Source organism: Amphiura filiformis, chromosome 10, assembly GCF_039555335.1.
Source record: "Amphiura filiformis chromosome 10, Afil_fr2py, whole genome shotgun sequence".
NCBI lineage: Eukaryota > Metazoa > Echinodermata > Ophiuroidea > Amphilepidida > Amphiuridae > Amphiura > Amphiura filiformis.
This window is the reverse complement of record NC_092637.1, coordinates 68,398,581-68,686,938: the sequence shown is the minus strand read 5'-3', so window position 1 is coordinate 68,686,938 and position 288,358 is coordinate 68,398,581. Positions and strand designations below refer to the sequence as shown.

General features: G+C 36.6%; 7 protein-coding genes across 8 annotated transcripts; all 7 read right to left on the bottom strand.

The window, feature by feature from the left end:
- Nucleotides 1-20,895: 20,895 nt before the first annotated feature.
- On the bottom strand, nucleotides 20,896-24,649 carry LOC140162380 (ficolin-1-like). Its single transcript, XM_072185583.1, has 4 exons — nucleotides 24,355-24,649; nucleotides 24,011-24,222; nucleotides 22,880-23,116; nucleotides 20,896-21,572 (listed from the first exon to the last, which is right to left on the bottom strand). The coding sequence occupies exons 3-4, from the start codon at nucleotides 23,049-23,051 to the stop codon at nucleotides 20,932-20,934; spliced, it is 813 nt and encodes a 270-aa protein (XP_072041684.1). The 5' UTR covers nucleotides 23,052-23,116; nucleotides 24,011-24,222; nucleotides 24,355-24,649; the 3' UTR covers nucleotides 20,896-20,931.
- A 22,851-nt stretch (nucleotides 24,650-47,500) lies between these two features.
- Nucleotides 47,501-69,903, bottom strand: LOC140163211 (microfibril-associated glycoprotein 4-like). Of its 2 annotated transcripts, XM_072186607.1 has the most exons (5): nucleotides 69,762-69,901; nucleotides 67,415-67,723; nucleotides 67,003-67,275; nucleotides 65,170-65,472; nucleotides 47,501-50,709 (listed from the first exon to the last, which is right to left on the bottom strand). In XM_072186607.1, exons 1-5 carry the CDS (start codon nucleotides 69,772-69,774, stop codon nucleotides 50,069-50,071), a joined length of 1,539 nt encoding a protein of 512 aa, XP_072042708.1. In that variant the 5' UTR covers nucleotides 69,775-69,901; the 3' UTR covers nucleotides 47,501-50,068. The 2 variants fall into 2 exon arrangements, with proteins under 2 accessions (XP_072042708.1, XP_072042709.1); XM_072186608.1 differs by lacking the exon at nucleotides 65,170-65,472 and having other exon boundaries at nucleotides 69,762-69,903.
- A 5,874-nt stretch (nucleotides 69,904-75,777) lies between these two features.
- On the bottom strand, nucleotides 75,778-84,060 carry LOC140162078 (uncharacterized). The gene is made up of 5 exons (XM_072185368.1): nucleotides 83,325-84,060; nucleotides 82,706-82,816; nucleotides 81,222-81,332; nucleotides 81,016-81,126; nucleotides 75,778-75,875 (listed from the first exon to the last, which is right to left on the bottom strand). Exons 1-5 carry the CDS (start codon nucleotides 83,986-83,988, stop codon nucleotides 75,778-75,780), a joined length of 1,095 nt encoding a protein of 364 aa, XP_072041469.1. The 5' UTR covers nucleotides 83,989-84,060.
- A 22,680-nt stretch (nucleotides 84,061-106,740) lies between these two features.
- LOC140162077 (hyalin-like) lies at nucleotides 106,741-108,568 on the bottom strand. Its single transcript, XM_072185367.1, has 5 exons — nucleotides 108,397-108,568; nucleotides 108,002-108,247; nucleotides 107,604-107,849; nucleotides 107,277-107,455; nucleotides 106,741-106,785 (listed from the first exon to the last, which is right to left on the bottom strand). Exons 1-5 carry the CDS (start codon nucleotides 108,566-108,568, stop codon nucleotides 106,741-106,743), a joined length of 888 nt encoding a protein of 295 aa, XP_072041468.1.
- Nucleotides 108,569-157,736: 49,168 nt separating this feature from the next.
- LOC140163210 (aqualysin-1-like) lies at nucleotides 157,737-279,106 on the bottom strand. Its single transcript, XM_072186605.1, has 10 exons — nucleotides 279,075-279,106; nucleotides 192,633-192,805; nucleotides 190,949-191,074; nucleotides 186,018-186,147; nucleotides 182,968-183,071; nucleotides 180,838-180,985; nucleotides 174,285-174,466; nucleotides 166,640-166,811; nucleotides 162,062-162,203; nucleotides 157,737-159,447 (listed from the first exon to the last, which is right to left on the bottom strand). Exons 2-9 carry the CDS (start codon nucleotides 192,786-192,788, stop codon nucleotides 162,070-162,072), a joined length of 1,152 nt encoding a protein of 383 aa, XP_072042706.1. The 5' UTR covers nucleotides 192,789-192,805; nucleotides 279,075-279,106; the 3' UTR covers nucleotides 157,737-159,447; nucleotides 162,062-162,069.
- Nucleotides 220,511-278,668, bottom strand: LOC140163298 (aqualysin-1-like). The gene is made up of 9 exons (XM_072186697.1): nucleotides 278,644-278,668; nucleotides 275,838-275,956; nucleotides 274,133-274,258; nucleotides 263,935-264,067; nucleotides 258,870-258,973; nucleotides 247,172-247,319; nucleotides 237,267-237,448; nucleotides 224,839-225,010; nucleotides 220,511-220,644 (listed from the first exon to the last, which is right to left on the bottom strand). The coding sequence occupies exons 1-9, from the start codon at nucleotides 278,666-278,668 to the stop codon at nucleotides 220,511-220,513; spliced, it is 1,143 nt and encodes a 380-aa protein (XP_072042798.1).
- Nucleotides 231,024-232,179, bottom strand: LOC140163299 (uncharacterized). The gene has a single exon (XM_072186698.1). The coding sequence runs from the start codon at nucleotides 232,140-232,142 to the stop codon at nucleotides 231,024-231,026; it is 1,119 nt and encodes a 372-aa protein (XP_072042799.1). The 5' UTR covers nucleotides 232,143-232,179.
- Nucleotides 279,107-288,358: the final 9,252 nt, after the last annotated feature.

The window sequence follows — 288,358 nt, the reverse complement described above, 5'->3', positions numbered from 1 at the left end:
CAGTATGTATGGCCTACTACTAGTATATAAAGTAAATCCGAACTGGTTTGCTGAAGGTCGAATTCCGCAGGCCACGCCGCGCAAGTTGTACAAATTAGCTCCCGGCGATACACTGCAGATTGGGTGCATGGTTCACCACCACTCTGCCTAGCTATATAGCTATGTACAATACTGTATGAGTTTCTTACTATGAGTGCATGTCCATCTTAATAATAAGTCGGTTCGTACTTTTCATAAACTTCTTTTGAATCATAACTTTCGTGACCGAGGATATCTTGCAACTACGTGAAGCTCGTCTTAATTCTTAATGAATAAATTCGCTTCACGTAATGAGTAAGTCGTACTTGATTGGTCAGTTTTACCTCAGAGTAATGAAAAACTCTAACACGATTGGTCAATTTGGCTCCACGGAGCAAAAAGTCAGCCACGCGTAGCAGCTCCACGTTGTGGCGGTTGCGGCCTACCATATCAGTATCCCATATGATATTTCTATTGCAAGAATATTGTATTTGTTGTCAGGTCAATCACAGGTTTTATTTCATATACACTAACTGGAAATTAAAAACACTAATTAGTGAGGACACGTTATTTTGCTGTGGATATGATTAACTGCAATTTTGATGTAACGATTTTGAAATCCACAGTTAAAATTGTGATATATTCAACTCTTTGAGAAATTAATGATATAAAGGAATGCATGTAAAATACAGGTGCTATACGATGTACATTATTGACACACTATCACTCTCTTTATCTACGTCAATAATAGAATATCGATTTCAATCGAATTGAATACATTGCTCCATTTTGAGTTACACCACATTTCGCCATACTGCATTTTAGAAACGCTTGCTGTTAGAATAAGAAAAAATTTAATTGTAAGTATTGCACAGGTCACGGCGACCCTGCGACCTTTCCGGAAAAATCCGAGTGGCAGGTTTTTCAAATAAATATTTTCTGTGTAAAAACTGTACCATCAGATAGGTAATGGAATATATGAATATTAACTGTACATCTATCACAACAATTTTTGATAACAACTTGCGTCACAATTGATCTAGTATAGAAGGTAGAGAATTTATTTCAATCTTATATACGCCATTTTTTTTTTGGAATTAAGTGACAATTAATTCTGTGAAAACTGTATTTTTTAATGTAATTTTCACATTAGATAGTTGGGTGATCTAGAGCAATTCCGTGACCGTGGATTGCGAAGGTTCGTTTTCAGTGGATTTGTTTTCTATGAAGGTTAATGAAAAAATTTAGCGGGGGTGCCCCTCGCGAAAGTGTGGGCGGAATCCGTGGGAGCCCAAAATCCAAAATGGCCGCCATCGGCCATTTAAAAAATCATTTTTTCAATGGTTTGGCCTACAATGCTGTTCAGTATATGTTTTCTGAGGTTTATTGGGTCGAGGAATTCATATCTGATATCTATTTTATGATATTACCAATTTTTGACCTTCAAATCCAAGATGGCCGCCGATTTTCAGCTCAGAAAGGTCAAATTTTCACATTTGTCGTAGAGCGTTCATAATAGGCTCTAATTAAAGTTCTCCTCATGCCGAGTTGAGTGATTGACTCTAAAAACTACCAGTAATATTGATTTGACCTATTTTTGACCTTCAAATCCAAGATGGCCGCCGATTTTCAGCTCAGAAAGGTAAAATGTTCACATTTGTCGTAGAGCCTTCATAATAGGCTCTAATTCAAGCTCTCAACATGCCGAGTTGGGTGATGGACACTAAAACTACAAGTAATAATGATTTGACCTATTTTGACCTTCAAATCCAAGATGGCCGCCGATTTTCAGCTCAGAAAGGTCAAAATTTCACATTCGTCGTATAGCCTTCATACTATACTCTAATTAGAGCTCTCAGTAGTAGAGTCTTCATAATAGCCTCTAATGAATACCGTACCCCATTCTGGCATACACATACACCTCCGAACACCTACATAAACATAATATTCATATTCTTTGAATGAGTTTAGTCGTTATTGGTTTCAGGTCTACGTGTGTTTTGCTCTGCACCCTATCAACAGAGAATGAATGCAGCATCAAAGACATTTATATATATTTAGAAAGAAATATTATTCTATGAGACTAGTGCACAGATCACCTATAACACTGCTTGCTTGTTACCTACAGCAAAATCATCCCTTATCAATGTCTACTGAAATGTAGCAATCCGTGTAGGGCCTAAGTCCCATACTATTACCCAAGGTAAATATGGTAAATGGGAGAGTTTACAAACAAAAACGAAAAACTGGTCAGGACTTGACAAATATGGTGATTTTTACAACACTTCTTCATGGAAATATGGGTCTAGAAGTCATTACATGCATCAGATGTTACATTATATCTCAATCGCATCTTCAGACAGGATTGAAAAGGCTCAGTATTCAAGTAAACCACCAAGTTCTGAAAGTGATGATGAGACAGAGGGACCATTGGCACCTAAGCGCCCGCGTTCATCTGTGCGTGGACCTCTTCACGAAAAAAATTAATGTGTATGGGTGCATGTGGGGTGTGGATCTGAAGCACCCGAATAGACCACAGGGTTAGCGGTCCATAATCAACACACACTCAGCATGACGCTCCTTTAAACACCACACAGTCCTCGTAAAACATGGGGAGCTGAGGGATCGTCTCACAAAGCTTGTTGAGTCCACGTATCAGTAATGAACAATGAAATAACCTACACGGGTTGCTACATTTCAGTAGACATTGATAAGGGATGATTTTGCTGTAGGTAACAATCAAGCAGTGTTATAGGTGATCTATGCACTAGTCTCATAGAATAATATTTCTTTCTAAATATATATAAATGTCTTTGATGCTGCATTCATTCACGTAGACCTGAAACCAATAAGGACTAAACTCATTCAAAGAATAATGTGAATATAATGTATATGTAGGTGTCCGGGGGTGTATGTGTATGGCAGAATGGGGTACGGTATTCATTAGAGGCTATTATGAAGACTCTACTACTCAGAGCTCTAATTAGAGTATATTATGAAGGCTAAACGACGAATATGAAATTTTTACTTTTCTCAGCTGAAAATCGGCGGCCATCTTGGATTTGAAGGTCAAAATAGGTCAAATCATTATTACTTGTAGTTTTTAGTGTCCATCACCCAACTCGGCATGTTGAGAGCTTCAATTAGAGCCTATTATGAAGGCTCTACGACAAATGTGAAAATTTGACATTTCTGAGCTGAAAATCAGCGGCCATCTTGGATTTGAAGGTCAAAAAATAGGTCAAATCATTATTACTGGTAGTTTTTAGAGTCAATTATTCAACTCGACATGAGGAGAACTTTAATTAGAGCCTATTATGAAGGCTCTACGACAAATGTGAAAATTTGACCTTTCTGAGCTGAAAATCGGCGGCCATCTTGGATTTGAAGGTCAAAAGTTGGTAATATCATAAAATAGACATCAGATATGAATTCCTCGACCCAAAAACCTCAGAAAACATATACTGAACAGCATTGTAGGCCAAACCATTGAAAAAATAATTTTTAAAATGGCCAATGGCGGCCATTTTGGATTTTGGGCTCCCACGCACTCCGCCCACACTTTCGCGAGGGGCACCCCCGCTAAATTGTTTAATTAACCTTCATAGAAGACAAATCCACTGAAAAACGAACCTTCGCTCTCCACGGTCACGGAATTGCTCTAGATCACCCAACTAAGCTATGTGAGTGAACTCTGGATGACAGGACTCCTTGATCTGGGTCAGCACATTAATTTAGTGTGGCTGTCATCTGTGTAATTTAGAATACTATTTCTTCACTTATTTCTTGTGTGGCAATTTTTTATGTGTAGGCCTCACCTAGAGTGAGTGTCCAACATAAAAATGGCAATGAAAAGGAACTTTCCTAGAAACCCTCCAGTGAATGGTAAATTCGGAACAAATTGCCAGGTCCAAGGTCATCGAGTATGTTATGCAAATTTCTCCAATATACTCGAGGACATTTCACATGTACTTGTAGGCAATATTACCATCAATATTTCTACCTGTAAAGAGCGCCTTACATGTTAAACAAGTAATTCAGCTAATGACATGACAAATACGCATAAGCTATATTTTCTGATATTATCCACCAGATCTTTAAATAATAGATGATATAATACAAAGGATATGACATGAAATTCATCATTTTTCTACAGCAAGCACATTTGTCATGGAAACCAATAACCCGTTTTCATTTGAAATCTATATTTTACCTTAAGGCGAGTTTCAAGTTTGGGTAATTTTGTAATTTCAACAGGGTAAGAAATTGATATTATTAGAAATATTAGTCAAAGAAGCCACTGGCACATTTATATTTCATACGTATTCCAGTTATTGCGTTATGACCAAAGTTTTTGCTATATACCACACCACCCCCACCCCAGTAAAAATCATGCACATGGGAGAAACCAGTACTGAACTTTGGGATCTCATGTACATGTATTTAACCAATACATTTACCTGTGAATGTCGTCTTTAGTTTTCCCAATATTCGAGCACAAAGACCGATAGCTCAGGCACCGCTCTGACTCGCCTTAATTTATATAAACTCGTTTGTCTTTTTAGGATAAAATGAAATTCTTATAACATGTGTCAAACTATTACGTGCCAAAGCTTAATTACTTGAGTGATCAAGGTATGTTTAGCTCACAAGTTCCCGCACCTTTGGTCGATATGCATTTACCTAACCCATCTTACTATAATGCACCGGAATCTGCCTGTCTGTCTGTCTGTCTCTGTCCGCATCTTTTCTCGGAGACTAGGCACAGTGTCGACGCCCTCTACGATAAATATAAATTTAATACTCCGTTGGTGAGCGACGGGCGAGTGGTATTTCACCGAACGCAAGAAAAGGAGTTTTATCTGATTGGCTAGCAATCGATCGCTTAGGTCGCTCAGTAGTAAACTACAAATTCAAAATCACACCACTATGCGCCATACATACATTCTCCCAGCCACATTTCCCTAACATAATATGAAATTTAAAAAAAGAAGGAAATTTTGGCAGAGGCGGGGCTCGAACCCACGCTGCACTGCGCCGCTATCACGTATACCATATGACCAGCGCCTTAGACCGCTCAACCACGAAGGACTTGATAGTGTCATCGTGAAAATGTAAACATATACTATTAATAAATCGCAACTTCATTACTACATCATATTTTGGAATTTTATCTGCTTAAAACATTAATGTGTATTATAATAAAGCTACCATTATTTATATTGTTGAATTCTCAAGCGCATAGAGACAATTAATACGAGGGTCCTATGAATAGGCCTACATACACAATACATAAAATCGATTTTGATATCGGGCACGTGCTCTGCTGTGCATGTGGTTTCCCGTAGTGGCGGAAGTTGTATTACGAAGTGCATCCGAACTCCATTTGAAGCAAATGCTTTTGACAAGGCATTGGATTGTTCCAGTTTGCATCCTAAATCCACATTATACCCCTAATTTTATTTACAAAATCAAAAGATTAGATTATCATAACAACAAAACGGTAATCTTTTGTCGGGTGGAGCGAGCTTTTGATAAAATACTGAGCTATACTTTAATAAGGGTTATTTTGCAGAATGTAGAATTTGAACAGGCACATATTGTACAAATAAAGCAGATGCCCATGCCAGTTGGTAACGATAACATTATGAGCCCAAATCAAAGATATTATTGAACATGAATTCAGACAACGTTGTATGCATCACATAAAGCGCTAAAAATAATAACAAAACCTGAGTTACAATACACTCACATTAAACAGGGTGTCCCAGAAAAAATTACCGAGTGAATAAAATTGAACGTAAGTCGAGAAATAGACATCAGAATCACAAAATTCAAACTGTAGCGTATAGCCTATTTTGTTGTGCATCACATACGAAAATTTTATTTGATTCGGTTGACTGGTTTCAAAGAAACGAACGATTGCATAATGCGTGCATCAATGCAGTTCATTCCAAGTTTTTTCATACTCGCTCACCGCTTCCTAAAGTTTGTGTATCTCATTCAATTTAGTCCACATTATCTATTAAAATCCGACGGTGTTATGTCATTCATGCTCTCACTGAAGATTTCACACCACCAAATAGTATATATGGTTGTGCGCCCTTGAATTTCACTTCTCAGAAAAACCCATTGATTGTGAATTTAAGCATTAAAATGAGCAGAAATTTGCATAATTTTAGCCAAATTTGGTTTGATCATGATTAGTAATATGAATTCCTGCAAGTATACCACAGATGAGAGAGATCAAGTATTTTTTAATGATTTTAAACAGCCTTTTCTATACAGAAACACTGGCACGATTTTGCCTGTAAATTAGGTCATTCCCAGACATCATAGACTTCGAGGTCCAGTCGTAAAAATAATGACGGTCAACCTATATTTTTACCCACCCAGAGGGGTCAGGCTAGGGCTAATTTCAACCATCATAGCTGTCGTTAAGAACTGAGTCGCTCCTGCAAAGAAAAAATGACGTTTTCTGAAGGCAAATTTAGTACATATCTCTATGGGGATTTATTTGGTGGTGTGAAATCTGCATTGCCTGTGTGTATGAGTCTAGCTGGAGCAAACTGTGATCGAGCAAGTTAGCCCTGTGCTGAATAAAGTTTTGATTAGCATTTGCATTCATCGTGAAACACTATTGATTGTGATTTAAGTAATTTACTAGCTAAAACTGCAGAAAAAGCACCATTTACTAGTGATATACCAATGCTAAGGTGAGTTCTGACCCAAAATGGGAGATTTTGTGCGTGTTTACATTTGATAGAGGGATTTACACTCATGCATGCACGTTTTGTTCACAAACATAATGTATGCATGACATGGATATCAATGCAATGACATGACCGACAGTACGCATAAAACATCATGAACTCATATTGTGAATTCGTGCGCTGGAGATCATGAAATGAACGCCAAGATCAGGTAAGCTTACCTTGTACATGTACAAGGTAGGTTACGCTTAAGATTTCACCTAAAGACCCATCCCAGCAAACACAAAACGTTTTCGACATCATTCGCAAAAGGTTATAGAAGGTTGTCAGAAAACGTTTAAATGTCGGGTTATATAAAGGGTATTTTAAGAGTATAAAACGTTTTCATAACCTTGAAAAACATTTTTTGATAATCTACTGCTCTGTAAACAAAAATGTTTTACAAAAACGTTTTAATAACATTCCAAAAACATTCTTGAAAACTTGATACAAAATATTCTAAACAGAATGTTATTTGGGGGTTGAAAAAATATTTTGCGAAAAATGTTTGCACAAAATATTTTCAATAACGTTTTAAAAACGTTTTCATGACCTTTATATAACTCGACATTTAAATGTTATTAAAAGGTTTTGAAAAAAAAAAATTAAGAACATTTCTGTGTTTGCTGGATTCAAATAATTTAACATAATTTTATTTAATTATTGAAACAATATTTGGCAAAAATATTTGCAAAATTTGGTTTACAATAACATTTTTTGAAAACATTTTAAAATATTGTTGTAGTGTGTTTTCAAACAAAACGTTTTAAAACGTTATAATGACCTTTATATACGCTGATGTTTAGATGTTTGGATTCTGATGTCTATTTTTCGACTTACGTCCAAATTTATTTGCCCGGTATTCTTTTCTGGGACACCCTGTATAGCACCCAAGTAAGCTCTTTTAAGTGCAAATTCCTTTAAGTGCTACTTCGTGGCAAAAATCATAGCTTAAGGGTATACGATGTATTGTTGGTCGAAGCAGCAGAAAAAAAAGTAGTTCACAGCATCTTGCGAATTGTAGTGCGCTTTAGCAAAAATTACATTGCTCAATTTATAGCGAGCGTGTAGAAGAATTCAAATATCACAGATACACTCTTGTAGGTCCTGTGGTTCTTGAGTAATGTTGTAAAGGGGGGCTGAAACAGCAACACATTTTAATCAAAATCGGGGGAATTTTCTGTTTTGACCCATGTAATGTAATGTTGCTCACGTAGCCCTACTTGAAAAAAATTAAAATGTCGGTTATAAAAGAGCTCAATTACAGCAACATTTCACAGTGCACCAGGCATATAGTAATGAGAGGTGACTAATTCTTCACCACAGCCGTTGAATTATGTGACGATGTTACACATCCTGAATTAATCCTGACTGTCCCTTAATTTAACCCTAATCACGTACCAACAGTACGATGACTACAAGCACCAGCATCCCAGGTGATCCGAATCTGCAATGATCCGAACAGACATATAGACAAGAAAACGGTGACCGGCAAACGTTCACAATCGTGGCTTGCTACCCCTGGTCTTGTCATCCGCACTTGAGTTTTCGGTCGTTCAAAACCAAAGCGGGAAAACAACGTCTTCTCCTTTCTTCCCCCCTTCTGCCCTTCTCCTAAGCGCTCAAATGACTTCGCCATCATCTGCGCTCATTTTAGCGAAAACTTAGTTGACTATTACCATATGCGACGTATTTTCATCAACCATTTTATCAACCATTTTAAGCGACTTCGCAGATTTTTTGGTCCTCGATGGATCTCTGCAAGTCTGTTCAGGACAGCTACTTTCAAAATCTGCATCTTTTCTTACATCATGAGCCATTGTGGCCAAGACCAACAGCGCCGGACATTGTAAATTAGACTTGGAACAAAAGGCTCTACTATTTACTGTTATAAGGTTTTAAGCAACTTGGGGGGGGGACTTAGAGCATGTGAACCAATTTTCTTGGAAACATGAAATAGAAGGCAACGTGACTTCAGAGTCAATGTAACTCTAAACTATCTCTTGATTTCCTTTTATTATTTGCACTGTCACAAATGACATAATTTTAAACGAAATTTGGCAATCAATGTATGTGCAATGTTACATCTTTCATTCAACACCATACTTACTTTCTTGCAAATCAAATATAAACGGTCCTTTTTCTGAAACTTCTGTCCATCATATTGTATGCCGACGTGGAAAAGATCAACGAGATAGAGATATTCTTTGGTGATGCTTGATTTAAATGCTGATATTTATACAGCGCCTTTCACGTGTATCGAAGGGCTTTATTTATTCATTTTACAAATTCGGCTAAAATACATCAAAAAGCAAAGTAAAATTACGCAATACATACAAAAGGAAACAAAAGTAAAATAGACCCAATTGGCTAGTCTGGAATAGTCGGAAGCATCAAGACACTGTCACCAAAAGGTGTGACCCCTCCAACTCATTGGGGCAATTACATAAAAAGATTATACTATTGCACCTTTTAAACACATTGTGTGTACATCCATACACAAGGATGCACCCGCCAGCCACCACATGTGTCTCCCCCACCTGCCAGCCAGGAACAAAAACCAGACCCATGCCACGTGGAAGCCACTCCAAATCACCCCCAAGTCACATTACCTACATGTAGGAATACAGAAAATATTCCCAACCAGGCAACCCGGGGACGACCCCAAGTGACCGGGACCCGAGACGTGTCCGGAATCCACCCAAAGCCAACATATGAAAAGAGACACATGCAGCAGCCGACAAGCCCACCCTCCCGATATGGATGTACACATTATTACCTATAAGATGGAAATCTGCTCAGTGACCCCTACCTATCAGAGGCATGGATTGGACACCCCTCGTCCCCGGCTCACCCGAACCGAACCAATCCACCCTGCCACACCCCACTCACACTCACCAGACCAACACAGGCCATGAAGACAGATAAAGTAGGTCACCGAGCAGAAAACCGAGTCCTGCTTAGTTATTCACTAAATACTTTTTCAAATGTTTTTCGAAAGACTTTGTGCCCATGTACAAGATAAAATGATCCTTTACAGAATTTGGCAAACCAGCCCACAGGCGCGGGGAATTTACAGCGATGGTAAATTTGAAACTGTCAGTTTTGGGTGTAATATTATGATTAAAAACTAAGTTTCCTGAGTGACGTGACCAATTGCTGAAACCAAAAGTGTTACAAGTGTTACAAGTACAAGCAAAACAGATAGACAAATATTTCCTATTGTTGTTAAGATCCATGATGTTGAGTTGCTTGAGACGTTCCCATATGATTGATCCTCCCGACGTTGACCCGATATGAACCTTGTGGCACGACGTTGAATAGTTTCCAGGGTGCTAATGTGATTTTTGCGACAAACAAACCAAACTGGGGAACATAAATCAACAATAGGTAAAACAAGGGAACGATACAGTGTGAGGAGGATATTTTGATTTGATTTCCAACCACAGTTCTAAGAAATCCTAACAATCTATTGCACTTTTTGGTTACGTAGGATACATGTATATTCCATGTGAGGTGAGAAGAAATCTGAACCCCAAGAAGACGAAGACTGTTAGCTTGAGAAAGCTTAGTATTTGACACAAGATAAATTGGAGAAGGCTTATATTTACGACGAGTAATACACATAACTTGAAACTTTTGGGGATTTAGTTGGAGAGCGTAGGAAGATCATTCTGAAGAATTTCAATATCAGAATCATTGGTTATTGTGCGAAATAAAAAGGTATCACCAGCGTATTGGAAAATCTTGGAGCAGAGGTGAAGATGGAGGTCATTGACATAAACATTAAAAATCAGTGGCCCCAACACTGACCCTTGGGGCACACCTGAGAGGACAAAAACAAAATTGGACATTCGACCACGGAAAACAACCCTCTGCTTGCGGTTGGTAATGAAGGAAGAGATCCAGCTTAGGAGTGGACCCCTAAAACCGTAAGTGCGATGCAGCTTTGCCAAAAGAACTGCATGGAAGATGTAGTCAAAATCGCGACTGTAATCAATTGAAAGTAAGTCAATACGCGGTGTCGGGGATGTAAGACATTTACAATTATTCCGTTGTCATTAGAATATGTCAGCTGCCATACATTGTATAATGCACAAGGCATGCTCATGCCTTTGGGCGGCGCTCAATGGACAATATTCCTAACAGCTCCCCAATTGACCCCTGGGTAGACAGGCAATCGAGGTAAAGCGTCTTGTCCAAGTGTATAAAAAAAAAAAAAAAAAAAGCGCAGTGATTTATAGTGCGCTACGCACAGGCACAACGCCTAGACGTTGATCCACAAGCCTCAGCACACTTTACAGGTTGTCGCTGACCACAACGGCCCCACATCATTCCATAAACCATTAAACAACAATTCAGGGACTTTGCTGCTTCAAGAGCGCACACCATAGACATTCCACAAATAACCATCGCAACCAGGATCAGCTCCCCGAGTTTCGTACGGGTTACGAGACAATTAGCAGTAAGTTCCTTGTCGATGTCCAGGGGAATTTCAAACGAGCTCAATTTTTCCACGAGAGCAAACTAGGCACCGCCAGGGTTCGAACCCGCAACCTCTCGCACCATAGTCGAACGCCTTATCGATTGAGCTAACTTGACTGCTACAAGCTAACTTGACTGCTAATACGATGCTACTGCCGTGGCTCGAACTCGCAGTTCTCCGATTGCGAGGCAGATACCGTACCGCTGTGCCACCGTGCCCCAAATTGTATTGAACATAGAGTACATTAAAAATCTGTAAATTACAACGTGCTTTTTATCGATAGTAAATGTGCAGTACCTCTATCCGGTAGGATTGGAATAACAATAATTTTGATGATGTTTTCTTCATACGACTTCATCTTGTTTGACTTTGTTTGGCCTTCACCTTTACTCCGTGCTACTCATCTGCAAAAGACGCTATTTCACCTTGGTATCGGTTTTTGTTATGTATGTAGTTCACAATAACCTAGTCATCGACGTTTAAATCTTGTTTCTTGACTTGCCTATCAGAATTAGACTTACCCTTCCAATTGTCGAGAAGTCCCCCGCCTTCTTCTACATGAGTGTCATCCTCTTCAATCTCACTCCTTCTTACTTGTACTTATATTCTTGAGGCTGAATCTGATGCATCGCCAACAAGAAGGTGACATGGTCCTTGGCTTTTGTGAAATTTGCGATGTGTTGGTACTGCTAGTTCTCTTTTATGGCTGTTGAACATAGATTATGATGGTTGTTCCAGAATGATTTAAACCGTGTCCTCTCCCAATTTGAGAAAAATATTTAAAATATTAAAGCAACTCTGTTTCGAATTTTAATACATGTCTCACAATACTACTCATTGTGTTAATCATTTAGGTTTAATGATTGCCTTTCAGTTTAAAAAATTAATGGTTATCATCAAATTAAAGCACGGCTAGAATTTTGGCGAGACACTACAAATCGATTCTTGCAAAGATCTCGAAAACAACCTCGCGTGGATCATTGGATGATTTGGTTATAGTGTGAGCAGCCTTTTGGAATTCTATATGAAAATAAAATAGTGTTTTAATTGAGTAATCTAAAGAGTGGAGATTGTTTCAGGCCAACTCGATGAACCAAATCTATATAAATAAACATTCAGATTAACTCCTATAACGAGAACCAGAAAACTATGACATCACCAATAACAACAACAACAGCAACAACAATTGTTGTTTGTAGCAACACATTTATTTAAATAAACAAACAAACTTGGAACAATCATGCTACTGAATATAAAGCATGTAAGATAACATAATAGCAAAATATACATATCTGAAATCCATTGTCGCAAAGACTTAAATAAATTTGCCTATATTTTCATTTAGCCGTGCTTTTGCCGGACTCTTCTAAAGGTTTCATTTCCAAATTCAACAATTATACAATTACACGTCAAAATTTTCGTCACAAAATATCAGTAAATATTACCAACACATTACTGAAGATCAACGTTAGCATTCGCTGGATGAATTTGCCTATTATTGCCATTTGTTGTGCTAGCGTTTGCCGGATACTTCAAATTTAGATTCTAAAGGTTTCAATTCCAAATTCAACAATTCAACAATTACACTTCAAAATCTTCGTCACATAACATCAGTAAATATTACCAACACATTGCTGAAGATCAACGTTAGCATTCGCTGGATGAATTTGCCTATTATTGCCATTTGTCGTGCTAGCGTTTGCCGGATACTTCAAATTTAGATTCTAAAGGTTTCAATTCCAAATTCAACAATTATTCAATTACACGTCAACATCTTCATCACATAACATCAATAAATATTACCAACATATTAATGAAAATCAACATTAGCATTCGCTGGATCTACCCAATTTTATATGTTTTAATATTTTTTACAAGTGTAATTTGAATTAACATGTCTTTGACAGTATAACGTTATAATACATAAACTACCACAAGATACTTGGAATTCATCGTCGCAAATCTCAGCAAAATTTTGGCAATAACAATTTTCACTGGCAGCTAGTGAAACACTATGTCGGCGTTAATTTGCTGGCGTTAAAAATGCTCCGATTTCAACGAAAATGGTCTCACATTGCTCGTCATGTAAAAACATGTCAAAGAAGGAATCATTTGCACTGTCTAAAATGCTTTGTTATTGACAAAATTGGCCAATAAAGGTTAATCCCCGTTACAGCCTATTGACCACAACGTACCTATGTTGTGATGTTTCCTAGGTAATGAAACATCCTAAATGGTTATAATTAACCATAAAAGGAAGCTAAAAAGTTGTTTTGGTAGAGTCCTTTGGGGGTCATCGTTAACTTACCGGACTAAATCTCATAAGTGTAAAAAAATACATACAGCCAATAAACACATACATACAAATACACGATTAAGACATACAGATGCAGCATTATACGGGCCTTCAGGTCAATCGCCCTTGATATCACTGCTGTCTGGTTTGAGGCACCATCAAATTTGGATACAAACCTCAACTTGATTTTCTTTTCCCCTTTAACTGACATCTTATTTAAAATTCTTACAGTTGTATTTAATCGAAAGACAAATACCAATCTATAAAGTACTAACATAATTTAAATTATAATATTATTATAAATATTAAAGTTTGGGTCCAAATAGATATTGCAGATGATGGAATATTATACAAATATTAACTGTCTATGAGTGTGATGGTCGAAATATAATCACGAGGTGAAAGATGGATTGTTCCATTCCACGAGCCGGAACGGCGAGTGGAATGGAACAATACATCTTTCACCGAGTGATTATATTTCGACCATTACACGAATTTAAGACAGTTAATATTTGTTTTATATCACTCATGCATAAATTCTATTACTAAAATACTATTTGAGGTAGGATATACATTTTTTCATCAACATAACACCATGTTTTGCCGTGATATACTTTACATTTTGGGGTCCACCCCATAACTAAATCGGCGAGTCCAAGAGTCAGCGCACGGCCTGGCACAGGCGCACTACGGCAGAGCACATGATGGTAAAGACTATCACACGGAGAGGGTGATAGTAAAAATGATAAATGGTAATCAACCAATGAACTGTCTAGAATTTATGTATTAGTGATATAATTCCAACTATTGGACTACTTGACTAAATACATTACCTGGAGTTATTCCAGACCTTTACTGCTTTACTCTTCCACACAAGGACTGTGAATTTCAAATGGGGTTTCCTTAAGAGTAGTATTGCGTACCAATCAAAGAAAATCAAAAATAGTTGGCAGACTTCAAAAAATTGAATTTCTTCTTACTTTATATCAGGATGCAACTTTGGTCAAAGTCTACAAAATCAAAATTATTTCATCACTGCACCTTCGTTACCATAGCAACGGCCAAAACATCAAAATGACCGGTTTTAGACTATTTCGGCACTTTTACAAGGCTAAAAAATAACAAGTTTCAGGATTCACCATATAAAGGAAAAATAGAAGTAAACCTTGAGAGTTCCACGACATAATTGGCAACATCTAAGCTTTCTAAAAATACAGTTGTTTTAACAAACAGTCTGTCCTACTTGGGATATTTTATTGTTTCAAATAGGGGTGTTTTTCGTAATTTTTGACTTTCTGAAATATAGCAATATTCAATGAGCTGTAACCCCCAAAGTGGTGCTTTTTATATGTTATATTTTTCAGTGTGGCTGGACTAGATAGTACTGTACCCAAATAAATAAAAAACAGTTCTGGTAATTTTAATATAGACAAACAGTGTTGCCATAAAGATAGGTATTTTTCCATAAAATAAGAGTTAGACCAGGTTAAAATGTTACCACACATGAAAGGAAACATTCTCACATAGTTTTTCTGGACCAGTTTTTCATGAGCAACAAGAATTTATGAGGTAAAAATGTATCCTGAGAACTTCCTGTGAGGGCGCTTTGTTCAAAATGGATGCCAAAATCCAATGAAAAGCTACTATACGTTTAAAAAGGTCGCATAAAAGATAAAAGTGACTAGATTTCGGATTTGTATTGATGAAAGTAATGTATAACTATGTCAAGGTATTAATAGAATGGTACCAACAGGTCACAGGAGGGAACGCTTTTCAAAATGGCCGCCAAAATCCAATTAAAAGCATATATCCGGTTAAAATAGTCTCTTATGAGGTATGATTGCAGTGGCGTAACGTCATAGGGGCACGGGGTTACATGGCCCCAATCGATCTGAATTTTAAGAATTAAAAAAAACGGACTGCCACCCATATTGGTTGGTGCCCCCTCCCATATGATAACTGGTGCTACGCCACTGTATATGCTTGACCAGATTTTGGTTTTAAGTATTGATAGCAGTAATGTAAATATACGTCAAGATATTAATAGGAAGGTGCCAGGAGGTCACAGCTGAGGGCACTTTTCAAAATGTCGGACCAACATAGTACACCGTTAAACTTAAAATAGTTACTTAAAAAGAGGTATAATTGACCAGATCTTGAATTAATTTTGATCCCAGTACAGTAAAATTAAGTTAATGTAATAATAGGAAGATACCGGGGGTCACAGTTGAGGTTGCCTTTCAAAATGGCCACCAAAAAGAGCTGCATGATATCAGCCACAAAGCCACAGATAAAAGTGTTAAGATGTTAAGTTGTCTTTGATAAGAGAATGTAATAGTTGTCTTTGATGAATCATTCAATAGTTGTCTTTGATCATTGTCACCTCTAAGCAAGTGTTTCAGAGTGCTATATAGCGAGCTACAAAGTGCTATATATATAGCGAGTCAAGATGGCTAATATGATCACCAAATCTCCAAAATGACCACCAGAGAATTGTCCCTATGTATTGACTATTGACAAAGGGCAGGATATTTACTTCATACTCTTCTTGGTTTCACTGAATTCTTTTATTGTGTGTTTATCTTCGAGATCACTCACATCGATATCACTACATTAAAAAAATTATTCTTCATTATCTAGCCTATCTGAAATCAAAGGGGCATACAGGTCATGTATATCTTCTTTTGTGAAAACGTTGCATTCTCTGAAAAGAAGATAGCTGCACTTTGAGTCTGCTAAAACCTTTTCCTTCTTTGACACCAATAGACTGCTTTGTTCTCAATGTTGGTAAAGAAACTGTTGAAATCACAATACAACTGTGATTACCTGGCGATAACTTTGGATGTCATTATTGTCATACCTCTTGTTTGTCTCTCAACATACTTGATGCTTTACGTCAAGGAAAAATGCAACAATGATCAATTGTCTTGCATATACTCCTACTGGCAAAAGCGAAATCCTCATACATGACTGGTAGGTGTAAATGTCCTGACTAAAGTCATCGGGTCAACGGCACATGCAATGCCAGTTGCCTCTGCTGTAACTTCAAGAAGCAAAGTTAAAAAATGACACACTGGCCTATTCAAAACAACACGGACTAGACATCTGGTTTGAGAGTGGTAAATGGCTAATTTGTGTGTGCCTTTGATTTAAAAAGAAAAGAACAAAAGAAAACTGAAACAAAAGAGCTGACAAAAATACAAGTTATGAAAAGTACAGAGAAGTAAAACTGAAATAAATATTGCTTTAAAATAAAGCTTCATCGAAGAAACTGTGTAGTCTCTTTGTTGTGCTTGTTGGAATCTTTTTGCACATCGTATAGGCCAATTAATTTGTCACTTTTAAAACTGGACCTTCGTCTATTCAATTGCTTGTGACTTTTCTTCTTGAGGTCACATTGGATTCAATGTGGTGTCATAATGTGCAGGATTAGATAGTGCATCTATTACAAAAACCAATTTACCCCAATATGGTTAAGTTTTGAAATAATTGTGCTTATTTTTCCAAGTGTAACTTGGATCGGGGGGCTCTCAACTTTAGAACTGACGGGTATGTGCCTACCGGTGTCGCGAAGTAGGGGCCTATCGGTAACAAAGCGTTATTTTAAAAAAGGGGTCATTGGGCACAAACAAAATAAAAAGGGGGTCATTGGGTATAATATTTTGAAAAAGGGGTCATTGAGTATAAGATTTCAAAAATGGGTCATCGGGTAGAAATTTTTGAAAAAAAGGAGCAAAATTTGAAAGTTTTGACATTATTTTGTTGCATTTTGATGATGTTCTTCTAGAAAAAAGGGGGGGCATTGGGTAGCCGCAACCAAAAAAGGGGGGTCATCGGGTATGACTTAAAAAAAGGGGGTCATCGGGTATTAGTCGACTTTAAAAGAGGGTTGACAGGCACATATCGTCGCTTCCAAAGTTGAGTGGCCCCCTGGGGTAAGGATACTTTCTTAGTGCAGTATATTTAGTTTAAATATGTTGCCCTTTGTGAACATAAATTATTCCTGTGGACATTTTAGTGGTCATCTTGACTTGGTGACTCGTTCTTTTGCACCCTCAAAACGATAACTTAGAGGTGACAATGATTGAAGACTACGATTACATCAAAGACAACTATTTCAATGTTTCAAATATTTTTCAATAACATTATCTGAGGCTTTGTGGCTGATTATACTGTACTTTGATAAATATTAATCCAAATTCAGTTCAATTATGCCTCTTAAGTGACGGTGTACCATTATATGGATTTTGGCAGCCATTTTGAAAAGCGTCCTCAACTGTGACCTCCTGGTAGCTACCTATTGAAATCTTAATTTAGCGTTACATTACTGACATCAATACTTAAACCAAAATCTGGTCAATTATACCTCATAATTGAATATGGTAACCGTATAATGCTTTTCTTTGAATTTTGGTGGCCATTTTAAAAAAGCGTCCCCAACTGTGACCTCCTGGTACATTCTTATTAATATACCGACTTATTTATACATTACTGTCATAAATACAAATCCATAATCTAACCAATTCTATCTTTTATCCGCCTATTTTAAGAGCATAATTGCTTTTCATTGGATTTTGGCAGCCATTTTGAAAAAAAAGCGTCCTCACAGGAAAGTTTTCAGGATACAGGATTTGTACCTTATACATTCTTGTTCCTCAGTTTCTCCTTTCATGTGTGGGACCTAGCTCATTTTTAACCTGGTCTATTTGGCCGTTTTTCAGCATAGCTGTATGATAGGTAATAACAAGATGAGCAACAGCTTCACTGAGAGACGTTTTTTCTGGAAACACTGTCATTAAAATATTATCAAATCGTGTCTCACTTTACGGTGTATTGATGCCAATTTCTTTTGGTACATTATCAACCCTAATCAGGATTTTCAGTGAAAGTAAATGCTCAAAATCCATATTTTTCCACACTACCTTATAATGTCAACAATCCTAAAAAGTTTAAAGTTTCTGGCAACACTGCTCTCCAGTAAAACAATTACCAGAACTTTTTTTCTATAGATAGGTAGACCAATACCTTATCTACCTACCCTGCAAAAAATAATTTAAAAAAAGCACCACTTTGGAGGTTACGTCATTTTTAAAAACATCATTTTTTTCATAATTAAATTAATGAAAAACACCCCTATTTTACAAAATGGTATCTACCATATTGAAACAATTAATTGTTTTGTTTACTTCATTTTTGGAAAGGACAAGGATGGATACTTCATTGTATGGGAGAAGATTATTTTAATTCACGTTCTTCATACAGAAATATGACCTAATATTTAAGCATTTTTCCAGTTGTGAAAAGGGTAAAAATAGTGAAAATTGGGTCAATTCATATTTTGGCCGTTACCATGGTAACCATAGATGAAGAGGTAAAATTTTAACCAAATTTATACATGTTGACTCAATGTCTAACCATGTGCAATGTATAAAGAAAATCGATTTTTTGAAGTCTGCCACCACATCTTTGATTTTTATACACAAGGTCTCTTAAGGGATCTAAAATTGAGCGTTTATTGCGTTTCGACAGTATTTTTGTGGCACATGAGAGCACCTCAGACCTATCGAATTGTATTCTGAATACGAAGCATATCTTTCTGATATCAAATAATTTTCATTTTTTGAAAATCACAATATAATACAAATTTTATGACAAATTATAAAAATTTGAAATATATTGAAATATAAATTTTTGATATATTACAGTTCTCGAAGTAAATTATATAAATCTAATGATATATTCTTAAAGTGTATGTAGCAGGAGGAAAAGCCGACGGTCAATTGAAAATTTTGACCTTTCATATTGAAGATATGGATTTTTTTACCAAAAGACCTAATTTTTGTTGGTGTTTTGGGAAAAAATCCATATCTTCAATACAAAAGGTCAACATTTTCAATTGATCGTCGGCTTTTCAACCCACCTACATACACTTTAAGTATAAATCATCAGATTTATAAAGTTCACTTCAAGTACTGTTAAATATCAAAAATATCAATTTTTAATGATTTGCCATAAAATGTGTATTAAATTGCGAATTTCAAAAATTCGATATGCAATTCGATATGTCTGATGTGCTCTAATGTCTCAAAATAAATACTGTCCAAACGTTCATACCCCATCCCTTAATGGATGACTCCATTTTTAAATCTGCACCTCCCTGTGTGGGTGATTAAGGTCTGGTCGTCTTTGTAAGTTGGAGTTGCATGCATTTCAAATGGAATTGCCCATTTTAAAATTTTGACAGAAATGAGCTTAACTGTAATCATTCATGTTTCTTTTTACGCAACAATTATCAATACACACTTAATTAAAACAATGTGCTACTTAAAACATGCAAACAGTTTTCAAAAATATGTGAATAGTTTACATACACAGTACCCACACTGCGGAACCAAATCCTCACACTCACACATAAACATATTATGCAGTATTAAACATTTTAATTTTCATATTTTCATATATTTCATAAATTGCAAAAGAGTAGTTTTAACACCTACCATGAAGCCCGGGGTATAAAGTTGGCTTTTATAGTGTACATAAAATCACTGCCAATTTAACATTAATCATAATATTTGGGGTATAATAATAGTTGGGATATATAATTATATTAACTGTTACTTCAACAGTGACCGTGATGTCTGGGGTATATAGTTGGCGTGCATATATTAAATTCACTTTTACAAAATTAACTTTAATTGTAATCAATGTTAGTTGTGGGCTTTGGTATATGAGTCATTCCATGTCAACTCCAGGGATGTGCACCGCAGCACCTCTTCATTTTTTTCTTTTACTGTGTGGTGGTAGATATTTATAAGAAACTAAAATCCTGAAAATTTGAGCTTCATGCTCTATTTCCTTTTCCCGTGGCATCAATTTGAAATTTAGGGGGTTCAGCGTAAAAAATGTGTCGCAACACGAATGACGATGTTTGGAGGTCCATAAATGTATACACACTTTTTTTGTGTAGAATTCAAATCTGGCATCAGAAAACGTGTAACTCATTTCCTTTGAAAGATATAGGGCCCTCAAAATGCAACTTTGTCCATCCAGGACCAACTTCGGGGGTCAGAACTCCAAAAGTAAAAATAATTTTTCTGTCCTTTTTCTGTCCCTTTATACATTTATCGACCTCCAAATATCGTCTTTCGAAATGGAGTATGAAGCTCAAATTTTCAGGATTTTACTTTCTCATCAATATCGACCACCACACAGAAAAACAAAAAAATTGAAGAGGTGCTGCTGTGCACATCCCTGGAGTTGACATGGAATGACTCATATATAGTTATAATTGTTTGATAAATTATGAATACCGAAATGGAAAAGATAATAATTATGAAATAATTAAAGTGTCTTTTGAAATATGCGTGAATTGGTATCATCTATTGAACCCTTCTGACCTTCATCTTAGTGGTTTTAAGGGATTGGTGGAATTTAAAGCTGACCCATCTCATTCCCGAACCACTGGTACCTGTAGGCCCCAAGTACCTGCCATTCAGGTTCGAGTTATGACAACTAAAATACCACCAGGCACCCTCGAAGTTTTCAGCGCAGTTCAAACTACTATAGCTATCATGGTCCCTATCATACGTAGAGAATGCCATGTTGTTATGACCATTCAGTGAATCACCAGCGGTGCCACTGTATGACCCAAAGGAAAGGACATAATTAGATGACGAGTCACTTACAGCAAATGCCTCATATTCAGCGTAAGATTTATCGCCGTCAAACGCTTCTAGCTCTACACGTAAGATTGAGTGATTCCCTGACGATGTCAGTAGATGTAGGAGCTTCAGACCTGCCCAGTACTCGCCACCCACATCACCAAAGCCATTCTCGTAGTCATTCCAGCCGCGGTAGAAGTTTACCGATCCGTCAAATCGGCGCTGGAATACAGTCCACCCTGCGTTTTCTGTACTCATATCACAATACACTTGAAATGACAAGCCATCAGTTGGAGTTATTGTGTAGATGCCAGATGGGTAATCTCCATTAGACACCAAATCAAAGCAATCCCGTATGTCTGAAACGAAATGGAAAACAAAATAGATATTGGGGCTTCCGGAACACCGACCATGTAAATATAATTTATTTTAAAAGGTGGATCCAAGCTAATATGGACATTGGGGCTTCCGGAACACCGACCATGTAAATATAATTTGTTTTAAAAGGTGGATCCAAACTAATATGGTCTACACCGGTAGTTCATTTGACAGATTTTTAATTACAAACAATCCTTTCTATCAGTTTTTTCTCATTATTAATTTATTTTAATCTAATATCATACCATACACAAACCTTGCTATCTCATATCAACATTAAGCATTCACCATGATTATTGTTTCAACTCGGGTTTAAGTAATCTCTTACAGATTTAATATTGATATGGGTTTATTCATAAGGAATGCACCATTATATTCTCAGGGGGTAGAAATTTGGGGTCGGCAGATTTTTTTTAGCCGCCAAAAGCAGCAATTTTTTTTAATTTTCACACATTTACACACTATAAGTTTGGTGGGGAAATGTCATAGCATAACATAATAAGTTTGCTGGGGAAATTTCTTAGCATAACATAATCCATCATAATAAAAGTGTCCAACTCGCCAATATCTAAAAGAACATCGTGATATGTAAGAACAAGGTTACCTGCCCAAATCCTAGTATAAACATTTAGTAATTGTTGGTATTTAGTTCATACATAAACCTGCCAGTTGACCAGGCCAACGATGTTAGATCTTTAAGCGTCTGTTCATGGAAAAATTGGATATATTCATACTTTTAACTGGTATTTTAATGAAAGTTGGGACGTCACATGCTTTCTGCTATTAACCAGGTATAGACAAGCATGTGGAAATGACCTTTCGCTCGTGGAAGAACTCCACCATCGGAGAATTGCCAAGCAGTATGCGCGAATCCCCAATGTTGGAGGATTACAGTACCATGAGTGTCAATCATCCATGCAGTGACGAATCGCCATGCAGTCTGTTGGAATTCGCCTCTAAGGATTGGGAGGCGAGGAACAAACGCAGTATGTGTAATCCTCTAAGGGTTTGGAGGATCGGCACGCATTGCATGGGAATCAACCGACAGCGGAGGATGGAAACTCAATTTTTAGGAATCTTCAAACAAATCCAAACACGTGGCAATCCTCCGATGTCAGAAGATTGTCACGGATTCCCACGAAAGATGGCTATCCTCGGAACCCTGCGATTTGAATTCGTGCACGCGTGTGGCAAATGTTATTTTATTTTATCAGATCATAGCTCGTTTCTCTAAAATTGAGGAAAATTTTTACTCGCTCAAATCTGATACAAGAAAGTTTAATCTTACCATGAACAAAAACGTTAAATGAGCAACTGTCGCTATTTCCATATCCATCAAAAGCCGTACACGTTACAAGGGTTTGTCCAATAGGGAATCTCGTTTCCGATGGCGGGTCGCAGATCACTGTAGGGCTGCTGTCGGAATTATCCGTAGCCACTGGGTCTTGCCATATAACCATGGCGGTTGGTTGGCCATACTCTATTTGATCTGCAAGACAGGACTCGAACTCAGGATCTTCATTGTCTGTTGAAAGATTCAAGATTAAATCCGATGACGGTTGAAATTTACATCGTTGGTGGGATGTCAAAGCCTATTTAAGCCTACGCTTCTGTGGTTATTATATCAAGGCAATCGTAACTGTTACTAATTATGTGTCCTTGGAACATAAATATTTATGCAGTTTCCATCGATTTTGAAATATTTAAGGTAAGTTGTTATGGCGGATCCTCAACAAATGGACATGGATAATCAAATTTGGAAAAGTGTCCACTAACAGTGACCATGCGTGCCCCTTAATACATTAATAATAAGGAGGAAAAACCTTGTAGAAATTACAAAATTTATAATTGCGAGATTTACAAAAAATAAACAGTTGCATAAAATAAACATACATCTCTTATAAGCAGCAGGCATATCAAAAATAATATGTCATTAAACAATTTCCACAGTATTACATGTGGGTTATGTAGCGTAATGGATGCCTCTTCAAAAAGATAACACTTATATAGACCGGTTCTATTTGGGAAATATGTGCTTATTAAGGATCAAGCGGCAAGTTCGCGTAAAAGCTGGCAACAAAATTATTTTGGTTAATTCGGGTATGCTGAATTCAAAAATTTCAAATGCTCCAAATTCACTGAAAATATGTCAAATTATTTGTCTGGGTCTAAGGATTACAAATATGTAACATATTTTATTTATATATAAATTGTCTGATAATAAACATTAACATAAATGGAATAGGGTAAAGTGAAAGTGTTTAAATTTGGTTTTTCTTTTTTTTTTTTTTTTTTTTGGTTACTGCCGACCCAACAATAGCATATATTCACATAATGATAATATTGTCAGTTAATTTGATGTTATAAGAAAAATAAAACTCTAACCCTTGACATCAACGTAAAATGAGCAATTATTTACATTCCCGAATCCATCCAGAGCTGTGCACTTTACATTTGTTTTCCCAATAGCAAAGTCAGTTCCCAATGGAGAATCGCACATAACAGTAGGGTTTATGCCAGAGTTATCGATAGCAATAGGTGCTTGCCATTCAATCATTGCGGTTGGTTGACCTGGATCTGTGTTGGTTATTTGGTTTGCAGGGCAGGACTCCAAAACAGGGTCTTCATTGTCTGATAATAAACATTAACACAAATGGAATTAAGTAAATTGAAAGTGTTTAATACGATTCAATAATATATTCACAAAATGATATATATTGTCAGTAAATTTGATGTTATAAGAAAAACAGAACGAACTCTTACCCTTGACATCAACGTAAAATGAGCAATTATGGACATTTCCGAATCCATCCAGAGCTGTGCACGTTACATTTGTTATCCCAATAACAAAGTCAGTTCCGGATACCGGGTCGCACTTAACCGTAGGGCTAATACCAGAGTTATCGGTAGCAATAGGACCTTGCCATACAACCATTGTGGTTGCTTTGCCTGTATCTGTGTCGGTTGTTTGGTTTACAGGGCAGGACTCCAAAACAGGATCTTTAATATCTGAATAAACAATAAGACAAATGGAATTGCTTACATTGAATAGGTCTTGTTTTTAAAACGTATGGTTTGTATTGTTTGCTGACGACACAAAAAATAACATATCACACAATGATATTGTTAGTCAATTAGATGAAGTTCTTTTAAGCAAACATAATCAGTAACATTAACAAAACAAAAATTAAATTTTGTTAATGTGAATATATTTAATGTTTGTTCTAGATAATAAGATACCTGAAAATGTAAGAAAAATGAGGTCGAATAATGATTGATGAGATCTTAAATGTAAGAGCCGTTTAACAGATAATGTCTCTAAGTGATATCAAGAGGCACAGGAGTCCTTATAAATTCAAACACTATTATTCCGGATATTATTTTGTATTCTTGGTATTGAACTTTACTTCTTGCCACATCACTGCAATATTGCCACTATACCATGGTATATATTGATAAGGTCTACAAAATCATCAGATAATTAACATGGTTTATAAAAACATGCACGTAGCATATGATGCAAATAAGGCATTTCTAGAGTTTTATTGAGAATAAGTTTGAGTGTCTTGTTCTCCATCATCTGACAAAAGCTCGACCGTTCACCCTGCGACCGACTGCATCGGTACTGTGATAACAGAAGGCGTGCTCGTAGAAATGCTACAACTTATTATGAATTCCCGATCTACTTATTTATTTAATGGTGATTATTTTCGGATTTTCTAAAATTGACCTTCTTTGAATCTTTTCCAAAGCATACGTCGTATCTCGGTAATAAAACTTGATACATAGCTAGGATTTGAGGGATCTGTGTTCTCAAAACCATCGTACATCGTACATTGCCTAGCACAGTAAAGTGTAATTTTAACATAATTTATAATTAGCATGAAAGTTCATCTGTGTTGGTAGACTTCATAATTGTAAATTTAAACTTATGATCTCAACACAAAATTAAGACGTACCTCAAATTTTTGGTCACAACTTTGACCTTCATCTGGAGACTGGCAAGCCAAGTTTGGGATCAGTGACCTTTTGAACACTTGACCCCAAAACCCGGTCGTACACTCTGGGTAACTTGTATCAGCCCCCGCCGCGGTTGAGAGATGGTTGGTTGACTCTGATGTAAATTGACTCCCTCACACCCCTTTCAAAGTATCTAGCGTCCCGGTCGAGGATTTTGACCTCATCCAAATCAACTTGGTGGCCGGGGGATTCAATGTGGATGTGCTGGGAGACTTCAGACGAGGTAGTACTCGGACGACGGTGTTCTGAGAATCTGGTTTAAAGGTTAAAGCCTTACGAAGAATCTTCGGCACCTACGGCATCAGAGTTTGTTTTAAACCCACTCAAACTCTGAGGCAGCTACTTGTCTCACCTAAAGACAAAACTGAGAAGAAAGACATTACCGGACCAATTTATTACATCCCCTGTCAGGGAAAACCCTGCAGGGCCAGTGTTCAGAATCTTACATTGGTGAGACTGAAAGATGTTTGAAAACCAGATTCTCAGAACACCGCCGTCCGAGTACTACCTCGTCTGAAGTCTCCCAGCACATCCACATTGAATCCCCCGGCCACCAAGTTGATTTGGATGAGGTCAAAATCCTCGACCGGGACGCTAGATACTTTGAAAGGGGTGTGAAGGAGTCAATTTACATCAGAGTCAACCAACCATCTCTCAACCGCGACGGGGGCCGATACAAGTTACCCAGAGTGTACGACCGGGTTTTGGGGTCAAGTGTCCAAAAGGTCACTGATCCCAAACTTGGGTTGCCAGTCTCCAGATGAAGGTGAAAGTTGTGACCGAAAATTTGAGGTACGTCTTAATTTTGTGTTGAGATCATAAGTTTAAATTTACAATTATAATTTATAATTGTTATGTTCTCAAACTTTCCATTCGTATACATTTCACATTTGAAAGGGCCTAAACCTATATTAAACAAACGTATACTTTCTAGTCGGTTATGCTAATGTATTACTAGTCAAAAACTTCTAAAAAAGGACTTGCATATTCTTTTAATCCTTTCAAGAACTACTGAGCTATGTTTAAGACTTACCTAGAGTAAAACGGAAAACGAAAAAAAAATCGGAGGTACAGCACGGAAAATGACATTTTTGTATGACATTACAAAAATTGTTAAAAGATAAGAGAAATAAATGTTAAAAACAATCTTGAGTTGTGTGTGTCAATTTTTATGATAAAATACTGTTTAATAATACCAAAACAAAGGTATATTATCAAGGCTTGAACCCCCTATCCATTAAAACATCGTAACAGTCGGCTTATTTTCGTGACAATATTCCAATCAGAACATATTGATCGCGATATTGAAGCTTTATTCATTAAATAGATTTACAAATTTTACAACACGGAAAATGGATTTTTAAAAACGGCAAACTTCGGACTCTAGACTTACCTTTCTCGCATCGAGATCCAGAGAATCCGTCTTGGCATGCGCAGATGTATTCCGCAATTCTGTCATAACAAACCCCTCCATATTCACAAGGATTCGATGAACATTCATTTAAGCCTAAAAAATAGCAGGCTACATTAGATTTATGTTTACAAAAAGGTAGAAGTACAATGAAGTCACTGTACTTGAAGAACTTGATATTTCAAGCCGTTGGGCCAAATTACACAACTATTACCAAAATTACCCTACGCCACTTTGTGTTGTGTCCGACGAAATGCAGTGGTTGACAACTGGACAGCCATGACGTTAAATTATTTTGGACTTCTTACAACTTGCCCGTAACATGAAAGTTACTGTTATCATAATGCAAGAGATCCCCTCGAACTAATGTCCTTTGTGTGTCGACCTCAGACTACGCTTCGTTCGTTCCGCTTAAAGCTTGTATTAATAGTGAGTCAAGTTAATTTAAAATACAATTTGCCGAGGAACCCTGGCTAATTCTATCCAGTGGCGTAGCCAGTGGTATGGTTGGGTTGGGAGGGGCGGGTCCGCTACCCCTCCGCTCATCATGGCCGTCAGTTTATGTAAGGCCGTCGGTAGACGGAAGGCTTTGGTGAAAAAAATGGGTGAACTATAGACTATTGTTTTACCCAAGGTGAAAGAAAAAAAGGGAAAATTGTGCTATTATTACCCCTTTTTTTGCTCTTCACTTTTTCAAACCACCAACAAAATTGGGTCAACAAATCACAACTGCTGTCGGCAAAAAGTATTTCGGTACATTTAGAAGCTGTGCCCCCCTTCCTAAATCCTGGCTACACCACTGATTCTATCATTAGCATTGTGATAAAATGTAATTACCGCAGTACTTTGTTCGCTCCAGTAGAATATCGAGTGCATCTTTATTCCAATTCATACGGTTGGTTAGTGGTCTAGGATCATCCACAAACCATAGTTTCATAGCGTCGATATCGTCTTGATAAGTACCACATGTCTGTGTAGACTTCCGAGGGGCTACCACTCCTTGGCAATGACATCTCTCTTTATATGGCAGGGACCATCTCAAGGCACCCCCTCGAGATGGATCCGGTCGTTCCTCTAGCACGCATAATTGACACGACACTATTGATATCAACACTGATGAAAAAATCATTATAGTGTAATAGATTCAGTTTAGGAAAGAGTACAAGCTACCAGCATGATTGATACCAACACTGGTGACTTAAAATCATTAAGGTGAATAGGTGATGCTTAAAACCTTTGTGACCCTTACGCAGTCGATTAAAAAAAGAATGTTGAAAAGGAAGCATTATATCGTCGGCCGCATCACATATAGTGACTTATTCACAATTTTTCGTTTTTAACACATTCGTATTTGTCGATCACCTATACTGCGAAAGCTCTGTATGTCGTATCTGTAATTTGAGGAATATGCGGTTTCACATAGTGACATATTTGCGCGACATATTTGCACGACTTTGTCAATGCACGGTAAAATTGCTGATTTGTCACATGACGTATTCACATAGTGACGTATTTGCATGAGGTATTTTATTTAATATTGATTTCTTTGTAGAAGTTATGCTCTGATAGTGATAAGTGAATTACATTGAAAATATTGTATAAGTATATTACTTATAACCAGATTTTAATCGATAATAATGCTTTAATCAAGATTATGCAGCAAATGAAAATCGCTAAATTTTCAAATTTGATTTTTTTCGAAATGCGTATTTTGCAAATACGTCAGTATGCGATGCAACCGACGATATCAGTACGTTTACTTTTGTTAAAGGGGTAACCCTATTGGTTTTGGATATGGATTGTCTTTAAAATTACATAATAATATCAAATATCGCCCCCATTATGCTGTTTTGTGAAAAAACGAGAGCATTTTCAGCGTAAATGTGAATAAATAGCCAAATTTGCAATCCAATACCTTGGTATACGTGAATTGCATTCTGGGTAGGCAAGCAACAACAACAATTTCCGTTCGTATGACGAATTTAATGCTGACATGCTGTACAATCAATACCCGGCCTGTATTGAACGGAAAATATTTGTATTTTTCGTACCGTTTCAGAAAAAAAGGAAACAAAATATATTTCCCCTTGCAATATGTACATTTCAAATGAATATAAAAAAAGTTTGGGTTAAAAATGGAGAGGACAAACAAAATATTTCGATACCGCATTTTGAACCGGGTACCTCTCGGGTAGAAACAGCGCGCGCTAACCGATTGAGCTAATCGACCCGCTGCCTCCATTGTGGAAATTTTATAATTAAATACGGCGCACCGTCTAGACGCGTCTCCTCAGCAGTTAGTGTGGTTCGCTTTTTTCACAGAATGTGTATGACGCGAAACCAAAGTAGCTGTTGAGGAGACTGATATTTCGTTCATAATTCTCTCCCAGAAATCCAAAGTATGAATACCATTGTGACAAACTGGTATACCTGTAAAAGCCGCTGTGTTTCATGATTTCTCCGGAAATACATCGACTTGGAGCGTCAAATTTCAGGATAGTAATGAGAAAAATAGTATCTATTATGTGATACCAAAACCTCATCAACAATGAAAAAATAAGGGGATGATGCTGTCGATCGGGTTACGGACCTTTAATATATATGTTTTTATAATATTCGCAAAATATGCGACTTGCTTAAATATTTGATACATTGAATGACTAATATTTCTATTAGTGTTAAATGTGCGTTGAAGAAATTATGTTTGGGAATAATTTTGTTACCCCAAATCCCCCACACACACACACCCACACCGTTATATTCCAGTACGTCCTGGGAAAATCAAAATGTTGTCAACAATTCCCAAATTCAGTCGATCAGTCGACAAAAAGATTTCCGTCGGTACATACACAATAACATCCACCTCAACATCCCCGGTCGAAAACCTGGCTACGTCAATTAGCATAAGTGTGTGCATTAGGCATATTTTGGCCCAGGTTAAAGTATAAGCAGCAATGAGTTTTATCAAATCCAATGATTAATTCATGATTGTGAATTCTTACTTCATACCTTGTATGCTTAAAAGAAATAAAGCCGCACGTTGCAGGCGATTCATCCTCCACAAAAACGACCACATTGTCACCTGAAATGAAATAAATGTCATCACGCACTTCATTATTCATCTTTAACACACATAATATGTTTAACCCTATTCTATTACCCCCTACCAATTTCGTGCCATATGGCTTAATATGCATGTAAAACAATATTTACACAAATATGGCCTTATCTTTTGAACAGTTTTGATAATTTATCACTTCTTTATCAACAAAACACCTCTTTCCTAATATAAACACTATCATAAAATGGTTTAAAATGTTGGAAACTTGCATATTTTGACCATTTTTAGGCCAAAATTTGCCCATATTCCAAAGTAACTCGGATTTCTTTTTAGTATATGTAGAAACACGGCAGGGTATTTAAAACTGCTTGAAAATGACACATTGATGTACTTATACACTTCAAAAATGTAAATCAAAATTGTTTTCATCATATTTGGCTATGATCTCATTAATTATTCATGAGCTAATTTGCATGAAATTTACATAATTAATAATTAAAATTATTTTTAATAGTACAAACTTGCCAATGGTATCCAACTTATTAGTTTTTGCCCAACCGATAACAGTGCAACGTAGTAGTTAATATGATACCCCACACCCTAAAATATACCACTTTTGTTCGGGTAATAGAATAGGATCGGACACGACAGACTTCCAAAATAATATCATCTAAAATTCAAAAAAATTAACAGACATATCCAAGCTTGACCAATTTTTAAACCTTAAAAACTGTTTTATCAAATGAACGCCATTGTTTTTTACAAACGTTAGCTAAACGAGTTGGCAATGAATGTTTGAAACACGTACATGTTTGACTGTTATGTGAATGTCAATTTACTTATTATTATTATTGGTAATTATTTTGAACTAATTGACTTTTTTCATTAACGGAGTTAAGATAACCTTGGCCAATTGAAGGAATACAGTTGTGCGTGGAATTTCATTTCAACGAGCAGGCATATGCTTCGAAATACATTAAGGGAAAGGTAGATTTCAAAATAATAATAATTTGTTAGTGGTTTCCAATGCCAATAACTCTTAAGCGTTGCCATAGAAAATGGATTAATTGCATGTCACATGCTTTGTATTCTACCATATTATACAGAGATCTAGTGGATAGTATCTGAATAAAAAAATTGACAAGGGACAGTCTTCAGTGAACGGCTCTCTCCTTGAGCCACCAAAACCTTTAAATTTAGCAGATAGGCGAAGCCTGCTTGTTTTCTGTAGACAGGGGGCAGTTTTCAGTGAACGCTTCTTTTTAAAGCCATCAAACCTTTCAAATTAACAGATATGCGAGATCTGCTTGTTCTCTGTTGACAAGGGGCAGTATTCAGTGAACGGCTCTTTTAAGAGCCACCAGTAGGCAAGGGGTGGCCTACATGTCTCATTATTAGGAACTTTGTCCTGAAGAAGTCAGAGATACTCCTGACGAAAGCTTGACAGTTCTAAACTTGTCCGACGGTGAATCCGCTAAAAAGAAAAGAAAAAGAAAAAAAGCGCAGCGCTTTATAGTGCGCTACGCACAAGCACAACGTCTAGACGTTGACCCACAAGCCTATAAAGCACACTTTATAGGTTGTCGCTGACCACTACGGCCCCACATCATTCCACAAACCATTAAACAACAATTCAGGGACTTTGCTGCTACAAGAGCGCACACCCTAGACATTCCACAAATAACCATCACAACCAGGATCAGCTCCCCGAGTTTCGTATTTCATTTATTTATTTATTTATTTATTTATTTCACAATATTTTAACAGGGTAACCTGCTCAATAAAAAACGATTTTCAGCAGGGCCCTGCTTAACGAATAAAACACAGTTTTCCATGTTAAAAGAAAATAAATCTTTACATAAACATATAATACATCCATAAAACCATGATTAAGAGACACGTTGACGTAAAAGACATAAAAGATGTGTTTATACATTATTGAATGTTTGATAAAAAAAAAATAACATTAGAAACTTCATAAGAATTGCATAAGAATATAAATATTGACATAAACATATAATCGAACCATAAAAACCATAATATTAAGAGACATGCTAATGTAAAAGACATAAAAGATAGATATATATATATATATATATATATACATAAATAGGATAATTGATTAAAAAAAAACATTAGAAAATTTATACATAAGAAATATATATTGATATGCTAACAAACCTATTTCAATTGAAAACATAATTTAAGAATGCAGAGCAAGATGATGACTCGTAAATGGCAAGATACATTAACATAATTGCAGATCTTTTTTTTAAAGCTGTTTTAAAAGAGGAGAATGATTTTGCATCTCGGATATTCTTTGAAATAAGATTCCATGTGATACATCCTTGATATTGAAACGTACTTGTACCATAATAAGTATTAAAACTAGGCTTGTAAAGATTTCCAGCTTTGCTTGTTCGTGTATGTACAGCATGGATAGAACTAACTACATGAAATAAATCATTAAGGTAAACAGTTGCCATATTATTCAAAACTTTTAACATCATACACCCATTATTATATAAAATTCGACTACGAATATCCATGAAGCCTAAAGTCATTAACATATCTTTGATGTGTGTACGGAATGGCATACATAAAATAATTCTCATGGCAGTATTCTGGAGTTTTTGAAGCCTATTTATATTAGTTTCCGTACAACTACTCCAGACAACCATTCCGTATAAATCAAAGTGAGGAAGTATCGATGTGTTATAAATCGTGATAAGGGAACTCTTTGGTACAAATGGCTTAATTCTCCTCATGATACCAAGACCTTTCGGCAAACGTTGTTAACATGATCATTCCATTTTAAGTTTGAATCAATAGAAACACCAAGATACTTAAACGAATGTACATTTTCAAGCACAATATCATCCATAGTTACAGTAAAATAATTACTAATTTGTCTTGTTTTAAATGGCGTACCCAGCAACATTACCTTTGTTTTGTTTACATTTGCTTTCATATGGTTATCATCAAGCCAATTATTTAATGACATAAGGTCATCGTTTAGGAGATTTTCAATAGTAGTGACATCTTTATGACAAACGTAGATTAAAGTATCATCAGCATACATGTCGAACGGGTTACAAAGAGAAAATTAGCAGTAAGTTTCTTGTCCAGGGGAATTTCAAGGTAACTTAATTTTTCCATGAGAGCATACTTGGCACCGCCAGGTTTCGAACCCGTAACCTCTCGCACCATAGTCGAACGCCTTAACGATTGAGCTAACTTGACTGCCCACTAATTGTTATAATAATAATAATAATAATAATAATAATAATAATAATAATAATAATAATAATAATAATAATAATAATAATAATAATAATAATAATAATAGTAGTAGTAGTACGCGCAACAAATGACGTGAAGTTGTAAACTAGTTTCGTTCATTTTAGATAAAAGGGAGTTTTTATGACGGTAACTTACTTTTTTGCTATTTCAGTTTTAAATTGTGTGAAGATATTATCTCATAATAAGGGGGTGGTGATTAGAGAATAAACGATTGGAATTATTGTTTTTACCATCCTCTACCTATGATAGACAACATGCAATTGCAATTGACTTCGACACTAATGGAGTAAACAAAAATTACCTTGACTGCATAAGTAATTCACGCAATTAAACAAAAAGGAATTTGCAGTTGCAAGTGACTTAGACACTAACGGAGTAAACAAAAAGTACCTTGCTGCTTAAGTAATTCAGGCAATTAAACATAAAGGAATTTGTCATCAAGCCAGAGTTCAAAATACATTAAGATATTGGTATATTTCCATTAAGAACAAGTTAATGGTTTCCAATGATAATATTGTTCCTTGGTGTATGTTATCAGAGCAATAGAACACAGTAGCTTTGATCTACTTTTAACTCTCATTTTAGCATGTCTGAACTTGTTTAACACATTCATTTAGTTATAGCAGCAACGGTATGAGAGGAAAGAAAAATCAGTCAATTTGTTTGAAATAACAATAACCCACAATAAAGCTCCATTTCTCATTAATTTTAACTGTGCTCTTTTAAGATCAATTATGTTTCTGAAATAAAAAAGTATTTACAAGAAAAGAAAATACGGTTTCTCATGAAAAGCAAATATTGTACCAATACCACTACAAAAAAAACCCGAAATCTTAGCACCAATAAGGTTAGATATAGAAAGGAGAGGAAATAAATTACGTAATGCTTTGTTCTTTTGATGCCGATTTCAGTTTTCGCCAAGCTATTCATCAAGAGGTACCTTTTGTTCGGGACAAAGGGCGTCCGCCATTAAATCGGTTACTGACCTGACAGCGCATTAACGCTATAATATGCAGGCTACTGTCAATAAGTGATCAAACGAAAGTCACGTGAAAGCGAGAGGTACATTTCGTTCTAATACCACCCAAGGGTGTGTCGCATACACACAAAAGCACACTTTACCGTCGATGTAGAATTATGTACCACCTATCTTAATTTAGGCTCCTCATTTAAATAAACTCTTGTTGCTGATCGATTACCCGTAACAACGTTTTTCGCATTAACGTCTCGGTATATTCCTCGATGAATCACCCCACTATTTTGCCAGGGGGATGGTCGTTATAACCCCCCCCCATATTGTCGCCAGTGTATTGGTTTCTGTAAAAATTAACCTCATATCTGTCCATTTTAGCCACAAAATGCTATTTTTAGCGCTTCGCGCGAATTTATGCCACTTTTGTCCCATATTTCACCAGTTTCGCGCGCATTTGTACCATAAGGTTCACTGTACCGGGTACTTTAAAAGAAAATCCATCCCCCCTCCATGTCAAATTCTATATTATTATAGAATCTAAGCATATAACAGCACTAGGCAGCAATTCAATGATGCTAAACCCTCAATTAAAACACCCAGTCAGATATATTTCACACCTGCCAAACACAAGTAACCCAATTTCAATAACTGGACGTTGAATGTACACACTCATATATATTGATTGGCAACATTTCCAATATGTCGGCGCTCAAATCGGACACAATAGAACAATGGACCCTTCTGTGCGTTGGGTGCGCCGCTCAGTCCGATTCGCCGCTAGTCCGACTACACAAAATACTTGGGTGTGCGTCAGTTCGAAAATGAAAAACACTGCACTAGTCCGAAAAAACTAGTCCGGAAAAAAAAAAACCATGCGCTAGTCCGTAAATGCAACACTCCGACACGACGCTAGTCCCAATCTGCAAACACGCCATATCTGAAAAGTCCGATTCCGAAATACACTGCGCTAGTCCGCATCTGAAAAACAATTCTGCAGTTCGACACTGCGCTAGTCCGAATCTAAACAACAAGGCGCTAATCCGAAACTGAAAACAATAGTGCTAGGCCGAAACTAAAAACCATAGCGTTAGTCCGAATCTAAAAAAAACAACAGGTTATATTTAGAATACTTTACTCACCTAGCTATGATACACGTTACGCTTACGTCGGAAGGAGAGGTGTTGAAATAGAAACAGAGAAAACTGGAATAACAGCTTCCGAATGTTCGGCTAGCTGGTTGCTTGAAAATCATCTAAATAATTCACGAGCGTTGGTAATGCCAGTAATGGTTTGCGGGGCCCAAATTGGGCTGCTTTATTGATTTCTCTTAGGTCTTGCAATGTTTCTTAAATACCAATGGTAGAGCTCATGACAGTAATGGGCGTATTGGCGGTCTCACAAACGATAAATTGGGGTGTTAGCAACAATACCTTTATAATTAAGTAAGCGCATGCGCTTGTTACCTGCTGGGCATACTACAATACCTGTATGGATTATCATGATGAGAATTTTATATATTTCAGTTTCAATTGAATTCTTGCCGTATCTGCAGAATTATGTAGCATTGAAGTAACATGAAAAAACAACTATCACTAATGGTATGTACAGTAAGCCAAAAAATTAAAGTACCAGTTGGGTTCACCCATATATCCTAAATAAAGACAAATTTGTCAAAATTAAAACAAGCAGATAATGACTGAACAACAAGGCGCTAATCCGAAACTAAAAACCATAGCGTTAGTCCGAATCTAGAAAAAAAAAAAAAAAAACAGCTTATATTTAGAATACTTTACTCACCTAGCTATGATACACGTTACGCCTACTTCGGAAGGAGAGGTGTTGAAATGGAAACGGATACAACTGGAATAACAGCTTCCGAATGTTCGGCTAGCTGGTTTCTTGAAAATCATCTAAATAATTCATGAGCGTTGGTAATGCCAGTAATGGTTTGCGGGGCCCAAATTAGGCTGCTTTATTGATTTCTTTTAGGTCTTGCAATGTTTCTTAAATACCAATGGTAGAGCTCATGACAGTAATGGGCGTATTGGCGGTCTCACAAACGATTAATTGGGGTGTTAGCAACAATACCTTTATAATTAAGTAAGCGCATGCGCTTGTTACCTGCTGGGCATACTACAATACCTGTATGGATTATCATGATGAGAATTTTATATATTTCAGTTTCAATTGAATTCTTGCCGTATCTGCAGAATTATGTAGCATTGAAGTAACATGAAAAAACAACTATCACTAATGGTATGTACAGTAAGCCAAAAAATTAAGGTACCAGTTGGGTTCACCCATATATCCTAAATAAAGACAAATTTGTCAAAATTAAAACAAGCAGCTAATGACTGCACTCTTAGCTCTGATTCAAGACTTTATTTGTTGAAATTGGATGAGATTTAAAGAAACGGTGATCTAAAACCTACTGAAGAGACGAAATCAAAAGTTGCACTTTCGTGTTCTAATCAATGAAAGCATGACGCTAGTTTTAACGTGCTAATCAATGGAATCACGACGCTAGTTCCCTTGTTCGCGAACGCTTTGTCATGTTTGTGTACAAGTCAATAGCGCATGAAATGGAGGAAACTGCCAATTTTAAATTGGCACCTTCCTTGGGGTTTTGGATCGTCCTGTCTTTATTTCTTAAACAATTGCAACGAATGCGATCTTAAAATCCAGCTAAAAGATGCAGCTATTGGCTGCTGGTTCCAATTATGGCATATCTGTCTTTGTTTAGGACATACAGGGGTAAACATAACTGGTACCTTAATTTTTTGGCTTACTGTATATAACCAATTCCTTGTGACGCCCAGTTTTTTCAGGAAAAGTCAATGTAATACTCTATACGTATTGGACTATAAAACAGGTGCAAAAGAAGATGCAACCCTCAACGGTTCTTCTGTAACAAAATATTCAATTCGTCATTCGTTGTTGACGAAAAATCTGGTGCAAATATATCGATTTTACCTCTCCAAACATTAAATTCATTAGAAGTTCAACATGACTGGATAAATAGATCAAATAACCATTACTGGTTGTCGAATAAAAAGTATGGAGAGAGTAGCTATTGCAATTTCTTTAGAGGTCAGTATAAATTCGGCAATTGTGATTACAACTTCTGTTGTCATTGCAGCTTCTTCAGTTGTCATTGCAGATTGCTCGGTGGTCAATTCAGATGTTGTTAGACAGCAACTTCCAAACAACAACTATTCGTGGTCATCAGTTGTTGGTTTAAAATCTCAATCTCATTTGCTTGCTGGTCGAGTACAATGGGTACTGAATGGGTAATGTTCCGAACATCTTCCTGTTGGTTTTCTAGCACAGACACCATAGTATTCATCGTTGACGATATACATGTATTGTGCAGTTGTTGGGTCTGTGTCTGAAGTAGAGCTACAACTTGACTGAATGTGTTCGCCATGAGAGTTTGTGTTTCTGCCATCTGACTCAGCTTATTTAGAGTCTGCGTTTGAGTGTCTACCATCTGAGTCAGTGTATGTTGCTGATCCTGCAAGTAGGCATTTGTATCATTATGATTATCTTGCTGATTATTAAGCTGACTCTGGAGTAATTCAATGGTGTTATTTAGATATTCATTATCTTTCTTCCATTGATCTTGTAACATCCTAAATATTTCTGGTAGCATAGATGCCATGTCATCTGCAGTAGCACTGCTATTCTGAAGTACTGCGTCGGTAACGACATGCATACCTTCCTGATTATGTAAAGAATGTTGACAATTGCCGCCGTCGATGGTTGCATTTAATAATGGAGAAAATCGTTGCAAAATTCATCATAGCCACTCCCATGATGACTAACTTATTGAATCTGGATTGGTGAAGTAAATAACTTTGTTAAAATGGTTTCTATACTGTTAACAGACTTAGAGTTCTAAATATGGCGTGCGTCAAATCTAGCCATGCAATTAGTATATCATTATGCAAGCTTGTTCCAGTTCATTGAACCCGATCCATTGTCAGGATGCCTGGAGACCGACTCGTTTCGTTAAGTGACGTCAACTTTCTCATAAAGCTTAACAATTATAATCATTGGGCATATTAAAAAAATTGCAATTTTACCACTTGTAAATTATTTTATGTTACAATCAGATAATGTAATATGTGCGAAATGATTTGTCTGACTACTCCGCCAACAAATCAACAATCATAGAGAGACCAATTTAATCAAAATATGAATTTATTTTGGTATCAACTTACGACAAATTCAGTTACCGATGTACAAAACAAATACGTGGTCGTGAACAGGACTTAACAACATTAAATTGCTTATTTGAAAAATCCATGTAGTTATATTGAGCAAAAACTAGACTTTGTCGGTTCACTGTGTACGAATTGTCTTTAAAGGAAACAAGCATCTTTTTCTTCCCAAAACCCAAAATGAATCAATAAAATCGTGTATAAGATATTTGCGGGGATATTTGGGCGCGATTACAAAAATTTAGAAAATAAATGGGCACTTCTGGGTTGGGTATCTATAGATTATATAGAATTTAAGTATGATATATTTTCGATGGCAATATATTTTCACTTTCCTTTCACTAGAAGGAATTTGATTATATCCTTACAATGGACCATCTTTCTAATTTTCAACAAAAGAATAAAATTATTCATGAGATGTTCGTTTATATCTTTTTTTGACCTGGCAACACTTATACTTTTGCCATTTTGAAAAAGTGCCAATTTTGACCTATTTTTGAGGTGCAAAAAAAACTATTGGACATGACTCCCAGAATATTGTAATTGTGGTTGTGAACAAAGCAGACCATGCCCCATTCAAAATTGATATAAATGGCTTGGGGATTATATCAGTAAAGCGGAGTGTTGCCAGAAAATAACACATTTATTGAAAAAGGTTAAATTTGACATGGAGTGTTTTTCCCCTGTATTTAGGTAATACTAAACATATTTTTTATGTTTGTGCATCATGTTATCTCACAATTAAATGTTTTTGATCAAGATATTTAATATTAAATGAATTCAAATTCTATTTTGATATTTAAAGTGTTGCCAGTCTTCAAAATCAGCGTTTTAAGGTATTTTAGTCAAATAACTACATGTAGCTAGTAATTGGCACATATTTATAAGTCTAAACCCAAATGTACGTCTAGATATTGATTTTGCAGCATGTTAGGGCTGACATGTACAAAGCATGTCAATGTTAAAGTACACTTTTATAAATTCAAGGATAATTGATTGCAGAGAATTCTTTTAAAATTACACCATTTTTTATTCCATTTTTATGGTCCAATGTTCAAGCCAACACAATCAATAATTGTCAACTTGTCTTCCTCATTATTATATTAATTAAAAGAGAATTAGAAATTCAGGAAAATCGGAATTACTTTAAATAAATGATTTTGCAAAACTTTTAAGATTCAGCAGCACTTTTCTTTAATACACTGTTGCTAGTCCTGGTGCAAGTAGGCTTATTGGAATTCTTAAAAATTTCAAACATACGCTACATAGAAGAAATGCATTGACCGCATAGCTTCTTCCATTCTTCGACTAATTAGGATATAATTAATTAACGTCCCTTTCCTTCATTTAAGTTTTTGTTTGAATTCCTGTTATGCCTGTAACATATTTTGCAAAGAAAAAAATTGAAACACACACAGTCACCCATAGGAAATGTACATGCCTGCACATCCTCCACCTTCACATCCGCCACATCCACCCCTTAGCTGCTGCAATTAATTGGACAAATAGGCTCTCATTTAAGCCCAAGTGTACATCCCTGCTATGCTGATAACATCTTTTATGAGGGGAACGTGCAACACAAGTCACCGAAAATGTGACTTAATAAAATTTCCAGCCGCATTATTCATTAACTTGTGGAATACATCAAAAGAGATGAATTCCACAAGTTAATGAAGAATGCGGCTGGAAATTAGAGTCACGCGGTAGCATGACCAGCAAGTTTTAAAAAAACGACTGAAAAAGAAGAATAAACAGATGCACCGCGGGACTATATTTACACGAAACAAAACGCTATTGTTCTATGATATTTTCGCTGGGTACAAAATATATCTAAAACCATGCTAAATCTTATTTACTGTCCAAAGTGTAACATTTTAATAACTCATTAATTCAAAAAGTTACACCAATCTTAGAGTCAATCCGATTGTTTGATAATAACAAACATTCTTGCTTAATTTCACGCGGTATTTCATAGCCAAAATTAGTGGCAAATCATAGCTAATCATACTGATATCCAGACTCTTTCGACACTGCTACAGCCATACATGGCTGTCACTGGCGCACTACTTTTTAAGATTCAATTTCTAATATACCCTAGCATTTTCCTAGATACCCTACATACAAATTCTGGATCCCATTCGCCAAAAAATCTAGTTTTTCACAATTCTTTTATTCTTTCCGGACCACAGCATACATTCATATTAATAAATACTCCACTTTCACACGTCGTTATATCGGGATGTCCCCGTGGCGAAGCGGTTAAGGGCATGGACTTCTAATCCGTTTATGAATTTTTGCTCAAGTTTGAAACTTCCCACCACTTTTTTTTTAAACGTTTTATTAACCAATTTATTGTCATAAATCAAGAATAACACCATTTCGAACATCCATTGCTATTGTGATATTATATTTTTTTCATCAAACAAACATGTTTGATTTTTTATACACATTTAGGCCTAGGCCTAGGCCTATGGCCTACTTTCACCATCCAAATGCTTTTACCATGCCTGACTATCATGACATCTTCGTCATTTAAAACACATTTATCAGTTGCTCTGTTCACAGCTCAGACTGAAATTATATTTGGAATAAATATTATAAATTCTCACAAATTAAAATCACAAACCGCGAAAGATCGCCAACAACTGCCGCTGAATATTGATATCCAACTAGATTTCCCCACAGGGCTATAAAGAACCACAAACCGCGAGATTTGGATATCCAACTAGATTGCCCCGCAGGGCTACAAAGAATCACACACCACGAAATATGGACATCCAACAAGCTTAAACTATAAATTAGCTCCCGATAGAGGGCAGGGCTTGATAAGGGAAATTAAAATCACAAACCCACAAAGATCGCCGACAACCGCCGCTTAATAGGGATATCCAACTAGATTGCCCCGCAGGGCTACAAAGAACCACAAACCGCGAAATTTGAATATCCAACCAGATTGCCCGCAAGCCTATCGATTATAAAGAACCACAAACCGCGAAATATGGATATCCAACAAATTAAGACCACAAACCGCGAAAGATCGCCAACAACTGCCGCTCAATATTGATATCCAACTAGATTGCCCGCAGGGCTATAAAGAACCACAAACCGCGAAATTTGGATATGCAACTAGATTGCCCCATAGGGCTACAAAGAACCACAAACCACGAAATATGGATATCTAACAAGCTCAAACTATGAATTAGCTCCCGATAGAGGGCATGGCTTGATGAAAACCACAAACCACGAAAGATCGCCGACAACCGCCGCTTAATAGGAATATCCAAATTCAAACCGCGAAATTCGGATAGCCAAGTAGATTGCCCCGCAGGGCTACAAAGAACCACAAACATTAAAACACGATTATCTTGCCTATAGTCGGGGCATTTAGTATAGGCTTAAATATATGCGCATTTACCAGTTCCGACTTGAAGTAGGCCTAAATCGGACTTACTCTCTGTGTCTCTCTGGCATTGTCAACATTGGGTGTGTGTTGTTCATATTTATATTTTCTTTACATATTTACGTTGCCTTGCATAATTAAAGTATACTAGTATTAAAATGTATATTGATCATTGTATACGCCTCTTAACATTACAGTCACGCGTGACGAGCAAGTTTTAAAAGTAAACGACTGATAAAGTTTTGTTTAATTAGGGCCTATTTATTGTCATGAATCAAGAATAGCAACTTCAAACATCTATTTTTCGTTTTATGGAGCACTTCGTAACCTGATGACTTTCCAAGCTTGGAGCTACTTGGCTACATTCATAAAAAGAAAAGAAATCTACCAAAAAAACGTTGACAACGTAAAGAAATCAGCAAGTTTAAAAACCCACCTCGGCTCACTTTTTGAAACTTGGTCCCATTTTGAACACCAACAGCAAATCAGTGTTTTTGTTTTATTTCAACAGAATACAGCGTTTCCAACAAGATTACAAGCCTACTTGTTATTCGTTTAATTCAATCATGATTATTATAAATAATAGGATATTGGCTTACCATGCAAGAACAAGGTCGTTCCAGAAAGCTTACAAATTAATATCGCATCTTACATTAAAGATACATAAACACTTCTGGTTATGTTAAAAATTTATATAAATATGTTTAAATCAGTACCTTTTACAAATGGGACCAAGTTTCAAAAAGTGAGCCGAGGTGGCTTTTTTTAAACTTGCTGATTTCTTTACGTTGTCAACGTTTTTTTTGGTAGATTTGATTAATCATGGGTTTATTACTCGGAAAATCAAAATTGCAAATGAGAAACATGTAATAATGACTTAGGTACTTTGGTTATGAAGGTGACGATATGTTTAGTAATACCTAAATACAGGGGAAAAACACTCCAAGCCAAATTTAGCTCTTTTCAACAAATGTGTTATTTTCTGGCAACACTCCGCTTTACTGATATAATCCCCAAGCCATTTATATCAATTGTGAATGGGGCATGGTCTGCTTTGTTCACAACCACAATTACAATATTCTGGGAGTCATGGCCAATAGTTTTTTTGCACCTCAAAAATAGGTCAAAATTGTCACTTTTTCAAAATGGCAAAACTATAAGTGTTGACATGTCAACAAAAGATATAAACGAACACCTCATGAATAATTTTATTTTTTTGTTGGAAAGTAGAAAGATGGTCTATTGTAAGGATCTAATCAAACTATCTTCTCGAATATTGGAGCTATGGCTCGTTCTTTATTAGGCAAATGTCAGCATTTTCAGCCTGAAATGAGCTAAAATCGCCTAAAATACATTCCGGGTCGTTACCATGGCAACGGGTAACATATGAGCGAGCTAAGTGGATTTTTACAATCTACACCCAAAGCCCTTTCGACCAACACGATAAAAAATTTTGACCTTTGCCAACTATGTATGTTAATTAGGTGGGGTGACACTTAAGCATCAGTAATGATCTCATTCACTTGTGTACTTAGACCACTTGACATCAATGTTTATCAACAAAGGTGAGGGATTCGTCTATCGATATGCTCGAACGAGCCGCTACACTTTTCAATGGCTTTCCTGTACTATATGAAATGTGGCGGGCGATTTAAAATGCACATGCCCTTAGCAGACTACGATGCGTACGCACACTGCAGGGCAAAGAACAATTAAAATTGCCATAATGCGCGCGCATACTGCCGGGCAATGACGTCAGATGCCAAGTGGTCTATACCACGACTGCTAACATTAGACCTAGCTTTAACCAACGTTTATCAATGGGAGCTGGTAGCCTAATGGATAAGGCATCCGTCTAGAGATCGGAAGATCGTGGGTTCGATTCCCATGCCGGCACATTCCTTTGCTTTTTTTTTCAAGTTGGGTTATGTGCCGGTCGGGATTTATGTTTATTTGTTGTCATGTTAAATTTTAACACTTTGAGTTGGTAAACTGTTAATTCTTTCTAATTATACAAGATTTTTTTTCGTGAATACATTTGTATGTGAGGAAGAGAACTTTGTATGTAATGTAAATCACGACTACCATGTCTTGATTTAATATTAACATCAAAGGTATATTGCATAAGAATATAACGGGTGCTCAGTGAGTACCCTTGAGCATTCCGAGAAATCCAAGGTCAAAGTTTACGCAGGGGCAAAATATTCCTCATGTTACAAGGATTCAGAATATATATATATATAGTTCGACCCACTTTATACGACTATTATCGAAAAGTTATTAGCGAAAAAGGTTAAAGGTTGAAATCTGGATCTTTAGAGGTCAAACACAGAAAAGTGATCAAATTTTGTTGAAAATATAATTATGATTATAACAATTCAGAAAATAAATAGTTTGCACTACCTTTTCAGTGGTAACATATCAAAAGGAATAGTTTACACTACCTATACTTCGTTACAGTGGTAAGATATCAAAAGGAATAGTTTACACTACCTATGCTTCGTTACAGTGGTAACACATCAAATGGAATAGTTTACACTACCTATACTTCGTTACAGTGGTAACACATCAAAAGGAATAGTTTGCACTACCTATGCTTCGTTACAGTGGTAACACATCAAAAGGAATAGTTTGCACTACCTATGCTTCGTTACAGTGGTAACAAATCAAAAGGAATAGTTTGCACTAGCTATACTTCGTTACAGTGGTAACACAGTAAAAGGAATAGTTTACACTACCTATGCTTCGTTACAGTGGTAACACATCAAAAGGAATAGTTTACACTACCTATGCTTCGTTACAGTGGTAACACATCAAAAGGAATAGTTTACACTACCTATGCTTCGTTACAGTGGTAACACATCAAAAGGAATACTTTACACTACCTATGCTTCGTTACAGTGGTAACACATCAAAAGGAATAGTTTACACTACCTATGCTTCGTTACAGTGGTAACACATCAAAAGGAATAGTTTGCACTACCTATACTTCGTTACAGTGGTAACACATCAAAAGGAATAGTTTACACTACCTATGCTTCGTTACAGTGGTAACACATCAAAAGGAATAGTTTACACTACCTATGCTTCGTTACAGTGGTAACACATCAAAAGGAATAGTTTGCACTACCTATGCTTCGTTACAGTGGTAACACATCAAAAGGAATAGTTTGCACTACCTATGCTTCGTTACAGTGGTAACACATCAAAAGGAATAGTTTACACTACCTATGCTTCGTTACAGTGGTAACACATCAAAAGGAATAGTTTGCACTACCTATGCTTCGTTACAGTGGTAACACATCAAAAGGAATACTTTACACTACCTATGCTTCGTTACAGTGGTAACACATCAAAAGGAATAGTTTACACTACCTATGCTTCGTTACAGTGGTAACACATCAAAAGGAATAGTTTGCACTACCTATACTTCGTTACAGTGGTAACACATCAAAAGGAATAGTTTACACTACCTATGCTTCGTTACAGTGGTAACACATCAAAAGGAATAGTTTACACTACCTATGCTTCGTTACAGTGGTAACACATCAAAAGGAATAGTTTGCACTACCTATGCTTCGTTACAGTGGTAACACATCAAAAGGAATAGTTTGCACTACCTATGCTTCGTTACAGTGGTAACACATCAAAAGGAATAGTTTACACTACCTATGCTTCGTTACAGTGGTAACACATCAAAAGGAATACTTTACACTACCTATGCTTCGTTACAGTGGTAACACATCAAAAGGAATAGTTTACACTACCTATGCTTCGTTACAGTGGTAACACATCAAAAGGAATAGTTTGCACTACCTATACTTCGTTACAGTGGTAACACATCAAAAGGAATAGTTTACACTACCTATGCTTCGTTACAGTGGTAACACATCAAAAGGAATAGTTTACACTACCTATGCTTCGTTACAGTGGTAACACATCAAAAGGAATAGTTTGCACTACCTATGCTTCGTTACAGTGGTAACACATCAAAAGGAATAGTTTGCACTACCTATGCTTCGTTACAGTGGTAACACATCAAAAGGAATAGTTTGCACTACCTATGCTTCGTTACAGTGGTAACACATCAAAAGGAATAGTTTGCACTACCTGTGCTTCGTTACAGTGGGAACACATCAAAAGGAATAGTTTACACTACCTATGCTTCGTTACAGTGGTAACACATCAAAAGGAATAGTTTACACTACCTATGCTTCGTTACAGTGGTAACACATCAAAGGGAATAGTTTACACTACCTATGCTTCGTTACAGTGGTAACACATCAAAAGGAATAGTTTGCACTACCTATGCTTCGTTACAGTGGTAACACATCAAAAGGAATAGTTTACACTACCTATGCTTCGTTACAGTGGTAACACATCAAAAGGAATAGTTTGCACTACCTATACTTCGTTACAGTGGTAACACATCAAAAGAAATAATGTTGAAGTATTATTCCACGTTACCTAGGTAACGAAATGTCGTACATAGTGAAAACTATTCCTCTGGGCATGTCATTTGTGACCTCTCAACATGTTCAACTTTAAACAAGAAATTGTTCGTCATACGTGGCAACTTTACACTATAGAGGAGGGGGAAGGAAATGAATCTACTAGACACACGTAATTAGTACTATTTACACACGTAAAAGGTCCTTTCTGCACTTCCCAGTGGTGTAGCGTGATTTGTCATAGTAACACGGGGATTGCCCCCCCCCCCCATCGATTTGAAAAATCCAATGGGAAAATATCCAGTCATGGTCGGTGCATCCCCCACCAGGATGACTCACGCTACGCTGCTGCCACTTCCTCACATAATAGTGTGGTGTTTTTTATCACGTGAACAGTAACCTATTAACCCTAACCAAACAGCAGAAAGAAACCGAAATGTGCAGATATTCCAGAACCTAGAAAAACCGAAACACAAACATCAATAACAACAACAACAACAATTGTTTGTAGCAAAGCCTTTTATTTCATAAATAAACACTGAACAACCATGTAATTGATACTGATAATATAAAGCATGTAAAGTAACAACCTCGATTTATTACATATATCTGAAATTTGTTAACGTAAAGACTCAAGTCCTATTGTTGTCATTAGCTATGCTAGATTTTGCCGGACACTTGAAGTATCTAATAAAAGTTTTAATTCTCAATTCAACAATTTCAAAGTTAGAATAAATTGGCAACAGTTGCCCATTACCGAGGCATAACGTTAGACATTCGCTGGAGCTATGAGAACATAAATTTTATGCATTTAATATTTTCTATTATAAATATTTTAGGTAGACATGGGAGTAATAGGTCATTGATAGTATCACGTTTAGCAGATTCGGCTTTTAACTCAGAATTAAGGACGCACCATTAGATATCAAGGGAGGGATCTAATTTTACACGAAATGTATGCGCACAAATACTTACCAAATTCAAAGTTGCAATATACAAATATTGACTGCTATGAGGGGCATGGTTAAATTATAGGCCCAGGTGATCTCAAAACCATGACTATGCCCCGAGGCGTAGCCGAGGGCATAGTCATGGTTTTGAGATCACCGCGGGCCTATAATTTTAACCATGCCCCGAATAAAAAGCAGTCAATATTTGTTTTATATACCAAATCTTAAGATTCTTGTCATCTGTTTGGTTAAAAGCATCGATTTTGGGAACGGCACACAGATTACAATCTGCGATTTCTGCGTATTTATAGCGCGTGAAAACATTAACGCGTGCGTAATATCATTTTACGCTGGGAAAACGCGCAGTTTGATCGTGACGCACGTGACCGGTCCATAGTTCATTTCCATGGACCGGTCCATAGTTCATTTTGCGGGCATAGTTAATTCAATGACTGCACTTTCAACCAATCAGATGACAGGAATCTATATATGAGGTATATAATACTAAATATGATGAGATATGAAACAAATTCGCGCAGGCGCAAGAAAATTTGCAATTTAAAAGATAAAATAGTCAAATACGTATGAGGTTATTTTTTAAACTTTTTTTCACCAACTGCGACAAATTTTTGGCATCACTTGACATCCCTGTTTTGTGTTGTTTTTTATTGTTGCTTTTTATTTGTTATTTTTGTCTAAGTAATGGTGAAGAAAATGGGTCTTTTTTCGTCCGAGGTGGAGCATATTTTTGTGCAGATTGTGAGACAATTGTTTTTTTTTCAAAAACCTACCCACCCACCCCCTTGATATCTAATGGTGCGTCCCTTAAACTGTCAATAGCTGCTACAGATTTATGACTCTGATAAAATACAAGTTTACAAATGCATACACCAATTCACACCTACGTACATTCCTTCATACAATCTTAAGATATACACATAAGGCATCATATAAAGGTCCTTGAGGGCTATCGCCCTTGAGACTGCTGTCTCGTTTGATTCACCAGCTTCGTCACATTTGGATATAAACTGAACTTCACGATAATTTGATTTCCTTATTTTCCTTATCTGACATCTTACTTAGAATTCTCGTAGACCAGTATTTCATTGAAATCTGACAAAATAATGCCAATTCAAAAATATCTGGTCCAAATGGATGTTGAAAATATTTGATTATTTCCAACTGTATGATTATTTGACTAAATAGATCAGTTTAACATCATGTAATATACAACATTACATATTTTACATCAAGATTTTCCAACCCTACAACCCCTACAGAAGACATGGCTCTAATCTTTGAGGAGTGTGGATTTTAAATAGGATAACCTGAATAGGAGTTTCCGTTTGAAATCTACACCCCCTGTGTGGGAGATTAAGGTCAAGTCTGCAATAGGGGGGTTTGTATTTCAAATAGAATATCCTATTCTAAAATATAAAAGAAACGAGTTAACTCCAATCATTAATTTTTCTTAAAGCAACAATTATTAATACACACCCAAGTATAAATTGTACATGCTTCGAACTGAAAATATACAAGGCTCGGGAATTACTATGTAAGTTACATTACAATAATATTAAAATATTCAAAAAACATTCAGCAAAGTTTTACCAATAAAACTCGACATTAGCTAAGTATAATATTGTCATAAGAAACTCACTACAATTGTGGTCAATGTTGGTTGTTGGTATGTAACTATAATTGCTAAATGAATAATGAATCCAGAAATGGAAACAATACAAAATAAAGTTATTTCAAAACAATTGTTTTAAAAATGTAGATAATATTCCAAAGTCTGTGAATAGATTGCTTACACCCCACCCATATTAATTTTACCACACAGCGGAACCAATCAACCACATACCTACCAACCCCATCCACACTATAAAAGTTTATAAACACAAACATATTTACATAATTATGCAACATTATACATTTAAATTTGATTGTTATAATTATTTCGACTGCTCAGTGCCAGAAGTGAGTAAGTGGAATAGCTGTCCTGTGAACATTCGGCAATATACATACAGCATATTGTACTCATCTACATATATAGCAGCTGCACATACCAGTTATTGCACTTACCCACTTCTGGTACTGAGTACAATTTAACAGAGACCCTGGTGCCTGGGCTATATACAGTATATCCTAAATAAAGACAAATATATCAACATTTAAACAAATTCGGAAGAAACGAAATCAAAAGTTGCACTTTTGTGCTAAATCAATGAAAGCACGGCGCTAGTTTTAAAGTGATAATCAATGGAAGCACGGCGCTAGTTTTCTTGTTCGAGAACGCTTTGTGTGCAAATGCAATAGGGCGAACTGCAACTTTTAAATTTGCATCTCTTTATTTCTTAAACGATTTCAACGAATGATGTCTTAAATTCGAGCTAAAAGATGCAGCTATCGGCTGCTGCTTCAAAGTATGACATACCTGTCTTTATTTAAGATATACAAGGGGTGAAAATACCTTAATTCTTTGGCTTACTGTAGTTGGTAAATATAATGTACATAGTTAAAATCACTGTTACAAAATTCACTTTATTTGTGATCTTGGATTTGGTCTATATTTATAATCGTTGGATAAATTATGAATCCAGATAAAGACAAGATATTTCGAAATATTGAAAGTATCTATTGTGATCTTAAATCTTACTTTAGAGATGAGTTGATTTATTTTATCTATTGAACACGTCTGACCTTCATTGTCGTGCTCTTAAGGGATTGGAGCACTTTCCAGTGGTACCAATACATTCCTAAATGATCATTGGTTCCTGTAGGACCAAGGTATCGGCCGTTCAGGTTAGCGTTTGTACAGTGGCCATACCACCAGGCACCTGCCCTCTCTTGAGCACAGTTAAAACGCCAGCTATCATGGTCCCTATCATACGTAGAGAATGCCCTGTTATTACTATAACCCAATGCATCACTAGCGTCACCACTATATGACCCAATGGTAAGGACATAATTAGACGACGAATCACCCACACTAAATGACTGATACTCAGCGTAAGCTTTGTCGCCATCAAATGCTTCTAACTCTACACGTAAGATTGAGGGATTCCCTGATGTCAGTAGATGTATGAGTCTGAGACCTGCCCAGTACTCACCATCTACATCACCAAAACCATTCTCATAGTCAGTCCAGTTGCGATAGAAGTCTACCGATCCGTCAAATCGGCGCTGGAATACAGTCCACCCTCCATCACCATCTATGTCACAGTAAACATTAAATGACAAACCACCACTGGGAGTAATTGTGTAGATGCCAGATGGATATAAATCTCCGTAAGGAACCAGATCAAAGCAATCTCGCGGAATAGCTGAAGCAAAATGGACAACAAGTTAAGATATGGAGTAAGTAAATGGAGAAACTAGTGATGTTGAGCAGAGCAAGACATTGTGATAGTAGGATACCCACATCTGCATCAGAAAGGTTAATCATCCCAACCAATAACCTCTTGAATATCAAAGGTCAGCATAAAATGCACTTTTAACAATTTTGCAATTTCTGGCCAAATAGATACACCTTTTCGTCATAGTTTTTAATATCCATTATTGATATAAGAGTCACTTCAATTTAAGGGTATTTAATCACATTTGTCCCAGTTACCATGGCAACAACCATTTACACATATTTTTAAGCGAGTGTCATCAAAATCGACTGGAAACATGACGTAAAAATATTTTATATAATAAGTAAATTTTCGTCATTTAAAGCCAAAACTGAAAACTACTGCAAAGTATTTGCACAGTAATATCAAACATCCTGTATAATACTGTTATTTAAAAAAATTATGAAAATGTTGCATTCTTACAAATTCTAAATTTTCTATGTCAGATTCGTATGTTCGAAGAAATGTACATTTTTCGAACACTCACTTTCAGTGTCCATCCGATCAATTTCACCAAAACAGCAATATTCATGTATATTATAAAATTCAATCAATATGAATTTTTTTTTGTGCAATAATTGAGCTCCCTACCAGTGCACTACTCTTACCTCTTTGACTTTTTATGAATTTGATTTAAATTGTGTTTTTATAATTCCTTTTTCTTTTAAATATGTTTTTTTTGATGTAGTAATATATTACTTTGAAATTGTACATAGATATATATTTTTATGTTGTATTAATTAATGTGTAAATTTTGATGTTTATAAATTGTAAATTGTGTCGCAATTCAGTGTTTTAATACTGCTATGACATTTAATAAAATATACCTGAAATGTAAATAAGTTTACTGGATCACTAGTTTACTGGTGTCCTAAGTTATACGACATATCATTTCACTATAATATGGTTACCTTTTATGTAGGCCCTTTTAACCTACTACATGTATTATATTGCTTTTGTGCAATGTAGTCAGTGGTAATTATCATTGCTTACGTTCTTTTTGGGCGAGAAATGCGGAGTTCTCGCCCTTTGCGCTGGGTTTTGACATACATATTGGTCACAGCGTTGCAGAAAATATTCGTGCTGTCTATATACTCGGGAAATTACAGAGGCGAGAGTGTTCATGAAAATTTGTAATTATTACTTCATTTTGATATCTAATCAGTGCTATAAAGTCATTTTAGGCAGCAATGTGTTTGTATTAAAAGAAATAATAAAACATGTTGTTGTAGAACTAGAATTACTTTTATGCAAATCCGAAAGTTGCAACAGATTATTTTCATTTCTTTGTTTGTCAAGCATGATTGCCAGTTTTACGTAACATTGGGCGCAAGGTACCACTAGGGCGTAAAGAGATTAATTTACCGCGCCTACTGATAGTCGGTCACCGAATCAACTATTCACACACCGGATTTATTTGTCAACCTCACTGAGTCAATTAATTTATGTCAACATGTCCAGATAAGAGCTGGCTATCTAATTCGGAGATCGTCTTTGTTTACTAAAGAGATTACTGGGTACTAGCATTGGTTTGAATTACTTTGCGGAACTTTTTACGGTGAAAATATATTCGATTTGTAAGAAAACGAGAGAGTATGTTTGGCCGTTTCAACGAATGAAAACGAGTGAGAATTTCAAAAGTTATGGTTTGAAGAAAATATGACATTAAAAGTTATATGCCAGGCCTATAATTGTTTCCACAGCATATTAACGAATAAAATCTATGGTTATAATCAGGCGTTCATACATTTGCAGACTTCCTGCAGACCAGCACAGCATGAGAGGCGAGTGAATTGATATTACATGATTAAAACATAGACCCTATTTCCAGGGTCTATGATTAAAACCTTTATGGACGTAAAAGTCAAAGTAACAATATTCTATATCCTGTATCGTTTTATGGATAAAAATGACTCAAAATGTCATTAATGAAATAATTGATTTCTTAAACATCAGTTTTGTTTTTTCAACGGGAAAAATTCGATGCAATTTCAGGGCCTATCTATGATATGGGCATAATTTATACATGTAGGCCTATTGAACAATATACCCCCATTTGACATGTATTAAAAATAGGTAGGTAAACAAATGAATTATTGTATTAGTCTATCAATTATAAATAAAATGACTTAAGTGAATCCACCTTTTCGTATTTGATCATGTTGATTATTAAATAATTATTATGGCATTCAACAAAATGATTGAAGAGAAAACACACAATGCAGACTATAGAATTCATAGCTTCGCCGGAGTATCGGACTAACAACCAACACATTCAAAAAAGTTTAAAAGTTAAGATTGGAGCATGGAAATAAGAGACATTCTTACTTCCATGATTGGAGTGAGCAGTCTTTATAATTTTATAATGTGCTATAGTAAGTATACATTGCGAATTAATATAAAATTAATGTCATGTATAATAAGTGGCAGTTTTAGCCAATTAGCTACAAACTGCAGTGTATTTCTTAATATTAATAATGTGCTAAGGGTAGCCTAAAAGGCAGAAAAGCACAAAAAGACAGAACAATTTGGAGTAATGAATTAAAGAGTTGACATGAAGTTATAGGAGTTAATGTTTGGTTTGCTTTTTCTGTGTGCATGTTCTCATCATTGATGGTTTGGTGGACTGTCATGAAACATGATGGATCCTAAAAAAGCGTGATCCTGAAAATGCCTTCCACCCAAACTAATTACAAGACCTCTTCTGCATTGAAGCTGGCTTTCTCTTTTAAAGTGAATTTTTTATTGAGATCGAATGCAAACATTGAACATCTCATTTACATAATAATGAACCCATGTTTGTGAGCCCATTTTAATGGCCATTATCTTATTTACATAATGGTTTTGGATTCAATGTTTAATTGGCATAGTCCTCTGAATATTTTACCGTAAAGTCCTATGGTGGAGGGCCTTTTTGTTGTGTAGTCCTACAAAGGTGGGGTGACTGCTGGTACATGTTTTACCGTACAGTCCTATGTGTTTATTTTGTTGTCCTAAATTTGATTGCTCACCTTGGTCTCTTCGTCATTTAGATAACTTTCAACACCAACCTTCCTAGTTTAATTCTTTCAATCAAAATTTCCCTCCTCTGCTAATGATGACAAGTGAAAATCGAAGTAATACTGCAATATCAATATGGAACTACACCTTTATCTTGACAATTAATTTGCTCGCCCTATTCCTTTTAAAGGAATTTTTATTTTTGTATAGGCCAACACTAGCGTGTAAAGTTATGCATCTTGATCATGTTGTATTCGCCACTTGCACGGTTCCGCCATTATGCACTATATGCGGGGAGAGCCTCGAACTGGCAGCATCCATGAAAGGAAGAATTACGTAACCTTACACAGAATGTTATGACTGGTTCAATTCCCATTCATGTATGCTGCCAGTTCGAGGCTCTCCCCGCACATAGTGCATAATGGCGGAACCGTGCAAGTGGCGAATACACCATTAGTGAAGATGAAGAGAGTGGATGCGGGGCGTGCTGGGTCCTTGACTTCATGTCGCCCGACTGCCTTATTGATTCATTGATTCATTGTATGGTAGCATGTAGTAGCGAATCTATTGTCTGTCCAAATAACTTAGACACCCGGTTTTTAGGATATATTTCGAAAAGTTTTCACTTTGGCAAAAAGTCATGAAAGAAAAGTTGCTAAACACGGTCAGACCTAACAGAAATTATTAGTAAAGCGATGAAAAAATATTCTTCCTTGTCTACTTTTATTCAATTTTGACCGATTTACAGCAAGATATCTGGGTCCAGCCGAATATTCCAAATGACTTGAAACTTTTGATGGGATAATCTATTTACAGTAAGGGGTGTTTTAACATTGTAGTCATGCATATTGATCAGTGATGACACCCTTTTTCTTTGATCTTTAATTCCTTTTACTACTTCACAATAATGGCGGTCTACTCAAATGCATTCAACAAAAGCATGTTTGCAATCACCGTGAGAGGTCGTCTCACACGCATAACAAATACACTACGATCAAATAGGTTGATGACAATATTTGATTGAATGGACTGTGGATTTCGGTGAAGGACACTGGTTCAAATCCTTTGTTTGGAGCCAATCAATAATTTCATGCACAACCTCTATAACTCAAAAGATGTCACAGTTGGTGCATTATAACAAATGATAGGGCAAGTTACTGTGCGTCTGGAGTGTATTGTGAATTATACTCCTCACCAATAACATCAGAACATTCATAGGGCATACAATTTGTATTTTCTTGGAATTGGGCCAAGCCAAAAGCATGCACAGAACAAGATTCAAATACCGCGCCGAATTGTTGTAATTGGTTGAGGGACAACTGGGATCACTGCGTTAATACACTAAGAATAAATATACCAATAAGAAACACTGTCTGCATTTTATGAACTGAATTATATTTTTCATTTTTATAGAATGTTTTTGGTGAGGAGTATAATTAATTTACTATTCAGCATCGAAGTGGTTACGTAATTCTCTTGGTTACCGGATCACGCTACTTTGGTATGCCTTCGAGTGCCATATACTTTATGTGGTGATCATTTCGATCGTGGTTCATTACTCTAGCGCGTGATCCCGTTGACATAGTAACATTACGTAACTTCGATACTGAATTCATCCATTCACTATCCAAAATCACAATACCTACAAATCTGTATAATGAGACCTTCCAAAATAATGGTACCCAACTTCTACCGGATTATTTTTAAAGTGTTGAGAAAAACCTTCCAATTTCAATAGAATTTCTGGTAAACTCTCACTCAATGCTTTGGAAACACAAAAATCCCGTTAGGTCTCAGCGAATGTTAACACTTTTCTTTCATGACTTTCCTTGAAAGTGGATATTTTTTCAAATAAGTAACAAAAACTGGGTGTCTAAGTTAATTGGACAGACAATAGCAGGGTTTGCATCCTGGCTCTTCAAGTGTTTATTACTGTAACTTTTTTTAGTGGGCATCACACTCATCACGCTCTGCGTTTAGTGATGTCCACATCTCATTTGTATAATATTGCATTTGTTTATAATTATTATTATTATACATTTATTATCATATATATTATTGTTATTATATTTATATTTATATTTATATTGTATATGTTGCGAAATGAGATGAAATAAACTATGAAACTATGAAACTATAAGTTTGAACACTGGAAGGCGCAAACTTTCCACTAGTATATCAACGTGTGTGGGGTAATCTAAATGATCATGATAGACCACTGGCATGCAATGTTAGCACCTACAATCAAGGAAAAAGGTCTTGGAACGCTTGCGTGTAAATAACGGAAAACTGTCACCCCCTCTCCCCCGTGCAATGTGGAGAAATGCCAATGTCTTCAGCGGTTCCCCCAATGTGTTCCAACATTGCTTGATGGGGGAGAGGGGAAGGGTAAATCATTGTTGTAGATATCATGTTTCTTCCCAAACACAATATAGGTCATTTCCATGAACATAAGAAATTCTGCACGGAATTTCGACAGAGTGTACCAAGCGTTCCAAGGACTTTTTTCGTTGATTGTAGTATCGGGACACTTTGGTGGTGTGGGGTGTAAAAATATTGGGAATATCCCCATTCCACGAAGGAACAAGAAACTAAAACTCACGCGTCATGGTGTAGAGAGAATGCATCAACGGAATGCAGCATCTATTCATCTGTTGTGTCCGATTTGAGGGCTAACATATTGAAAAATGTTGCCAATCAGTATTCATGAAAGTGTACCTTCAACGTTCAGTTTTGGAAATTGGTTGACTTGTGTTTGGCAGGAGTGAAATACATCTGACTGCGCGTTTTAATTACGTAACGCCTGAAGGATTTGACATCACTGAATGGCTGCCTAGTGATGTTATGTGTTTAGTTTCTATAATAATTATTTTTGCACATATTTATTTATTACTTTCCTTTCCTTTCTCTGCACTTATTCTCTACTAGGCCTACACTTTAGCACTCTCTCGTTCTCCTTCTCTACCTCCCCCTCCCCAAACCTCCTCCGTTGACAGAGTGAAAAACGGATACATTTCTTTTAAAGGGCATATCTTCAAAAGTTTGAAATAATTGTTTCAGTTTATTAAAGCTAACTGGTAAAGGCTTCTTAACATACCAACATATCCTTGATCAACTTTTCTGAAATAGGAGAAAAAGAGGGCGAAATGAGGGGCCTTTTTTTTGGGGGGGACACCCTGTATTACGCAATTAAAGCAGTTGTTTTTGATAACATGCATTTTTAATCTGAACTTTTACATGTTCTCGTACATTTGTTTACAATTTCATTTAATGTGTATTTGGCTCACGGTGTTCGAGTATTAGCACCAATAAACCAAAAATCTGACTGAGGTTGTAGTGACATGGTCTGCAGCATTATAAAGATTGGCGGCTGGTGTATATAGTTAATTGTCATTATGTACTCGTTATTTATCTTGGTTAATTTCAAATGCGTATAAATTGTGTCTGTTAGAATTGCTGCTGAGATGCAGCAGAATTTGACACTACTATATTAGGTCATTCAAATTATGAAATCACCCACCACTATATTACAACAGAATACATTTCACATGCGTCCATCTCCCAAAATCTCACACAATTCCCGAAACTCCAAGAAGTGGAACAATGCCTAATTTACATAAATCCAAAATGGCTGCTTATGCAGGGGATGAAAGTTGGTCAAATCTTGTTAAAAACCATACCAATGTATTCCTTTTGTCATAAGGATTCAGAAAAAGTCAAAATCTGGATTCCACAGGGGACAAAATGGAAACATTCTCTGATTTCGATACAAATGGCTCCGCTTGCAAAATCATTTAACAAAAAGAATGGTTTGCCATATCTCAGGTGGTTTGTTACCTTGGTATGACCAAAAAGATCACAATCCATTGAGCCCTGTTGACCTTGATCATGTTTGTGATGTTACCTACGTTACAAAACATCCAAAACAATGCAACGACTATTCTCATATTAATTTATATTTGCGAAAGGAACAATTTAGGACCGATTGGATCAAAATTAAGTATTTTTCAATAGTGGACACAAATTTTGACCTTTGATCTTTTTGCCTATAACTCAAGAACTGTGTGTCGGAGACAGGTTAATCTATGCTATATGAATCCTTATGATGAGAGCAATACAATGATATGGTTTTTAACAGGATATAACCAACTTTGAAATTCCACCCCTGCATAAGCGGCCATTTTGGACTGATGCAAATTAGGCAATGTTCCACTAATTGGATTTTTTGGGGCTTTTGATGTATTATTTGATAAGCTTTTCTGAAGTGAATGGTGAATAAGTGTATTCTGTTGCAATTAGTGTTGGCTTAACCCTTATTTTTCTTAATTTGACTGGCCTATGTACCCGATCTCGGCACTTTAAATGCTAAAAAGTCACGTACAAACTTGAAGTTTACACACAATGAATTGAACGGTTACATTTATTTTATAACGAAATGGTGTACTATACAAAGCCGATCTTTAACAGCGCATTAAGGTTACACAAAGAAACGTATTTTGTTAGAATAAATTTGAATATCCTTCGTTTAAATCCTTTTTGATAAACAATTACTTGTCGTTCCACGGGCTTCATATTTTTTGGAGATCGAGCCTTTTCTGTTTTTGCACCCACATTTTGGAACTTGTTACCTCTGAATATAAGAAACTGTGATTGTTTTCAGACCTTTAAGAACTTGTTAAAGACTTATTTATTTAGCAAAAGCATATACCAAACATAACTGATGTAACTGATGTATGTATATATTTTAATGTTTAATTGTACTTGTACTTTATGTATGTTAATGTTTCATGTCTGCGCCTCGGAATAGTTCTACTAGATTGATGGCGCATTACAAATCTTATTATTATTTTTATTATTATTATTATTATTATTATTATTATTATTATTATTATTATTATTATTATTATTATTATTATTATTATTATTATTATTGCCTCCATTTTTCATGAAAGGCATTTTTTCCGAAGTAATTTCAAAGTCATCAGAGCTCATATTAAGTTCACGGATAGACTTCGTAGCCTTATGAGGCTGCAACATATCTAGTTCTGTCTTCTTTCTTGTTCGTTTCTTTCTTTCTTTCTGACTGCAGTGATTGATTGTTTTTGCCGTTTTTTTATTAATATATAATTCAGGAATAGGCCTACTAGTCTAAATAGGCGCGGCCTATATAGGCCTATGAGTATTTTTTACAAATTGGATATTGGTTGTTGGTTTTGTTATTGTTGCTGTAGTTATTGTTGTATATATTGCATAATCAGGGTAGGCCTACTAGGCCTATTATAGCCTATAGCAGCATTGATTTATTTCACGACAGATATCACCTAATGGTAATATTTTTTAAAAAAATTGAAAATTAAGAAAATTGCAGAAAACCGTCTGCCACCCGGCAGCCCCTATCATGGATGCCCCCTCCCTATCCCTGCAACATAGGATGACTCACGTGCCACGGTTTCATAGGTTCGTGGTCATTGTGCATGTAGATTGATACACCAAGTACGCTTGAGTTCAATTTTTTCTGCATGGCTATTTCTATTATTAACTTACACCTCTCTGGAATCAAGCATTGAAAAAATCCATTGTATAACCTTAACACAACATTGAGTCAAGCTCAAGATATTATTAGCTTTCTATAGCAAGATCAGGACATCATTTTAATAACAATATGCTATTTAAATAAGAATTGGACATGTGCTAATGAACAATTGTCATATCCTGATTTCTATTATCCTTGGTAATTATGTATCTTAAGTCCAGTATTGCTGTAAACGAGCGACCCGACATTGCCCTCATGAACTCTCACCCTCCTGACTTTAGTCAACGTGTTAGCATAAGTATGCTCTTTAAATAAGAATTGGACACGTGCTAATGAGCAATAGTCACATCCTGATTTCTATTATCCTTGGTAATTATGTATCGAAAGTCCAGTATTGTTGTAACCGATCGACCCGACATTGCCCTTATGAACTCTCACCCTCCTGACCGCAGTCAAAGTGTTCTGAATAGAGATGACATAAGCAATAGTGTAACATCATATTTTAATCCCGTGGTATAAGTCTTGTATTTTGGCAGTCAAGACCAACGTGCTTTTAAATAGAAATAGAGTCGCAATAGATTATATAATCTTTTGTCCGTTTGATGCCGATTAGAAGTTGCGACAGGCTATTCATAAAAGTGGTACCATTGTTTCGAATAAAGGGGTTACGCCATTAAATTGGTCACTGATCCGGCATCATATTAACGCTCTACACAACAGGCGAGTATCAACAAGTGACCACACTACAGTCATGTTTAAGGGCAGTCATGTGTAAAGGAGGCTTTCATCTTTACCACCCACCTGACGTAAGGCGTTTCATTTAAATAAATTGAATGATCTTGCTGATCGATTACACATTAGAATGTATGAAGGCTGCCATGTCCAGTCCATATATCTATATTACACTATAATGGTAATCGCTATACGTATACATGTAAGTATAAGTATAGGCCAATAAAGGTTGTTTTTAAGAAATTTCCATTTAATTTTATTTTAAGAAGGAGATTGGTATAGAAAAAGTGGCGTACCCAAAATAGGGGAGGGGGTTGGGTAGGTTTCAGATTCACCTCTGTGAGACGTCTTGGGAGGGGAGGGAGGACGAGGGGAGGAGGGGATATGGAGAATGAGAGAGGGCTGGAGGAAGGGAGAAATAAAAAGATATAATAAAGACAAGTAGATAAAAAGAAATATAAGGAAATGATGGGAATGAGAGAGGGAGGGTAAGAGGGGACAATGAGAGCGAGGGAGTGATAAAGTGTAGGCCTAGGAAAGAATAAGTACTGAGAAGGGAAAAGAAAGGAATGATGAATAAATTAAATAATAATTATTAGGCCTACACCACATTTCGCCATAATATATTCTAGAAACGCTTGCTGTTAGAATAAGAAAAATTTTAATTGTAGTTATTGCACAGGTCACGGCGACCCTGTGACCTTTCCGGAAAAAGCCGAGTGGCAGGTTTTTCAAATAAATATTTTCTGTGTAAAAACTGTACCATCAGATAGGTAATGGAATATATGAATATTAACTGTACATCTATCACAACAATTTTTGATAACAACTTGCGTCACAATTGATCTAGTATAAAAGGTAGATAATTTATTTCAATCTTATATACGCCTTTTTTTTTTGGAATTAAGTGAGAATTAATTCTGTAAAAACTGTTTTTTTAAATGTAATTTTCACATTAGACCCGACAAAAGATTACCGTTTTGTTCTTATGATAATCTAATCTTTTGATTTTGTAAATAAAATTAGGGGTCTAATGTGGATTTAGGATGCAAACTGGAACAATCCAATGCCTTGTCAAAATCATTTGCTTCAAAATGGAGTTCGGATGCACTTCGTAATACAACTTCCGCCACTGCGGGAAACCACATGCACAGCAGAGCACATGGCAGATATCAAAATCGATTTTATGTATTGTGTATGTAGGCCTATTCATAGGACCCTCGTATTAATTGTCTCTATGCGCTTGAGAATTCAACAATATAAATAATGGTAGCTTTATTATAATACACATTAATGTTTTAAGCAGATAAAATTCCAAAATATGATGCAGTAATGAAGTTGCGATGTATTAATATTATATATGTATAAATTTTCACGATGACACTATCAAGTTCTTCGTGGTCGAGCGGTCTAAGGCGCTGGACGTATGGTATACGTGATACTAGCCAAAGCGGTGAGCCGTGAGTTCGAACCCCGCCTCTGCCAAACTTTAAAAGAATTAAAATTAAAATTTTACTTTTTAAAAATTTCATATTGGGGAAATGTGACTGGGAGAATTTATGTATGGCGTGGAGTGGTGTGTATTAGGCCTATACGCTGGCGAAGTTACGTAATTGATCGGATTAATTACCATAGCAATAGGTGAAAACAATTTTGAACATATCGCGCTGCACTACAAGCAGGTTACACTCATCACCGTTGTATGTCCGCAATCATAGATTGAATACAATACTGGTCTTTTCAAAGATACTAATCTTACAGGTGCAATTGATCAGATTGATATGGTTCAATGCAGAGATACCGCGTGAACGCATCAGTGCAGAGCGGTATATTCAAAAATTGTTTTCACCTATTACTATGGTAGTTAATCCGATTATTACGTAACTTCGCCAGCGTATATAATAACTAAACACATAACAGCACTGGGCAGCCATTCGATGATGTCAATGCCTTTATTCGTTACGTAATTAAAACGCCCAATCCGATGTATTTCACACCTACCAAACACAACTCACCCAATTTCGCAAACTGGACGTTGAATGTACACTCTCATGAATATTGATTGGCAACATTTTCCAATCGGAAACAATAAAACAATAGACCCTGCAGAGCGTTGGTCAAGACATTATCATAGACGAACTCCTGGATGGGGCAGCTTTAATTAGCATGAGGTCATATTGATATGTAAATAGCGTATTGTTATTTAAATTTGTGCCCAGACGTATTGAAGGCGACAGTCATGTTATCCAGACGGAGAATGGCTGCATATGCCGGGCATGTCAATTTGCTGAGTGAAGGCTGATAATCACCTTTCTGTATAGGTAATAAGCTAGTATATTTCGTGTACCAGTTGGTTATAATAAAAAATTAGTATCATATTAAATATATTAAATGTATAAAACTTTGAAATTCACATGAATTTGAAGAGCAGAGCTCCGAATTCTAGCTAAGTCAGGTGATGTGAAATTCTGCTGCGTGACCCCCTCTGCGTGGTAGAATTATATTCATAAAACATTGAATTTAACAGATATCATGGGCAGCCAACCACGATTTATCAGCATTTAAAATATATGTTAATTAACAAAGATAAAAAATAAAGAGTACAAATGGCAATTAACTAGTAAACAATCCTGAAATCTTAAAATGTTGCCACGTGATTTCCCGACCACATGATAATCAACATGTGACCACTATTCAGATTTACCGTAAATATTTAGAGTATTGTTACACGGCTTGCACATACACTGTGCATTTCTTTACCTCCGTATAAAATCAACAATTCATGCTGGGAGCCAAGTAACATTCTGTCTGCTCAGTGCAGATTGGTATTTTATTTTACTTGAGGGCATAATAGAAATACATACACCACATTTCGCCATAATACATTCTAGAAACGCTTGCTGTTAGAATAAGAAACATTTTAATGCTAATTTATTGCACATTCTAGGGAAGCGTGGTTACCTTTTTAAAATAACCGAGTGAGAGGGTTTTCAAGAAAATATTTTTCCTGTCAAAAGTGAAGCATCCTCTGTATAAAAGAAAATATGAATATTAACTGCACATCATATATAACGATTCGTGATACCCAATTGTGGCACATTTGATGTCGTTTATGAGGCAGAGAATTTTATTTCAATTTTATATACGCCAAAATATTTTTTTAATTGAGCAAGAATAAGGATAGAAAAAACGTTGACAAATCTATGTATAAATAACATTAGACCCGGCAAAAGATTACTGTTTCGTTTTTATGGTAATCTAATCTTTTATTTCCTGAAAAAAAATTGTGGGTCTAATGTCGAATATTCACATACTTGATCAAAACATCGAACGTGTATACAAGAAAATGGTAGGTTTTTCTCTATAGTATTTTACTGACCATGGAAATGTACTGAGACACAAGCACGTGTCAAAATCGATATAATGTTTTGTCCATATAGACGCCCCGTTATCATGCTTATCGTTGGATTTTTTTGTATAAAACACGCAGTTAACAACAATTGAGCGCTAATAATACACATAAATGTTTTTATTTGAAATAAAATTCCAAAATATGGTACGTTTTCTTTCTGCCTTTGCTTGTCACGTGGTAGGCCTATGTTGAAGTTGCGATTATATCTTCAAATAAGTTTCAACTGAATTCTAACAAGACAAGTGGACGAGTGGTCTAAGGCGCTGGATTCATAGTGTGTCCAAAGCAGTCCGCCGCCGTGAGTTCGAACCCCGCCTCCGCCAAACTTTAATGAAGTGAAATTAAAATTTTACTTTAAAAAAATTTCATATTGGGGAAATGTGACTGGCAGAATTTATGTATGGCGTGGAGTGGTGTGAGAAATACATAAGACGAATATGGCGCCATGATCGAAGGTCAGGTCGGGTATCAAAGGTTATTATAACTTAAATACTACTTGTATTTCACACCTTGCCTCTGTCACGTATTTCCTTCATATTATTGACAGCAAGTCCTAATTTTGACTTTGCTATTGCAAAATGTCATTTCATATTAAATTAGTAGACTTTCTTTGAAAAAACATATCACTGGTGCCTGATGGGAATACCCGACCGCCATTTCATTAAACTGGGTTGTTTTCGTGTGGTTTGTGCCCAGATGTATTGGGGCCCGCTATACTCTCGTTGAACAGGCAAAGTTCGCAAAACGAACAACGTTGTTATTTGCCAAACTCAATTAACATGATCCAAGGGTCGAACATGAATTATTCATAACGAGCTATAACGGATCGATAACTGGCCTCACTTTCTAGCTAGTAAACCAGCTGAATTTTTCATAGATTTTGCGTTGCTAATAGAACAACCGTGACTTTAGTGTCACCCCCTTGACATTATCCTATCATTATTTTGAGCTCGTATACCATACTTACTGAGTGCACTACACTAAATCCTTCCGCATTTGGTGGAACCCTTCATAGTTCCGGTAAAAAATAGCGCCTATGCGAAATATATCGGCGTCCCAAGGGAAACAAATTTGAGTGACTCTTGGTTGTTTTGATAAAAACGATAGAATAGGAGCTCAACATTACAAATCTGTTCAGAAAATGTTCCGAATCGAATGTACATGGGCAATAGGCCCTCGGAACAATATCATGGCCGGAACTGGTAAGGAGGCGAGAGTGTCGGCTGAAATTCGGGATGGCGCTGTTCAGGAGTTCGTATCTCTTAAGCTTGTCTCAACTTGTCCCAAAAAATCAAATTTAAATAAAAGTTTAATCTTTATTTAAGACGTTGATTCGATCAAAATATTAAAAATGTTGTTACATGGGGTAGAAAAAACAAACTTACTTTCTTGTATTTTCCCGTGTATTTCAATGGGACGATTATTTAGTGGTGTGCGCCCTACTGTCCTCGTCCAGGTTTTGATATTCGGCTGTCTGCAGGTTTTACCGGTAGTGTGTATGATTGAATGGGGTTTTTTTAAATTATTATTTTTTAGTTTTTTTTATTAGTGGCGGGGTATGTATCACCTTACCTGTGTTCGGGATCATGCTTTTTCGTCATCGCTCATATCTCCACAGTCGTTATTTCAAAAAAGTAAACACACCTCACGTTAACATATCATTTTAAGCTTAACTTTTCAATACAGTATGACTTTGAATATAATAGCTTACATGTTGTAAAATTAACCTGTGGTATTCCAAAATCATAGGGCTCAGGCTCTCCTTGTCCTTCTGTTTTTATGACTACAAGAGTTTCAATGTCATACATCGTTTCTGGTCTCAATCCTGTAATCGTGTAATTTGTACCAGCAGGAACGTAAACAGTTTGCGAATGTCCGTCATCTTGTGAAGTGAGTGTGACAGCATAGTGTGTGATGTTTCTTGGCGGGTTGCTTTCTAGTGCCGGTGGAGGTTCCTCCCAACTTAGTGTGACGAACACTGCTCCTACATTGGCAACAGATGGCGATGGTATCTCTGAAATTAATTGTTATCTGTATGAAGGTGTCATATATCCATATACCACAGAAACACACAAGCGGGTTTGCTTGACTGCTTACATTAGACCCGGTTTTAACCACCGTTTGTCAGTGGGAGCCGGTAGCCCAATTGATAGGTCGTCCGTCTAGAGATCGGCAGGTCGTGGGTTCGAATCCCATGCCGGCTCATTCCCTTGCCCCCTTTTCAAGTTGGCTTGTGTACCAGTCGGGATTTGTGATTATTTTTGATCTTGTTTAAAGTAGGTAACCCTATTGGTTGAGGCTATGGATTGTTTTCAAACTTAAATACAATTTCAAATATCGCCCCCCCCCCCTTTATGCATCTATGTGAAAAAACGAGAACATTTTCAGTGTAAATTAATTCTTCAGTGGGAGGTTCGCTCCCTTATATTTGTTCGTGTTCCTCTTATCATGCTTGACAGGAAAAGTTCTTGCCCTTTATTTATTTCGCTAATATGTATTTATTTTATTTTGTTTTAAGTGCATATCATTATAGCGCCCTCTATATAGTTTGATTTATTTTTCCAGGCGAACTGGTATCGGAATGAAACGTCGCGAATTTTTCTTGCCTACCAGAATTCTCGGGCGTTTGACACTTTGCTTAAATTGGTAACCACAATTCGCCTGATTTTTTTCACGATTTCTTCGGAAATAGATTATTTTGGAGTGACAAATTTCAGGATGGTAATGAGAAAAATATGGCTATTATATGATACCAAAATTCATTAACAATGAGAAATTTCTTGTAGCGAGCAATATAGCATGCGTTTTCCCATTACCTAGCGGGTTCCTTTCTTTCGCCTTAGGTTGAAAACGTGTAATTTTCCTGTAGTTTTATCAAGTCTCATTAGAATTATTATTATAATGCGATTTCAAATTCAATATGCATTATTTAATCAGTCGAAAAGTCGAAAGGGTAGATGTGAAAAAAGGCGTTTACGAATCTTTATTCTGACATCATTATTATCACAACTTAAATATACTATGGTATGATGTTATTTTGAGAACTTTATATTTATTTTTATTTAGTAACAGTTTTACGACACATATCGTCGGGCGAAGTGCAAGATTGTTCAGGTGTTATGGAAGATTTTAAAACCGTAAGGTAAATGCGCACATTTTAACTGATTTTGTAAGTCTTATAAGCAATTTATTATTTTGTAATTAAAATGTTAAACTGTGTTAAACAATAAATGAAACAATTAAAACACAAAAAATACATTCCTGCTAAATTAAACTAATGGTTTATATGATTTTCTCGAAACAAAAAAACGCTTTTAAATGATCTTTTATTAGGTTTGGTATAAGACTTCCGGCTAAGCCTCTCACACCATCTGATCTGCACTTAACTACGGCTAGGTGCCTCAAGTACTACGTCTTAAGGATAATCACAACCTGGTATTGCATTTAAATTCGGGTCTGTGATATACAATAATGTCATGCAAAGAACAAATCAATGTTTTCATGTTCTTGGGTTTATAATTTTAAAACATACTTATTAGCTTACCGACATCGCAAATTTGAGTTTCATCGCTTTTATCTCTACACTGATTTCTTCCATCGCAAACATTATCCGTGTCAGTACATAGTCCATTTGAACAGAGGAATTGGAATGGACAGGTAGCACAGAAAGCTTCGTCTTCGTCACTACCATCAGCACAATCATCAAACCCATCACAAGCCCATACTTTGGACACACATGTTCCATCGGGACAGAAGAATTCATCTGGTGCACACGTTGTGGCTACAGTAGTACTTTGCGCTGTTGTTTGAGCAAATACTAAAACATAAACATAAACATACAAATTCTTTTATAAAGGTATGAACGTTATAGAACTTCACATAAGTCTATTTAAGATGAATTTTAGTACGTTCCTAAATAAATTATGACTTTTGATATTTCCATATCTACAGCTTACACGTTTCAAAAACCTGCAGAGGTATTCCAAGATCATAGAGATCGGGTTCTCCTTGTCCTTCAGTTTCTATGACTATACGAGTTTCAACGTCATACATCGTTCCTGGTGCCAATCCTGTAATCGTGTAATTTGTACCGGCTTCAGCAGGAACGTTAACAGTTTGCGAAGACCCGCCATCTTGTGTAGTGAATGTGACAGCATAGTGTGTGATATTTCTTGGAGGGTTGCTTACTAGTGCCGGTGGAGGCGTGTCCCAAATTAGTAAAACGGACCCTCCTCCTACATTGGCTATAAAAGGCGATGGTAAATCTGAAACGAACAATGAGTTTAACACTTAACTGCATGTAAAATCTGTGTGCTGTTTTGATTTATTTTGACTAAAAGCAAGAGAAAATTGCACACAAAGAAAATCAATTTATTTACACTAGATTTTAGTGACTTTGAGAGTAATTTTCTAATTCTAGTAGCAATTCAATTTTCGTGTGAGTGCAAGTAGTCCATTTCTGCTGAAATTGAAATTTTTGAAGGCGTATACAATTTTAGGTAAATGAAATTATTTTAAATTATTTTACCAGTCTTAAAAGAAATCAGTTAATAGCATGAATATTTTTGCCCAACGACTTAAGACCAAAATTATATGCGATGTTCCCGCTAACACGACGAAATGTGCTCATTAAATATGCTTTTAAATAATTATCTAGTTTTAGATTAGGTATGTAGATCTGGAAGCCACGCGCAGTTCGCCGTTGAGTACAATATAGTAGAATTAACCAATTAGCATTGGTGTTGGATGTTTTACCTATTAATTATTCAATTAAAAGTAATCCATGAAATGGCTTATTTGTCTATGTTGTTCTCACCCGTCGGGTTAACACGTAATTAGAATGGAATCAAAATTAAATTAAATTTGGACTTACTTATCTCTGTTTTACAAGCATGTTTTGCAAAGCAAATGTTTATAGTATCAATTCGTTTATATATTTCATTTTCTAAGACTCATCAGTCAAAATTAGCTAATTAATTAGTAATTAATTAAATAAATGTACCGTATCGTTACAAAGTGAAATTGTTTATGGTCATTTTCATTTTACATATAAAGTTTATGGAGATTAATATTAGACAAGGCTGGAAAGAGCGCCATAGCCTCATTCTAGGCCGTTTTAGGTACTTAAATACTCATAAAAAAGAACGGCAACAAATTGTGTAATAAAATTTGCACAAAATGCTACTTGAGCAATTACAAATATAATTAAATACTTTTGGAGGGGGCTATTGCTAAAACAAAAAATGCCCTATACCTTAGTGGTTATGAAACAAAGGTGGGGATTATACGGCGATCGAGGTGGCGTAAGGTTAGAGTATTGCGTTTTGCGTGTTTTCCAGAGTGACGTATATTTTTGTACATATTATTTGTTTGACAGCAATATTATGTATTTATTTATTTAGAAAAATATTTTGAAATAAAATCTATTGGTTTGTCATTTTGTCGACACCATAGAATGTATATACATGTATAAACATTTCCGTTAAGTTGAAATCATGACAAATTATCCGTCTGATGATCGGTATACCCAATGATCGTAAGTGAGGGTATTCCGTGAAACTATTAGTAACGGTTGCCTTGCCAGAGGTCTATACTTTGAATTTGTTTCTATAGCTCACCAGGGATCGATATAACGGGATAGGCATCCTAGTATTACGTAACAAACCGGAAGATGTAGTTTAAGTCTAGACAATAGGCGGATTAGCGGCCATTTTGTCTTCGACATGATTTTATCCACGTGTCCTTATACTTTAGTACACAAATATATAAGTTAACATGTTTACAATATTAAAATTATATTTTGAACAATCAATTATATTCTGTAGTAAATCGATCAAATGACTGTGATTGTTTAGGTATTTTCTGCTTGATAAAATTAAATTGTCTGACCAGCTAGTATTCTCCTCCGCCGTCAGTGTGATTCCAGACATTCCACGTACCATGTTGAGAAGGTGTAGGAGACTAAAGCTGTATTAACGAACACGCATGCTGGGAAAATGATGTAGTTTAAGTCGAACAATAGAGTGACGTAGTTTCCGGCATTGTTCCTATGCACTTTCACCCTCCTGAGCTCACCTGTAATGGGTTTGAGCACTCTAAATTCCAAAGTTAGTCACTTGTAAAGTAATCTACAGGCATTTCACATCATTTACAAAATATAACGAATGTCTGATTTACACAACTCGATTTTAAATTGACATTTCTTCAAACCCGATTTTCTCGAAAAGTTGTTTATTCACGGTGCCCCACTATACGCCACTATGGAATACAGCCGACAAATTTAAACCCTTCTTAATAATTTACCTATATCGCACATTTGAGTCTCATCGCTGTCATCTCTACACTGATTTATTCCATCGCAAACATTTTGTGTGTCTATACATTGGCTATTTTAACAGTAGAATTGGAATGGGCAGGTAGCACAGAAAGCTTCGTCTTCATCACTGCCATCAGCACAGTCTTCAAACCCATCACATGCCCAGTCTTTGAAGACACATGGTCCATCAACGCAGAAGAATTTATCTGGTGGGCATGTTGGAGCTGAAGACAGCAACAAAAAACAAAAACATAAATCGGTTTGCATTTTCTATGTCATTGCGTGCGTAATCAGGACACACTAATGAACCGTGAAAAAGGTGATTGACTTGGAAGCTCATTTTTTAGGATTGTTGCACATAACCAGTCGTGGACCTTTACGTCTCTCATCTAGTTCAGAAAGTCGCAATAACTCAAAAATTGCTTTTAAACGTGAATGATGTATACGTGTATGGTATGCCTATCTAGTGGTATGTGGGGAGAGATTTGCATGTTTAGGTTATCTTGTTTGTTAGCTTTGCTTTGTTTTTCAGTTTACATGTAGTCGGATTCATGCCATGTCTTTCATAGCTAATGTCTCCGCAGTCGTTATTTCCATTACAAATAACAATAATACACGTAATACATTTAGCATTAACGTCAGTGTTTTTAAGCTTACAGTTCAATACGTTTTGAATCAAATTTGATTTTGAATACATATATCTATAGGGCCTATGGTTATAGCTTACACGTTATAAAAACTTGTGTTGGTATTCTGAGATCATAAGGCTCAGGTTCTCCTTGTCCTTCAGTTGCTATGACTACGTGAGTGTCAATGTTATACATCGTGCTTGGTGTCAATCCTGTAATCGTATAATTTGTACCAGCTTCAGCAGGAACATTAACTGTTTGTGAAGGCCCGCCATCTCGTGGAGTTAATGTTACAGCATAGTGTGTGATGTTTCTTGGAGGGTTGCTTTCTAGTGCCGGCGGAGGCTCATCCCAAGTTAGTGTGACCGATATTCCTTCTACAATGGCAATAGATGGTGATGGTAGATCTGAAATTAACATTATAAAAGCGTTTTACACTTAGCTGCATAGAGGGAGGCATCTGTTTCTGCTCTGCTTCAAGCGGACATTTTATAATTTATAAAGCACAAATAGTAAACTAGTCCATGGCAAACTCTTTTGGATGTTTGTAAACAGTGGCGTGGCGACGGGGCGCAGAGGGGGCAAGTGCCATGGGCGCCAACTAGAGGGGGGCGCCGATTTAACCAATTCCGCATCGATTCTGCGCCCCTCTACGTGATGAGTTTGTGTGCATTTCAGCAAAAATACTAATTTAAAAGATCAATTTAAGACCGAAATTCACTGAACTTCTTTATAACCAAAATAACACAGAGCGTAATTGTTTCAAGAATTGGGTGAAGGCGTTATTATGTATCTTTGACCCCGGGTGCCACAACCCCTAGCTTCGCCACTGTTTGTAAAGACGAAAGGGTCATTTAGGAATCAGATTTATGCGGATCTGTGTCTGTCTGTCCGAGAGTTATTGACTTTTTACTTTTTACTTGTTAATTAGGTTGAAATAGTCATTCCTTTATATCATTTCATTTGATATTTAGGATAAAATTCGGTGAAACTCAATTTTACCTATACTTTTGTACATAGCCAGAATTTCCCATATTTGCGTGGGCGTGCTCACATTATGACGTCATAACGACATTATGTGGGGAAATGTGTGTACTTATTTTGATATCACAGGATAGAGGAGAAATGTTTAATATGGGATGAGACAAACAATGATATTTTTTTAAATTTATTATCACATCATTGACCTGCTCCAAAATTCACGAAACAAGCTGACAACATTTCCTTCTCTGGACACTGAAAACAAAGCAATGGGATTTTATTGCAACTTTCAAATATTGGTTTACGTTCATTTAAATGTACATGTATGATAATGATAAAATTTTAATAAAGAATATATTCTTATTTGTTTTCCACAAAATGTTAGTTGATCACATTATATTCTCCTTTATATTTTGAGCCCATAAATGAGGTATAACAAAGAAAATTGTTATTTCCTTCCAGCGCCTATAATGGCTATATTAGCTCGCGGATTGTTATTGAGGTTCACACAGCTGAGACGTATAAATAAGACGTAAGAGGAATAGCACTACACACAGTTTTACGTCACTGATGCAATTATACACATCAATCGATCGATTCTCTCGTGATAAAACCGGAAATCTCTGATGTTAAACTTACGTCACTATTGTATTTTACAACACCATTGGGCATTTCAACCATGCAAAAAGGTAGAAATGTATATGTATTTACCTAGTAAAGGTTTTGTGATACATATCTTTAACCCTGAGCCAAATTTTGTAACATGGACTACGAAGGGGTTGAGGTGTGGTTTATTACACATTTCCAAAATGGTTGTTTTTTCTCTTTTTTTTCTCTTAAGATCGGGCACGAAGGATCCAAATGAAACCATCTACAATCTGACCAACACCATCCATGGTACGAACCATCCGTTATCATGGTTATGTACTCTGAATGCCGTAAGCAGTTAAATGTTAAGGAGAATCGCAACATGGAATTTATTTATATATTATCTGTGATCTATATGAATTTCATGCAAAGAGCAAAGCAACAATTTAAATATGTCATTTGGCTTATCATTTCAAACATAGCTTACCGACGCAAATTTGAGTTTCATCGCTGTTATCTCTACACTGGTTTATTCCATCGCAAACATTTTCTGTGTCTATACATCGGCCATTTAAACAATAGAATTGGAATGGACAGGTAGCACAGAATGCTTCGTCTTCATCACCGCCATCAGCACAGTCTTCAAACCCATCACACGTCCATACTTGAGACACACATGTTCCATCAGCGCAGGAGAATTCATTTGGTGCACACGTTGTGGCTCCAAATTCCGTACTTTCTGCTGTTGTTGGAGTAAACGCTGAAACATAACACGTTAAAATTATTCTTTTAAGATGTTTGAATGCTATAGTAATTAAAAAAGTCGTTTAAAGTAAAATTACTTTCAATTTGTTCTGAATCAAATAATTCTTACTTTGAATATTATAGTTCTAGCTTACACGTTTCAAAAACCTGTGGAGGTATTCCAAGATCATAGGGCTCAGGCTCTACTTGTCCTTCAGTCTCTATGACTACACGCGTTTCAATATTATACACCGTTACTGGTTCCAATCCTGTGATAGTGTAATTTGCATCACCTTCAGCAGGAACGTAAACAGTTTGTGAAGGCCCGCCATCTTGTGGAGTTAATGTGACAGCATAATGTGTGATGTTTCTTGGCGGGTTGCTTTCTAATGCCGGCGGAGGTTCGTCCCAACTTAATGTAACAAACATTCCTCCTACATTGGTTATATATGGCGATGGTAAATCTGAAATGAACAATTGTTTCTAATGGGTTTTAGACTTAGGCGATAGTTTTAAATTCCATCTTATTAGTGAACTAATGAATGACATACCTATTTGTTAGAAAGAAATTATGTGACATTTTATAAATATTTTAATTTTGTGGCCGTTTTTAAGAATGAAGTTTACATCAGAGTTAACATGCAAGTCTATGTAGAGAGTTGTCAATGAAAGAATTTTTACCTCAATTTTCACTCAGTCTTGGGTTTTTACTAAAACAATCAAATGTACACAATATATGCTTCAAATGTATGGATATGCCCTTCAACAGTTCACAAATAAGACATGGTCCTCCAAACAACTGTCCTATACCTCGTTGCTTAAAAGAAACATCGGCGGGAGATTCATGAAACCACAATATTAACAAGGTGTTCCAAATTTGTTAGGATTAATATTAAAGTACGATGCGTCAAATCCCATATACTTATCCTTAAATCATGTTACAAAGTTGGTTAGATGTGACAAATAGATCTTTTATGAATCTTTGTTCTGATTTTACTCTCACTCTTTTTATCATAATAGTGTCTTGTTAAAGTGACTAAATGTTAAGAAGATGTATTTTATTCTAATAACAGTTTTGCGATATACAGTAAGCAAAAGAATTAAGGTAGCAGTTGTGTTCACCCCTGTATATCCTAAATAAAGACAAATGTGTCAAAATTAAAACAAACAGCCGATGCCTGTACTCCTTAGCTCTGATGTAAGACCTTAGTTGTTGAAATTGGTTGAGAATTAAAGAAACGGTAATCCAAAACCTAATGAAGATACAAAATAAAAAGTTGCACTTTCGTGTTCTAATCAATGAAAGCACAACAATTGTTTTTCGTGCTAATCAATGAAAGCACAGCGCTAGTTCTCTTGTTCGCGAACGCTCTATGTACAAATCAATAGGGCATGCAATGTGGCAAACTGCAACTTTTAACTTGGCATCTTCCTTGGGTTTTTGGATCGCCGTGTCTTTATTTCTTGAACAATGTAAACGAATGAGGTCTTAAATTCGAGCTAAAAGATGCAGCTATTGGCTGTTGGTTCCAATTATGACATATCTGCCTTTGTTTAGGATATACAGGGGGTGAACGTAACTGGTACCTTAATTTTTTGGCTTACTGTATATCATTAGGGTTAATCGTCGGGTGAGTGCACACAGTTTGTCTGTGTAATTTTTGTCGAAGTATCTTTTGGTTGAGTATAAAAATGAAGGCTCTAACTTCAAAGGCTGCTTTGTGCAACATTCATTTGAAGAGGAGCAATAACCTTGCCAATCTAATAACATTGGACCACTAGAATAGTTATAACAATTTTTTGGTTATCTTAAAAAAAATAATTGCAAAACTCTTTAACCTCCCACGTGCGAAAAAGAAAATAATAAATATATATATATTTTGTTCCAAAAGGAGCTAAATCCAATGGCACCCATTTTTAAACTTTGCATTAGAGAATTTTTCGGGGACAAAATGATGTTGAAAATAGTTAGAAAATAAACTAGAGTTACAAAAATATCCATTCCAATCGTTATATGTCATTTAAACTTAAAATGTTAAAATAAACCTGTAAATGTGACACAAGACAGATATTGAATTTAGCGCCTTTTGGAAACAAAATTTCAAATATAGATAGACACGGATATTTTAGAAGTCTTAAATGCAATTAATTTTGTTTTGTTAAGGGATCTGGAATGAGCGTTTTGAGCGTTTCGACAGTATTTTTTGTGGGACATCAGAGCACATCAGACATATCGAATTGCATTCTGAATACGAAGAATGTCTTTCTGATATCAAATATTTTTCATTTTCTGAAATTCACGATATAATACAAATTTTATGACAAATATTTGATATTTTTCACATTTTTGATATATAACAGTCCTCGAAGTAAATTTTATAAATCTAATGACATATTCTTAAAGTGTATGTAGCTGGGAGGAAAAGCCGACGATCAATTGAAAATTTGGACCTTTTATATTGAAGATATGGATTTTTTTCCCAAAAAGACCTAATTTTTTTTAGTGTTTTGGGAAAAAAATCCATATCATCAATACCAAAGGTCAAAATTTTCAATTGATCGTCGGCTTTTCATCCCACCTACATACACTTTAAGTATAAATCATCAGATTTATAAAGTTTACTTGAGTACTACTAAATATCAATTTCAAAAAAATCAAAATTATTTGATATCAGAAGGACATTCGTCGTATTCAGAATGCAATTCGATATGTCTGATGTGCTCTAATGTCCCACAATAAATACTGTCCAAACGCTCATACCCCATCCCTTAAGTAATTAAAAAAAAACATATTATTTTAACACAAAAACGCTTTCTTGCAAAATTAGGAAAATGGTTCGAAATACTTTCTTACGACGAAATGTGCTTTTAAATTATTTTCTGTTAGATTTGGTACGCAGGACCTCCGGATAGGACCCAACCCAGCCCTTATGTACTCCGATATTTTCATGCAAGGAGGAAAGCAAAATTTAAAAATACCATAGATTTAACATTTCAAATCCTACGTATAGCTTACCGACGTCGCAAATTTGAGTTTCATCGCTATTATCTCTACAGTGGTTTATTCATCAGCACAGTCTTCAAACCCATCACATGCCCATACTTTGGACACACATGTTCCATCGGGGCAGAAAAAATCATCTTGAGTACACGTTGGGGCTGAAAATATTAATAAAAGGAAGTCATCGCTACAATTATTCACAGCTCGAGTATACACTCTACTGTCTCAATATAAAATTACAGGATGAATTAATTTTGTTATAAATTCTTAAGCACATACTGAAATCACACTATATTAAAAATGAATATGTACACAATATACAAATGTACACAATGAGTATGAACACAATCTGTTTTCTGCATATCAGTGCAAACTGCGTTTGATTCGTTTCAATGGCTAGACAGCAAAGAATGATATAACGCATGTCACAATGCAGTTCATTCAGAGTGTTCCCATTAACAATTTTTATATGCGCCCATTCTTAATTGAGTTTGTTGATGTCAATATTCGTTTCTCATCAATATCTAGATATTTTTCATTTACTTTGTAGGTGCAAATACGTTTACTAATTAATATTTGTTATTATAACAGTAATTTAATAGTGCATCATACAGACTGCAACGTATAATTTGTAAAGAAATAGTTTCAAGTTAACAATACTTGTACTCTATGCCAGCGCACTGAATGGTCTATTGTTCTATTGTGTCCGATTTGAGCGCTGACATATTGGAAAATGTCAATATTCATGAGAGTGTACATTCAACGTCCAATTTTCGAAATTGGGTGACTTGTGCTTGGCAGGTGTAAAATACATCTGACTGGGCGTTTTAAATACGTAACGCATAAAGCCATTGACATCATCGAATGGCTGCCTATAGTGCTGTTAGTGTTAGGCCTATGTGGGGGGGGGGGGGGGCTGTGTTTAGTTTCTATAATAATTATTATAAGGCCTACATTTATTTGTCATTCCTTTCTTTTCCTTTCTCTGTACTTATTCTTTCATTGCTAAAGTATCACCCCCTCTTCTTATCTCCCTTCATACTTTTTGTCCCCTCTCATTCCTATCATTTTCCTTACCTTTCTATTCATTTACCTCTATTTATTTATTTCTCTTCATTTCTTTCTCTTTCTCTCTTCCTCCAGCCCCCCTCTCATTCTTCATGTCCCCTCCTCCACCTCTTCCTCCCTCATCCCTCCCAAGACCTCTCACAAAAGAGCTGCCCCCCCTTCAGTACGCCACTGTTTATGACATTCTCCTTATTAAAATAAAATAAAATGTATTGTGAAACAACTTTTATATGTATACGTAGCTACATGTATTACCATTATACAGTACTATAGACATGCAGACATGGCAGCCTTGATGTGTAATCATTCAGCAAGCGCATTCAATTTATTTAAATGAAGGACCTACAGTCAGTGGGGTGACAACGAACTGTACATCAGCGGCTAATGTGTGCCTTTTGTGTTTACGGCTACTCAATCACACCCTTGGGTTTTATGGTAAGAAAGGGTACTTTTTGTTCCAGTAAGCGCTTTCACGCGACTTTCGTTTGATCACTTATTGACAGTAGCCTGCTAGGTAAAGCGTTAATACACTTCCCAAACAAAAGGTACCTTTCGATGAATAGCTTGTCAGATTTCAAATCGGCACAAGCGAACAATGCGTTACATAATCTATTGCCTCTCCATCTTTAATAGCTCCATGCTCTATGCAACCAGACATGACATTTCTCCTGTTTGTCACTTAATGGAGGAGGGTTTAGTAAGCTCAACACTGAGAAAATGCTTGACAATATGATAAGTAAGAATATGAATGGTAGAACTATGAATACACATAAGCCCACACCCACACAAGAATTGGATATCAAACAAGTCAGATCAGAATGAGCACGTATGAAGAGTATCCTGGTCAAACTTGGAATGAACGTGCGTTGCGTAAACATCCAAACAGCCATTTCTTTGTAACCACGGAAACAAATCGAACACAATTTACATTGGCGTGTAGGAAACGAGCTGTTGTCAGGCGGCGGATGATATGAAAGCAAGGGGGTGACACTAAATTCACGGTTGTTCTATTAGCAACGCAAAACCTATGGAAAATTCCGCTGATTTACTAGCTAGAAAGTGAGGCCAGTTATCGATCCGTTATAACTCGTTATGAATAATTCATGTTCGACCCCTTGGATCATGTTAATTGAGTTTGGCAAATAACAACGTTGTTAGTTTTGCAAACTTTGCCTGTTCAATGAGAGTATAGCGCGCCCCAATACATCTGGGCACAAACCAGGCGAAAACGATCCAGTTTAATGAAATGGCGGACGGATATTCCCATCAGGCACCAGTGATATGTTTTTTCAAAGAAAGTCTACTAATTTGATATGAAATGACATTTTGCAATAGCAAAGTCAAAATTAGGACTTGAGGTCAATATTATGAAGGAAATACGTGACAGAGGCAAGGTGTGAAACACAAGTAGTATTTGAAGTTAAAATAACCTTTGATACCCGACCTGACCTTCCATAGCTTTCCATCATGGCGCCTATTTCAATATGCTCTCAAGTAAAATAAAATACCAAACTGCACTAAGCAGACAGAATGTTACTTGGCTCCCAGCATGAATTATTGATTTTATACGGAGGTAAAGAAATACACAGTTGCCTGCAAGCCGTGCACCATACTCTAAATACTTCGGTAAATCTGAATAATGGTCACATGTAGACATATCACGTGTTCGGGAAATCACGTGGCAACATTTTAAGATTTCAGACTTGTTTACTAGTTAAATTGTCATTTGTACTATTGATTATTTATCTTTGTTAATTAATATATCTTTTAAATGCTGATAAATCGTGGTTGGCTGCCCATATTATATGTTAAATTCAATGTTTTATGAATATAATTCTACCACGCAGAGGGGTCACACAGCATAATTTCACACTACACGATTTAGCTAGATGGAGCTCTGCATTTCAAATTCACGTCAATTTCAAAGTTTATACACTTAATATATTTAATATAATACTTATTTTTTTGTTATAACAAACTGGAACACGAAATATACTAGCTTATTACCTATACAGAAAGGGGATTTATACACATTCACTCAGCAATTTGACATGCCTGGCGCATCAAGACATTCTCTGTCTGGATAACATGACTGTCGCCCTCAATACGTCTGAGCACAAATTTAAATAACAATACGCTATTTACATATGAATGCGGCTTCATGCTAATTTCTAGCGCCGCTTCCAGGCCTATTCCGTGTTGAAAGGGAGAGACGGCAAAACTGCTCAGCCGTATGGGCGCACACCACCAATTCAACGTCCCATTGAAACACACGTGAAACACGCCTTTCTTTGCGCGATTTTAGACTTTTTCGGCAATAAACTGACTATAAAAATACTACCAATCGATTGCAAATCGATGCAAATTTAATATATGTTTGAATGTACGGGTAGTCTTGTGATTAATTTTCGAGATATGGGCGTTTAAAGGCTTAATGTACGATTTCCTTCAAATTTTTAATTTGTCATTATATACTCAAAATGCTGAAATAATACTAGTAATAATGATCGGGAATGGTTTCTGTCCATTTTGAGCTGAAATAACGAGGTAACGTGAAAGAAACACTGCTTGTTATTTTGGCCGTTTAACACGCAGTTCTATGGGCGGACATAAAGTCATAATTTCTTGAATTATGACTTTATGTCGAACTTTGCTCTGTTTACCTACAAACACAACAAATTTGGCTGATTCCATTTAGGTGCAAGTTGTGACATGTGTAAACATTACAAATATGCAAAAAAATCAGGTTTGAAAAAAATTAACCAAATTCATATTATAAGATCGTACATTATGACTTTAAACAGTACCATGTCCAAAAATTGTGTTTTTCAACTTTTTGGGCAATCCAAGTTCATGTATAGGTCTCAATCCTTTATTTAAGCTATAACATGCTTCTCTTTTTGATTACAAATCCACAATGAGGCCAGAACTACCTCAAAAATGATTCTGTTTTTACCGGAACTCATTAGGGTTACACAAATGGCGCATTGATTTGGTGGTGTGCGCCCGTATGGCACTTTCCACACAATCCGAACACGGAAGTAAATTGCTAGTGAATTTCGCAGCTGCCATGATCACTGGTACGCGCCATTTAATTTGCACACTGCGTGATCGGAGTCTAACCAACACGGCGAATTTGAAACAATCACAGCGACTCTCACCCAGTAATAATCAAATTTTTACTGTATTTAATTAATTTGAAGGTTAGTTTTGTGAGGTTCATTATCGACCCCAACGGTTTTAGCTTGTATGAATATTATTTATTAACATAGGCCTACTTGTTTGTGATATTTTAAGCGTTTTAAAATTTCAAAATAATCCCATTCAATTACACGGCCGATGAAGGAAATTTACTGAATTTAGAGAATGCATTGCGCCCACCACCTGGCTGTTGCTACACTTGTTGTTGTTGTTGTTGTTGTTGTTGTTTTGCGTGTTTTTTCTTCTTCTTTCTTTAGATTGTTTTTTATTGTTTGTTTTTTTAATTCTGTGATTTCAACAGTTTAAAGTTATTTCTTCTAGGACACACTGTATATGCAAGAGGCATCGACAGTTCAGAGTTACTCCTAAATTGGCTACAGAATTAGATAGCTGATGGTATACCAGAATGCTGATGGGGACATTATGAAACATCTGTTTGAAGCATATGTATGCAGATCTTCCGAAGTTGACAGAGAAAATCAGACAAAAAGAAGGACACGGTTTGCTGGTCACTGCTGCAGAAACAAGACTGAATCTGTATCTAAACTGAACCATTGGAGCCCAAAGCATGAGAAGGGCTTACACTAATCTAAATTTATGTTTGCATCCTAACGCAAGATACTAGAATGCGGACATACGACACTGCGAAGCGAGAGAAGAAGCTGTGGAGACCCGTCATTTCTATATAAACTTTTCAAAATAGCCCCACATTCAATTTATAGGGAGGTTAAGATTATGCATGTAGGTAATTTTTAAGGGCAAAAACAGTTTTGAAGTGCCGACCTACACATACGTCACCCTCCCGCAACAATCCCGGTACCAGGTATAGGGATGAAACGACGACTACTCCTTTTGAACACTAACTTCACTAAAAAATCAGTTATTGTAGTGGTACCTAATTGTTCTGCTGTAGTGAATGATTCTGTCATAGCCCGCCATTTTCATAATAACAAGCATAATAAATCAACGATAACATATCAAACACATGCGCAGATTGTGTCACACCAAGCTTAGCATACGTTTATTTACCTGGCTCAGTTGTCACTGACAAACCCGTTGTCGTAAATGACTCAGTTGTACCTAATTCTTCTGCTGTAGTGAATGATTCTGTCGTAGCCACCATTTTCATTTTGGTTGGACCTAAATTAGAAAAAAGCCTAAAAATCAACATACAACATATTGAAAACATGCGCAGATTGTGTCAAATAAAAATAAGCTTGGAATATGATATGTACCTGGCTCATTTGTCACTAAAAACCCCGCTGTCGTAGATGACACGGTAGAACCGAATTGTTCTGCTGTAGTGAATGATTCTGTCCTAGCCGCCATTTTCATTGTAGTTGGGCCTAAATTAGAGAACAAGCATAAAAAATCAACATACTGGACTGGGATCATACGACATTGCGATGCAAGAGAAGAAGCCATGGAGAGCCGTCATTTCTATGTAAACCTTAACATATAGGTAGGTTAAGTCCACTGCACACTACTCTTCGCCATACATAAATTCGCCCAGTCCCATTTCCCAAATATGAAATTTAAAAATAAGTGAATTTCAGTTTGGCAGAGGTGGGCCTCGAACCCACGCCGCAGCTGCATACAGATATGTCATAATTGGAACTTGCAGCCAATAGCTGCATCTTTTAGCTCTAATTTCAGACCTCATTCGTTAAAATTGTTCAAGAAATAAAGACACGGCGATCCCAAAACCCATGGAAGATACCAATGTAAAAGTTGCAGTTTCCTTCATTGCATGCCCTATTGATTTGTACACAAAGCGTTCGTGAACAAGAGAACTAGCGCTGCGCTTCCATTCATCCATAAACCCGCTTAGTGAAGATTAAACCGAAATATGCAGTACTAAACCATTATAGTAATCGATTGTCCAATGCACATTTCTTACCACGTGATAATATTAATTCAATGAGCGATCGAATTGTCCGCTAATCCAATCGATAATGACGCTATTGACATACACGGGCGGAGCTCCACTGACTGAGTTTTGGGGATTTTTCACTGGTTTGCTATCATTTACTCATCATGGCGCTCCACCGTTATTATAAGGACTATGCTAATAATTTAAAGATTGACATGTAGAAAATAAACCATACTTGATTGACAGAAAGTACTAAATTTGTACCTATTACGGTTTCGTGGTACCCCTCTTCCAAACGCGACCAAGTCAGGGCGTCCCGGTGAAGCAAAATGTGCATTGGATTAACACGGGAGTTTGGATAAGATGGTAGATTATTTAAAGCTTGTACCGGATTAAAAATGTTAAGAGCTTTTATACTTTTTTGATATATGACACTAGTTCATCTCCTATACCCACAGCACAGCGCTACCAGTACGGGTCAATTACCTATGTGAGTGCTAGTGCCCCTGTGTTGTGTGCATACATGTAGTTAACAATAACTGCATGATGTGATTAGCACGTTAAAACTAGCGTCGTGGTTCACACTGAATAGAACATAAAAGTGCAACTTTTGATTTCGTTTCTTCATTAGGTTTTAGATCACCGTTTCTTTAATTCTCAACCAATTTCAACAAATAAGATCTTAAATCCGAGCTAAAGCGTACAGGTATTGACTGATTGTTTTAATTTTGACATATTTGTCTTTATTTGGGATATACAGGGGTGAACACAACTGGTACCTTAATTCTTTGGCTTGCTGTAAAACATTACATTAGAAATGAAGCTTGGTATATAATAATAGTATACCTGGCTTAGTTGTCATTGAAAAATCCGTTGTTGTAGATGACTCAGTGATTCCTAATTGTTCTGCTGTAGTGAACGATTTTGACGTAGCTGATATTTTCATTGTGGCTGGACCTAAATTAGAGAACAAACATAAAAAATCAACATACAACATATTGAAAACATTCGCAGATTGTGTCTAAAATAATAACAAAGGCCAACACTAATCTATGTTGACACCCTAACGCAAGACATTTGACTGGGCCCCTAGATTAGTGATATCAAATATCCACGTAACAACTATTCTACACAGTAAAACTGACGTTGTACTTTATTAACATGTTCTATGTATAATACAGGGAGTAAAGATTTGTTAATATCGATATTTTGGGGTAACACCTAGATAATAATGCATTTAAATCTCACTATTTTACGTACTACACTTTTTAGAAACTGAGCCGAGTACAAATGGAAAGTGCAGAATGTAAAGAAATATCGCACCAAATAACAAGCTGTGTTCAAATCGCAAGTACGTTTATTTATTTATAAGTTAAGATTTCAAATAATATCTATCTAACACGGTGAAATATAAATTCCTATAACAAACCGCATCACTATGTGCTGAATTTTAGTAGTGTATTACCTGGTCTGTTATCGGGAGTCATTGCAGCTTTGTCAGAGCTCATTACAGCTTCTTCAGTACTCATTTCCGCTGTCGTTACATGGCCTTCATAATCATTAACAACATTTTGCAAACAGCAATTCTTCATGGACATCAGTTGTTGGTTTAACAGTTCTATCTCAGTTGCTTGCTGGTCCAGTACAATCGGTAATAATGAATGAGAAATGTTCTGAACATCTGCTTGTTGGTTCTCTAGAACAGATACCACAGAATTCATAGTCGACGTCATATTTTGCAGTAGAGTCACAACTTGACTGAAAGTATCCGCCATCTGTGATTGAGTATCTGCTATCTGATTCAGTGTGCGATGCTGATTGTCGAGGCTGGTCTTTGTCTCGTCATGATTATATTGCTGGGCTTCAAGCTGACGTTGAAGCACTTCAATAGTATTATTTCGGTATTCATTTTCTTTCGTCCATTGATTTTGCAAGAGCAGAATGATTTCTGGTAACACAGATGCCATGCCATCTGCACTATTAGTAGCTGAAGTATTGGTTACATTTTGTAGTAGAGAGTTGGTATCTTGAAATCCTGGGGAAACAGCTGTTGTTTGACAATTGATGCCACCAAATAGTGCCATGATAGTAGAGACCATGATCATAAACTTCATCGTAGATACTGCCATTATTATGAACTTACAGGATTATGAAGTTTGTTAAAATGATCAAAATAGTACTGTCAACAGACTAAGCATTAAATGGAGTGCTTCCAATCTAGTTTGGCATTAAATATATAACAATACTGACTAAGGTTGTTCCTGGTTCATGGGGTCATATCTATTGTCATGGTGCTTGGTGACTTATTGTTTTGTTTTGTTGTTGCTAAGTGAAGTCACCTTGTTCATAAGCATAACGTTATGCATAAAGGGTTATTAAGGGAGTGTTCATAAATACTTTGGTGGGGGTCGGAGAAGCTGACACTTGCCCTTGAAAAACAATACTCACCCCATAACGGAAGATTTTAACAAATCTCCCTCCTCCTAAGAAGGAAAAAATATAAGACCGTCCCCGCTAGTGTAGGTCTGAAATAATTTATAGTAGACAGAGACCATAGACTATTAATCAAATAACATTGGCTTATCAGGAGGCAGGTGTCAGATGGCACAGATATAAACATTCCGGGGGGCATAATCCTGGCCCGGTTTTAATGGAACAATTGCCCCCGGGGGGGCACTCACATTTCCCAGCTATACGGGTATGTGCCGCGGCGACGACCCCCTTTTTCAGAGCCGCTGGCCGTTCCTTAGACCCTCTGAATTCATTGTTTGCCCGCTCTGAAGCCCAAAAATGTTTCTAGCCGTTCCATAGACCCTCAGATCATCGATTTCCGCTCTCATCGGCATCTTGAGAGGCGTGTTTTCTGTCCTACCATTTCAAGCCCAAAAGCAGACCCAAAAGCTACTTTTGCGAGCCCCCAAAGGGAATTTTCCATTAATTTCTTTCCCATTGAAACACATTGTAAAGTGAACTTTGGGCGGGATTTTGGGCTCCTTTTAGAATGGCAACACTGGTTGACTGATATAAACATTGCAGCACTGCACGACCGCGATGGCTCCAGCTGGTGAACATTTAGCTAGAAATAAATGATTTTGAGATCTCTTTTGGGAATAAAATTGCCAAATATGAGGAAAAGTACCTTAAATAATTATGTACACATCCTTGCAGCTCTCCATAAACAATGAATTAAAAGGTAATTTACGATCTACTGGTCTAGTGAAATCGGGAGTGGAATGGCTGTCAAATTCTGCACACTTCACTCAATCATCTCATGCATAGATAAGCATGGCAGTTCAATGTTGTCTAAATGTTTTTCTTTTCGGCACTGAAAAAAATAATTCTTGTGGATTTGTTTTTATGGTGGGCTGCTGCTATAATTATCAGTAGGCTAATAGCATAGATTGAAGGTCTACAGGGTCTAGTAATTTTTGATTTGAATGCTGTTTTGCTTTGTTTGTTGAGGTTTCCATCGTATTGGCCAAACCAGACCTATTTTGCATTAATGGTTTTCCTGATTAATAATTTAATGCACAATTCAAAGTGAAATCGATTCCTTCAAAAATCTGTGGCAAAAACGCAACAAAATTGAACCCTGGTTTGGCCTGCGGGTTTAGTTTCCGAGATTTTTCGGATTTCGGCAGCCGATCAGTTCCCAAGACCCCCTTTTGGTCGGTCAATCAGTTCCCAAGACCCCCTTTTGACCGGCCGATCAGTTCCCTAGACCCTCCTTTTTGGCTGTCCGATCAGTTCCTTAGACCTCAAGTTCGAAACTGGCGGTGGCACACCCCTACCCAAAAAAAATTTGAGTGCCCCCGGGCAATTGCCACGAGGTGCGCCAAATTGTTCACGCCCCAAATCAAGGTGAAATTGGCTAATTCTAAATTTTCAATATTTCAAGGTGTTTATATACCAGGAATACTCGTAGGGCATTTTTGGTCGATTTTTTTCCTGTAGATATTGCTGACCAGGTCGGCAATATAACGTAATTTCCATGGGTAGCAAAATTGCTAAATCGTCCTGATGACCGGCTTCAAATTGTTTGGAAGAAATATTGCTATATACAGTAATGTATTAATGCTTCAATGTGTTAAAACACTCACAGATTCTACTAGACCGGGGCTCGTCTTAATCGGACAAGTTGAGGTTAACTGTAATACTATAATACTAAACAAAATCCTCCTCCCCTTTGGACTGTTAAAGAATTATATTCTACTTAAAAGTTTTCAAACTCTCTCCATATTATCCGACAAGGTCTCGACAACTACCAAAACTGCGTTTTTTTTATGAACACTCCCTTAAAGTTCAGCTGCATTTAAACAAAAATTGTATTCTGGTGGTACGACATGTGAATGATAGGAGAAAGGCCTATCTGGCCTGATATGAACTCAGAAAACCTGAATCTGAACAAAAATATTATACTATTATACTAATTTACTTAAACATTAAATCCTTCTTTGGGATAACCTACTGATATGCAAGGAGCGACACAACAACATATTTTCCTATGACGCCATTTTCTCATTAATATTAAATTCAGGCCTCGAAATAAGAAGAAAAATCCAAGGGTCCTCTGGACCCTTGCCTTTGAAATTTCAAGGGTCCTCACCAATTTTCAAGGGTCCGACGCCGGACCCATGCCTTTGACATTTCAGGAGAGAGAATTAGCTACGGTGATCACGATATGTCCAGATTGTAGATAATTGAGAAACCGGCTTGAAAACTTGATGGGAAACTAAAATGAACCAGATTTTCCAGTGGAACAACAAAACTAGGATTTTCTGCTCTTTGCTTGGTTCATATTTTACGGGTCGCGCGGACCCGTAGCGTAGGAAATTTGCGGGTCCAGGCCTACTTCCACGGGTATTTGACGCAAGGACGCGCCTTATTTCGAGCGCTGATTAAATTGTCTTATTCTGCAGTACACATATACCAATAATGACAAAGCTAGTCCCGGTTCATTGAATCTGATCCATTGTCAGGGTGTCTCGCGACTGACTGGATTCTATAGTTGTTGCAAAGTGACGTCAACTTGCTTATAAACATAACAATTATGATTATTGGGAATATTAAAGGATCTGCAATTTCACCGCTTGCAAAGTTATTTTAAGTACAATCACATAATATAATATGTGCAAACTAATAATTAAACTACCCCACCTCACGATAAACAAAATTATAATTAGACCAATTTAATCATAATAACTCATGTCTATTTCACCAAAAAAATGCAAACAACTCCCTCTGTAAATTGTTATCCATGGCATCGACTACTCGCGAATGGATGTTAACAACAGTTGCCGAAATCGGTGTCTAAACCTTGATCATTAGGCCTATATCAGACTATATCTTTATCAGATTGCTCTCATGTTAACTTCTTTGTTTAAAACAATTAACAAACTTGAATGTTGGTCAATTGTAGAGTTTTCTGTGAAATCGTATTCCTTCTATTTGCAAGGTATATATATAGTGAACTATAATATTCATGTTTATTTTACCTAAGTCGATTTGTATTACTGGATTTCCTTTAATAACAATTCATACATAGTAAACTGACAAAGTCTAGGTCTGGATTTTTTTTCAATAAGCAAAGCTTTATTGGTATTGTTCCTGGGAGACTAGGTCATACGTGTCGTCATGGTGCTTAGATATTGTTTGTTTGTTGTTCTTATCGAAAAAAAAGTTGTATACGTTTATTTTGGTACCAACCTATTACCAATTCAGTTGCTTATTATATCAACAAAAACAAAAGAAAACGTGAGAGCAATTATAGATGATATTGAAAAGAACAAGACTTTGTAACATGTGGAATTATTTTTTACTTATTGCTCAAAAGCCCTTCAAACCTGCATTTTTTATTGCCTTCCTCTTTCAAACATTAAACATGGCACAAAATGTACCATTCTCGGGGGTTTTTTGTTGTTTTTTTGTATTTTTGTGTATTAAAAGTGTAAATCTGAAATCATAACAGTCATTGACATGGTCAATAATCATAATGATATATGTAATCAAACTGATCAAAATTGGCGGGAATAACAACGAGGGCCAAAGCAAATACATAACAATAATGTCCATTCCTAAGTCAGGGGACTTGAGCAATCCTGACAAATACAGAGGCATTAGTCTAAACTCCATAGAAGAACTGTCGGACATATTTCCAGAATATTACCTAGGATCAGAAGATTGACCTTGTCACTTGATAGCTGATTTAGTAAATGCAGAAGATTTTGATGGCTACTGAGTTATGAGAAGGGGGTATAATTTTTCCTCAGCTATCTGCAATATATAAGCCATTTGCGGCTCAAGGTAGAGTCCGGCCGAGGTTAGAAGCCAAAGAACGATGTTTTGTTTTACAGGTTAAGAACAAAAGGTTGTCTATGTACTCATAGATGCGCACGAAAATTATTTATTCACGGTTTAGATCAGGAAATAGTGAATAACTCAGCAAGTTTTCTACCGCCGGGAACCGAACCTGGAACTTTTCCAAGTCCTTTGACCTTGTTCCACACCAAAGAATCCTCCTTAAACTATATCATTATGTAGTTTGTAGCTCTCTTTTGAAGTGGTTTACCAACATCCTCACCAAAAGATCCCAACGAGTTGTCGTGTACGGTGAATTATCGGAGTGGACCCCAAGACACAGTTCTTGGACCACTTTTATTTCTCACCTTCATTAATGATATATCAGATTCCATCACATCATCCATTCGTCTATGGTTACCATGGTAACGGCCAAAATATGAATTGACCCAATTTTCACTATTTTTACCCTTTTCACAACTGGAAAAATGCTTAAATATTAGGTCATATTTCTGTATGAAGAACGTGAATTTAAATAATCTTCTCCCATACAATGAAGTATCCAGCCTTGTCCTTTCCAAAAATGAAGTAAACAAAACAATTAATTATTTCAATATGGTAGATACCATTTTGTAAAATAGGGGTGTTTTTCATTAATTTAATTATGAAAAAAATGATCTTTTTAAAAATGACGTAACCTCCAAAGTGGTGCTTTTTTTAAATAATTTTTTGCAGGGTAGGTAGATAAGGTATTGGTCTCCCTATCTATAGAAAAAAAACTTTGAACTTTTTAGGATTGTTGACATTATAAGGTAGTGTGGAAAAATATGGATTTTGAGCATTTACTTTCACTGAAAATCCTGATTAGGGTTGATAATGTACCAAAAGAAATTGGCATCAATACACCGTAAAGTGATAATATTTTAATGACAGTGTTGCCAGAAAAACGTCTCTCAGTGAAGCTGTTGCTCATCTTGTTATTACCTATCATACAGCTATGCTGAAAAACGGCCAAATAGACCAGGTTAAAAATGAGCTAGGTCCCACACATGAAAGGAGAAACTGAGGAACAAGAATGTATAAGGTAAAAATCCTGTATCCTGAAAACTTTCCTGTGAGGGCGCTTTTTTTTCAAAATGGCTGCCAAAATCCAATGAAAAGCAATTATGCTCTTAAAATAGGCGGATAAAAGATAGAATTTGTTAGATTATGGATTTGTATTTATGAAAGTAATGTATAAATAAGTCGGTATATTAATAAGAAGGTACCAGGAGGTCACAGTTGGGGACGCTTTTCAAAATGGCCACCAAAATTCAAAGTAAAGCATTATAAGGTTACCATAGTCAATTATGAGGTATAATTGACCAGATTTTGGTTTAAGTATTGATGACAGTAATGTAACGCTAAATTAAGATTTCAATAGGTAGCTACCAGGAGGTCACAGTTGAGGACGCTTTTCAAAATGGCTGCCAAATCCAATGAAAAGCTTATATATATGGTACACCGTCACTTAAGAGGCATAATTGAACTGAATTTGGATTAATATTTATCAAAGTACAGTATAATCAGCCACAAAGCCTCAAATAATGTTATTGAAAAAAATATTTGAAACATTGAAATAGTTGTCTTTGATGTAATCGTAGTCTTCAATCATTGTCACCTCTAAGTTATCGTTTTGAGGGTGCAAAAGAACGATTCACCAAGTCAAGATGACCACTAAAATGTCCACAGGAATAATTTATGTTCACAAAGGGCAACATAGGGCACGGTGGCTCAGTGGTAACGGCCTTGGACTCATAATCTGAGAGCTTGCTTGATGTGCATGGGTTCGAGTCCCCGTCCCACCACCGTGTTGCGCCCTTGGGCAAGGCGCTTTGCCTCGCTTGCCTCACCCCACCCAGGTGCAATGGGAAGCTGTTAGGGGTTGTCACAGTCGTTGTACTGATGAACCCTGCACCAATTGTAGGCTGCAAACGTGGTTCCGACATATTCTAATGACGGCGGAATAAATGTAAAGCGCTTTGAGGCTGTTTACGGCATAAAGCGCTATATAAATATCTACATTTATTTTATTTATTTATAACTAAATATACTGCACTAAGAAAGTATCCTTACCCCAGGGGCCACTCAACTTTGGAAGCGACGGTATGTGTCTGTCAACCCTCTTTTAAGGTCGACTAATACCCGATGACCCAATTTTTTTAAAAGTCATACCCGATGACCCCCCTTTTTTTAAGTCATACCTGATGACCCCCCTTTTTGGTTGCGGCTACCCAATGCCCCCCTTTTTTCTAGAAGAACATCATGAAAATGCAACAAAATAATGTCAAAACTTTCAAATTTTCTCCATTTTTTTCTAAAATTTCTACCCGATGACCCATTTTTTGAAATCTTATACTCAATGACCCCCTTTTTTCAAAATATTATACCCAATGACCCCCTTTTTTTTTTTTTTTGTACCCAATGACCCCCTTTTTTAAATAACGCTTTGTTACCGATAGGCCCCTACTGCCGGTAGGCACATACCCGTCACTTCTAAAGTTGAGCCCCCCCCCCCTCCGATCCAAGTTACACTTGGAAAAATAAGCACAATTATTTCAAAACGTAACCATATTGGGGTAAATTGGTTTTGTAATAGATGCACTATCTAATCCTGCACATTATGACACCACATTGAATCCAATGTGACCTCAAGAAGAAAAGTTACAAGCAATTGAATAGACGAAGGTCCAGTTTTTAAAGTGACAAATTAATTGGCCTATACGATGTGCAAAAAGATTCCAACAAGCGCAACAAAGAGACTACACAGTTTCTTCGATGAAGCTTTATTTTAAAGCAATATTTATTTCAGTTTTTACTTCTCTGTACTTTTCATTACTTGTATTTTTGTCAGCTCTTTTGTTTCAGTTTTCTTTTGTTCCTTTTCTTTTAAATCAAAGGCACACACAAATTAGCCATTTACCACTCTCAAACCAGATGTCTAGTCCGCGTTGTTTTGAATAGGCCAGTGTGTCACTTTTTAACTTTGCTTCTTGAAGTTACAGCAGAGGCAACTGGCATTGCATGTGCCGTTGACCCGATGACTTTAGTCAGGACATTTACACCTACCAGTCATGTATGAGGATTTCGCTTTTGCCAGTAGGCCTATATGCAAGACAATTGATCATTGTTGCATTTTTCCTTGACATAAAGCATCCAGTATGTTGAGAGACAAACAAGAGGTATGACAATAATGACATCCAAAGTTATCGCCAGGTAATCACAGTTGTCTTGTGATGTCAACAGTTGCTTACCAACATCGAGAACAAAGCAGTCTATTGGTGTCAAAGAAGGAAAAGGTTTTAGCAGACTCAAAGTGCAGCTATCTTCTTTTTAGAGAATGCAACGTTTTCACAAAAGAAGATATATATGACCTATATGCCGCTTTGATTTCAGATAGGCTAGATAATGAAGAATAATTTTCTTAATGTAGTGATATCGATGTGAGTGATCTCGAAGATAAACACACAATAAAAGAATTCAGTGAAACCAAGAAGAGTATGAAGTAAATATCCTGCCCTTTGTCAATAGTCAATACATAGGGACAATTCTCTGGTGGTCATTTTGGAGATTTGGTGATCATATTAGCCATCTTGACTCGCTATATAGCACTTTGTAGCTCGCTATATAGCACTCTGAAACACTTGCTTAGAGGTGACAATGATCAAAGACAACTATTGAATGATTCATCAAAGACAACTATTACATTCTCTTATCAAAGACAACTTTCTTTCTTAACACTTTTATCTGTGGCTTTGTGGCTGATATCATGCAGCTCTTTTTGGTGGCCATTGTGAAAGGCAACCTCAACTGTGACCCCCGGTATCTTCCTATTATTACATTGACTTAATTTTACAATATTAATTCAAGATCTGGTCAATTATACCTCATTTTGAGGAACTATTTTAAGTTTAACGGTGTACTATGTTGGTCCGACATTTTGAAAAGTGCCCTCAGCTGTGACCTCCTGGCACCTTCCTATTAATATCTTGACGTATATTTACATTACTGCTATCAATGCTTAACCAAAATCTGGTCAAGCATATACAGTGGCGTAGCACCAGTTATCATATGGGAGGGGGCACCAACCAATATGGGTGGCAGTCCGTTTTTTGGGATTCTTAAAATTCAGATCGATTGGGGCCATGTAACCCCGTGCCCCTATGACGTTACGCCACTGCAATCATACCTCATAAGTGACTATTTTAAATATATGCTTTTCATTGGATTTTGGCGGCCATTTTGAAAAGCGTTCCCAACTGTGACCTGTTGGTACCATTCTATTAATATCTTGACATAGTTATACATTACTTTCATCAATAAAAATCCGAAATCTAGTCACTTTAATCTTTTATGCGACCTTTTTAAACGTATAGTAGCTTTTCATTGGATTTTGGCAGCCATTTTGAATAAAGCGCCCTCACAGGAAGTTCTCAGGATACATGGTTTTTATTTTCACCTCATAAATTCTTGTTGCTCATGAAAAACTGGTCCAGAAAAACTATGTGAGAATGTTTCCTTTCATGTGTGGTAACATTTTTAACCTGGTCTAACTCTTATTTTATGGAAAAATACCTATCTTTATGGCAACACTGTTTGTCTATATTAAATTTACCAGAACTTTTTTTTTATTTATTTGGGTATAGTATTATCTAGTCCAGCCACACTGAAAAATATAACATATAAAAAGCACCACTTTGGGGGTTACACCTCATTGAATATTGCTATATTTCATAAAGTCAAAAATTACGAAAAACACCCCTATTTGAAACAATGGAATATCCCAAGTAGGACAGACTGTTTGTTAAAACAACTGTATTTTTAGAAAGCTTAGATGTTGCCAATTATGTCGTGGAACTCTCAAGGTTTACTTCTATTTTTCCTTTATATGGTGAATCCTGAAACTTGTTATTTTTTTAGCCTTGTAAACGTGCCGAAATAGTCTAAAACCCGTCATTTTGATGTTTTGGCCGTTGCTATGGTAACGAAGGTGCAGTGATGAAATAATTTTGATTTTTGTAGACTTTGACCAAAGTTGCATCCTGATATAAAGTAAGAAGAAATTCCATTTTTTGAAGTCTGCCAACTATTTTTGATTTTCTTTGATTGGTACGCAATACTACTCATAAGGTCATCCCCATTAGTGTTAAATGTACTATAAGTTACCCCCGTAAATAGGAAAGTGTCTGAAAAATGAAGAAAATTATTTGATATACAGATATTTTAAACAGTTCTCTCAACAAATATTTGACTTACTTGATACTTCATCTCACATTCATGGGATTTCATCAGTGAGGTAAACACCTAGTCATGTGACCCACAAGGTAACCCGGGGTCACATGACGTGATGATCGGCTTGTAGACGCTGGGTAGCACGTGTCTCCTTTTGTCTTGTTTGAGGTCGGGTTTTGTTTGAGGTTGAGTTTCAAGGGGGCTATGTAATAGGTTTCTTAGATATATTTAAAACATTATTTATAGCTAGAGACAGCCATCAACAGGTTTCCGGTTAGTCATTATCATTATCATCAGCAAGTTGTCACCGAAGATTCATGTTATTTGTTTATGTCATCCACCTGATTCCTATGAAACTTGATATCGCATCCATCCATCTGACTTTCTGTCTGCCTTGGTGTCTTGACATTCTTTGCCCATCTATTATCTGTTGATCTTGCAAGATGGCCAGCCCAATGCCACTTCTTCATCTTCATTGTGTGGATTATGTCTGTAACTTCTGTTTGGCTCCTGATCCATGCAACTGTTTTCCTATTCCTTTTGATGAAGCCCAGCATGAATCTTTCCATGCTATGCTGTTTTCAGTTTTTGCTCCATCCTCTTAGTAAGGGATCATGTTTCAGCTTCGTAGGTCATGGCTGGTAGTACACATTGGTTGAAAACCTTTCTTAAACTGCTAAGATATGGCTAAAATGCTTACGTAATTTATATTAACTTTTGCTAAAGGGTTAAGCAATAATTATGAGCCATAGAGTAAGGGGGTAATGTTTACGGTTGAGAGAGGGCAAGCAACTTTTGGCATACATTTACCTTTTAAATAACATGCTCTAAAAAGGCTTAGGAAAAGAGTACCGAAACGTTCATACTGTCAGGTTATTTGGGGTCAGCTGTGACCTATGCACACCGACATTGCCTGGCTAATAATTACTTGGTACAGCAGAGATACTAAAATAAATACCCGGGATCGATACACGTGAATGTGCTATGCACGATTTGATATTAGACGATAAATCTTTGGATACCGGGGTAGAAAATGATGAATATCTCCCGTAATTGTTTTGTTCTAAAGAAGCCATATTTAGATCCTTTCACTTGAACATACGTGTTGAAAGGATATGATAGTCATTAGCTTGAGAATTGAGGAAGAGGCGTGCGTCTTGAACTCAAAAACCGGCCAAAATTCTGATTTTATATTGCATTGGTCCTGTATGGACTACAGCGCGTAGCTAGGCTAGCTGCACTCACTCCAGTGGAGGCAATATAAACTTCGATAACCATTGACCTCAATGACATATACAAGCTTACTCACACACAGAGAGATGAATTACTAGGCTATTGTCAGTAGCCTTAGTCACGTCCCTCAGCTCTTTTTGCGTCTCAAAGGTCGGCAAAAATGACCATGCGTGGCTGAGGATTCAACCTACCATGGCGATTTCTGCCATGAAGATATCGGGGCGATGATACTGTGTTATGTACTTCCCCCCACCCACATAACGGGCGCCACTCAGTCTGTGGTTACTTGTGGTATTTACTGGTGTTGGGATTAACATGTAAAACATACGATAGGATAACAATCACTTCCTGCATTACTACAACATTTATATAGTGACAACTCAACCAGCAGTCTTCCTCTTCTTCGTGCTGATCAGTTTTTCTGATGGATTATCCAAACTTATGTCCCATGGAGACCACTGTAGGCTTGCATAACAATTTGCGTTCAAAATCCTCGCACAGATGGCAATTTCTAAAAGGTGCTGCTTTCACCATTCACTCAGTATGTTCATCCACTCTATTGCATTGACATCGACAAACGTGCTGTTTCATTAATAAGACTTCAACATGTCGACAGAAGAGTATTATCCACTTTATAAATTAAAATACTGTGCTTTTAATATATCTTAAATTTGAATTTACACATTGCAAACATAAACTAATGAATAAAACCGGAAATCAATCTACACCTTTTAAAACGTTGATAGAACCATTCCGCTATGTTGTTGTTGTTGTTGCATTTACAACTTACAACTGTGCCTTTCATGGGTCTCTATTATATTTCTTTTTGCAACATTGGGGTCTGCCTATGTATTTAATTTAATATAAGAATGGGCAAAATAAACGGTTTAGGCAAAGTTGGGGAATATTAACATAGTAACATAATTAAGAGTTGGACACTTATTGCCAAATGCTAGTAAATTCGTTTCCCGTTGAGAGAACCGTAAAAGAAAACTAATAAGCCCTTACTTGCAAGCGAGTTTTACTTATTTTACAAGATTCTTTTTTCGTGAATAGATTTATATGTGAGGAAGAGAACTTTGTATGTAATGTAAATCACGACTACCATGTCTTGATTTAATATTGACATCAGAGGTATATTGAATAAGAATATAACGGGTGCTCAGTGAGCACCCTTGAGCATTCCGAGAAATCCAAGGTCAAAGTTTAGGCAGGGGAAAAATATTCCTCAGGTTACAAGGATTCAGAAAATATATATAGTTTGACTCACTTTATACGACTAGTATTGAGTTATTAGCGAAAAGGTTAAAGGTTGAAATCTGGATCTTTAGAGGTCAAACACAGAAAAGTGATCAAATTTTGTTGAAAATATAATTATGATTATAACAATTCAGAAAATAAATAGTTTGCACTACCTATACTTCGTTACAGTGGTAACACATCAAAAGAAATAATGTTGAAGTATTTTTCCACGTTATCTAGCTAACGAAATGTCGTACATTGTGAAAACTATTCCACTGGGCAAATGTCATTTGTGACCTCTCAACATGTTCAACTTTAAACAAGAAATTGTTGGTCATACGTGGCAATTTGATACTACAGAGGAGGTGAAAGGGAATATACTAGACACACTTAATTAGTACTAAGTAAAAAGTCCTTCCTGCACTTCCCAGTGGCGTAGCATGATATGTCATAGTAATGCTGGGGAAAATTGCCCCCCCCCCATCGATTTGAAAATTGAGAAAATCCAATAGGAAAATATCCAAAAAACGGCTTGTGCCACCCATCAGGCCCGGTGACCCCCAATCATGGTCGGTGCATCCCCCCTCCCCACCGGGATGACTCACGCTACGCTACTGCCACTTCCTCACATAATAGTGAGGTGTTTTTGATCACGTGAACAATTTTACCCAATCAGGGAAAAGGAACCTATTAACCCTAACCAAACAGCAGAAAGAAACAGAAATATGTAAATTAAATATAAATAATAACAATTACAACAACAATTTTTTGTAGCAAAGCCTTTAATTTCATAAATAAACACGGAACAAACATGTAATTGATACTGATAATATAAAGCATGTAAAAGAACAACCTCAATTTATTACATACAATTATTTCATACACTCTTCATATACACTTGATAGTGAGAACCAATCAGAGCCTCCGTTATTACTAGCCGTGCATACATATTGTATAATTGCACGGGCGCGCACGCCGCGTAGTACGCGCGGTGGTTTCGGACGCGTTCATTTTTCTTGCGGTTCATTTTTCTTGACAATTTTGTTACAAAGATGGCAAAAATCACGAGATTTTTTTCTCGTGTATGAAATAGGTTAATAAATTCGTATCACTTGTTGCTCGAGAAATTGTACAAAATATTGCACTTGTACTGAGATGTTGATGCGTCTAATGCACTCCCCCCTTCGGGGCTCGTGCATTAGAGGCATCAACATCTCAGTACAAGTGCAATATTGTGTACAATGATTTCACTCTTAACAAGTGATACGCGTTTATTTACATATAAATAGTTGGCCCATTACCGAAACACAACGTTAGCATTCGCTGGAGCTATGAGAACATAAATTGTATGCATTTAATATTTTCTATTATAAATATTTAGGTAGACATGGAAGTAATAGGTCATTGCTTGTAAAACGTTTAGCAGATTCGGCTTTTAACGCAGAGTTAGGGACGTACCATTAAATAAGGGAGGGGCTAATATTTCAAGAAATGCATGCGCACAAATACTTACCAAATTCAAAGCTGAATACTAAATATGATGATATATGGAACAAGTTCGCGCAGGCGCAAGAAAATTTGCAATTTAAAAGCTAAAATAGTCAAATATGTGTTTAATTTATTTTCATTCACCAACTGTGATTTTTTTGCCTCACTTGACATCAAATCTTTTTTTTTTGTCTAAGGTGAAGCAAATGGGTCTTTTTGTCCGAGGTGGAGCATTTTTGTGCAGATTGCGAAACAATTGTTTTCCCAAACACCTACCCACCCACCCCCTTGATATATAATGGTGCGTCCCTTAAACTTTCAATAGCTGCTACAGATTTTTGACTCTGATAAAATACAAGTTTTCAAGTGCATACACCAATTCACACCTACGTACATTCTTACATATAATCTATAGAGAATAAATGTATTGCTTTTAGAAGTTATTGCCCATGACCCATAGAAAATACCTAAATAGGCCAACTTTTTATAACACAACATATCACTTGCTAGCAAAATATGGGACTTGGCTCCCCAAGTATCAAGTCCTATTCTTGTCATTAGCTATGCTAGCTTTTGCCGGACAATTGAAGTATCTTTTAGAAGATTTAATTCCCAATTCAACAATTATGTTGCAAAATCGTCATATAAAACTTAATATAAATTGCCAACAGTTGACCCATTACTGCAGCACAACGTTAGCATTCGCTGAAGCTATGAGAACATAAATTTTATGCATCTAATATTTTCTTGGAAGTAATAGGTCAATAAATAGTATAACAATTAGCAGATTCGGCTTTTAACGCAGAGTTAGGGACGCACCGTTAGATATCAAGGAGGGGGGCTAATATTTCACGAAATGCATGTGCACAAATACTAAATATGATGAGATAAATTCGCGCAGGCGCAAGAAAATTTGCACTTTAAAAGATAAAATAGTCAAATATGAGGTTTGTTTTTAATTTTCTTCACTAACTGTGACAAAATTATGGTATCACTTGACATCCCTGTTTTGTTTTGGTTTTTGTGTCAAATGGGTAAAAAAACAGTACACCCCTACCTACAATCTAAGGACATACCGTCGGCAGAGTGCTACACTATCGTAAGTGCAGTTTGGACAGTTTTACAGGAGGAGCATTTTTGTGTTTAGCGTAGCCGTTTGTTTCCAAGTAACCATAAAATGACATGGGAATGTAAAGTAATTTGATATGTTATCATATAAACTATATAAATGGTGTTAAAGTTAATAAATCGATGAATTATTTGTTGATTTAGATGTCGTAAGTGCCACATACGATAGTGTTACACTCAAATTGAAATGAGTGTAGAGTGCAACACTATCGTATGTGCCACATACGATAGTGTTGCACTCAAATAGAAATAACTGTAGAGTGCAACACTATCGTATGTGCCACATACGATAGTGTAGCATTCATTGCTAAATTAGGATATGCGTAATATCGGCTCAAATATCCAATATTTTGTCATTTTATGTTTCTTAACAAGTTTTAATTTATTTTGGCACATAATATTAACAATAGCAAGACATCTTTTGCCGTAATGTTATCTCTCAAGATTTATTACTGAATCTAAAACTAAAAACACCGGATTTATCGTCTCTATTACCAGTCATGGGCGCTATGAACTTAGCCAGCATGATGACAACGCATACAGCCGTCAGCGTCACAGCCAGTGATGTGTTAGAGGCTGTTTTGCACTTACGATGGTGTAGCATTCCGTGATTTTGTTGTTTAGGCCCAAATAAAGTAGCGTATGTGGCACATACGATGGTCTTGCAGCAAATGAAAAACAAAATTAGCGTGCAAGACTATCGTAAGTGGCACATACGATAGTCTTGCACGCATTAATTAAAATTGCATTGCACTTACGATATTTTATTTTATTAATTAAAAATTAATTAAGCAATTTTGAAACTTAAAACCTGTTTTAAAATGTACGTTTTTATATGGCCTTCCATAATTAGTCAAAATCTCATTTTGGCCAAAAATGTCACTTACGATAGTGTAGCACTCTGGCGAGGATACGAATAAAGCATCATACGGACCTTGAGGCCAATGGCACTTGATATAAATGCTGTCTCGTTTGAGGCACCAGCTTCATCACATTTGGATATAAATTGAATCAAGATAATTTGATTTCCTTATTTTTACCTTATCTGACTTCTTATTTATAATTCTTGTAGACCAGTATTTCATTGAAATCTGCCAATCCAAATAAATCTGGTCCAAATGGATATTGAAAATGTTTGATAATGTCCGATTTTATGATTTTGGCTAAATAGATACGTTTAACATCATCTTATATACAACATTACATAATTTACACCAGGCTTTTCCAACCCTACACCCCCTATAGAAGACATGGCTCTAATATTTGAGGAGTGTGAATTTTAAATAGGGTTACCTGAAAAGGAGTTTCCGTTGAAATATGTACCCCCTGTGTGGGAGATTAAGGTCATGTCTTTGATAGGGGCGTTTGTATTTTGAATAGAATAGACTATTCTAAAATATAAAAGAAACGAGTTAACTGCAATCATTATTTTTTCTTAAAGCAACAATTACTAATACACCTAAGTATAAATTGTACATGCTTCGAACTGAAAATATTCAAGGCTCGGGAATGACTATGTATGTTACATTACAATACTATTAAAATATTCAAAAACATTTCAGCAAAGTTTTACCAATTAGCTAAGTATAATATGTCATACATAGGTCTACATTAAGGTTAAATACCACTAATTATGTATTACACGGGTTTCAATGGGGAAATGCCTAATATCGGGTGGAATTTTCTCCTATTCAGAACTCTCACAGTTAAATGCCACTAATATCAGGTGAAACTATATGATTTAGATGCCAAATGATCAAAAACTCAACATAGGTTGACCTGAGACTTTTCTTGTTTTAACGCACTGAACCGTAAACACCTTAAAATGGCAGTGCGCCCTCGAAGCTGAAAGTTCCAATATAGCGAATATTTACTAAAAATCGAAGCCGTGCGTATGAATTTTTGGTACTATTACAACAAAAATGTCATATAATGAGAGAAAATTTACCATTTTGAAGCATCAAACCCTAAAAAGTACTTTTTTGGCTATATAACTTGATCAATTTCAGTGATTTTAATGCAGTCGTTTCAGATGCCATGCAAACAAATAGTTACTCGTTGTATTTCCATGTACCGCCCAGGCCTATTAGTGGTATGTAACCTTAAGAAACTCACTACATTTGTGGTCAATGTTGGTTGTTGGTATATAACTAGAAATGGAAACAGTACAAAATAGTTATTTCAAAACAATAATTCTTAAAATGTAGATAATATTCAAAAGTCTGTTAATAGATTGCTTACGCCGCACCCATATTAATTTTACCACACAGCGGAACCAATCAACCACATAATCACCCACCACATCCTATTATTCCATCATCTTTATTCAAGCAATTTAAACATACAAATTTAAAAGAATAAAGAAACCAACAGACATCCAAGACAACTGGGGCCTTTACTGACCACCAGGCATGGCGTGAACGAAATACAAATTACACATACACAATCTTTAAAACACCTAAAAAAGATAAAAAAAAAATATAAATATTATAAAAAAAAATAATTAATGACATTGATCATCAGGCGACAGATACGCCACCCTGGTAGGCTATCTGAGGATATTGACATTCCACTCTTTTTCATGTCTTGCCTGAAAGATGGAAAAAGAAGACGTGAGAGCCATTTTGGAGATGTCATTCCTCAGATCTTTGTATTTAATGTGCGACTTGGCTACATGCAGGAGGCGGTTAAGACGAGTCTTGTTCGATTTTGTAATTAGACCTCTTGAACCAACCTCGAATGGAATGTAACTGCAATTGTAGCCAGTGTCAGTAATGTCGCCTACCAGAGAAGCATATCTGTCAACCTTAAGCTTGTGAGACTTATCAATGTTCGTTTCAAAAGGCACGGTGAGTTCTAACAGAATGATTTTTTCTCCTCCGGAAACGTTAACACAATATCGGGTTTTTGAACTGTGGGTATGACGTCAGGGGGAACCGTCCCCCCTGCAGTAAGGTACCCTTCAATGTCCGCCGTGATGAGAACACGTTTATTGAGAAAAAGTTGGCTGTTCTCCAGAGCGGTAATTATGATGCGGATGATGTTGTTATGACGCCAGAGGTACCGATCAAGCATATGGTTGCAGTTGTTCAAAATATGAAGAAGGGTACCCTTACATGCACAGAGGGGGCAGTTCCCGTTCAGTCGTTTCCCCATTTATAGAGATTTGTGAAGGTGGGAAGGCTGTCAATGGCAGCATTGATAGCAAATTTTAGCACGCTCTCCGGAAGACTGTACATAATAGATTTCCAAGTAAGATTTGTATTACATTCGTTTAAAAGTTTAGCTGTATCCCCCTGAGTCACGAGTGGTTCAGAGTACTTTTGATCTTGGGTTTTGTTATTTTCCAAAGGTGGAGCTGATCGCCATCAGTAGATCTTTGATGGATCTGATCACATAAGGCGACGGTGGAAGATTTTTTTTTCCAAATAGCTTCTCTTTGCAGTTTCAGATCAAGAGCTTTGTTGGTTGTGGAGTCACCCAGACATCGGGTTCTGCTATACGCTAGGCAGTGCGATGTATAGTAAATATCAGATACCCTGGGGATATCAAGCCCCTCGTTCATATGGACCAGCGCTATGTTGGAACCGTTTTGGGTATCCCAAGCCATTTTTGACAAAAATATCAGTCTTTCTATCTAGCATAGACAGATAGGACTTTGTGAGTTCGTGCACCGTAAGGCAAAAACGCATAGATGGTAAGCAATATCTACTATAAATAGCAACCTTAAACTCATTTCTTACCGGACAAATAAACACAAACATATAAACACAAACATATTTACATAATTATACAGCATCTGTGATTATACATTTTACTTTCATTTTATTTTCCATATTTCAACTGCATGCTCGGTACCAGAAGTGGGTAAGTGCAACAGCTGTCCTGTGAAAATTTGGCATTTTACACACAATATATTGCACTCATCTACACATGGGAGCTACATATGGCAGGTATTGCACTTACCCACTTCTGGCACTGAGTGGTCGATTTTTAAATTTTTAAATTTAATAGCGACCATGGTGCCTGGGGTATATAGTTGGTATAATCTAAATGTGCATAATTATTTAAATCACTGTTACAACAGTCACTTTATTTATGCTCAATGTTAGTTGTTGATTTCTGTATAATTATAACTGTAGGATAAATTATGAAGCCAGAAATGGGTAAGATAATACAAAATATTGAATGTGTCTACTATTGTGATCTTAAATCTTTTTTAGAGATGAGTGAATTGGTTTCATCTATTGAACACGTCTGACCTTCATTACAGAGGTCTTAAGGGATTGCCAAATTTTCCAGTGCCACCATGTCATTGCTGATTTATCATCGGTTCCTGTAGGACCAAGGTATTGGCCGTTCAGGTTGCATTTTGCACAGAAACCATACCACCAGGCACCTTTCCGGGATACAGCACAGTTAACATTAGACCTATCATGGTCTCTATCATACGTAGTGAATGCCTCGTTATTATGATACGCCAATGAATCACCAGCGTTGCCACTGTATGACCCAATGTTAAGGACATAATTAGATGACGAGTCACCCACACTAAATGATTGATACTCAGCATAAGCTTTGTCACCGTCAAACGCTTCTAACTCTACACGTAGGATTGAGGGATTTCCTGATGTCAGTAGATATATGAGCCTGAGACCTGCCCAGTACTCACCACCCACATCACCAAAACCATTCTCGTTGTCAGTCCAGCCGCGGTAGAAGTTTACCGACCCGTCAAATCGGCGCTGGAATACAGTCCACCCCGCGTTATCTGTGCTCATATCACAATACACTTGAAATGACAAACCATCACTTGGATTTATTGTGTAGATGCCAGATGGGTAATCTCCATTAGACACCAAATCAAAGCAATCCCGTATAATATCTAAAACGAAATGGAAAACAATTAAGATATTGAAATTTCTGGAACACCGATCATGTAATTGTAATTTGTTTTAAAACCTGGCAGCTGACGGGATACAAAGTATGAAATAGGGTTCTCTATTCCGAATATGAAAAAATGGGTTCTCTATTCCGAAAACGAAAGAAGGTTCTTTTTTCCGATATAAGCCACCTTGTTCTCTACTCCAAAAATGAAAAAAGGTTCTGTATTCCGAATATGAAAAAAGAGTTATCCATTCCGAAATCTGGGGCCCGTGACCTTTGATCTCTGGGGCAAAGATGGGCAAAGGATAAATCTACGGGGTAGGACCCGTTAGTGTACCACATATGGGCTCTGGGGCCTTTGTAGTTTTAGCGCTAGCCTTGACAGAATGATGTGTAACCAAGTTTTTTGGTTAGCCATGATGTTACGAATTCCACTGCATATAGCATATTCGGAATAGAGAATCGTTTTTCATATTAGGAGTAGAGAACACGATGACTTGTTTCGGAATGAAGAACCTTTAGTCGTTTTGGAATAGAGAACCCATATTTGAATATTCGAAATTGAGAACCTTTTTTTACATTTTCGGAATAGAGAACCTTTCTGTTTTCGGAATAGAGAACCTGTTTGTGTTTTGGGAATTTTCGGAATAGAGAACCTTCGGAAAAGAGAACCGTTTTTTCTGAATAGCGAACCTTAAATTACATTCGGAATAGCGAATGGTAAAATTACACGTTCGGAAAAGCGAACCTTCTGAATAGCAAATCTTCGGAATGGCGGACCTTCGGAATAGCGAGAGGACCCCAATCCAGCAAGCTATATATGGTCTACACCGGTAGGGCATTCGATGGATTTTTAATTACAAACAACCCTTTCTAGCATTTTTTTCTCATTATTAATATTTTTTTTTTAAATCTAACATCATACCATACACAAACCCTGCTATCTCATATCAACCATTAAACCATCACTATGATTATTTTTCAACTCAAGCTTAAGCAATCTCTTACCAATTTAATATTGATCTTATGGAAGAATTTGATATATTCATACTTTTTACGGGTATATTAATCAAAGTTTGTTTGTTTGTTTCATTTCTTCTTTTGCCTGGGTTACTCATTCATGTTTTAAGGTATCCTCTGTTCTTCCATGAGGCCCAGGGGTTACATTAAAATATACATCAAAATACATCAAAATAATTTAACAGAATATTTTAAATACATAGAATACATAACCCCCCCCCCTAAAATTACAAAACATTTCTTTGCATAACTTGACATACATTTGGTTGATTTGAAAAACTTAAAAACCTGTGAACAGAGGAATCTTTTTGCTACCCTTCCAATTTTCTTCTTTTTAAAAATCATTTTTTGTTGATCAAAAATTTTCACATTTCCCAAAAATGATGCTTTCAGAAAAAGTTGCACTTTACTACATTACGTGCAAAACGTTCTCGATATTAATGTTAAGGTTGATTTAATTCATGTTTTTTTCCTTCACCTTTCTGTCTCTGATCCTTCAGGCATCCATGCAACCATCATTCAGTGCAAAACAAAGATTTGTTGAACTTAATTTTGGCGTAAAATCAGCAGTTGCTTCAAAATGATAAAATCACTGGGGTGGAGAAATGAGCTCTCCACGCATAAATTTGACCAAAAGGGTGAACATTTACCTGTAGTGGGTAAGTTGAAGCATCTTGCATTTTGATTTAAAATGATGGCTTTATTGGATAAAAATGTAACACTCATGATGTGGCCACTAGAGGTTGCCTGCATGCAGTTGGATGCTGACTTCCAACCTCCAATCTTTGTTGACCATTTCTTCTTTGTTATGTACGCCTTTATTCAAGAGAGCCGTTGCTATAGATCATCGCACCTGTTTCAGTCTACCATTTGCAAGTAATTTTTTTTATCTATTCTAGCCAACGAAAGAAATAAGCATCACACTACAAACCTTATTTCTGCTCCTATAGTGATTTTACCATTTTTGAAACACTGACTAAAAACCCCATTCATGTCAAAATTCATGTCAATGAATCATTGTTTTATACTGAAAGATGATTGCATTGGTGACTGAGTGACCGGATACATAAAATTTAAGAAAATTAACTAACAATTAGGTCAATCAAAACATTGATCACGTTGATCTCGAGAAGGTTTGTGTACATTACATGTATAGGATGTTGAAAAGTTCAACTTTTTCTGAAAGCATCATTTTTGGGAAATGTGATAATTTTTGACCAACGAAAAATGATTTTCAAAAAGAAGAAAATTGGGAGGTAGCAAAAAGATTCCTCTATTCACAGGTTTTTAAATTTTTCAAATCAACCAAATGTATGTCAAGTTATGCAAAGAAATGGTTTGTAATTTTAGGGGGGGGGGGGGTATTTCTTTTGAACCCTGTATATAAGCATACACAATCATGAACTTAAAATGGAGAAACTAACCCATATTTACAATTATATAATAAATAACCAACCCAGCGCATCGAATTCAGATACAAAGTACTTTTATCAAATATGAAATTAAGAATTCAGAATTTGCAAGCAAAAACCCAACAAAACTTGGGAAATCTTTCATAAAAGATTCCAAAGTCGGGACGTCTTCTGCTTTCTGCTGTTAACCAGGCAACAAGTATGTGGAAATGACCCTTTCGCTCGTGGAAGAACTCAACCTTTGGAGGATTATCAAGCAGTGTGTGCGAATCAGCAACGGTGGAGGATCAATGAGTGGCAATCCTCCGATGGTGGCGGATCGCCATGCTGGGTGTTGGAATCCTCCTCTAAGGATTTGGAGGAACAAACCACTTTGTGTGGGAATCATCATATGGTAGAGGATCGCCACGCAGTATGTGGGAATCCTCTAAGGGTTTGGAGGATCGGCACGCCTTGCGTGGGAATTCCCCGACGGTGGAGGATGGCAACTCAATTTTTAGGAATCTTCTAACAAATCCAAACACGTGGCAATCCTCCGATGTCAGAGGATTGTCACGGATTGCCACGAAAGATGGCGATCCTCCGAACCCTGCGACGGGCGTGGCAAATGTTATTTTTAAGTACCAGATCATAGCTCGTTTCCTTGAGATTGAGGCAATACATTTACTGGCTCAAACCTGATACTAGAAAGTTCAATCTTACCATGAATAAACACGTTAAATGAGCAACTGTCGTTATTTCCATATCCATCAAAAGCCGTACACGTTACAAGGGTTTGTCCAATAGGGAACCTCGCTCCCGATGGGGGGTCGCAGATTACTGTAGGGCTGCTGCCGGAATTATTCGTAGCCCCTGGATCTTCCCATATAACCATGGCGGTTGGTTGGCCAGACTCGGTGTTAGCTATTTGATCTGTAAGGCAGGACACCATCGCAGGATCTTCATTGTCTGTTGAAAGATTCAAAATTAACTCCAATGATGATTGAAATATACATGGTTGGTGAAATGAATTATTATTGATTAAAGCCTATAACATACGCTTCGGTGGTTATTATATCAAGGCAATTTGGTAAAGAACGAGCATATGTCTTTCTTCGGCCAAAGGCAAACAAAATCAAAACAACTCCGAGGAAAACAGATGCACATTAGGTGAGAGGCAGTGGGAAAGGTATTTGCAAAATAGTGTATACAGACCTTTTACAATTGAGAACAATTATTAGGACCTACATACTAGATGATAATTATAACAATAATGATACTGGTAAATAATTATATGAAACTGGCAACATGATGTGAAACTGATACTTGTAATACAAATTAAACTTGAACATGTTTGAAAATAAACAAATCAAAAGAAAAACAGAAACCTTACCCTTAACATCAACGTAAAATGAGCAATTATTGATATTCCCGAATCCATCCAAAGCTGTGCACGTTACATTTGTTTTCCCCATAACAAAGTCAGTTCCCGATGCCGGATCGCACATAACTGTAGCGTTAAGGCCAGAGTTATCAGTAGCAATAGGTAATTGCCATACAATCATTGCGGATGGTTGACCTGGATCTGTGTTGGTTGTTTGGTTTGCAGGGCAGGACTCCAAAACAGGGTCTTCATTGTCTGATAAGACACATTAACACAAAATGATATTGGGTAAATTGAAAGTGTTTATTTTTTTTGTGTGTTTACTGCCGACACAACAATAGCATATACACATAATGATATATTGTCAGTCAATTTGTTGTTATAAGAAAAACAGAACTCTTACCCTTGACATCAACGTAAAATGAACAATTATTGACATTTCCGAATCCATCCAAAGCTGTGCACGTTACATTTATTTTCCCGATAACAAAGTCAGTTCCCGATGCCGGATCGCACATAACTGTAGCGTTAAGGCCGGAGTTATCGGTAGCAATAGGTAATTGCCATACAACCATTGTGGTTGGTTGACCTGGATCTGTGTTGGTTGTTTGGTTTGCAGGGCAGGACACCAAAACAGGATCTTCAATGTCTGAATAAACAATAACACAAATGGAATTTAGTAAATTGAAATTGTTTGAATACGGGTTTGTTTGTCCTGTTTACTGCCAACACACTGCCTAGCATATGCACATAATGATATTGTCAGTCAATTTGATGTTATAAGAAAAACAAAGCTCTTACCCTTGACATCAACGTAAAATGAGCATTTATTGACATTTCCGAATCCATCCAAAGCTGTGCACGTTACATTTATTTTACCAATAAGAAAGTCAGTTCCTGATGCCGGATCACACATAACAGTAGGGTTAAAGCCGGAGTTATCGGTAGCAATAGGTCCTTGCCATTCAATCATTGCGGTTGGTTGACCTGGATCTGTGTTGGTTGTTAGGTTTGCAGGACAAGACTCCAAAACAGGGTCTTCATTGTCTGATAATAAACAATAACACAAATGGAATTGGGTAAATTGAAAGTGTTTAAATACGGTTGTATTGGTTGTGTTTACTGCCGACACACCAATAGCATATTTACATAATGATATATTGTCAGTCGATTTGATCTAAAAACAGAACTCTTACCCATGACATCAACGTAAAATGAGCAATTATTGACATTCCCGAATCCGTCCACAGCTGTGCACGTTACGTTTGTTATTCCAATAACAAAGTCAGTTCCCGATGCCGGATCGCACACAACTGCAGGGTTAACGCCGGAGTTATCGGTAGTAATAGGCCCTTGCCATACGATCATTGCGGTTGCTTTACCTGGATCTGTGTTGGCTGTTTGGTTTACAGGGCATGACTCCAAAACAGGATCTTCAATGTCTGAATAAACAATAACACACATGGAATTGGTTTATAAAAAATGTGCACTTTAACATATAATGCAATTTAGGCATGTAGAGAGTTTAATTGAGAATAAGTTAGTTTGTGTCTTGTACTCCAACAGGACAGTCAGAGACACATCTCACACAGCTTCCGGTACTGTGATAACCGACAGCATACTCGTGAAATTTTGATTCCCGTAGAGAAAGCCTATCTACTTATTTATTTAATGGGGATTGTTTTCGGATTTCATTCATGGTTTATTAAAAGACACGGTAGCAGCTAAAAGCTGAATTGATGTGAAATTAACAATCATTGAAAAACAACAAAAAGCATGACATATATTTAAATATCAAAAATATCACTTAAAGTACACAAAATAAACCAAGGGGGCGAGACCTCATCCTGATTTCCTAAAATTTACCTTTTCAAAGCATATCTCGGTAATGAAACATGATACAAAACTCAGATACTTTTGAGGGAGCTGTGTTCTCTAAAGCATCTTATAGTGCCTAACACAATAAAGTGTAATTTTGATCTAATCTATAAATGTTATGTCTTTAAACTTTCCATTCGTATACATTTCACATTTGAAAGGGCTAAAACAAAAAGTATCCTAATACTTGGATATTTTGGTATTTGTTTAGAGATCTAATCCTGCACATTATGCCATTCCATTAAATTCAATGTAAACTCAAGAAGTAGAATTACAAGCATTTGATTAGACGAAGGTTAAAACTGTCAAACTGGCCTCTGCAGGTTAAAAATATTCCAACAAGCACAACAAAGAGTGCATCTACTAAAAAAAATCCCAAATATGGTTTAGTTTAAATAATTAGGATTTTTTTTCAGCTATTCGGATACTTTTTTTTATCGCAGTTAGTTAGTTATGCTAATTTATTACTAGTCAAACACGTAGGACTTGTTCCCTAAAAGAGGACATGCATGCTCTTTATCTCCTCACAAGAACACAAGAACTACGAACATGACTAAGCTATGTTTAAAACTTACCCTTCTCGCATCGAGATCCAGAGAATCCGTCTTGGCACGCGCAGATGTATTCCCCAATTCTATCATAACAAATCCCTCCATATTCACAAGGATTCGATGAGCATTCATTTACTCCTTTAAAAAATAACGCGATAGAAAGGACGAAGCAAAATGAAGTCATTGTACTTAAATAATTTGATATTGAAAGCCGTTGGACCAACAATCCGCCATTCTTTGTGTGTATATAAACGTTGTCCTCGGACTATGCTTCGCAAGCTTGTATGGATAGTTGATTCAGCAGCATACCGTGGTTGCTCCTACCAGGGGGGGGCTGCAGAAAAGGTAAATTTTGCCGCACCCTTCATCAAGAGCTCGAAAAGGTTGACCCCATTTTTTTTTTTTTTTCGATGGTTTGAAAAAGTGAAGAGCAAAACAAAAAAATGTATAGGGCTACCGACCAAAAGTTAAAAAGTTTGATGTATAGTTCCATTGATTTCGCATTTCTTTAAACCTTTTTCATAATTTTTTCACCCTTTTTCTTTAATAATTCCGTCCCTTCTTTTTTTTGCCGCCCCTGCATTTACCCCAAGCCCCCCCCGCCAAAAAAAAAAATACGCGCATGTGAATACCATTAAACGAGGAACCGTAACTAATTCTAGCTAAACATTTTGCATACTTACCGCAGTACTCCTTTCGCTCCAGTAGGATGTCGAGTGCATCTTTATTCCAATTCATACGGTTGGTTAGTGGTCTAGGATCATCCACAAACCATAGTTTCATATCGTCGATATCGTCTTGATAAGTACCACATGCCTGGGTAGGCTTCCGACGGGCTACCACTCCTTGGCAATGACATCTCTCTTTATACGGCAGTGACCATCTCAAGGCATCTCCTCGTGATGGATCTGATCGTTCCTCTAGCACGCACACGTAGCTAAACACTATTGATATCAACACTGATGAATAAAAAAACATTAAGGTGAATATGTGATAATTTTTGTTACCCCCACTCCCCGTCCCCCCGCGTTAGATTCCAGAGCGTCCTGGACAAATCAAAATGGCGTCAAAAATTTCCAAATTCAGTCAACAAAAATATTTCCGTCGATACATTCACAAGTACATCCACCTCACCCTGTCAAAAATATGTCTACGCCACTTAGCATAAAAGTGTGCATTCGGTATATTTTGGCCCAGGTTAAACTATGAGCAACAACTGTCGAGAAAATGCGATTTTATTCAAATCCAGTAGGCAATTTGTGTTCAGTTTAAAATACATGATTGGGAATTCTTACTTCAACTACTATATTCATACCTTGTATGCTTAAAATAAATAAAGCCACACGTAGTAGACGATTCATCCCCCACAAAAACGACCACATGGTGACCAGAAATGAAATAAATGTCATCACGTACAGTTTCATTATGCTATCTTGTCACACATACTACTTAAATCGGACACAACCGACTTCCAAAATCAGATCATCTAACCTTCCAATAACTCAAGAGATGTATCAAAGCTTGACCATAACGAACACCATTGTTTTTTGCAAACGAATTGGCAATGAACACGTACCATACAAGTGTTTAGTCACTTCATTTTATATTTAGAATAATTTACTCACCTAGCTATGGCACACGTTACCTCTACGTCCGACGTCGTAAGGAGAGCTGTTAAAATAGAAACGGAGAACACTGGAATAACAGCTACTGAATGTTCAGCTAGCTGGGGGCTTGGAAATCATTTAAATAATTCATGAGCGTTAGTAATGCCACCAATGGTTAGCGGAGTCTCCATTGGACCGCTTTAAAAATAATTTTGTTTAAGGTCTTGGCAATTGTTTCCCTAAATACCAATGGTAGAGCTCGTGACAGTAATTGGGCGTGTTGTCGGTGTCACAAACCGCGTACTTAGTAAATTAAGGTTTAGCAACAATGCCCTTATAATAAAGTAAGCGCATGCGCGTGTTACCTGGTGGACATACTACAATGCCTGTGTGGATTCTCATGATGACCATTTTAGGTTATATATTTCAAGTTTTTGCCGTATCTGTAGAAGTTTGTAACATTGGAATAACATGCAAAAACACCCATCACAACTGATTTTGATAAAGCATCTTTTATAGGTTTATGTATATAACCATAATATATTCTCTTATGACGCCCAATATTTTTACAATTTATGGTCATGTATTACCCCTTATGCTCAGATTAAGATATGTTGATGCGGTCATTCTTGTGAATTGCTCAAGGTGTAAATAATGTTAAGTTAATGTCATGAATATGTCGTTGACCGGAGTAAATTTTTTGGTCGCGGGTAAAAATTTTCGACCCCCTATCTTGGGTCGAAATTTTTTATGACCCCTCCCCCCTTCCGCCTACACAGACTCAAGACAAATTATTCATTGCCGGAACAAAGAGCGAAGAAAGTGCGCGGAGTTCGTTCAAATTTGATCGTGTGCGTAAAGAAGGCGCGCGGAGCGTGCAACAATTTTGCATTATATAACGAAATCGCGCGAAAATTTTGAATCACCAGCCCTTAATAATTATATAACACCCCTATTTTGGGCGTTAAATAATTATAACCCCCTATATTTGGTCTAAAAATTCTATGACCCCCCAGTATATTCATGACCCCCCTTCCGAAGAAAATGACAGCCCCCTTAGAGCTATATTGGAACTACACGCATGTAGTTTATGAGGTGATGAATTAAGAAGGGGTTTAGAGTTCGATACATGATTTTAGCATTTGCATTATCTATGAAATAAACGGCCTTACTATTCACAATCAATTGGTTAACTTTGTGCAACAAATTTATCACAATCTTCATTTGATCGAGTCTTCCTCCATTTGCGGAGGGGCGTAGCCAGTTTTTTTCGTCAGGGGGGGGGCAAAATTCATGCATAATATGTGTCTCCTTTTCAATCTTTGAAGTAGCCAAACCTTCTCCATGGACAGGGTGAAAAACGGGCACATTTCTTTAAAAGAGCATATCTTCCAAAGTTGTGAGCCGATTGATATAATTGTTTTGGTTTATTAAAGCTAACGACTCAATGTTTGTTTACATATCAAAATATATTTGATCAACTTTTCAGAAATAGGAGAAAAAGAGGGCGTTATGAGGGGCCTCTTTTTTTGGGACACCCTGTACAATACATGGACGATGTACGCGCGTAGCGCGCAAAAATGTGGTATTTTACACTATTTTTGTCCATTATCAGGATGGAAATGGGCTTTATCTTAATAATGTGCGCGTGTAGCGCGGACAAATGTTGCATTTTACACTATTTTGGCCCATGGTCGGCCTGAATTTCGGTATAAAAGGGCTCCTTGCCCCTTTTCTTTTCTTTTGCCCTTCTGATTTTCTCTTATTTTTTGTCAGAGGGGCACCTTTTTCTTTCATTTTTTGTCAGGGGGGCACTCTGCCCCACCCCTGCCCCACCGCTGTCTACGCTACTGGTTCAAGGGCTCTGCGTTCGCGACGTGCATTTCTCGGGCGTGCAGATGGGCGCTATTTTACACACTGCTATACATCTGTACTACAGTATTATGATGGTTGCAACTTCCCCTTAGTAGTTTGTGTTACAAAAATGGTCGAGTAAGGCGAGGGTTAAAAAAAAGTACAAAATGTTTTGTTTCTGATTATTAATGTTTTTGGTGGATTGATAAGACGTCCAAAAGTTTAAAAATTCCACACGATATTAGCACGTATTTCAAAAATCTTGTCAAGAATTTAGGCCACGGGTTATTAGACCTACGCAAAAGGAGCAGTTACGTCACAAACATTACTTAAAAAACTGATGCTGACAATCGGGTGGAAAGTTCAGTCATTAGTTTGCTCCAAAAAACGACCGAAAATGGCTTACGTTCGCTTAACGTTTTCAATGGCCTCTGAAACCGACACTTGGGGCGCATATTAGATTTTGAAACACACTACGTACATATATGTATGATGTATGTAGTGTGTTGTAAAATCTAATCTGCGACCCAAGTAATTTTTCATTGGTTATTTTTGGCGCGCAGAGTTAAAACGGTTGCCAACCACTTATATAAAATGTTACCCCAAATTTGACCATAAGAATATAATTATATTTGTCTTACCTTGAAAAAAATTCGTCCACCGTAGATCACGTTTCACTGCAGTATTCCATATTCGTGTAAACCTACCTTTGATTACGTAATTTTTGCAATTTTTTAGTTCTTCAGCGATATATTTTTAAACCCCGCTTCCATGTTTATTTCATTAGTTTTTTCAAAAGTTTCACCAAGGCTCCTCCTTAATATTATAGCTTCCAAAAATTAATACTAATTTGGAACTTACACTTTTTAAACGCTTAGTCGGAACCAACAAAAACCACGATTGTCCAGGTGCAATCACTTCCCTTATATGATACCACCGCTGACGATGAAGCAGTCGGAAACCAAGAAACTAGTGAAATATTGGCAATTGATTACGACAATGGCCTAATAAGGTATGTTTGATACCAAATATGGAATTGTGACGTGGTATTATATAAAACGTGCAATGATCGTGTGTACCACAGACCGTATCTCCGCAGAAAGCATACCGGTATGTTGCCATGGGCTTTTAATTACTATCCCGGATTACAATAGCAATTGCCATGATCGTGAGCGCAACAGGCAATATATCCACATAAATAATGCATGTTATTAATTACCTAAAAGCATATTGTATCGTTTATCCTTCCGTTTGCAATCATTAGGCCAATCATTTTTTTTTTAAATCACCCACTGCTAATTGCAACAGAAACCAATTAATCACCATTAAGTATATTAAAGATGATAAAAAGTCCCCAAAAGTCCAAGTAGTGGAACCGTGCCTAATTTACATAAATCTAAAATGGCCGCTTATGCAGGGGTGAAATTTCAAATTTGGTCAATGTTGTTAAAAATCATACTAATGTAGTCCTTACGTCATAAGGATTCTGAAAAGGTAGAGCTTGATCTATCTCCGATATACATTTCTTGAGTTTTGGGGGGAAAGGTCAATTGTCAAAATTTGGGTTCCACAGGGGGACAAAAGTTTAAAATGCTCTGATTTCAACGATTGTGATTAATGATATTGTTACACGCAACATGAAAATGTACATAATAGCTTGGAAAATCTTTATATTAACACAAGACGTTGAATTCAAATTTTATATCAATAATGTAATTTATAATAACCCCCGGCTCAAGTACGGCCAAGTGTATTGTATCCATCGGCCCATGAAACTGCGGGTATCCTTTTAGCAAACCACGGCAATGTTCACGGGACATTTTAGTCGTTGGAAAACCCCGGGTAAGTTACGACCCAATCACGGCTCTCACCTGCACCCTGCCCAAATTCCCGGGGTTTTGGCCGACATCAATTCTTATACCAGTCCCGGCCAGCACACAGCTCCCCCGGGACAAATTTTGAGTCAAATCCTGGGCACATGATGTCAAGTCCCGGGCACCCATGGGCCGGGGTTGCAATTGACAGGTGCTTAATAATGTATTCAAAATAGTGTCTTGATAAGATTTTGGCAACATTGAGTAATACGATATCTAGGTACCTAATTCCTAAGGTAACATCACAAAATAGTTTAATGGTATTTGACCTTTTTTCCCCGTGTAACAGACATCCAGTAGCGTAGCCAGCGGGGGCAGGGGGGGCATAGTGCCCCCTGACAAAAAAATGAAAGAAACAGTGCCCCTCTGACAAAAAAAAAAAATGAAAGAGAAAATCAGGAGGGCAAAGGAAAAGAAAAAGGGCAAGGAGCCCCTTTTCTAGCAAAATTCAGGGCCAAAATAGTGTAAAATACAAACTTTTTCCGCGCTACGCGCGCACATTGTAACAATGAAGCCCTTTTTTAGCCGGATAATGGGCGAAAATAGTGTAAAATACCATTTTGTTCGCGCTACGCGCGCACATCATCCCAATAAGGCCCTTTTCGGGAAGCTCGAAGACATACAGTCTCTATGTATTGTATGATGCAACTGCAATTTTTTTCGTCTGTGCCCCCAAAATTTTATTTTGCCCCCCCTGACCAAGAAAGCTGGCTACGCCCCTGCAGACATCCCATTATGTAAAACATCTTCATTAATGATTTTATGTTAAGAGGAACAATTCGAGACCATTTAACCCCTGTTGAGTTAAAGAAAATTGACCTTTGAACTTTTTGCATATAACTCGAAAACGGTTCATCACAGATGTCAAACTATTATTTTCCTAAGAATTAAACATTTTTGAAATGTGACTCTAGGTGATCTTTGCCTGACGTTTCATAGGTCCATATTTTGGGGCCTATTCTGGAATAATCATAGTGACGCAGGGAATCTACATGCCCAGTCTTGTAATTTTGTCAACTCTAGCCCCCTTTTTTTTACCCTGCTTCACTATAATATAATTGTTCCCAGTGTACTAAAACGCTAAAGGGCTAATCGTAAGACCATCCATTAAGTTTAGTTTACTGAAAAAACAAAAGTGACCTACGTCCTTATCCGGGGTAGGCTGGACGATCAAACCTCGATGGTGGGGGGCTGGTAGAGCCCACTGATATTTTTGTTCGCTCTTACACAGGCAGCGGGTGGCATGATGGTCGGGGAGAGCCGGCAAAAGCGCTCGGCCGTATGGTATTTTCCATATACTCGGTTAATTTTGTGGGGTTCATTATCGAACCCCAACGGTTTTAGCTTGTATTTATATTATTTATTAACATAGGCATATTTGTTTGTGATATTTCAAGCGTTTTAACATTTCAAAATAATCCCATTCAATTACACGGTTGACGATGAAAATTTACTGCATTTAGAGAATGCACGGCGATCACCACCTGCTGTTACAAAAATATTCAAACAAAAATATTCAAACTTGATACTTATATAAAATTTAATAATGTAGTTTTATATTTCAGGTAAAAATTGGCATATTTGTACGTTTGTGTAGCCTCAAATGATATTCTGTGGCCTGTGTTGTATTGCAGCTAAAATGTCCCAATTTTCCGAGGGCGTACTTACATTATGATGTCATAATGACGTCATGTGGATAATGTTGGTACATATTTTGGTACCACTGGATAGAAGAGAGTTATTCATTGGTAACAAACATACTAACCCCATTCATGTTTACATGCCAGTGTATATTACTGTCTATGACTTTGTCTGTTTATCTGACCGTCTGTTCTTTCTATCTCGGACAATATCTTCCTGTATGTAGCAACATTTTACGACTCCATTTAAAATGAATTATAATTTAGTGATATATTGGTTTTGAAAACATCGTGGTTACCTTGAGGTCTTTTTATCTTGTTGGTTTCGGTTCCTCTATTGTTCAGAAACGAAAATGCAAGGGATTATGTATGTTGATCTGTAATTTGAATTCAATGTTAGTTTGAAGTACCAATCAGCTTAATATTCCAATAGAGGTGGATGCCTGCTGTCAACCAAGGCTGGATAAGACAAGATTATAGAACACCCACTGTGTGTGGAACACCGGTGTTTTAGTGATCTAGCGCCCCTCTCGCTTTTATGTCCTCACCCAACCTATTATCAGATTACAAATTCCAATTGTAACGCCAAAAATGAAATCAATCAGTTACGCTTTGACGCAATTCTTTGGTGTTGCATATTACCACATTACAATCATATGACCGATTTTTTCCGCGATTGCAGGGTTAGTATACCAACATGCCTAAAACTACACAATACTTCTTGGCAACACCCCGGCCAACACTGATTAGTATATATTTCGATGCTAGGCTATTCCACGAGCCACTCCCGCCTAGGCGAAAGTGCCCATACACCAAACGCATATCAATTTTTGAAGCCGTACAACATTTAGATACTTCCTTTGTCTAGATTAGCACAAAGCCTCTTATCTCAATGTTTCATGTCAGAAAACATAACTCAACAAACCGAAAACAGAAATTCTCTTCGTTCAACTTTTTAGTGAGCAACAAAAGACCAGAATAAAAGGATTGTTCACACGGCCACCCCAACACTTCAAAATAACAATGCGATCTGAAACCGAAAACTGAAACAGGAACCGAAACCAAAAAGATTAAAAAAAAGACCCTTGGTTTTAAATACATCAGCAATTCAGCAAATTTTATAATATTATAATTGCAATAGCTTCATCAGGTTGGTTATGTATGAATACTAAAATCCCAATTAAAGGCAATTCTGTTAATATTCCAACAAGCAGCTATATCTGGTTCGTTTACCTTTCTGTGTGGGTTAAAACAGTAAGCAGTTAAGTTAGCTCAATCGATAAGGCATTCGAATATGGTGTGACAGTTTGCGGGTTCGAACCCTGGTAGTGGTTTAGTACGCTCTCGTAAAAAAATGAGTTACCTTGAAATTCCCCTGGACAAGGAACTCACTGCTAATTGTCTCGTTGTAATCCGTATGGAACTCGGGGAGCTGATCATGGATGCGATGGTCAATTGTGGAATATCTAGGGTGTGCGCTTCTAAGCAAAGAAAGTCCCTGAATTGTTGTTAAAGTAACACTCCGGCAATCACATCATTATGCTTTATATGTTAGAAAAACAATTATCAATCACGAATCACCGGGTTTTATTTAAAGCCCCTGGGTTTAAAGCAAACTCATATTGACCATGAAAACGAATAAAAACAGCCGGCTCTCAACACGCGATGATCAAAATTGCCGCGCCAAAATTATCTGTGGCAATTGACGTCATGGTTATTTGTGCTAAATTGTCGTCAGCTTTCATTTTGTTCCTGGGTCCTTCATTGCCAGAGGCAATTTCGGTGCCCGGGAAATTTGAATATCGCGTGGTGAGAGACGGTTGTTCTTATTCGTTTTTAAAGTCAATATGAGTTTGTTTTAAATAAAAGCACTGGATTCGTGTTTGATAATTATTTTCCTAACATACTCGTATAAGGCATAAAGTTGTGATTGCCAGACTGTTCCTTTAAATGGTTTATGGAATGATATAGGGCCGTAGTGGTCAGCGACAACCTGTAGAGTGTGCTGAGGCTTGTGGATCAACGTCTAGGTGTAATTGTGACTGTGCGTAGCGCACTATAAATGATTGTTCTGTTTTTTTAAATAATCATTTTAATCTATAGTTAGCAGAATATTTGGTGAAAATTGTATGTTCGTGGAATTTTTTGAGAGGGCACGCTTACATTATGAAGTTAGTCATAGCGACATTATGTGGGGAATGTTTTTAATTATTTTGGTACGACTGGATAGAGGATACTCATAGCTATACATTGGTACCAAATATAAGAGTATACAGTGGCTCCAATCCTTCTTCGGAGTTTGTGTTACAAACATTTTAAGAAGCTAAGATTGCGCTGTTTAAGAAACATTGTTTACGATTTTAAGCAATATCTGTTTAAAGACACATATTTTCTTTTAAACAATTAGGTTTAACAGGTTTAAACAGAAAAGTTTAAGATCCGTTAACCTTTCACAAGTTAAAGCCTTTAAGCAATTGGGTTAGTTACGGAAAAATCCCACTTGTTTAAGGGGACATTTACAGAGTTTGTGGGCATGGTCAACGGAAATTTATAGAATGTTAATATTTTGATCTCAGGATGTGGTGCAATCAATTTGAAATAACAAATGAAAATTGCAACAACATTTATTTTGACAAAACAGCATGATTTGTGAAAGTTATGGATTTCTCATCACTGTGTTTACTCAAAACTATATGTTTGTGTGTATTGTTATGAATTTTAAATTGGGGAATTAGTCATGGGAAGGAAGGGCGAGGTACCAGATTTGGAGTCCCATGGGATGAGGGAATGAACGGGAACGGGAATGACAATCTCGAAATGAATCAGATGAAACAGAAATTAAGTATCACAATTTACTAGGAATTTACGTTAAAGTGATCAAAATACATAATGTATGTATTAATATAAAGTCTTACCAGAGTTACATCGCAAGTATAATTGAATATGAATCACGTGCAAGACATGATGACATTATAATCGTCATCATGTTACCAGTCTAACTATTCATCATGAACCAAGGTTGAGTAGATGTGCATCAGTCGCAGGGCTAGCAAGGAGTGACGACTTTATTAACGGAGAAACACATCCTTGCTTCACTCAGTGCAATTGATGCACAGAATCGGATATAAAAACGTTCACTTGATGAATGGTTATCATGGCTTGGCACTATGATCAATAATCAATTATTGATTGAATTATCGTCACAAAATACGCTCCCCCTTAAATAATTGACTCCTGGCAATTTAAGAACATACAATACTTGATAACAAAATTCCTTTAAAAAAAACTGAATCCGACTTATTTATAGACCATGCATCATTGACACATAATATCAAGATGGAAGTCATATAAGTCATATTCTTTTAACCAGATACATACGACAAATGTAAATGATACAATAAAATACATCTGAAGCCACGTATAACTTGAAGACAATGACTTCTTTTTAAAGTTGAATTTGAAGTAGATCTCCGCGCTGGAAGATTTATGTAGACCCAATAACTTCGTATTTTGGCGTCCATCCGAATAATTTTTGATTAGCGTTAGAGTTTCATCAGGGACCGCGCGATGTCCAAGCTTGAAACTCAGCACGTGCACGTACCAAATGCCGGTGTTAAAATGGCCTAATTGCGATTTTCTTTTCCAAGCTATCGCGAAGAAAAAAAAATGGTTAGCACATACATCTTTTAACAACTGATTACATGCAGATGAACGTGTACAATTTGCTTGGCCTATTAATATTGTACATTCCCAAAGTTATACCAAATTATCTTGTAAACATAATTCTCTCAGATACATTATTTTCAATCATTGTACAATCAAAATAATTTTTTCCTCATTGCATTTTTAATTTAACAAAGTACATGAAACATAGAGAGACTTGAGTGACAACACAAACACTTAGGACAGTTATGTTTATGGCAAACTAGCAAAAAATAACACAAAGCACACAACATACGCTTAACCCCTTAGGTATGTTCAAGTGCGCCTACGTGTAATAATACATAGTAAATCAAAAAAATTTAACACGTATCGCACAGATTATTGTAACCACATATATACAATATATAACACCTATTCATTCACACAGAATATTAAACACCAAATAACTTCATATCCAACTTTTCACATTGTTCAACAATTTTGTATCACATGCTACTTTTATAAAGACTGAGTATATCAAAATTAACACATTGTTAATTGTACACATATTTTCGTCTATTTATATATATATAATTTGACGATTCTATCATTTTACACATTTCAAATACATGTCATCAAAATACTCCTACAATTTCATTTCAAATTGCATTTTACTTATAAATCCAAGTATAGGCCCTCCTCCATAATATACATTCAATAGAAATGATAACAATTTTTATTAATGTTAACACATAGGCCTTTACTTTTCCAAAAGTTATTCGGACCATGCAATGGTGAATCTGATAGTGCAAACCAACAAACATTCGGTATAAAAGACAACTTGCGTCGACTCAAGTTAACTCGACAAATTGTTCGCTAGTTACAATATCGAGATCACAATCCTACCTAGGATGGATTTGACATTGCACAAACACAAATGAACTCCTGACATGATTACATTATTCACAATTATTTTGTGTCTTTGAAAAACAAATTTGATATTGTCATGCAAGACAATAGTCATTATTTTGTCACCATAGAACACAATTCATCATCACATTAAACATGTTAAAATATGTGATAAACTAATCAAATATACAATATTTTACCACAATCGGCAATATAGGTCATTTTTTAAGGTTCGAGATTCCATTCATGTTGGCCAATTAAAGAGATACATTTCATATTTTGTTTAAACATGATACAGCTGGAAAATACATTTAGTTCCAGTTTTATACATTTTATGACTATATTTCTCAATGTCAATAACAATGCAACAGACATGATAAACATAAATTCTTTATGTAAAGTCAATTTACAATTTTCAATTCAAATTTTAACCAACACTACGGGTTTTTTTTACAATTCTTTACACTTTGGCATCAAGTAACAAAAATGACTCAAGTTATTTGTCTCTGACTCCATTTTACATTTTACCTGTAATTTTGACAGAATTTTCCTTGAGAAAGTTTAATGCAGCAGCGTTTAAATTACACTCAGGTTCCCAAGTATTTCTGGAGTGAGGAAAATTTTTCCATTTGATCAGAAATTCAAGACGTTTGTTTCGGTAACGTCCTCTCACAATTTGTTCAACTTCGTATTCTAGAGCAGGTTCCTGAACCGCGGGAAGACCTGGAATAATGGGAATGACTGTCTTGTGTGCTTCCTGAGTTGCTAAGAGAGGTTCAAATGAATCCTCAGGACAGTCATCCGGTATTAGACCTGGTACTTCATCTCTTTGATTTTGGTCTAAGGGAAGATCTTGGTTGCTTGGCCTAACATACCTATCGTACGCATATTTCATTCGATTCACGTGAATCGGCGTACTGAAACTTGTTGTTTTCCAAGTTTCTGACTCGAAAATTAACAGGACCCGTTTTCTCAACCAACAAGTAAGGACCATACCAAAACTTCATCAATTTGCGGGAGAGACCTTTTTGCAAAGCTGGGATATATATCCAAACAGTATCCCCTATCTGATATTCAACTTCATGTGAACGTTCATCATACCGATCTTTCATATTTGCTTGATGCTCTTCGGTATGAGATTTGGAAACTGCTCTGAATACCTCTAATTGGCTAATAAGAACATGTATATGATCTCTTAATGTCTTGTCAGGATATTGACATTCTTTCAGCAAAGTAACGTCAATGGGAAGTCTTGCTTCCCTGCCATACAATAGGAAGAAGGGACTAAAACCAACAGAATTTGTTGCAGGAGTGGTACGATATGCAAATTGTATCGCTGATAAGTATCTATCCCAGTCATTATGAAATTGATTTACATAATGTGAAATAGTATCAAATATCACTGCATTGTACCTTTCTTGAATTGCATTGCATTGTGGGTGATATGAACTAGTATTTAGTTTCTGGGTACGCATAATGCGACATACTTCAAGTACCACTTTGCTGAGAAAGTTTGTCCCTCTGTCACTTAATAAGGAATTTGGGCAGCCATGTTCACAAATTACATAGTCAAAGAAAACTCTAGCCACTGTAGATGCATCGGTTTCTTTTAATGGAACTAAGATAGGCCATCTTGTGCAATGGTCTGTGAACCATAAAACATAACGGTTTCCCGATACAGTAATTGGCAATGGTCCTAGCACATCTACACTAACCCGTTCAAATGCTCCAGGGACTTTCATTGTGACCAAGGGTGCCAAAACTTTGTGTCTATGAGTTTTTCTTTGTGAACAAGAAATACATGACCTAACCCAATTGTCTATATCTCGGTACATGCCCTTCCAGAAATATCGCTGGCGGATTCGATCATAAGTTCGTTGGAAACCAAAATGAGCGGCTAGTACATGGTCGTGACAATCATTCAAAATTGTATCAATAAATATGATGGGAACATAAAGACGTACGACATTTCTTTCTGGTAAAGTTCGTCTTGCCGGGGTGTGCCATATATGAACCACCCAGAGCAAAATATTGTTCTAACTGTAGAACAATATCTCTAGCCTTTGATGCATCTTTAGGCAACTCGTCATGATCTAAATAAGCCAACATTGAACTAGCAAACCCATCCGTCAACAATGCCTCTTTGAATTTCCCCAAATCTATATCACTGGGAATGCAGGGGGCCTTTTGTGCTGCTGTTTCATCGTCAATCGTTATCCGTTTACCGTGCTTGTAGTGCAAATTTCTTATGGCATCAACCTGAGGATGAACTTGAGGGTTTTGCGGTACTTGCAAAACGTCATCTGCCATATCATCAAAATCAGACTTTTCCCACTCTGTCTGTAAGGATTCAGGGGAATGACTATGAGAACAGCAAGCACAATTGTCTAAATTTGCATAATTAAGTCTACTAAGAGCGTCTGCATTGGTATTGTTACATCCACGAATATGCACAACTTCAAAATTGTAAGACTGAAGTTTAAGGGCCCATCGAGCTAGGCGTCCCCCGGATGGTTTATTCGAAAATAGCCATTTTAGGGCACAATGGTCCGTGACCACGACGAAATTGACAGTATGCTGAAGATATGGCGCATATTTCTTCACGCCTTCGACTACTGCTAAAGCCTCTAACTCAGTGGTGGTATAATTGCGCTCTGCTCTGAATCATGTAATGCTCGACCACCGTATGAAATAACTTTTTCTTTGTCGTCTTGTTTCAGGGCTAATATATAACCTAGCCCTGTATGACAGGCATCAGTTTGAAGAATGAATTCAGTACCATCAAATCTTGGATAGGCCAGAATTGGAGGCTCCAGCAGTTTTTGCTTCAAAGTTTCAAATGCTTCAATGCATTTTGCATCCCAACGAAAAGGAATATTCTTTCTGGTTAAATTTGTGAGTGGGTCAGCAATTTTACAGAAATCTTTGATATATCTGCGATAATACCCCACAAAACCTAAAAAGAACGAACTTCAGAAACTTTGGTTGGAGTAGGATAATCCTTAACAATTTGCAGCTTGGCGGGATCTGTAGCTATGCCATCTTTGCTAACGATGTGCCCTAAATACTTGACTTCAGTTTGTCCAAAAGTGCATTTCTTGGGTTGTAACTTTAATCCTGCTTCTCTTAGTCTATCAAATACTTGTTTTAAATGATCCAAATGTTCTTCAAAACTTCTACTAAAGATAATCACATCGTCTAAGTAACAGAATACACATTTCCAATTTAACCCACGCAGTACTTCTTGCATTGCTCGCTATAAGGTTGCCGGCGCATTATGGAGGCCAAAGGGCATAACATTGAATTCATACAGACCAACATGGGTGATCAATGCGGTTTTAGGATTAGATTGCTCCTCAAGACCTATTTGCCAGTTCAAAGTTTTAAAGTATTTTGGTTCGTTAGACCCCAAACTGTCTAAAGTGTAATGTATATGAGCAATTGGCCAATTCTGACGCGGCTCTAAACTATTAAATTTCCTGAAATCGATAAAAAAAAACGCCAAGTATTTTGTCCCTGGTTTAGGTATCATGTACACGGGAAAACTCCAAGGGCTAGTTGATTCACGAATAACTCCCTGGTCTAACATTACATCAACTTGCCTTCGAACTTCTGCTTGAACATGAGGTGCATGTCTATAAGGCCGGGACTGAACTGGGGGAACTATCGGTATGAATTTCATGTTTGATTCCAGAATAATTCGTCGTCCGTATTCCATAGTGGCGTATAGTGGGGCGCCGCGAATAAACAACTTTTCGAGAAAATCGGGTTTGAAGAAATGCCAATTTAAAATCGAGTTGTGTAAATCAGACATTCATTATATTTTGTAAATGATGTGAAATTTCTGTAGTAAACTAAATAGATTTTATTGTTATATATTTTCAAAAGAAATAAATACATACTATTGCTGGCAAACTGACAATAAAAATATACGTCACTATGGAAAACGAACAAAACGCAATACCCTAACCTTACGTTAACCGTACGCCACCTCGGTCGCCGTGTAATCCCTATGGCGTTACTTTTCGTCGTTCGTATTCCATAGTGGCGTATAGGTCCGATACGCGTACGCCACTATGACATACGATGTTTTTCATTTTTGCCGATATTTCATAATTATAAAATGTGTATAAAAAGTGGCGTATGGTCGATACGCCACTATGGAATACAAAAATGTCACTTTGTAACTATACGCCACATTTAATTAATTAATTACTAATTAATTAGCTAATTATGACTGATCAGACTTAGAAAAAATGAAAGAGAACATCATTAAAAACATATGTGCCAATTTTCAAAAAAATGACCAAAAATCACTATACGCCACTATGGAATACAGCCGACGAATTGCCATGTTGCCCATCCTCTACTTGGAAAATGTCAACATAATCTGATACCAAGCCTGTCATTTCAGAAATTTAATTTTTTGACAAACGATATTCATTTAGTTTTACTTTAGACATAACTTCTTGCGCTTGTGGATTAACAGTATCTTTAGGCTCCATATTTTTTTCATTTGATCAATTCGTCGGCTGTATTCCATAGTGGCGTATAGTGATTTTTGGTCATTTTTTTGAAAATTGGCACAAATGTTTTTAATGATGTTCTTTCTCATTTTTTCTAAGTCTCATCAGTCATAATTAGCTAATTAATTAATTAAATGTGGCGTATAGTTACAAAGTGACATTTTTGTATTCCATAGTGGCGTATCGACCATACGCCACTTTGTATACACATTTTATAATTAAGAAATATCGGCAAAAATTAAAAACATTGTATGTCATAGTGGCGTACACGTATCGGACCTATACGCCACTATGGAATACAAACGACGAAAAGTAACGCCATAGGGATTACACGGCGACCGAGGTGGCGTAAGGTTAACGTTAGGTTAGGGTATTGCGTTTTGTTTGTTTTCCATAGTGACGTATAGTTTTGTGCTTTTTATTTTCAGTTTGCCAGCAATAGTATGTATTTATTTCTTTTGAAAAATATATAACAATAAAATTTATTTAGTTTACTATAGAAATTTCACATCATTTACAAAATATAATGAATGTCTGATTTACACAACTCGATTTTAAATTGGCATTTCTTCAAACTCGATTTTCTCTATACGCCACTATGGAATACAGACGACGAATTGTACTACTTTCTTTAGAAGACGTAATTTACATTATTTACCTTTTCACATGTTACCGATGAAAATGGAGTTGCAAGTTTTGGAAGAACTCGAGAAAATGTACCCAACTTGGTGCGGGGATACAATGTAATTGGATCCCCAGCAGCATTCATAACTAGTAAATGCGAACAATTGTCGATAACACTTGATGTAGTGTTTGCAACTAGAACACCAAGCGCTGTAACGCGTCTTCCACCTTGACAAAGTCCAATAGAATTTACTGGCAATTTATTGGAAAGTTTGGCGCGCACAATTGATTGAGTGTACGGAGGAATTTCTTGTTTTTCAAGAACACGAATTTGGCTCTTTTTTTAAAGTAAGCGTGTCTGTCGTACAATTAATCACACTGATAACAATCTCAAAAATGATGTCACTACCGATTGCTGCTCAAGTAATACTTATATGCGATTGTTTCATTTTGTAGGAACCCAAATTTGCAATAAGCCAATCATTAAATTTATTGACGCACCTGTACCAGATATTGAACTGATCTGTTTTGAATAGACGCTGAGATGGTATTCCACGCAGATAATTTGATATCAATCTTGCGGTCATGCCTGGATAATTTTGATTGTCTACGCGATCGTTCTGGACTTTGTGAAGATGGACGGACTGCGCGCGCATTTTACATCTTTGTTTTAGTCTAGATTTACGCTCATGTTGAGAAGAATTTCAGTCTTCCCAACTTGCATATTTCCCAACATATTTCCCTTCAAACTTTGCAAATGGGGATGTTAGTTTAACGGTTTACCGTCTATGCCTTTTCGTGCATAACAATTCCTCCATTTGTGACCTGTATTGAAACATATAATTGACCTAGTAGGCCTAGAGTTTTTACTGGGATTTGGAGTGGTATTTACATTTTTCTCTACATTCTCCAATCTTGAAGAAATATTTGCCACCAAACCAGCAATTTTGTCTAAGGCCGAAAAGGTAGGATCAACTGCAGATGAGATCTACAGGAGACCTATTCCAGGCTCAATTGCCGTACGCTCTACTGAAATAGCCAGTCTCGCTGCTTTAAGTTCAGCCGTAAACGATTCTGGTTGTTTGAAAATACAAAGACACGGACTTTTGGTAACAAATTTCGAATAAAAATTGACAAAAGCTCAGTGTCTGTCTACTTTGCCTGCCTACCCCACAACATAATATCAGAGGCATAATCATCATGAGATTCGGACACCTGTTGACGACGGGTTAACAATTGCGACTCAACGCCCCATAACCATGACTGTCCTTCAAAGTGATCTTTGAGTAACTTATGAATTTTATCAACAGTATTTTTGACAAACTCCTCAGTTCTTTCCAAATAAACGCTAGCGTGACAATCAATGACTGCATTTAAAGCCAAGTCAAGATCATCCTTTATAACCCCCTGAATATTTGACACCAAAATCACGCATGCCATATTTGAAAGACATGTCTGAATAATCCCCAATACTATCATTATCACTGTCACTATCTGAATTACTATGATCACTACGATCATCTTTTACATCATTATCATTCATGTTAACTAATACACACGATCATGGTACGACATGATAAAAACAGTCATCATCGGATCACATACGATATAACATTGTTTATAATATAATACTCACAACATACGCAGTGAATTACAAGTTTGAACCAGTTACTTTACCATTATTCATGTTATTTAGGATATAATAAACATCTAGTAGAGCAGTATTAGTACTGTGATTACGTCTGAAACCTGACTGACATGGATTTAAAATATAGTTTAAAGTAAGGTAATTGTAAAGTTGATCATGAAAATCGTTCTAAAATCTTAGATAATATTATTTTGCAGAAGTGACATAGGCATATAATTGCTGACTTCGTTCTTGCTACCATCCTTGTAAATAGGTGTAACCTTTGCTTTTTCCACACAGAAGGAATGACAGAAGTTAACATGGAAAGCTTACATAATATGCAAGGGGTGACAGATGATAGGAGCAGCTAATTTCAAGAGCTTCATACATACATTGTCAATACCAGTACTTTTGTTATTTGAAAACTGACAAATTTGATCAAACACAAAATCAGGTGCTATAATATCAAATTTAAAATCTGCATTTTCAACATCATAATAAGTATCATTATTATCAGCTAACGTGTTTCCAATATAAGTTAAGTATGTGTTAAAATGATTACTTGCTTCATTTTTCTTTTGTTTTTCAATTGTTTCTTGTATATATTTTGCATATGTTTTGGTTTTTCACGCTGTGATCTTTTGAAATGGCGTGTAACAAAAGCTCTCATGTATGTATGTATGTATGTATGTATTACCTGTTTCTTTATAATTTGAAGTGAGCCTATTTTGAGTTTATATTGAAACTTAGCAATCAGTTACAAAAAGGATAAATCAATTATCTGAAAACATGACATTGGTGTGTTGTACCATCACAAAATGCGGTTCATTTTCTAAATGTAACCTTTTTATGGGACACCTTGTACTAGCAAAATTGTATGACTTTTTTTGGTTAATTGCAACATGTTTAAAAAAACCTTACCATGCGGTTACGCCGTGGTTTGTGGCTCTGCTGTTACTGGCGTGATCTTTAGCTGGGGGATTGCGCGGGTGACATCTTGCTCTGCGATTGAGTGGTCTTTGTCCTGTGGTTGTGGATGGGGTCGTTGGTTCGGTGGTTGCGGGAGTGGGTTTAGCTCTTTGCTGCGGATGTCTTTGGGACGGTAATGGCGGGAATGGTATTTTGCTCTGTTGTTGAGGGCGTGGTCTCTGTGAATGCGAATGTTGTATTTGGCTCTATGAATGCGGATGTGATATTCGACTCGGTGGTTGCGGGATTTTTTTTAATGGAGTTCTCTGTTGCTGTTCACTTGTGGGTGCGGTCTTTTTTAATGCAGTTGTGGGTGTGGTCATTAGCACTGTGGTTGTCTGTGCGGTCATTTGGCCTGAAGTTGCGGACGTGGACTTTTGTTCTGCTGTTACCATAGTTACGGGCGTGGTCTTTGGCTCTGTGGCTGAGGCAGCGTCTTTGGTTCGGTGGTTGCGGGAGTGGTCGTTTGGTCTGCGGTTGCGGGAAGTGTATTTAACTCTGTGGTTGAGGGAGTGATATTTGGTTCGGTGGGTGTGCGGAAGTTCTTTGGTTCTTCGGTTTCGGGTGCGGTCTTCTTCACTGTAGTTGTGAGAGTGGTCGTTTGCTCCGCCGTTGTGGTTGTTATACCTTGCTCTGTGGTTGCAGCTGTGGTTGTTTGCCCTGATGTTGCGTAAGGTTTTCTTTGCTCTGGAAGTGTTGGCTGCTTCCCATGGATTTGCTCCTGCACAGCACTGCTACACAGGGTAATCAGAAGCAGGAAAACACCTTGAAGTGAGTTTGTTATGATGAATACCCACCACAATGCCGTGTTATCAAGAAATGATGCAAGGAAACCCATAATCCATGTAATACCCATCAAAACTTCAATCTGAAATGCAAAGATATCATCTATTAATTATTGCATTTTTTTATATTTCGCGGATTTGGAGAGTCCTTTGACCTACAGGGAAGTACTGCAATCATCCAATCCGCAAAATAATTTTTTTTTTTTAGAACGCAATTTTTTAATTTTTTTTAATTTTTAGATTTTTTTATTTTTTTAAATGATGGTAGCACTTGATGTTAGGTCTAGGGAATTAATTAAAAATCAAGATTTTTTGAAAAATGTCAAAAAACGCATTTAGAGCCAAAATACGCAAATTGCGCCGCAAATAATGTAATTGCGTATTCTTAGCAGCCCTATATAATTAATACGAATAGTATGAAGTCATCTGAATCAAAATGAATTTGAATTGTTGTATATGCATGTGACGGTCGTATCGACAAATCTTGTTACTCAGAGCGGGCTTTATCATTTCAGCGATAGATATACAATCGATAGATCGGCTAGTCGCTGCCATGTCACCGTCTTTATTACTAGCAGTAGAGCCAGAATAGCAAATTATGATTCGTGGTTTGTTATTAATATTCACAGACATTGAGTTTTAAACCCTTTAATACATGTTGTTTTATGGTGACCCTACTTACAAGTCAATTTAAAAGGAATATAATTTTGGCATGTCACGTGGATCTTATCATTAAAGGCTTTCAAACTGCCTGCTAGGATTATAAATCCCCGGAAACACAAACACTCAACTATGCTTTTAGTCAGAAATGTTTTACTAACTTTAAATGTCGAGTTGTATAAAGATCATGAAAACTTAAACGGTTTGCATGAAAAAAAACCCCACTACAACAACATTTCTAAATTACTATCAAACGATTATTTTGCAATATTTTGTACAAATTTGTGTGAACAATAAAATACCAGTATTGTTAGAAGGCTTCATAAAACAATTTGTAACGCTTTATACCCCAGAAATGTTTATGTTTGTTGGATTTACCTATTACTGGGGTTGTAGCTGAAATAATTAAGACTGCTATTTTATCTACACTCTTACCGCCGATATTAAGAACACGCTGTTCGGGAGAAAAATGTTTAACATTACGATATTTTGCTTTAAACAGCATATATTACTCGTATTTTCTTAGGGCTAATCAGGGGCTATTGATATTGTCTAAACATTTGCGAAGTAAATGCTTTAATCAGCATGTTTGATTAAAGAAATAACATACGTTTAAGCAACAACAGTATAATTTCGGTAATAAAGTTCGCGCAAGCCTTATTTTATTTTAATATAAGATTGATTAAAGAGTACAATTAAAAGGTGTTCGTCGGACATCGACAAGGCATTGCGTGGTGACGTCGAGCAATGATCATAAAAAATTGCCGGAATACCCGATGGTACAACACAAATTTTCTTTCCTTGTAAATTTCGGAAACGAGTGAAATAGTGAAATAAAATCCATAAAATAGAGCAGTTGGAGTTAACAAATCTGGATTTTCTTTATTTGTATTTATAAAAGTAAAGTAAATACATTTCAAAAAAGCTCAATTTCGCGAGAAAAAAAACAATGTCTAGAGTACACAGCCACGTTAACGTTAACGTTTTACCGCGCCATGAAGTGATCCCGTTGCTTACGATTGCATAACGTTGTTTAAGAATTTCGTATACGGGGAAATAAGAGTGTAGCATCAGTATGACCTTCCGTACAAAATAGCGCAAACCCAATCATAGACATAAACATAATAAACATAATAAAGTTAATTTATTATAAAGAAACTTGACGACGTGTTTTACACGTACCTACCTTGAAACAAAGCAAAATGTCTCTTAAAGATGTACGGATGGTTTCTGTTTGGTGGCGAAGTTCCCTAGAACGTCTTTCGCTTTTGCAGGCCAATAGGACAATGACTGAAAACAATCCTGAATTAACCACAAGGAAGATGCCAACTGGAACGCCAAATGCCAAGAAATTACAAAGAGAATCAGATATCCAACATGGGGATTCTGCACCGTACGCAAATGATGTGTGAATAAAGTGAAAGCTAAGAGATATAACGACAATGATAAACGGCACACCAAAACCAAAAGCTGGAGCTATATAGCGGCAAAATGGCCCCGACTCCCATTCTTCGATACTTTGGAACGAACCACGAAAAACATGTAGTAAGTTAAAAGCAATGACTGTCATCCATGAGAAGGCACCAATCCAGCTGTAGTGACTGATTAATGCTGCAAAAATGCAAACACCGGGTGGGAATGAAATATATGACGACAGTGTCGGCAAAAGCTGCGCCATGAAAAGGAAGGCACAAAGGGTCATAACGCAACGACCGTGGAAGTTACGGACGTCTTTGTAACAACAGTGTAAGGTAAATGTTACAATAAGTCCACAAAGAGACAAACTGATCCCAATAATGTTTGCTATGGCGAGGTTACCGGAATAGGCAAAAAATTGGATCACAGGTCTGGTGAAATTGTCAGCACAGATCTGAAGTCGGCCATCAGGATACATAATATACTCTTCTTTCTTCAAAGTTATGTTACCAATGAGGATTGATCTTGAATAGTTTCCAGTCCAAATGACGATGTACTCATCTTTTGTAAGCGTGACTAATCGGCAATGTAGAAGATGAAGAACTTCACCACATACTTGAATTGTTTCATCTTTGATAAATGTTTCTATGTGTACGTCATATGTGTAGGTTATTTGATGGATAGTGAACGTCGGGAGAATGAATTGATCATTATGCAAAAATACTTCTGTAGCGAGAGACGCATTGACTGATATAAATTCACTGGCCTTACCACTAAACCATTCTTCTTTACAAGTATCATTGGAAGGGAAGTTATTACACATGAAAATGTAAACAATGAACATGTTCTTACAAACGCGTGCGATATCGTCTGATTTCAGAAAAGCGCCATCCAATGTACTAGCCATATTACACACTTTATCATTTTGCAGCAGATATTGCTCGTGAAATATACCAAAATTATGTCTTTGTTTCCAGTTGTCTTCGTGCATTGAAATGTTTAGTTGCTGCAGAAGACACGAAACATGTTTGTCGCTCATAATTCCGGCATCACTTATGTAACTATCATATGATATATCATAGACAGAAAAGATCCAAGACAACTGTTGCCGACAGCACAAACTATCAATGGCATTGCCTTTACCAGCCGCTACAACGCATTCACTTTTGTTGTTCAAGGCATAACCAGGTGGACACGAAAGTGATCGGCATTGGTGTGTGTACGGGTCGTAGATGGTGTGTTCATCTGCACAATGTTGAATACGTGCATTTGAAGTTGGCAGGTTTTCTTTAAACTTCCATACTTTCTGCAAAATTGAGTCACCAAAAGGCCCAGGCTTACTACAAAAGGTCATATCGACAGCGTCAACGTTATTGCAGACAGCACAGTGGTGGTTTTTATGCAATCCGTCTGACGTACATACATACTGTTTGTAAGATTCACAACCGCTGGATATTGACGTGTTAAAATGTGATGAGCATGATTCAATCAATGATGGAAGGCAATCACGAAGACGTGCTCCCACTGCCCCGAACTCGTGACGGTTCTCACAAGTTGCAGAATTTACCTGTTCTCCTGTTGCAAACATCAATTTAGTGTTATATCTAATGTCCCAAGGCTGAATGTTCCTGACATCTTTCCCGTTGCATATTGCACAGAAGAGGTTTTGATAGTTTTCACCATACTGATCTGAGACAGGCCATTCCAGATGAATACGCATTCCAATATCAGTATTAATTGAAGGTAAATTCTCACACTGGTGCTTTATCAAATCATTACTCCAGTCAGCAGGACACTTACTGACGAGCAGAAATGAACCGATATCAGGGGCATCTCTATATAGTGGAGCACAGGTAAATAATGCGGGATCTAAAGTTCCTGATTCGTTGGCAGTTGCGTAACACGTTTCGTGATAATCGTAGCAGCAATCTTTGAATAGCTCACACTGAGGATCACAGCGACATCTAGTAAATCCAATTTCATAACCACAACGCCCTCGACAACTGCTGTCAGAAGTTACCAAAATATCGACATTCTCGTAGCGCAACTCTGAAAGGGAAATGTGTATAGGCTACTTTAATACCAAAACATTTCGCTTTCACTTTCTGTATAGCCGTGTATCGAAATTAACAAAAAGACATTTAAATACACACTAAAAAGTTACAACAACGTAGACATTAGACAATCGTCAATTATCAATAAGTTAAAACAATGCCATAAAACCTCGTCTACGAGCATATATAGTGTTTTTATGAAAGCTAAATTAATTCGATACTAGCGTAAATATGCCAATACAATACATTGGTCTTAAAATAATACTGGTTTGTATATGCTTGGATCCGTAATTTATTTGCTCCAACTCCATAATGGCACCTGGATTAGAACTCTATATGCTTGTAGACGAGGTTTTACAGTATATGGCTTCAAGAAAGCATACTGCAACAGAAGACAAAACACTTTACACTTTACACCAAGCTACACTTTAAAACTACTAGACAACTTCGATGGTTAAAAGTCGGAGGGGAGCATGACCAATAATTTTTTACATTAAATGTTGAGACAAATAAATCTGACATAAAAGAGGAATGGTATGGTTTCTATTAAAGAGATCCCAAGGCTTGAAATAAGGGTGTCATTTCTGCCCCCTGTGCATGATTTGAATCGGAAGGGGTTAAACACCTATTGTTTTGATATAGTATTTGCCTTAGCTCAAGAACCGCAAGACATATGGAAAGGAAATATTGACTCCCTTGACTATAAGATAAATGTATTAACATTACACTGCAGTAGTTAATTAAATGTCTAAAACTAAAGGTCTATTGACATTTGGTCTAGTACCATTTCGCCTAATACCCATTTAGTATAAATATACATTTGGTCCATTATCAGAAATGCTGATAACCACGTAGTCTAATAATCATAAATTCTAATATCCATTTAGTATAATACATTTGGTCCATTACCAGAAATGCTGATTACCACGTAGTCTAATAATCATATCGTTATGAATTCGGCAGACGGCCGAATCCGGATTCAGCTTTTGGTAAATTCATTTTACACATGCATTACTTTTGAATTTGAGAATAAGGGATCAATGCTGTACACAATAGAGGGTAGCATATTAATTTCTTAGCGGAGTTCAGATGATAACAGCATAGTAAGTATTCAAAAGAGGGCGGCATACTGGGTTAGCTAACGGTGACTCGCAGTACGGTCAAAGACGATAACCGTTAAAAAATCGATATGCTGCCCTCTATAGGTAAAGCATTGATCTCTAATTCAAAAGTATTGCATGCCTAAAATGAATTTACCAAAAGCCGAATCCGGATTCGGCCGTCTGCCGAATTCATAACGATATAGTATAATATCCATTTAGTATATTATTGTTTGGTCCATTAACAGAAATGCTGACTACCACTTAGTCTAATAATCATATAGTCTAATATCCATTTAGTATATTATTGTTTGGTCCATTAACAGAAATGCTGACTACCACTTAGTCTAATAATCATATAGTCTAATATCCATTTAGTATATTATTGTTTGGTCCATTAACAGAAATGCTGACTACCACTTAGTCTAATAATCATATAGTCTAATATCCATTTAGTATATTATTGTTTGGTCCATTAACAGAAATGCTGACTACCACTTAGTCTAATAATCATATAGTCTAATATCCATTTAGTATATTATTGTTTGGTCCATTACCAAAATTGCTGATTACCACGAACGAGTGAGTCTACTAACAATGAAGTATAATAACCATTTTTCTCATATATGTTTAAGACAATAATCTAGTAACCGTTTATTTAGTTGCAAGGCAATCTAACGAAATTTTACCTTTTGCACATGAAAGGAATAAACCATAGTGGTTGTGTTCAGAACACGAGCCGTCCAGTGCTGACACAAGTACAAAATCCACAACGTCATGAGTCAACGCTTCATTATAAACTACGTCCATCTCTCCTACCAATACACTGCTGGATACGTTAGAAACAAACAGCGCCATTGCACATTCATCCAACATCTCCACTATATAAGGGGCGCCATATCCACTGATGGCGGAACAAAATGTATATCCGATGGTTGCTGTATCGATGTAAAACTTTAGACATAAATAAAATTGTAAAACGATTATCATTCTTTCAACAATTGTTAATAATTAACGTTTTGTGTGTAACTGTGTCCATACAGGGTGGCAATAATAAGGAATATGAGGGAGGCACTAATAAGGAAGAAGAAGAAAAAGGGTATTACCAAAAGTAAACCCACTCTTTAACATACTTCCCAAAACTGTTTCAAACTTTAATTTACATATTAGTGAAGTAAAGTCTTTTAGTCTTGATCATGTTGAGTGGTAAGGAAATATAAGAAAAAGTCTCAATAATAAGCCGAACAGGGTACTAAGTGCAACCTGGTCTTTTGGATAAATATCATTCTGACTTTCACTTCTGGGTTCAAAATAGTACCCAATACTTTTGTTTAAACAACAGTCACACAATTTGCAATTTCAAGGGTCAGGAGGTATACTTTTGTAAATAAATTGATTTGAATTTAATTGAATAATTGAGTAACTCACATTCGATTCTGGTTTGAAGCACATAGTTCGCCAGTGAGATTCGTTTGGTGCTTTAATCTGGACGATTCCCTCGGTTTTATCATGGGTTCCCCATAAACGTACCTCACTACTTGCAAAATCAATAGTCGCAGCTTCTATAGCGAGAAAAACACTAGTCAAAATCAAAATGTCACTCCGTTGAAGATACTGAAAATAGGCTACAGGGTCAGTTATATCAGGAATCGTATATGAAGGGACTAGAAATGGTTTGCTACTTCCCGTCAGATGACCCAATCTCCCGCTACCGACAAAACCAATATCAGTCGGCATTGAAGACCAGTGGATGCTGGTCGCAGGCCACCAACCTTCACAATGTAAAGGTCCGTTCATACTACCACCGCATTTGCGAGGCGTTGCTTTGCAATGCGGTGCGTTGTCGCACCGCATCTACTGCATTGCGATATCGCAATAAAGTTAAATACATTTAAACCTGGAAATGCGATGAGTTGCGTTGAGTTGCGGCAAAAGTAATCGATATATCGGCATCGCAAAGCAACGCATCGCAAATGCGGTGGTAGTATGAACGAACCTTTAGTCGTGAGAACTTTGTTAAACTTGTACTTTCTCGGTTAGAAATGGTTAGTTGATGGATATTGTGATCGAAGTATCTTTTACGACCTTCGATTACATGTCGAGGGCCCGATGTGTAAATTTGTTATTATTAAAGAATATTAAAGATTAAAGAGACTGTAGCTTAATTTTAAGATGCAAAAAGCAAATGTTTCCTGGAAAAGTTGATAATGCATTTTGTGCGACTTCTTCGTTAAGTGAACGATTTTACGGTCTCCACGCTTTATTGAATAGCGAGGTCACTGGTAGTGTTCTGCCTTTACAGATTTTTGCGTTCACTTCGATTTCTAGAGGTTTTCAAGGCAGAGTGGTTTTGAATAGATGGGGATTTGCCGAATTCATTTATCGCACTTAGACACGATTCATCCAAATCAAAATTTCAATATCTACGTCCGGAAGTAAGATTTACAATTAATTTTTGGTGGAAATAAAAGATCACCTCGTTATGAATTCGGCAGAGTGACGAATCGAGAATTTTGAGCAAATTGAGTTTTTGTATGCGTATGATTATGTTTCAGGTTATCTCTTATTTTCACCAAAATTTAATGGAAAATTTTACTCACCGACGTAGTTATTGAAATTTTGATTTGGATGAATCGTGTCTAAGTGCGATAAATGAATTCGGCAAATCCCAATCTATTCAAAACCACTCTGCCATGAAAACCTCTAGAAATCGAAGTGAACGCAAAAAAAACGCAACGTACCCATGTCCTGTACCCGTACCCATACTGGGACCAGTACCCGTACCCGTACTCCAGTTCCAATTTCCGTACCCGCCCGTACCCGTACTCATGGCTTGGACCCGTACCCGTACTCGCACCCTTTTTTGGGTTCGGACCCGTACCTGTAATCATGGCTAGGGAACCGTACCCGAAATCCGTACACATGGCCTGGGACCCGTACCCGTACTCCTGGCTTGGGACCCGTACCCGTACTCCTGGCGGGTCCCAAAACTGCAAATCTGTTATCTACACAGAACTTTTGTAGCATTTTATTTTCGCGTTGGTGGGCAACGGGACTTTAAATGTGGCCGGAATTTACCTGAAGGTGTGTATGGATTTAAAGTGTTGCACTCATGCACAGGACAGTATTCCCACCGAGTTTCCGGATCTGTAGTGTAACACCAAGGCCCATTTGGCGTATCATCTGGATTACGACAATAGTTGTGTTCGCCAAGACCAGCGTCTGGAAAGTATTCTGATGTCATGGTGTGTCCGTGTGGATAGTGTGCTGTCCAGGATTGACATTCCATGCCATATATGGTTTGATTAATTGAACCACGATAGTCACGCCCAAGTGGATCAAAGTAGCATTCTGATGCTGTATGCAAGAAAAAAAATCCCGAACTTGAGTTATGATAAAAAAAAACTTAAATTGATTAGTGTTAAAAGTGACTTTAATTCTAGGTAAATAAGCGGCGGAAGCGGGGGGGGAGGGCAGAGGGGGCAAACCCTACTAAATTTGTCTATGTGGAACGACCATTATTAGCTTGACCCCTGATGCAATACAAACTTAAGAACATTAATCATGCTATTATGCCGGGATGGACAAAAAGTTCCCATCTCCACCGAAAGGCCATATACTTCTGAATGCAGGTAGGCACATTTTCTGAAACGTTTTCTGACAACCTTTTATAACCTTTTGCGAATGATGTCGAAAACGTTGTGTGTTTGCTGGGAAAGAATGAAGGCTGATATAAATGTGTGATGCTATTTTCAAAGCGTGACGACATTTTGAGCAAAGGCCCACTGATTTAAAGAGAACCAAGTGCATGCGGTGAAATATCACCATCCTATGTTTTGCAGGTAGCTATGATAGGCTTATGAAGATTTTCAACATGGGGGGCATGAACCTGAACAAATATTTGGTGGGCCACCCTGGGGGTGATTAGGGGGGTCACAAACACCCATTTTCCCTCTATTTTGTCACCATTATTTTACTTCACCTAGGATTATTGGGGGGCGGGGTGGTGAAAGGTATTCCAGCACCAAAATGATTGAGGGGGCTTAGCCCCACGCCCCCCCAGCCCCCGGTTCCTAAGTCTATGGCTAGAACAACAAATTATTGTTACCTTCACAACCAAGAAGTTCAAAACGCATACTGATGCAATTAATCCATGCCGTGGGAAGTATTCTGATATAAGATGCTTCAACTGGCGCGTGGAAAAGATTGGTGACAACTGTATTCCTGTCGGTGTTTCCATCAAATATCTGTGATAGGAACAGGATTTCAATGTCAATAAGAAAAATGCCTGGCTAATCCACATCCAGTACTCGAAATAAAGCGGACCTTTGGTTCCAAAACCCTATAAAAAAATCGCATACCCTCTCCTGCGGGCCCGTGAAATTGTGTCGTCAAATTCAGCAAGACGGACACAATGCTGACTTCAAGCGAGCCGTATTATAGAGGCAAATTAGGCTATCACACAAACTCAAAATGTTGATAAAATGAGGTTGAACCCTAGCACTACGAGGGGGGGGGTAATATTTTCTATCCGTCACAAAAAAACGGACGCGTTTTCGCCCAAACGACCTAAGCTAATAGAAAATCCATCCTTACCGCTCATTATAGGTGATAACATTTTTTTCCCCAGGACCTTACCCGGGGGTAGGATCGGCCGTCAAAGATGACCATAGATGAGGAGGTGGTGAGGCCCACTATTGGTTTCTACAGTAAAATCAATGCTTTTCATTTGGCTCCTGACTTTTTTGTAGAATTTGTAGCCGAAAATCAATTCTGCCTATACTTTTGCACATAGCCAGAATTACCCAAATTTGCATGGGCCGTCATAGCGGCATTATGTGGGACATGGGTGTACTTATATATTTTGATATCACTGGATAGAGGAAACCCATAGTTATACATTGGTACCAACAGTTTTAGTTGAAAATTAGGGGGAAACAACCCCCCCTTTCGTAGTCCGTGTTACAACATATGGCTCAGTAGTTCTAGGGTTAAAGTTGGATCATTAAAAAAAATCATATATACTTGATTATTTCAACACGGAAAGATCAATTCACACAAAAGTTGTTCTTCCTTGGGGTCGTGCATAAACAAACATACAAAATAAGAAAACATTATTATAAAAGCTTATTAGCTATACTAGCCTTAAACATTATGTTAAGAGTTCCACAGAAGAAGCAAGTTTGTTTTAATTAAATGTGTGTGCTTGACTTAGATTTCGAAAACAAAACCACTCTCACGTGAAATATTGTAGCCAAAATCACAAAAAGTTGCCAAAATATGGGATAGCACACTTTACCCAGTACATTATTAATTCTCAAATTAAACATTTTCGCCCAAATCAAGCGTAAAGTTGCAAAATGTAGGGTATGTAGGTCAATCCCACATATTTTTGAGGGATAATCCACTTTGCTTTTCACATAATATACCTCAATATATTAAGAAAGATTTGTTAATTTGTCAATATAGGGCAGTAAGAGAACAGTCTGACAATACCAGAGGAATAGGGACATGCATTGACCCTCAATCTTTACCGTAGAATTCCGTTTACAAGCATATGCTTCTAAATAAGGTTTTGTTTGTTTGTTTGTTTGTTTTTGACGAAAGAGACGAAAGGCAGACACCCTCTGCAAAAACATTGGAATAGATTAGTGATTATAATGAAACATGCTTGTACAGACGCCTGTATCAATAATCACACTGATTTAAAGGACATTGTAGTTTAGGTGTTTGACATGTATGTATTGTTACTTTCTGATCCACACTTCACTGTTCACCGATTCGGTGCTACTCGAAGATACATACAAATACACTCCTTTATTCACAGCTGGACTGTCATTTATACCTACTACAATGTCTCTTTTAAACGGGACGTGAAATACTGTTTACCATAATTACCAGGTTGTCATAAACTATATGTTTTGATTACTTTACCATGAATTTATTATATCTTCATGGTATTATAGTGTTACTGTCACATATCTTCTTCCTATGTTCCCTCAACATCAACTTCATTTTCCAACCCACCAAATCCCGTTTTGCCACTTCACAGGTTTTTAATCTAATTTAATTTTCGGCCCGCACTTTTTGTCCTGTCTGCACCATGTCCGATTTGTCTAATTTTATGTCGGAACACCAATTTATTCCATCCCAATTCAACAGCGTACTCAATCCCCAATCCCAAACTTCAGATAACTCCTGTAATATTGACCATAACCTACAATGCGACTGTAAATACTATGATACTAGCTCAATCATTAATGAAGGTGCCCTCCGCCAAAATAATTTTTCACTATTCCATCACAACACCAGAAGCATAAACAAAAAAGCAAATACTATTGTGGACTATATTTCTATTCTGAATCATGATTTTGATATTATAGGTTTTACAGAAACCTGGTTCAATTCAACTGACGAGTCCAATTTAATTGATCTTGACAACTATGACAGAATAGACTGTTTACGCTCCGAAAGATCTGGAGGAGGTGCGTCCTTATTCATCTATTCTAAACATAATTTCATTCAAAGACCTGACCTTAAAATAAAAGCCCCTGACTGCGATTCTGTTTTCCTCGAAATTCCTGACAAAAATATAATCGTTGGCATTGTTTATAAACCAGACTATGTCGACTACCATCAATTCATTTCTGACCTAGAATCAACCCTGAACACTATTTCAAATGAAAGGAAAAAAAGTTTTATACTAGGCGATTTTAATATTGATCTCTTAAAATTTGACCAAAGTCACCAGGTCAACACATTCGTTAATCTTATGTACGCCTATTCTTTTTTTCCCCTGCATTGATCGACCCACCCGAGTTAAAACAACCAAGAACGGTACCACAATATCGCTAATCGATAACATTTTCACAAATGATGGCGATAACCAAATAACATCTGGTAACTTGGTAACTGACCTCTCCGACCATTTCCCAAATTTTGTTTCTGTTAAAGGCTCTCGTTTTGATAATAGTTCTAAACCCACCACAAAACAAACCAGGCAATTAAGACCTAATAATATTAAAGGCTTTAAAAACTCCTTATCACTCGTGAATTGGGATTTTGTACTCCACGATGATAATCCCGAAAACTCTTACACGAAATCCATTAATAAAACCACTAGCTTATTAGATATCCACTGCCCAATAAAAACAACTAAAATGTCTAAACGTAAATCACCACGTAAGCCCTGGATCACCATAGGCCTTGTTAAATCAATTAGAACCAAAGATAAATTATATAAAAAGTACATCACTAAACCTACAGATGAAAATAAACTAAAATATACTAAATATAGAAATATACTAAATAACTTACTTCGTACAGCCAAAAAATCCCACATTACCGCCCAAATTGAATCAAATAAATTTAACATGAAGGACACTTGGAAAACATTAAATAATCTTTTAGGTAGAAACAGACGTTCCAAATTACCAGATTTCTTTAAAGATAAAGATGGCAACAAAATTACCGATTCAACTGAAATAGCCGATAACTTCAATACCTTTTTTACCAACATAGGCACCAAATTAGCTCATAAAATAACTACTCCCGACGATGACTACATTTCTCCACTAAATTCAATAAATCAACATAACAGTATTTTCTTAAACCCAACATCTCCCGAGGAAATAATTAATATTACTAAAAAACTTAAGGATAGCAACAGCAGTGGCTTTGATAATATAAGTACTAAACTACTCAAAATAATAATCAATGAAATAGCCCCGTTATCACACATATATTTAATGGATCCATAATAACGGGCATTGTCCCATCCCTACTTAAAATCGCCAAAGTAATTCCAATTTTTAAATCGGGTGATAATCAGATTTGTAGTAACTATAGGCCAATTTCAATATTACCTGCTGTCTCGAAAATACTTGAAAAAATAATTTACACCCGGCTTTTTGACTTCATTGATAAAAATAATATTTTGAGCTCCCACCAATATGGTTTCAGACCCAACAGATCCACATATATGGCAATCAATGATCTTTATTGCAAAATTACCAGTGTACTAGATGAAAAACTCCAGTCTTGGAATATTCCTAGACCTAAGCAAGGCCTTTGATACCCTCAACCATGATATCCTTGTCCACAAACTAAATAGTTACGGTATCAGAGGTCTTGCCAATCTCTGGATAAAAAACTATCTCTCAGAAAGAAAACAATACGTAGTTTATAACCATCAAAAATCTGCTGAAGGTGATATAATTTGCGGTGTCCCCCAGGGATCAATCCTTGGACCACTTTTATTCCTTTTATATATAAACGACCTCCCACTCTCATCACCTTCCTCCCATTTTATTATTTTTGCTGACGACACTAATATTCTTTTTTCCCACAAAGACCCTGAACAATTAGAAAAAATAATTAATATAGAGCTTAAGAAAATTTCGAACTGGTTTAAACTAAATAAAATTTCATTAAATATAGATAAAACTAACTTCATGATCTTTAAAAATAAATATAGCAATAAACCTGACCAAAACTTTAACATTGAAATTGACAATAAACACATTGAAAAATTTGAAGTAACTAAATTTCTAGGAATCTTAATTGACAACAACCTTTCATGGAAGACCCATACCTCCCATATTTCTAAAATAGTCTCAAAGTATAATGGTATAATTAGAAAAGTCAGACCCTTCTTAAACCAGGATTCCCTCCAAACATTGTATAACACTTTGGTCCTACCAAACTTATCCTATTGTACACTGGTATGGGGTGACAAAAATAATAGTAATCTAGAATCCCTCTTCATCATGCAAAAAAAAATCATCAGAACTTGTACTTATTCACTTTGGCTGGATCATACAACTCCTCTTTTCATTTCCTTAAAAAATTAAAATCCGTGATATCTACACATTTCAGCTTGCAGCTCATATGTATTGTTACCACCATGACCTCCTCCCACACGACTTACCAAATAATCAGTTTATAACCAATTCTGATGTCCATAATTACGCGACCAGACAGGCCCTTGACCTTTACATCGCGACAACAAATACCCAACTTGCAAAAAATACAATCAAAACCCAGGGACCTACCATTTGGAATTCACTGAAAGACGAAATAAAAAACTCGCATTCCCTCTCTTCCTTTAAAAAAAGAATGACAAATCACATTTTAGATCAATATCACTCTGAAAAAATCAATAACGAGTACGCATCAATCATGTAAATTCCCTTATCCCCTGCACCCTCGTTTTTCTGGATGTTCTAGTTTTATTCAAATCAATATTTGTTTCATATTATTCATGAGGTACACGCATGTACCTAATATGACATCCTCTTCATGTTATTATTGTTTCATTGATACACTAGTTCACTTATTCTAGTTAAATTATTTATTCATCCATAGTTTTTTTTTTCTAGTGTTATTATAATTCGTTGCAACTTTGGGTGCCATCAGCCACACGCCTAGCGTTCTTGATGGCATCCACATCTCATGTATTTAATATGTTTTTGCTAAACTTAAGATATTTACAATTTCTTGTATTTGCTAAACTGTATTTATTTATCCTTATATGTATTATCTTGTTTTATAATATAACTTGTTATATGAGATGGAAAAAAATAAAATTGAAATTGAAATTGAAATTGAAAAAAATATAGTTGCTCAAACTCCAAATAATGTTTTGAGGAGGGTGTCTGTCTTTCGCCTCTGTCGACAAAAAAAAACTCATTTAGAGGATTATGCTTTTGCTTAAAAAGTTACCTTTTTCAGAGTCATGGTTAGTAGCGACGTAGCTTGCGACACCATCATCCGGTCTACGCTGAATGAAGACGCCGTAATGGTGTCGCAAGCTACGTCGCTGCTAACCAAGACTCTAAAAAGGTAACTTTTTAAGCAAATGTTAAGAATGACAGAGTCCAATATCAGTATCCGTCCTGCTAGGATTATGCTTATAGATTGAATTCTACGGTATTGATATCTATCTCATTTTAACTGCATGTGGGTTAGCCTACTTTGCTCAAGCGGCATTAGGCCTACCTGTTGTTAACTTGAGAGCCGCAAGTCTTATAACGTGTCACAAATATGGACCAGAGTAACATGAACATTTTATAATCATTTTGAGTTCGGGAATGGTATGTGAAAATTGACGAGGATCCGTATTTTTCCGACCCCAATATAAATGTCACTTTAAGATGTTGCCTAATCGAGCACTGTCCACGTCTATGTGAGGCGTAGGCCTGTCTACTCGGGATAAATAATCAAAACGTAAATAACTATTCAAGCCCAGTTATTGAAATGAAATGAAAAACTCACCATATCATTCTGATTGTTGGATTCCTGCACAAACTTCCAGTTGTTACCGTCATTACAGTATTGAACTTTGTATTCGGTCACCCACTGGGAAGCATCTTGTCTTCCTTGAGTCGCCATACCAGTACACCATGTTAGGGTCCCTAGATTTACTTGGATCCATTGGTTATCGTCATTTGTCTGGGCGCTCCATGCTCCAGCAGTACCTGTCTGCGCAATGCGGTTCAGACGAGCATTGTTAGCTCCGTAGTAGACACCGTCAGCAAATTCGGTGGAAGCCGTGATTTGGCTGTCCTTTATCCGACCATCCTCAACACCGAGAGCGTCTTGGCAAATATCGGCTAAAAGATACAAATTGTTTATGTTTATGCATCTATCTGCCCCATTTAGCATCCACTAAAGGTTAAATACCACTAATAGGCCAGGGCGGTGCATAGAAATACGACGAGTAACTATTTGTTTGTGTGGCATCTGAAAAGACTGCTTTAAAATCACTGAAGTTTACCAAGTTATATAGCCAGTAAAGTACATTTTGGGTTTTGATGCTTTGAAATGGTATATTTTCTCTCATTATGTGGCATCTTGTTGTAATATTACCAAAATTCATCCGCACGGCATCAGTTATTAGTAAATTTGCGCCTTACCTGCTTGTAACTTTCAACTTTGAAGACGCACTGCCATTTTAGGGTGTTAAAACAAGAAAAGTCCAAGGTCAATATAATGTTGAATTTTTGATAATTTGGCATCTAAATCATCTAGTTTTACTTGATATTGGTGGAGTTCAACTGTGAATTCTGAATTAGAGAACATTCCGCCCGAAATTAGCCATTTTCCCATTGAAACCCGTGTAATAGATTATTAGTAATTTAAAATCACTGCATAAATTGGTTGGTTGAACTACAACCTTTATTTTGACTTCGGTTTCCTGATAACAGCCGTTGCCATTTCTTAATAACGCTACTACATATACTGCGAGGTCATAGTCCGAGGTTACCGTGGTCTTAGGAGGTCCTCTGTTCTCGGGGTTTCATAATAATAATAATAAACAAAGATTTAATATAGCGCCCTATGCAGAAAAGCCTCAAGACGCTTTACCTTACGCAAAGCCTTAAAAACTACCAAATAACTTAAACTTACACATGATACAACATGATAATATACACAAAATACAATAATATTACTATAACATGATAAAATAGAAAGCAATTAAGGGATCTAAAATGAGCGTTTATTGCGTTTCGACAGTATTTTTTGTGGGACATGAGAGCACCTCGGACCTATCGAATTGCATTCTGAATACAAAGCATGTCTTTCTGATAACAAATAATTTTCATTTTGTGAAAATCACAATATAATACAAATTTTATGACAAATTATAAAAATGTGATATTTTTCAAATTTTTGATATATAACAGTCCTCGAAGTAAATTATATAAATCTAATGATATATTCTTAAAGTGTATGTAGCAGGGAGGAAAAGCCGACGGTCAATTGAAAATTTTGACCTTTCATATTGAAAATATGGATTTTTGTTCCCAAAAGACCTAATTTTTTTGGTGTTTTGGGAAAAAATCCATATCTTCAATACGAAAGGTCAAAATTTTCATTTGATCGTCGGCTTTTCATCCCACCTACATACACTTTAAGTATAAATCATCAGATTTATAAAGTTTACTTCAAGTACTGTTAAATATCAAAATATCAATTTTAATGATTTGCCATAAAATGTGTATTAAATTGCGAATTTCAAAAAGCAAAATTATTTGATATCAGAATGACATTCTTTGTATTCAGAATGCAATTCGATATGTCTGATGTGCTCTAATGTCCCAAAATAAATACTGTCCAAACGTTCATACCCCAGCCCTTAAGTATAGGCAAATTATTTTTAAAATCAATAAACAGTGTAACACTATCATAAACAGTGTAACATTGCCCGGAAGAACCAATACAAACTTACTGTTGCACTCATGCACAGGACAGTATGCCCATCGAGTTTCCGGATCTGTAGTGTAACACCAAGGCCCATTAGGCTCATTATCCGGATTACGACAATAGTTGTGCTCGCCAAGACCAGCGTCCGGAAAGTATTCTGATGTTATACTGTGTTCGTGGGGATATTGCGCTGTCCAGGATTGACATTCCATGCCATATATGGTTTGATGAATTGAACCACGATAGTCACGCCCAAGTGGATCAAAGTAGCATTCTGAAGCTGTATGAAAAAAAAAACAAAAAAAACAAAAAAACTTAAATTAATTAGTGTTAAAAAGTGATTTTAATTCTAGATAAATAAGGCCCGGGTGCTCAATCTCGCCGATTAACTCTGCGTCGTCTCGGAGCATTTCGATAGCTACCTTGCGGCTTGCAGTTTCAAGCCGCAGTACGCCGACGAATTAATATAGCATAGTCATATCCTTGGTTGCGAAATCGCGAGCAGTTATGGGCATCGAGTTCGCAACATCTTGCCATCTTCTTGTTCTGCGGTTTGTCATTCATTACTCGAAACCTTTATATTAATGTTTATTGTAATACTTACTTGAGTTTACACACCGTGAGCAATTTGCAGATCAGTCGATCGGCAAAGAATCAACGCACTCAAGGACACTAATTTGTAAGGGTATTGTTGTCAAGTGTTATAAGCCGGTTGCGAGAAATGCAGGAGTTGGGCTGATCAACGGGTGACTGAGCATGGCTTTTCATCGAGCAGACACACATTTTGTTAGTACATATCGCAACAGTATTTTATTTCTCAGCACATGTGCATCGGCGTGGGTCTGCGGCTTAGGTTCCGGGCACGCCGAAGAGTTAATCGGCAAGATTGAGCACCCAGGCCTAAGTAGCGGAAGCGGGGGACAGAGGGGGCAAGCCCCTACATTTTCCTATGGGAAACGTCCCAATCCCATACACAAAATACAAAGTTCAGAAAAAACAAGTAAATATTAATGATTAGATCAATTTATCAATAAATAAATCAAGTAAATAAATAAGCAAATTAACAAGAAAATATTAAGTAAGAAAGTAGAAATAAACAAGTATGCCTAAATAAGAAAGTAAAAGTAAACAAGTATGCCTAAGTAAAAAATAAAAGTAGGCCTACTCGTATAAAACAATCAATAACACTGACCATGTTGACTTAGTTGTAAATAACTTTTTTACTTCGAGCCCTATTTGTTTACTTGTTTTGTGGGTTTTTTTTTCGTTTATTTGAGCAGGCCTGTATTTCTATGATTTTAAACATTTGTCTTTGCATGTTACACTTCGTCTGTCGCAACACATAGTGGCGTACGTGAAGGACAAAATACGTTTCCGATCAAAACATTTTTGAAGGATATGCTACTAGTAACGGAGTCGATACTCCTCCACTGTTATCTCTCATTGGCCCGATTTCATTTGTAATTAAAGTTTAAGGTTCAAACTATTGAACTGTATCTTTAAAAGTTAACAAGGAATAACTATTATAGGATAATAGCTAGCTCTAAACCTATACGCCACTATGTGAAATGGACAATTTTGAAAATCACTCTACGCCACTATGTGTTGCGACCGACGACTTGATTGATTGGTCATTTTATTGCTAATATTTTATTTAAGGACCCCACTTTTATTCATTTATTTTTTACGCTTGTATTAAATTTATTATTGATTTGATTTTTTTTTAAATTTCTTTAAGTTTTTATATATTTTACTTATATATTTTTAAAACAGTCTGAAACAAAGGTAACCAGTATACAGTTCCCTTAATTTTTTTTAATTGAAGCTAAAGTGAAAGATGACAAAACAGGGGAGAAAATACGCGGTATTTGGTGTTTTTACACTGTGAAAGATGAGATTGTTTTGATACCACAAAATACAAAAGATACGGAAAAACCGCCATGCTATTTGAAAATTAATTTTAGTTTTGTTTCACATTTTGTTTACTTTTTACACCGTGACGAATTAAACGCGTACTGCGTGCTGGCAATTCCGCGTGGCGCAAAGTTGGCGCTAGCGTGGCACAAAGTTGATCGCACGCACCGGCGCGGTATTTGCGTTTGGGTGCTGATGACTCGAATGCTAGACCCAATATCGATTGATTGGTGACATCTGAGAAAAAGGTCTATAGGTAAGTACGCGCACTAGTACGCAGCCGATTACGCGTTCAGTGAGTTGTTTACCGCTGCCAGTCAATGACCCGTTTGGCTGCGGTTGTACACCGGAGCTGACTTCGGTGTTACTCCAGTGTTTGTTCGTGGCTGGCATCTATCAGATGTACTTCAGATTAGCTTTCGTCAGAGTATATTTGAAGTAGCTCCGATATGGCGTATCTAGAAGATGGCGCTGGTGTAGCACCGGAGTCATTGCCACACTAGACGGACAGGGGACGGATTAACCGCGAAGCAGCTCTGATACAGAGTATCAATGGATTTGCGAAGGAGTAGCTTCTTCGAAGTAGCTTCAGAGTAGGTCTTTCAAGGTGTAGATTCAGGGTTACACCCCGGGGGTTACACCATGTGAAGCCGCGAAGGTAATCTGCCGCGGTGGTACACCGAGAATGAGAATTTGGATGTGTATGTCATAATTGGAACCAGCAACCAATAGCTGCACCTTTTAAGCTCCAATTTTAGACCTCATTCGTTCAAGAAATAAAGACACGACGATCTAAAAAGCCGCGGAAGATGCAAATTAGCCGCATTACATGCCCTATTGATGTGTACACAAAGTGAACTAGCGCCGTACTTCCATTGATTAGTATTAGCACGTTAAAACTAGCGTCGTGCTTTCATTGATTAGCCCAAAAATGTAACTTTTGATTTTGTTTTTTCTTAGGTTTTAGATCACCGTTTCTTTAATTCTCAACCAATTTAAAAAAAATCCTTAAATCAGAGCTTAAGAGTACAGGTATTGGCTGCTTATTTTGACCTATCGTCTTTGTTTAGGATATACACGGGTGAACATTAATTATTTTGCTAACTCTCAATAAATATTCGTGACATTTTGAAACCTTCGTTTTGGTCTAGAAGATTCTCTTTAATCAATACTCAACATGCGACAAGTGTAGCTACTCATTACAGCAATTAGGATGTAAAATACAGTAAAAAGGTTGCCTATCCCTGGTTTATAGTTTTTACTGATATACAGTAAATTCAAGAAATCCTTAAATACTTAAGAAAGTAATTAAAATCGATACTTACGATGCATTCCTTGAGCCTCAGAGATCCCGACCAACTGTAGCAGGAAAATAATGGCATAAACACTCCACGCCATATTTGCCTGTCTTAAAGATGGTGTTATAACTGATGGTTTGTTACTTACGGTGCATTCCTTGAGCCCCAGAGATCCCGACCAACTGTAGCAGGAAAATAATGGCATAAACACTCCACGCCATATTTGCCTGTCTTAAAGATGGTGTTATAACTGATGGTTTGTTACTTACGGTGCATTCCTTGAGCCCCAGAGATCCCGACCAACTGTAGCAGGAAAATAATGGCATAGACACTCCACGCCATATTTGCCTGTCTTAAAGATGGTGTTATAACTGATGGTTTGTTACTTACGGTGCATTCCTTGAGCCCCAGAGATCCCGACCAACTGTAGCAGGAAAATAATGGCATAGACACTCCACGCCATATTTGCCTGTCTTAAAGATGGTGTTATAACTGATGGTTTGTTACTTACGGTGCATTCCTTGAGCCCCAGAGATCCCGACCAACTGTAGCAGAAAAATAATGGCATAGACACTCCACGCCATATTTGCCTGTCTTAAAGATGGTGTTATAACTGATGGTTTGTTACTTACGGTGCATTCCTTGAGCCCCAGAGATCCCGACCAACTGTAGCAGGAAAATAATGGCATAGACACTCCACGCCATATTTGCCTGTCTTAAAGATGGTGTTATAACTGATGGTTTGTTACTTACGGTGCATTCCTTGAGCCCCAGAGATCCCGACCAACTGTAGCAGGAAAATAATGGCATAGACACTCCACGCCATATTTGCCTGTCTTAAAGATGGTGTTATAACTGATGGTTTGTTACTTACGGTGCATTCCTTGAGCCCCAGAGATCCCGACCAACTGTAGCAGGAAAATAATGGCATAGACACTCCACGCCATATTTGCCTGTCTTAAAGATGGTGTTATAACTGATGGTTTGTTACTTACGGTGCATTCCTTGAGCCCCAGAGATCCCGACCAACTGTAGCAGGAAAATAATGGCATATACACTCCACGCCATTTGCCTGTCTTAAAGATGGTGATATAACTGATGGTTTGTTACTTACGGTGCATTCCTTGAGCCCCAGAGATCCCGACCAACTGTAGCAGGAAAATAATGGCATATACACTCCACGCCATATTTGCCTGTCTTAAAGATGGTGTTATAACTGATGGTTTGTTCTTCTAGGCAGAGTAATTTATAGCCTACTATTACAAAAGACTGAAATTGGCTAGACCTACAAGCACACTAATGATTACAAATTGTAGGCTTTAATTGGCTGTCTGGGTGCTTACGTCAAAGGCCAAATGTTAAAATCTCATATAACCTTCTTTTTTTTCTTTTTTCTCCGTGTCTTTTACATTTTTATACCCCATTAGCTAAGTATAATAATTACATCATGATGAACTTATGCTAAACCATGGACATGCTAAACCATTAATTGGACATTCAAATCAGCAAAATCAGCAGCAGATGGTCGCACCAAACAATTAAGTCAATTACAATTTTAATTGTAATTGACTTAATTGTTATATACAAGACATGTTATACACAAGACATACAAGTTATACAAGTTATATATACTGCGCCAAGAACGTATCCTTACACTTGGAAAAATAATCACAATTTCAAAACTGAACAATATTGGGATAACTTTGTTTTTGTAATAGATGCACTATTTAATCTTGCACATTATGACACCACATTGAATCCAATGTGACATCCAAAAGTAAAGTTACAAGCAATTTAATAGACAAAGGTCCAGTTTTAAAAGTGACAAATTGGCCTATACAAGGCGCAAAAAGATTCCAACACGCGCCTACACAGTTTCTTCAATGAAACTTTATTTAAAGCAGTATTTATTTCAGTTTTTACTTCTCTGTACTTTTCATAACATTTTATTTGTCAGCTCTTTTGTTTCAGTATTCTTTTGTTCCTTTTGTTTTAAATTAAAGGCACACACAAATTAGACATTTACCACTCTCAAACCAAATGTCTAGTCCGTGGAGTTTTGAATAGGCCAGTGTGTCACTTTTAAAACGGGACCTTCATCTAATCAAATGCTCGTAACTTTGCTTCTTGAAGTCACATTGGATTCAATGGGGTGTCAAAATGTGCCGGATTAGATAGTGCATTTATTAAAAAAACTAATTTACCCCAATATGGTTCAGTTTTGAAATTGTGATTATTTTTCCAAGTGTAAGGATACTTTCTTGGCGCAGTATACAAGTTACATACAAGTTACATACAAGACATGTTTTATACATTTACTATGTATCATATACTCAGTAAGTGGAATCTGTATGCTAATTAACGAACTTATTATATTCATTTTATACATTGTATGCTTTTGTTGATGTTTGATGTGCAATAATACATGTATTAATTGTATACAGTCTTTCAATCATGTGTACCTCACCATTATTTTGTTCACTAATTTCATTAATTTACTTTCAATAATTAGCTTTTGATATGTGCACTTTGTTTTTCTTTGTTTTTCCTTAAATGTTAACATAGGATATGTCATTGATAGACATGACAGCTGGTTGGTTCGATTCAGCATTTTTGTTGTCTACCATCCTGCTGCCATGTCAAATAAATGCCATATACCTGTATCAAGGGGTTACAGAGCTACAGGCCTTTGGGCCTCTACTGTAATTCCTTCACTCATCGTTGTATAATGCCTTTCCATAGTTATTATATATGTATTATTATTTATATCTTTATAATGTAATATTATTGTAATATTCTTGTATCATGTATTGAGTGAAAAGATAATAATAAAGCAGGGTAGGTGAATGACTGAGGATTAATTGCTGTGGACAGATTATTTTGCAATTTTGATATTTATTATATTGTGCAATATTATTATATCTCTTTTCTTAATTAATGCTATTTTTTTTTGTGTGCGCTCTGATCGCTTTGTAAGAAGCGCCTTATAAAAATTTTGTATGTATGTAGGCCTATGTATGTATGTATGTAATAATTTGATTGCAATTTTTTGATGTTTTAATATTTTAATATTGTAAAAAATGGCAGCAATTTGGCTGGTGGGCCACGATGTTATTTTAATAAAATTGAATTGAATTGAATTGAATTGAATTGAATTGAGTGTGCCAAAATCATTTTTTTTAAATACACGGGATCATAATCTAGCTCCATCCCTCCGATGAAATCATAGTTGAACTTTGTAAAGACGAGTCAGTTTTGCGTTTGAGCTAGACAAAAATGGAACGGCAGTGCTTTTGCTTGCTAGTGACTCTATACACCCTCCTGAACAACATATTCAAAAAGGACAAAAAAGGACACAGGGAAAAAATGATAATTTGCATATATATATACAAAATGAGTAAGAGTTAACTCAACAAATGTTGAGTCATGTATTAACTCCTTTACTGAGTAAAATGTTAACTCAAAAGGGGAGTGAAGTTGCTACTCAACCTTCGTTGCGTCAAGTTTACTCAACAAATGAGCTGTTACCTTTTTACTATCAAAAGGAGTAAAATAATTTTAAGGGTGTATAGGCAGAAAAGACAATCTTAGTTGTAGTACAGTTATATAAATTATATACACGGCAAATGGAACATCGCTACCGGAATGAACGTGTGTAAGGATTGCGCATTTTATACAAGACCATACATACAATACATAAAAAATGTTTCGTATAGCCCCTCTCGAAAACTAGTGCATTGCATACGTACTTGCTCAATTAGCATTTTGTGCACATTTTATTACAATTGTTCTTCTTTTTTTATGGACCTTTTCATTTTACATGTAATGTCTATGGAGTCTTATATTAGAGCAGACTGGAAAGGGCGCTATAGCCTCATTTTAGCACTTAAATGCTCATAAAAAAGAACCGCATCGAATTGTGTAACCAAAATCGCATCGAATACTACTTGAGCAGGTACAAATATAATGTAATACTTCTGGAGAAGGGCTATATATTTAAAACAAAAAATGTCCTATACCTTAGTGGTTATGAAACAAATATGTTCGGCGTATTGAACATTGCTACCTCTCTATTATCCGCATTCAAATAGACGTCATGTATTAATGTTTTAACTAACGTACAATCCAACAGGCAACCGTCAACAAACTGCTTATAAGTGGAAGAAGCAACTTCTTACACAATCAGAGTTGACTAGCCATTTTTAACTCTCTTCACGCGGGTGTCGACTGCAGACGACAGTTTCAAAAAATTTTAAAAATTCAAAAACTTCAGAAATGTAAATTTTCATGACCATATTTGGAATCAGCATGAAAAATGCATTAAAATGAGTACAAACAAGCCTAGTATTGGTTCAGTAGTTCTTAAGATAGCTCTTGATATTTTGAGAAAATATTTCAAAACTTGAACTTTTTCCGTTGAAGCGCATGGCTAGCACGCAGAGCATTAAACAGTAAATGATTGCGTGGTGATTAACCAGCCTGTAATTAGTAGTTTATTGTGTCTCTGCTATTGTGGGTGTGGCTTTTGCTGCTGTGTCAGTCTGTGTTGTTTCCTGTCTTGGGTGGGTGCAACATCTGTTTCTTTTTCCACGGCAAATATAATTTTTGTTTTTTGATTTGTTAGTTTGCATTTTTGCTTTGCTTTTGTTTAATTTTGTTTCATCATTGAGTAATTATCTCTTCAACTACTAGGCGTGTTTTCTCGTATCGCCAGGCTGATTAATCTTTCATGCATGTTTCCGCAATGGAACTCGAAGGGTGGTGATGCATTTGCAAATTGTATTCTTGAAATTTACGCACCATACACCTGATTGCACTGGTCTAATTAAACTAATTAAACTATAAAAATAGCACAAACAGCCCAACATCCACATCCAGCATATCCGATCATCTCGGCATCTGATTACTCATAGTATAATGCTTTAGAGCAATACAAAAGTCAACTCATGTATCAAAATCTCAGTGGATATCGCAATTCTTCAGTCGTTCCATTTTAACCGCCGCAAAAATCCAAATAACATTGGTATCATTATTTTGTGAACCGCGAAAGACGGGTGACCGCTAGTTATATTTCTTTGTTGAAAGAGTCTCCACAAGGAATGAGGTCTCTTTTAAGACCAGGACAGAACTTACAAATGTCACCAGCAAGTATTACATTATACACATTTTATTTCGAAATAAACTCTACTCTATTATAAACATGTTATGTTATGCCCCCCCCCCAAGCATTTGTATCAACACGACACGTTTTCCTTTTTTAAATATGCATACTTTATATACTTCAAACTATTTAGCAGTTATGATACCCAAAAGTTTTCATAATTTCAGGGTTAAGACCAACCTTAGTAAAAATGTTCCCTTCAAGCTTTTCTGAGATTAGTTTCATTAAAATCTTTTCTTTTCGCTAGTCCTAGTACCGCATTACAATTCATTCTCTGTCTGCAAGAATTAACCTCATGTGTGTGATGGTGAGTGGGGGTGTTGGTGTGTGGGGGTGGGTGTGTGGTGGTGGGTGAGGGGTGGGTGTTGTGTTGTGTGGGGTGTGTGTGTGGGGGGTGTGGGTATGGGTGGGGGTGTGTGTTGAGATAACCGGTTCAGAAACTCTTAGAAGCAGGAGTCTTCTGTTTCTTCTTCTTTCGAAAATAATACTCTCCAACATTCTACAAGGAATCACGTGAAGATGGCGTGAGTGCGCAATGCTGTGCTGTCATTTATTCTCTGACATTGTTACTTGTGTCTTGCTTCCTGAAGAATTGAGCTTGTCTTGAATTGGTTTATTCCTTCAATTGAGTGGAATTAGTGTGGCAGTGAATTCCAATCTACTATGGTGTGTCGCACAAATGAGTTCTTGAAACAGTTGGTTCTTGAGTGGTATGGTACACAGTGTCATCGCCCCGATATCTTCATGGCAGAAATCGCCATGGTAGGTTGAATCCACAGCCACGCATGGCCATTTTGTTTCGACCTTTGAGACGCATAATTAGCCGAGTGACCTGACTAAGGCTACTGACAATAGCTGGGGTAATTGATTTCTCTCTGTGTGAGTAAGCTTGTATACCACATTGAGGTCAATGGTCATCGACTTTTATATTGCCTCCACGGGAGTAGTGAGTGCAGCTATAGCCTGCGCGCTGTAGTCCATATAAAATATTATATATATATAAATTTTGGTCAGATTTTGAGTTCAAGACGCACGCTTCTTTCTCAACACGCTAGCTAACGACTATCTTATCTGTTCAACACGTATATTCAAGTGTAAGGAATCGGATCTGGTTTCTTTAGACAAAATCATTTACGGGAGATATTCATCATTTTCTACCCCGGTATCTAAAGATTTTCGTCTGATATCAAAATCGTGCATAGCACATTCACGTGTATCGGTCCCGGGTATTTATTTTAGTATCTCTGCTGTACCAAGTAATTATTAGCCAGGCGATGTCGGTGTGTGGTATAATTATAAGTGTTGGTAGTTGAGCGTCTTGTAAAACGGCTGGCCGGGCGCAGGTAGGGCCAGGTGCCTCCCTATTGCTTTATGTAGCACGTTGACCCTTCCAATCTTCCTTCTTGTGCTTAACTTGTCCCAGTCAAGAAAAAAAACACTCCACAGTCTAAAACGTCCCCATTCTTAAATAAACGTCCACCACAAAAAAAAAAATTATGAATAAATACTTCAACTAATACCCTAATAACTTACTTATGTCAATTCAATTATGATATTTTGATTCCTTCATTACTAAATCAGTCCTCAAATCTGAAGGACAATATATGTGAATCAATTCACTTTACTCCCCTATCCAGCTAAACAACGCTGTGGCCTTGTACATAACCTCCAGTTATATCACTAGTAGTATATCTCTTCACCAGAATCCAACTTATCACTCTAAAGATGCATAAATAGGAAATTATTTATCAGAATGGGTCCAAAAAGCAGAGATTGGCAATATTGTTATGTTACGGTTAACAGAGATGTGATTTGTTATTGCTGACGGTAACAAACTGGTGTGTTACCGTTACGAGTACTGGCACAAACTGGTAAGTGGCATGACAGTATAAATCCTGCATTACTCTTTTGAATAGACGGTGTGTGGTCGGTGGCTAGAGTGTTGAGTTCCTGGGGGTTATTCCGACTGTTGGTTACGTCAAAAGCCCATAACCCAGATAAACCACAAATCCAGATATTGACCTGTATGGGCGGGTTTTCTGTATAAAGTGACCTCAAGGGAATCGTCTTCTTTCCACGTGATATCTAGGCAAGATAGTTATTAACTTCTGGTTCAGAGGAGAACTTCATATAGGGGGTTCTGTGAGTTACCCCACCAGACTCTCACTCTCTCTTATACTCCACCAGACACCCTTAATAACTTTAAAACTTGAAATAAATAGATGGACACAGACTATATCTAGATTTAATGTGATTTAATTTATTTCGATCATAATATCAGATTGATAGTCTTCCTAACTCGCTGGAAAATTATGTCAGTGGTTCAACATCTTTATACTTTTGATCTCTGCATACCGCGGCAGGAAAGCGACCATGCCCTCTACGAGCCATAATAGTCTCATTATATATAGGCTATATATCAGTGGCATAGTTCATTGATCTCCATTCACTAATCAAAGATCAAATTTGACCTCAAAGTATGCGTTTTTGTACCACGACACATGCACATTAAATGTCATTTGATGAATGTACAGGGTGTCCCAAAAAAAAGAGGCCCCTCATTGCGCCCTCTTTTTCTCCTATTTCTGACAAGTTGATCAAATATATTTTGGTATGTATAGAAACCTTGAGTCGTTAGCTTTGATAAACCAAAACAATTATATCAATCGGCTCACAACTTTTGAAGATATGCTCTTTTAAAGAAATGTACCCGTTTTTCACTCTGTCCACGGAGAAGGTTTGGCTACTTCAAAGATTTAAAAGAAGTACACATACCATGCATGCATATTAAACTTTCCTCAATGATATCTTTATAAAATAACTTTATTTATGGAATGGGCTTTACCAGTGGGTTTATGGGCAATAAATTTTGTTAATAGTTTCATTAATTTTTGGGTAACGGTGGATGCCGAATGGAACTTCTTTTGCTTTACTTGCAATTACATATTTTTTCTTGGTTATTTATGCCTTTTTGTTTGATTACGTTTCTTATTTTCTTACTTTGTTGTTTCTTGCTTTCTTTCTTTTTATTTACAACATAAGTCATTTCTCTTTTTAGGATAAAAGGTAGCCATAAAAGGCTGTTTGGTTTGTCTATGGTTCTTCTGAAGTGAGTTTGCTGTGCTGCTCTGTCCTCTACCTGGTTGTCTCCTTGCGAATACAGGTTTCAGCCCTGGTCCTCATTGCATCAATTGCGTTGCGTACCATCCTTGTGCGCCGGATACCTGCGAATGCATTCAGTAATACGTTTGCTAAGATCTTGGATTTTGCCACAAAGGAAAAAAATCAAGTGGTGTGAGGTCTGGTGATCGTGCAGGCCACTCCACAGCATGAGCCATCCCAACCACTCTGTTTGCTATCCGTGGACAGGGTGAAAAATGGGTACTTTTATTCAAAAGAGCATATCTTCAAAAGTTGTGAACCGATTGAAATAATTGTTTTGGTTTATTAAAGCTAACGATCAAAGGTTTCTTTACATACCAAAATATATTTAATCAAGTTTTCAGAAATAGGAGAAAAAGAGGGCGCAATGAGGGGCCTCTTTTTTTTGGGACACCCTGTACAAACTAATTAAGGTTCAAGATATGTGTCCTGATAGATGAGCATGTTTTAGATCCGATAGTGAGAATAATTATGGCGGACATGTTGGTTCATAGAAAAATACACAAGGATAATAAACATGCAATTTGCCTATGATTTTGTGATCTGTCGCATTATGGTCATAATAAAACGTATTGATCTTAAAACGACATTACGTAATTATTTTCAGCTTATAGGAATGACGATCAAATTGATAACAGGTGAATTTGGGGATATTTCGGTAAACACAAAGCGTTAAGCGCTCCTTAATCTTGTAAAATATTATCGCGTTTAATTGATTAACAAAGTTGCTTTTACATTGTAGGTTTTTACAGTATGTATTATATCGTTGTCTGGCTCTCATACGCAAATCTGAAATTAAAATGAGAATAAGGGTATTAATGGTAGGGATGATGATGTACCAGGGTGGTACTTGTGTGTTGAATAAATAAATTCATACTGCCGTTACGGTCCGTTTTCCTATACACAATACACAGTGCTCTTTCCCATTGACGCGTGACCTCTACAAATAGCCTACGTTAAAAGTATGGGGATATGCCTAGTTAACGTCGCTGTGTGAAAAATAACCGGCCAATATTAAAAGTACTCTTCTAAAGTTCTAGAAAATATAGTTTTGTAACATGTCCTAAATTTTTAGCTAATTTAGATGTTTGGAAATATGCGTACTTTGGTGTTTTAGTTAATGTTATAGGTAATAGTACATTGCCTAGTTAACGTCGCTGTGTGAAAAATAACCTGCTAATATTAAAAGTACTCTTCTAAAATTCTAGACAATATAGTTTTGTAACATGTCCTAAATTTTTAGCTAATTTAGATGTTTGGAAATATGCGTACTTTGGTGTTTTAGGAAGGATATGTAAACGACAGATAACACCAAAAAAATATGAAGAAATTATTTCGAAACCGTGTTAAGTCTGCAAACCACCATGTTTCTCATTTTCAAGAACAAAGACCACACACATTTGTTCTCTAGCGCTCGCTTTATAATCGTTCACCCAACTGAAAGTATAATCCCAGCTCATTGCTCCATTGTACGTGTAAAGCAGACACATATGTTGTGTGTATTTAACCAGAGAAGATATGATTTAATCAGTTGAGCTGTTTTCAATGAGTGTTATCTTGGTTTAATAGCTTTTAATGGGGTTTAAGTCCTGCAAAGGTCGAGTTGAATTATACTGTAGACATGACTGCATCATGTATACATTTATGTATTTATATATTGTATATTTACAGAGGATTCAAAGCGCTGTAATTCTGACGTCATCTGTCAATTAAACTCGAGCACGGTTTGTTTACAAGTGTCGTGATGATATGAGTTGCTGAACACGGCAGTAAAACCGGGCGCCTTATTTTGAACCTTCAAACATACGAATTATCTCAAAAGTTAGGTCTTAATAGTAGGAAACTTTCTTTCGCGAAGACACCATGTCAACAATGCCTAGAAAAGTTGCTTTTTGCCTTTTAAAAGTATGTAATTTTTCGCCATTTACTGCTATTCCTTTTCTCCGATCAGAACCAGATTACCGGTGGTGGTGGTGGTGAGTGTTAACGGTAGTGGTGGTGAGTGTTAACGGTGGTGATGGTGGTGAGTGTTAAGATTTCACACCACCAATAGTATTATACGGTCGTGCGCCCTTAATGCATTTCTCAGAAAAAACCTTGGATAGCCTAAAGTAACCATTTAAATGAGCAGAAATGCGCATAACTTTGAATTGGTCATGATTAGTAATATCAAATGCTGCAAGTGTACCAGAGAGAGATCGAGAATTTTTTAATGATTTTAAGCAGTCTATTCTGTACAGAAACACTGGCATGATTTTGCAGGTAAATTAGGTAATTCCCAGACATCATAGACTTCGAGGGCCAGTCGTAAAATATAATGACGGTCAACCTATATTTTTAGTAAGAGGGATGGCTAGGGCTAATTTCAACCAACATAGCTGTCGCTAAGAACTGACTCGCTCTTGAGGCGAATTTAGTACATATCTCTGTTTTGATTTATTTGGTGGTGTGATATCTTAACGGTGGTGGTGGTGAGTGTTAAAAGTGGTGGTGGTGAGTGTTAACGGTAGTGGTGGTAAGTGTTAACGTCGGTGGTGGTGAGTGTTATCGGTGGTGTTGAGTGTTAACGGTAGTGGTGGTGAGTGTTAACGGTGGTGGTGGTGAGTGTTATCGGTGGTGGTGAGTGTTATTGGTGGTGGTGTTGAAGGTTAATGGTGGGGTGAGTGTTATCGGTGGTGGTGGTGGTGGTGAGTGTTAACGGTGGTGGTGGTGAGTGTTAACGGTGGTGGTGGTTAGTGTTAATGGTGGTGGTGGTGGTGGTGAGTGTTAACGGTGGTGGTGGTGAGTGTTAATGGTAGTAGTGGTGAGTGTTAACGGTGGTGGTGGTGAGTGTTAACGGTAGTGGTGGTGAGTGATAATGATGGTGGTGGTGAGTGTTAACGGTGGTGGTGGTGGTGAGTGTTAACGGTGGTGGTGGTGAGTGTTATCGGTGGTGGTGAGTGTTATTGGTGGTGGTGTTGAAGGTTAACGGTGGGGTGAGTGTTATCGGTGGTGGTGGTGGTGGTGAGTGTTAACGGTGGTGGTGCGTGTTAACGGTGGTGGTGGTGAGTGTTAACGGTGGTGGTGGTTAGTGTTAATGGTGGTGGTGGTGGTGAGTGTTAACGGTGGTGGTGGTGAGTGTTAATGGTATTAGTGGTGAGTGTTAACGGTGGTGGTGGTGAGTGTTAACGGTAGTGGTGGTGAGTGATAATGATGGTGGTGGTGAGTGTTAACGGTGGTGGTGGTGGTGAGTGTTAACGGTGGTGGTGGTGAGTGTTAACGGTGGTGGTGGTGAGTGCTAATGATGGTGGTGGTGAGTGTTAACAGTGGTAGTGGACCTGGTGGTGGTGGTGGTGGTGGTGGTGGTGGTGTGATGATGAAAAACTAATACAGAGTACAGGTAAATACATACATGTCGACTTACTATTTGTTTCATTGTACGTAGAGAAGTTTATTTGGACTGCCACTTCCTGGGTCGCTAACTACGCCAGAAGTTGCCTCATCAACCAAGGTAGAAGGAACACTACCGGCCGATACACCTCTGGCAAGGAGTAGGGCGGCTGCTCCTGTAATTATTAGAATGTTAGAAAGTATCATTATTATAATTGTGGTTTGCATATTATGATGGTAAGGTGCCGGGTACAAATGTATCAAACTAAAATTGACCCACAAATGAAAAACCAATTGAAGCCATTCGTTGATCATTTTCCATTATTGTTAGTGTATGGGTGTCTAAAACGGAAGATAAAACAACGATTTCTTTGTCCATACGTATGAGGTGTCTGCAGCCAGGGGCGTAGATTTTTTTTCGACATGGGGGGATGGGGTTGGAAAAACATTCTTGACATCTAGTGAATCCAACATCTTTTGGCGATAAAATAAGTTTATGGTACAAATGCACGCCAAGCGCGAGTAAAAAATACCGTATTGAAACTAAACTGGTGAAATATGGTAAAAAGTGTAATAAAAGGGAAAAAAATTGGCAATTATTAGGTTAAAATGAACATTAAATATGAGGTTAATTTGGTCAAAACCCCATATACAGGCGTCAACAATGGGGTATACAGACTTTGGTTTCTCTTTAATGAAACGACGCAATGACGGGCTTTGATATTGATTAGTGAACGCGCCTTTGACAGTTCAGTTTCACTGTATTACCTGGCAGAGAGTTTCTTCGTGTAGAAATCTACATTTTCTTTTCAACAAAGATTTCAAAGTTGTTGCTTCAAATTTGAGTATGAAGTATAATTTTGCTTTCTATTTACGTTTACCGCTACGTATGAATATACATAATTATATTTTTGCTTCTTGTTGTACACTACAATGTACATAGACAGCTACTATAGGCCCAATGTGTTATAGACGTGTAAAACACACACATCAACTTGAAGATTTTTAAAACTTTTTGCAGCTAACTGGCAATACAAATGGCAATACAAATGCTTGAATCACTCTAAATTAATGTATTTTTTAATTCAGTGACCTCAAAACCTATAAAAAGACATTTTACAAGCTATGTTTTTTTAATATTATTGGTAAATTTTCAGCAAAATGTCAGGAAAAGGTTGTTTTTGGTGCACATTTTGAAAAAGTTCACTGAACCAATATAAAAATTCATGTTATATCAAAAGGCTTTCCAGATTCAGTTTCAGCAGCCAAAATGGCCATAGAATCAACTCGTCTCATTTTTTTGGTGTTTTGGGGAAAAAGTACATATCTTCAATACGAAAGGTCAAAATTTTCAATTGATCGTCGGCTTTTTACCCCACCTACATACACTTTAAGTATAAATCATCAGATTTATAAAGTTTACTTCGAGTACTGTTAAATATCAAAATATCAATTTTAATCATTTGCCATAAAATGTGTATTACATTGCGAATTTCAAAAAATCAAAATTATTTGATATCAGAAGGACATTCTTCGTCTTCAGAATGCAATTCGATTTGTCTGATGTGGATGTGAAACCAGGTGGACAAATAATGGAGACTTCAAAATCGATGACTTCAAGATGATTTATGCAGGTGGTGACAAGCATGAGAAAGGAGTTGGGCTAATGCTAGATGCAGATATGGCTAAATGTGTGTTGGGCTATTGGACTGTAAGTGAGAGAGTTTTGCTGGTCAAACTACAAGGACAACCTTTCAATATCTCTGTTATTGTAGTATATGCTCCCACAGCAGAGAGCACAGAAGAGGAGATTGATGCTTTTTATGATAAACTGGAGGAAGCAAAGTCTCAGTGCAAATCAGATGAAATACAACTGATCATGGGAGATTTGAATGCAAAGGTGGGGCAAGGACAAGATGGCAAAACAGTAGGCGAGTTTGGACTTGGAGAAAGAAATGAGCGTGGTGATAGATGGGTGCAGTGGTGTGAAGCAAACAACATGGTAATCACAAACACTTGGTTTAAGGAGCACCCCAGAAGAATATATACATGGAAGAGCCCTGGGGATCGCACAAGGAACCAGATAGATTTCATAACCATTAATGATAGATTTAGAAGAGCAGTGAAACATGCGAAGACATATCCAGAGGCAGACTGCGGAAGTGATTATATTCCAGTAGTATGCACACTTCGTTGTAAGCTGAGTTGAAGTTGAAAGTTGAAGAGAGCGAAGATCACGAAGAAGGTAGATTTTGAACAGCTGAAGAAACCAGAGATCCGAATGGAGTATTCCATCAAAGTGGAGAACATGTTTGAGCAACTTACAGACGAGGGAGAAGAGATGACATGGGAATCAATGAGGGATATCTTGGTTGAAACAGCAGAGGAATGCCTGCCAAAGAAGAAGAGAGAAAGTAAAAGCAAGTGGATGACAGAAGAAATTCTATCAATGATGAGAGACAGGCAAAAGATCATGGACAGGGATTCGAAAGAATATAGAGAGTTGGACAGGCAAATAAAGAAACGTTGCAAGGAGGCCAAAGAGACCTGGCTGAATAGTGAATGTGCCAAAATTGAGAGTCAATTTGGAGAGAATCGGAATGTGTACCAGAGGATAAATGAGATCTCAGGCAGGAAATCAGGCTGTTCAAGCTCTGGGTGCATCAAGGCAAAGAATGGTAATATGCTGGTAGGGAAAGATGATGTAATGAAAAGATGGATTGAATATGTTGTGGAGTTATTTCACGATGTAAGGGATGGTTTGCCAAGCTTTCCCGATTCTATTGAGGGTCCAAAGATATTGCAGTCAGAGGTTCGATCAGCTATAAAAATGATGAGCAGAAATAAGGCTGCTGGGCCAGATGGAATAGTTGTTGAAATGATTGAAGCTTTGGAGGATTATGGAATTGAGAAACTGGCAGGAGTCATCAACAGAATGTATGATGATGGGATATTTCCGGAAGACCTGAGCAAATCAATCTTTATTGCTCTTCCCAAGAAACCTGGCGCTGTGGATTGTGAACAACACCGTACAATTAGCCTTATGAGCCATGTTACAAAGATAATTCTAAGAATCCTGTTACTGCGTGCAAGAAGTAGAATAAAACCTGAGATTGGTAAAGAGCAGTTCGGCTTTGTAGAAGATGCTGGTACCAGGAATGCGATTTATGTCTTGAGAATGATAACAGAGAGAGCGGTAGCGATGCAGAAGGATGTTTTCATGTGTTTCATTGACTACTCAAAAGCCTTTGACAAGGTGAGACATGATCAGCTTTTTGAAGATCTTGGCAGGCTAGACCTGCATGGAAAGGATCTACGACTGTTGCAGAACCTTTATTGGAACCAAACAGCGTGCATAAGGGTGGATGGAGATTGTAGTGAATATACAAGCATTAAGAGAGGAGTCAGACAGGGATGTGTGATGTCACCAGATCTCTTTAATTATTACAGTGAGCTGATTCTAAGGGAGCTAGAAAAGGAAAATGGTCTCAGTATAGGTGGACATAACATCACGAACATAAGATATGCAGATGACACTGTCCTATTAGCTGAGTCTGAGGAGGATCTGCAAAGGCTCCTTGATGTGGTGGTTCAGGAAAGTGAGAGGAAAGGTTTATCGTTAAATTGCAAGAAGACAGAATGTATGGTGGTATCAAAGACTGAAAGCCCAACATGCATATTGAAGGTGAAAGATCAAAGAATTAAGCAAGTTTCCTCCTTCAACTACCTTGGCAGTCTAATCACAGAAGATGCCAGATGTATTAAGGAGATTAAGAGAAGGATTGCACTGGCTAAGTCTGCGTTCTCAAAATTAGACAAGATCCTAAAAAACAGTGCCCTCAGTATAGAGACCAGAATTCGGGTACTCAACTGCTATGTCGTCCCTGTATTAATGTATGGAAGTGAAGCATGGTCAATAACAACAGACATTAAAAGAAGATTGGAGAGCTGCGAGATGTGGTTCCTTAGAAGAATGATGAAGATCCCGTGGACTGATAAAGTGTCTAATGACGATGTCCTAAGTAGAGCAAATGTGAACAGGAAGCTGTTACTTGAAATCAGAGTTAAGCAGCTCAAATTCCTTGGTCATATCCTCAGAAAGATGGTTTCGAGAACCTAGTATTGACAGGAAAATAGAAGGAACAAGGAGCAGAGACAGGAAGAGAGTGATGTGGTTATCAAATCTGAAAGACTGGCTAAAAGAAAGGGGAGCTGAACATAAAGCGACAGAGCTTCTGGAGATGGCTTATAACAGAGAATCGTGGCACGACATGATCGCCAACGTCTTAGGATATGGCACCTAGAGAGAGAGAGAGATGTGCTCTAATGTCCCACTCCAAACGTTCATACCCCATTCCTTAAGGGGGAGATTCCAATCATTTGGGCCCCCTGTATCCACCCCTGGGCTCGAAGCGTTATCAAGAAGGGGATGGGTGCTTGATCTATAATAGCGGCAGAAGCAATACAATTGGGACTAGCATATTTTGGTCCGTCCCACTCACCCTCACAACCTACTGTATACACACAAAATATCCAGCCATAAAACAAACAAAAATAGATAAATAAATCAGTAATAAAGTATGAACGAATGAAATAAATTAAGTTATTTTACCTGAGACGTGTGGGCAAGCCATCGAAGTTCCATGCTTCGTATGGCTGGCAGTGTCACTGGTATGCCATGCACTGGTGATGTTGACTCCAGGGGCGAAGATATCGAGGCAAGACCCGTAGTTGGAGAATGATGCTCGAGTATCAGTACTATCAGTTGCTCCTACAGTAATAGCCTGAAAAATTTCAAAAGGACGATTTAGAATAGGCATGTTTCATACTGCCATCCACGTAGCAAGAGAACAGTAACGGAGCCAGTGGGGTGTGGGGTAGTAGGGGAAGGAGTGACACCCCTCCTGATAAAAAAATGAAAGAGACAAGTACCCCTATGACAAAAAAAGAGGAAATCGGCAAGGCAAAGGAAAAGTAAAGGGGAAAGGAACCCTTTTCCCACATTCTCCCAATAAAGTCCTTTTGTGGAAGCTCGAAGACTTTACATGTAGGCCTACAGTCTCTCTCTAACAAAAGACCGGTATATGTATGTATTATATCCCACTGATAACACCGGGTCAAAATGATGCAAACTGGGATTTCTACCCCCCCAAGAGTACATCGGAGGTGGGTCAAACTATACCTTTTCCGAATCCTAATAATAAGAGGTATACAGCCTGTCTCAAAAAAAAAAAATTTTTTGACTTTGATGTAAGCATTATGTCACAACGATATTTTCTAATTGCCAGAGAGGGTGCTCTTTACTTGCACATTTTTTTTGACAGGCTGTACATGGGTTTTCACAGAATCGGTCAATTTTGAAATTTTGCCCTGCATAAGCGGCCGTTTTTGTTTTATGCAAATAAGCGATTTTTCACTAGTTCCTATTTTTTCCTTTTTTGATAATGTTGTTGAGGAGGTCTTTTCGAGATATTTTGAACAAAAAACATTGATTTTGTAATTTTGTCTAAACGTATATTCACTCGTCTACTATCCAGCGGGGGGAAAAACCCAAGAAAGTATCTTATAAAAGATGCTCACTAAGCTTATTTTTAATGTCGTTATATAATATAGGTTTTCCCGTCCAATTTCAAACTTTGGGTGTTCAGTTTAGTATAAGTTTAATTCCTTTTCGCGCGAAATTGAATGAACGCTTACATTCTCGATTTCAATTTAGCAAATGTGCAATCTATTTCATTAATACGCATTCAAAATTCTAAATAGTGCACCCAATTTCGCACATTGTGCAGCAAATTTCGCAAATTGTGCAGCCAAATTCACGTGGCCTTGAATTCAGAGCCTATTTGGAAATACAAATTCATGCGGAAACAAAATGGAAAAATGTTCAAACGAATTCGCAAAGTGCAGAATCAAATCCAGAAGTTCTTAAATATTTTACAATGGTTCAAATATAAAAATGCTATTTATCGTGTTTATATTGAACATTAGATAGGCCTACATGTATCGTCAACATTGTTCAAACAAGCACGTTGCTATATTAATTGTGAAGGGAAACTTTTTAAGTAATGTTTAAAATTGCCGTATGCATAGGCCTAGTAAGAAAGAAAATGAATTATAACTAATTATAATATTCAAAAGCATTTTCCCGGTTTAGTTCAGAAACCATAAAGTGATGTATGTCCCATAGTTCAATCAAGCTCAGTGTAGTTTATCATAATTATAAAAATATAATGAATCTCTTCCTTTACGTTAATGCTACTTCTTCTTACGATAGGTCTTTTTTAAATCTTCGTATTTTTAAGTGTATAATATGTATCGTATAAGACTAAAAACTGAATGAACACAATCAAAACAACATCCAGAAATTAAGAGGAACTATCTGTTATTTTTGAGAATAGAGTTGCCACGGTCAAAAATAGATTTTCTTTATACTTCCATATTTGATGCACCTTGACCTCAAACTAACACACATGGGATAAATTTCGGAAAAATATCACCGTTGCCATGGTAACAGGCAAATATCAATTTTAGGCCTATTTTCACAATTTTTGCATTTTTCAGCAGTCAAATTGTCAAATTTTGAAGCCAGTGTTACTAATATACACAATATATATATATTCTTTTCTTTATAAGGTATGAATAGGTCAAACCTTAGATGCCGCAATGAAAGTATAAAAATAATCACCAGGTGTCAGGGTGGGTTATACCATTTATTTGAAATAGGGGTGTTTTTCAATTTTTTCAAAGTATGAAAATATACCAACTTTGTATAGCTCATAAACCATATGGTAGTGCTCCAATTTCAACATCGACCACAGCATGTTGAGATGATACATTGGTCTTATGAAAAAGTTACATTTGAGCTTGGGGAAAACACGTCTGTATATACAGTGTTGCCAGACATTTTCCTATTTTTCGAAATTCTACACAAATCTCACCTTAAGTTAAATGATGTGAAAATGAAACATCATCCTTTCAAGGAACATTTATTAGAAAGGGAGTTTTTATTCATATCAAATTTGATCAGTTATAATGGTCAGTGTTGTTTTAAACCACATGGGTGTTGCCATAATTGGGGTTTAATTGTGATTTGTGGATATTTTCAACTTTTACAAGTCATAAAAATACCAAAATGCATTTCTGTAATAAAGAAAGAAACATCGACCTCGTCATGTTGAGATGATATATTGGCCTTATGAAAAAGTAATTTTGATGTGGGGGGGGCGGGGTAAGACATCAGTTTATACAGTGTTGCCAGATAAACCACATGGGTGTTGCCATAACTGGGGTTTAATTGTGAGGTGTGGATATTTTCAACTTTTTTACAAGTCATAAAAATACCAAAATTGGCGTTTAATATGACAATTTAGATATTTCCAGCTTTTTACAAGTCTTAAACATAGTACACATCCTTAAAATTATTGTGGAATGAACGCAATGTTAAGGTTAAAATTACCCTAAGAACACTTAGTATGTGAATTAAAATTTTAAATATTTCCTTCTATACAGTATTGCCAGTTATTATCACATATATTCAAAATTCAACGTATGTCTCACTTTAGGATTTATATTGTTTAAATCGCTGCCATAAATAAACCACATGGATGATGCCACTATAAATGGAGTTAATAGTGAAAGTTATAGCTATAGTATTCCACTTTTTCACAAAAAACACCCAAAAAGCACACAAATTTGTCCTAATTTGGCGCTTTTATGCCTTAATGCACCCAATTTGGCGTATTGTCTCCACTGCAAACCCACAAAAAATGGCTAAGGTACCCCCAAAACCCTGGCACATCCCCGTATACGTTTAACTCATGTCATAGGTATACTGTGCCCAGTAGTCCTCTTTTTCTACTTGAAACGGATATTTCCTCAGACAGCTCTTATCAACATTTGGTGATTTTTTTATTTTGCTTTAACCTGCAAGTATCTGCAAAAGTGTTCATATACATATAAATCTCCTTCAGTCTTGAAAGCTTAATTTTAGTTAGCAGCTTCCTTTTTACAAGCTCATACAAATTCATGTCATCAATGCTTGAATGATAGAGAATTAGCAACAATATCATGCAACATTTTCAATGGTCATTTCTTCTTCAACATGACTTTGAATGTCATACTTTCGACTCTCCTGCGAGCTCCTCTCGGGAAAAGTAACTGGACATTTGTCTGGCTGTGAAAAGGTTCTGTGCATTATTGTTTTTGACTAGTCTCATATCTTTCGAAACATTTGCTGGATCTAGGCCTATATAGTTTTTTGCCCATTTCTTCCCCATATCTTTTTTGCAAGTATAGTTGGGATGTGTGCTTTAATAATATGGGTAAGGTAATTTAAACATTATCTTATACACTTATATGCATCTTTTTGCAATGTAACAATCTTATGTTATTTTAATTTATTTTAGCCTAGCTAGTATGTGTATATTGGTAAAAAATTATGGCTTTTATGTATATTTTAAAGTATACATGTTTGATGTTTTCTGTGTTGTATTTTAAGGGGTTGGTCACCCACCTTTGCACAGTATTTTTGTCGGACCTGAGAGCACATCAGACATACCAATTTGCATTTTGAATACGAGGAATGTCCTCCTGATATCAAATAATTTTGATTTATTTTTTAATTCGCGATACAATAAAAATTTTAGGGTAAATTATGTATATTGATTAAAAAAAATGTTTTTTTGACATATTACAGTCCTCAAAGTTAACTTAATAAATCGAATGATGTGTATTTAAAGTGTATGTAGCCGGGATGAAAAGCCGACCACTAATCAATTAATTAATGTTAATTGAAAAATTTGACCTTCATAGTGAAGATATAGATTTTTTCCCAAAAGACCTACATTTTTAGGTGTTTTGGTGAAAAATCTATATCTTCAATACGAAAGGTCAAATTTTCATATGGACGGCTTTTCATTCCAGCTACATACACTTTAAGTACATATCACTAGATTTATACAATTTACTTTTGAGATCTGTTAAATTTCAAAATATCAATTTTTAATCATTTGCCATAAAATTTGTATTATATCGCAAATTTCAATATATGTCTGATGTGCTCTCAGGTCCACAAAAAATATGCGAAAACGTCGCTATTTGAACCCTGATGACTCACATCTCACTATTAAACCCTAATTATGGCAACACCCATATGGTTTGGAACAACACTGACCATTTATACAACTGATCAAATTTAATATGAAAGTAAATTTCATTTAATAAACTTTCCTTGTGAAGGTGAAGTTTCATTTTCGCATCATTTAACTTACGGTGAGACTTGTGTTAAATTTCGAAAAAAAAGGAAAATATCTGGCAACACTGTATAAACATATGTTTTCCCCAAGCTTAAGTGTAAATTTTCCATAAGACCAAATATGTATCATTTCAACATGGTGAAGTTGATGTTTTACTTTCACATATTTTTTAAGGAATGCATACCATGGTATTTTGGTATTTTTAAAACTTGTAAAAAGTTCAAAATATCCACACCTCGCTATTTAACCCTAATTATGGCAACACCCATGTGGTTTGGAACAACATTGACCATTTATACAACTGATCAAATTTAATATGAAAGTACATTTCTTTCTAATAAACTTTCATTTTCAACCTAAGATGAAACTAGTGCTGAATTTCGAAAAAATAGGAAACTGTCTGGCAACACTGTATAAACAAATGTTTTCCCCCAAGCGCAAATGTAAATTTTTCATAAGACCAATGTATCATCTCAACATGATGAGGTCGATGTTTCATTTTCACATCTTTATTTTAGGAATGCATGCCATTGTATTTTGGCATTTTTAAGACTGAAAAATAGCTGAAAAAGCTGAAAAAAGCTGGGAAAAAATCTCAACATATGTTGAATTTTGAACATATGTGGCAATACTGTATAGAAGGAAATATTTTCCGAACTCAAATTTAAAATTTAAATTCACATACTAAGTGTTCTCAGGGTAATTTTTAAACTAAATATTGCATTCATTCCACAATAATTTTAAGGATGTGTACTATGTTTAAGACTTGTAAAAAGCTGGAAATATCTAAATTGTCATATTAAACGCCAGCTATGGCAACACCCATATGGCTTAGAATAACACTGACCATCACAGATGATCAAATTGAATATGAAATTAACTTTCTTTCTAAAAAGATGTTCCGTATGAAGGTGAAATTTCATTTTCATATCTTTTAACTTAGGGCGAGACTTGTGTTGAATTTTGAAAAAGTAGGAAAATATCTGGCAACACTGTATAAACTGATGCTTTACCCCCCCCAGATCAAAATAACTTTTTCATAAGGACAATGTATCATCTCAACATGACGAGGTCGATGTTTCTTTCTTTATTACAGAAATGCATTATGGTATTTTTATGACTTGTATGTAAAAAGTTGAAAATATCCACAAATCACAATTAAACCCCAATTATGGCAACACCCATGTGGTTTAGAACAACACTAACCATTATAGCTGATCAAATTTGATATGAATAAAAACTCTCTTTCTAATAAATGTTCCTTGAAAGGATGATGTTTCATTTTCACATCATTTAATTTAAGGTGAGATTTGTGTTGAATTTCGAAAAATAGGAAAATGTCTGGCAACACTGTATATACAGATGTGTTTTCCCCAAGCTCAAATGTAACTTTTTCATAAGACCAATGTATCATCTCAACATGCTGTGGTCGATGTTAAAATCGGAGCACTACCATATGGTTTATGAGCTATACAAAGTTGGTATATTTTCATACTTTGAAAAAATTGAAAAACACCCCTATTTCAAATAAATGGTATAACCCACCCTGACATCTGGTGATTATTTTTATACTTTCAATGCGGCATCTAAGGTTTGACCTATTCATACCTTATAAAGAAAACAGTATATATATATATTGTGTATATTAGTAACACTGGCTTCAAAACTTGATAAATTGACTGCTGAAAAGTGCAAAATTGTGAAAATAGGCCTAAAATGAAAATTTGGCTGTTACCATGGCAACGGGGATATTTTTCCCAAATTTATTTCATGTGTGTTTGTTTCAGGTCAAGGTGCATCAAATATGAAAGTTTAAAGGAAATCCATTTTTTGACCGTGGCAAACATTTTTAAAAAATTCTCCAAAATAACAGATAATGCCTCTTAAATAGCTGAGCATATTTTGCAGTCGACTTATAAACATATCCTTCACATCACAACCTGTTTAATTAGACCCATTTCGTGTCCATTTCATTGTGTGAAAATCTGTACTATATATAGGCCTATAGTATAACATTTTATTAATTTTTATTCGGGGGGCACCGACCATGATAGGGGGGCAATTTTCGGCCATTTTCCTGTGGGATTTTAAAAATTTCAGATCGATTGGGGAGGGGGCACGTGCCCTCCCCCCGTGCCCCTGTGACGCTACGCCACTGGATTAACTGACATGTTAAAGTGTTAAAACTGCTAACACCCGAACGTATTAAGCGATGTTTTAAACATATTTTAATGCGTTCGTGTGTTTAAAACATGTTACATTCGTATTTGCAAGCATTAATGTGTTTATAAATGAACACTGTCAGACTGTACCTAAAGTATACTCTCATTACAAGCATTACCCATTAAAACATTTGTGTGTTTATTCTGTGTTACATAGGGCAATTCACTTTTTTTCTGCTGCAACGTAGACGTAGGGCCTATAGGCCTGTCAGTATACTGAAAATGTGCATAATTTCAAATTGAATTTCTTTTCGCTAATTAGATTGTCAATGCATGAAATTGAAAATAGGATTAACCACGTTTCGCAGTCCCCCGTGCATCTTTGGCGAAATTGATTGCCTATTTCTTTAAATTAGACGTCTAATGGTGAAATTGAAACATTCGAGAACGAAATTGAATTCACAATTTAATGAATTGTTCTGATCATATATTAATTTGATTGAACTAAAATGAAATCGATTGCTCATAATGCGAAAAAGAAATCGGGATTCGTTGCAATCATTCAATCTTGCGCGAAAACGAATGACACTTTTATTAAATTAAACGCACAAGTTGCGAAATTGACCACGAAAACCTATAAATACATGCAATTCATGCACGCTTATTATATTACTTTATCGCACTTTGTGCACGCTAAGACTGAGTAAATGATTTCTAAAGGTATTATTGTACGTGTTGTGCCCAAATGGTGCGGCTCAAGGTGCCGAGGCCTTGCCCATTTTACATTCAGCATTCAATTTGATAATTTTTTTTTAAAGGCCGAAGAAAAACGAGCACTCACCGTTGGTTCACGTGCTGGTGAGTAGTTGCAAGCATTGACGTTGTCGTTCCCTGCAGCTACGGACATAACAGCTCCTGCAGCAACAGCGGCCGAAACGGCATCATCAACAGACTGTGCTCCACTTCCAGCGAGAGACATGGATCCAACTCTGTTTCCGCTAGCACTGGTGACTGAGTCAACTCCTATAATGTTGGAGTTAATAATATATATATATAGGATGACAACATGTGAATGTTAATATCGAATAGGCCACATGCTCCAAATTCGGGAATGTGCAATTGGGCTATTAGGCCTACATTAATGTGACATCACCTTAGTCTCCCACACAAGGGGTGTAGATTTCAAATGCAGCCACCCATTTAACCGAGTTTGAAATTTATACTGTGTGGAAGATTAAGGTCATGTCTTCCGTATATGTAATAATAATAACCTAAATAATGAACGTTTCGGTCCAATGCCCCAAAAATCCAGGGCCACTCACATTGATGCAGGATGATGCGTATATTGCAGGCTGTTTGAAAATAACGTTTAAGAGTAGGAAGCAGTTTAATACTTCTACGCTACTCAAATTTCACTCACCGGAGCGCTTTCACCGGGTCAACCTGCGTCTTCAGCGGATGTTATTGCTCTGAAGATTTGTTGTTGCTAGTGATGTTATTGGAACACCTCAGATGTAGATGTTGTCAAACTTGAAGATGTGATGGCGCCCCCTTTGTTCCGGAGAGTCAGGTAGTTGTTCCAACGGAGGTGTTCCAATAACATCACTAGCAACAACAAATCTTCAGAGCAATATCATCCACTGAAGACGCCGGTTGACCCGGTGAAAGCGCTCCGGTGAGTGAAATTTGAGTAGCGTGAAGTCTTAAGGGGTGGGGTATGAACGTTTGGACGGGTAACGTTGTGGGACAGTATTTAGCATGTGGGACATATGAATTGCATTCTGAATACGAAGAATGTCCTTCTGATATCAAATAATTTTGATTTTTTAAATTCGCAATGTAATACACATTTTATGGCAAATGATTAAAAATTTATATTGTTGATACTTAACAGTACTTGAAGTAAACTTTATAAATCTGATGATTTATACTTAAAGTGTATGTAGGTGGTATGAAAAGCCGACGATCAATTGAAAATTTTGACCTTTCGTATTGAAGATATGGATTTTTTTCCCCAAAACACCAAAAAAATTAGGTCTTTTTGGGAAAAAATCCATATCTTCAATATGAAAGGTCAAAATGTTCAATTGATCGTCGGCTTTTCCTCCCAGCTACATACACTTTAAGAATATGTCATTAGATTTATAAAATATACATCGAGGACTGTTATATATCAAAAATGTGAAAAATATCAAATTTTAATCATTTGTCATAAAATTTGTATTATATCGTGAATTTCAAAAAATCCAAATTATTTGATATTAGAAAGACATTCTTCGTATTCAGAATGCAATTCGATATGTCTGATGTGCTCTCATGTCCCACAAAAAATACTGCCGAAACGCTCAAAACGCTCATTCCAGATCCCTTAAATTGCTTCCTATTTACGTTTACCGCTACGTATGAATATACATCATTATAACTTTTAAGAGGAAGCATAAGATTGGCGGCATTCACTGCCACTGGTTATGAATCTTAACATATAAGTGGACAGCGCTTCCATCTTAGATATGCCTAGTACAGATCAAACACTTCATGCATTCTTGTTGATTTAGTAGGATATATCATGTATAGAAACCTATCATTATGCAGTCATGTCTACAGCAGAATTCACCACGACCTTTGCAGGACTTAAACCCCATTAAACCAAGATAAACCTCATTGAAAACAGCTCAACTATGTTAAATCAAGGATGGGTCTCATAGCCCTGGTTAAATTCATAAACAGATGTTTCTGATTTACATGTGCGATATTTAATGTGCTGTGATGAAATAGGTATTAGAATTTCAGTTGGATGCACCATTATAAAGCAAACGCACAGTTAACAATACTGAGCGTGGCCTTTGTTTCCAAAAAGAGAACAATAGTCTGCGTATTGTTCTCCAGCCATGTGGATGGTACAACTCATGTCAAATTTGTCACTCATTGTGATCGTAACACACGTAAATGAGAAACATGTGATTTTAGACTTAACACGGTTTGGAAAAAGTTTTTCCATTTTTTAGCTCCCTATCAGGCAGTCAGAACTCCATATATGGGAGGGCTCGACAACAATCTTTCCAAAATCGCATTTTAATCATTTTTAGATGACCATAGAGGGAAAGAATTGAAGTTTATTTACAGCTTCTATGGCGAAAATTGATCAAACCGATCACACGATGGTGCTCGTTCGAAGTTGGAGCTATCGCGAGTCAGCTGTTGAGCACAATTTGCCATTGAAATTACATGTCCGACTGTTATGAAATTTTGGAAGACTCTCTTCGGGAAAACAGCTCGACAACAGCTTTCCCCTGACATTTTTTACTTCAAATGGTAGTATGTTATTATGTTGAACATTATAATTCACATGTGGGCTTCTATGGCTATTATTGGGTGAAGGGTTTTCCCACCAGCCCACTAACTAGCCCATTGCCTATGCCTACAGTACAGTTAGTGAGCTAGAGGTCAATCATCAATTGGAGTGCTGTGTGTGCACTGAATAGGAAAAAAGGACAGTAACTGCATAATGCTCTTTTTTTCATACGGATAATAAGACAAGTGTGTCCAAACGAAGAAAAAAACTGGTTTCAGAGAAGTTCATTGAATATGGGAAGGGTGAGTAAAATCATGTCAGGATTCATAATATGTATCCCAGTGTACTCCATATGCCAGGAAAATACGGCGTCGCTAGGTCTTTTACCAATGTGTAATAGTTTTAATATTAGGAAGTGCACTGCACTTTTTTAGTTTGAGCTACAAAATGTCTCGCATTAGATTCATGTCCTTTTATTTAGTTGTAATATATTATTCGCAATGTGTAATTACAGTTTGATTTCTACATTTGCCGTCATGAGCATTAGGGGGTGCATATCATACATTTTTGATGGTTCTTTTGGCGCGCTGTTTTGGTAAAATTCAGGGGTCTGTGGGAGCTGCGCTATCCAAAAGCTGGGGTATCTCTAGGATAAAAAAAAGCATAGCCGTATGGTTATTGTGTTAGGTGATCCCCTCGAACATTATTTCAAAAGGAAAGAGAGCAATGTAGGAATATTATTTTAAAACAAACATGGCAAAAGAGAATTAAACCTAAAATAAATAATAGGCCATTCAATTGTCTATGTACTATGTACAAACTTGTCAAATATGCCTACATGTTATTATGGTAGAAAAAAAAGTCCTAGGAAAAACTTTATTTCAAACCCGTTTTTTTTTTTACATTAAAAAGACAAAATTAATGTTAAAAATATTATTTAGTTCAATTTATTACATTTTGAACTACTTTTAACCAACCGAATCACATGAATGTTCTATCATAATGAGGTCATGATAGTAAAATTGTTTGTCTCTAATGGTCACATATCAATTTGTGAGTGCTCTTTAGCATGACAAAACAGGCGAAAACAGTAACGTTTTGCACAAGATTTGCAAGTTAAAGAGAATTGCCCATTGCTCATTAAAATGAAGCTAGTGATTATGGACATTATAAGTGTGCTCTTTCATTTAATGACATAAAATTATTGTAAGGAACACTTGAGGTTTTGACTTTTAAAATCTACATTTTTGGTCAAAAAATGTGCTTGGATAGGTAGTTTTAAACAGATTTACCACATTCGCTTTGCTATAACATTGAATTGCGTTATCTGTTGACCTAATGAAAAAAAGTGTTTTAGGGGGAAGTGGTAGCTTTCGTTCGATATAAAAAAAAATCTGATCGGACGATAGGAACACTTGAGGTTTTGACAAAAAACAATCACAGATGTTTATTTTCCACTAGATCTCACAGAGCTCTTATGATGCTATGCACTCAACCGTGTAGTATAACACAGACTGCGTGGAGACTAGGCCCGCTGTGCTGGAAACATATGTGTACTCGGGTGTATCGAGGTGTGCGTAGATGTATTTATAAGAGAATCGTTTTTGTAGTCAAATTTTATTTCAATTTTATATACCTCAAAATATGTTTTAATTTAGTGAAAATAAACTCTCACAAAATGATTCAAATCTATGTACTTTTACCCATGGTTATACTCTTAAATCTTGGCTATAAAATAAAAGTTATTTGATAAAAATATGATTTATGGTTGTTAAGATGTGTTGATTTCAGTGAATACAGATTTGGTACATCTGAAATGGTCTGAAAAGAAATGCTATTATAAAGGTCGCAAACGTCTATGTGGAAATCATTACAGATTTATTTCTGAAAATGATTAAATTGCTTTATTTTTGTTAAAATAATCTAATGTTTGTAGATAGTAGAGTATCACTGGGTATCATGAATTTTGCATAACAAAACCAATACATGTTCAGAATAGCATTCGTATTGACCCTTTTCCATAGATGGTTGACTTCAATCGGGTCAGCACTTGTTGGTTCAAGTCATATGAATTGGTTCAAAAGTTAAAATCAAATAAGTCTTATGCGCAGTTTTTGTATTAATATTAAAGGGCAGGTCTATAGCAAAAACAACATCATATCATTGGCAAGCTAATATTATGAGGACAATGAAAATGACTCCTTTTTTGAGAAAATAAGACGTTTAAAATTGATATTCCGCAAAAAACAACTTAAGCGGTGAGTTCCTTCGAACGAGACAGATTTGGCCTAGAAAACCGGTGACGTCATGAAATGAGCTGTGCCCGCTGTGAAAAAAGGGACTATAACCGCTATCAATGGACAGAACGTATACTGTTGCTGTTCACAGAAAAAAAAATCCAAATTTCATGGTTTTTAAACATATGGATAAATTTTTTTTTTTTATATATTAGACAAATTGTGATATTACAATTCATATGTATATCAATATCATAAGAAATATTAAGCCTAAAAAATAAATACATAATTTGAGCTTAGAATTTCCACAAACTCATGTATCTGATTTCCCTGTATATTGCAATACTATAGTTTTAGTTGGATGAAATATAACAAAGCAAACGCATAGCAACAATTACTCCAAAAGAGAACAATAGCGTGCATATTGTTATGTTCCATTGTTATGGTAAGTGATAGTACAACTCAATGTCAAACTTGTCAAAGTGATTGTGATTGTATGATGAGAGCACGATAAAGTGTCCGCTTCATTTGCCTACGTCATCAGTCGCACGGGGAGAACACGTACGCTTCAAATGGGGGAAGAACACGTACGAGGCTGAACTTTACCCACACATTTTCTCCTTTTTCAGGAGAAATACGCTCAAAAAATGGCAACAAGTGTCAACTTGTAATGTAATAAAATAATATTCTCTTCGAATAGAGATAAATTTGTTTTCCATAGTGGCGAGAAAATCGGGTTTGAAGAAATGCCAATTTAAAATCGAGTTGTGTAAATCAGACATTCATCATATTTTGTAAATGATGTGAAATTTCGGTAGTTAACTAAATAGAGTTTATTTCTATATATTTTTCAAAGTAAATAAATACATAATATTGTTGGCAAACTGACAACAATAAGTATAAAACTATACGTCACTATGGAAAACACGCAAAACGCAATACCCTAACCTAATGTTAACCGTACGCCACCTCGATCGCCGTGTAATCCCTATGGCGTTACTTTTCGTCGTCTTCATTCCATAGTGGCGTATAGGTCACGATACGTCACTATGACATGTAGCGAGGTATACGCCACTATGACATACAAAGTTTTTCATTTTTGCCGATATTTCTCAAAAATGTGTATACAAAGTGGCGTATGGTCGATAAGCCACAATGGAATACAAAAAATGTCACTATACGCCACATTTAATTAATTAATTACTGATTAATTAGCTAATTATGACTGATGGGACTTAGAAAAAATGAAAGAGAACATCATTAGAAACATATGCGCCAATTTTCAAAAAAATTACCAAAAATGGAATACAGCCGACGATATGTATTGCGCGCACCACGGTACACGTATTGTTGCCTGTAGCCTATATGTTTAAAATTCGATTTGGCTACCGATAAGTCATGTGGACCAATGGATTAGCGCGCTGGACTTGACTATTCTGTATGCAGCGTGGGTTCGAAGCCCACCTCTGCTGAGTTTAATTTCCTATTTTTGTTTTAATTTCATATTAGGGAAATGGGACTGGGCGAATGTATGTATGACGTAAGGAGGAGTGGGAACAAACATGTGAATATACAAATAAGGCAAATTCCCATGCCAACCTGACAACAATGTAAGTATGAGCCCAATTCAAAGATGTTATTAGACATAAATTCCAACAACATTGGGTGTAATGAAAAAAATATTTAAAAGATAAGAGACTCACATAGCTCCCAAGTGGTCTCTTTTTAAGTGCAAATTCCATATTATGAGTGCCACTCCGTTTAAAAAAAAAATCCGATCGACCGACCCTGCCCCTTAGAAGGGAATTATGTACAATCAGTGAATTTTTCTGGCCTTAGTCGTGTATAGGGATGAGAGTACATACCAGCGATAACATTAGTCCAGGAACCAACTCCAAAACAACTGAGCACACGAACACTAAACACATTAGAACCTGGTGCAACACCATAGGTCGTTCCACTGGAAGTACCACCGCAGTGAGTTCCGTGCCCGTTGCAATCTATGCCCTCATTCTGTTGCAAGAAAGTATGAAAGTACAAGCAATTGTCAATTATTTCTCATTAATTAATTGATTGACGGACGCCACGCCTCCTCGAGCCCGAGCTTTACCATTACAACAAGCTACAATAAGCCGAGTGACAAACTCTAATGAGCTGTGACATCATCACCCAATTTACATCTCGCCGTGATTTAATAGTGTATTTACTATGCAAATAACCACTTTTCTTGCTCACCGTTGCTAACCCTTTATTATGCTAAATAGCCTTCTCAATTTTACGTGTTGAAGGCCACACTCTCCATACCTCACTAAACATCAAAAAAGAATTTAGCTGAGACTAGAACACTCAAGCAAACTTAAAGCAAGAATTCTTGAAAACAAATCATGTTACAGTGGTGGGTGGGTGGGTGTAAGTTATATATCCAAAGAACTAGGGCTAGCAAAAAGTAAATCTGAGCCTGTCGATCTAGTACATACAGACATACTTACTTAGTGGCTTTAACAGGTGAGTGAACACCAACGCAGTAGCCAGGGCGTTTTGAGTGACTAGTTATATAGAGGTGTAATTAAGACAGGCAACGTAACATATTGTTCACCGTTGCTACACTTCGCAGAAGTTTGCTACACTGCTATCTCTAATAATAATATCTCGGCGTTGGAATCAAGATGAATTTGTGTACGTCATGAGCACACACAAAAGTATATACCAAGCGTGACGTTTGGAAGAGAAAATCATTTCAATCTAATTCAATCAGTAAGTTTCAGCAGCATGTCGCATGTTTTTACCCAAACCCGTAAAACGTACACAACTTATTAACAACAATAAATTAAGCAAGTTTGCAATGTATAGAATTTGTAGAATGAACTTTTGCAAAACATCAAGGTGTTATTTTTCAATAACATATTGATCTAGATAATGAAAATCGATTTTTTGTTGTTGGTTGCTTCGACCAACAATAGCTTGTCTATCCTTAAAGCAAAAATGTGTAATTTGCTCATACAGGGACACCCTCATTTTATTTAAAATTTCTATTTTTTAAACGATTTTAATACCCAATGGTGTACTTGAATACTCATGTGAAATACTAAGCCTGAAGTGCTTGAATCACAGTAAAATGTAAGAGTTTTAAAACCGTGGATCCCCGTTTTATTCGCCAATTCCCACATAGCCTTCACAGTTAAGTGGATTTCTTTCAATTTACCTCATTATGTCTGCTTAAAATGATCAGAAAACCTTATGGACAGTAATGAATACATGAATTCAAAACCCACCCAAGTCCATGGGAAGTGATTTTGAGAAAAAACCTGTGTATCATTTTAATTCCTTCAGTTAGATTTACTTGGTCAATATGGTAAGTTTTACATGCAAATGAGTAGGTTAAACTGTATTAGGTATGAAGATTAGCATTTCAGGTACTTCGTGGGGTTTAAATGCTGGACTTGGGTGGTTTTTTGAATCATATACAAAGACAATAATGTTGGAATCCTATAGAAGTCAGTAAGATAATACAAAATAAAGCACACAGGTATGTATAATGTTGATAAGCATTCTGCCATGTAATATAAACCACACACTTTCCTTGATTAAACCCATTTTTTTTCCAAAAGTCACTCTCCAGTAATGAATGTGTTACAAGTGGACTTTTATACATACTGGATTTCAATAAATGTGTTACAAGACTCAAATCATGGACTTTGGTTGTTCTTTCATACATGCTATTTTTCACATGCTCAATAGACACAGAGGATGAATTTGAGTTGTTCTTTCATACACATGACAGGCCTATGTATAGCAACAATCTCCCATGCTTAACTCAATTTGGCCAAAGTATGGACTTGGGTGGGTTGTGTATTCATATATTCAATTGTAACTACTATTACGTTATATTTTTGACTAAGAATAACAGAAATAAATTTTGACCGAAATCATAAATTGTTGCTTTGATCACAAAACTCGCACGGGATTTAAGCTCACTGTTTACTGTCAATACTTACATCTGGTTGGTAATCCCAATGGTAAGCTGCACGACCACCGAATTCGTTGTGAGAATGACAGAGACCAGTATCAATGATGTATACATCTACTCCGGAGCCGTTACCTATAAACAATGCACGTTGAAATTAGTATAATCATAGTTGCTAGTTTACGATTTGAACAGCAACGGTATTGTACACTTGTCCACACTAACAAGACTACACAAAGAGTAACGACGCCTGTAGCCATAAAAGCTACAGAACTAATAATCGTATTCACAACATATGGAAAGGTTTCTATACAAAAACTATTCTCGTATAAACCATCTATGCACAGTTTCCACCTCGATACACCTGAACACACATTTTCGTTCAAGAGCTTCCAAGCAAGCAGTGAATTGTCTCTACACAGTCTTTGATTACACTACACTGTTGAGTGCATAGCATCGTACGAGCTGTGGAGCTGCTAGCTGGAAAATAGGCCTCTGTGATTGGTTTTTGTCAAAACCTCAAATGTTCCCCTCATCCAATCATTTTTTTATATATCGAACGAAAGCTAACACTTCGCCCTAAAAACAATTTCTCTCATTAGGTCAACAGATAACGCAGTTCAATGTTTATAGCAAGGCGACTGTGGTAAATCTGTTGAAAAACGACCTATCCTGGCACAGTTTTGACCAAAATGTAGGTTTTAAAAATCAACACCTCTACTGTTCCTCGCATTTTTTAAAATTTTATGTCATCAAATGAAAAAGCACACTTATTGTCCATGTACTAGCGCCATTAGAATGACCAATGGCCAATTCTCTTTAAATTGCAAATCATGTGCAAAAAGTTACTATTTTCGCCTGTTTCGTCATACATTTTGTCATACGGTTGTAAATTCAATGAACTATGACTTTGCTAAAGGACGCTTATAAATTGAAATGTATTTTAACATATAGAGACAAGTGATTTATGTATGCGTATTTTGATACCACAGTTGCCTAATTTCGTTCAATATTAACAACTAACGAATAAGCAGTATTTAAAAGAAAAAAGCAATTTAAAAGTTGCATTTACAACGACCAATGGTTATAAACGGAAGCACGTGGATTGTAAAACCGTTATTATCTTCGTGTTGATTTCAAATCATTACATCATTACTGCAACTTTTAAATTTGGTGTTTTTTTTTCTTTAAATAGATGTGTCGTTAATATTAAACAAAATTGGGCGACTGTGGTATCAAAATGCGTGTACATAAACCACCTTTCTATATAATTTATGTTAAAATATTATAAAAACGATTAATACAGTAAGCCAAATAATTAAGGTACCAGTTACGTTCACCCCCTGTATATCCTAAACAAAGACAGATATGTCATAATTGGAACCAACAGCCAATAGCTGCATCTTTTGGCACGAATTTAAGACCTCATTCGTTGACATTGTTCGAGAAATAAAGACACGACGATCCAAAAACCCAAAGAAGATGCAAATATAAAAGTTGCAGTTTGCCACATTACATGCCCTATTGATTTGTACACAACGCGTTGGCGTACAAGAGAACTAGCGCCGTGCTTTCATTGATTAGCACGAAAAACTAGCGTCGTGCTTTCATTGATTAGAACACAAAAGTGCAACTTTTTATTTCATATCTTCATTAGGTTTTGAATCACCGTTTCTTTAATTCTCAACCAATTTTGCCACATTTGTCTTTATTTAGAATATACAGGGGTGAACACAACTGGTACCTTAATTCTTTTGCTTACTGTAGTTCTGAAGCTATAGGTGTATACTTGTAACGGCTGCATTACATTTTGTGAAGTCTTTATTAAAGTTAGTATGCCTTATTATAAAGTTAGTATGCCTTATTATAAAGTTAGTATGCCTTATTATAAAGTTAGTATGCCTTATTAAAGGTATACATGTGTAGATAGTGAAATTTATTCTGAATCGCCCAATCGTGGAATTCCCTTACGGTGATTCCTTTGCAGTTTAAAGGACTGACGTTGCAAAATGACAAAGAAAGCATTGGAAAATTCATCAAATCTCAAGTTATTGGTCATGTTATGACGCGATTAAAGGTCACTAAATGTGACCGTACACCACGAATGAGCCGTAAATGTCCTCAATTGTATTCTGAGTTACAGTGTTAAATGGGCATGAAGGTCGTATTCATAGGTACCTCAATTTGGTGCTACGTGTACCTCATTTAATGAGATACACGTAGCACCAAATTGAAATACCTATGAATATGACCTTCATGCCCATTTTACACTGTAACTCAGAATACAATTGAGGACATTTACGGCTCATTCGTGGTGTACGGTCTAAATAGAAGCGACATTGCACATGTCATAAAATCCCATTGTTTGGTTTAAAATGTGACAAAGTATAGATGAGATAACTCTGGTCAGGCTATTTTTAACCCCTAGAGTACCCTTAAAATAGCAGTTAATTAGAAATATAATTGGTTTAGTTGGGAAGCAGTGGTTCAAAAACTATTATTTTGAATGTTTTGGCCTGCACTTGGCATACGCTCTAACTCGTTGGTTATCAAAGAATAGGCATAAAGACCTGGATCGTAATTATATGGAAATTTCACATACAGAGTCCATGTACGTGACAGCCCAGCAAACACAAAACGTTTTCGACATCATTCGCAAAAGGTTATAAAAGGTTGTCAGAAAACGTTTAAATGTCGGGTTATATAAAGGGTATATTAAGGGTATAAAACGTTTTCATAACCTTAAAAACATTTTTTGATAATCTACTGCTCAGCAAACAGAAATGTTTTACAGAAAACGTTTAAATGTCGGGTTATATAAAGGGTATAAAACGTTTTAATAACATTCCAAAAACATTCTTGAACACTTGATGGGAGGTGATGAGTGCTGCCTTCTTCTAGTGTAGGGCAATACATTCAAAAATTGTTTTCACCTATCGCTATGGTAATGGTAATTATTCATGTTACATCACTGCTTCTACGGCGAATCGGGGGAACCAGTAGAGTGTGTATTGGGGGAAATTGAAACTTTAACACTGCGTTTGTTGATTACTATGTTATGTTACTACTTTTGTTACTCACGTGGTGGAGTGTAGGTGTCATCAAGAGGGAGGTTTCGTTGATCAACACGGTCAAGACCCCACGAGGTGACTGCCTGTGTGTGGGCAACACCATCTTGTTCGACATACTCGACACCATCTAGGGCAAGCAGCTGTAGAGTCAAAGTAAAAGACATGTCAATGTTCATGATGTTGATGAGTTATACGTTTCTATAAACATGATGTATATAACGCCCACAGGAATATCTGGGACGAAAACATGGCAGCTTACTGTTACACCGTCGATAATACATGAATTATATGATTACATAATAAACTGGAGCGTTAGGAAATGTTTAAAGGGCATTGGATCTCGACTATCGTTCGAAATAGGTTTAACGGAATTTAAGGGCTATGCAATAATTACGTGCCCCAAATTGCATGGCAAAAATTGCTTGCCCCCTCCCACTCTCAGCCTGCCAAAAATCGCTTGTTCTCGGCCTGCCAAAAAAATCTGCCTCCCTCCCTCCTTTGCATATGCCAGATATTTAGGATCTCAATTTGGAAACAAAGATTATACAGAATACTTCTAAAACTACAAAAATTACTACATTACAATTACAGACTTTAAAAGCACTCGACGATACCAACACATATCCAAAGATAGGGATGAAAACTACTGAAAATATTAGGACCAAAAGCATGCAAAGCAAAATGATAATAACGTACCAAGCAAAATTAATGATGCTGAAATGTCATTACAGTACGACAGCAACTTATCTCACTTCCGGTAATTTTTACCGGCGTGCCCTCTGCTGTTACGTAACGAAATGTTGAAAATCAGGTGGCAAATACAGTTTTTCAGAAAACATTAAAAAAAATGGAATACACGAGTCGTTTCTCCCTTCATTTCCATATTGAGCCCACAGATAAGATATGAAACATGAGTATAAGGCAAACAGTAACGTGTAAAAGTCCAATTATTGTGGAAAAAATGAATGTTTATTGTGCGCGAAGGAGCCAAAAAAAATGAGAAAAAATGCATGTCGCGATCACCAAAATTGTTATATCTGCAACTATGAGCCAACGCCGGTCGTATGCTTTTCTGTAATGATAGATATTAGCTAACTTGAGCTTGTATTTTAATTTTCAGCGAAAATGATTGGTAGAATAATCGAGTCGTAGGTTGGAAAGTTGCTTTCAAAACGGCTTCCCCTCGCAATCGTGCGTGACCATTAGTGACCAGTGTCAGCAGGAAAATTAACAGCCGGCCTTGTCCATATAATCGATTAATAATTGTCAGGATCGTCCAGTTGACTACAGTGATATTTATTTATTCATACAAAATACTGCCCTGTCTTACAAAATATCGAAGTCAATATCAAACGTAATTTCAAGCCATTTGACTGAACTTACAAACAGTTTATAAAAGATTATTGTTGAACGAGACACTGAATTAGAAATAATATTGCAAAAGGTACGAGAATAAGTTAGCAGGTTGTGATGGTCTAGTGGCTAAGGCCGTGCCTGAAGTGCGGGAGGTTGGAAGTTCGAACCCTACTATAGCAGGTTTTTTGTTGAAAATATTTATGATATTAGTAAACAACTTTCAGGAAGGGTTTCTGATCATTTGAAGCAGAAATAATGAGGTAAAATGAAAGAAAGCATTTTTTTTTAATCTTGACCGCTTATGGTGTTCTATTGAAGATAATTAAAGTTACTCTCGACAACGAAACGCTGATTCCAATTATGTGTATGTCTAGGTAGGGTGTAAGAACAGTGTAAAAATTACAAATAATATTATGCCAAAATATCAGGTTTGAAATTCGTAAATTATGGCTGACGCTATCTTATTTTTTAATATGTAGGCCTACGCATAAAGAAAAACATTTCAAACGTGTTGCATAGAAATATTTTCAATTGATCATAATACTGACGGGCCTACACACATACACCATTGGCCTAACAGAACGAGAGAGAAAAAATTGAAATGCTGTAGGATTCGAACCTTCAACCTCTCGCACTTCAAACCACGGCGTCAACCACTAGACCATCACAACCTGCTGTACCATACTCGTATCTTTTGCAATCTTATTTCTCATTCAGGGACTCGATCAACAATAATATTTTAAAAACTGCTTTTAAGTTCAGTCAAATGAGGTGATATTACTTTTTATATTGACTTCAATATTTTGTAAGTCAATGCAGTATTTTGCTTGAATAAATAAATATCACTGGAGTAAACTGGACGATTCTGACGATTATTATTCGATATAATGACAAGGCCGGCTGCTATTTTGCTAGTGACACTTGTCACTAAAGGGACACGCACGATTGAGACACGGGCCGTTTTGAGAGTAACTTTCCAACCTACGACTCGATTATTCCGCCAATCATTTTCGCTGAAAACTGAATACAAGCTCAAGTTAGTTAATATCTATCATTACAGAAAACCGGCGTTTGCTCATAGTTGTAGATATAACCATTTTGGTGATCGTGACATGCAATTTTTCTCATTTTCCTGGCCACTTTGGAGATGTTCAAGCTTCTTTATTTTCAATATGTGACACGATCTGGTCCATGGGGGCCAAAGGCGGCAAATTTGAAACTGAGATAAAGGTAAAAATATGGATTAAAAACAATAAAATACATAAGAAAATAGACATCAAAAAACTTCATAACTTTAGAACTAAGTATGCTAGACCTTTGGTGTTTTCAGTAAATGATAGCCTATTGTATGTATAATGTAATAATAACAGTAACTCAATTTTCATAAATGCCTCCTTTGGCCCCCATGGACCAGATCGTGTCACATATTATTCAACTTTTACTCGTTTTTTGTTCATTGCACAAATGTTTGGTATCTTATCCGTGATCATGGTACGCAATTTAAGCAAAAAACGACCAGTGTCTCCCATTTCTGGAGCTATTTCGCTAAAACATGTTTGCCGGCCAAATTGTCAACATTTAGTTACGTAACCCGTGTTCACCAACCCGTAAAAATTTTCTATCGAACAAAGGAGGTCACGAAGTTGCCGTCGTACTGATTAAAAAGCGTTCATGTTAGTTGCCGTGAGGTTGAGATGTGCGTTGAATTTGTGTAAGGAAGAAGATCGTTATTAACAACAAAAGAGTTATGATGTGCGAAAAACAGATATGGAGTCTGCAAAAGTTATCGCGCCAACAGCGTAAAAACAAGTTTAGAGTTGGCGAAAGGTATGAGGTGCCAACAACGCAAAAAGTTCGGATGGCAAGTTAAATAAGACAAGAATATTATTCCTCAGCGTTGATGCCGTGTGGTCTTAGGGATCTGAGTTTTGATATCCAGAATGACTCGCTTTTGAGTATGATGTGTTCAGTTTTGTGATGTATCTGTTCAATAGTTGAGCATGATCAATGTTGTGATTAGGGGAATTGAAGTGCTGTGCAATCGGAATTTTCTTACCACGAGTAGTATCGTAGAGTCGGATATCAGAGCGAGTGTTGTTAAATCTGGTATATAAGGTGGTAGACGTCTTACTAACATATTGTTTGTTGCATATAGCACATGTAATCAAATAAATGATCCAAGAAGAGCGGCAAGTGATACGATCTGTAATGGGGAAGGACTCGTGAGTAACAGTGCTTTGGAATTTTTTACCCTCCATGATATGGGTGCATACGACGCACTTTTTGTTGCACTTGAAGCATCCGGTTTCGATATTGGCGTTACCTTCAGGTTGTTTGACTTTGGCACTGACCAATAGATCGCGAAGATTCCGCGGTCTGCGGAAAGCCAAGAGAGGTGGTTCAGGAAATATGTTGCGCAATTGTGGTGATGAATCGAGAAGGTGTAAGTGTTTGAATAAAATTGAGTTGAGCTGTGCAAAGCGAGGATTGTATGTGATAACAAGAGGAGTTCTGGTGGTTTTCTTCCGTGGTTTATAACGGAGTAGTTCTTCTCTGTCTACATCGCGTGCCTTCTGAATCTTCTCCTGAATCGTGTTTCTGGGGTAACCTCTGCACTCTAGATGCGATTCAAGTTCTTTCATATGACTGTTTTCTTCAGTAGGGTTGGAGCAGATTCGTCTTATCCGGAGAGCTTGGCTATATGGTATGCTGTTGAATGTATGAGGTGGGTGACATGACGAGGTAAGTAGGTAAAGATGAGATGCTCAACTAATGGGTATTGAACAGATACATCACAAAACTGAACACATCATACTTAAAAGGGAGTCATTCTGGATGTTGCGAGCGCCCGGGATGCACTCCCACTTTGGAGGTGACGCGTATGCAGGGCTATTAAGACCCCCCTTTTCAGCGTCGCCGCACACATGCTCTGTCACCCAAAGACCCCCTATTTTTCCATTTGATCTGTCACCCAAAGACCCATATTTTTCAAATTTGAACAGCAACTTTCATTTATCACTGATTTTGTTACTTATTTTGAAAAAAAAATGAAATTAGAAGCCATTTAGAACAAGAAATTCGATGTTCAAGGTTTCTGTGGCGCTGGTTCGGCTCTCACCCAAAGGTTCTAATTGAAAAAAATGTCACGTTCTCACACAATGACCCCATATTTTTTACAATTTGCTCTCACCGAATGCCAAAAATCATGCTTTCACCCAACGACCCCATATTTTTTACATTTGAAGACCTGAGCGCAAGAAGACTGTAAGTCCACCTTTGACGAAATTGAGTTACAGGTAGTTTTGAAGTCATTGGATGAAGACAAAAATTTTGACAATTTGTTATTCCTTGAAGTGCCAGCATCCCAGCAGATACTTATTTACTTTTAGTGGTAGACTGATTCACAATACCGTATTTACCTAAACATATGTGACCGTACAGCACGAATGAGCCGTAAATGTCCTCAATTGTATTCTGAGTTACAGTGTAAAATGGGCATGAAGGTCATATTCATAGGTATTTCAATTTGGTGCTACGTGTATCTCATTAAATGAGGTACACGTAGCATAAACTGATCTGACTTACCCTGTCAACAAGGACGTCAGGCATTTTCACGGCTAGGCCCTTGATGGAATTGTATTTGTATTTTACTACTGCATTCAGCCTAGCGAATCCCGCCGAAGCAACAAAATTGTCTTCATTCACACCTTCCTGCATGGGAGATAAAAGAAATCATTATGATATAGAGCATTTACAGTCCAACCACTTATCTTCTTCCGCTGCTTTTTCCAAAATATATCTCCTTGCGCTGCTTTCTCCATTAATGGTGTTTCTTTCACAATTCACTCTTTCTTCAGGGAACATGTTTCTTTAACACAGCTCCGCTGTATTTGACAGACGTGTGGTTTTCATAAACCCAGCAAACTCCAGCAATTCGACAGAAAAACTTTAATCCTTTGATTAGGAAGAGCACATTTGTGTGCTCGCAATCTCCTTCGTTGCTGTGTTAAAATTAGCTCAATTATTGGCTGGTAAAAATGTACTTCTTTTTTTAAGCACGAAGACCATCACACACATGTGGAGTTATACAATCTCCCATGACATTCTGTAAAGTCCAAGCTCAAGCCTCCAGCTTTTTATACCAGTACTCATGCAAAAACCATCTATTAATAAAGTAGCATTTCATTCACATGTTCACAGATGATGCAAGCTTGGGATTTCCCAAGATTAATTATACACATTAACCTTTCTCATTACATCACTTCCTTGGGGGTTTCCAAATGTCCATTTTACAATCTGTTATCAGGGGTTCCCCTTATGGTGCAACTATGCACTGAATATTGAGTAATATGGAAAAACCCTATGTTATTAATAACTCTGATTCAGTTTGTTTTGATCACCTGATGCATGAAAGGGAATTCCCCTAGAACATGCCATAACACCCACACTCTTGTGCAAGAGGGTTTCCCATCTCATGAAATACTTTCAGTTTGTAAACAAAGTTAAATAATTAAATTAAATTACTCAGGGCACATCACAGCTTCAATAATATCATCAATAGGGTACGAATAGAACGAGAAACGCATCGGTCCTATTACTGAACGTTGTGGTGCTCCATGACTCATCCTGAATTACTTGCTTTTGTCATGTGTAAGAAATGTAGATTCTGGATTGTTATTTCTGTATTTTGCAAGTAATTCAAATAAATAAATATTATTATTATTATTATTTTCGTAAAGATAATTCGTCAAAGGGCTGTGTTGTCCTTGCCCCCCCAATCATTTAGTTTGTTTAATAAGTTGTTAACTCAACTCCCAAAAGGAATTTTCACCCCTCCGCTAAAACCAAACCCCCAAGTGTAAAATTGAAAACTGGCCCCGGTAAACACAAAATGTCATCTTGATTTCGGCCAAATTAGACAAGTGTAGCTTTACGTTAAAGCCATACCGTAGAACCCCGTCTACAAGCATATAGTGTGCTTCTGATGAAAGCTACATTAATCCAGTCGCCATTATGGAGTTTGAGCAAATAAATTACGGATCTAAGCATATACAAACAAGTATTATTTTAAGACCGATCTATTGTATTGGTATATTAACGCTTGCTTCGAATTAATTAAGCTTTTATAAAAAAATACTATATATGCTTGTAGACGGGGTTTTACGGTATTATAACATTTCCATGAGAAATAGATTTGTATTTTTTTTCCACAAAATATAAGAAATGTCCCACTTAGATTTTGAACCTAACAAATGAGTTCATACTTTACCTGAAGACGAATAATGTAGGATCCTGGAACCCTCTCCGCTGCTCTATGGAGCTTGGCTCCCATGGCTACAGACGATCCTGGAACCCTCTCCGCTGCTTTATGAAGCCTGGCTCCCATGGCTACAGCCACTACGGCGAAAATAATGTGTACTCTCATGATTGGTCCTGTTTGTTCTGTATGCAATAAAAGAGATTACATGATTGGCTACAAGAAGTCTACATATGATATATTGAGCCAATCAGCAACGTGGTAGGAGTCAGGTGTAAAGCTGAGGATTGAGTTCCAATATTTAGAAGCTGCATTTTGATTGGTCACTTACATTAATATATCGCATAATTCACCAATCAGAAACGCTGTATAAAGATAGGCCTAGTATTTCTCATGGGTTAACATTTTGTATTGTATCGTAACCGGATAGCGATTGGTTACTCAGATGAACATATCGCATAATTCACCAATCAAAAACACCTTAATCTGGGGCAAAAATAGTGCAATGCGCAAATTACCACAACAATGTGTGCATTTTATGCCATTTTTGCAGATTTTATTTCGTTTTTGCAATCTTAACATTTAACATTTTCTAAACATAATACTATAAACTCAATGCCATTAGCGAACCTGCTGTGTACTTCCATTAGCGCACATTTGTAACATAAACTTCATTTGTAGCCAAAATGTGCTAGATTCACTATACTTCCAGACAATTGTTCAAACCCTACCCCCCATGTCAAAAAAAGAAATCTACGCCACTGTTCGGCATGCTCAATGAACCCTTTAATTACCATATTATAATTATTTATTTGCGATATATTAGTAGAGAAGAGTCCAGATCAGTGAAAAAACACTGCTTAACCAGATGATAATTATTTAAATTTTTTTTTTCATTTTTTGCTAAATGCATGTTAAATCAGACGGTTTAAGTGGCATATTTTTTAAGCACCATGTGGCCTGTACACAAGGCTGAAAGATGAAGGTCAGCCAAATCCAATGGTATTTGGTACTTAGTCTAGTTAGGTCAGATGGTTCACAACTATGATAGTAAAAAATCAGGTGACCCCCCCAGGGGAAATTCTATGACCCCCCTAAAATTGGCCCTCTTTTGACCTACTCCAGAATTGATATAGCTTGAAAATGTACAATGTTTGACATCATGAAAAGCTACCTTAAATTAACATGGGCCTAATGGAAAGCTGCACATGTTTGAAGTGAACTGTGCCGTATAAGATGGTATATTCAGAAATTTTAAATTCTTTTGGTATATTTATGTAAAATCGTGGTGAAATTTGGGCAAAAACAGGAATTTTCGTAATTTTGAAAATAGCGAAAATAGCGCATTTTCAAATCACATTTTCTGCTATATTCAGGCTAATATTGGATCAAACCTTTGGGATAGTATAACCAATATGTTGTACTTTTGAAATATGTTTGAATTTACGTGGGACTTTTTTCCTATGCTACAGGGGAGTTCGCTGATTTCGGTGGATTTTCCTTTATTTTTTCACCGAATTTATTAATTTTCATGGATTTTGCACATGAATCTCTCTGCAAACTATTGATACTTTGATCGCTGGTTTTAGAAACATGTTTTAGAAACACAATTACAGGGGTGTGTTTGTTTGGTTCTAGTGAAATGTGTTTTTTTCATGGAATTTGTATCTTTTTACATTCACGAAAGTGGAATTTTGAACCAATATTATATTGTTTAAGTAATAAGCATACTTGAAGGAAGTCTCCGGCAATCACAACAGCCTTATGTACGAACAATAATTATCAAATATGAATCTTTTTGTTTTATTTAAAACAATCTCATAATGAACATAAAAACGAATACAAACATCCGTCTCTCAACACGCGATATTCAACATTCCCAAGCGCCGAAATTGTCTAGTGCAATGATGTCGGTCACGTCCCAGTAATACAATGAATACAATTTTGGCGCGTTTTAAATGTGATTCGTGCTTGATTATTTCAAACATATAAGGCAAAATGTTTTGATTGCCAGAGACTTCCTTTCAAATAAAATGTACTAAACTCTAGTCAAATGTTAGTCACCCCCCACCACCCCCCCCCCACCACCACCACACCACACTTCATATGATATCAACTGCAAATGCAATGGATTTTTCATTTCTTTTCAAAGGCAAATTTATTAAATAATGTGTATGTACTTCGAACATTGTTTAAAATTAAATGTGAATACGTCTACAATATCCGTCATCATTATATTTGACAATACATTGGAGGTACTTATGTCTAAAAACAAAAATGGTACTTGAATGAATGGGTGAATGAATGAACGAACGGATGAATGAATGAATGAATGAATGAATGAATGAATGAATGAATGAATGAATGAATGAATGAATGAATAGATGAGTGAATGAATGATTTTTTGTACAATAATTATATCTTCCATTTATTTTAATATCAATGAGATTGTTGGTAACTTTTTTTTAACCTGGTAAAGTACTTAAAGGGTGACAACAATACCCAATCTCCAAACGTGTAAATCTTGTTTCATTATCAGGATATAAAAGATTAACAAAAAGGACTCCTTTCCTAAAATTACAAAATATATGTTTGCATAACTTACATAACATACCTTGCATTGCCCCGCTTCAAAATATTCCCGAAATAATGTATTCAGAATTTTAAATTAGGGGCAACCCTTTGAGACAAGTATGTGGTCCATATATACTTATTATTGTACAAAGTTTGAGTGCCAAAAAGCACAATGTCCAATGTAAAATTCAACAGGATATATATTTATACCACTGCAAAAACGTGCCTATAAACATGATTATAGCGTAACTATTGAATGGCTCAAATCACGGCCATCTTTTACATAGACACTATCCTTTTTTCTGTTATCTAACACACAATTGAATTTTTAATTCACATAAAATAATGATCAAGCTAATGAGGACAGTCGACTAAGGTTGCACTTGCAACTGAGTAGCTTATCAAATGATAATTCACAGAATATCTAGTTCTAGTAGCTGTTGACAAAAAATATTTTGTATCCTGTGTAAAAGGAAAGGTGTATTGTCATTTAGCTTAATGAACACACACTAAGTATATTTACACATTCATTACACAAAATTATTAGCCTTTGGATCAAAGATAATCTACATGTTTACAGAGTTTGAAATAAGACGGGCACCGATGGCCATATCCCGTGAGATATTGTCACCAAGATTAGCAAGACGGACTAAATCCATACTATTTACCTACTGTTTACTTGCGAATTTTAAATCAAGAGTCACACATGTGGCCCAATGTAACAGTATCTTGTATAATTTTAATGTAGGCACGTTGAAATTGTCCTGTATAACTCAGCATCAACAAATATAATAGATAATCTATTGGTGGGGTTTTTGGGCACTCCTTTTAAAGTTCAATACCCATGCAAGCTAGTTGCTCAAACAGCACAGCGCAGCGGTCCGATTAATTTTGTTAATGAGTGACTTTTTTTGCACATGTGCATTCGCTAACAAGTCTCTTCAGTGGCTTTATATAGCTGTCCTTTCTCGTTTCTGGACCATCGGCTTCCAATCCGAATGTCTCACATATCTTCTTTAGATCTTGGATCCTCTTTGATTTGCCCTTCCCTTGACAAATTAGATTACACACATTTACATCATCACATATCAGTGGATGGATGATGTCAATTTCTGTGTAAACGGATTGGCGGAATCTTGCTTCTACTTCTGAAGCTTCCCATGACAGCAAGTCTGCATCGCTAAAATCTGTTTTCTCTTCATGGGATACTGGTTGGCTTGCTTGTGTCTTTCTCTGCGTAGAAGCCAGTCTAGAAAAAAAACTTGCAATTTGTTTTGCTGTACGCCATTCTCCTGGAAGAAACTGATAATTACCATCGCTATTCTTGAGTATTTTCATCTGTTTAGCTACAGTTGTAGCATCAACTTTATGGCCAGTTATTACACCTGAGTTGAACTGATCAGTTAAAAAGGATCTCACATTGTCAGATATAGCTGATACTTTCCGTGGACCCTTCAAAGCCCACCCTACTCTCTGTATTGTCATTGGCCCTGTTGACATCGCACTCGTGCTAGGCTCTAACCCTGCCAATCCTGGTGGTAGAGGGACAGTGTATTGGTGCTGTGCATGTATGCCTGAAACCTTGTCAGCCCATTGCTTTTTTATGCGGTCATAAGTTGTCTCCTGCTCAACCTGTCTCAGATGAAGACCAGTATCCATGTGAGCAGTAACCTCCTCTGGTGTAAGAAAGTTTAGGTAGCAACCTGGTTCTGAACATGCAAACAGATTTGTCTTGCTTGGTCTTCTTTGACATGAGGGCATTGTACCCATCTGGTTTGGTGACTTAAAGTTTTTCAAAACTTCCAGTTTGGTCTCACTTTGCAATTTCTTAGCCATTTTTTCTGGTTTAAAGATTTGTCCAGAACCAATACCATATGCCTTCCAGGCCTGGATTTCATTTCCTTGAAATGCAAAGTTATTTAGTTGGCTTATGCCTTCCCATTTTGCATCCTTTGCATCTTGATTTTCAGTGTTGATTGTACAGACAGCTACTTGACACCCTTTAACCCCACCATGTGAGTCCAGAGCTATCTTCATCTCTTCGGCATTCGTTACGTCATGTTTCTCATTCACCCACATCTTCATGTGTGATTTCATGGGTGAAATTTTGCGGTCACAGATGTCTTTTCCAGATTGCACGTCTGAGAAGTCATATCGACATATCTTGACACCTACTCTGTCCCCTAATTCTGGAAGGGAAAGGAGAAGTGGGGCATTATGGTAGCACGCAGCATTGTCACTGCGAAGGAAAATCTTTTGTACCTTTTTGTTACATTCAGTTACATTTTCAAGAAGATTTTCAATTATACTTGCGATCGCAAACCAGTCCTGGGTGCAATTGTTGAACACATGGACATAGCAATTGATGTCAAAATCGACATTGCTCTCTTTACGGGTTATCACACAACTAACATGCCAGCTAATACCTCTTTTGCCAAAGAAATCCGTCATCTTTTCCCGGTATCTCAGTGGCATGAGCTTCATTGCCCAGTCCATTATGATTAGGGCCCCATCATCTCCAAGTTGATTTAGCGCATCTTGTTTACCAAGTTCCTGATTAACGGTTCTTAACAGATGGCTTTTCCATGACTCTATATCAGCTTCCAGCATTGTAAATTCATGAACAAGGCGGCTCTTATCCACTTTGGGTAATGTGCTTGTGAGTAGTTTGTTCTTGATATCTTTTAGCGTATCTTGTAAATCTGCACATCTTTCACAAACAAGTTCATGATTATGCTCACATTTAGAACTGTATTTATCTGGCTCTTCCTTCTCACTCAGCGCGAATGTTATGCAGTGGTCTGCACATTCATCATGTAAAGTCACATGTGACTTGAAATCAATCTTAAAATATCTTCTGGCCTTTCTGAGTTGCTCTTTAAGTCTCTTCTGCCAATTGTTGTCTGCGTTTCCTGTCTCCACCAATTTGTCAATTAGTCCTTCAAGGTTGTCAAATGCCTGGACGCCATCTGTAGCTATGTTATCTAATCCCTGCATCGATTTCTGCTGTGAAGCACCGCACGCATTTATGATTTTGTAAAGTGTACTGTCTGAGAGAGGTTCAAAGTTTGCTGTTTCACAATATATCTTATATTGCTGGATGATTCGGGATGGTATTGCTGTTCGAATAGCATTTGGAATGAGAAGAGTTTCTCCAGAATCAAGCTTCAGCTTCTTGGTTCCATAGGCTACATCTTGCAAAAGTGCTGGTTGTGAAATAAAGTCAATAAAGTGATCGGCCTTTACTGGATCAAGTTTTATTCTGGTTGTGGATACTTTTTCTTTACATGAATGTCCCATGCCTGTTGTTAAAGCATGTAAACGGGCCTGGTCGATACGCCAGATTGTTAGCCCAGGTATCAGTCTTTGAAGTTCACTCTTTGTAAAATCATTGGCAAATAACGACAGTATTTGTTGACGAGTCTGCCATGTATCTGCTGCAAGGTATGCTTCAAGAAGAATATCTATGCCTTCTCCATCCCACTTCTTTCGTTTCAGTCTTGGCTCTTCATTCTCAACAATGCTACGAGATGTTTTTACTGCTTCCCACAAGAATTTTTCTTGTCCAGGTGCAATTGTTTCTAGCACTGAATCAATTGCTTCGTTTACCTTCCTGACATAATATGTTTGCTGGGTGCGACTAATGTCATTCCAGTCCGCGTTGAGCGTAGATTGAACTGGGCTGTACCTTCCTCCTCCAATACTATCAAGTGCACCATTTAAAGCTGTTCTGTTTTCTTGTTGAATAAATTTCTCATCTGCCCAAACACTTATCTCTCCCTCTGGCATATCACTGAATATACTGATATTTGAAATATCTGGATCTAATGTTGTTGTATTTATGTCTTCTGTTGTAGGTTCATGCAAACCGCTTGGCCCACTGGTGCTTGGTTGGTCATCCAAAGATGTCCTTGTAGTTACAGAAGGGTTCAGTATAGCAGTGGTTTGCTAAATAAAAGATAAAATATACATAAATTATGACATGCTGCAAAACAACAAACAAACAAAAAACATGATCATGACATCATTATGCAGAATATGAATGTCTAAAATATCTCTTATGTTTGCTTTGGTTGCTACACTATCCTGGTTGTTATTGTAGTCCGGGTCCTTTCATAAATATATTACTGATAAAACATGAGTTGAAGCACAGATATACATGTCTCATTGAAGATCTTATGAGATCTTATAAGAAAAAGATAGGCCTATCTATAATGGGTCATATACATTTGGTGGTAATTGCATACCTGTGTGGCATCAGAATCAGAAGGACAGGTAGCATGGCTAGAAGTGTCAGCTTTATCCTCGGATGGTTCAATTTCATCAACCTAAGTAGGTTACAGAATTAAAAAACAAATCAATCAGAATGTTTGAAGAACACTATTTTGTAGTTTGTATTGATGTGTAAATTGAACATTGTGCCCAATGGTACTATTTTTATTGGAAGTCTTTGACAATGACTGCATGAACAAATAGAAGAATGTTATTGATATTTGAAATATTGAAACTTACATCGCTGCTGCTTGATGATGATTCCGCTCTGCCTTTAATGGTCTGGTAATGATTTTTTCGGCATTTTACACACACAGCTTCAATGGAGAAAAATAAATTGAATTATATTTATTTAAGAGTAATAACATCCATTAGCCGACGAAATGCCGGACGTTCTTTTTTTCCTTGAGGCTGAAATTACCTTAAAATGTCACGAACATCTGACAAATCTGAAATAGATCTTTTTGCAGATATATTTTCTTAACATTTTTGCCAAAATTCATCAATTAATCAATTTTGGCCCACAAATGGCTGATTTGACATGCTTTTAGCAAAATAAAAAAATAAAAAAACAAAGTCTGGGTAGGGTTAGGGTTACACAATGTATATAGTTCATATAGTTGGATTTAGCACTTACGCTCATTGCACGTTGCGTAAGGTTGTGTAAGGCGTGACTGGCGCACGTTTTATGTAAATCTACGTGAGCGGGACTCGCGCAGTAACTAAAACCGAACAAACTTTAGAATATTCAATACATTTAGCAAAATTATCTCCTTTTACTATGTCACAAAAAATCCGGTAGAATTGTTTCACTTACCAGATCCTATGGGAAGTATTGACTTGTTGATCTCGAATACCTCTCTTGACATTGCTTGGTTGGCGCGCCGTGGTCGGATGGAAGTTGTCTTTTTGCTGACGTGACCTGGATATTTACATTGTTGCAGTCTTGCACCAGACCAATTTCTTCCTAAATCACTTCTGTGTTTTGGACAGATACTGAGTTTTTCTAATTCTTGGTCATCACGTTTAAAGAGGCCAGCCCTGTTTGCGATCAGTTCCCACTCACAGAGTTTACTATGACCTTTCCCAAATAAGTGAAGAAATTGCAAATGTCCAGTTACATCGTCTTTGCATGATTTCAGTGGAATTATTTTCTTGTCGTCAACTGCAAAGTAGGTAGCTCCGCAAGGAGAGTCGTCACTGCTGAAGGAACAATTCATCTTGAATATCAATTTGTAGAGAATTCACCCTTATGCTGATGCTGCTGAAAACCATGAAACCCAAATACTAGTACTATTGCAACTGAGTTACAGTGTTATACAGTCAAGTGGACAATGAACAGTACCACCTCTAAAAATAGATGTCTCATTAGCTCTCATTTTAGGTTGCAACACCTGATATCTGAGGATTCCCCTGGGGGATCTCCCTTGTACATTAATAGAAAGGAAATTTCCAGAAATGTAATGGAATTTCCCTTACACATCAATGACATCATGTACACAGTACAAAAAAAAATGAAACAAAGCAGCCATGTTCTACAATGTATGTTGATTATTATTTTGGAGATGCCATTTCAAGGAAGATTTTTTTTTTATCAATCGTAATTTAGGGTTCATTCATGAAAACTATGCTTATACATAACATTCTGTGATTATTGTTTCATTAAAATGATTGCAAAAAGTAACATTAGCATATAGAATTAATATTTAAATACAAGTTTCTATCCGTAATCGTCACGCAGATCAGTCAGTCATAAACGCTGTACCATCATTGTTGTATGACCGGCTCTCGACCAATCGTACGCGCCGTTGTAATGTGTGTGTGTGCAAATGTGAATTTTTAACCAAATACAGCCTAAAATGGGACTTTTGGACATTAAAATGGCGTTATTAGTTAAAAAACATTGCACTCAATTGTTAATAATCTACATTCTGACGTTATATAGTAATCTCCTTTTGAATAATTCAGATTATCAATAGTATAAGACAATATTAATATGGTCATTTTGATTTGAGTAATTTACAAACTAATGTAAAATGCCTTTTTTTAAAGACCCCTTGTTAAAAATTGAAAAAAGATCCCACGATAGTGAAAGCAATTTTCTATACACAAAGGATGAGCAAATTTTATCTGAAAAGATCATATCAAAGTTAGCCTGAATAAAGGCAATAATTAAGTTCGAAATTAGGTAAAATTTGCATTTTTTCCCATTTTTGACATTTTGAAAATATGGCTATATTAAGTTGCTAAAAAATCCACCTTAATAAAATTGCTGGCTTCTGAAAATTTGTGAAAAGATTAACTAATATATGCCTTTTCAATGCCAATTAATTTGGGACCTGTTCAATAAAGCGTTTTTCTACAGCATTTCCTGGAAATACGATGAAAAACTGCTTTTAAAAACATATTCTACATGATTTCGGGGCAGTTTTTAGGGGTGGTCATATTTTTTTCCGGGGGGCTCCAGAGAATTTTTTAGTGTTGTGATTCGAATGTGTTATTAGAACCTATCAATGTCCCAATATATTATTGATGGCGGCCGACCTTCATCTTTCACGTCTGCAGGAAATTAGAAAATATGCCACTTAAACTCTTCTAGGTGCTTAAAAAAGGTAAATAGAGGTTAAAACAACTAAAGCGATGAGTTCCTTCGAACGCGACAGATTTGACCTAGAAAAAGTTGACGTCATGAAATGACTGTGCCTGCTTTGCGAGAAGAGACTAAATGCACAGAACGTATGCTATTGTTGTTCACAGAAAACTCTCTGAATTAAGTATTACAAATTTAATGGTTTTTAAACATATGGATAAAATCAGCCGCTTCTTTTTTATATATTAGTAAATTGTGATCAATATCATAAGAAATATTTGGGCTAAAAAATAAAAAAAAAATTTCAAACTCATGTATCTGATTTCCCTGTGCGAAATTGCAATGCTATAGTTATTATAGTTGCAGTTGGATGGAATATTGCAAAGCAAACGCATAGTAACAATAATCTGTGAGGCTCTGTTTCCCAAATGAGAACAATAGTCTGCATATTGTTATTCAGCATTGTTATGGTAAATAATAGTACAACTCATTGTTGCTAATGTCAAACTTGTCAAAGTGATTGTGATTGTGTCAGACAATTAAATGAGACCATGATATATTGTCCGATTCATTTACTTACGTCATCAGCCCGTCCATTTATTTCGCTTCAAAGGGGGAAGAACACGTACGAGCCCAAACTTTACCCACACAATTTCTCTTTTTTCAGGAGAAATACGCATAAAAAATTGCAACGAGTGTCAACTTGCAATGTAATAATTATTCTCTTCGAGATAAACTTGTTTTTGCATTAGACCTGCCCTTTAATGATGAACACATCAAATCATTTAGGTATTAAACGTATACAGGATGAGTAAAAAAGCGCAATAGGTCAACGAAGCAATATTCATGTAAGAACCAAGTTGAACTTTCCCAAATTCAAACTTTTTATAAATGCCACACTCAATATTCACCTTTTGTGAAAAAAGAGAGTGAACCCTTTAACTTTTATGAGTCATTTTACGGCGATACCCATAACTCTTTGTCCACGAGGCACCATGTAATTTGAATTTGAATGTGAAATAAAGACACCAAATCTGAAACTGGCTTTAACTTAAATCAAGGTTGATTTTTTTCGTTCTTTCAATTCCTTTTTCCTTCCTTCAAACTAACTTTCTAATATTACTTAAGTCCTTCATACCTCACCCAACTCCAACTCCAACTCCGATTTTCCAATTCCCTACAATGTGTCCAGCTTATACTGGATATTTTGTAATTCACACCACTTCAATTTGCACGCATTCCTTTCGACATTTGAGAAATCCGCCCGTGTTTCTTTTATAGATAATGAACATTTTTAATGTAAGGGTAAATATGAAAATAACGACAAATAAAGAGCTCTGCTGCAAAAGCCCTTACATCCACTTTTGACTGAAATTGAGTTATTGACATGACATTATAGTGTGGGTAAAAATACACAATTTGCACAAAGTGCAAACAAATGGGCTCAAATTTGATTGCAAAGGTGGCTTCTAGAAAAGGGGTACATTTATGTTGTTACAAAAGCCCTTACATCCACAAAATGCGCGATATAAAAGAAATAATAAAATAGATAGGAAGGCTTGAAAATTGTACTAAACTTATTCTTTTAGTTTCTATCCTCATCAACACTTTATCCGAACCCAAATTGAATCAAATCGAGTAATACTTGCACAATTAAAAAAAAACCTGTTTCTCTCAAAAAGTCAAAAGGTGGATGTAAGGGCTTCTGCAACAAAGCTCTTCAAATAAAAGTAATATTTCCTCTACTTAATTATACAAGACCAGGGACAATAAAACTTTGAATGCTCCATTCTACTTCAGTGCTAATGAGGTTAAGAAAATGGTTATAAAATAACGAAGGATTCTTTGCACTATTTTTGACTCACCCTCTATATGCTTGTAGAAAATAAATACCCTGTTATGGACGGGTTTAAGTTCAGATCTATAGACATTTAGTTCATGAAGAGTGTGTTTAATCTTTTGTAATGAAATTTATATGCAACGTTATTATGCAATTTCCCGACAACTCATGCACCTTTGCATCACTTAAGTTACAGAAATCTTATCACATTTTGAGAACATTACGCTACTGTGCGACAGGTTCAGAGATGTTAGGGACACGTGTGCATTTCAATAAAGAGGTTCTGTGTACTTTTATGGAGTTATCAAAAATGATAATTCAATTAAATCGAATGACATTTTCTCGGTAAATTAAAAGGATTTTTTTTAAATTATTATGACATTTTACAGATGTTTTTCGTGCAATTGTAGGCACCTGTGTGCATTTTATAAATTTTTGCAGAGTTTGTATTCGTTTTTGCATATCAATACCATAAACTTAATGACATTAATGATCCTAGTGTGTACTTTCATGGAGCTGTAGGTAATTAAAAATAACGACAAGTCAATTAAATGAACCAGACATGTATCAATTTTCAACTTTAAGTGCATATCATTATATTGATAAACATTACTTCGAGGACTGGTAAATGTCAAAATATCAGTTTAATAATTTGTCATAAAATTTGTATTCAATCGCAAATTTCAAAAAATTCTAAATTATTTGATGTCAGTTAAGGCTATTCCTCGTAATGCAATTTGGTATGTCTAAGTGATGTGCTCTCAGCTCATAGCCCTTAACGGTCAAAAATGAGTAACTAAAATGCGTGATTTGTAAAGTTTACAGAACTCGAGGGGAGACAACCCCTCTGCAAGCAACCCCTTCCCCTCAAGCTTGTCTCCGCTAGCTGATCTTTCAGATTTTAGGTTTGCTAACGTGCAGTGACTTTTTTCAAAAATAGCAAATGTATAGTATTAAACATTAACATTGACATTAACATGTTTTAGAAAGGTATATGTTTTCCTATGTTTGCAACCTTAATGATGGATGAGTAATAATCACGATGGTCAGTCAACTTTGGTTCTCATGACTAAATTACCTGGCATAATTATGACACTCTGTCAGTAATTAGGAATTCTTTAAGTGATTAAGAACAACCACCATCTAGTCCATCGCCCTGATGACGTCGAGAGAACAAATGTTACTTTCACCACTTTCCGAATATAAAATTGTATATCATTCATAAGGTTGTTTTGCATGATTTCTTTAAGGAAGCTACCGCTCATAGAGATGAGTTCTACGAAAATAAGTGTTTCATGCATGCTGATTGGATGGTTAAGTTGGATGTGAGTGATGTGGGTTAAGAAATGTGTTTTTAAAGTGAGTTTTGGAAGTTAAAGAAGGAGGATCACCAAATCAATATCATAGTCAAACAAAAGGAACATTAACTTTGTATTTTCATCGTAAATTCCTCAAATCTGTACCTGAGTTAGTTCCCAGACCAATCATCAACACACCTCATTTAGCCCGGTTATACTACACTCAAGCGCAAGCACCGAACCTTTTTTTTAATTCACTTTATTTGAAAGCTTAATATCAACGTATTTCTTTAAAATGTAGATACGCGTTGCTAACACATTAGAGAAATAATGTTGATATATAAAATGTAAATGAGTGGTTCCTGATTTGATTAGATTTTATTCGGTATCTCCACATTGCACATACAACAATACAAGATAAAGAGCCTGAAGAGCTACAAATTGCACTAATAAACAAGAAATGTTTTTAAAAAGACAACGCCATGGATGAAAATCATGTTTCATAATTTTACATTGACAAGTACTTGGAATGCTAGTAATTTTTTGTGTGTAGCACATGCACAACTAACCGGGTGGGAAATGTTGTTACCACCAATGACATACTATAGGAAATTCTCGTGAATTTTTAAGTTGAAAGCTAAATTGAAAAATGTGTGCTAAATTCAATTTATACTTGTACAACAAAAGGATCAATGGAAATCACATCCACCGAGTTTCGCATCAATCCAACAATCTATATTCAGACGACCTTACATGATGCAGTCATGTCTACATTAGAATTCACCACGACCTTTGCAGGACTTAAACCCCATTAAAAGCTATTCAACCAAGATAACACTCATTGAAAACAGCTCAACTATGTTACATCAGATCTTCTCTGGTTAAATCCACACACACATGTGTCTGTTTTACCTGTGTGATGAGCAATGAGCTGGTATTATAGTTTCAGTTGGGTGAACGATTATAAAGCAAACGCAAGGTAACAATTACTGTGTCGCCTTTGTTCACGAAATGAGACAATACTGTGCATATTGTTAACCACTTTCTTGAAAATGAGAAACATAATGGCTGTGGGCCGTAACACGGTTTGGAAATAATTTCTTCATATTTTTGGTGTTATCTGTCGTTTACATATCCTTCCTAAAACACCAAAGTGCGAATATTTCCAAACATCTTTAGCTAAAAATTTAGGACATGTTACAAATCTATATTTTCTAGAATTTCAGAAGAGTACTTTTTATATTGGCCGGTTATTTTTCACACAGTGACGTTAACTAGGCAATGTACTATTACCTATAACATACACTAAAACACCAAAGTGCGAATATTTCCAAACATCTAAATTAGCTAAAAATTTAGGACATGTTACAAAACTATATTTTCTAGAATTTTAGAAGAGTACTTTTAATATTGGCCGGGTATTTTTCACACAGCGACGTTAACTAGGCAATTACCCATACTTCTATCATACACTATTTGTAGAGGTTACGCGTCAATGGTAAGAGCACTGTGTATTGTGTATAGGAAAACGGACAGTAACTGCAGTATGAAAAATGTATGCTGCCGGTGAGTGATCATAACCAGCCATGACAATCCAAATATCTATTATCAGTAACTGTTAACTTTGATATGACCTTGATGGTTTTAATGCTTAATTGTGATTACGTTTTATGACACGACTTTGAACATTCTGACAATCCAACAATATAATACTTAGTCGACCGCGGATTTAAAGCTTCGTCGCTTAATGACCTTTGACCCCAATTTAACTCTTACAACTTTCTGTCAACTCTCTAATTCATAACTCTAAACTTCTGTCTGTTTGCCTTTTCTGTCTTTTACCATTTAGTACACTACAGTTGTTTGTGTTAATTAAATGGCTAAAACTGAAACAAGAAGAGGCTTTAAAAAAGACACGGATCAGTTGTATAGTAATTTTTTAACTTTCCATTTTCGTATCTAATCTACTCTGCACTGAGGCATAATGATACCAACATCCTGACTCTGGCTTATATAACTCGCCAGCAGGTAACTCGTGGAAATATATGCTTTCAAATCACGATCACTATCATATGCCTATTTAATCACAGATTACACCACATCATTAGGGTTCCAATTAAGATAAGCAAACATTGCTGGGTAGATAACAGGATTTAGTTACAAGCACATTATAATCAAAAAGACTGCATGATTACAATCTTGCATTTTGTCCTAATGTCCTAAAAACTTTATTTTTGAACGGGTTTTCATCGTTGACAAAACAAAATGTATGTTTAATATATTAATTATTTCATTGAGAGCATTTCCTTTCAATTTCTTCCAAAAATAATCACAGAGTATTTATCTGTTTGCAAATTAAGCGCTTTTAATTGTATGTTCAGATTCAATTAGCGTGCAATTTCATTATCGGTACTGCCTGCTGATGCTACAAAAACATGACCTTGCCCATGTTTACATTGTTATAGTCAAAAACAGATACTATGCATTGATAGTAAAATCCATTTCTGAGTATACCAGGGATAGATGGATGTGGTATAACTGGTATTATGGAACTTTGGCTTCTGGGAATTTTATTACCAGTCCGTCGATATGACAAAATCAATTGGACAAGTATTAATTCAAAAGAAAATATCATATTTTCGTCAAATTTTAACCTATTTGAATGTGTTAGGTGTCAATTTGGACTGAAAATGAGCCATTCGCCAGATTTCGTTGATTACAGCAAATTTCATTCAAAAACAAACAACTTATTAAGCACATTTCATATCTACCTAAACTTTTGAACAACCTCATCCTTTTTCTGAAAAAAAAAACCCACAATTTTAAGGTCATCACAAGAAAGTCATACATATGTAAAATGAAGCATTTTCCTATTGCCAACTTGGTCAAATGAATACTCGTAGCCCAATCTCGTACATCAAAGCACCCAGTTTTGGTTTGTGGTTTCGAAATATTGTAATTAAACGTTAGTTCTTTCAAATATGAAACGCTAAACGCTGCTAAAACTAAAACCCAGAACAATCAATCATTATATTTATAAAGATAAATATAGCAAACTTTCCATGGTAGAGTTTGGACCCAAGACAAGGTACACCTAAATTAAGTGTCAATTCAGAATTAACTCTCCATGGCGGAAAAATGCAAGGATATATGCAATTTGGTATGTCTGAGTGATGTGTTCTCAGCTCTCAGCCCTTAACGTCAAAAATGAGTCACTAAAATGCGTGATTTTAACGCGTGATTTATAAAAAAAAGTTTACAGAACTTGAGGGGAGACAACCCCTCTGCCAGCAACTCCTGCCCCTTAAGCTTGTCTCCGCTATCTGAATTTAGATCTTATGTTTGCTAACGTGCAGTGACTTTTTTCTTCATAAATAGCCCATGCAAACGTTAGTATACACCTGCATCTCACCAAGATTATACGACCAGTGATTGGTAGCTATATTAAATACATAACAATAAAGTAATCAAGTAGCACTTTGACTTGCAGAAAACGAATCAGTTAATGTCAAAAGTTTTTCAGGGCTCAAACAAAAACTTCCACAACAGAAATTCACATATCGGCCATCGTAGATCATTTAGCAGTCCAAAACCTCGTAATTGGGTATGAGGAGCCTCAGGTCATAGACTACGAAACAAAAAATCTCGTTGGCTGATAGAAGCAATCTGGATTAGAAGTAGTTTGTATGCACAAAGACGAGGGGACGTACAAACTGGACAAAATCTACGATCAACTCATTAATAAACGGCAACACGGAAGTTTGGAATCAGCATCAAGACTAAACATCTAGAAACACCACAAATGAGTGATCAATATTGCTGAATTGAAGTATTACTTGGATCTGAAAAAGAACCTTTCTTACGTTCACTCTCTCCGTGCGGGTGTCCACCGCAGACGAAAAGTTTCATTTTTTTAATTCAAAAATGTTAGAAGTGTACATTTTTCATGACCATATTTGGGATCAGCATGACAAATGCATAATGTATTAGCTCGGAGGCTCTTGAGGTAGCTCTTGATATTTTGAAAAAAAAATATCTCAAAACTGTGACTTTTTGTTTTGAAGCCTTATGGCTATGGCACACAGTGCATTAAAGTAATATAGTAAAGGAGATACAAGAAGTATTGTATTGCCTTTCCGTTTTGACTGCAAATGACAAGTTTCATTCAATTTGTTTTTAATTTAAAAAATTTTCATGACCATATTTGGAATGAGCATGATGATGCATTCAGATGAGTACAATAAGTATTGGTTCAGTAGTTATTAAGAAAAAAATATCTCAACACTTTGACCACTTATGGCTAGCACGCAGAGAATAAATGAGGTAATAAAGTATTGAAGTATAAATGAAGTAATAGAGATATAGAAGAATCATTGCATTGCCTTACCGTTTCGGGCTTGCTTGTCCACTGAATTCGTTCCAGACAGAAAATGGCTATAAGCTGAGGTGCAGGACTTTTTATTTTGTTTGACATAAATTCTCGCATTTCGCAATCTATGCGCCACCATTCGGTTTAAATGCGACAGTCGTCATAGCGCGCTGAATTGTGGGAAATTGGTTGAGAAGCCAGACCCGGATGTAGATATCACCAAGCACTTGCACTTAATTTCGCATTCAGTTGTCACAAATAAGTCGTAACACAGGAACAGTATGTGTTTAAATGTCAATACAATCATGTTACACGCCGAATGCACACTAAGCAGCAATATTGTATTAGATCCATTTTCGATCTATTGATTACAGGGAATCCTTGGTGGAGCTGTTTTCAGCATTAATATCACACTCGCGTAAAAATCTAATGGTGGCTAACAAGGTGATTACTCCTCTTTTCGCCTAAACGCCAAGAGTTTCTAGAATGATGTTAAAATAAGAAATTTTATAATGCTAATTAATTCCACAATCTAGGGAAGCGTGGTTACCTTTTTGAAATAACCGAGTGAGAGGGTTTTTAATAAAATATTTTTTGTGTCAAAACTGAAACATCCTCTGAAAAAAGAAAATATGAATATTAACTGCACATCAGATAATAAACGATTCGTGATACCCAATTGTGGCTAATTAGATGTCGTTTAAGAGGCGGAGAATTTTATTTCAATTTTATTTCAATTTAGTGAGAATGACGATAGAAAAAACGTTTAAGATTCTATGTAAAAATTACATTAGATCCCGCCAAAGATTACTGTTTCGTTTTTATGGTAATCTAATCTTTTATTTCCTGAAATAAAATTTGAGGTCTAATATGGATTTTTTATAATGATATAAACATCGACGTGTATTCAAGAAAAATGGTAGGCTCCATATACTGACCCATTTGAATTATACCACTACGAGTAGCGCACGTGCAGACTCAAAATCGATATAATGTATTGTGCATGTATACTATTAATAGAGACTCATTTATTGTCGGATTTCTGTATGTAGAACACGCAGTTATCTATTCTTCACCATGTTTCATGTTTGCCCAATCATTCAGATAGTAGTACATGTATACAACTATACGTGTATTGAAGATTCTCATCATGAATGTTGTCTTTGTCCACTGTCTTTGTCTCTTTTGTCTCTCTCTGTACCTTGCTTTAAAAATTATTGATTTGATATTAAAAATATAAATATTACTGTGATTGTAAATATAAATGTATTCATTTGTTCATGATAGTTGGAAACTGGTGGTTCTTTGTGTATGTTTTTTCTCCCTCCACCAGTTCCAAGCACATATGAGAATTAAAAAAAGGAAAAAAAACATATTGAGCGCTATTAATGCACATTAAGGGGGTACTACACCCCTGTGGTAAATTTGTGACTAGTTTTGCATTTTTCTAAAAAATAATAACACACTGGTAATAAAATTATGTATATTATTGGGACAAGGAATCTAATTACTACACTGAAATTTCAGTGACTCAAGACAAGCGGTTCAGTATATCTGATAGGAAACGAGGTACATGCTAGCGGTACCTTATTTCTTATCATAAATAACAAACCACTTGTCTTGGGTCACTGAAATTCCAGTGTAGTAATTGGATTCCTGCCCCTATAATATACATAACTTTTGTTACCACTGTGTTATTAGTTTTGAGAAAATGCAAAAATATACATAAATTTATCGAGGGTGTAATACCCCTTAATGTTTTTAAGCAAATAAAATTCCAAAATATGGTACGTTTTCTGTCTTTGCTTGTCACGTGGTAAGCTTATGTTGAAGTTGCGATTATATGTTCAAAAAAGTTTCAAGATGGATACCAACAAGTCAGGTGGCCGAGCGGTCTAAGGCGCTAGGCTCATTCAGAATTCACGATAGTGGTGCGGCGTGAGTTCGAGCCCCACCTCTGCCGAACTAAATTTCGGCAGAGATTTTGTATGACGAAGAGTGGTGTACAAGGCGATGTCGACGCTGGAGGTCAAAACGTGGACTAGCAAGAGCAACCGTTGGCGGCGCATTGTATTGTGAAATGCGAGAATTGAAACGTAATGACCTGTCACCTTGGAGAACAATGCTAGTGCATTGAAAGGGTTAAATAAGAATGAAATAAAATAAAATAAATAAATGATAAGTCTATCAGCGATTGTTGACTTGACAATGAGCATGAACATGACTTTCAAATTGAAAATCTGCATCCAACACAATAGACGAATCATTTGTTACCCGTTCCGACACAACGCACAGTGTTATCGCCCCGATATCTTCATGGCAGAAATCGCCATGGTAGGTTGAATCCACAGCCACGCATGACCATTTTGTTCCGACCTGTTTAATAGTTTTGAGACGCATAATGGGCCAAGGGACATCCGACTAAGGCTATTGACAATATACCTGTTTCCCTCTTTCCCATCATGCACTATTCCAGGGGGGTATGAGTGTCGCAAAATACATTATCTCCCCGGGGGAGTACAGAGTTATGTTCATTACATTCTGGAATACGGACATTTCGGCTGGTGCCTTCATCACAAAAAAGGAATCCCCGATAATCACGATAATGGCGCCGCGATCACTAATACCTTTCGGGGGCAAAAAACAACATTTTTATGCCTTATGGACATGGTGTCATCACCCAAAAAAGTTTCCTACTATTGAAACCTAACTTTGTATACATTTTATAGACCCAATGGTGATAAACTAATGACAGGACACGCCGTGATATTTTGTCGGCGTCCGTTTCACTTTTTTTTCGGAGATGAAAATAAAATGTAAACACAATCTCTTACACAGATGTTCTGCGTCGCTCCGTAACTGCATTACTCGTGTATTCAATAATTGCATAATTAGTAGGTGAGTATGAGTATGGTATACGCCGTGAGGTCATCAGTTTTTAGACTATATGTGACGTGTCATGTCAAAAGGAGACACTTTTGGGCAGGATCGTAAATGGAGAAATAGCCTAAAATCTGCCCGGGGTGATTTTTTCACAATTTGGGTTTGTTGCGAATTTGTGGTGTTATTAATGTTAAAAATATTGTCTGATAGTTTCAGACGGGAATATTACTGGCATCTTGTGTTTTTTGAGACATTTTCAAGGTAATTCCTACTCTAAACATTGTCAATAATATTTTTAAAGGCTGATATCTCAATTTCCAATTTTATAATACCATAACTTACGAACTCAATATCTTCGCTTAGGAATGTCCGATTTCATTGGCGAAAACGGCGCTGTTGAGCAAAATATCTCTATATTTATGATATGTAAAAACCTCAAAATTGATAACCTGCCTAAAAGTGTCTCCTTTTGACATGACACGTCACATATAGTTAGACGCTATAGTTCGGCACATATAAAATCAGAATTTTTTGTCAGTTTTTGAGCTCAATTAGCACGATTCTTTCTCAATACGCAAGCTAACGACTATCATACCCTTTCAACACATATATTCGAGTGCAAGCATCGAAATATGGCTTCTTTAGAATAAAAACATAACGGGAGATATTCATCATTTTCTACCCCGGTATCCAAAGATGTGTCGTCTGAATATCAAAGCGTGCATAGCACATTCACGTGTATCGTATTGATTTTAGTGTCTCTGCTGTACAATGTAATTATTAACCAGGCGATGTCGGTGTGCAACGTGGAAGATTCTGGTGTACCTCCAAATCCCGGAACATTTCAAAATTAAATTTCTTAGATTTTGGTGTACCTGAAAACTCGGAATAAGTGAAAATGTTACTTTCTAAGATTTGTGTTTTGCATCCTCCAAGACCCGGCACGGCTGTTTGATGGGATCATTTATTAGTTTTTCAAACAAAACATCACGTACAACCAGATTTTAGGCTTAAACAGCTAAAGTGATATCATCCTAATGTATACAGATGCTTTTGAGTCATTCTCAACTTTAATTTTCCCTCTTTTACAAAATTATTCACTTTTATAGGATTTTTAAAGTATATAAAATGCATCAAAATTGGTGGCGCTATTTAGTTACTGGAAGTTACTCCAAGCTTTTAATAATAAACAACAGCAGTACTATACTGTCTGATATCAGTCACACTTATAACTTATTGAATAATTCCTTTTATTGTTTGATAAAATATATTTATTTATAAAATTTCCATGTTGCTTGTTTCACCTATTGCAGGTGTTTTAATGGCAGACTGAGTATTAATCACCTACCCCTTGCAAATAAAGAAATGATTTAGGATAAATAGCGCCATCTATAGTTTGCATTTACTTAATAATGAAGCCAATTCTTTATGCATCAAACAACCGTGCCGGAATATGTCAAAATTTACTTTGCAAGGTTCCATGCATCAATACCAACATGCACATTATTTACAATGTATACGAGAAAGAGATCTCATTTCGCTATGGAATTTGTGGCAGAAATCCTTTGAAAACGTACTTGGTCCTATACTGGAAATGCCCCATTATACGACCTTTGAACCCAATTACCATACACCTTATATGCACTGCATATAACGAATGTGTAAGTAATATGTGACCGTACACGACGAATGAGCCCTAAATGTCCTAAATTGTATTTGAGTTACAGTGTAAAATGTTCAGTGTCCATGAAGGTCTTATTCATAGGTACCTCAAGTTGGGGCAACAAGTGTCTCATTTATAGCGCTGGTCCTATTGTTGAAGAGGATAATAAGCTTCTTCCTCTTTCTATAGAATTTTTTAATAGCTCTGGTCTAGCTTTGGCTAAATCTTGTTAAAGTGGTGGGTTACAAAGCATTGTATTTTGTCTAGGTATGTATAACTATTAACATTGAGAGGACATTCCTGAACCTCGTTGACTTGGGGATGATTTGAAATGACTGCCAATTATGACTGTTTGATATTTTTTACCAGCAATGTGGAAAAAGAGACACATGTAGAAACAAAAAGGGTACCATTTTGTTGAAGGAGAAAACTTCAACAAACCATAACCCCTCTTCTGGATATCGCTTGAAGTCAAATGATATACCATTTGAAGCTTATGTAATATATTTTCTAAACACGAAATAAAACAGAATTTACGGCTCATTCGTCGTGTAAGGTCACATATCATTGTTGCCTTGTTAACTGTATGTGGTGAGGAAATCAGGACTGCCGCGCTCAATGTACTTGTGGTATGTTCAGGGAGATACTGAAGGGACGCCAAACAAAATTGTATGGCTTACCGCTCCGCAGCCGACTGATGACGATGATATTACCTGTATAACAAAATACGTGGACTATGACAACTGATCTTTGTTTAAATTGGTGTTTTTTTGCAAGGGGAACAACTTGAGACCATCTTCAAAAAAAATCAATTGTTGGCCTACATGGAGCCCAAAATGTGACATTTGGTCATTGTTTAACGCGCTCGTAATGTAAATGAGAACTCCACTTTTTCTGAATCCTTGTGATAAGAGGAATACATTGGTGGCAAGATTGGAATATAGACAACTTTGACCTTCGACTCCTGTATAATCGGCCATGGATTCCTTACCATTGGGCGTCCGATAAGGCGTCCGTCAAGAGCTCATTGGATTTCAATAAGAGGTTGTGCACTAGCAGGTCGCCTCCTCAACCTCTGTTTTATGTATTTTGTGGAGTATTGATGGTATTCTGCTATATATTTGTATGTTTTTGTTTTTATTTATGCCTTTTTGCCCTTCTATGCATAAAGGACCCCTTCGGAAATAAGCCTTTGGGCTTAAAGGGCTATCCTGTGATATCTCCTTGCATTGTTTTTTATGTGTATTATATGTTATTTATCTTCATGCATTTTTATTATTTACCTTGTATTGTATATCATTGTATGTGCAATATGGAGGCACCGAATCAAATCAAATCAAATCAAATCGGAAGGCCGTGGGTTCGATTCAAATGCCAGCGCATTCCCTTGCTTTTTTTTTCAAGTTGTGTTGTGTGCCAGTCGGGATTCGTGTTTATTTGTTGTCATGTTTAATTGTAACACTTTGGGTTGGTAAACTGTTCATTCTTTCTTGTTTTACTAAATTGTAATAATATGTGGTGTGATCCAGCAAAAGCAGTCTGAAGTAGGTTGTAGTCGATTGTCAGTTTCTTATAGGATTCTAAAAAGCATTTGCAAAGTTGCATTTTGCAGAAAGCCCCATTGAAATTGAACAACCAGTTCAAAAGATACGAGCAATTTAAGAGTTTCCGACTTCCGACTGATTTTGCTTGATCACATCACATTATGTAAATTAGATAAGACGCGTACCAATATAAGGGAGTGCCCCAAGTAAATACAATTTACTATATCACCAGGGTATGATAAAAAGTTATCGGTACTTGGTTGGGCTCCGATAGTGCTGCAAGGTGACCACCCCGCCCCCCCCAACCAACCACAAAAAAAAACCATACTCATCATTGTGCCCTGTTTTACTCCTATTTCAGAAAAGTTAAGAAACCTTTAATCTTTAGCTATAATAAACCGACAAAAATTTCAATCGGCTCACAACTTTTGAATATATGCTCTTTTTTAAAAAAATGTACCAGTTTTTTACTCTGGCCACAGAACTGAGGAGGTTCGGCAAATTTAAGATTGAAAAGTAGTACACCAGTGGTGTAGCTGCCGGGGGCAAGGACCAATTCCCCCTGGCCAAAATTGCCTATTTGGGCCCCCTCCCCATAATGCAAGGAAATAAGAGAAAAAAGTGAGAGAGGAAAAGAAATGGGGAATCCATACGAAATGCAATACCATACGATTATTATCAATAAGCCTGGCAAAATTGTTTATTTGGACTCACCCTAGTGCAGGGAAAACAGAAAAAGGAGGGAGAGAGAGGGAGAAAATAAAAGAGTGGAAAAAGAGGGGAAAGGGGGGAGAATGGAAAGATAAAGAGGGGATCAATACGATATGTACATAATAGTTCCATACGATTTATATTATACTTGACATTATACTTGACTTCTTGAAGACAAAGAAATACATGGTCCCCAAAAAAGAGGGCCCTCATTGCGCCCTCTTTTTCTCGTATTTTAAAAAAGTTGATCAGGTATATGTTGGTATGTAAAGAAGCCTTTACTCGTTAGCTTTTATAAACCGAAACAATTATTTCAATCGGCTCACAACTTTTGAAGATATGCCCTTTTAAAGAAATGTATCCGTTTTTCATTCTTTCCACGGAGGAGGTTGCGAACCGATTGATATAATTATTGTTTTGCTTTATTAAAGCTAACGATTAAAGGGTTTTTTACATTTCAAAATATATTTGATCAACTTTTCAGAAATACATGAAAAGAGGGTTCTGTTTATTTTGGGCCACCCTGTATAGGACCAAATTAGACGTGGTGCCGAAGTTTTTGTGCAATACATCTACTCTGCCATCATAGTTGTTTGTTAATTAATGGTTTCATTGATAATGTGATATTTGCTGACTTGACGTTCATGTTTTTGTTTGTTTGCGATATCGATTCCATAGCCGGGACCTATGGTCTCGAATGGACGGGTTTTGGCCAATAATGTGCTTGATTTTTACCCATGGTGACTTGGCTGACCCACGGGCGGACCTTTGGGTGATGTTTGCTGGGCCATGTGTTTCTGTTTATACCTTCAGTGTTTCGAACAAATGGATGTGTTTTTGATCGATGGGAGGACTGTACCATCAATAATGACACTTGGAGTAGCTATAGTTAATGAATGGCCGAACCTTCACTTTCATTGACAAAAACTTAAAAACAATTAACTGTATTTATTTGTTTTTATGGTGTGATCCCTCCACAAATATCCCATGCAGCAGAGATGTCAATACACGTAGCAGTTCTTGATTATTTTCTAGTCCTCTTCACATAAACAAGTAGTCAAGAACTGCCACAGGTATTTCCTTCTGTGGCTGATACAATTATAAGTCAGGGTGATAACCTTGGATCATTTAGTTGTACCCACCATGACAATCTCTTGATTATAGAAGGGGTATATATTTAATCAATAAACTTTTGTTACCAGTGTGTAGTTATTTTTTGAGGAAAATGCAAAATTAGTCACAACATTTATCACGGGGTGTATTACCACCTTAACTGTGCAAATACTGGACCCTGGAATTGGGCCAATACATGTTTGCGCACCGGCGTCGACCAGATTCAACCCGCAAAGTGCGTGTTGCGTGTGCGTACGCCTGACAAACGCGTGTTTTAATTGCCGCTTACGCTTTGCAAAAGCCTTCTGGCGAATTGCTAGAAAAGGGTGAGAAACAAAAATGCACTTTTTGCGTATGCGTTAGCAAAGAGGACATCCGTTTGGTAGCAAGATGGCGGATCCGTTCAAAGGGTTAATACTACTCAGGTTTTTAACTGCTCAGGAGAGAGTTAAAATAACTTGAAACTTGAAATAAATCGATGGAAGCAGACTATATCTAGATTTCAACGTGTTTTAATTTATTTCGATCATAATATCAGATTGATGGTCTTCCTAACTCGCTGGAAAATGATGTCAGTGACTCAACATCTATATACTTTTGACCTCTGTTTGTTGCGGCAGGAAATGATGTCAGTGACTCGATTTACTATATACTTTTGACCTCTGCTTGCCGTGGCAGGAGAGCGACCACGCCAAAATAGTCCCGTGTCAGACATTATCAGACACTAGTCTCATTATATCAGTGGCATAATTCAAGAACCACCATTCACAAAATTTAACCTCAGAGTACGAGTTTTTGTACCCGACACAGTTTTGTACCCGACACACCCGGTAATTTGATGAACGTACAGACGTGTCGAGGTAAAAGACCTGTGTCCTGATAGGTGAACATGTTTTAGATCGTATAATGACAATAATTATGGCAGACATGTTGGTTTGCATAGAAATATAATGGTACACATGAATTTTTTCTACGATTTCGTGATCTATCGTCCTTATCAAGTTGTTTTATTGCTTTGCATGCCGGTCACCCTCTATGTCACACACCGACATCGCCTGGCTAATAATTATTTGGTGCAGCAGAGACATTAAAATGAATACACGGGATCCATACACGTGAATTGCTATGCACGATTTTGATATCAGACGAAAATCTTCGGATACTGGGTTACAAAATGATGAATATCTCCCGTAAATGAATTTTTCTCAAGAAACCAGATGTGGTCTCATACACTTGAAAATACCTGTTGAACAGATATTATAGTCGTTAGCGTGCGCTTTGAAAATTGGCCGTGCGCTTTGAAGTCAAAATTTGACCAAAACTCTCAATTTTATATTGCGTTGGTCCTATATGGACTACAGGCATAGCGGCACTCACTCAAGTGGAGAGAGTATAACCATTGACCGCAATGTCGTATACAAGCTTGCTCACAGAGCGAAAAATCAATTACCCCGTCTCTTGTCAGTAGCCTTAGTCAAGTCACTTCGCTTATAATATGCATCTCATAAGGTCCGAATAAAATGGTCATAGGTGGCTGTGGATTCAACCTACCATGGCGATTTCTACTATGAAGATATCGGGGCGATGTCACTGTGTGTCATGTATGTGTATCGTTCCTATGAAGACCGTCGCATTTCCTGCCAAGCTGCATTATGGTCATATTAAAACGTAATGATCTTTAAACGATATTACGTAATTACTTTCAGCTGATAGGAATGACAATAAAATTGACAAGATGTAACAGGTGAATTTGGGAATATTACAGTAAACACAAAGCGTTATTAATAGCGCTCCTTTATCTTGTAAAATAATTCCGGTCTTAATTCGTTTACAATCAGAAAAGATTTTAAGTTGTTTTTAGGTTCTTGCAGTATTTCATTGTTGTCTGGTTCTCATACGCAAATCTGAAAATAAATGAGAATAACCAAAGAGTATTAGTACCCCGGTGGTGATTAACCTGTGTGGTGCTGAGTGTTAAATAAAATACAGTAAGCCAAAAAATTAAGGTACCAGTTGTGTTCACCCCTGCATATCCTATATAAAGAAATAAGTGTCAAAATTAAAATAAGCAGCTAATACCTGTACTCTTTAGCTCTGATTTAAGACCTCATTTGTTGAAATTGGTTGAAAATTAAACAAACGGTGGTCTAAAACCTAATAAAGAAACGAAATCAAAAGTTGCACTTTTGTGTTCTAATCAATGAAAGCACGATGCTAATTTTAACGTGTTAATCAATGGAAGCACGGCGCTGGTTCTCTTGTTCGTGAACGCATTGTGTGCAAATCAATAGGGCACGCAATGTAGCAAACTGCAACTTTTACATTGACATCTTCCTTGGGTTTTTGGATCGTCATATCTTTATTTCTTGAACAATTTCAACAAATGAGGTCTTAAATTCGAGCTAAAAGATGCAGCTATTGGCTGCTGGTTTCAATTATGACATATCTGTCTTTGTTTAGGATATGCAAGGGTAAACATAACTGGTACCTTAATTTTTTGGCTTACTGTAGATAATACATTTATGGATTTATGTAGCGCATTTTTTCAGGGATTCAAAGCGCTGGTTTTTTTGGGGGGGGGGTTTGTTTTTTTTGTTTTTTTTTGTTTTGTGGGGTTTTTAATGTAATGCAAGACATTCAAAAAGAATGTTATTGAACTAGTGATAAAATATTTTGCAAACATTTAAATGTAATTAAAACGTTTTGAATAAATGTTTTAAGAACATTTAAAACCTACAAGAGCGAGCATGGATCGGGATAAATCAAGAGCACATTTAGTCCTTGGGCACGGCCGGGGTTTGAACCAGGGACTCAGTGGTGCAAGGCGAGGGGACAACAGCGGTGGTGAGTTTTAACGGTATCTGTGGTGGTGGTGGTGGTGGGGATGGTGGTGGTGGTGGTGAGTTTTAATGGTGGCGGTGGAGGTGGTGAACCTGGTGGCGGTGTTGAGTGTTAACGGTGGTGGTGATGTGATGATGAATAACTTAATATAGAGTACAGGTAAATACATACATGTCTACTTACTGTTTGTTTTTAATGGACGTAAAGAAGGAGGTTTGGACTGTTTCCTCCTGGGTTGCCAACTACGCCTGAAGTGGCCTCATTTACAATGGTGTCATGGACGTCACCGGCTGATACACCTCTGGCAAGGAGTAGGGCGGTTGCTCCTGTGATTATAGAAATGTTGAAAATTAACATTATTATAGTTACTTATTATTAATACTGTCAGGATACTATACAACGGCAATTAAACCCAGCGCAGTATGCAAAACCACATACTGCTGCCAAATATCTAATTATTGTATATGCAAATTTACATGCTTTGCCAAAGTATGTGGTTTTGCATATAATCAAATCAAAATATGGTAAGGTGCCGGGGTAAACATTTTATCAAACTAAAATTGGCCCACAAATGAAAGTCCAAAATATTATTGAAGTCATTCGTTGACCATTTCAAATTATTATTGTATTTTTATTGTTGGTGTATGGGTGCCCAAAACCGAAGCTAAAACAATCATTTGTATGTTCAAACGTAGGAGGTGTCTGCCCGGAGAAGGTCTCAAATACTTCATGGGTACCCATGCTAGCGGTACTGGTTTTAAGTAAAATATATCCCTAGCGGGACCAAATTTCTACAAAAAACATATCCCTAGCGGGTATGTTTTCTGTAAAAACATACCGTTATGTTACAGTATGTTCTATTAAAACATACCCATAACCGCGAGTTTCGTTGAAAGTCCTTCCTATACTGTTGCAAAATATATGATATTGGGTATGCAAATTTACATGCTTTGCCAAAAGTATGTGGTTTTGCATATAAACAAATCCAAATATGGTAAGGTGCCGGGGTAAACATTTTATCAAACTAAAATTGGCCCACAAAGGAAAATCCAATTGAAGCCATTCCTTGACCAGTATGGGTGTCAAAAACGGATGCTAAAACAACAATATTTGTTTGTTCATACTTGGAAGATGTCTGCCCCCCGGGGAGTCTTAAATATTTTCTGGGTACTCATACTAGATCTGGGGTTCCGGGAGGGACTCCTTTGATACTGGTTTTCAGTAAAAATATATTCCTAGCAGGACCAGATTTCTATAAAAACATACCACCAACGGGACTAGTTTTCGCCAGGTGTTTCGGTGAAAGTTGTCCCTATAATGAGACTTGGTAAAAATACGAAAGTCATTAAGTCATTATGTTTTATTAAAAATTACAAAAAATATGAAATCAGAACATTCGATACCCCTGAGACAAATTATATTGAATTTGATACCCAGGGGGAATTTGATACCATTAGTCTCGCTAAAAATGGATCGAGCCAGAATTCAAGAACCACCCCCCCCCCGCAAAATTCCTTCATGGGTTAATATTTCTGTCTGGTTCAAAGCTAACAAGTTGTCCCCAATGTTCAAAAAACGAATTATATTATGTTTAAAAACCGTCATAGCAATCGCACATATCACAATACACATATATTTATTGATGGCAATGAACTTATTAAAGTAACTCGTACTAAATTTTTGGGTGTTATTCTTGATGAATCTCTGACATGGTATGATCATAATTTTATGTTACCAATATTGTTTCAAGGTATAGTGGAATCCTATTTCGGCTTAAGCATATTCTTTCGTGTAATACGTTATTTACCTTGTACAATACATTAGTTCTACCTCATTTAAACTACTGTAATATAATTTGGGCAGATCCTAACAATTGAATACATGAATACAAAAGCCACCCAAGTCCATGGGAAGTGATTTTGAGAGAAAAACCTGTGTATCATGTTAATTCCTTAAGTTAGATTTACCTGGTCAATATGGTAAGTTTTACGTGCAAATGAGTGTATTAAACTGTATAAAGTATGACGATTAGCATTTCAGGGACTTTGAAGGGTTAATTTTAAATTTTGGACTTGGGTGGTTTTTTGAATCATATACAAAGACAACAACGTTGGAATGAGATTACCACTAGTAAGATAATACAAAATAAAGTACTCAGGTATGTATAATGTTGATAAGCATTCTGCCATGTAATATAAACCACACACGTTCCTTTATTAAACCCATTTTTTTGTCAAAAGTCACTCTCCAGCAATGAATGTGTTACAAGTGGACATTTATACATACTGGCTTTCAACTAATGTGTTACAAGACTCAACTCACGGAATTGGGTGGTTCTTTCATACGTGCTATTTCTCACATGCTCAATAGACACAAAGAATGAATTTGAGCTGTTCTTTCATACATATGACAGGCCTATGTATAGCAACAATTTCCCATGCTTAACTCAATTTGGAAAACGTATGGACTTGGGTGGTTTTGTATTCATATATTCAATTGTAATTTGAACTCTATTTGTGACACAATCTGGTCCATGGGGGCCAAAGGAGGCATTTTTGAAAATTGAGTTACAGCATTTAGTCTATCATTTACTGAAAATGCCAAAGGTCTAGCATACTTGGTTTTAAAGTTATGACGTTTTTTGATGTCTATTTTCTTATATATTTTATTGTTTTCTACTCCAGATGTTTACCTTTATCTCAGTTTCAAATTTGCCGCCTTTGGCCCCCACGGACCAGTACCAACTCTACGTGGCTGGCCCACACATCACCTTTATTTTCTCAGCTAAATACCTTGAATATTTTTGATATTCATAAACTTGTAATTTTGCCAATTATTTTGTTAAAAATATGGCCATCCACAATTATTCCACTCGCTCATCGAGTTTGTTTCGTCCTGCAATATTCAAATATGATTTGGCTAGAAATACCATTAGAAGGCAAGGTCCATTGCTCTGGAATGCCATCCCCGATGATATCAAAATTGCCTTGTCTCCTAATTCTTTTAAACGCAGTTATAAAGATTACTTGATTTCTTTATACTCATACATTTATTGTATTCACAGTACAAATGCCATTTATCATAAAATTGTATCATAGTACTGTAAGTTAAGACACTTACTTATACATCTCTCAATTGACTTTTATATGTCATTGCCATTGCCAACGTATTTGTCTGTCTGCACTAGTCCTGTCAGTCTGCCGTTTTTTTCACCCCCCGTCCTTGTCTGTTGTCTGTAGGCGTCTGTTTGTTTTTGTCACTGAGGGCAATCACGTCTTTCGAGCTTTGCTCTTGTGATTGTCCTACCATCGTTTTCTCGACCTTTTTGTTACTGTACATAATTATGATATGATGGTGAAATTAACTTGAACTAGAAGTAAAGTAGTGTTAGAAAAGTTTAAAGAATCAATCAGTGGATGGAATTTTGAAATAGGAAATCCGATTGCAGTTAGAAATGTTTGTATACAATATGGACGTGACAAAGGGTCGTTTACGTCATTAATTGAAATATGATATTTGTTCTTTAATTAGCATTGCAATATTACCTAAACCACATCGTCAAACACAATTGGGCTGAATCTTATTCTTTGTGTTTGACGAAGTGACTTACGTATGTACTTGGTAATATCGCGTACATACGTAAACCTTTATGTCATTGGTATGGCCTCTTGTCTTCGTATATATATGTCCCCATTGTGTTGACGGATTAAACAGAGATCATTCACGGTTTATTCTGTTGAACACAATGGAGAGTTTGAAAAATACCGTTCCAAAATTACTTCTACGTCAACTTCAGTCATTGCTCATTTATTGTGAGCCAGGCGGTACAGGGCACGTAATATGTGACGTACAAGGCTGACGAAACTACAAACCACAAGGCTGAATGCGGCCCGTTCAAAATAGACGGTTACCAGTTTGCTTTGGCACCAACATAACACATTTAGAATTGTTTATGAAGATTTCAAGATTACGTCTTAATCAAATTGCGACGTTAAAAATGGTGATATCGCTTCCGCCCCTGAAACCCCCTCCCGTTGCCCCCCGAAAAACATTCAACTTTAAGCTATTTTAGCCCAAAATGAAAGTGAATTTTGATATTTGGTTGGCTAGTGCATGCAAAGCGCTCGAAATTGTGCAATTTCAAATTTTACCCTATAGTTGCCCAAAACATAGTTTTTATTGGTCTAACTTAAGAAATGAACGGGGGAATTTTTTTAATTTTTTCTTCTCTCAGAACTTGAATCAGAGCAAAGGTTAGTTTCAGCTGATCACACTAAAAATTTAAAATGATAACAGATCAACCTCAAACAACGTATTGAAATGATTTTTTTAACGATCGAGATGTACATGGACACCTATTTTTGAACTACAAATTGATCACGTTTTGTTTTAGATTCCTTTCTCATTTCTTAAAACTAAAAGACGCACCCCCCCCCCACACACACACACACCATACACACCACAATCATCCATACTTGTACACACAAAACACCCAACCAAAAAAACACCAAAACAATTACCTGAGACGTGTGGGCAAGCCATTGAAGTTCCGCTCATCGTATGTGTGGCCGTGTCACTGGTATGCCATGCACTGGTGATGCTGACTCCAGGGGCGAAGAGATCGAGGCAAGACCCGTAGCTGGAGAAATATGCTCTCTCATCATATTTATCAGTTGCTCCAACAGTAATAGCCTGAATAATAAAAAAAGAAAAATTTAGAGTACTAAAAGAATGTTTGATACGGATAAAGTACCATCCAAATGGCAAGAGAATAATGCGATGTGATCAATCAAAATCAGTCGGAAGTTGGAAATATTGATTTTAAGATATATCCAAACAAAGAAAGTATTTCCTTTTCTTTCCTGTTGTTTTGGGAACTCCTTAACTGCTCACATCTTTTGGACTGGTTGTCCAAAATAAATGGACTTTTTTGCAAAATGTAGACTTAATATTATTTACAATCCTATAAGAAACCATCACATGTCTGAATCAGAAATAAGCAATATCTGACAACTAGAAAGAAAACGACCCCCCCCCCCAAAGTTCTTTCTTCTCAAAATGTTTTGTTTTGTTTTGTTTTGGCCAAAAATAATCACAAATGATGCTTTCAGAAAAAGTTGCACTTTTCAACATCCTATACATGTTATGTACAAAATTGTGTGCCTATTTTTGCATTTTTCTCAAAAATTATAGTGCATTGGTGACAAGTAAGATATATATTATAGGGGCAAGGACTACAACCAATGCATTGAAAATTCAGCAACTCAAGGCAAGTAGTTATTGATTTATTGATCAAATATTGGTTTTCCTTCATTTTTGACTGTAACTCCACAACTGTTGTCTGTGCTGAAATAAATTTCCAGTGCATTAGTTGTAGTCCTTGGTCCTATAATATACATATCTTACTTGTCACCAATGCTCTATACCTTTTGAGAAAAATACAAAAATAGGCACACAATTGGGCAGGGGTGTAGTACCCCCTTAAATCAGCTTAATTAATGAAAATAGATCATTTGTTCTAATGTGATTTAAATGTGCATGTTACTTTATGTTATTACCAAAATACTACTTAATAAGTACAGTGATTTTTCAAAGAAATTAGTATAGTCTTTTTTCTTTCTTGACTTTTTCTAGAAACAGTAAATTACCTAAATTCGTAGATTTCGTAGATCCAATTTCAAAAAACAAAATTCCATTGTATATTTATTTATGTAGGGCTGTGCACTAATTATGAGCCCTGGGGAGGTGAAAATGGGGGGGGGGGGCAAAATTGTTGGTCAAGCAAATTTTACCCCCTCGGGATCATAATTATTGCGCATCCCTATGTACAAACATAACTAATTCCCCCCTCCTTTTAATACGCTCATTATCAATGTATTTATTATTGCACAGCCCCCCCCCCCTTCCGTGTAAAAGTAAACCTAATTAGCCATTTAAACCAGATACACCCAAATTGACGTGTACAATTACAATATATGGTCAATTCCAGCCAAAGCGGGACAAAATTCTCTCTGGGGGCCATTTTGAAAATGTTTTCCTTTTCAATTCTAGACTTATCAAGTGAGACGATCATATCTAGTGAATCATCAGGTGGAAGTGCCATCGGATTGAAAAATGACTTTTCTTGCTAGACCAAATAAAGTGTTAAATGCGCATATGCATGTTACCCACGAATTCAAGCCTTTTTCACCTGTTGTACGCCATAAAATTTCACTTTCTTTAATATCTTTCAATATTTTATGTGTGACTTATATACACTAGAAATCGGTGAAGACTTTGAACGTAAAATAGAATTTTATTACATATATCTACAAAGAAATATTTTGGTTATTACAAATTTTAAGAAAGAACCAGGTGTACAGTTAAGATTGTGTCAATTCTTCGAACTCTTTCCAAAGTGGCTGTCATTTAACATTACTGTATTATTTCGAAAGATTAGAATAAATGCTTCATATAAATATAAAGTTAGATTCTGTATCTCGTTGCAGGATGAGGATCTCGGATGGATTCGTGGGTAACAGCGTCTGGAAAATAGCAATTCCTATTAAATTTTTTTAATAAAAATAAAAAATACTTTTCCGTATGTCAATAATTCAGGCTGCAATGGCACTAAAATGAATTTTAATCAAAATACAAACTACATGGAATATTTAGAATGGATCATTGTGGCATTTTGGGTATAAAAATGTTGAGAATAATGAAGTTGCCAAATTCAAATAGACAGAGCAAACAGTTTTTATTATTTTAGTAAAATCATTACATATTTTCATGCAGCAATATTCTATTAAATCGTGTTTGACAGTTCCTATGTACTAAAACACTATCAATACATTGTTAACTATAATTTAAGTAGGGATTCGTGGGTAACCAAAATGTTCGTGGGTAACACATATTTGAAGGTATGTATTGGTAAGCGGCAAAATAGAAAATATTACAGAAGGTTGGAAACCATCATGCAGTTATTCCTCCATTGTGTTTCAATGATTCCCGTTTCTCTAACCAATTGCATTTACCCAAAAAATGGTAATTTAGGATAAACAATCAAAACTTCATGATACAGATTCAGTATACCTTCAAGAGGACGCTATTAAACAGGACTGTTTTGGAACCTATTTCGCATGTTTTCAAAATGTTAAGATGCATAAGAAACATATAATTTACGAGTAAATCCTTGGATTCGTGGGTAACGCCAAATTCGTGGGTAAAGCTATAAGTACTATAGTACCGTTTGGGGTTTGCGTTTCTTAGGTATATAAACTGTAAGTACTGTAAAAATTATAGCATACCCATGGCTTGAATATGTGCTGATTTAAACTTAAAATAAACAATCTCCTTGTTGTTCAAGGTTAGCATCTATTCGGGATTCGTGGGTAACAAAAGTTTAAACCGTCGTAGATTCTTTTTTAAAGCAGTGAACGTATTTTTACGATTTACAATTTTAAGCGCTTGTCAAACTAAATTCAGTGTCCAAAATCATTAAATGTTAATTCAAGTTATGGCAATTATATTTGCTGGACTCGTGGGTAACAGTTGATACGTGGGTAACGTCAAATTTGATTTTATGGAATTTTATGGGTAAAACGTATTTGCATAAAATAATCACTTGGACCTCAGAATTATAGAACGAAACTTCGTTTCATGATATAGTCATTTATGGCATATTCACTTAACATTTTTCAGAACGATCATTTTATTTTTGATACGCGGGTAACAAAATTATTAGCCAAATTGACTTAATGGCCTCTAGAGTCCACAAACTTTGGTGGAATTCAATCGTTTTACATATGATGAGAGATCATACAAACGTCTTTCTAACGGTAATAATTTCATTTTGATTGAAGGACATTCAATGACATATATGGTGCTTTATCTTTGGATTCGTGGGTAACGCCAATTCATTTAAGCCATCATAACTTGTCCCCTGGTATGACTTGCTAGTAAAGACCTATATGCACAAAGAGAGCACATTGGACGTGACATGATATGCTCCATCAATAACGTGATTTCCTTTATTAATGACATTTTAAAGTGGAAAGTTAACATAGAGAGAATTTTGTCCGCTTTCGCTGGAATTGACCATATACGTTTAAAACGGCCTTTTTTTACATAATGAGCCATTGTGGCTGAACGCAGTGACGTTTGACGCTATAATTTAGTAAATATGTGTAAGACAAATAGGGCTACCGATACCTTTTAACACCTTTGCATTTTGTCAAATATTTATCGATTTATTAAAAAAATATTTAAGGGGAACTTATAAGTTGTTGACACTATATTTTACCACGACAATGATGTGTACGACGATCTAACTCGCCACACTGGCCGAATAAACCATATCATATACGTGAAATGTACGTCAAACTATCATATACGTGATGTATAGTGTACATTTTCCTTCTTGGATGATTAGATCATGAACAGTCATCCATGTGCTTAATACTCTGAGTTGTACGTCAAAGTGTGTACAGATTATCGATTTAGCATGCGGCGACACAGGCAGGCGCTTAAAAACACATTCTGAATTAGTTTTTGTCCATTGAGTTACTTATTTGAATGTGAGCGAGCGAGCGAGCGAGCGAGTAAGTGAGGGTTGAATGGGGATCGGGCCAGCTAGCCTATTTATAGTCCATTAGAGTTCATTATTCCGAAAAGGGTTTTGGAGTTATGGTTTGCTATGGTTACGGCAATTTACTTTAAAATTACAATTAAAATTAGAGTCTTGGTTATGTCCAGTGGCGCGTGGCGGCACAGCGGGGGTGGTGGTAGATATTTTTCTTGATCCCCAAATCCCCACATACTTTTAAGGCACAATTCCCAAAATTACAAAATTTCAAATTTTAAGGCAATTTTGTGCAAAATTTGTAGTTTTGCCACTCCCCAAAATTACCTTTCCTTACCTTACCTTACCTTACCTCCCCCCCCCCCCGAAAAAAATCCTGGTGTCGCCACTGGTTATGTTTAGGATTAGGATTAGGGCTTAGTTTATAGGTTAGGTTTAGGTTGAAACCTATGTTTATGGTTAGGACGGGGTAGGGATTAGGGATTAAAAGTTATTGGCATTTTCGGACTAACAGACCTTGCAGACTATCGACCCGTAACCGGTGGAGGGAGGCAGGGCAGCTAAAAATAATTTCCTTTCGGGGAACGTGAACTGCTGTTTGGAATATTTTCTGTGTGCGTTGAGCCGGAGCGCGAGTATGAAGAGTTGGTGGTGTCTAGGGGCGACGCCCCAGCGGGGTCCCGGCACAGAGCTGTGCTGTATGAATTACAATCAGGTAAAACATTTTGCAAATTTTATACAAAACATGAAAATTCATATATGAAAAAATAGGCCCTTTTAAAAAAAAAAACCGGGAGTACAAGACCTTATTTTTCACAATTTTGGGGATTTTTTTAAGAAGAACTATGATCTAAGACCGCATACAATCATTTATTATCTTTTGTTCTTGACTCTCGTCCCTTCCCTCGCCAATTTCTGGGATTGCCCGCATAACATCAGTTTTCAACTCATGAAGCAATATTTTAATTGCGACATTTAATTAAAAGTAATAAAACCCTGAAAATTATACCTTTTATAACTTTAAATGACTTTATATCTACGACGAATATTTTAGTGCTAAAACTGGGTGACATTCAGTGATGTAATTAATAGATTTGATAGAACTGTATGAATAGAACGAAGTGACGTACTCATATTTGAAGACGTGATGAAAGACTTAAGATTTCTTCCACGGGGAATACCACCCGACATCTAATGAAACACCTGGGGAATCCCAGCAGCCTGCCCGTAGTCTCGCGCGCACATACTCAGGTACATCAGTTAGGCTCTACCGCGTGTTACTTTCTGGGATCTCAGCGGTGTGTACGATCGACTGGTCTGGAGTTCATGTTTACGCAGCAGCGTTAGAGACCACAATGGATCAAGTCATTCGAAATTAAAATCAACACACGGCCCGAGCACACCAAACGGCATCTGTTTATTTTGTTTACATAGCATTCCTGTCACTGGTGTTCAGTATTATTTATCAGTTTAATCGTCAAAGTTCACAGAAAAATATTTTATGTGTGATGGTGTTTACAGAATGTTTTCAGAGCTGCAGGAAAATGGCAGTAAAGATTAATTAGGATGTTTTAAAATATATGTCCCGTCTTGATTTTTTTCTTCGACTCTGAATTTTTTCTGGGAACGCCGCGCCGGTACTACGATACCGTGGATTTCGTAGCCCTGGAAGGAGGGGTAATACGGTATTACAAATAAATAAATAACTAATCATTTTTATGAACACTGCATTTACGAAATTTGTCTTTGAAAAAAAAAAGATTGTCTCACAGCTTGATTTCAATTAATATTTGTTTGAACGAATTAGTAACAACTCTCCGTATAAAAATGACATAGCAATTTCACATTTTTGACACCGACGTCGTATAATGCGCACGTGTTACGTATGCCTAATTTTCAGTACAAAACGTCTCATTTTGAAAGTCAAGTCATGACATGTGGATGTAGTGGTCCTAAGATCTCTAAGATTGCGGGGACGTCTGTAGGCCAGGATGAGGCTATCGGGAACTGCTCGTTGTAGCCGATCTGAGGTTTGAAGTATATGGTGATTGTCATTAGTGATGCTGCGGAGAAGAGGGAGGTTAGGGTGAAAAGTGACCACAAGAGGGACTCTGGTATTGGTATCCTGGCTTCTGGGCTTCTGCTTCAGTACATCTGACCTGGGAAGAGATTTGACCTTGTTGATGGCCTGCTGCACTCTTTGTGTGCACTGTGTCCCCTAGATGTAAGGTTCTTCTTGAGGTCCCTGGCATGCTGTGAAAAGTCAGAATCATTAGTACAAATGCGGCGGAGGCGGAGAGCTTGACTGTATGCTATACCACTTTTACAGTGTTGGGGATGGCAACTGGAAGAGTGTAGATACTGGTGACTGTCTGTGGGCTTGGTGTAGAGATCTGTGACAAGGGAGTCATTCTCTTTTCTGATGGTGACATCCAAGAAGTTGACCTGGTGGTGAGAAAGTTCAGACGTGAATTTAATTGTTCTGTAGAAAGAATTGACATGGGCAAGGATGGTGTGAAGGCTGTCTTCTTCTCTGGTCCAGATGGAAAACACATCGTCAATGTACCTCCACCAAATCCATGGACGGCAAGGAGCAGCATACAACATCTGCTCTTCAAGCCTAGACATGAAGAGGCAGGCGAACGACGGAGCCATGCGGGTCCCCATCGATGTCCCAAATACCTGTAAATAGTGATCTCCCATAAAGGTGAAATTGTTCTTAGTTAATACATGATTCATGAGAGCCTTCAGATCATCAATGGGGGGACTGGTGTGGCCACTTCTAGACAGCGCTTCACAGGTAGCTGAGATTCCTTCACTGAATGGGATGTTAGTATACAGGGATGTCACATCACAAGTGCCAGTGATGGCAGTGCTGGGGATCTGGTCCTTGGTAGCTTCAAGCTTCCTGAGAAAGTCCGGGGTGTCGTGTATGTATGACGGAGTCTGAGAGACAAGGGGTTTAATGAAGTGATCAACATAGAGCGATATGTTCTCAGTGGGAGAACCATTACCGGATACAATGGGTCGACCAGGATTCACGGGCTTGTGGATCTTGGGGAGGAGATAAAATCGAGCAGCTTTAGAATCTGTAGGAGAAAGAAATGCATGGGCCTTGTCAGTTAATACACGAGCATGCATGTCATCCAGGGTGGTCTTTATCTGTTGAGAGAAAGAGTCAGTAGGATCAGAATCAACAAGAGCATAGTTAGTACGATTGTTGAGGTGCTTCATGGTCTCATCGATATACTTTTGGCGATCCATGACAACCACAGCAGATCCTTTGTCAGCAGGCTTGATGATGATGTCAGTCCTCACGGCTGTTTGATGTATATAGAATTGGCTCCATTATTAACTAAATGCAAACTATAGATGGCGCTATTTATCTCAACTCATATTTCTTTATTTGCAAGGGTTATGTGATTAATACCGCCATTAAAACAGCTGGAATAGGTGAAACGAGCAACAAGGAAATTTTATAAACATATTTTATCAAACAATAAAAGGAATTATTTGTATTAAAAGCTTGAAAGGGCAATTTCCAGTAATTAAATAGCGCCACCAATTTTGTCACTAAAAGATACATTTTATATTCGAAAAAGCTTTAAAAAATACTATAAAAGTGAATAATTTTGTAAAAGAAGGGAAATTAAAGTTGAGAACGACTCAAAAGCATCTGTATACATTAGCACGACATCACTTTTAGCTGTTTAAACCTAAAATTTGGTTATGCATGATGTTTTGTTTGAAAAACTAATAAATGATCCCATCAATCATATCCTGGCTCTCAGAGACTTGAGAGCCTGGGGTTCCTCACGGGGTAAGTTGTCATGTGTCCTATGGGGAGAATTAGCAGAATTATTAACTTGGGAACTAACAACCTACACGTATATCTCCATGGCTGGAACCCTGTTCTTCGGAGGGACCCAACTGCTTTTCTTCCGAAAAGGCTCAGGTTCAGATTCTGGCTCATCAAGGAAAAACTCCCGTAGACGTATGCGACGATAGTATTGAGTGAGATCCTGACTGAGTTCTACCTGGTTGACCTCTAGAGGGGTGGGGCAGAACTTGAGGTCCTTGGAGAGAAGATCCAACTCAGCGGAGGAAAGAGAGGATGATGATAAGTTAACGACTGCATGGAGGGAAGGTTTTCGTTATCCTGGTTAGTAGTTGCAGGGCGCCTAAACCGTCTTCTGTTGTGCTGTTGACGTTTCTCCAAGAGCTCCCTGTTTCTGCGATCAAGAAGTTCGGCTTTCTGTGTGGACAAACATGAACTTATCTCATTATTATACTGTTCCCATTGGGCCTCTGTACAACATGATCGCAGGTCGTCTTCAAGTTCGGTGATTTAATCAGAGACGGATAGATGTACCGTATAACAGTTGATTCCACTTCTGCTGTAGAGGACCAGAGAGAGTGCCCGGCGCTGGTGTACATTTTATCTGTAGGCCTGTAGGAATAATGCGAGAGCGGGAATAAAATCTGTAGTTATCTTGATGAAAAGAATAACGCATAGCTTTCTGTTTGGTCTTCCTGAGTTGCTGAAATAAAAGATGTTGGGTTAGACATAGTGAATATAGTATACAGTGGATGCTGAAAAAAAAGCTGTAAAAATAAAACATGCAAAATGGTTAATACATATAACAGTAACAAATAGACAATGTACAATATGGATAAGGAGGATCACCACAAGGGGATACTGCAACAGAGAAATATTATAACGTTAAAAAGTGAGCTTTTTTTTTCATTAAAACCATTACATGTCATAACATAAACAAGATTTTTACTTTTACCATTCATACTTTTCTTTATTTCAAAAGACATGCCGTTTTTTAAAGTAAAGTTGGAACATTCAATAATGTGCGCTCATGTGCTCGCACGTCCCACAGCGTTTATCTTTACACATTGTGCTTCCGCCATTATCTTTGTTATTAAGTGCGGCTCTGGTTAGTAACTTTTTAAGATTTGCAGTTTGGCGTCTGCTCATTATTAGCTTGTTATCAGTAAGAACTTTAGACATTCTTTTTTGCTCTTTTTAAGCATATGAATAGAATTGTTGACTACATTACTTATATTTATGTTATTAGGATTGTACGAGTGAACAAAAGTTAAAAGATTCAAAATATATAAGTTAAAATATTCTTGTATATATATATATGATATAAATTTAAATATTTATGTGAACTTGAAAGATGGACATAGTTGAAATGCTACACGTTGGGAAATTTTGATATGTGCAATTTAGGCCCTCAATATATATGTATATGTGTATATATATATCAAATGAAAAAGTTATCATAGGCCTTATACAAGAGTGCTCAATACTAACATTACTGCCAGTAGAGCTAATTATAAAATAATTAAATAAGTTTAATTAACACATCATGGCCACTACTCCGAGTTTCATGCTACAAGCATGTAGCAATCATCAGGTGGAATGATATGACAATGATCACAGTCTTATTTTTTCTTAGCACGGTTGGCTGGTTTGTATCCATGACGACATTTAGATACATATATATTTAGATATATATATATTGTCAAAAATGTTACAGGTATATAACTCAACTTTCTATTACCCGGTACTGGTATATATCTAATGTATTCTTCCTTTATCTTTTCAGTTTCTTTTAACGGGGAATAACACCCTGATTTTCATCAGTACCCCTCTTCTTTTTTTCTTGCAAATTTATAAAGTACATATGTTCATCACCTCATGTCATGAACTTATAAAATATATCTACATACAAAATGTTTTTAAACCATTTTAGTAAGCCATTTTAGCCCTATATATTTTTTGTTTACTGTAACCTAGTAACTGAGATGAGGGTGTTTCATAACAAACCATAATTTATTCTATTGAACATGTCCAAGTAGAATACATGAATAGAATACATTAAATCCTTTGTTATACTATCTATAGAAATGTACTCACTGATTATAACACTGAATAAATTAAATACGCCTAATCTCTTCCACATAGACAATTTAATACTACACCGTGTATGTATCTTCTATAATGTGCTGTTAGGAAAAGAGATTAAAAAAGGCTATAAGGTCATCAAAGGTCAGGTTATAGGTCGATTGGTTCAGGTCAAATTCAGGCATCAATTTTGAACACATGTGATAGTCTGTGATATCATACATGTCATAATGAGGCATCAATTTTGATATTTTGTCTGTTACTGGATATATAATGGAAATTTGTGAGGTGGATATACTAAAATACCTTGGGATGTAAATGGTGAGTACAATTTAGATTGCCTAGTTGAGATGGATTGGGCAAATAAATATAAAATAGTTACCAAAATCACAAAAATAAAGCTTACGGAAAACTACCTAATATGGTGGTATAGATGACAAAAAATACAATCTTTTTCAACATTGCTGTAGTGTGGTTGTGGTAACCTGTTACCTATGGCTTAATTAAGTTTTAGTGAAATAGTGTCGCAAGTTCAAAATACAAAATATAGCTCAACATTGAAATTAGAAGCATTTTAACCGGTTCGTTTTTTGATGAAGTTGTGGAGCACCAAGTTCATGAAGTCATAAAATAAATCAGGGACCACTTATTCCCATTTTACATATCAACATTATTTCCCTAATGTGTTAGCAACACATATCCATAATTTTAACGAAATCCGTTGATATTAAGCTTTCCAAAATGAAGTGAATTTAAAACTTCAGTGATGTACCACTTTTGGGCTTATACCGTTAGAAGTATGTACGCGTCATTGATACTGATGCCACCAATTGAACGAGAAGATTTGCCCCTTCATTTTGCATACCAATTTGTCCAATTTCTTTTTCTCATTTCTTCACAAAATGCAAAAAAATGCAAAAAAAAATGCAATGGGTGTAGTACCCCCTAATATCTTTCTAACATTCCAAATACCGGCCAAACCTAGCTCGAGATACTCCAGCTAAAATACATGTCTACATGTACTCTCTTACATTATCTTGCTGTATTTCAGCTAGAGCGCCACATGTAGCGCTTCAGGGTGTTTTTGGAGAACAATACTGTTACTTAAGACGAAGGAGAAACCCGCCCGGAGCCCGTCCTACTCATTATTTCATTGTACTTATTGCAATTTGCCTCCACACATTACGTAATCAACACAAAGCTTTTGTGAGGACTAGTGAGTAAAAAGAGATTGACAGCGGAGGATACGAACGACACGCCGATTTCTAATTGTCAATCACGAATTGCCGCAACGTTTTAGTATTTTTAATACTGCATGGCATTCCGCAAGCACCATGACAAATTATGCCGTATTTTTCCAAAGATCATCTCATGTGAAGTTTAAAGCTGAATGCGATCTGTACCGGGGATCTGTACTTTTGTAACATTCCGATCGCTTTTGATCACCTATTATCGGCGAATTTGCTTGAAAACACGTGAGTTCATATTGTGTAAACATAATTAGCATGGACACAAATGAAATAACGATGCAATACAATGCAATTTGAATGCGCAGCAGATCTATAGAAATAACGTGGCCCGGTTATATGCAGAATTAGACCACGTCTGGCCAAACCCAAGTTCTCACTCTTCATTCTGAACTAACACGTGTTATTTATATATGTGATGCGATCAAGCAAAATCAGTCGGAACTCGGAAATATTGATTTTGAGATATAGCCAAACAAAGGAACTATTTTCTTGTGTTTCCTATTGTTTTGGAAACATTTAAATTGGTCATATCTTTGGAACTTGTTGTTCAATTTTAATGGGGGTTTCTGCAAATTCCAGCTTTGTAAATGCTTTTTACTATCTTATACGAAACTGAAAATTTAATATCTCCGAGTTCCGACTGATTTTGCTTGATCGCATCACATATGCTTATGGATTAATAAAACTTTACATATTAAATTTTACATACCAACTTGGACTACCGGTACATGTACCACGGCCATGTCCACGCTACGGACGTTCCGTGCTGCGTAAGCACTGGGAACGTTGCATAATGTCGTCCTCATGAACTGGTCATGCTGGGTTTCCCACACAAACACCACCAAACATTAATGCTTTAAACCCCGGTGCGGCATTGCAACCAACGGCGTGTCACGCTGCATGCATCAATGATGATATTGTATGTTATTTTAACACTCATATCCCAGTCCCATCACTCTGTTATAGCACATGGGTGCCGCATACCGACATTACTTGGAGGCCAATTGATGTTCTAGTTCACATGTTCGTTATTTATTAATGTGCAAATTTGAATGAAGATGTAGGCCTCTGCACGCTGTACACATGTCCTTATTTAAATGTATAAGAACAGCTCTAGGGTGTACATACATCGTAACTCTATATCAAAGGCCCTATCACATTGTCTACCCATGGTAAGGTTATATAGAAAAAAAAATATAGAAAAATAGCCCTCACCGTTGGTACACGTGCTGGCGAGAAGTTGCAAGCGTTGGCGTTGGAGTTCCCTGCTGCTACTGACATAACAGCTCCTGCAGCAACAGCGGCCGCAACAGCAGCATCAAGAGAATCTGTGGCATCTCCACCGAGAGACATGGATCCAACTCTCAGTCCGCTAGCACCGGCGACTGAGTCAACTCCTAAAATGTTGGAGTTAACAGAAATATATATATGATGATCGGACATGTGAATGTTAATATCGAATAGGTCTCGTGTTCCAAGTTATGGAATGTTGCAATTGAGCTATTAGGCCCACAGTTGTGACATTTCAAGGAGCCGCCAATTTAAGTAACCTTATTTGGAATATATACTCCCTGTGTGGAAGATTATGATTAAATCTAATCATGTTAACTTCATTGAATAAGTTCAAGGTCACCGAGGTCACCGAGGAAAATCCGCTCTCACGGACCATGTCGCTGAAGACAATCACGTGATCGGTTGGGACGAAGCCAAGATAAAAGACATTGAAACCAACAGAAAAAGAAGGCATATAAAGGAATCAATTTGGATACGAAAGAGGGGCAGGCTAACACTCTCAACAGGGATTGTGGAAACTACTTCCTTCCGCACATCTATGATCAGCTACTAACAGCGCCACCTACGTCAGCTACCAACAGGAAGCAACAGACGTCTAAGGTCAAAGCTGGTCATTCAATTTGAGAAAGTGCTGTGACACAGCACGAAACGTCATTGAGAGGTATGTCAACATCACCTATTTTACTGGATTTGTTTTAGAACAATTCAAATAATTTTCAATGGACAATCCTGATGAATCTATTTGCGGATTTGAGACAAAATTACGGACAATCAGCGGTATTGGAAGTAAGGAAGTATGAATCCAATGAGAGGAAATTGGCCCGGCATCGAAACCACCGTGTTTTTACACTACGTTGCCGCGATTTAGACATTACGCCGCCCAGTCTTCGCTTAAAATGTCCTATAAATACGAGCAAGGCTCGCGAGATTGTTAATAAAGCTCAAAAAGAACTGGTTCGGGAGCGATTACGGGTGATTAACAAAAGTTGTCACCGAGGAAAATCCGCTCTCACGGACCATGTCGCTGAAGACAATCACGTGATCGGTTGGGACGAAGCCAAGATAAAAGACATTGAAACCAACAGAAAAAGAAGGCATATAAAGGAATCAATTTGGATACGAAAGAGGGAGCAGGCTCACCGTCACAACAGCGATTGTGGAAACTACTTCCTTCCGCACATCTATGATCAGCTACTAACAGCGCCACCTACGTCAGCTACCAACAGGAAGCAACAGACGTCTAAGGTCAAAGCTGGTCATTCAATTTGAGAAAGTGCTGTGACACAGCACGAAACGTCATTGAGAGGTATGTCAACATCACCTATTTTACTGGATTTGTTTTAGAACAATTCAAATAAATTTGAGCATGAAGTAGGTTATGAATGCACGCAAATTTGATTTTCCTCGCTGTGACCATTACCAGAGAAGTCTTTTTCGTTTTAAAAGTGGGGAAATTCACGAATTTTGATTGACAAAATAGCATGTAGACATTATCGTTTCTGACCCTGCAAAATCACATGACATTGTCTGTCTAGACAAAATATATTAAGGCACATGTTGAGGTCCGAAGACCCAAATAAGTATCATAATTCTTTCTAGGGAGTGTCCAACATATTCTAGCCAAATGACACGGAGATCGGCCCGAGGTAAGGTTATGAAATCTCGACTGAGTGAAAAAAGTGCGTGAGCCGATGTGGAACATTATATAATACAGGCCTATTTACATAATTTCTTATGACCTTACACAAGTGACCATGCTCAAATATAAAACTAGAGAGATTGGTCATTGATGTGCACCATCAATTTTGATCCTGTGGTCAATATTGCTAGGCAAAAATTCACACCAACCATGGCAAATTTCTCTCATTTCGGAGATATTTGATACAAGACAGCTCGACCCCTTAAATGCTAACATCAGATGTATGCAAAAAAATTGGATTAATTGAAAGAGTTTTTACAGGGTTGTCATATACGATTGAATGTCATAGGACTTGTAGAAACTTGGCTTAAAGATAAGCCTCATGATTACTTTCGGATAGATGGTTACAATTTGGAACTTAATAATCGACATAATAAGGAGGGGAGGTGTTTGCTTATATGTTGACGACAGTGTAAGGTATGGTATAAGAAAAGATTTGAACCAGATTCACCATCCTGAAAACACAGAAACTCTATTTATTAAGATTGAACGTCCAAAATCTAAAAATGTAATAATTGACATTGTTTAGGCACCAGAAACAAATTTGTTCGATCTTTGAATCGACCGTCGATGCTGCTTCGATGCTGGTTATTAATGAAATAACAACTAATTAATCGGAATTAATGCTTAATTTTGACTTTTTAATATCATTACAGGCAAATATTTGTATGTTAATTAATAATGGTCAATTATTTGATTTCATAAATAATAAGGATCGACCAAGCATCGATGGTCGATCGAAAGATCGAACTAATTTGTTTCTATTGCCTTATAGGTCTCCAGATCAAGATGTTGGTGAGTTTAACCTATTTGCTGAAAATATGTTGTCTAAACTTACAAAAATGAAATTAAACTGATCTATATCATGGGAGACTTAGTTTAATATCCATTTTATTAAACGAGGATGTACATACACCTACTACTGATTTTATAGGTCTGATGACTTCTTACTCATTCTTACACAAAATGGCGGCATAATACAAACACTGTCAACGTCTCGCTCTCACCAATTTCATCTATTATTACTCGACTGTGTGCGTCCTGACTGAAAATTATGGTAAAATTGCAGTGCTAAAGTGTTTCCTGAATAAACTTGGATACCATGGGTGTTCCTACGACTATATGGAGAGCTAGAATAGGAGGATTTACACAACCAGTATCGTGGAGAAATGTACGGACATGGGGGAATATGATCCAGGCGGGAAATATGAACCCCGCGATAGCTGCTATGGACTGATGAGTGCAGTCATCGTTATAGCGTACGTTGTGTATGCTACAAATGGGCTGTTGTACTGTACAGATCAATTTCTACCGACTATGGTAGCTTTGTATGGACTATCATATATATAATAACAACACCTTTGATAACGACATCGGAAGTTTTTTCACTGGTCAGGTACATGCTCAACATACATGCTCAATATATCAACCACATATACCAAGGATGCTGGCACTGGCAAATGACGTTGAAAGCAACCCTGCACCTGATCAGCCTATACAAATGGATATGGAAAGTCAGGAACCAGCAACCAAGGGACAAGTTAACCAGGTAATTACCATGCTTAACAATTTGCTAGAATGGAAGAACTCTGTTGATGATAAACTGAAAAATTTTGGAAATAGACTTGAAAATGTTAAGAGCGCTGTTGTTAAAGTTAATAAAAACACCAAATCAAATACTTACCAAGTGAAAAAGATAGTTGAACTAGAAGCTGAGCTGAATGAAACGAAAGAAAGATGTCGCGCTATGGAAAATGAGCTAAAAGTTGTAAAAGCCAGACTGGATGAATCGGAAGACAAATCTCGAAGAAACAATCTTCTCTTTTGTGGCATTGAGGGAGAGGCAAACGAGTCCTGGGATGATCCGAACTGAATGTGCGTCACTTCGTCAAAAATAACTTAAAAACTAACATAGGTGAAGGTTTAGAACGCGTGCATCGAATATCAAATGGCCCCAAGTTTCGTACCTATAATTGTTCAATTCTCGCGCTTCAAAGATAAACAACACGTTCTAGGCGCAGCCAAAAAGCTGAAAGACACCAATTATTACATCCGTGACGATTACTCGGCAGGCACAAGACAAATAAAGAAGACGCCTATTGGACAAGAAAAAGGAACTTCAACTTGACAAGGATCCAGCTATCAAAAGATCGGACTTACGGTATAGTAAATTAGTAGTTACCGGTAAAGATATAACAGTAAGAAGACCTACATTGTCAATGATGCAACAAATGAAAGTGAAAGTAAATAGGGATACGGCCGGTCCCACCGCAAACAAAATGAGATAAATGAACATTTAACATATTTGAACACTTTTATTTCGTTTATGGTATGGGATATAAATGGTTTGTCAGAGTCTAAACTCGAAGATAATGATTTTCTGAACTTTTGCACAGGTTTTGATATATTTGTTTTAAGTGAAACATGGTCTCGAACTGTTAAACATGAAAAAATGTTATAAAATGTTTTCCGAATATACTGCTTCTACTCGGGCCGGATGGAGACAACAACAAAGAGGTAGATTTACAGGTGGTGTGTCTGTTTATAGCGCATCTCGAGAGTGTTTAAATCTTACAACATCTCAACCGCCATGAAACCCATTTGTACGCTGCGGAATCTTCTGGTTCATCCTAAGGACAACCGAGATCCCCATTCTTCCACGGACGTTATATATTCGATTCCATGTAAAAACTGTGATTTGTCATACATTGGGGAGACAGGAAGAAAGTTCGGTAAACGCTTGGAGGAGCACAAAACTGAGGCTGAGAAAATTGGTGACAACATTAAAACCAGAGGCACCAGAAAGGCATCTCAATCGGTAGTTCATAAATCGGCCATTACCGACCACGTAGTGGACAACAATCATGTCATCAATTGGGAGGAGGCTAGAATCGTAGGCAAAGAGAGTGATAGATATAAGAGATGGATAAAGGAGGCCATCACCATCAGAAAGCGGGGAAAACCATGAATAGAGACGAGGGGCAATACAACTTGAGTCACGTCTTTGACGATCTGATAGCTGAAGAAAAATCAACTGGCAACTTTTGTTTACCTCGGAACTCGTTTGATAAAGACCCGGTCACACTGTGACGGACGATAACCAACGAAAGGTGACGAACGTGAAAATCACAAAATGTTAACGGCAAAGCGACGATAAAAAGAGGAAAAACAAGATTCGCTGACGAGTGGGAACGACTTTCAGCGACAACACGACGGCAAGGAACGAAAAGCTGCTGCAGGAAACGGAGACTAGCGACCAAAACCAGACGTTGTCTGGGCGGCGAGTGACGATGTCTCGACGGAGCATGACTACAATATATTTTGGTCTATTTCCGATTTTAGGCATCATTTTGTGCAAATAGGCGTTTGTGAATTTGAAAAAGTTAATTTTGATGCCTTATATAGTCAATATATAAAAAAATAAGGCCAATATAAAAAAACTAAAAAAACCGTTTTTGGAATGGTGTCTCAAGATTAAGAAAAAAACAAAACAAAAATTTTTGGAAAGAGTGTTTTTTTGTTATGATGTACCGAACAAAAATTGCCAAAAGCTCACTTTTTTGTGATTGTCTTCATAATTGTTGTTATTACACCAAATCTGTTTTTATATTAAGATTCATTGATGTATTGCCTTTATAAAAATGTATACTTTTATATGTCTTGCGTGAATAATTCCAAAGTTATGGCACTTTTACTACATGCATGTCTGAGAGTACACAGCTGCCTTAAGAGTTAATTGTTAAGCCGGTTATTGTTAGTTAATTGTTTGTATGTAAGAATGTGGGCACAGGGTATAGTATTACATCCAAAGCACACAAAAGAAGAACATGTGCAAATGTGGGCACAGGGTATCGTATTACATCCAAAGATACCCAATCCTTGTAAACGTGGGTGTCAGCACCAAAGGAACAACACTAGTACCTGTTTTAACACACCTGGAGGCAGCACCTGAATCAGTTGCAGCCTTTAAATGTAACTGCGATAAGACCATGTGTTCTACTATACGAAGTGCATTTGCAAAATGTGGTCATTTTTACTTTTTTACATATTTGCAAAGAGCATGTTTCGGGGATTAAAATGACACCTCAATGAACTTCATATGACAATCAGAAGCAAAGTTATGGCTTGTTATAGGTTGTCATGAATCAAAAGAAACCAAGAAAACCGCGTTCAAAGTTAGGGAAGCAAAATGACCATTTTTGAAATGAAAACCAGCATATTTCCGTAGTAACCAGTATGTTTCTTACATCCTAATTGCTTCAAATTTTACACAGACACGTTATGGGTATCATTACAATATTTTTTACAACAAGATTGAGACTGATATTTTATTGTTTTGCAGATTTAATGAGCTCTGTTGTATGTTTGTTTTATCTATTTTGGAATTTTTTTCATCAGATGGGCTTCAGAAAATGTTGATTATTTCATATTTCCACTTATTTCTTTAAAATAAAACTTTGTATGTGTTTAGAAGAAAACTTAAACATTTCAAATCTGCAAAAATCTTAACTTCGCCAAAATACGAGATTTTCATATATTTTCACCTCTAGCTCGAAATGAAGTTTGCCGAGTTTACGGCTCATTCGCCGCGTCCAGCCACAAATTAACAATTTGGAATCGTAGTGAACTCTGCAAATGTAATACATCCGAGGACAGTTGCAACACCAGTGCCGAGTCTGGAATTTTTTTCAGACAGTGAGAATGCGCACTTCTTTTAAGAAAATTTAGTTTCATTATTAGCATCATGCCTTACTGTACGACAAATTCATTTCCTTGTACATGATTTAAATTGCGGTAATTATGAGGAATATGTGTACACAGTAATGGAAACAAAGTCAGTTACGTACAACAAATATAAGTAATATGATATTTTTAATACGGCATTCATTTTGAAATTAAAGATGGCAGTCATGTTATGAAACCTTAAAATAATGTATAGCCTTTACAGCCCAATTTGGATATCTTGGTTTAAAAAACAATTAAATTTTATAAACTATAAAATCGCACAAAGTATGATTTTCACAGGCCAGGACATTAAGTAAATTACATTTAAAATGACAGCTATTTTGAAATTAAAGATAACAGCAAAAGGCATTATTTGCAATTTTAAAGACAGTAATTCTGGAACCTATGTCATAATTATGGGTATTGCCACGTGCAATTTTAGCCGTTTATGTTGCTCACAAGCCGAGATATAGGTGAAAGTATATATGTCGGCCATTTTGAAATTCAAGATGGTGGCCGAACCAAATTAGCTACAGTTAAGATAATGGTTTTTTGGAGTCCTTGGTATCACAAACATGGGTATTGCCACAATTTGTAACTTTCTATGTTGTTCACAAGCCGAGATAAAGTATATTTAACATGTCGGCCATTTTGAAATTCAAGATGGCGGCCAAACCAAATTAGCTACAGTTAAGTTATAGGTTTTTCTGGAATCCTTGTTATCACAAACATGGGTATTGCCACCATTTTTAGCCTGCTACGTCACTCTCAAGCTGAAATATAAGGCAAAATATAATGAAAATGGCGGCCATTTTTGAAATACAAACTGGCGGCCAAACGGCTGGTCGGAAAAAATGGGAACAACTTGATTTTGAGCTCCTTGGAGTACTATCTACCTAAAAAGGTAAAAAAATCTAAATGTGGCAAAGAAGCCAATTAATAACACAGGCAATCGTACCATGATGCAGTCATGTCTACAGTAGAATTCATCTCGACCTTTGCAGGACTTAACCCCATTAAAAGCTATTAAAAGCTATTAAACCAAGATAACACTCATTGAAACAGCTCAACTGATTAAATCGGATCTTCTCTGGCTGTGCACATGTGACTGTTTTCATGTGCGATATCGCAATAAAGTTTGTATTATAGCTTCAGTTGGGTAACCAATTATAAAGGAAACGAAAGGAAACAATGGTATGTGTACTTTTGTTCACGAAATGAGACAATGGCGTGCTTTTTGTAAACCAGCATTCTTGAAAATGAGCAACATAATGATTGTTGACTTAACACGGTTTGGAAATAATTTCTTCATATTTTTGGTGTTATCTGTCGTTTACATATCCTTCCTAAAACACAAAAGTACGACCCTCTCCAAACACCTAAATTAGCTAAAAATTTAGGACATGTTACAAAACTATATTGTCTAGAATTTTAGAAGAGTACTTTTAATATTGGCCGGTTATTTTTCACACAGCAACGTTAACTAGGCAATGTACTATTACCTATAACATTAACTAAAACACCAAAGTACGAATGTTTCCAAACATCTAAATTAGCTAAAAATTTAGGACATGTTAAAAACTATATTTTCTAGAACTTTAGAAGAGTACTTTTAATATTGGCCGGTTATTTTTCACACAGCGACGTTAACTAGTCATATCCCCATACTTTATCGTAGGGCTATTTGTAGAGGTCACGCGTCAATGGGAAAGAGCACTGTGTATTGTGTATAGGAAAACGGACAGTAACTGCAGTATGCTAAAAATATTTTCCTGATTTAGCTAAGTTGGAGTTTAAACAGTGTACTTCGGTTATATTTATAAATGCGCTTTTGTAAATACACACATGCGTTGCCATAACAGCTTGTAGGCAGTAAGTCTCGAAGTCTACATAGCGGGTGGTCTTCCTATACATTTAAATGGAAAGGCTGAACAACATGAGACTATTGTGCAACATCGATCTGCGCATCACTAGGACATTTAGTAGCCTCCGGCGATGACCGTGTACAAATGCGTTGCAAAAAACCCCCGATTGAAACCGTCAAATATTAGCGGAGATACAGCGCCGTGAAAGGTAAGGAATAATTTGGAAGTAAATCGCTACTTTTGATCAAAGAATTGAGGCATAGGGGGCCATAACCATTAAACCCCATGTGAAAAACGTGATTTTCACCATCTGTTTACCCTTACCAACATGAACTTCCGTGCCTACGCTTTGACGCCAATACATTTTTCTTGTCCAAGTAAAGTGATAAAAACCAATACATTCCGTGATCAACACACTTCAATTTATTATATAATGCATTGATAGACTTTATTAAATCATTAGTGACACAATATTATATTTCAAATATGTGGAAAACTATACAAACGATGATAACTATAATAATACATCTATGTATTTGACACCTTGATGCTTCGTCTATTAATTGATTATCTTCTCTGGTCGCTTGTTGGACCATTTTGTTTCAAATGTGTGGAAATTTGATAAATAAAATAAAAAGTTCAGAGGGAGGGATAACAGTGAAAGACACATACACGCCGCCGATCCTACATCGTTGGTTTGGCTGTTCCATTTACTTAACTTATACCTGCTGAGAATATTGCATGTTTGTTAAATGGAGTATTTTGAACAATTTTATTCCCTTTAGATAATTTATTATTGCTAATATAAATATGTAAACATTACGTTATTATTTATATCCTTCATTTTCTATTGGGTGTGTGAACCTGGGGGTCGGGTGGTCGTGGAGGGTGGTGCATTTTTTTCCTTACACCATGCTTGCACACAATTATATGAACTTCACTTCGCTGCAAAAGGATGCCTATCGAACCTAATACCCTCGAACATAGGCACCATGGCTACAGCTACGTGCTCTGTAGCCAGGCGCACCTATACGCCCTAACCCCAAACCAACCCTACATGTAGTCACCACAGCCCAAAAAATCATTGCACATCTGGGTATGTCGTGCCCATGAGTCACTTTCGTATTTATAAAAGCGCATTTATAAATATAACCGAAGTACCATGCGTCATAATTATTTAATGGCCGAATATGAACGAATGTTTGAGACCAAGTGATACGACATTGCCCTTACAAATTTTCACCTCCTTGAGTTTTCTATACCAGGAGTGGTTTGCATAAGAGGTGTATATTATCGTATGTTGGCTTGCAAATCTTCCGAACCGGGTAAAATTGTTTAGAGGCAATCTAAAAACAAGTCTGTACTTTAAGTCGGTCATGCTGTGGGTACATTATTTGGGTTATTTTGTTAAGCTAATTTTGCAAACAAGTTTTGGCTATCATGACCTTCAAAAAATTATTATTATTAAACAAAAATCCCATCGACCGACCCTACCCCTTGGAAGGGGCTAAGCCGTGTATAGGGATGAGAGTACATACCAGCAATAACATTAGTCCATGAACCAGAACCAAAACAGCTGAGCACACGAACACTTCTAAGCTGAGTACCGGATGCAACACCATAAATCGTTCCACTGGTAGTACCACCGCAGTGAGTTCCATGTCCGTTGCAATCCTCGCCTCCGTTCTGTAGTAAGTATGAAAGTACAAACGAGTCAGATCTTTAGTATATAGGGCAGAATCCTGATTAGGGCCAGATTTTCCACAATGCTTCTTTAGCACTAGAATACTCAAGCAACTAACTTGAAGCAAGAATTCTTGGGGTGTGACACTTTGTTATGTTGCCGTTCAAAGGGGCTAGCAAAAAGTAAATCTGAGCCTGTTGATCTTAAGCTGGACACACACGTGGCAATTTCAATTCCCAGGCCCATTATCTAGTAATGGAGAAACAATAACAAATCCTAAGATAATTGCTGATAAGTTCAATGAGTATTTTTCAAATATTGGACCCAAACTAGCACAAAGTATAAGCCATACTGGTAAAGATGTTTGTGATTATCTAAAAAATCCAAATAGTTCTACATGTTTCTTTAAACCAACCACTGAAGAAGAAATTCTGAAAATTATTGCAACTTTGGGTAGTAGAAAAAGTCCAGGTCACGATGGTATGGGATCCGATATTGTTAAAAGAGTTGCGAATGAAATTGCATATCCACTGCAAAGGATTTTAAATCTCTCTTTAAACACAGGTGTTGTGCCAGATGATTTAAAAATGGCAAAGGTAGTTCAATATATACAAAAAGACAACCCTGAAATGTTTGGTAACTACAGACCAGTTTCAGTGTTACCATGTTTTTCTAAATTGCTTGAACGGATAGTGTATAATAGATGTATTGATTTTTTAAATAAGTTCAATGTTTTGTATGATAAAGCAGTATGGCTTTAGAAGCAACCATTCCACATATATGGCAGTTTTGGATTTTGTATGTGACATTGAAAATGCAAGTAGTGAAAAGAAACACACAGCTGGTATTTTATGGACCTGTCAAAAGCATTTGACACCATAAATCATAATATTTTGATAAGCAAACTGGAACACTATGGTTTTAGAGGAGTAACATCTCAATGGTTTTCAAATTATCTTTCTGAGAGAAAACAATATGTGTCATACAATTCAGAAGTCTCATCTTATGAACCGATTTTATGTGGCGTTCCACAAGGATCAATATTGGGTCCTCTGCTTTTCATCATCTATATGAATTTATTTATTTATTTATTTCATTCTTATTTAACCTGGGTTAACCTTTCAATGCACTGGCATTGTTCTCCCAAGGTGCCCAGGTGGCACAAGGCCAACATAAAATACACAAGAAACAACATATAAAAATACAGATGGAACAATAATATACATAGTAAAAAACTAGCACACAGATTTAAAAAGGTAATCGGCAAAAAAGAGACTCCCAGACGCATGTAGGCCGCAGGACCCCAACCCCGACTAAGGCACTGGTAGGACCCCAGGCTGGTCAGGGACCAGGGAGACAACAACAGTAATTGATCCTCTCCCAGCCCCTAACCAGTCACAGTCCCCAACAGCACCCCATCCAAGGAGAAAGGTCCAGCGATCCACACGCGCCCAGGACACCACCCGGCTGTCCATCCATACCCGAACACCCATATATTGCCCTAAGAGAGACACAATAAAAATACACATTAAAATACACTGCTATAAAAGACAATATTGCACTAGTGCCGAAACTATGGGTAAGTCCATTCGTGTTAGCAGAAGGTCCATACTACCACCCAACGGGGATCCCGCTGCCGAGTCGGGGGTCCCTGGTCCCCGCCCGGTCGGGCAGACCGCCTGTGGCCCAGTAACCATCGCCCCAGGTAATCCACATTAGAAAACTAGGCCTCCAGGGCGAAAAGCGACAACGCCAAGACCGTCGGCCACCCGGGCAAGAACCGCAAACCCCCGTAACAAACACCGACACCCCAGCAGACTGCAGCAAGGGCCTTAGGTCAACACAAATGGGCACACCCATAGTAAGGCCATATATAAGAGGGATGCATGATGAAGAACAGCTGAAAATTACATAATCACATAATTAATTAAGTCAGATTTTTCATTGCACCTTTAAAACGTTTTGTAGTGAGAGGAACCGGGGATTTACAAGTGATGTTGAGTTTGTTCCAGGACACTGATTCTCTGTATCTGAATGACATCGCTCACACATCTGAATTACTATCATTTATTTTATTCGCTGATGATACCACTGTTTTCTACTCACATGAAAATAATAATGAACTCTGTAATGTAATTAATAATGAGCTGTGGGAGGTAATTAACTGGTTCAAAGCTAACAAACTTTCACTCAATGCAAAAAAGACAAATCTTGTGTTTTTAGGTACTGTGTCCAAAACCAAGGAAATCAATGACAATAATATTGTAATATCTTTAGATGGTTGTAAACTGGCTCGTGTTAAAGAAGCACAATTCCTGGGTCTAACTATTGATGAAAATCTTTCTTGGAAGAAACAGATTGTTAATATTTGTAATGTGTCTTCTAGAAATATTGGCGTTTTGAACAAGGTGAAGCATTATTTACCCGAACAAACTTTATATAATCTTTACTGTTCACTAGTTGTACCCTATTTTAATTACGGTGTTTTACTTTGGGGAAATACAAACAAGGCATATCTTAACAAATTATTTAAGGTTAAACAAAATCTGTTATGGCTTTGTCAGCTCAAAAAATATATTATCATCTTACACGTAAGAAAACATGCATACCAATGATGTGAAATAAAAAAAATTTTTAAAAAGTGTAAAAATGACCATTTTAGCTTATTTTGTCACCTTCAGTCAGCTCCTATTGTTAAATTTGTTTACCGATGCTTGGTAACATATTTGATTGACAGGCAATAGCTTGTCACCTGTCATGCGCAACACAATTATCTCTATAAAACATACTATAAAGATGTCAGCCTCATGCAATTATACTGATCATCAGTTGCAAGCTCGACCCAAGACGCACTCGGCCTAAAAGACACTGCCCTATTGTAATGTAGCCAGAAAAAACCCGACCGGCCCGGTCAATATTTTTTGAGGCCTGTGATTGGTTGGGTGGAAGTGGGGTACCCAGGGGGAGTCGGTGGGGAACATCCCCGGGCCTTAAAATGACTAAAAATGAGATAAAAAATTTACAAATTGGGATAAAAATTTGTCTTTTCGGCCTGTCCCTCACACTAAAATCCTGGTCAATAACGGGCTGTGCTGGAGTTTGATGAACAGAATCGTTTCGGGTAGGCCTAGCTATTACATTCATGTTTTATATAGCACGAACGGCCGACCCCGGGCGGCCGACGGGCTTGCGTTTCAAGATGTATTTGTTTGTAGGGCTCTGTTTAGTTAGTTCGTTTGGGTGGGTGTTTCATGTTTATTTTGTTTGTTTTAGCAGAGAAAATGGGGACATCTAAAGGCTGTGCAATATTTTATGAGCCCTGGGGGAGGGTAAAATTAGGGGTGGGGGACAAGAAATTTTTGGTGAGCCGAAAGGGGATAGGAAGCAATTTTTGGCAGGCCGAGAGGAGGGGCAAGTGATTTTTGGCACACATTCTTGGGGCTTTTTGGAACACATTCTTGGGGCGCCTTTTAAATAAAAACACTCTAAAAATGCTTAGGAAAACCGTACGGAAAAGCTTTTTTAAAAATATGCAAAATTATTTTCCTTCACGCTGCGCTCGCAACATGTATAAAGACCATTTAAAGTTTGTAAATTGACATCCCAAAAATTTGGCATGTGCAAGGGGGGGCAACGATTTTTTGGCGGGCCGAGAGGGGCGGGGGTGGCAAGCGATTTTTGGTCTCATTTTCCCAACAAATTACTCTTATCATACAGTGTATTCTGCATGTACATTAGTACCCCCCTCCCCCCGTGTGGGCCCCTCCCACGTACCCGAAGAGGAGAAGGGGTCAAATAGTTGATGAATTATTGTTTTTATATTGCGCATTATATATTCAAATTTCCGGATCTGAGAAAATCTCGAATTTTAAAATGAAAATTCCTTAGAACTACGACTGGATGACTCGGCTAGATAATGGTACTCATTTAACATGCATCGTGGCCAAATCAAAGTTTTATATTATTGAGAACACCTTTTCATGCCAAAAATTGATGAATTTTTGTCCATTATCGAACCAGCATGCCACTGATTGCTGTCGGGTTTTGCGTTCAAAAACTCATCTCTTTTTCCTCAACGAATATTACCCTAGTAAGAAGTATGCAATGTGTATTAATGAACGATGACGTTTGAGATGATGCTGCATGGACTGATGCCGTATAGGATCAAGTCATGTTTCAGTACGACAGCAACTTAGCTCACTTCCGGTAATTTTTACCGGCGTGACCTCTGCTGTTACGTAACGCAATATTGAAAATCAGGTGGCAAATACGGTTTTTCAGAAAACATCAAAAAAATGGAATACACGAGTCGTTTCTCCCTTCATTTCCATATTGAGCCCATAGATAAGATATGAAACATGAGTATAAGGCAAAGAATAACGTGTAAAAGTTGAATTATTGTGGAGAAAATGAATGCTTTTGGTGCGCGAAGTAGCCTAAAAAATGAGAGAAAATGCATGTCACGATCACTAAAATGGTTATATCTACAGCTTTGAGGAAACGCCGGTCTAATGCTTTTCTGTTGTGATAAACATTAATTAATCACAGCTTGTATTAAAATTTCAGCGAAAATGAGCGGTGGAACAACCTAGTCGTAGGTTGAAAAGTTGCGTTCTTTGATTCCTCGTGTCGTGAGCGCACGTTGCATGATGCAGTCATGTCTACAGTAGAATTCATCTCGACCTTTGCAGGACTTAACCCCATTAAAAGCTATTAAAAGCTATTAAACCAAGATAACACTCATTGAAACAGCTCAACTGATTAAATCGGATCTTCTCTGGCTGTGCACATGTGACTGTTTTCATGTGCGATATCGCAATAAGGTTTGTATTATAGCTTCAGTTGGGTAACCGATTATAAAGGAAACAATGGTATGTGTACTTTTGTTCACGAAATGAGACAATGGCGTGCTTTTTGTAAACCAGCATTCTTGAAAATGAGCAACATAATGATTGTTGACTTAACACGGTTTGGAAATAATTTCTTCATATTTTTGGTGTTATCTGTCGTTTACATATCCTTCCTAAAACACAAAAGTACGACCCTCTCCAAAAACCTAAATTAGCTAAAAATTTAGGACATGTTACAAAACTATATTGTCTAGAATTTTAGAAGAGTACTTTTAATATTGGCCGGTTATTTTTCACACAGCAACGTTAACTAGGCAATGTACTATTACCTATAACATTAACTAAAACACCAAAGTACGAATGTTTCCAAACATCTAAATTAGCTAAAAATTTAGGACATGTTAAAAAACTATATTTTCTAGAACTTTAGAAGAGTACTTTTAATATTGGTCGGTTATTTTTCACACAGCGACGTTAACTAGTCATATCCCCATACTTTATCGTAGGGCTATTTGTAGAGGTCACGCGTCAATGGGAAAGAGCACTGTGTATTGTGTGTAGGTGTATAGAAAAACGGACAGTAACTGCAGTATGGCAAGTGTCACGATGCTTCACGAAATGGATGCCAGACGGCGCTGTCTATTATATACATGTTATATTGATTAATATAGCAATTAAAAACGTCTATTGTTATATATTTAATAAATGCAAAATACTCTATTGTGTAACACAATATTGTAGTCGTCAAAGAAGGTAGTATCATCTCATTTAACTGAAGTACAAGCAGTTTTGAAAAGATTGTTGTTGAGTGAGATCCTTGAACACGTTGAACGAGAAATAACATAGCAAAAGAATACCCTTCGCCCGACCAAGTTGCGATGGCTTAGTGGACAGAGCGAAGGTATGCAGTGCGGAAGGTTGAGAGTTCGATTCCCATGTTATCTTATCGATTATGTGGAATTTTCCAGTTCGTTTTTCTTTTCTTTTTTCCTCTCCCTTTTGTCTTTAATAATATAGGCCTAATGAATGTCAGCTTGAAGGCCCGCTTCTTTCATGATTTATTTCTTGTTCATGTTTAAGCCTAATCCTACATTCGAGTTCATTTTTTTTTTAATGCATGTAAGTTCAGTAGCTTTCAATATGAAATAATCAAATAAAGCATGTCAAACTTAAGTAATTTTTAAAAGTTCAAGAATATATATAGGCCTATCAAATAAAGGAACGTCAACACAGATTTTCACGATTTTTAATTTGACTAGACCCCTCCCCTATCGGCAACATATTTTATGAGCTTTTATGCATACATATTAAATCATGAGATACACGAATTTCAAACCTAATATTTTGGCATATTTGTAATTTTTACACAATGTCCAACTTACACCTCGGATTACACCTAATTGGAATCAGCCAAGTTCGTTATCTAGATAGAGCAACTATAACTTTGATGTCTTATTAAGATTAATCCCCCATAGAACACCACATTTAAGCGGTCAAGATATTAAGTGTTTTCTTTCATTTTTATCTCCGAGGCTACTTCTGCTTCAAATGTAACGTGAAAACCTTCCTGACAGTTATTTACTAATATTATAAATATTGTTATAATTTTTGGAATAACAAAACTTCAAATTTGCCCGAAATCGTTTATTATGGCTTTAATAAAAATATGAAAACTAGGATTTAAAAATATGAGTTAAAATCAAATCAAAAATCAAAGAGAGGTGCTTGCGGGGTTCGAACCAAGATCGAACTTCCAAATACACGTATTTACCACTAAGCCATACCATGATACCAGAGGTAGGATTAATTCGGTGACAATAATAGCAATGTTATTCCCAATCAGTGGCTCACTCGTGCATTCCATTTCTGAAATGAATTAACACCGTCCAAATAATGTAACACAAACCTTTATGCTGACTTTTAAAATTGTTTGAACGATGGGAGTATTATTTTCAAGTTAAATAACCAACAATGGACAATTGACAATGAAAGTTTCTTTGCAGGAAAAACATCGGCCGTACAATATATGGCGTGACAGTAGTCACGCACAAAGATAAACATTTCAACATGTTCAATATACGACTGACAATATAGGCCTACGCCAACCAAAATTCACGAAATTTTCAGGCAAGCTAACTTAAGTTATTCTATAACATGACACCCATTTTTGATTTCGGCGCTTTTTCTTGCTTGATGATATGAACATTTTTGTGTTCGTGACATGCAATTTTTCTCATTTTCCGAGCTACTTTGGACATGTTCAAGCTTCTTTTTTTCCATTTAATTCAACTTTTACACGTTATTTGTTGCTTTACACAAATGTTTGATGTCTTATCTGTGGTCAGGGTACATGAATGGAGCAATATACGACCCGTGTCTTCCATTTCTGGAGCTATTTTGATAAAAAGCGTTTGCCGGCTAAAATTTCAACATTGTGTTACGTAACCCGTGTTCACCAACCCGTATAAATTTTCTGTCGAACAAAAGAGGTCACGAAGTTGCTGTCGTACTGTTTAAGTCAACTTGGGTCAAAGGTTTGATGTGGACCTTTTAGCTGTATCATTTCCCCGATCATTTCGCTTTGTGTGGCCGTCGGGGTGGACTTGTGGTGGGGTGGGGGAGGTTGGGTGGAGATGAGTGAGTGTGTGTATGTATTTCCCTTGGGATATAGGCCTACTATTCAAGTCCCAATTTGTAGCGACACTCTGTATGTTTAACATATACCGAATTTTACAAATTACTCTTATACACCAGGCACAAAAAGAAACTCGTCAGTTATATTCATCCTTGCTGTTCAATAACGTGATAATTTTGGATTATTCTGAAATATACATTTTGTTAATTGGACCTTGCTTTCTCATTTGACACCCTGTTCGTGAAAAACGAACAAGAATTGACCAAGATATGCGCCTCCAAAGCCTCAAACCGCAAAATCAAAAGTTGCATTTTCAACGATTTTCAATGGGAACGCATCGTTGTTTTGCCAACAAGCACCACGGGCCAATCAATAAAGCACACAGTGTAACAGGCACAATTGAAACGTTAAAATTGCAACTTTTCATTTTGGGGTTTGAGAGTTTGGAGGTGCATATCTTGGTCAATTCTTGCTCAATGTTCACAAACAGGGTGTCAAATGAGAAAGAAAATTCAATTAACAAAATGTATATTTCAGAATAATCCAAAATTATCAAGTTATTGAACAGCAAGGATGAATATAACTGACGAGTTTCTTTTTGTGCCTGGTGTATATCACAATGTATTCTTCATGCATTAGTACCGCATGTGGGCCCCTCCCACATCCCGACGGGGGAGGGGGGGGGGGCAATTTGATGAATCATTGTTTTTATATTGCGCATTATAGGCCTATCCCAGCAAACACAAAAACGTTTTAAATAAGTTATATTTTGGCTTTTGGTTTAGGTAAAAACGTTTTAATAACATTAAAATGTCGGGTTATACAAAGGTCATGATAACGTTTTAAAACGTTTTGTATGAAAACACACTACAACAATATTTTTAAATGTTTTCAAAAAATGTTATTGTAAATTATTTTTGCAAACATTTTTGTCAAATATTGTGTCAATACTTACATAACATTATGTTAAAATATTTGAACCCAGCAAACACAGAAATTACACGACCACAGAATTAGAGGCCTTGGCAGTTGTGGAAGGAGTCAAAAAATATGCCCCATATCTACAACATGGTGTAAAATTTACGGTAGTCACAGATCATTGTGCTCTGAAATGGCTTTTCAGCAAGAAACAAACAATTGGTCATTTAGCTAGGTGGGCAATTAAACTTCAAGCATATACATTTGATGTAGTACATGTCAGGGGACGCAGCAATGGTAACGCTGATGCACTTAGTAGGTTAAACTATGACTCTCTAAACGCTTGAGTCGATTGTAACCATTGTAAGTCTGACATGATGCACTCATGTCTACAGTAGAATTCACCACGACCTTTGCAGGACTTTAACCCCATTAAAAGCTATTAAACCAAGATAACACTCATTGAAAACAGCTCAACTGATTAAATCAGATCTTCTCTGGTTGTACACATGTGTCTGTTTTTATCTGTGCGGTATCGCAATGACTGGTATTATAGTTTCAGTTGGGTAACCGATTATAAAGGAAACGAAAGGTAACAATGGTATGTGGACCTTTGTTCACGAAATGAGACAAAACTCTGCTTATTGTTAACCAGCGTTCTTGAAAATGAGCAACATAATGATTGTTGACTTAACACGGTTTGGAAATAATTTCTTCATATTACATATTACATACGTTTACATATCCTTCCTAAAACACAAAAGTACGAACACTTCCAAACACCTAAATTAGCTAAAAATTTAGGACATGTTACAAAACTATATTTTCTAGAATTTCATAGAATACTTTAAATGTAGCCTATACCGTTTTTTTTTTGTAGCATCCTTCAGAATTCGAGCGGTCCGTTACCAATATTTTCGGTCAAATCTCCATTCAATTAACACGGGGAGTTGGCTAGCTCATGCCTTGCCCTCACTCATATTTTACAAAAGTGCGACTATTTCTGAACATCTAACCTAGCTGTAATTTTAGGTCATATTAGAGAAATATATTTGCTAGGAGTTTGGAGAATACTTTAAATATTGGCCGGTTATTTTTTACACAAAGGCAAATGCATATATACTTCTAACATACACTATTTGTAAAGGTCGCGCGTCAATGGTGAGAGCACTGTGTATTGTGTATAGGAAAAACGGACAGTAACTGCAGTATGATTCACAAAATTCTGAAGAATTAAACAATGCATGGATAGGTTAAGACCTAGACAAGATTTCGAAGGACGTCTTGTCTGAGCTGCCTGATGACAATGTAGCTAGTGATGTTAGAAGTGACACAAAACCTGAAGTAAATGTTGTCAAAATTATACGTTATCAATATGGTAAACGTGTTGGGAATGACATAAAGGTGGAAAACAGAGATGTACCGACCCTTCCAGCTGAAATCAAAGTATTGAAAACTTTATGTGCACTCACCACTCACTCCTACTTCGTCCGCTATTTTGTTCAAAGCGATTGTTCGCTTTTTCTTGTCATGGTAAGCTTGATGCGCCACGTGCACAGAACTTCGTGGTCCTCATACTTGTCCAGAAATTTTTGGGCCATATAGGTGTTGCTTTGGCCATGTTTAAGAATTTATTTGACTAGGCTAAACCCCGGGCTAAACAGCAACAACAGCATAGGCCTACAGTTGTATTATACAATGTAGCATGCCGTGTGCACATATTACAATGTTAGTGAATCAAGTTAGTCCCTTCATTTCCCAAATGAATGCAGCGACCAGCTGGTGTTCCCTCAGCTGATTGGCTCGAGGAGGTTAGATCATGTTAGATTGCATGCAACAACCTTGAAAGTAAAGCATGTCTCTACTTGGTGCATGTTGCTCGGGGGATTAATTTCACCTTGCAAATCCAAAATACACGGCGCAATCTTGTTGCAAGGTGTGCAGACTGAGGTGGTCTGCAACAGGCAATTGCTTGGGAAATTGCCTCCTGTATGTCCAGCTTTAGCACATACCCTATAGGGTTTGTGATCTTAGTATAGCTTTTTGGTGTAAACACTTTTCATCCATCTTCTATCGAACCGTATAGAGGTTGAATATTTATTACAGGCATTTGAATGGTATTGCATAAATATGGGTGGGAGTGGTTTTGACCTTGTTTTGGCCCGGTTGAGCCCAAAATGTAACCTTCGACCTTTTTGGCTTTTTAGACGAGAAGCGTAAAGTCGCAGATATGTCAAACCAAACCTTTTAGAATAGTGACTACGGTAGAGGAATACCTGGTGTAATCTCGGACGCAGACTGCATGTGGCTCAATCGCAAACATTATGTAAGGTCGAAGTTGACAGAAACTGGCTAAGGATACTAACTTTGGTGTGGTTTAAACAAGATCAAATTTGAATTTGACCCCTGTATGACCTTTAACTCTTTTCTGAGCAGGGTGGATTTTGCCACTGAAGTTTATGATATTAAAACCTTAAAGCCACGCAATTTCACCTTGAGCACATGGGGTTTTTTTTTAGGTCCTGGTTTTACCCAACGATACTTAATACGCCCTACGTAGGACTGCAACTGTTCATTTAGACTATCACTTCCATTATAATAATTATGCTTTATAAACACCAATAATGGGTGATTTCCTCACATGGACGCCCTCGTTCTTTTCAAATTTCAGCTTTTTGCACTATTGTTATGCCCACCGAAGACCCCGGCTTTATTCGCTGATTCCCCCAATGATAGAGCTTCACATTTTAAGCGGCGAACTTGTTTTGTTTTTATTTACCTCATTATTTCGGCTTAAAATTAGCAGAAACCCTCCTTGACAGTTGTTACTAATAATTACGTAATATTTTGGCAAAGAATAACACAATGAAAATTTGACCGTAATCTACGGTGTCCGATCGACGCCAAAAAAATTAATAAAATAAAATAAATAATAAAAAAAATAGAAAAAAAATTATATTTTTTTTGTTTTAATTATTTTTTTATTTTTACTTAAGTATTTCCCCCCAAAAAAATTTATAGAAATTTTTTTTTTTTTTTTGATTTTTGATTTATTTATTTTTTGGCGTCGATGGGACAGCGTAGAAATCATATATTTAATCACAAAACTCGCGCGGGAATTTGCTCGCTGTTTGACTGTCAATACTTACACTTGGTTGATAATCCCAGTGGTAAGCTGCACGACCGCCGAAGTCCTCATGGCTATGACGAAGACCAGTATCAATGATGTATACAGTTACTCCGGCTCCGTCACCTATTTGGACGCTATGAAAGAAACAATGTACGTTGGAATTAGTATAATTGTAGCTTGAGAGTTTGAACAGCAACGGCATTGTACACTTGTCCAAACTAAAGACTTCACAAGAACGTAACGCAGCCGTTACATATACGTCTACCGCCATGATAGCTTCAAAACTTTTAATCGTTTTCACAATATTTTAACATAATTATAGAGGTGGTTTATGTACGCATATTTTGATACCCCAGTCACACAATTTCGTTCAATATTAAGGCCCGGTCACACTATGACGGACGATAACCAACGAAAGGTGACGAACGTGAAAATCACAAAATGTTGACGGCAAAGCGACGACAAAAAGAGGACATACAAGATTCGCTGACGAGTGGGAACGACCTTCAGCGACAACACGACGGCAAGGGACGAAAGGCTGATGCAGGAAACGGAGACTATCGACCAAAACCGGACGTTGTCTGGGCGGCGAGTGACGATGTCTCGACGGAGCATGACAATAAGCAACGAGGTCAGACGGCTGGCAGCGGATTTGCTTGCGGCAAGGAAAGGCAGCTGACGGTGGATCGCGGCGGTGATGATACGGACACGGTGGCGAAGTGGTACATGGTCTACCTCGCAATCGGAGTGTTGCGAGTACGAGCCCCGGCGGTGCCATCGTGTTGTGCACTTGGGCAAGGCGCTTTACCTCACTTGCCTCTCTCTACCCAGGGGTGAAATGGGTAGCTGTTAGGAATATTGTCCATTAAGCGCCGCCCAAAGGTATGAACATGCCTTAGGCATTGTATGGCAGCTGACATGTTCTAATGACAGCGGAATAAATGTAAAGCGCTTTGATACATGTGAAAGGTGCTGTATAAATATGAACATTTATTTATTATATTTTATGACGTGACTCGGCGGCCGACATCAAAGCATGCGGGTTGTATACTCCATTTTGGTGTTCCCACTCTTCACAACGTTCTGGTCATCCACTCAAAAATATCAATAATAATCAAAAAATTAATATTAACATCAACAATAATCAAAAATATTAAAATCAATATCAATAACAATCCAAACTATTAATATCTATATCAATAATAAACAAAAATACTAACATCAATATCAATAATAATCAAAAATATTACACATATCAATAATAATTCTTAAAAATTATCATTAATAGATCCTGTGTCATATACTGGGGTACCCTAAAAGGTGGTTTTGTTACATTTTGATGTGCAGCTTGGATTTCAAAACACTGTCTCATGAGTATTCCTTCACTTAGAAGATTCAATCAGGTCTTAAATTGAGGCTAATTTATTCTACATTATTCATGTTTTTAACCTGTTTTAAAATATTTTTTAATATTTTCTTATGACGTTTGGCATGAAATGTGCCAAGGGTGGTTGAGGATTAGGAGGAGGAGGATTAGGAGGAGGGATTCGTATCGTAAATTTGATCTAAAATGAACTCCCAGACATCTATACCAAGTAAATAAATACAGAAGGTCATTTAGAAGACTAATACTTGCTCCGAATGATTGTAAATGTGGAAAAAAGAGGTGGGCTTAAATCCCACCTACTATGTGATTGTTTTTGCCCGCACTCTCTCATTTTTTAACCGATTTCCATAAAAACGGTGTCAAAATGCTCAGGAGGATAAAGCACTTCAAATGAGATGTGTAGGTAAAACGTCTGAAACATTTCATTTTTTTACTATGTAACACAAAGGTACCCCCAAGTTCTGACACAGGACCAATAATCAAAAATAGTAAAATCAATATCAATAATAATCAAAACTATTCTTATCAATAACAATCAAAAATATTAACATAAATATCAATTATTATAATCAAAGATATTAATATCAAAAATATTACACATATCAATAATAATCAAATATTAATACCAGTATCAATAATAATCAAAAATATTAACATCAATATCAATAATAATAATATATCAATATCAATAATAATCAAAAATATTATATTTTTGATTATTATTGATTTTTCCTTCTATATGAACTTCAAAATTGCATCGTGCCGGACAGTCTATTGAAATCGAACTGACGTCAAAAAATGTGAAAAATCGCACAAAAAGTTTAAAATCGTGGACCATCGTTTAAAAATCGTAACCCATCGCAGACCACCGTTTCCATAGCGCAGGTACTCGCAAATGACCCGCCACCAACAGTCAACATCCGTCACCCTCCGCACAAAATTCGCAAGTCACTGTCGCACCAAGATCGTTACAATTTCGTCATTTGCCGCAATGTGTCGTCAGGGTTCGAGATGTGACGTCACTTGCCGTTGTTTTTTCGTCAATGGTCGTTGACAACGACTACCAACGAAATTGTGACGACCTCAAAACGACTAAAGACGGTTTCGCACGGTATGGAAACGTCAAAGAAATTAGGGTTGCGGTGTCCAACGAAATCTGAACGGAATCACAACTACTTCTTTTGCCGTCATAAAATTTTCAACATGTTGAAAATTTGCCGACGAACGCGACGAATAATTTCGGCCGTCTGCGGTCGCTAACGGATTCGTCAGCGACAACTAACGGCAACACACGATGAGTTACGGTAAATTCAAAATTGCAATTCGCAGCTTAACGTCGCTTGCCGTTCACCCTTATTCGTCATAGTGTGACCGGGCCTTAACAACACAGCATTATTAAAAAAAACACAGAATTTAAAAGTTGTATGTACTTACAACGATCAATGGATATAAAACGCAAGCATTGTGCAAAAAAAAAAAAAAAGGGGGGGGTTCTAAGAAGAACTTAAACTGGTTCTTGAGCTGTCATGTATGTGGAACCAAATTTGCGCTTACAAAGATCAATCGATATAAAATGCAAGTATTGTGGCATGTAATACCGCCATTACTGTTTTGTTGTTAATATTGAACAAAATTGGGCGACATGGGTATCAAAATGCGCGTACAGAAACAAACGCACTGCAGGGTTTATTGTTCTATTGTGTCCGATTTGAGCGCTGACATATTGGAAAATGTTGCAAGTCAATATTCATGAGAGTGTACATTCAGCGTCCAGTTTTCAAAGTTGGGTGACTTGTGTTTGGCAGGTGTTAAATACATCTGATCGGGCGTATCAATTACGTAACGCATAAAGGCTTTGATATTATCAAATGGCTGCCAAGTGCTGTTATGTGTTTAGTTTCGAAATTCACTGCAAAAACAGTGTTTAGAAAGTGAAGGCAAGAATGTGTTTAGAAACGGTTTTTTTAGAATATGGATGTCAGATGTCTAGAAATTGAACACCATCACTAACCAATGTTCAGCTTCTAAACGTTTTTACAAAGTGAAGGCAAAATTGTGTTTAGAAAATTGTTTAATTTCTAAACACTGTTTTTGCAGTTTATAATATTTATTACATTTATTTATCATTCTTTCTTTTCCTTTCTCTGTATATCTCTGTATTCTTTCATAGGCCTACACTTTATCACTCCGTCACTCACTAAAGTCAGGTGGGTGATAACGAGCTGTACATCGATGGCTAAAGTGTGCCCTTTGTGCTTTCGGCAAACTCAATCACGCACGTGTGCTTCATGAGAACACAAAGTACCTTTCGAACAAGTAGACGCTTTCAAGGAACTTTCGTTTGATCACTTATTGACAGTACCCTGCCAGCTAGGTAAAGCATTAATGCGCTGTCAGGTTAGTTACCGATTTAATGGCGGAACTCTTTTGTCATGAACAAAAGGTACCTTTCGATGAATAGCTTGTCGGAAAATCAAATCGGCACAAAGGAACAAAGCGTTACGTAAAATATTGCTCCTCTAGGATTTACTAGCTCCATGACAGAAACTACCTTTTTGTCTATACTGCGCCAAAAATGAATCCTTACACTTGGAAAATAATCACAATTTCAAAACTGAACCATATCGGGGCAAATTTGTTTTAAAAAATAGATGCACTATCTAGTCTTGCACATTATGACACCACATTGAATCCAATGTGACCTCAAAAAGTAAAGTTACTAGCAATTGAATAGACGATACAGTTTCTTCAATAAAGCTTTATTTAAAGCAGTTTATATTTCAGTTTTACTTCTCTGTACTTTTCACAACTTTCATTTTATTTGTCAGCTCTTTCTTTTTCAGTTTTCTTTTGTTCCTTTCGTTTGAATTAGCACAAATTAGCCATTCACCACTCTCAAACCAGATGTCTTCTCCGTGGAGTTTTGCATAGGCCATTTTGTCACTTTTAAAACTTCGTCTAATCAAATGCTTTTAACTTCCAAGTGCCTCTTGAAGTCACATTGGATATAATGGGGTGTTATAATGTACCGGAATATTAAAAAGACAAATTTACCCAAATATGGTTCAGTTTTGAAAGTATACTTTTCGGCGCAGTATAATGTAGTGTGAATCCTATAGGTATATTCTGTTCACGGCTGCATTGCTTTAAACCAAAATAAAAGAGAGAAAGTAACACATTTGATAAAAAGCTAAGTGCTATGCTTTTCGGAGCTGCAAAATCCAAAAAGGGGGTCTTTCCGGGGGAACATACCCGTATGGTCATTATTTTGTGTGAAGTCCCTCCCACCCCAGACACACCTCCACACCCCGGGGATCTGATGTGGTAGCTTATGAGTAATATTACTATTGATGAAATTACTGATAGTTTGTATTGAATGGGAAATGGAAACTTTGCACACGGGTAATGAGTTTGTTTAAATTAATTTATCTTATCTTTGTACCTTTGTTATATTATTAGTTTTTATTACTTACGTGTTGCAACAGTATCATACCTAAAGTATCATGCCTACTTATTAAGGGGGGTGTCGTTGATCAACACGGTTTGTTCCTTACGTATATTATAGGTGTTATCAAGAAAGAACAGATGATTAATTGTGTTTTCAACTGATTGAGTGTCCCCGGTTAAAGGAGAAATAAAACAAACAAACAAACAAACAAACAAGAGGTTTCGTTGATCAACACGGTGTGTTACTTACCTGATGGATTGTAGAAGCCATCCGGGAGGCCGCTTCGTTCATCAATACGGTCAAGACCCCAAGTGGCGGCGACTCTCTGGGTGTAGGCAATACCATCTTCTTCAACATACTCGACACCATCAAGGGCAAGCAGCTATAGAGTCAAAGTAAAAGACAAAATCAGTGTCCATGTTGACGAGGAACTAGCTTATGCATTATTATTAAGTTTATATTAACACGAAGTATATAACCAAGGATTCTCGAGGAATAATATACTATAGGATAAGCCACACGTTTGCGCAAATGAAGTCAGTTACAAAACATTTGGCCGTTTCTTTCCATTACTATCATAGAGGGTGTCCCAAAACAGAGGCCCCTCCTATTTCTGAAAAGTTGATCAAATATATTGTGGTATGTAAAGAAACCTTGAGTCGTTAGCTGTAATAAACTAAAACAATTATATCAATAGGCTTCATACTTTTGAAAATATGCTCTTTTAAAGAAATGTACCCGTTTTCACTCTGTCCACGGAGAAGGTTTCGCTACTTCAAAGGAGTACACATACCATGCATAAATATCAAACATTCCTCAATAATAACTTTATAAAATAACTTTTTTTATGGAATGGGCTTTACCGGTGGGTTGATGGGCAATGGATTTTGTTAATATAATAGTGTCATTAATTTGTGGGTAAATTGGGTGCCGAATGGGACTTCTTTTGCTTTACTTGCAATTACTTATTTTTTCTTGGTTATTTATGCCTTTTTGTTTTATTATGTTTCTTAATTTCTTACTTTGTTGTTTCTTGCTTTCTTTTTTTAATTTACAACGTCATTTCTCTTTTTAGGATAAAGGGTAGCCCTAAAAGGCTGTAGTTGGTTTGTCTTTAGTTCTTTTGAAGTGAGTTAATTGTGCTGCTCTGCCCTCCACCTAGTTGCCTCCTTGGCGAATACAGGTTTCAGCCCTGATCCTCATTGCATCAATTCTCGCTATTCGCAATAAGAGCGCCGTCAGCGGTTTGTAGTCCATACAGGACCAACGCAATATTTAGCACCATAATCAACGCCGTCAGGCGTTGGTCCTTACAAATCCGTTCGCTACCCCCCACACCGACACCGCCTGGCTAATAATTATTTGGTGCAGAAGGGACACTAAAATGAATACACGGGATCGATACACGTGAATTGCTATGCACGATTTTGATATCAGACGAAAATCTTCTGATACCGGGTTAGAAAATGATGAATATCTCCCGTCATGATTTTTTCTCAAGAAACCAGATTTGGTCTCATAAACTTGGAAATACGTGTTGAACAGATATGATAGTCGCTAGAATGCGCTTTGAAAATTGGCCGTGCGCTTTGAACTCAAAATTTGACCATTTTATATTGCGTTGGTCCTGTTATGGACTACAGCGTGCAGCGTGTAGTACAGCTGCACTCACTGTAGGCAGTATAAAAGTCGATGACCATTGACCTCAATGGGGTATACAAGCTTAATCACGCACAACCAAGATCGATTACCCGGCTATTGTGAGTAGCCTTAGTTATGTCCCTCGACTAATTATTAGTTTAAAAGAGCTTTAAAGGTTTGAACCAAATGGCTAATCGTGGCTGTGGATTTAACCTACCATGGCGATTCCTGCCATGAAGATATACACCAATCCGAGAAGCGTTTACTGTATTTGGCCCTCTATTGACGGCAACACAGATGTACCAGAGCGGGAGATTTAATTCGTAATTCAATACTCATGATTGTGTATTGAATATCACTGTTGTGTACAATTCCGGGTACAATTCTGTATAGCACACAATAAATAATGGATGGAACCCCGACCTCGGGACACCGCAGTTTTACATCGGGGACACCGCAGTAATGGCGAAGTCGGATAGGTGTATAGGGTCGAAGACACTGTGCCCCCAGCAGTGCACCTCATTATAATAAACAGTGACCAAAACCAAACCAGTCGATAAGTTACGTCATGAATCCAAATATGGAAAATAGCCCCGCCCATCATTCGGGCCATCATTCAGCCGCATCTATTACATAACTGGGACTCTCAAGTCATCTCAAGTACTTGGTATCCCAATCGATTGATTTTGATAATGCAATCAAAGCAATACACACTTTTGAGGTCGCTTACCTGTGCATGGAAATAGTAGATATGTACTATTTCCATGACCAGTGTAAATCGGGCGGGTATGAATTAAATGAAAGTTTTTTGTTGCTATATCAGTGCAGAGATAATATATAGGCCTAATCAGTGTTAACAAAAAGTCATTTGTATGATTCTAGGTTTGTTTTCTTTTTTTATTTAATATTGTCACATTTGTCGATAGGCCTAACCGTGATACCATTAAAAAAGCTAAAAGAACATCAATTCTACACCCCGTTTATTTGGAACTGAATTAGGGGTTCATTCATATATTTTCATGACTAAACGGTTGTTTATGCCCTCGGGCCGCCTGCCCCGTTCATACATACCAAAACATTTTGTGATTCTTATTTCATCAAAATAATAACAAAAAAGATACTAAAATACGCGATTTTCCTGCACTTTCCCTACCCGGCGATCTAACATCCGGGATACCGGGCATAAACGCTGTTTATGCCCGGCTCTCGACCAATCACGCGCGCTGTTACATAGCGTGTATGTATATGAACTTTGTTTTATTAAAGTCATAATGTACGATCTTATAATATGAATTTGGTTAATTTTTTTCAAACCTGATTTCATGGCATATTTGTAATGTATACACATGTCACAACTTGCATCTAAATGGAATCAGCCAAATTTGCTGTGTTTGTAGGTAAACAGAGCAAAGTTCGACATAAAGTCATAATTCAAGAATTATGACTTTATGTCCTCCTATGTTTACCTCGCGTTATTTCAGTTCAAAATGGACAGAAGCCATTCCCGATAATTAGGGCCTATTACTGGTATTATTTCAGCATTTTGAATATATAATGACAAATTTAAAATTTGAAGAAATCGTACATTAAGCCTTTAACACCTAACTGGAAATAACAGAGTGAGTAAAATAAAATAAAAGGCGATGCAACTCGCAAGTAGGCCTACTGTTGAATGTGTTGATATTTCAAATGCATGTGAAAAAAAAAAAGGAACGGTCACAGTATATTTCTTTAATCCCAAAGGCATGAAAGGGCCTGTGATTACTATTTGAATTTAGGGTTTTGATTTAAACTATTTTAATATCAAATCTTTAAAAAAAAACATGGTCTTCTCGTTTTAACCGAGGGGCATGGGATTCACCACTTTTAACTACGTCATTCACGGACGGAGCTGAGGCAACGGCTCTCCGCTCCGCTCCGTTGATAGTAATACTTTCCTGGTCTTTGTTTTATTTCAAAGTTACAAACAAGAAAAGACAAGACAAGACAAAATTTTAAAAAGTGCACTGCTTTCATCGTTTTTCAATTTTTGGCAGCCGTCTGTTTGTATGAGGCGAGGTCCAAACGAGGAACACTGCAAAATCTAAATGTTTATAGGCCTAATTTGCCATATTTGGTAGAGATACAGTACTTAAAGAGCTAAGGAACGTTCATAAATACTTGGGGCTGGAAAATTTTGATTTCGGTATGTCAAAACCTTTTGACCCCCCCTACATATGTTAAACTTTTAGATCCACTTTTTTATAGACTCAAAACTTTTGGATCCCTTTTTTGTATACACCAAAATATTTTGTACCCCCACACCAAAATCACTAAAAACACCCGTTTTAGACCTACTTATGAATTCCAAGGGGTCATAGGTCAAAAACCATAGGTCGCAGAAAAATGTTATGATTGACGTTTTTGATCCAAACATCCATCTTAGTAAACTGATACACTTTGCAAGATGTATGTCAATTTTCAAAAATTTTCCCATATAAAAATTTGTTCTTTTGGTCAAAACTGAACAAAAATCACCAAAAAAATGCCATTTTTATACCCATAAATTAAATGTATTGAATTAAGCGATGGTCTTTTTTGCTTTATTCCAGGGTCCTAAAATAATGGAGAAAATTTGAACATCATGAAATGAAGAGTTTAGTTCCAAAAGGCATTAAGTCCAAAGACTGTTTTATGGGATGTTTTATTTGAAAATATTGAGTAGCAGTAACCTTGCCACTCTAATAACATTGGCGTAGTAGAATATATAGTTATAACAATTTTGGCAAATAATTGCAAATCTCTTTAACTTCCCACGTGCGAAGAAGAAAAAGGCATCAAGTGCAATGGCAGCCATTTCAAAACCTTGGATTTGACAATTTTAGGGGACAAATCTATTATTGAAAGAGAATAAGCCATATGTGCCAACATATCCATTCCAATCGTTAAATATCACTTAAACTTTAGAATGTAAAAATATTCCAGCAAAATGTTACACAAGGCAGCTATTGAACTAATGCCTTTTGGAAACAAACTCTTGAAATATTGTGTTAGTAAAGAAAGTGAATAGGCCTACTTCACTACAAATCAAGTAAATGACTACATTTTATGGCGATGTCGACATTTTAAAGAAAATTAACACAAATTGGCGCTGACTGGAAAATAAAGCTCTTCCCATATCCTGTCGGAAAACCATGTCCATGTAAAAAATTTGTAACTCCCTTCGTCTGTTGGCGGGTAACTTCTTGAATTCCTAGTTTATTCGAAGCATGCAAAATAGCGGCGTCATCCATTTTTATATTATTGTAAAACAAATAATAATAACTGAGGCCTAATGATAAAATGAAACGATGGCCACCCCCCCCCCCCAAAAAAAAACACCTGTATGATGTGCGCAACCTACAAAGTGAAGAACTTGAAAAAAGAACATTTCAGCCCGAATCACGGGTCAAATAATCGCCAAGTATCTTCTTAACCATTGATTTATATGGGACAGGAATAGAGGTTATCCATGTTCTATAAGCTGCATGTCCTATATATCAACGACTGCTATACATTGTTTAGGACATTCTAAAGAAGTACCTGCATGTGCAACCATGACTGTTTCAAAATAGCCCGCCAAAGTCATGCAGGTAACTCCGAGGTCGTGCATTGAATTAGTTTGAATGAGGAATACTACGGGGACCAGTGCCTTTTGTTAGAAGTCACACATGAGTGAAGTGGATAACCTCTATTATCAAAAGTCCCGTGGAAAATCTTCAATAGTTGCCCAATTGCCTACCACCTCGCCGGTTTAGTAACCCTGTGAAGAAGTAAAATCAGATCAATGCTGATTTACGTGGATGATGAACATTGATCGCGATTGAAAAGGACATAGATAAATTGAATGAATGAATGAATGAACGGACAGGATTATCGATATTGTTACGCAATAGTGGTGTTAGATCCAAAGCTGGAAGCTAGTAGTTGGCAGGTGGAAGGCAAGTCTAATCTGATTGGCTAAATATCGTCAGTAGCTGTCAGTAGGCGTGGTTAGTCAGTTTGACATTTCCCTTGACTTTCCAAGGGAGGATATGTCGGATCTATAAGGACCAACGCCTGACGGCGTTGATTATAGTACTAAATATTGCGTTGGTCCTGTATGGACTAGCGGTTTGCGATGTAATCGTGATGTATCATGGGAAAAGGTCGACATCCAAGTCCGCGCAATACGAATATTACCATGCTATTACATAGGAACACGTGACAATATTTTTTTAGTTTGTCACATGATGCAGTCATGTCTACAGTAGAATTCAATTCGACCTTTGCAGGACTTAAACCCCATTAAAAGCTATTAAACCAAGATAACACTTATTGAAAGCAGCTCAACTGATTAAATCATATCTTCTCTGGTTTAATACACACATCATACAGGGTGTAACAATAAAAGTTGTACAATTGCATTTTGACTTCTTAGGAAAAAACTAAAAGAGTTACGGCACAGATGTTATATGCAATACGATTAGTAATATCTTGGCTAAAAGAAGACGTTTAGTTGGTTTCTTTAGTAGTTTGGGTTCAAAGGTTATGTTCGATTAATTAAATCGTCCAGAAAACGTGTTGGGCCACTTTTGCTATGTTAGCGTATATCAAGTTTGAACCGCGTAGATGGTGCTTATCGTGCATTTTTAAAACATCAAAAGAACTGACACAAAAGAATTATAAGTGCTGTTTGTTCATAATTATGATTAACATGAACTTAATAATAATAATATGATATTTCTTTAAATTCTATAAATGAAGTCATGAAATTTCTTTCAAATTATCTTACAAATAAAGTAATTTCTCATATCCCTGAGATATCATTGGTAAAACCGAGAACAGTTTTTGCAAAGTACAAAACAATAAGATTTTGAAATTAAGTTCAGCTGGGCTTCTAGCTGTTTTGGGGCGACCACTTTTACCAGCATTTCTGTTAACAAATTCTACATACTTCTCATAGTTATATGTAATTTTATGCCTTGATGGAAGATGTGAGTTTGGAAAATGAGCTGGATAAACAATCTTATGGTTTCTGCTTGACTCCATGTGCTACCGAATATCACAACCATAAAAATACGCTCTTCCAACGTGAATTGGGGTTGAAAGTGTTGAGCTGCAGCCACGATTTCTAGTAAATGAGGTTGTTATGTCAGTGCTTAGTTGTTACTTTCAAAAACTCAAGGAGATATTCTATTATGTAATCATTTCTACCACTTCGAATACCCCATTGTTTAAATCAACCTATCGTAAGAGCGCCGCCCAACTGGTCCATGATTCAACTCTATTCAGTCACTTTTGTAACACTTAGACAAAAGTGGCCCAAGCGGTTTTAAGACTAGGTTACAAAATTGGCTATATCTTCACTTGTATACCTAAGATTTTATTGGAACAAAGCTTATCTGGTGGCTAAAGAAATTATCTTGATAGACATATAAATATCAAACCAAAAAATAGGCAGCATGCTTGTGTCATTCTATTTTCAAAATTGTACAAATTTTATTGTTACACCCTGTATGTTTCTGCTTTTACACGTACAATGGAGCAATGGCTGGGATTATAGTTTCAGTTGGGTGAACGATTATAAAGCGAGCGCTAGAGAACAATTCTGTGTGGGCTTTTGTTTACGAAATGAGACAAAACTCTGCTTATTGTTAACCAGCATTCTTGAAAATGAGAAACATGGTGGTTTGCAGACTTAACACGGTTTGGAAATAATTTCTTCATATTTTTTGGTGTTATCTGTCGTTTACATATCATTCCTAAAACACCAAAGTACGAATATTTCCAAACATCTAAATTAGCTAAAAATTTAGGACATGTTACAAAACTATATTGTCTAGAATTTTAGAAGAGTACTTTTAATATTGGCCGGTTATTTTTCACACAGCGACGTTAACTAGGCAATGTACTATTACCTATAACATTAACTAAAACACCAAAGTACGAATATTTCCAAACATCTAAATTAGCTAAAAATTTAGGACATGTTACAAAACTATATTTTCTAGAACTTTAGAAGAGTACTTTTAATATTGGCCGGTTATTTTTCACACAGCGACGTTAACTAGGCATATCCCCATTCTTTTAACGTAGGCTATTTGTAGAGGTCACGCGTCAATGGGAAAGAGCACTGTGTATTATGTATAGGAAAACGGACAGTAACTGCAGTATGAAAATAAAGGTGTTACACGCGATTATCAATACTTACTAATGTGTTTTGATATGTGCAGAATTTATTTTTTCTCTATCGATTTGCGTGTAATACCGTTATATTGACAAACTAAAAAATATTGTCACGTGTTCCTATGTAATAGCATGGTAATATTCGTATTGCGCGGACTTGGATGTCGACCTTTTCCCATGATACATCATGATACATCACGATTACATCGCAAACCGCTGGCGGCGCCCTTATTGCGAATAGCGAAAATTGCGTTACGTACTATCCTTGTGCGCCGGATGCGGATTATTTTACCGTAGTTCACATTTGAATAGGGAGCCTGTTTAGGCAATTATATGCCTATTAATATTGATCGGAGATTATACCGTATTCACTAGTAATAGTATATCGTGTGTTTGCGCTTTATTCCACAATCAATAAGTATGTTAAACAGACGCATTTCTTGCAGAACTACTCGTAGCACAGTGGTAAAGCGTCTGACTATGCATACATAGGTTGTTGGTTCGAACCCCGATCAATCCTTTGGTAGAATTTTAAATCTAATGTATTTAATTTCTTTTTGTAAAGTAAGAAGAAATTAATCGCAATGTGGTGGAACCTACCCTATAATACATGTAACACTATGCATGTACATTATGCATTATAAGTTTCTCCTATTCAAATGTTAACTACGGAAAAAAATATTGCGCGCCGGATACTTGCGAATGCATTCAGTAATACGTTTGCGAAGATCTTGGATTTTGGCACAAAGGAAACAAATCAACTGGTGTGAGGTCTGGTGATCGTGCAGGCCACTCCACAGCATGAGCCATCCCAACCACTCTGTTTGCTATCCGTGGACAGAGTGAAAAACGGGTACTTTTATTCAAAAGGGCATATCTTCAAAAGTTGTGAGCCGATTGAAATAATGAGGGCCTCTTTTTGGGACACCCTGCATTTTGAAAAACCAAATCGCTGAGGTGTTAGTTCAATATGATAGGAAAATATTTGAACCGATTTCCATAAATTGGCTAAATAAGCTTTTTGGTGTTTTTTTTTGGGGGGGGGGTCTTTTTTTGTCGAAAAACTCCCAACTGTCAATCAAATCAAAATAACGAATAAGTCTTGTTTTACTATTGAAGTAGTACGTACGGTACCAAACTCCCTAGCAACTGTCATTGAAACTGTCGATGTCTCAATTAAACTGCCGTAAAGTGACTTCACTTTTTATACAGGGATTGCAAACGAGTGTCACGGCCCTGATATAACGCCCACATGGATGTCTGGGATCAGCTTACAGTCACATCGTCGATAACACATGAATTATATTGTTAAAATAGATTCCACACAATGTAGCCTTGGGAAAAGGATAAAGGGCATTGGATCTCCATTATTGTCCAAAATAGGTAACAGAATTAGTATTATTGACCTCATCCTAACTGCAAAGTCTGGAGGAATCAGTGAGCACGTCAATTAATAATAATACCTGTACAAAAATAGAGCTAATTCAAACAGTTAACGCAGTGAAGTTTATTAATGCGTGGGATCTTTTAAAGTTTCTTTGGAAGATTTCTTGTACTCTCTTTGCAGTCTGCCGACAGAACCCCGGAGCCGACGTTTCTTTTGAAAAGTCAAGTTTGTGTGACTTCAGAACTACGCATTGACCAAATGTAGGTTTTAAAAGTCAAAACTTCAAGTGTTTCTTACAATATTTTTCAAATTTTCAAATTTTATGTCATTAAATGAAAGAGCCCACTTATATTGTCTATATACTAGCCTCATTTTAATGAGCAATGACCAATTCTCTTTAAATTGCAAATCTTGTGAACAAAGTTACTATTTTCGCCTGTTTTGTCAAACGGTTGTAAATTCAATGAACTATGTTTTTGCTAAAGAGCTCTTGCAAATTGATATGGATATATTTTTGGCGCTGTCAATAAGAAGTTTAATACTTTTAACTAATTTCACTGTTTGTTTTTTATTCATGCTGTTTGTATCAAGTAAACATAATTTTTACCATTAAAAAAGTTGTTAAATTTCTTTAAGTGCCAGCAGATAAACGAGATCTAACGACACTATGTGTCTCTCTAATATGGCGGCCTGGTGCCTCCACAAGTATAAACCTTTCGACATGCGATATTAATTTTATTTTATTTACGATTTAGCAAAGGAATACATAGTATAATGCACACAGGTTGGAGATATCGATGATTTATTTTATTGACATTTTATATAGGTAAAATTATTCGACGGCATAATAATATGCCCTTCCTGACTGCCGTTCTGCCCTCAAAATATGTCCTCTAACGACGGCTAAAATAATACCGGTACAAAATGTTGCACCAAATGGCGTCATTTGCACCTCAAATTTAAAAAAGAACCGCGATGGCTGCTTCATAGCCATTGAGTGGGGCTTTGCAGTTTTCTTTCATTTCATGTGGCACTTCATCAAAACTATTTGAGGAAACCAGGTACGTGATAAAGATTTCGGGGAGTAGATCGAGATTAAGGTTCCTGTGCACGCGCTGCAATAACCAATTTCCCGATCTAGTGCACTACACATTTGCGATTTATTCCTTATTCATTACATGATAAAGATTTAGGGGGAGTAGACAGATATTGAGGTTCCTACGTCTGACTTACCTTCTCGACAAGGAAGTCGGGGATATTCACGGCTAGGCCATTGATGGAACTGTATTTGTATTTAACGACTGCATTCAGCTCAGAGAAGGCAGCAGAAGAAATAAACTTGTCTTGATTTACACCTTCCTGCGTGGGAGATAACAAAAACGAAATCATTATCATAATAGAGCATTAAGAGGTTTGGGCTTTTCCAGTTGAGCCACTATTGAAGACATGACCTTAATCTCCCACACTGCACACCGACACCGCCTGGCTAATAATTATTTGGTGCAGAAGGGACACTAAAATGAATACACGGGATCGATACACGTGAATTGCTATGCACGATTTTGATATCAGACGAAAATCATCTGATACCGGGTTAGAAAATGATGAATATCTCCCGTCATGATTTTTTTCTCAAGAAACCAGATTTGGTCTCATAAACTTGGAAATACGTGTTGAACAGATATGATAGTCGCTAGAATGCGCTTTGAAAATTGGCCGTGCGCTTTGAACTCAAAATTTGACCATTTTATATTGCGTTGGTCCTGTTATGGACTACAGCGTGCAGCGTGTAGTACAGCTGCACTCACTGTAGGCAGTATAAAGTCGATGACCATTGACCTCAATGGGGTATACAAGCTTAATCACGCACAACCAAGATCGATTACCCGGCTATTGTGAGTAGCCTTAGTTATGTCCCTCGACTAATTATTAGTTTAAAAGAGCTTTAAAGGTTTGAACCAAATGGCTAATCGTGGCTGTGGATTTAACCTACCATGGCGATTCCTGCCATGAAGATATAGGGTCGAAGACACTGTGCACTGTGGTATGTGTTCCAGATTGAGTCACCCATTCAGGCAACTCTATTTGAACCCCCCCCCCCCCCTGAGTGGGAGAAGTTATGTCTTGTTTAGAGGGCGTATACAGTCATTTTCCTTAACTAGTAACAAACGCACGGCGCATGCGCGAGCCGGGAAATTCAAGCTTGCTGAAGTGTTGGTTTTGAAACGTAAACAAACCTGAATGCCAAAACGACTCCATGCAGAAAATGACTTCTTTTATACAACTAATCAAACTTACAACAATCACTTCAGTGAATATACACACTAAAGTCATATCTAGCTCATATGTCAAAAAGAAGCTGAAATAAGCGAGAAAGATAAGCGAGAAAGGGTTGAAATTTCCTCACATTTTCGGTCAAAATTTTTTTCGAAAAAAATCATATTTTTGGCCTAAAAATTGGCCATAAAAGTTCCCGTACACCACCAATTTCATGATTTTTGTCCTCAAAAATTATCTGAGTAGTCTTCATATAGTGTTTTCAAGTCAATTCCCCGGGAGACAGGAAAATGGCCATACAGAAAAAAAATTTTTTTATTTTATCCACAAATTGACACCTGAGTCGGGGCGTTGCAAACGTCCCATAGTAAGAATTAAGCTGGATTCTGAATTTGTGAGTTCTTCAAAGGGTCGTGTTGTCCTTGCGGGGTTTAGCCCCCCCCATGACCAATGATTTTAACTCACACCCAAAGAAATTTTCACCCCTCCCCTAAATTGGCCCCGGTAATTGAGTTTTTACAAAGACCACACTGCCAAAGAGCTTTAATTTAAAGCCATATTGTAACATTTAAAAAAGAAATTGATTTTTATTTTTTTCACAAAATGTTTATACAAATGTCTCCTTTAGATTTTGAACCTAACAATTAAGGTCATACTGTACCTGAAGACGGATGATGTAGGATCCTGGGACCCTCTCTGCTGCTTTATGGAGCCTGGCTCCCATGGCTACAGCCACTACGGCGAGAAGAATGAGTACTCTCATGATCGGTCCTGTTTGTTCTGTATGCAATAAAAGAGATTACATGATTGGCTATAACTTAAGAAGGCTAATTAGGATAATTATATTGAGCCATTCAGCAACGTGGTACGAATCAGATGAACAGCTGAGGATTGAGTTTCAATATTTAGCAGCTGTATTTTGACTGGATACTCAGATTAATATATCACATACTTCACCAATCAGAGACGCTGTATGAGAGATAGTAGTTCTTGTGGGTTAAAATTGTTGTATTGTATCGTAACCGGATAGGGATTGGTTACTCAATTAAAGAGATTACATGATTGGTTACAAGCAGGCTACATGTGATTTATTGAGCCAATCAGCAACGTGGTACGAATCAGATGTACAGCTGAGGATTGAGTTTCAATATTTAGAAGCTGTATTTTGATTGGTCACTCAGAATAATACAATTGGTTACTCGAATGAACATATCGCATAATTTACCAATCAGAAAACGTTTAAATGTCGGGTTATATAAAGGGTACATTAATGGTATAAAACGTTTTCATAACATTAAAAACATTTCTTGGTAATTTACTGCACAGCAAACACAAATGTTTTACAGAAACATGTCGGGTTATATAAAGGGTATAAAAACGTTTTAATAACATTCCAAAAACATTTTTGAAAACTTGTACAAATCATTCTAAACAGGATGTTATTTTGGGGTTGAAAAAATATTATGCAAAAATTGTTTGCCCAAAATATTTACAATAAGGTTTTTAAAATGTTTTCACGACCTTTAAATAACCCGACATTTAAATAGTATTAAAACGTCTTGTAAAAACATTTTAAGAACATTTCTGTGTTTGCTGGGTGCAAATATTTTAACATAATGTTATTTAAGTGTAGACAAAATATTTGGCCAAAAATGTTTGCAACAAATAGTTTGCAATGACATTTCGAAAACATTATAAAAATATTGTTGTAGTGTGTTTTCATACAAAACGTTTTAAAACGATTTCATGACCTTTATATAACCCGACATGTTAATGTTATTAAAACGTTTTTACCTAAACTAAGACCCAAAATATAACTTCTTTAAAACGTTTTTGTGTTTGCTGGGTCATAATTCACCAATGAGAGACGCTGTATAAATGTAGTAGTTCTAATGGGTTAACATTTTGTATTGCATCGTAACCGGATAGCGATAGGTTACTCAGATGAACATATCTCATTATTCACCAATCAGAAACGTTGTAAGAAAGACAGTAATTAAAATTATAAATAAATATTTCTGAACATTTCAGGAAACAGTACAAGATTCAGAAAACCTTTTTATCATCATATGCAGAACACAAAATGGGATTCGATTACTCCGTTACCGAGATAGAACGGGCCTGCCTACGGGCCTGCCAGTTGCCATATCAATTCAACAGAAGAAGTCCAGGTTTTAGATTTATTAAGAACTCCCTTAAGAATCACCGAACCAATACTAGACTTGTTTGTACTCATTTTAAGACGTTTTTCATGCTGATTCTAAATATCGTGATAATTTTGTGGAGAGAATTAATGAAAGTTAGTTAACACCTGCACCTCATCAAGATTAAACCACCAGTGATAAAGTAGCTACATAGCTAAATACATAACAATAAAGTAGATAGATAGATAGATAGATTTATTATTATCTTTTCACTCATTACATGATACAAGAAAAATACATAAGAATAATACATTATAAAGATATAAATAATAATACAAATATAATAATTATGGAAATGCATAATACAACGATGAGTGAAGGAATTACAGTAAAGGCCCAAAGGCCTGTAGCTCTGTAACCCCTTGATACAGGTATATGGCATTTATTTGACATGGCAGCAGGTTGGTAGACAACAAAAATGCCGAGTCCAACCAACCAGCTGTCATGTCCATCAATGACATATCCTATGTTAACATTTAAGGAAAAACAAAGAAAAACAAAATGCACATATCAAAAACTAATTATTGAAGTAAATTAATGAAATTAGTGAACAAAATATTGGTGAGGTACACATGATTGAAAGACTAAGAATAGCTTTGCATAAGATGTTGTTTATACTTTTTCCGGAATTGCTTCACTGATGACGAGCACTTGATATCAGAATCGATAGCATTCCAAAGCTTTATACCTGCATATTTAATAGATTTCTCACAAAAGACTTTCTTGACTCGAGGTAAGATGAGATTGTTTCTATATCTAGTGTTTATAGCGTGAATTTCAGAGTGCTTTGTAAAAACGAAGTTCTACACAAAGCTTGCAGAAAACGAATCAGTTAATGTCAAAAGTTTTATCAGGGCTAAAACAAAAACCTTCAACAACAAAAATTCACAAATCGCAGCCCAAAATCACGTAATTGGGTGGGAGGAGCCTCAGATCATTGACCACGAAGCAGAAAAAACAACTCGTTGGCTGAAAGAAGCAATCGGGATTGGAAGTAGTTTGCATCTCTCCACGCGGACGACAAGATTCAATTTTTTTTTTTATCAAAAATTTCAGAATTGTACATTTTCATGACAGTATTTGGAATCAGCTTGAAAAAGGCAGTACAATGTATACAAGCAAGCCTAGTATTGACTCGAGGCTCTTGAGGTAACGCGTTATAGTAAAGCAGTGCTCGAGGGCATAAACCAGCATGGAAAACTCATTAATTACTTTGTCGGCAAGGGTCAGTTATCCTGCATTGCGTAACAGAAACTGTCTTACCATCTTCCATCTCTAGTACTTCCATGATTAAAGTAATAAAGTAATATAGTAAAGGAGATACAAGAAGTATTGTATTGCCTTACCGTTTCGTCTGCAGGTGACATGTTTCAATTTGTTTTTAATTAAAAAATTTCAGAATTGTAAATTTGCATGACCATAATTGGAATCAGCATGATGATGCATTCAAATGAGTACAATAAGTATTGGTTCAGTAGTTCTTAAAATAGCTCTTGATATTTAAAAAAATCTCAAAACTTTGACCATTTATGTTGAAGCCTATATGGCTAACACACGGAGCAAAATAAAGTAATGAAGTAATGAAGTGATGAAGTGATGAAGTGATGAAGTGATGAAGTGATGAAGTGATGAAGTGATGAAGTGATGAAGTGATGAAGTATGAAGGAGACACAAGAAGTATTGTATTGTCTTACCGTTTCGGGCTTGTCCACTGAATTCGTTCCAGGCAGAAAGTGACTAGAAGCTGAGCTGCAGGGTGTTTTATACTTTTTGACACCAATTGAAAAGTAATAACATCTAATAAACATGATAAGGTTATCAGCGATTGTTGACTTGAACATGAACATGACTTCCACTTGAACATCTGCATCCGATCCCACACGATAGGCAAACCATTTCTGACCCATTCCGACACAACGTGGAAGATTTTGGTGTACCTCTTAATCCCGGAATATGTCAAAAATTTACTTTCCAAGATTTTGGTGTAGTTGAAGACTCGGAATATGTGACAATATTACTTTTTAAGATTTTGATGCAAGACCCGGATAATGTCAATGAGAACTCTACTTACGAATCCTTGATGATGAGAGGAATACATCGGTATCAAGAATGGGATGGAAAACTTTAACCTTCGACTCCCGTATAATCGCCCGTGGATTTTAAATTGTCATGACCATATTTGGAATCATCATGAAAAATGCATTAAAATGAGTACAAACAAGCCTAGTATTGGTTCAGTGGTTCTTAAGAAAGCTCTTGAGATTTTGAGAAAATAGTTCAAAACTTAAAGACCATTATCTCCCAAGTAGGTCTGCAGTTGTGTTCCGGGTTTTGTGGTAACGGGCCTGATTTTATCAATAATTATGAGTCGTCATTAATTGGGCAATTTTATTTAAAATACATGTTCCCTCTGTGCATTTCACTGCTGTCTTAATTAATGCTCTATGTGCTAGCCATAGACTTCAACATTAGAAGTCCAAGCTTTGAGATATTTTCTCAAAATATCAAGATCTATCTCATGAACCACTAAATCAATACTAGGCTTGTTTGTACTTATTTTATAATGTATTTATCCCCCAAAGCGGTTTAACCCTAAATTTACGCTTATCCCTAGAACTACTGAGCGGTATTTTGTAACACGAACTACGAAGAGGGGGGGGGTTGTTGTATTCCCCCCTCAATTTTCAATTATAAACGGCATATCCTGTTCTATTTGATACAAAAAAGTACAAACATTCCCCAAATAATGTCGCTATGACGTCATAATGTGAGGGCGCCTATGCAATTTTGTAAAAATCTGGCTATGTACTAAAGTACAGGCAAAATTGATTTGCGGCTAAAAAATTAAAATATTTTACAAAAATGCGATTTTAACCGAATTTCCTCCTAAATATAAAAGGAAATGACTTTTTTTTCACATAACTAACGAGTAAAAGTCAGTAGCTCTTGAAATAAGTTTACAAGAGCGAAATGAAAATTATTGGGCGAAATGAAAATCACATTTTTCTATTTAACTTCAATTCAACATGAAAATTCTTCAGTATTTCGTAGTATGTCATTGGTGGCATTTACCAATAAATACCGATATTTCCCACCAGGTTAGTTGTGCCACACACCGAAAATTACTAGCATTCCAAGTCAATGCAAAATTATGAAACATGATTTTCATGTATGGCATTGTCTTTTTTAAATCAGTTCTTGTTCATGCTGATTTCAAATATAGTCAGGAAAATGTACAATTCTGACATTTTTGGAATAAAAAAATTTAACCTGTCGTCTGAGTTAATTCCAGATGAACTTTTTGGGCAATCCAGAAAGAAATAAGCCATACAGAAAGGGCGCACCAACCCCCATTCCCCACCCCAAGGTTTTCCATCCATCATTAAAAAAATGCTCGTCTTAACGCCCAAACGACCTAAGCTAATTGTATAGATCCATCCTTGGCGCTCATTTTAGTGATAAAATATTTACACCAGCACCTTACCCGGAGGTAGGACCGACCATCAAAAATTACCATAGAGGGAGGTTGGTGAGGCCCAAAATAGGTTTCTACATAGGCCTACAGTAAAATTTTAATTTCGCACTTGTAAAATTACTCCAAGAGAAATTGACTTTTTACTTTTTTGTTTGTTTGAACAGGTCATTTTATTTGATATCTAAAATTTGATGCAATCACATATTTCTAGAAAATCAAAATTGAGAAATTCTAGCTATGTACAAAACAAAGCCTGAATTTGTCAATTTTGCAAGGGTGCGCTCACATTATGACGTCATTGTGACATTATTTGGAGAATGTTTGTACTTATCACTGGATAGAGGAGATTCGTAGCTGTACATTGGTACCAAATATAACGGTATATGACCTCCAAAATATGCGTAGTCTGTGTTGCAAAAAATTTTAGTAACCGCTAAACTTAACTCAATAACCGCTTCACCCAAATCTTTTGGGTGAGTTCGGGATTGCTACGGTCAAAATGCCCTATAGTAGGGCTATTTGAAATTTGAAATTTTTTTAAATTGAACAAATCTAAAGACTGCACAAAAAGTAACGCAGCTGTTATAGATACGCCTATAGCGTCAGAACTAATAATTGAATACATGAATACAAAACCCACCCAAGTCCATGGGAAGTGATTTTGAGAGAAAAACTTGTGTATCATTTTAATTCCTTCAGTTAGATTTACCTGGTCAATATGGTAAGTTTTACGTGCAAATGAGTGGATTATCCTGTATTAGGTATGATGATTAGCATTTCAGGGACTTCGTGGGGTTCATTTTAAATTTTGGACTCTGGTGGTTTTTGAATCATATACAAAGACAACAATGTTAGAATGAGATACCACTAGTAAGATAATACAGAACAAAGTACACAGGTATGTATAATGTTGATAAGCATTCTGCCATGTAATATAAACCACACACTTTCCTTTATTAAACCCATTTTTTTCAAAAGTCACTCTCTAGCAATGAATGTGTTACAAGTGGACTTTTATACATACTGGATTTCAATCAATATGTTACAAGACTCAAATCATGGCATTGGGTGGCTCTTTCACACATGCTATTTTTCAAATGCTCAATAGACACAGAGGATAAATTTGAATTGTTTTTTCATACATATGACAGGTCTATTTCCCATGCTTAACTCAATTTAGCCAACGTATGGACTTGGGTGGGTTTTGTATTCATATATTCAATTGTGTTCACATTATGTCAACATAGAAAGAAGGACGATTTATTTACGCGCATTTTGATACTATTGTTAATATTGAACGACATTTGACAAATGGGGTATCACAATGCACGTAAAAACACCATCCTTCTTTCTATGTAGAAATATTGTGGAAACAATTATTAGTTCTGAAGCTATGTGCGTATTTATAACAGCTGCGTTACTTTTTGTGCATACTTTAGTTGAATTATACATAATTTAGTCTAAAATTTGACAATTGTTTGGAATTCCAAAATCTTCCATACTTATACCACTTTTTATGGATTCAAATGGCTGGACCTGGAAAAATTGAAACTGTTGAATTTGGATGGAATTCAAAAAATCTTTGACAGTGGGGTGTGGTTTACAAAGAGAAAAGCTCATCATGAGGGGTTCATGTTGATTTGAACCTCCGGAGTTTAACTTGAACATGTGCATCCTGTCCCATCGATTACTGTGCAATTATTTACGTCATTGGCTGACCAATGACGTCTGTGTGAAAGATTAAGCGCATGCAAAGATGTATTAGATCATATTCGTTCAAAACTAGCATGACTGGGTTTCCTTTTGCTATTTCAGCTTAAAGTTTTGATGCATATAGTATGAGTTATTATGTCATAATTCGTCAGCCGCATCACATACTGACTATTTTTTCACATTTTTCATATTTTTGAGAAAAGTGGTACATTAGTTTGTTATATTCTACTCTTTATATTCACCAAATTCCATGTCTCATGGTGACTTAATTAGGAAGATATTAATTAATTTAATTATGTCGTAATGTCTGTATCACATACCGACATATAATTTGCCGATCACCTATACTGCACAAGCCCAGTTTGTCGTAGTCGTATCTGCAATTTGAAGAATTTGCCGTTTCACACATTGATGTATTTGGGCGACGTGTTTGCGCGATTTTGTCATTGCACGGTAAAATTGCTGTTTTGTCCTTTTCACATAGTGACGTATTTGCGCAACTATATCACATAGTGACGTATTTGCACGACTTATTTATCATTTGAACGGCGGCCATGTTGGATTTTCACATGATGTCGTTGCGCGACATTTTTTTTCGGTCTTGCTTTGGTTTTTTTTTTTTAATTTAGGTCTTAGTAAAAAATTTACAGAATGTTCAAAAAAGGTTGTAAAGTTATGCTACGGTGCATTAAAATTGGTAAATTTGGTGAATAGTCTGCCAATAATAATCTGAAACTTAACCCTTTGAAATGTCAAGCCCTGCATTTCTGCTTTAAGAGGAATCCACCCAATAATGTTATCAAAATCAATGACATTCCTCTCAACCTTGTTTCTGAGGCAAACATTTTGGGCATTTGGATGCAGGACAATCTCAAATGGGATAGAAACATTGCTGAAATTGTGTCCAAAACCAATCGTCGGTTGTATATGCTTAGGATTTTAAAAAGGTTTGGTTTTAATACCCGGGAATTATGTTCAGTTTACAAAGGATATGTACGACCATTACTTGAATACGCGGATGTAGTATGGCATTCCTCACTCACCACAACTCAAGATCACAATTTTTAGCAGCTGCAAAAAAGAGCTTGCAAAATAGTTCTGGGCAAATTGTATGATGGTTATGATAACGCTCTTAATCTGTGCCAGCTAGACTCTCTAGCTGATAGGAGGGAGGACCATTGTCGTAAGTTGGCCGAAGGGCTTTCTGCCTCTATTCGAACAAAAGATCTCATCCCTCCTAACAGACTGGAGAGTCATGGCAGGGTCCTTCGCAATGCAAATCAAATCTCTCAACTTTATGCAAGGACTGATCGTTTCAAAAACAGCGCTATTCCATACTTTATCAATTTATTGAATAACTAAATGCCCTGAACTGTTTTGCATATTCTGACTTTTTAAATATGGTAATATTAAGGCAATTTTAGCCTTTTAATGGTGTGTATTTATAATGTTTTTGAATGATGTCTTGAATAAGTGCAATATTTTATTTTCTATCAACAGCAGTTGCTGTATTTTCCTTGTTTGATACTATATTTTTTAATGTTTAATTATTTTTAATATTGTAAACCACTTGTAATTTGGCCTAAGGGCCACGATTTGTGTGTGAATAAAATATACTACTATACTACTAAATTTGCGCATTTTGGGGAAAATTTACGAAAACAGGTTGTTTCCATGCTTAGCAGATATTTTTAAAATATAAGCTCAAACAGATATACCATTACCAAGAAAAGTGACGCGCAAGGTCAAAAATGACGCGAAACGACATCTGGCAGAAAATTACATTTTAAGTCCAGAAATACTTAATATGTTAATTAGGCAGCAATTATGCATATCAAATATTATAAAATCATGTTTCTGTCAACAATAACATTTATACTAATTATTAGCACTCTTTTTATGCAATAAACATATCACATTATTCAGAAATTAATTTTTATCCGGAAATTCCTTAAATATCGCCCATTGAAAACAATACAATACATAAGAAAAACAGTACTGAACCAAATGTCCGATTTGATTCAAATAAAAAGCAAATGAAAGCCCAAACTCTAAACTGACAAAAATAAGCAGGACTTAAATTTCAAAATTTATCGATTCTGAGAAAACCCCATCCCAATGTATTCCCCTCATTATAATATAATTGAGCAAAAGTATAGTTTGCCCTATATCCGACATTGACATTTAATCTTTATGCCTATAACTCAAGAACTGTACATCGAAATGTTGTATCTGTGTGTCTTTGTATGTATGTGGCCATGGGTCATAAGTTAGGACCCTCGTCTGTGACATGCTATTTTAATAGGTGAAAACGTCAGTTTTGTGATAAATGATCATTATCGTCTCATAATAAGATAAGATAATAAGAGGTCCCAAACTATCAGGTAGTCTAATTATAAAAAGCCACCTACTCCAAGATATATCACGGACATCATAGAGAGACCCCTTATCGCCCAGTACGTGTTAAAAAGGCACCCTATCTCCCGACGAAGTCAACATATTTGCTACGCATGGGTAAATGGGTATCAGACATTAAAGCCATAATGTGTGATTTGCATAAAGAATAGATTCCTATTTTCCTATTTAAATGCAACTTTCCACTGATCACACATTGAGAGGTTACTTCGTGCAATAGTCTTCTCAATTGCTTAATACGGGTGCGAATCCTGGGCAATGACAAAGAATGACAGGAAGAAGATAGATGCATTTGAGATGTGGTGCTATAGGAGGCTATTGGGAGTATATCTTGGAAAGACAAGAAGATAAACATCTGGGTCCTGAATAAGATTGGCACCGACTTAAACATCAGAAAGTCCATCATTGAGAGGAAATTGCGCTACCTTGGTCACATTGTAAGAAAGGATGGTGGAGTTGAGAAGCAGATTCTTCAGGGAGCCATGGAAGGTCATCGTGGAAGGGGGCGTCTATCAACATCTTGGACAAATGATGTGAAGACGGGGTGTGATTGGCATGCTGATCTGCGCAGAACGGCATGTTTGGTCTTGTTGACCTCGTCATACGCAAATTAGTCTTTTTAATTCTGTCTCCAATAATAGTATAGTATGGTATTGCAGAGTTGCATTTGCAGGATTGTTTATATAATTGGTGAATTTTTGATAGACACACATACATCTATCTAGCCAGAAGGGGCTATAACAACAACTTGATGGAAGAACTCTCATCAGCAGCAATAAATGGAGGGATACTGTTAACACCCTGTCTGGTAAGTCCACCAGAGTTGACATACCATTCTTAGTCAGTGGGAGTGGTCTAGTTCGTAGACACATTTCTGATTGGACAATCGCATGATTTCGTGTGCCGTCTATCAGGCCGTAGACGACCCCACGTCATCATGCGTCTTGATAATGCGTAACACGCGTGTAGAGGTACGCGTAGACATCGCGCTGGATGCGTAGACTAGTGCGGAATACGCAGACGCGCTAGCAGTACACGCAACAGAATACGTGAAGTGGTAAACAAGTTTCGTTCATTTTATAATGAGGGGAGTATTTATGACGGTAACTTAGTTTTTGCTTTAAAAAATTGTTTACAGTTATTAAAATAATATTTAACTGACTAAGAATGAGAATAAACGATAGGAATTTTTATTTTGCCTATCCTCTACCGTGTGATAGACGACAGGCAGGTCCAATATTTTGAGTAGTGGATGCCGGCTGCTGAAGGATAGGCGTCAAGTCTACGCTACATCAAAAGACACAGCTGGAAAATTTTGCCAGACCTTTGTCGCTAAAAAAGTCAACTTGCCAGTGCAGAAGAATCTGCTCCTGAAGTTCAGCATTCAAAAACATGTTCAATGGAAAAGATGGCCTTCAAGGTCGAAGATGTAGGAATCTTCTCAGGAATCTGCAACCAGCTATTGGTCCTGATGAAATCCCTGCAAGAGTTCTGAAGTAGTGCAACGAAGAACTTACAAGACCACTCTTTTTTGGTATATCCTTTGCAATTGAATCATAATAAAAATGCTACTGAAGAAATTGGTTTATTTAAAAGGAGCAGGTACTGAAATCCTCCCCTTGCGTCAAATTTATATTTGTGTATTATGTCTCAAAATATTATATCGAATCGTTGTTTCGCACTTTTTATATGGGCCAAAGTATGTAAAACACAACAGATTTGCTGAAGTTTAACATAAAATGTGAAAATATTTCCACCTTGATTAATCATTACTATAATTAAAACAGTCGGTGTCATCTCTTTACGCATCAGGCAAATTAAATTTGTGTGTGTGATTCAATGCGTGTTTAACAAGCAAACCCGTAAAACCCAAATGTTGGGTACATACAGTATTAAACCCCCTGGATGTGTTAATTAATATGTTAAATAAACGTTAAACGTGGCTTAAATTCCACTGCATATAATAGTAGGTATATCACCTCAAAAATAAGCGCAGCAGAAAAACGTTATTTTAATGTCTCTACGTGAATAAGCTTTATTAAAGCATCAAAAATCAAAAAACGGAATTGAAATCGGTCAATGCATTGTGATGTAGTGTCAATTTTAAGATGCTCGTAAATGGAATTAAAACCTGCCACAAATGGCTATAATGACAAAATTGGCACATTTCGAGATTTTGAAGGTTTATTTGGACGCTTGCTTAAAAAAGCAGCGTTAATTTAAGTACCACAGGTTAAATGCCTATCTTTCCTAACTTCGTTAAAGAAAACAAAATTAAAAAATCTATCATTGAATAATTATAATAAATTAACCAAATATACTATTTTAGCAAATTCAGCCAATCTGCAGACAAATTAAAGGTGAAAAAATGACTAAGTTCAGCTAATTAATATGCAAAATTGATGCCAATAGAAAACCGTACATGATATCAGGGTGCGGGTTTTTTTGCACACATATGTAGACAGAGTTATTTCAATTGATAACAAAAATACACAAAAAGTAATTAATTATGCAAATTAGCTAATTACAGGTAATTATGTATTCATGATATTTTTATGTAAATTAGGCATGAGTAATATTGTGTTTTATCAATATTTAATGAACGTCTATTCATTCACCATAAATATGTCAAGTATGAACCTGTTATGATGTTGAATAAAGAAACTGCAGTTAATTACTTAAATATAATACAAAACATACAAAGTTTGACATTTTGACGATGTCTGGAATAGAATTTTCATTTTTTTCTGTAAACATGGTATGTGTCACCATTGCTCAAAGCCAAATCCGAAAAGTAAAAATCATAATTCATTTGAAATGAGACTTTAAATGAACATTTTGTTATCTGGATTAACATGGGATGATAAATGGTAAACGGAAAAGCCATCCCCACTGTACCGCGTATACAAAAATAGTATGGCCTTGGACACACACAATGGCTTAGAGCTATTGAGGTTTGGAAAATTACTCCCTAAAAATATCTTTGATATAATGTTTTGTTTCAACTAGTTTTCTCGAAGTGTTTCATTCGTTTTCGACGAAAATAATTTACATGCTAAGAAAGATTCGTATTTCAGCTAAATGGTGCGTAGGTCCGCTTTATTTCAATAGGCCTATATTTACTGATATATGAGCGATCTTCACAACTCCATAAAAACAGGCAGTAGCTTTTAAACAAAACAATTTTTAATTTTGAGGGACCCGATGGTAGCCTCGGAAAGGCTTCACACACCATATATTAAAAATTCAAACAATTTGGATAAATGAAGCATACTGAGGAAATTCATTTATCGCCATGAATGTTTTCTAAAATTGACCAACTTTGAAGCGCGCGCTTTTCAATTCACTGTTATGCTTGCATGCACGGTGTAGCAG

Bases quoted from the DNA above. Each gene is read 5' to 3' on its own strand.
- LOC140162380 (XM_072185583.1), bottom strand. From the start codon at position 23,051: ATGGTTATATGGCAAGACCCAGTGGCTACGGATAATTCCGACAGCAGC. The intron at 21,573-22,879 runs GTAAGATTAAAC...ATTTCGTTTCAG, and splicing joins ATTTAACGTTTTTGTTCATG to ACATACGGGATTGCTTTGAT.
- LOC140163211 (XM_072186607.1), bottom strand. The intron at 67,276-67,414 runs GTAAGCTGTAGA...TTTATGTTTTAG, and splicing joins TCTGCAGGTTTTTGAAACGT to TATTTGCTCAAACAACAGCG. The intron at 50,710-65,169 runs GTAAGCTATTAT...ATTTTGCTTCAG, and splicing joins ACAGGTTAATTTTACAACAT to CTATTCCGCGAGATTGCTTT.
- LOC140162078 (XM_072185368.1), bottom strand. From the start codon at position 83,988: ATGGCAGTATCTACGATGAAGTTTATGATCATGGTCTCTACTATCATG. The intron at 82,817-83,324 runs GTAATACACTAC...TCTCTAATTTAG, and splicing joins GACTCCCGATAACAGACCAG to GTCCAGCCACAATGAAAATA. The intron at 81,127-81,221 runs GTACATATCATA...TTTCTAATTTAG, and splicing joins TTTAGTGACAAATGAGCCAG to GTCCAACCAAAATGAAAATG.
- LOC140162077 (XM_072185367.1), bottom strand. From the start codon at position 108,568: ATGATCGTATGGCAAGGGCCTATTACTACCGATAACTCCGGCGTTAAC. The intron at 108,248-108,396 runs GTAAGAGTTCTG...GTTTATTATCAG, and splicing joins ATTTTACGTTGATGTCATGG to ACAATGAAGACCCTGTTTTG. The intron at 107,850-108,001 runs GTAAGAGCTTTG...TTGTTTATTCAG, and splicing joins ATTTTACGTTGATGTCAAGG to ACATTGAAGATCCTGTTTTG.
- LOC140163210 (XM_072186605.1), bottom strand. From the start codon at position 192,788: ATGAGAGTACACATTATTTTCGCCGTAGTGGCTGTAGCCATGGGAGCC. The intron at 186,148-190,948 runs GTAAGTCAGATC...TTGACTCTACAG, and splicing joins CTGACGTCCTTGTTGACAGG to CTGCTTGCCCTAGATGGTGT. The intron at 174,467-180,837 runs GTATGTACTCTC...CCAACATTATAG, and splicing joins CTGGACTAATGTTATCGCTG to GAGTTGACTCAGTCACCAGT.
- LOC140163299 (XM_072186698.1), bottom strand. From the start codon at position 232,142: ATGGATCGCCAAAAGTATATCGATGAGACCATGAAGCACCTCAACAAT.
- LOC140163298 (XM_072186697.1), bottom strand. From the start codon at position 278,668: ATGGAAGTACTAGAGATGGAAGATG. The intron at 275,957-278,643 runs GTAAGACAGTTT...TATTGCATACAG, and splicing joins AGTACTAGAGATGGAAGATG to AACAAACAGGACCGATCATG. The intron at 247,320-258,869 runs GTAAGTATTGAC...TACTTACTACAG, and splicing joins ACTGGGATTATCAACCAAGT to AACGGAGGCGAGGATTGCAA.